Source organism: Rhea pennata, chromosome 4 (assembly GCF_028389875.1).
Source record: "Rhea pennata isolate bPtePen1 chromosome 4, bPtePen1.pri, whole genome shotgun sequence".
NCBI classification, from domain to species: Eukaryota; Metazoa; Chordata; class Aves; order Rheiformes; family Rheidae; genus Rhea; species Rhea pennata.
In genome coordinates this window covers 7,049,950-7,338,307 of record NC_084666.1, presented here as the reverse complement: position 1 = coordinate 7,338,307, position 288,358 = coordinate 7,049,950, and the positions used below count along the sequence as shown (strand labels likewise).

General features: G+C 43.8%; 1 protein-coding gene across 1 annotated transcript; it reads right to left on the bottom strand.

Annotated features, from left to right (window-relative positions):
• Nucleotides 1-97,388: 97,388 nt before the first annotated feature.
• On the bottom strand, nucleotides 97,389-267,452 carry FGFRL1 (fibroblast growth factor receptor like 1). The gene is made up of 7 exons (XM_062575204.1): nucleotides 267,350-267,452; nucleotides 266,485-266,594; nucleotides 187,482-187,754; nucleotides 113,275-113,355; nucleotides 108,413-108,697; nucleotides 105,070-105,423; nucleotides 97,389-102,384 (listed from the first exon to the last, which is right to left on the bottom strand). The coding sequence occupies exons 2-7, from the start codon at nucleotides 266,543-266,545 to the stop codon at nucleotides 101,975-101,977; spliced, it is 1,464 nt and encodes a 487-aa protein (XP_062431188.1). The 5' UTR covers nucleotides 266,546-266,594; nucleotides 267,350-267,452; the 3' UTR covers nucleotides 97,389-101,974.
• Nucleotides 267,453-288,358: the final 20,906 nt, after the last annotated feature.

Genomic DNA, 288,358 nt, shown 5'->3' with positions numbered 1-288,358 from the left:
CTCATTTGCCGAGAACTGAATGGTGGAGAGAATAGGTACCAAATTCTGTGTGTCAAGAAAAAAGCTGTCCAGGTAAAATATGCAACAAAGGAACAGGCTGCCATATGAGCATGCCCTTTTTCATTTTAGATAACAGGATATAAATACCATGGGAAAAATCTGATTGAGTGTCAGTGAGACTCTGCATCTTATTAGACTCCTGAGAATCCAACCACAGGCACAAACTCATGGGAAAGCAGACACCAGTAGTTCTGCTACTTGTGGAATAAGTTACTTTAAATAAGATTAGAAACATATTAATATTTTTGACCTGTTTTCTGAAGACTGACGACAACTAATTGATGTAGAAAGACACCTCTATGCTTCATTGGTTACATTATTCACTAACGCCATTGAACCTTTAAACTTTTATCTGTTTGCTTGCTTTCTTTCAGGATAGACTGAGCTGACTCTGAAAGCAAAAGGCCAAGTAAAATAGATTAAATCTCAATGTTATAAAGCCACTGTACAGTCCAGGTTGGAGGTCTACATACATTAAAGGAGACATGTCCTCCCTTGTAAGCAGGAAGCAAATGAATGCACCCTTGAGACTTCTTTTCTCTGGAAAAATGATACGATTTTAGTAAGCTAATTTATTAATAGTAAGGGCATATCCCACTGCTCAGGATCTCAAATGTTTCTTTATCAAGAATGTTTCCACATTCAGTAAAGGGAACCTTTGAGGTTTTTCCTTTTTGGAAGAATGGAAACATATGTATAAATATCTGACAAAAATACTGCCTTTTTAGACTTGAAAAAAAGAAAAATTCTCAACAAAAAACAAGTATGTCTTTGATAATTGTGTTTATACAGAGTCTGAACACTAGTAGTTTTGTAAGAGAGATTTTCTTTTTCTGGACTTTTTCTGGCTTACACATTTTCTCCTTTTATGAAGTGTGTTTCTTTTAGACATCCTGGCCTCGTAAAAGTGGTTTATTTAGAACAGACCTGGCCGTCTAGGGCCACTTTGCTATAGGCTAAGCTTGACTTATTAAATATTGTCGTCCAAAGACAAACAAAGAAGCTACTAATGTTTTTTGGCCTATTCTGTATATTTCCTATTCTAAGAGTGATTAAAAAAAAAAAAAAAAAAAAGAAAAAGAAAAAGAAGGAAATAATAAAGGAATGGCTTGTCTGGAATTTACCTCTTATAAGATGAGCTAAATTGAGCGTACAGAAGTGTTCAGCTTTGTTTGCCTGCTTCGGGGGAAGTAGGAAAGGAGGAACTGAGAAGAAGGGAATTTTCCAAATGTCTGCTGAAAACTAACCCAGAAATGTCTCAACAGTGAGTATATAGAAAGGGTGAGATTACCACATCTGCTGTGACATGTTTAACTTGAGAAATACTTCCCAGCATCCAGAGTGGTAATAGCTGTTCAGAAGAGCGTTGAAATTGGGATGTCAGGCTTTTTCTCTGCAACAGAACAAATTCTCTTCAGTGCTGTAACACTCACTCTGCATGAGAACTACCACTGGCACTTAAGCAGCAGTTACCTGGGTATTAGTATAACTCCTGGAGCGCTGGGCATTTTTAATGAGAAGAAATCATTTCTCAACACTTTTAAGTTGTTTTTGATCAACGTGTGCTATCTGAAAAATGAGCCACAGACATTTTAAACCCCAAATATCCAGGAGAGTGCCTGTCTCCTAGTTAGGAAAATGGCTTTAATATGAGGACATGTAGGCTGATGTTGTGATCTACCCAGCTCAAAGAAGGGAGAACTGGGCTGGGTCCACTCTATGTACTGCCTCCATCTGTCAAGTTTTCCAAGTTTTTATTTTCTTTATTTCTCCTTGGGCTACTTTGAACCTCTTTGTAGGACCTATGTCCCAGGAAAAGCAGAATGTTGGAGCATGGTCATGCAGTTAAAGGCTGTTACACCCAACTGTATGTCTCTTTGCCACTTGTCATCCCTGTTCTTAAGGTTGGAAGTCTCACAGGCAAGGACTGTCCCCTCTCTCTAGCAAAACAGGCACCTTGTCCTCTGCTAGGACATCAGCACTATCCCTCTACTTCTCCTGTGATAATGTAATAGTCATTGGCAATGTGGCAGGTGGGCATGGTTAGATTTGGCTGAACACCGCAGACTGATGCTAGAGAAAACCTGGGAAGAGCCGAGAAGTGTCATCCTGCAAGAGACACAGTTGAGTCCTGCCTGAACTGCTTGTCACTGAGTATGTGTTATGACTGTCTTCACTGTGGAGGGACAGTCCTTCACCAGAGGATTCTGAAAAGTTCCCACAAGAACAGAAAACCAACTACTTCAAGATGCCTCCTTTACAACTCTCGCAGCATGCTTTCCTTGTATAGCAAGATGCTGTCAAACCCAGAAAATTAGATGCAGAGTTTGGCAAATGGCCTTAACAAAGAAACCAATTAAAACTACAGTTTTCATGAAATCATTAAAAAAAGAAACAACCCTCCGATTCCCCATCTCTTCTGGAAGGGAAGGATTTTACCCACCCAAAGATCTCCTGGAGGCATCTGTCTCTGGGTAAAATCTCTTCCCCATCTGGAAAAGGAATCCAAATGGAGTGTTTTTCCTTTAACGTTTTTAGTTTTATCACCATACAGGGAGATGACACAATGTAGACTGGCTGACAGTGAAATATACTCACCTTCCAAACCTCACCTAAGAGCCCTGACAAACTGCTTCGTCGCTTGGGAGCACCAGTGTGGGGATGGCCACTGCACAGGAGGGTGGGTAAGCGCTGGATGAGAGATCACACAACAAGAGAAATGACAGAAAAATTGTCATTTTTAGAGTCTGTTTGCATATGGCTGGTAACTCTTACAGCGTATGTGCTTCCACTGCAGACCAAAGTACGGTCAGAGATTCAGGGTGAAGCTATACTACCATTTTAATTCAGATCTGGAATGTGTCCATCTCCTAGCCACTACCCTTTGGTTTAAGTCATCTTGGAGTGCAGAAACTGACTGTGTTTCAGATGAAACTAAACTGAAGATGTTCCAAGAGGGCACCTGATGTGCTTTTATTGCTAATGGGTGTTCGATTCAGAGGACCATGGTGCTGCCAGGTTGAAATAACCTTCACTGAGAAGGATAGAGTGTGAACATTAGGTCCTCAGGACCTTTATTTAGCTCTTATTTTCTGCTGCATTTGGGCTGCTTGTTATGTGAATGTAGCCAAAAGGAGTCTTGGTTCCTCCAAGAGTCTTTTACTCTTGCTTTATTGTGGAAAGAAATAGCTTTGACCGTCATTCCCTGCATTATATCTCCAGCAGCTGTACAGGCTGGTAAGTCATAGAGATGCCTCCTGCCCATCTCAGGGTTTCCTTGGCCAGCTTTTTCCTAGAGGATATCACGGGCAATCACTACTGATGCTGCTCCTAATGTCACAAGTGGAGCTGGAGACCATTTCCATTGGTTCCACCTCTTTCTCCCCTTTTCTGCAAGATGATAGTTGAGTTAATTTCTCTCAATGAGACGGCACTATTTTAAACATTACTATTATTATTATTTAGATAATAGGTTTTACCAGGCCAGAAAAAAAAAAACAAAACAAAACAGAAAACATCTGCAGGATCCTACAATCCAACATCTGATTTCTGGAGAAAGGCAGCAACCAGGACTCTAGAAGAAAGTGCTGCAAGTGCCTCTGGACACAGGAAAGATAATTTGCTTTTTGTGAGACTTCTCTCCTGCAAAAGTTGGAAGCTGCTTAGCTTGGAACAGGGAGCTTTTAGAACATTTTTTTTGTATGTTATTGCTAAGAAAAAAGGTGTATATCTTGTTCAGGATACCACCCAACTTTTTCCTGTCCCTATTTTTGGCATGGACTTTTTGTTTTAGGGGTGCTAAAGTCAATTATGATTCACACTAATGACATCTGGGACATTGCAGAAGTGTGAAATTATATATATTTGAGAGGCTATGTGGGTCAAGGCACAGTGTGGACAGTGGGCACTCCAATTTGGATCTTGTTGGAAATACATTTTTCCTGGATCTTGCTAGGATCTTGGATTCTTTGATTTCTGCTGGGACTTACGAATTAATGTTCTCCCAAATTCCCCAGCAGAGTTTCCCAGCTATGCAGAAACAAGGTACCATTTCCTGCTAAACTGACCGTGGTAAAAAAATATCTTTTGACAAAAATTATTTGCTTATTTCTGAACATTTATTACTGTTAGGAAGTGGCAGGATTCTGTAAGGAAAGTGTCTTTCATTGGAGCATGGTTGCAGCTTAATGCACTATGCCTGAAATAAAACACTGAGAGAAGATTTTTTTCCTCTCACTCTGGAGGAAGAGAATTTAAAAAGGCTAAAGACAATACTGAGATTAGGCTGCTGTTGTTTCAGCTCAGTGGCAGACGTTAAAGCTTTGGCAGAAATCCCATCGACAGGACCAGATGTTTTAGTCTTGCACTTCCTTTGCGATGGGAAGTAATGAAAACTGAGCCTTGTAAATGAAATGGGACTTTACTGATTTCATGTGTTTATCATGTCATTGTGATTCATATCATCAGAAAATATCTCTGCCAGGGGTTCAGACCAGCAAAACAGGAGCTCGTAAGGACCCTGTAAAGGGGGTTTCACAGATGTCCTCCTGTCTTGTTTTCACTTCTCAGATACTATCTTTGGTAGCTCCCACCGCTAGAAAGCTATGGGAACCTACCAGTTTTCTAAAGGCAGGTGCTTTCTAGGAATGCTTTTGTTGTGGTGCGTGAGATAGGATCCTTTCCTTTTTATAAGCTGATCTATAAAAGCTCACTGAGAACATGAACTCAAAGTCAAGTGTAATGCTCAAAGGAGCTGATTGACTTCCCAGTGCTTTTCCCTGAATGTGATGCAGAGCATCACTGTACTACCTGGGGGACTGGATCACATTTCACATGTTTTTGGTCTAGTTTATCTCACCTAACTTAAAACTGAGTTATGAGCACCTCCTTGTCTTTGTCATCCTATGCAGATGAGGTGGAGGCAGATGCCTCCAGGAGATCTTTGGGTGGGTAAAATCCTTCCTTGGAAGTGGTCGTCTCTCTATTAACTATGTAAGGAGTGTAAGCAGCTCTGTGAGGCAGGATGTATTCAGGCCAACTGTTCTTAATAAAATAAGAGCAATCTTTTCTTTTTTTTTCTTCTTCTTCTTCTTTTTTTTTCCCCTTTTTCTCTCTGTACCTGAATATAAACAATGAAGCTTCTTCTTGCTGGCTGTGCTCTGACATGCTGGATATCTTTGATAGTGCACGTAAATAAAGGATCTCCAAGTGGTATGAATGACTAGTGCAGTAGATTTAAGTGTAGGTCTCTTCAAATGCTGCCAAATACAGTTGAAAATGGAGTTGGCAGTGCAAAACTGTCGAAGTAAAATCCCCACATTTTCCTTCAGAGCTGTGTTTGTAATACATTTGTTATGATATAATGAGCTTCATTGAAATTAAAGCTAGGAGAACCCATCATGACCACCTAGTTTGATATTTTGGCACTCTGTTTAGACCAGTGACTTCTGCACTGAGACAGTTCAAAGCTGAGAGCACCAGCTATTTTACTTCCAGACCCGACCGTCCTAGGAGTGTATGTGCGTTTGTGATCACCAGTGCCCACACACGCTGTGAACTTGTAAATTCAATATGAAGGCCTTGTGCATCCTGGAGTAACAATGGGAAAAGTAACAGAGTTAGGGCCGCTGTGAATTAACCGAAATGTAATGTAGAAGAAGCAGGTGGAGCATGATAGAGGACAAGAGAAAAAATCTTACTAGAACTTCACTTTTATCAGCAGTCAAGGAAATTTCCTTAAAAAAAGCAACACTAGAAACAAGATGTAATATATGAATTATTTTCCCACTGAGTAAGTCCAGCTGTCTTTTTTCTTTCCTTTTCTTTGGCTAGTTTAAAGGCCTGTATGTATTTTTACATTTATTTTATTGTGTGCTAAAAAAGACTTTTAGATACAACATTTTGCTTAGAAAGCCAAACCTTTATAGATTGTACAGTATGTACTATATGTACAATATGTACTATTGTAAAAGAATAAAAAATTGCAGTGCTTCATTCCTGTTAAACATAGCTAGAAACATACCTTTTTAATAGAGCTGAATAATATCCTGAAAATATGCCTCAGAATATCCAAAATACAAAAATCTTGCAGCAGAGGCAATAAAACCTAAGAGATTTGAAAGAGGGAAAACACTGTAAATGAAAACCAGAAAAGAAAGTCTACAGTAACAGTATATGATCATCCACAAAACCAAGCTCTGGCAAATGTTAACTAGTTCAATATAACAGTCTGCCACTTGTGATCCTAAGATTGCTAGCTTAGATGAGTTACTGTGAGGTATGCTCTGATTAGGGTCTGTTTTATGGTAGATATGAGAAATGTTTTTTTAGCAATCCTTTAGATCTGTTCCTGTAAAACTTCAGCTGACCTCAGTAGCTGCAAAGTTAAGAGGAGACTGAGGCTTTTGAAAATCCCACCCAAGGTGTTTAGTGTCTCTGCATATTTGGTGACAACTGATATTTTGAAAGAGAGAATGCTGAAGACAAACGCAATCGCTAAGTGGTTCAGAGCTCCTCCATTCTGCAAACAGAAGGGGCACGCTCACATTAAATAAAGCAAATAGTCCTCAGTCCAAGAAAACTAGGTACAAATTTCTCCATTTAACTGCATATATAAAAGTCTATGAATGTGTGTGATGATTATATTCCTCTTTACTTTTGCTTGCTTTCCTAAGCACTTATATCTGCCCAGAATTTGCTTGTGAGCGATCCTAAACTTCCTTGGAGTCCCATTAGCTCCAAAAAGAAATAACATGGTTGAAGGGCTCTTTGCTTCTGGATTTCAACACAAGGGCCCTTAGCTGCAAACAATTTGTCTTCCTGATGGTTATTGTGCTATGGCACTGATAGTGCCTCCTGCACTGTGGACCCTCTCATAATAAAAATTAATTCATAATAAATAGCAGTGTAGACATAGACAGCACATAGTAAACAACATAACACTGCCAATTTCCCCAAGACATTTTGGGAAAGCTGTGGAAGGAGGGTAGAGAGGAGAGATTGATCAACCTCCTAGTCACATATTTTAAGGCATTATTGCTTTGTCTCTGCCCTTTGCTATGACAGAACCATGGAGTATCATCCAGTTACTTCCACGCACAGCCAAATGATGTGTTTCTGTGAAGCAGACAGCGTCTAGGGATGTTTCAGGAGATGGGAACCCATCAGTTCCTTTGGCAATTTATTTCCTCAGACTCGCCCACATTGTTAGATAATTGTGCCTTATTTCTCATTGGGATGTCTTTGCCTTTAATTTTCAGTCTGTTTTTATGCTACGTTAAAAAGCTTTTTGATATCTGATACGTACTGTCTTTAAAGAAAAAAATGTAATCTTTTAGACACTGAAATCATATCTCCCCTTGATCTGTTTGAAAACTTAAGAAAAGTGAGTGCCTGACATGTTTCTGTAAGTCACATTTTCCCAGCCCACCAACCATCAAGGACTGTGTGTGTATCTCCGTGCTTTGAAATTTTGTACATGTGCTATTGAAAACACGTGCCCAAGATTTAACACTCTACCACATACAGTAATGTGCTTCTACACATACAGGCATGTACATATGCAGTAAAATAAGCTAAGTTGCAGTACGTGGAGATAAGCAACATCTGTTGGAGCAGTACTCCAGGTGTCTGCTGTGGTCAATGGTACCGTTGCTTGTACCTATAACAGCTTGCAAACTAACTCCTTACCCGTGGAAGACATTTTTTCCTTGCATATAGCTCTGGAAACGCTGGGAGAAAAAGTCATTGAGTGTGGTTTGTTGTTACAGAAATGAAAAAAATGAAGATTGCACATACTTCTCCCCCAACAATTTAGCAACTTTTCTGATTTATATCTTTTTATTCTTCTTCTTCCCAAAGCAATTTACTTAAATGACATTTGGCAGCTTGTGGTATAATCAAACATTCAATTCAAATGGCTGACAAACAACTGGGAGAAAATTTGCTGTTCTTAAATATTTTATATGCTAATGTTTTTGTGAAGAGCGGGGCACCTGCCTACTGGAGTCCTCTGTGATTCCCAGGAGATGTCTATAAAAATAGAAGACACTCTGCTGATCAAGAAACACTTAAACAATAGAAATAAACCCCTCATATTTTGTTGATGCATTTCAAAGAAATAAAGGCCATAAAACTGTCCTCATCATAGTACGCTAACCTCATGTGTGGTAACGTTATGCTTCTTCTTGCACTCAGTATGGCTTAGAACATTATTGAAAATTGCAAAGCCATTTACATCCTGTCTGGCAAACAATGTGCTGTGTTTTTCTTCTTAGTGTAATCTAAAACTTTCCAAAACACAGACAAATATAACGGAAACCTTGACAAGCCTCAAGCCACTGAGACACTGCTGATGATCTAACTGCAACGATAAGCTGATAAACCTGCTGCTTCTAATAATTCCTCATGGTGTGAGGAATCTCTCCAATACTACATTTAAGGATACTCTGCCATGTGTAAAACTTTATCCCTGCCAGGTGCTCCACAAGATGAGAATGATTTCTTCTGAACACCACTATAGAAGACATGATTCTTCTGTGCAAACAGAGTGAGGATGAGTAGGGCATGTGACAGATGCTGGAATACTGCATCTGTTTCTAGTATCCACATTTTAGGGAAGATGTCATGAGATGGGAGAGAGGTCAGAAAAAAGATTTTACTGCAGCAAAATTTATTTCTGGGCCAAAGAAAATAATTTATAATGCGTGATTTATGAAGCAAGTTCTTAGTTTATCAGAAGAAGACTGAAAAAAGGTCAAGAGATGAATTAATTTCAGTCTGTTTGTTCTTTCACGTAGAGAAAGTACTTGGACCAATGGTTCCTTCATTCTCATGGACAGATGCACAACTACATTGAAGCCAAACACATTTTTTACAGAAGAACGATTAGATTTTGAGAAAAATTTCCATGTGGAGTGACAATGGATTCTACATTTCCTGCTATTCTTAGGAAATCTCTTATGCCAGTGCCTTGTGGAAGACCTGCAATGGGCAAATAGACTCACTTCTGGGACATGATCAAAATCCACAGATGGATCCCACAAATGGGAACTTTTACCTACTCTGCACAGATGCAACAGTTTCAAGTCATGCTGGTGACTCCAACATGGTGGTCAAATCAAACTTCAGTTGTATGTCCATACTCTTTCTGGGGGGATTGCATGCGTCTCTGAACCACTGCAAGGGGGCCTAGCATATTAATACAGCAAGTAAATAAAATTCAGTAGAATTTTTCTGAGGCACAAGCCTTAAACAAGAACCTCCCCCCTCCTTCTTCAGATGCATTTACAGATTAACTGCAACATAGGGTAAATCCTGCTAGATTTCAGTTGTCAACTTTTTACTGAGCAAAACCCTCTACCCCCTAAAAAGATATATAATTTAATTTCAGATATAAGGACCTCTGCAGTGGCTGAAGCAATGGAAGAAAAAAAATCCACACTGCTTACTCAGTAGATGAACAGTATTTTCATTCTGTCAGCAATAGAAACAGAAAATCTTTGTGTGTATACACGTATACAAAGCAACTGCTTCCAACCAGTGCAGCTTGAGTGCCAATATTTAGACATGGGACACAGGGTAGCCTTGTCTAAGTCTATTAAAACACTGATGCAGCTCCTAAATAAGGCTGTTATTTTGGCTATGAGATCCTAACCAGAAAAATTGGCTGGGCAATGAATGAGATACTGATCTGATCTCTGCATATGAATAGTGAAAAACTATAGCATGTAAGAAAAATATCCGTGAAAGTATCTGTCCTTTGCGAATGCCTATTCTAATTAAGTATTCAAAGCACTGTGAAAAGTGTTGGACCAGTGTCATACAAGCAGTTTTCCATGTGTCTGCCTGGAACGTTTCTGGACTTCACATTTTGACACAACAAGCAAGGAATGCTGAAAAATTGGATCTTTTTTCACTTTTCTGTCTGCTGGGAGAAAGAATTTAAAATAAAACCTTGAAAGGGGACTTCTAAATGGCAAATGAAGTCTTGTCAAGGGGACTATAATATTTCTTTTTGCATGTTCCAGTTTGTCATCAAGGGAAGCTTCCTGACACTGGAGTAAAGTATGGCTTGTAGCATACGGACACCAGCAAAAGACTGCAATGCACAGTCAGTAGAAGGATTTTCAAGTTAAACAGACAAGACAAGCTGGCAGGCAAAAGTATTACCTTTGTATTTTAAGAGTGGGAATCAGGGCAGAGAATGGTTTGTCTGAGGAAATACCAGAAGGCTGCAGCTTCAAATAAAAATCAGAGCCAGGTGTCTGCAGTGGGCTGGGTGGGATTGTAACCTTGGCTCTCCATGGGCTCAGCCTTCAGCTGAAACGTGTTATCCAGGTCCATTGTACAGTGCAGAGCATGAGGGATGGCTCCAGGTGATGAGTCCTTCCCCTCTGCTCCTGTGGGATAGTCATTGTTCTCCACACTCCTCTATCTGGTTCATCCCACCAGCTGCAGATCACTCATCTAGACACCCTGTTTGTAAATGAATAAGATGAATCCCACCCAGCATCATTGTGGTTATGTTTAGCACTCACTGGTCTGCAAATCCCTGCATGTTGATGATGTGCTGCCATATGATGGGAGAGCTCCAGAGCAGGTGAGAGGAGGCAGGAGAAGGTGTGAGTGACCATATTTTGCACAGCTGCATTAGTGTGACCCTGTGAAATGATAGAGACAAGACATGCTATTGCTCTGGAGAGATTTCCTGGATCAGGGCTAGCTTGGAGGTGTTGCTCTGTGGTCCAAACCCAGCCTGTGTTTGCTCTGACATTGAATAGATGAGGGAAAACGTCAAATTAAGGTGGCCCAAGACCTAAACCATCCTTAAAAAATCTGTCATTGTCATTTGAAGTTTTTAGGTGGAATTAGGACTTGTGAATTTGACATCTGCAACTGGACGTTTTGCACATCAGTTTTTTTCACAGATAAACATCAGTTCTGAGGTGGAGGTGGACAGTTGCACAAATACATGCTTATTGCAAATATGATACATACTGCAGCCCACAGCAAAAAATGTGCTGTTAATGTGAGAGACCACTTTTTGAAAATGTGGACATGTGTGTATAACTTGGCTGAAAGATCACTAAGGCTACTATTGATATAATAACTACTATAAATATTTGAAAGGTGTCAACATGTAGGTCTAGATTTTACCCACAGACACCAGCACAATATTTCCATTGATTAGCCGTTCTGTAATATAAGCCTGTGTATGGAAAATGTGTATTAAAAAGAGTACTATAGAGATCATACTAGGATTTCACTTTCACTGCTTATGTTGTATCAGTCTGAGCTGACTAAACCCCTTGGAAGTTTGCAGATGTCTTTATTACAAGTTAAAACCGGGAGCTTATTGTAAAAATACCTTCTGAACTGATGGAGGCTCAGGACAGGATCATTATTTGGGTCTATAATTTCCTGGATAATGTTCTCCTTTGATTAACATGGCAGCAAGCAGCTTTGACTAGTATAAATCCGAATCAAGGTGCTAATGTTCCTTACATACGGATACTAACCTGCAGGATATACTCTATTGAGTGAGCCACTTGTGGCATTTACATAGGTGTGCTCAGACCCCTTAAGAACTCCTATGAATTTCAAATATTTGCTGTTATTCATGCATTTAAGCTTTGTTCCAAAATGCTGCGCATCCTTATAGTCTTTGTATGGCCAAAAAGTCAGTTATCACGTTTATGTCATGGATCAAAACACAACCCAGATCTTCTGCAACTCAATAAAGCAGTTAGCATATTTTGCTTAGTTTTATGATGGAAAGGAATCCTGTTTTCCTCATTAATATCACAGGGCTAATTCCATGCTTAAATATCTCATGGAAGTAGGTCTTCAACTATGTTGTTAACTAATTTTATCCTATGATGCTCCCACATATCTTGACCATTAATAAATTGCACTTTCCATATGCACAAAATTAACACACCTTTTATTATAAAAGAACTGGCCAGAGAAATTTTGATGGAATGAAATTCTGTTGAAGTAGATCCCCAAATTAAAGTATTTTACAAAGCAAGTAAATTACATGCATAGCAGGAAAAATCATTAAAATGTTACAAAAATATTAAAATACTCCATCTGGATATTTTAAAAGTGGAATTCACTAAGTTTTTATTGTGAAACGTTTTTATTTTGATTTTTTTGTTTACTTTGCATACTTTTTAAGAAGACATAAAATCAAAGGTTGTTTTAAAAAATAAAATATTTCAGTGATCTAAAAAGGCCATATTTGTGATAATTCTACTACATGTAGAATCTTGAAATGGTTGGGTTTTGCTCATATTTTTGTTCTCACGTCTAGAATACTCAGACTCCTTCACAAAGTGGAACTCTGCAGCTTCCTCTTCCATGCAGATTTATTACAGAATAAATTATTGAAACCCAGGGAGAGGAACCAGTACATTTTTCATTTTAGTTTCCATTTGAATTGAGCCATGACTAAAGCTATTCCAGGTCAAGTTGAATGAAACTTCAGAATAATGGTTTTGGTTCAAGAGGATTAAAAAAAAAAAAAAAAAAAATCAGAGCAGTTTCAGTTTTAGTTCAGGTTTAAGTCCCCTCCCTGAAAAAAATAAGAAGAAGCCAATAATAATTTCAGAGCTACCAGCCAACAGTGATCTGCAGCTAGTGTTACACAACTGTAGCTTAGGATGAACTAAGCCTGGTTTTGATCTATTCAACATTGAAACTATATCCTCAATATGAAAATATTAAAGGTTGCTTCAGGTTGGTTTTCTTCTTTTGTTCTCTCCTGCAGTAGTTAATAAACCTAGAGGTTTGTACCCATTTGAAATAATGTCCAGGTTTTACATGAACAGGAAATAGTCCATATAAGCATTTAATGAGATTACAAGTTGTTCAAGGGTCATTAATATTTACCCTGTAGATGACAGGTATCCTTTGTACCTGAGACCTTGATGTGAAAATTGTTTGATCCCATTGGGAATAATGATTGTGACATTTTTTAATGATATTGGCACAGGGACAGAATACAGGTGTCCTTTTCTTCAGCCATGTCTGGCAGCTGAGCAGCAAGGCTATGTATGCCTGAGCGTGTTCAACGTGCTCTGGTTAGCATCAAGTGCTGCCAAAAGGGCTGAAGAGCCTGCAGGTTGCTGTCGGCAGGGCGCAACGAGATCTGAACAGCTGCAGGCTGCAAACCAGTAAAGATCTTCTTAAACAGTAGTAGGCTTTAATTTAACAGACTCTTTTGAGGAATGTTATTTGTCCATTAGCGAGAAAACCTGCTATTAGGCTCTTTACTCAGCTGGCCTCCGTGTGACGCCACACCAGAGAGAACTCCATAACTCCATGTTGGTCCCCAGTGGTCTCTGTAGTTTGAGATACAGGAGACAAACAGCTTTTGGCATTTTAATATGTGCTCTGTGTTCTTACAGGTTGTTTTATTACCTTTGGAAGTGCCTCACCTTCATATAAAATGCAGAACTCCCCAGGCTTTGTGCATGTGTAGTAAGAGAGCAAGGGCATCGCAGCCAGGCACTTCTGCAGCGCCCAGGGAGGAAGGTGATCCTGGCCCCACCATGCCACCGTACCCTGCGGCAGCAGTGGACTGTCCTTCCCATACATCAGGACTGCCATGCTCCATGTTGTCCCTGTCCTGAGGCTGTTTATACAATGTGATTTTAGGTAAGGTTGTTTGGAGGTCAGTAAGTGCTGCAGATGCTGTAGATATTCTGAGATATGTGCAGGACTAGTAGAATGGACTGTGCTTATGTTTTATTTTGAAAAGATCGTAGAAGACATCATTATCATTAAGAGTAATGAGAACAGCCTTCTAATTAACATGTACAGAAGCCCAAAACAGTCTCAGTCAGGTCAATCTCAGCAATCACTGTTGTGATACAGTAAAATTATACTTGTACCACAAAACGAAGATTATCAGGTGGATACTTCTATGACGACCGGCTGAAGGGGCAGAAGTGATGGGTGATGTCAGGATAGTACTGAGATGAATGTTACTTCTATCTAGCTGAATGTAAATCCTGGTATGGAGATAGCATGTGTATTTTTAAGCAATTGAATGCAGTAATTTCAGATCTCTTTCTAGATCTTCAAATCTGGAAATCTAAGTTTTCTAAATCTCTCCATACAGCAGGTACCCAAAAACGATGCCACTCACCGTATAATACATCTGGCAGTCACTCAACCTGAATCTTTCCTGAGCTCACCCAGTAGGCAAACAACATCTTATAAACAGAAACACTTTCAGGGAAGAGTCAGTAGCCTCTTTATAAGAAGGAATGATTGAATGTGCACTTTAAATGTTCTCAGATGGTATTTTTTCTGGAGTTAAACTTCACAATTAAAGGTGTTGTATTCCCTTAATAAGAACAAGGACTGGGCAAACTTCTTCAGGGAGTGATAAATCCTGACAACCGATGTCATTCCTGGGGAGAAACTGAGAGCTTGTTCTGCTCCAAAAGAGCAGGAATGGTAGAGGGATAAGAAAATGCAATAGGAGAAAATACTTATGCTGCTTTGGGTGAGAGGGGTAGGTGGCCTCTTAAATCCTATCTTACTCTTTTTTCCTTCTGTGACTCACCCGGACCTGCCTCTAATGGGCTGTTCCATCACCGCATTGTTGGTTTTACTTCTTTGTATCCTGAGCAGCCTGTGGGTTGGTAAAAGAAGCTCTTTGTGCCTTAGGTGGGAGAATGGCAGGCGGGTTGTTCTTGGAAGAGGCCCAGGGGAAGTGTGGGGTTAGGAGGGAGAAGGGTGTGAAAAACATCCCCAGAAAAGGAAAAAAGCTGCTGTTCCACAAAGCCTGACCCTCAGCAGAACTGCCGTTTCCTGAAGCTGCACAAAATGTGCCGACCAGCCGTGTTAGTGGGCCTGGCAGAGCGGGAAGGAGACAGACATTGACATTGGCCTCAAAGTTGGTTTCTCCACAGCAGTCGCAGCATCCCTGGGTCCCTATGAGAAGCTGATGGGTAGCCAGGTCATCGGTTACCTGATCCAATCTTTACTAGGAGGAACACTGCAAGCCGCACATTAATGCTTTGCTTGGCTTGAAGTAGAAGGAGGAGCTCCATGTAATAACCCCTGCCTTTCATACGAGAGTGCGAAATGGCTGCAGTTGCAGCTGCTGTGTTTTCATTTAAAAATGTTGTAAATAGGCTAGTTTGCTGCTGAATAAAGCTCTGCCTCATTACTACATCTTCTGATGGAGGAGAACAGTGAGCCCTCGGAGAGTAAAAGGTTGCTTGGACCTTCCCTCTGTGGTCAGCTTTTCATTCTCTGGTGCTTTATGGGTAAATCTGTTGCTGAGCGAAGGAAACAGATCAAATTGTTCAGAGTAAAGGGAAGATCTGAGGTTATTCCAAGAGGAACAGCCAAGTCAGATGGGGACCATCTTTGTGGTAATGAAGTCCAAGTGGGGAATAGTCAGGGAGGAGCCATATCAGTTCAGAATAACTTTATTCCAACTGATTCAGAAACAATGTATTTATTTGGGGCCGAGATGAATCTGCTAATACTGGACAATCCTGGGAAGGAAAGGTGGGGGCGAGAAAGCCTACACACAGTGTTCCAGCAGCTTTTCTTCAGTGCCAACAATGGACAATAGGTGGATTTTTGTCTCAGGCCGTTTTCCTGGAAAACTTCAATGGATGTATTTCATACTAGATCTAAGTGATTTCTGAAATTTCACAGAAATCGAAACTTTCATGTCTAAAAGTGAACTTGTGATATAATTATAGAACAAACTTTTCCTCCAGAAAGACAATGGATCTGGCAGCCATTGCATCTTGAGAGCTATTAGATCTTTCCTCCTACAGACACTCCTGCTAGACACAGTAATGTGCTACAGCAAGAAACTGAGTGAATATCACCAGAAAGATATCTTGTTTATTCCTCTGTTTCACAAAAAAAAAATGTTGCTTTTTTAATAAAAATGGGAAAGTGTTTTGCAAGAGACGGGCAAGGCAGTATCTCCAGGCAAGTGTTTGGAGGTACTGGATAGTGGTATCCCTCCAAAATGTGAGGTGTCCTTATTCTAGTTCCAGCTCAGAATCAGAAACACCAGATTTTTGATTACTTCTTACAATAGTTCAGACATCTTCCATGTTCTGCATTGTTTCTATTAGTGTGGATCATGCATTTTTCCATGGCTCAAAATAATGGTGAACATCTGCTTGGCTAAGAGATCTAGGATGCCGTAGAAAAGAGGAAAACATCTTGAGAGGTGTCATAATCTACATCACTTATGTATGTAGTGTTGCCATGTTGCGCTAACAAATTTTGTGCCAAACTTCCAACCAAAATCCTCCAGAAGCTGAATGGATACACCCAAAAGGTGAGAAATAATTCCCAGCTGCTGGGTCTTAGTGTGCAGTTACTGCATCCTGACAACGTATTAGAAAGAGACCCGTGTGCACACTGTCTGACTGTCTGTCCTGGTTTCCACATGAGGGTGATTTGGATAATTAGGCAACCCAGAATATCAAAATACTGTGGATGCAGCAGCTCTGACACAGCCAAAAGTGAGCACAGACAGAAACTAGCAAATCACCATTAGCATAGGTATGCTAATTGTCTTGAGCGCCAGGAAAATGAGAATGTCTCTGAAGATGGCTGGGAGTTTGTACAGTCCTGCCTCCATTTCTCTCCTGAAATAGAAATAGTCTTCTCCTCAAATAAAGCTTCAATATGCTGTTTCCTGGGGAAAGGACACTGTGGTTGTATGAATTTTGTGCTCACGATTCCAGGACAGACAAAGGGAGCTTGGTGAGATCTAAACTTACTCGACTTTAATGTATTTTTCCCCCTCACATGCGTTGAATTGTTAACACTGTGTTAGTAATGTGTTAGGTCATCAAAAGAGCTTTTTTGTCTTTGCTTTAGGATGTCTGAACAGTTCTGTAGCTAGTAAGTCAGGTCTCAAATGCCGATTTGGCCAAAGCTGTTAGAGGATTGAACTATGCGTGAGAGAGTGACTACAGAAGGTGGATTGCAGCAGCTTCCAGATAAGGGCACTGAGATGAGAACGGTCCCAAATCTTAATTTCTTCTTGGCCATATAATTCTTGCCTGATAAACTTTATTGCAGCACATTTTCAACAGGACAGGTAGAGCATGACCTCCTTTCCCTTTCAGCCAGGCTATTCTGTACCTTGAGCTAAGAGGAAGATGTTGGCTGGAGTCTGGTGAGAAAACTAAATTATGGTCTTCTATTTCCTGCGCTAGTGCTCTCCTAATCACAGACTCTGTCATGGGCCAGGTGGTATGTTTTTTTCTTAGAGATGCTCAGTTTGGTGCTTACCCTGGGTTGTGCATATGGCTTTGTCTCCTAAGTGAGCAGAGATCATCTAGATTGTCAACACATTGGGAGAGAGAGACCATTTCACTCTGAATTGTTCTACGAAGCCCCACTCTTCATTAATGGGGTTTCCATGATCCAAGTTCAAGTTCGAGTAATCAGTGCCCCTTTATCCTGACTGAGTCGTGGAAGACCGTGTGGCTATGCCCCATTTCCTCGACAGCTCGTACAAGTGTTCTGGGCTATAGAGAGTATGTGAGTGCTTTTGTCACTGCAACGTGCTCTGCCTTTGCCTGAGCATCACATTAGCTGATATTTATGTCAGCTAAAACTGACTGAGAACATATAGCTTCACCACCCTGCCACACAGTTTATCTGCTGAGATCTGTTTCCTGGCACCCTTCTGCTATTGCCTGTTAAAGACAACTAACGCCACACCAGACTGCAGCCAGAGACTGGGCATAATAGATCAGTCTTCGTACCTGACTGCAGTTTAAGGCTGCTCTCACCAGTTAGCCCTGCTGGCTAAACGGTTAAAATCATCAATCACATTTTGGTTTGACTTTCATTTCCAAAACATGTCATAAACATTAATCTTAACATCCCTGTTAAGTACTAGTAGGTTCAATGGTCAAAATTTAATAATTTACAGTAATTCCGTTATCCAAGAGAGCAATGTCATGCTATATACGATTGAAAATGATTGAATATATAAATTATGATATTTGTTGCATCCATATTATCTTATGAGGCAGATCCTGACGAGAATCTCAAGATAAGCATCAGCTTGGTGGCAGCACTCAGAATTCTGTGTCATGCCCAAAATACTAAAACCAGAGGCCCAAGTGCTTGAAAACTGAACTGGTGAGATGAATATAAAAATAAATAAATAAATAAATAAATAAATAAATAATAATATATATAAAGCCATACAGACAGGCTAGATTTTGTTCTTGATTTAACTCATTAAAATTCTTTCATTTCATGCAGTGTTATACAGAGAAAAGTCATTGAAAAGCCAGGACCTTTTTCGCTGTAATACCAGTGTGTCTCTGCGTAAGTATATCTGAATCCTTTAGTGTTCAGACTGGTCGTTCTGTGAGGCTGAAGTCTGATCTAAGAGGAATCAGGTCCAGATGCAGCAATGCTCTTTACCGAGGGAGAGATCAGACATTTCTCTGAAGCTAAAATTGATTTTGATGCAATATGGAGAAACCCGTCCGGAACAAAAGCCCACAAAAAAGGAGTTTCAGCACTTGTTGGATTAGCAGACATTAGCCAGCTGGATGTTGCTCACCTCAAGCTAGCTAGCTGCTGTGAAAACCTGGAATACTTCTTTGATCCTGGTCCTAACAATACTGTTGGACCTCTTCTGCACAATGAGCTGGAGGTCAGTAAAACATTTTGCAGTGGTGGTGGAAGCATTTAAGCTGGAATTTCTTAAATCAGGGGCACAATTCCATCGGTAAAAATTGAACTCTACTTATGACATTTCTCTTCTTATTACACTTTAAAGTATAAAACCGTGCAGGTTTTTACTTCCATTAAAAACAAATTGCCAGATTTAGCATTTTGTTACTTTGAAGTCCTTTCTTTATTTTTCCCCAATGGGCTTTAACTTTCAGACATGGTTATCCTTAAAAAGATATTAAAAATGTTGGTTTTGAGACCTTACAAAGGATATGGCATCAGTAAAATTCCGGATGGAATGACTTTCTCAAGAACAGCAGTTACAGAACAGCAAAATACCTCCACTTTTCTTCCACCCCCACATTTCCCTTTGGTTTCCAGTATATTTGATCGGCTGTCTGTTCTTTCTACTTCCTGTACAGAATTTAATGCTGGACCTCTAGACAAGCTTTTCTTAGTACTAGTTTCTACTGAAACTAGATTCAGAGAATTTGCCTGTTCACAGCAATAGTGTGATGCAGCAACATCTGTCGCTGCTCCTTTGCAAACATAACCATAATTAATATATTACAGCAATGCTCTTAAAGTACTGAAAACCAAGCCAAACACTTATGCATTGAAGTATGATTTGTAATGGATTAGAGCTCTGAAGTCACTTCAGAGAGACAGACATGAAAATTTGAAAGCCACTTTGCCTGGATGCTGGTTGATAGCTGTAGGAAAGGCTATGGAGAAAGTCTCCTCAAAGCAGTCAACAGTTTTGTTTTTAAATCTCCATGTCAGATGGATGGCTGCAGCATTCCCCACTGTGGAAAATGTGCAAGGGGAGAAACAGGAGCAAAGAGTACTACTGGAGAGGAAGCTTACAGACCTTTTGACAACTTGGTCAATCTGAGCAGAAGCCCTGGAGTCTGCAGAAAAGGTACCTGTCACTGTAGGGATATCTACTGAGGAATCTGGTGTCTCCAGTGCTACTCTCCTATGACCTCCCTGATGGTACAGTGTATTCTCCTTCTTTCTACAGGTTAAGGGGACACAGGGACAGGACTGAAGACTGTGGCTGTTAATCACTGTGGTTGTTAATCACTTTGCTTGCATTACCCTCTGTCTTCAGAGAAGAGAACAATCCAGCATTCAGGTTTTCTCATAGGTTGTCTTGGCTTAGCCCCAACTGTCTTGCTTCTGCTGGAAGTGTGACTATAACTGTCATGGAAATGGCCAACCAAAAGACAACTGAAATATTCGCACTTGTAAGCCAAGACATGTCCTCCTACATGGCCTGGAAAATCTCCAGCACCATTGATGACATGATCGTAAAGCCAGTGAGAGGAGACAGGAACCGTGGTGCCCCTCTGCAATATTTTACGATGGTCAGCTCCAAGCAAAGCCCTGCCTTACAAAGACCTAAATGTCTGTGCCCATTGGAAGACAACTTGGTAGGAAACTTAACTGGAAAATTCTTACTACCACCTTTCTTTCCATTTGCTTTCTGCCAACAGCCCTTAAATCTTTGTGAGAAGCAGGAAACTTTCTTTAAAATGGCCTACTCTGAGACAGCTAAAACTCTCTGTCTTAGTATTTACCATAATCATTTTCTATATAGTATCTATAAAGAAGAATACAAATGGTTTTTGATTACACAAACACTAGGGAAGAAGCATTTATATGTGAATGTAATTTTTTCTTTTGAGATGAAATAAGGTATGAAAGAAGTATGTCATTTTAAATTATTTTAAATTCCCCCAGGCAACATTTTAGAAGGGAAAAACTCTGGCTGTCGCCAATTCTCAGTCCTGAGCTGTCTTTACTGACTTACTGTATATTAATATATTTTTGTTCTTTCAAAAATAAAATTTTCCATAAGCTGAAACTAACCCCCAATTCAGACAGCACAATCTCTGCTGCTCAGACTTGCCAAAACAAATTTCTTTTACAAACCAGACTCAGAAGTCATGTGCAATCTCCTTTTTTTTGAAAATTTCCTTTCTCTTATTAGCCTTCTTTTCAGTAAAAATATAAGTCTCTCCATCTTTGCATTGTTTGACCTGCACAAAGTGTCACTTTTCCTTTGGTATAGACACTCTTTTAAAGTCTGGACTGTTCTGTGACATTGGTTAAAGCTTAAGTCATAAGTAAATAGGTCAATAAATACACCTCACCTCTCACCTGATGCTCCAAAGTCTTTTTGGGTAGCATGGTCTTGCTTGCAGTACTTCTCTTGCTTGAATTCTTGTTCCAAGGTATCAGAGATCCCGAGGACCCACTTGAATACGATGCTTTGAGTTCTGCAAACTCATTGTGATACTAAATACAGATTAGAATTTAAGTCAGAAAGTGCTGAAGGAAGACTCAGCTTAAAACTGCAGAAGTAATTTAGCAAAGATGGCTAACTTTATTCAGATTGCATTTTGTCCAGAGGCCTGTTATGGCCTTCGTAGAAGGCACCTAGGCATTATTGCCACTGTTTTTCTCTCACTTGGACATCTGCAAATCATCGCTCAGGAATGCTTGAGACACTTTTTTGTAAGTGCAGGAAGCAGAAAGTTTGGATGAGCTGCCAGTGTGCTCACATCTTTACCTACTTTGTTGATAAGCATCCTGATACGTCCTTGAGCTGCACTGTCCTTTTGAATTCATCTGCCACAACTGTACAATGAGATTTTCACGCTTCATTAAGAGTTTGAGGTACAAAGTAATGCAGAAAATGAGGAGAGTAAGGGAACTGAATACCGTGGGATATACAAGAGGCTGAAAAAAAGGCAGAAGGGGGAAAGCAGGTGTTTGAGAGACAAGAATGCAGACAGAGACTACAGGAGTTCAAAACCTGAATGTTTTGCACTTAGAAGAGAAGCTAAAAAGACCAAGTGGGAAGCAGCAAGGGGAAGAGCGTCCAGTGCTAGGGGGAAAGCTGGATATGGATAAAGTTTTGCCTGGAGATTTGGGAAGAGCTATATGAGCACTGTAAGTGGACAAAGCCCTGGGGAAGCCAAAAGCTGCTGCATTAAAACAAATGAGAAGGCCTGCTGTAGTGTGCCGGCAGAATTGATCCTCATTAAAGGACAATGTGGAGCCATCCCATCACAGCCAAAATGCATCTCTTGGAGGACTGTTATGATGAGAAAAATTCTCCCACTTCCACCAAGCTGCTGATTCACAAGAAGGCAGAGCTATAGATCTGCGTTCCCCAGGCCTATTTTGGGTACCCTGCATTGCAAAGGGAGAGAGAAGGAGAGAATAGTAGCATCTTGGTACTCTTGCTTTCTGTCCACCATTTTCTTACTTAAGCAGTTTGCCATGTAGATGGAACAGTTCTTTCTGAAAAACACTTCATAAACTGTGTATTCTGGAGGCTAGGAACAAAAAATACCTGCTACTGAGTGAAAAATGTAAGGCACTGTGCCCTTTAAGAAAGAAAGAACTATGAGCAGTTTTCTTCAAGAGAATTGACTTTTGCACGATGCCGAAGGTAATGGGGGGATCTTCCAAAGAAAGGCATGAGTCTCCTTGACAGCAAGAATAAATGTAATTATTATTATGAAGAATTGCACTGGGATCCAGCTGCAATTGTTTAGGGAGATGGCAGTGAGTCAGTCTCAAGGAAACGAATTTGAATGAGTTAGGCTTTTATAGAGTGACACACTGCTCCTTATCATTCTGTCAAGGAAGTTACAGGCCCTTTTAGTTTCTTTTCTTCCCTTTTAGTTTCTTTTCTTCTTAACCTCCTACCCCCCCGAAACACTGAGGTTATGACTGTGTTGATTGGGTGATTATTTAAGAAACAACAATTAAGATTTCTCTTTCCCTCTAAGACTCAGAAAGTACAGAAATACCCCTGACAACTTTATAAGATAACTCTCCCACCTGCTTGAAGCATAAAAATAGCAATACCAACTTCTTTTTGACACTGTTTTCTCAACCACTATTATTCCCCATTCGGAGCGAGTAACTTTTTAGACCGCTGACAACGCTCCCCATCAGATAGCACGAACTGGCTAACAAGAAAGCACAAAACCTTCTGATTCACAATCGCTGTTTCAGAAAGCATGAGGGAATGTTTCCGATAAATTACAGTCCTTAAATATCTTGCGGATAAACTCCTTATGGTATACTGAGGCAAGAGGGTTGATAAATGACTGAATAAAAAGACAGCTGGTAAATTCAGATCGTATTTCCATTTTTTATTCTGTATTTTCACACTTCTTTTTCAGAGAAGAAACCAGGGGTTTCCTAACCTTCAGCTTACAAATGAAAAATATAGATACCGAAAAGTGGTAGATTTAACCTCCAACTAAGTATGTGTTAATTTCAATTCCTGATAGTGAGCTGCATTAAACTATTCTTGACAGATTTTAATAGGAATGTTAGACATTGTACATTGATAAATAAGTACTACCTTTGTTATTCCAAGTGCAGTGGTTTTCCTTAGTTAAGAAAGCCTGGCTCGCTCACTTGATTTATATGATGCTAAGTTAAAAAAAAGGTAGTAATGATATGTGTGTTATTCATATGCTTGGAAGTCTCAAAGGATTTTAAATATATCTTGACACGTATGCTCATAAATTGTGCCTAAGGTAGACGTTTTGGCGAAGTGGATATGGAATTAATGTTCTTGAGACTTCCAAACACCATTGATCAAAAATACTTTCAAAATCCTCCAGAACTCTGAACTGATTTCTTTTGAACCTGCCTGTGTGGTCAGTGCACCATCTATCAAATTGTCTGCAGCTCAGAGACATAGTTCATGGGCCCAGACTGCATTTCAGTGCAAATTCTTCCCATCGTGAAGATTTGATTTCATCGTTTTTGAACAGAACAGTTAAGCACAAGTCTCTAATGAAGCAATATAAAGAGTGAAACATGAGTGAGTACAGAGCTAAATGTTCCAAACGTGCTTGTGTTTATGAGTTTCTCTGTGATGATCTGTTTGCACTCAATTCAATGTGTGAAATGCCAAGGCTTTTGAAAACAGTATGTTTATTTTGAACAGCCAGCTACAAATTTTCTGCGGGTGGCTATAGAAGGATGCTCTGGAGAAGAGCTGGAGTGGCAGGATCAAACAAAGCCTGGGTTGAGAGGTAGGTTCTGGTTTTGCTCCAGTCTGTATCTGGGGGCTCAACTCAGCTCTCTGGACCTTTCTTCACAAATCTGCCATGTCTTCGGAGACAGCTTGGGGCACCAAGAGTAATTTTTCCTTATTGTCTGTCTGTGTAGTACTGACAGCTGTCTGAAGCCTTCAGGTAACAGTGTCACACCAGTAGAGTTGTTGCATTCTGGTGTACACAGTTAGCTCAAGCTGGGGGCCATGAAGGTTATTTTCATCAGGAAAAACAGATGGCAGTCTGATATTTCTTTGACATTATTCTGGATGCACTGTTAATAAAACTGGAGATTGTTTCCTTGCAGGTAATTCCAGGTCCTTTACAAGCACGTCATCTCACAGATTGCCTCCTTGACTTCTTCCAAGTGTGCTGTAAGTGCTTCGGTTTTCTGCTGCCTTTTTGGTGCTTTTTGCAGCTGAGTATTTCTCACACACTCTGGTCTCTTGGAGACCACAGCATGAGTGTTCCTGGCTGTTTGCTTATGCATGAGCATGAGTTTCCTCATGCATGCTATAGATATGCCTCTTTGTGAGACTGTGCTACAAATTGGGTCTCCAAACTGACGCCTTTTAAAGAAATGTCCCGGCAAGAAAAAGCCCTCCAAAATATTGCAGCCAAGCTTCCTGCGCCATCAAACCCATCAGTCACCTGTAGGCCCATCAAACAGTGCCTGGGCCAGTATCCTACAGCTTCTGCAGTTTCAGGGATTGTTAAGCAGAAGTATTTAACTGCTCCCCCACTTGGCCTGAATTCTCAGAAATCTGTGACAGTTGGTCTGTCAAAGACTATTTCTGAATTCCCCACAGCTTTCTACACAGCACTCACCCTGGTTTCCCTCTCTTGCCAGGTAACCCAGCTCACGCTTCCTTAATAGAAATAAGTAAGTGGTTTAGAGAAGACAGAAGTTTAATTATTTACAATTTGAATTGCTTCTTTTTGTCTACTGGGTTTTTATGTCCCACTGTGCTGATCCACACCTCATTTTGTTTGATGCATGTAAGCGGGTGGACTGCTATTGAATCTTACTACATGAGCAGATTGTTGGTGCAGAGGCGAGAGTGGGATTTCTGATCCACAGAATCTTGTAAACCTGACGAAACACGTTGAATTCAAAGTTTAAAAGGCTCAAAGGGCATCTCGAGCGTTGGTGTACCTGTGTTTCAGAGTTTCTTTCAGGGAGCACACGTGCTAGCACTTACAGTGTAAACATATGAACAGAAAGGACTCAGAGTAGAATTTGATTTACTGCATGGAAGTAAATTGTCTGAGGAAAGCTTGTTACCTTACCTGAAAGGAGCTCCTGGCAGTACTGAAGTCTGTACAACATGCTCTCCGTGACTGCTGTGTAAACACCCCAGGTAACTGAGAACTGTGTCTGAAATGTTTGTAGAGCTGACTCTTCCCGGGAGCCTCCATTTTCTTTTTGTTAGAAGAGACTTCTCCCTCCCTCTGGGTTTCCTGTAAAATATCTTTTTAAATTGAGTCATTTTTCTTTACGTCTGCTTTCTTATTGACAGCCTGTTTGCTTTCTCATCAGAGAGCAGTAGTGAAAATAGCAAGTTCTGCTCAAATATCTTAGTGAGCTCCATGGTATTACCTGTCTGCAGAAAAAATAGGCTGACCATGACAGGCCTAACCATCAAGTACCTGCTCCATATGCCTCTCAGATATGATGGGTTCTTTCCCCAGAGTAAAACCCTGTCACTTTAATTTGCTTGCTCTGGTGTATCTTTCCCTTGTTTTGGTCATTGGCCACTTTGGACAAGATCCAACATGATATAACAAATGGGGTGTCCTCCATTGCTAAACATGATTAGGCATATTTTAATGTCCCCTAGAATAGGATTTCTGTGCTTCATGATGAACTGACTGCTGCCATTTGTTCAATTTAGCTTCTTCTTGAAATTTCCTTTCCTTCTTTACAATTTCCGGAGTAGCAGAGACACTTCCATTGAAGACGCATGGTGCTCTCTCTGGTCAGCCTGAGATATATAACAGTACTGGCCATGAAACAGATTTTTTGTAACAATAACTTCTATCTGGTCTTTTTCCCTAATTTTTGCATTGTTGCCAATTCACCCCCCCCTTTTTTTTACTAGTTGAGTTTCATTGTTTCCCTGTTAGCTCAGAAATACCATGAGCCAAATCTCTCTGCTTCAGATATGACAGGGACAGAGTAGTCTATTGGGCTTATAGATATCAGCTACAACGGTTCTTCTACTGCTGATGGTCTTTGGGCCAAAATATTGGAGCACCATGGCAATGTTTTCCATGTTGTGAGGTATCTTGGACCTCTCTTCTTTGATTTAAGAGGCAAGTCAGAGTTCAGATGAGCATCCCTATGTTGTTTTTTTACCATTTTCTTTTCCTTGGAAGTCTTTTTCTGAACCTTACCCATGCTTCTCTTTTTCTTACCCATGGAAGATTAGATAGCACAACTCTCCTTGGGCTGACGCCCTGTTACATAGGGTCTTCTCTCTTGCTTTCCATCCAGCTCTAACATTTCTCTGGGTAGCTCACATTGGTGGCAGTTTTCAATCAGATTTAGATGAACCTGTGTCTTTTCAGTGGGTGTGCAACATGCCATTTTCATAACTGGATACTTGAAGTGATTCTGTTTATCTCCCTGGCCAGATGCAAAGCTGGCTGAGCTATGTATGCCTTCACAAGTCTACTGAGCTGAGAGGTGCTTTTTCTCCTCCCAGGTATAAAGAACTGCCAATGCCCTGCCTACAAAAGTACTTCTGATGACCTGAGTCCACATTTGATTTATTCAGCACACTGAGTTTTGCTTTTTTCCTTCATTTCAGCCCCTTAAATCCTTGCTGTAGTCTACTTTTATTAGTGAATTCCAACTGAAAAAGACATTACTTAGTCTCTGCTTTTTTATGGGAAACTTTCTGATCCATGACACCCAGCTGCTGGTCATTATGTTTATCCATTACTGGGTGCAACCTAGTAGTCTGTAAAGAGCTGAGTGCCAGAATCTATGAGGGTAGAGCAGGAGAAGAAAAATCATTTTGTGGTTTCTTTTTTACACTTTTCACCTACGCATCCCTAAGCTAATACTGGCCATTGTTAGAGACAGGATATCGTGGTAGATGAATCTTTAGTTTGTCTTAGCACAGCTGTTCTTATGTACTTTTTACGTGCCAGTCCAGACTGCATTTGTTTTAGTAGAGCTTTTCAATCTGCTCAGAAGCACACTTCTTCCTAACCCAAAAGACCTTTCTCTCTAACTACTGATCATATGTCTATCTTTTCTGGGAAGCTATAAGATTTTGACTCAGTTCCTTTCTAGAAGGCTCCAACAATAGCTTCAATCTTGTTTTAATTATTTTTTGGCCATTGTTGAGTTCTGTTAGTACCTCTATTATTTGTTCCAGTTTGATTGCAGAGATATCAGCTCATCTTTTCTCTCCTGGAAAACTTGATTCCTCTGCTGACATTAGTGGTTTATTGCCACGTAGTCAATATTTCTGGTGTGCAAGGTTGTTTTCATTGGAAGGAGAAATTGATGACAGGTATTTCTTGAAGTGTAATCATGTTTGCTTATGAAAAATATTCTCAGAGACCTGCAGCAATCAACCAGGAGACAGTGTCCTTGCTCACAATGCCAACTTTCTTTTCCAGTAACTCTACCCCTTTTTGGTGTTTTCATTCTAAAGGTGTTTTCCCATTGTTTCCTGCTTGTCCCTAGTTCCTTCTGTCTTCTGTACAGACACATACCGGTCTACCGAGCCATGAGCATGTGTTTACTGCTGTATTCACTTTCCAGCAAAAACACCACAGGCAGCATAACTGATAGATCAGCCTTGTCACGTAGATTAGTGATGTGGACTGTAAGTTCTGTTGTTTGGCCAATTGTTAAACAAGACTATTTCCCCATTTATCCTGAATAAAAGACTATTGTCAGGTCCATTGGCTTCAGAGAGGTCTGAGAATGTCCACATTTCAAAGACTCTACTTTTTGATGCCGTGCATCTTACAACAGAGTAACAGGAGAGACTTGGACTCTGTCCCAAGCCTTCATCCAGACCTGTTGTATAACTGATAGTGTCTGGCTCTTAATGTGCCTTATTTTCATATTCTGAGGTACTGCGATAACAGTATTAAATTATTGATTAATTTTAAAGCTATAGACATTGGTGTTCATGAAGCATATTTGGGTCCTTGACTCTAGTCAATCTAGAAATGAATAAGTAAATTAAATACTCAGAATATTTTGTGAATTACACGCAAATACACGTCATGTTTTTCTCATTTTTGTTGGACTGGAGGGGATAGTCTGTAGACTTGGGAGGTGTCCTCCACTTTCTGAGCCTACAAGTCTTTCCCTACTGAGTTTGTGGGAAATCAGAGTTCTGCAGTGATATTTAATATTCTAAAGAGTCAGATTTGAGGGAATGACTTCTGCACATCTTTCTCCCTCTGCATTTAAAGGTCTTGCTCTGTTCCAGGTACATCAGATAATTATGTAACTATCAAAGAGGAGTTAAAAACAATCTAGGTAGGCAACCAGTGAACAGCAATGTGATTAAATATGCAGTTGGAAGAGAATAGAAATTTGGAGCAATACCTTTTCTTTTGTGAAAACATGAGTGTATGTTTGGGAGGTGGGTGTCCCCTTGGTAGCATTTTCTCATATATCAACACAAAAAAAGAATCTAATTTATGAATATTTTTCTAATAGAAACAAGAATTCTATTAAAATTATCACCTCTATGCTGACCTGAGGGTTTAGACTGCTGAATGCTTGTGCTTTGCACTGGGAAATTTTGCTGAAAGAAATGATGTCACTTTCCAACTGGTCAATGCTTATTTTGGTCACATAGCCAAGTACTTGCTGCTGACCCATTCGTCTGTTGGCACCAGCCTACACACTTCTCTCTGTGCTTGCTCCAGGTGGAGCCTGGCCTTTACTGTGGTGGGAACACAGCTCTCAGCCATCCCTGCCATGACCCTGCCAGTTTTTTTGTCACTAGAGCAGGTATTTTTTTCTGCATTTCCCTGGCAGGCCCTTCTCTTGATGATTCACTTCTCATGACCCTTGCTCTCTGCTCACAAGGTCTAAGTAGATATTTCTCGCTCAGCTTTGTGTTTTGTTTCTGCCTCCTGCCTGCTGACACAAAGGAGAAAGCTGACAAACCGCTGTTCTGAGATATCACAAAGCTCTAGCTACTCTGGCTTCTTCTCCCCACTTTCAGCTGTGGAAAACCATGTTTAACAGCCCCAGATGAACGGTGGAAGGTGATACTTTGCATCCAGCTTGCTGATAGCTCTGGCTTCATCCTTAACACCCTGCTCAAATCTCTAAACTTCTCCTTGAACTCTGTTCCATTCTCCTGTGAAGGTTTCAGAACTCCCTCCATCTCAGGGATATTCTATTCCTGACTGAACCATAACCTTTCTCCCCCCCCCTTTTTTTTTTTGACTTCACAGTCGTCCTTTGCTTCTTCAAATCCACGAGCACTCACTCCCCCATCTGTTTTGGGGATGGGTCTAAAACATCTTTCTCTCTCTCACAGAATTATCTTCAGAAGGAAGTTGGCTCTGATCTGACACTGACCTTTTCCCAAAGGGCCAGGACATGTTTGAATTTCAATCTGTTTTTTTTTCTTTCAGTGACGTTTCTCATGGTAACATCTCCCAAAATACAGACACGTTTTTCTAATCTGTCTTTCCTAATTGTTCTCAGATATAAATTATGTGTCTTAAAACTCACAAGTTACTAGTAATTGAAGGAACTTTTGGCATGTGAAAAATGGTGTTTAAATGCTGAGAGAAATCTGGCAGAACATTACTACCCCACCTTTCCAAATGTTGCAAGATATTCTTGGCTTATTGTGTATTATATAACAGGGCCTTTAAACATGGATTATCTTCAGAAAAAAAAGGGATTATTGTCAAACTGTGATGATAAATTAACTGGAGCTGATGAGATAAATTTGCAACATGAGTTGACCAAGAGAAGTGAGAAGTACTCAGCCTGTTTTGGGAACAACAGTGTTCTTAAATATAAGTAAATAATACATGAGATCCCACATTTATTATTCTCTTGGAATGATCTTTCTGATTTCAGAATAAACAGAGAATCTGTTTACATTTTGGTATGTCTGCTTTTCTTAGGGCTAACTAAGGACTTCTGCTTTTTCCTGTAAGTATAGCAAAGCGATTGGCCAAAACTGGGGCCATGGCAAGGAGAAAAAGTGTTCTGTTTTCTGTTGGAAGTTCTGCCACACAATTTCTGAGCAATGGATTTGGTGTCACTCTTGTTTCAAGACTCTTGTAGACCTCAGAAGAAACCCTAAATGGGGAACAAAGATAAAGGAGTAGACTTTTTATGCCTTGATTTGCTCTCATATTTTAAATAGATGCTATCTCTGAGCTTTAACATTTTAGTCTTCAAAAAAAATGAACATATCTTGTATTAACCATCTCATGTTCCCTGCAAGGGCATTTGTGCACACTTCCCTGACTTCAGAAAATTTTAAAACTGGAAATCATTTACCTAATTTCTTGCATGACTTATCATTAGATGTTTATTACTTATGGGAGAAGTGAAGTTTAACCCTCTGCTTTTGTGAATGATGTACAGGTTAAATGTGAATGCAGCTGAAATTCAAATGCCAAAACTCTCATTTCTACTGGTGATATTTTGCCCCTTTTTACCGAAAACTATAGTAGCAACTTGCCAAGGAATGTGGTAGATTCTCTGTTGCTTATAGTCTTTAAATCAGACTGAATGTCTTTCCGAGAAAGATGCCCTGAGTCAGCCACAACTTATTGGAACTGATTTATAAATTGCTGGGCAGCATCTGCTAGGCTATGCAGATGTCAGAGTAGGTGACTGCACAGTTTCCATATGATCTGAAAATCTACAAACAAACGGCTGATCTTTCAAATGCTGGGCTCTTAAAAAAAATTTGCTTTTTTCGTCAGAGGTTTTAAGATCTTTGATGTGCTAATGATCAGTGTACCTGGTTAGATGATAAATCTCAGATGAAAGAGCTAGATGGAGAGTTGATAATTCTTTCTCAACTCTGCCTAGGAGCTATGGCACTTCTTAGTAAGTTCCTTATTAAATAGTATGTGTGTTCATAGGATTGAGCACGATTTTAATTACATCTGTGTAGGAAGCTCTTTTCCCATTCTGTGAAAGCACTCTCGATTTTTCAGAATGGCTTCATGGTTGATGAAGCAAAATCATACAGGCCTTTCACCTTGTTCTAGCCAACAGCCCAGGCTTCAGGGCTCTGGGATTACAATGTCATGTCCGTGCTCTGGGTCAGACAGAGCAAGAGACTGATCATTTGTCTCCCAAATCCTGCTGAATGAATTGAGCCAGGGCTGTTCTCCAGTGAAAGTCCATCTCTTTCTAGTTTTGAATAGAAGCCCTATTCTGGAAGTGGAAACCTTCCCTAGTGGAACTGGTCAGTGCTTTCTGGTGAAAATGTCACTTCTGAAAATTTGATATTTCTTGGAAACCTCCCCACCCACCCACCGACACAAAGTAAAATGTTTTGTTAGAAAATTCCTGGCCAGGTCTATTAGTAATAGCCATGGAAAACTCCACACCATCAGATAGGTTGTACTATGATGCTTTTGGTATCTCAGATGCTTTGCAGGCCACAAAAGATAATAAATCATAACCACTGTGAAGGCCAAGAAGAAAACACTATCCAATAGAATAGAATTTGTGTCTTTTCTGTTTTAAGTGTTTAGACATTTTTAATGAATATGTTTATATACTTTTAAATAAGAATTGTTCTGTCAAAGTGAATGTATACACAGAGAGAGAAAAAAAATAATAAAACATTTTCTTCTCAGGATCAGATTTATTAAGTGTAAACAAATCTCTTTCCCAGTCTGTCTGAAGCTGGCAGTGCTAAATTTTAACTTTAGAGAAAGTATTTAACATAATGTGTGCAAATATTATGTTAAAGGTTTCATGTCCTGTTTTGAACAGTGGCAAAAATTTCCTTTCAGCTTTTAGATTTTCCACTAATTTCTTTCATATTAAATCAGAGCGGGCTAAAAAAACTGCTGATCAGATCTTTACTGAGCTTTATTGTAATGTAGTTTAAGTGGATGCAGACGGTTGGTTTTCTTTTTTCTTTATTTTTTTCTCCAAGTCTGAAATATTATACAGGAGACTGGAGTTCTTGTGGCATTAACACAAGAGTCTCAAAATGGGCCAAAAAATAAATATTGTAAAAATATGTCATCCAAATCAAATATTGTATGAATAAGGGAAACTGGAGAGGTTACAATTGCGGTTCAAGGTTTTACATGCAAGGTACCTCAAAAGTTAACTAAATGTGTTTCAGATGGATGTATAAAATGCAGAGGAAATGTGCTAAGTATCTTCCCTCCTTGAGATCTCCAGACTAGCTCAGATAACAACCTTGGAGGTCAGGTTCCCATGTGGTTACCTATGGAGCAACAGAAATAGGCTCAGGTCCCTCTCTCACTTTGACAGTATCACCCACATGATAAGGAGTCAGAGGATCCTCTGTGCAGGAGGTCAGTCCAGGGGAACTTATGTTCACATGCATTCAAAACCATGGGGATGCCTGAGAACTACGTTATGGTACCTGGAGCCTTCTCATATTAAGATTTCTTTATATAAGGCAAAATCTTTGGCTACTGACTGTTTGCTCATGGTGCTTAACTGTATAATTGTCTTAATTACGCTAAATTGCACTGGGTAGTCCCATAACAATTACTAGAGAGAGCAACAATATTAAATGACAAAAATGACATTACTGTAATTGTAGCATTGTCTAGCAGAAGCATGGAAGTCAGTAAATACCAGAATCAGGATTTTGACAGCTTTGCTAACTTTTCTCTGCTGTGCATTAATATAATGATGTATAATGACAGGATAGCGATAGGACTCCTTTGGTGTATGATTATGTAGGGGAAAAAAAAGAAAGAGGATTTATCTGGGGAACAAGTTTAAGGTCTGCGAGAACTTAGATGTTTCTGAAATTTTGGTGCATCTGTGAAGCCCTAACCCTAGTCCTAAACTGGCTTAACCACCTCTCACTCAATACTACCCTGATTCAGAAAGGCTGTGAGCAGATATGGTTGTCATGTGCTGATTTTCTAAAGGCAGCCTGTGCTGTGTTAGCTAGCATGCAGTGATGGACAACCTTCAACAAGCACCTCTGACCATGAGCTGTGCTGGAAGGTTGTGGCCCCTCTTTGTTCTGCACAGCAGTACTGCTAGGAACTGCTCTTATCCATGCACATCCTGATAGCTGCGGAAGACACTAGCAAAGGGTGCAATCCTAATACTGTTGATTACATAGAAAGTCTTTAAATATGAAACAATTCCCTGTAAAGAGCATATTTATAAGTATTCATGACTCTGGGCAAAGAATTTTCATTTGGTACGTTATATAAAAGAACTGATATTGGCTATGCGAAAAAATGAGAAAACCCATTAACTGAAGGGTTTTCAGACATTTTTATGAGGAAAGCTGTTACTCTCTCAGAGCTGACTTGAATTCAGCAATTCAGGACAGTCTGCAGAAACAGACTGCTTGCAGGGTGCAGTTCCGGTTAGCCGTTCCACTATATTGCTTTTACCTGGAAGCCAGGGTGAAAAAGCCTTAGATCGAGAATCTCAGCAATGAAAGCCAAGGAAGACCTTTGTCCGGTAATTCTGGGGACTCAGATCTGGGAGATTTTTGCAAGTATCAATTTCAGGTCTCTGCTAAGATCTTTCTCAGGTACTGCAGATTGCCTGCATATTTCTGTTTGCCCTCTCCACTGGTTTCATTCTCACTCTTGTCACGAGTGATGGAGCTGCCTACACGAGCCTCCTGTTTGGTTCCCTGCATAAGTGGGTGCTCTTGCTTTCAGGAAAGGTGTGGTTCTTCCTCCTTTCCCAGGAAAGTCAGCTTATAAGTAACTTCTGCTATGGTAACTCAACACACTGAAGAGATATCTTCTTTCCCTGTTGCCTAGCCATATATGGATTTTTAAAATAGAAAATAAGATATTTGTGCAGCAAGCTGTGAACTACCAAATCAGGCTGTTCTGCCATCTGCTATTTTACAGAGGATTTGTCTGAAGCTTATGTAGTTTAAACCTCTACCACTGGAAGCCCAGAGGAGCAGTCATGCATGAGCACGTGTTTTGAGGAGCCCTAGAAAGGCACAGAACCAAGTACTAGCTTTTGTGCATGAAGGCCGAAAAAAGGCTGTAAATAGATTTTTTAAAAATATTTGACCAGCTTTACTGTGAAATAACAACATGAATGAACAGAAATGAGCTTGTTCTGATTGAGTTTTCATGTTACCGTTCTTTAAGGGATCATACAGGATTCTTTGCAACTAGCTAGCTTATTATAGGTCCATTGCTAACACAAGGTTATGCGTATTAAATAGCATGGCCAATCAATGGCTCATCTTAAATATTAGTGAAGCATTTATGATTGTTGTCTTAAAACGTCACTAAAACCCAGAGCTAGGCCCTTAAGCCAAGTTACTCTATTGATGGTCTCTGCTGGTGAATCCATTTGTGCGGAAGCACAAAGAATGGAGTAAGTCTCCTTACAAAGAGGAATATTTTTTTCTTTAACTTTCTATGGAAAAATCAGTGCATTCCCCCTTTAACATTCTGAGGCAACCCCTAAATTAATATTTACACTAATTACTATTTATTAGGTATTAATAAGGATAGCTCAGTGTATGAGATTTGCTAATAATTCCTCTTGAATTCTAGTTTTGGTTTCTTTTTTGGTGACATCAGTATTCATATGCTCAAGTAAGCAATCTGATCAAACTGTTCAATCAGAAGAATTTAACACTCCTGAAAAACTTAATCATTCCTAGAAACTTTTGGATTCCCTTCCAAATTGTATTTACATTTTTTAATAGAATGACTGTATCCAGAAGAAAAGAGCTCTATTTGTCAACTGACTACCTGCTGTTTGAGTAGTGGCAAGGGCAAATTACATATATATATATATATATAAAAGAAAGATTGCTCAAAATGTGGAGAAAGACAGATTTCCTTAAGAAGGCAGGCCTTGCTGCATTGCTACCTGAATTCTTCATGCACTGAATGCATGAATGCTTCATGCATTGCTGCATGAAATCCTATTTGTAAAATAAATTTAAACATGACAGGGTTTGAAATTTGCTTTGTTTGATAAATAAAAGCCTATATTCAATGAATAGACCTTGCTTTCATTTCAAATTCAGACCTAGACTTCCTCCAAAGTTTGAGGAATTGTGCTCCCTGGGTTATGGGCAAAGACCTGAAAAAAGAGGGAGCTGTAAAAAAACTCTGGTATGTGAGATTTTGGGTTGAGGAAATCTCTGCAACTTAAATATCCCTACATACACAATGCCTCCAACAGATGACTAACTAAATTCTCCTTCCTATAAAGACTTGTGGAAATATGTAAAGAAATGCATGCTGTATTTGTATCCAGGTGTTATTAAAAAAAAAGAGTCTCAATCTGTCATCCTGAACACATATTTTGTAGAACTTCTGAAAACACTCAAGTGAAACTTTGCAGTTAAAGAAGTGCTGTTTCAGCCAAAATGATCTGTACAAAAACTTGAGTTCTTTTCTTGTGAATAAAATATTGTATTGAAAATATTTGCTCTGCTTTAATACGGCATTGTTCGTGCTCTGAATCTGCTGAAGTTTCAGAGGGAAAGCGATATGTTTTGAGCTGTCTGAGTATTTCTCATCGAGTTCCATTCCAGAATACATTACAGCAACAATACCATGAAAAATGTGTCATTTTCTACTTTGGTACAACAGGACCAGTGTGTTGGCTCTGTTTCTATGCAAAAAATCTCTGCATTGGACACAGATATTTGAGAGTGCAGCTCATTTCAAGCCAGAAGACTCGCTCTGGTCCCACCATTGCTTACCTTCCACACACATTTGGTGTGACCATCAGTCGTACACTTGAAAATTACTTTCATCAAAAAAGAACTAGAATTTACCATTTGAAAGAGTGATTTACTTTAAGGAATGAATTCTCACAGTGCATTATTGGTATAGTTGGTGATGGAGTATGAAAAAGAAGTCTTGCTGACTTCCATGCTTTATGTAGTTCCATGCTTCATTTCTGCTGCTGTTGCGTCTATTTATGTTCCTCGTTTTGGGTGTCTGCTGCAGATCATGGCTGTCTCTGGGATCCCAGCAGCTTGAGAAGAAGAAATGTAGTTAGCTTTAAGACCTGGGGCGGTCAGTGCTGAGGCAGTTGTGATGGGCACTTTGCTTTTCTCTCTGCAAGACACAACTTCCAGCCTGCGAGAGACCAGAGCTGGCACTGTGCTCTCCCTTTCCTACTGCTCTCAAAACTTCATTGTAATGGGTCCATAGATTATTTGCTTGCAAGAGACAGACATCTCCTGTGAGAGAATGGACTGGATTTAAATCTCATACCATGCAAATCTGGATTAATGACTCCCTTCCTGGGAGTTACTCTAGCAGTAAACCAGGAGCTGGCTACTGTGTTCTTCACAATCGTCATTTTAAATCCAGTCCATACTTCATGCTCTGCAGTGAAATAAGAGAAAGAAACATCTGGCAAACAACACGATTACCAAATAGATGTTGCCCATTGGCCCTTATTTCACACTCAGGCTATTTAAAACAAATGTTCTGGTGCTATTGAGATCTTGACATGTTTGTGTTTAGCCTGTCGGGTCAGCTGAAATTGCCTGTGCTCACAGTGATCCCTGATGAGAGATGCTTTGAGTCACAGATTATTTAGACTGTTCTCAGTATGGGGTACAACTTGAAGTTCCTGAGCAGCATGACTCTCATAACAATGATATAACCCAACAGCAGGTCCTCTGACCTGCCAACACGGCTGTCACTCCCAGGGAATTTGTGTAGCTAAACAAAATATTTGTGAAGTAGTGGAAAAACAGGAGTCACCCACAGCGAATCTGTCTTCAAGGGCTGGCAGCCCTCTGAGGCCTGTTATGACTTCCTGATGTATTGTACCTGGCTTTTGTGCGGAGGTGGTGTATATACGGTTTTACACAGTGACAAACTAGGCACTAGAGGCCACAGCAGAAACTCACAGGTAGTGTAAATTTGCATTTTTTACATACCAAGTCAACAACAAGTGTAACATGTATAGCGAAATAGGAGGGAGAAGAAAGAGGAAAGAGAATGTCCTTGGTTGAGGGCTGATACTCTTCAAACTCAGAAGATGAGAGACTTCACCAGGAATAAGCATATGTGCACACTCCAACCTACCTTAGACTTTCCCCTTGCTGCTGAACCCATTTCTCCTTCCACCTCTCCTTTTTCCCTCTTCCAGTATAAAACCTTCCCAACAACTCCAGCTTCCCTAAACAGGACTGTTCTCCCCTCCAATACAGTGTAGAAAGTCACTCTTCCTTCCCTCCACTTTCTGAGACCATGGTGGTACTCCTTTTAACCAGTAACACAAGTTTCTCTCATTTCGTTCTTTACTCAGAAAGAAACCTCCTGTTTATTTGTTCCTTATTCCCAACTTCTCTTAGCAGGAGTGCTACTACTTGTGACTGACCAGCACAGCAGACACCCATCATCAGGTAGGGAGACCCTGGTCTGTTCCACATTATGTGAGGTGTATAAATGAGGCAGAGCTAGCACCAATACATATGAGTAAGGTGGCTGAAATGTACCATAGAAAATACATTTTTTTCCCCAGGCCTGGTTCACTTATCACATGTGTGATGCTTATACAGCGTTGTCTCAAGACAATCTACCTTTTCCTTCATCCCTTTCCTTTGAATGATGTTTTGGAAACTGCCAAACCCGCTCCCTGCGGTGGACTGTGCACATTAATTTCTGTCTTTATAACATATTCTTGTCCAGCATCTCCTTCCATCTCATTTATTGTCCTGTGCTTGTCTGTCCCCTTCCCACCTTGGACCAGAATGCCTGTTGTTCTGGGTGGGACTAACAACAATTTACCAGTGTTTTTCTTTTTTACTCTGTTGGAAGAATTACTCCAATCAGGAAAGACCAAACTGGTTTTCGTGGGTCCACAGGAGCCACAGCCCGAAAGAAGTAAAGCAAAGCAAAGCATTCAGCAGTCCATGAGGATCCACTTTAGTGGAACCGTATTCCATCAGAACATGCAAATCTGGTCAAAATGAAACACTTCAGAAAACATATTGATTTTGTCAGCACTTTACTTTGAGAAAACATTTTGGGCCTTTTGAAATGTGCTGTTTTTAAATGCTGCTATTTTGGTTTTGTGTTCATTTCAGAGAAACCCTTCTTTGACATTTTAATTATGTGCTGTTTTTTCTAGCAAAATCAAATTAAAAAGCAGAACAGTGTTGGCTTTCTGTGTTGAATTCTGAAGTTTGCAAGTTTAATTTGAAAAAATGAAAATATGTATCTTGATCAGCAGCAATCAGAATATGTGTTTCACCAAAGATCTATGCAAAGCCAAAAAGCTTAGGCAATACCCCTACTATCTCCCATCATCCAACTTCATCTAGGAAAAGTAGGATTGCAGGAGATTCAAATAACAAATTAACATGGAATCATTATGAGTAATTTAACTTTTGAAATGGGATATTTCTGCACAAACAATAGTTACAGCTTGAACCCCCTTCTTTCCCACAACTGTCAAACATCCTGGTTTTTAAGAAGTCTGGGATAAAATTCAATTCAGATTCTTGATAACATCTTTTTGGTATCAAAGCAAGTAATTGTGGCATAAATTCTGAAAACTGATGATATACATGCAAAATCCAAATCGGACTGTCAGTAAGACATTGATGCAATAGGTGATACTGCTTTAAAACAATACAGATATTTTGTCAGAGAGCCTCAGTCAATTTTTATTTTATTCAAATACACTCATGAAATAGCTGTATTTCCTGAACAAATATACTGAAATGCTTTGTTACACTGACTCTGACATCAGCTTTTTGCATTCTCCCTGAATTTCTTCTCAGTTCCTCCTTTTATATCAATATTTGAAGACTTTTTCAGTTTGAATAGTTCTATCTAAAAATAGAAAATACCAGAGAAAACATTTTTTCATGAAAATCTGTTTATGTTGATAACATTTTGATGGCTTCTAAACATAAACAAAACATACAATAAATTCTTCAGACAGCACATAGGGAAAATAGAGACAGTTGTATCAGTAACGATGGAAAGACTGTATCCAGTTCTTCTTATGTCATCACAGTAAAATCAGTCCATAGTGACAACATTACAGCAATACAATTTTACTACCCTTAACAACATGACCTGAGAGTAAAGCACAGAAAAATCTGATTTGACTCTGAAAAATGTTTGGTTTCCTTTTGGATAAAAAAAGACATTGTTAGAGAAGTCTGACAAGAAGAAGGTAGTTGTGGGTCATCCCATTAAGTTTGTCTTCATTAATGAGCAATTAAAGTGTAGTCACAAGGATATAACTGAACGTGATTAGGAATGAAAACTTGCCATGCCCCAGAAGTAATTTTGTTTCAATGCATAAAAAGAGCTGGTTGTTTGATTGGGAACACACGGAGGAGCAGAGTCAAAATCAGATTCACTATGTATCGTGCTTTTGTCTAAGTGAAAGAAAGAAAAGTTGTGATTTAATTAGTGGTAAAAAGGTTGGACAACCCCATCTCATAAGAGCTAATTGCCTGCCAGGAAATGCTGAGTGCTTTGTCTCACACAGCTTCTACCAGAAGTCATCAGTATTTTGCAGGACTGAGCTCAGTGTTTAATAAAACTATTGGAAGAAGATGTCATTAGCTGAATTAGGGAGGTCAAAATGGGGACAGAAGGCCACTATTCTTAAAAAGAGTATGGTGTCCCAGGCTCCGAACGCTTCTTCCTGCTCGTTAGACTACAGCTTGCCTTCTCCAGCCAATACCAGCTTGAAGATCAAAATGAATTTATCACGAAGAGAAATAACAAGGGGTAACTTCAAGCAAACAAGCTGCGCAGGAAGTGATTGGATCTGGAGAAGACGGGGCAGAGAGGCTTTCAGGAGTGACTACCTCCACGCCGAGGCACGCAGGGCAATAGAGGGTGCCATTGGGCTAATTGTGCAAGTGTTGGTGGGGATGGTTTCAGCCTGTAAGCTCTGAAATCTAGCAGATAAAAGGCAATCGGATACTGTTATTTATAAATCTCCAAGAAGTAATGTTTGCATGGCAGCCCTGGCAATGCAAGCAGGAGGGCATCCGCAAGTTTTCATGGATATAGATGTATAAATATGTATTTATTTTGTGTGTTTGTTGGGGGATATAAATATATAAAAAAAATCACACCTCCTAGGGGGACAGTGCTTAGCTACTTCAGCCAGACATTCCTTCATAGCTTCATCTTCAGTCCACCCACTAATTTCTTGATCTGGCAATCTATACACTACCAGTTAAGTCCTCCTTCTTCTCCCCTCCACAATGCTTTGATATTGGAATATTTCCCTATAAATCTGCTCTGGCTCGTGGTCCAGTAGATCAAAGTAGTCACTCACTGACAGCATTTGTTTATAGTTAAAAATGCCATAGCTTCATATCCAGATTTAGCCCTCGTCTCTTAGTGCTGTAGAAAAGGGACATTTTTAGATACTCAATGCTCATTCCTAGCTCTCAAGTTATCAGAATTTAAAGTTGCAACATTCTTATGAAGAGAGAAGGCTATTTTTGGTCAGAATGAAGGCCTGAGATGGACCAAAGCTATTAAGGCTACTTACTTCATTAGCAGAAAGGTAATAAAATAGTCCTAATTAAATATTTTAGCTCTTTTCTAAACATTCCTAAGATAGTGTTTTCTGTAATGAAAGGGGCATAGGCAGAATGTGCAACGGGATGGTGCAGGGTTTTCGTGGCACTCCTTTAGATGTCTGCACTGCTCTTTCACATCACATGTTAAATGCCCTGCCTGAACCCACACAGATAAAAACCTCTTCCCCCACTGCCCTATATGTCACCTACAGGCATTCGTGAGCTTCACCCAGCAGAAGACACTTGGTGAGGAAAACCTCTGATGTCCTTTAAACCACTCTAAAGCAGACTGAGGGCCGAGGTCTTAAAAGCTTAACAGCGGAAGCTGTACTGTGCAAATGTTGGTGTAAAAGCTCCGTTGAACAAACAAGGGCCACGTTCCAAGGATGCTGCCATCCTGGATTTCATTAAACGTGACACCTCCTGCTATAACTGCTGAATTATTTAGACTGTGAATCCTCAGGACGGGCATCCTTTATTTTGACCCTTGTGCTGTACTGACCACATTTTTGGCTCTGTAGCAGACAGAAGTTTCTGTTGTGAGTTCACGTGGCGTTAAGATAAAAAGGAAAGTTGAGCAGTCATGGAAGGAGGCTAAATACTTGCAGAAGGTTAGATACTAGTTCTGTCTGTGTCATACATTTCCCGCCACACATACACCTAAACACCTTTTAAATTCTGGTCCTCCATCTTACTGGCTACATCTAGACTTTCTCTGAGACAGAGACAACTAAGCTCCTAACATGGGTTCCAATTTGGACACTGGAGGATTTTTCCAAGGAGAAATGTGTGTAGAGGGAACATAGCCGTGTGCCATGAAGGTTGTTCCTGCTATAGATGGTGAGTCCACTCCCAGTGCCATTGGTTACAACAAAGAGAATGAAACTCATCCAAAGTGTTTCAGTGAAAAACAACATGAATGTCAAAAAATAATTTATATCATGTCTCTTTCTGTACAGAGTGATCTGGAAACACTGGCTTCCCTTGAGCTTTAGCTTATCTCATAAAGAGAAAATTAGAATTATTCAGTGTGAGGAGGTCCAAATATACGTGAGCAGGACCTCAGACTGACAGTGGATGGGAAGTAGAGGAGGTCTCCTGTGGTGAGTTTCCCAAAGAAGACTAAAGAGCATTTGAAGTTGAAAAAGCCAGGTTTTGTCTGAAAACAGATTAGACTGATTAACTTGTAAGCAGAGAAAACTCAAAGTGGCTGGGAGGACAGCGAAGAAATAGCAAGGTTTATCCACAGCTACCTTCTCTGCCCACAGCATTTTTGCATCCAGTTGGGTTGCAGAGATATTTTCCAAGTGGTACCAGGTGTTGGCCAGTCCCTCTGCTCCCTGGGAAGCTGTCTCCATTTCCTCTGAGCCTCAGGTGTTTGCGGTGTCCTACAGGTCCTTATCATGGCCCCACCGTCTCCGCACAAGCCGCTCGGTTTCATGCCCGGCAGTCCCTCCGATCAGACCCAGGAGCTGCCATAGGGAAAGAGTGATTTCCCTCTCCCACACTAGCATCCCCTCTTCCAGTCTTGCTGAAGGAGCATTACATATAGCTGAGAACACTCGAATAAAACAAATACCATCTGCCACAGGATGTTGCATTAGCAGAGTGGGATTTTTCAGCAGAGCTTAGCATATGGCCTGAAGTGCATGGTGAAACTCCCATCAGTATAGAGGGAGCAAACTTAACCCTGTGCCAAACACCTGTATGTGTATGTTTGAGAAGAACTTTAAGCTCAACCTGCAGGTTCCTCTGGGACAGCTTCCAGCACCCGGGACAAATGACAAAGAGCGACGTTTAGCTCTAGCGCCTGAGGAACCCTGAGGTGGAGGGTGTCCATCCACATTGCTTTCTTTCCCGTATGGGTTAATTACCAAACACACCGATTGACCCTTGCAGCCTTTGGTGTCAGGAACTAGCTATGCTTTTTCTCTCTATCAGGCGGTACAAAACGTGTCTTGTGGCAGGGCAGTGGTGAACACGTGCTCAAATTTGTGGGGGCAGTAATGATCAGAGATTTTTCTTTGTAACAAAGGAAATGCTTCTGTTCAGACCTTCAAAAGTTAGACTAACCCCTAACGGTGCCAACCTCTGCCCTTCCTTCCCTTCCCTTCCCCTCTTCACCTGCCTTTGATGGTAAGCCAGGTATTGTTTGTAAGACTTATATACCCAATTCTACTTCTTCACTATTGAAATGCCACCAGCTACAACAGAACTGTCCTACTTTAAGCAAGCATGTTTTGTGTGCGTGATCGTTTCAGTCCTCTCCCAGGTGCTGTGGACTTTCTTTGTGCCTGTAGATGCTCCCTGCAAACACTGTGGTGGCAGGAGGCACCATGGTCCTCCTAAGACAGCAACAGAGCCAGTTGCTGCTGGAGGGAAAGGTGGCTTCCTCTGCAAGGTGCACCCCTGAGGGTGTATCCAAGCAACCAGAACATCTATACATTTCTCCTGCACATCTAGAAAATTGCTTAGGGCACAGAAGTGCTTGGATTTAGCCCTTCCAAGTGTTCATGTTCTGCTTTGTCATAGCTTAGATAAGATTTTTGTCTTAATTTCTTTTTTTTTTTAATTTCAGAGTCTATTCCCATTCTCTGTTAGAACTGAAAGAAAAAGTTTAGAAATTCCAATTAAAAAAAAAGTGCTACTATACATCACCTGAGCCATCACCTTTTGAATATACCTGAAATGTTTTTGCTATGCTGCTTTTTCCTCTTTCTATCACAGAAGGTAGAAGATATTTTTAAAAGTTTTCTATAATCACCTTTAAAAAGGTTAATCAAAGTTGGCATAACCCCAACGGAACAGTTTTTGTTTTCACAAATCAGTTTTGCAGACGAAAATAACAGAAGCATTTATCCAGAAGCTTTAAGCCAGCTCTAATCTTTTCCTTCCTTAATTTCTACTAAATTCTGAGAAACACTTTGAAGATTCACCCTCCTTTTCTAAAGCTCTTTTTGCCACAGCAAAATCTTTTGCAACAAAAACTCTTTTGCCGTGGATGAGTCCATTCACTGATTAGCACTCCCTGCACTGGTAGCAAAAGAATTTGCAGAAAGCCATTCCCAGTCAGAGGGATTTTATAGGCTAAGAAATAGCTGGTTGGGGCCAGCGTGCCCAGACTTGTTCACCTACGGAATTGCACCTTCATTTGAAATGCTAGTACTTAACGCAACGCTTAGTCTGCTAGGGTATGTTCATCCTAAGATCTGGAATGCCACGAAAACCAAACAAAATGTGGCATTGCTTCTTCTGGGAGAAGTGCTATGTAATCAGAAAGGGCTGCTACCGCTGTGTGAAAAAGCATAGCCAGCCTTTTTTTTTTGTCCCAGACATGCTCTTGCGGTTATAAAAACATTTGGAGGAGAAGAGTGGTCAGGAAAAATAGAGGCTATGGCGTGAGGCAATTGCACAGCACTACCACACTGATAATCTATTTGTAATAATATGCAAGTAGCATAGTATTAAATGACATGAAGAACATGCTAAAATCACAGAACTATCTTTTTTATTCACATACCAGACCCCTGCGTAACATCTCAAATACTCACACAGGTACTGATGCCACTTCCCATGAGTGCAAGGATTTGGTCCCACTGCCACCGGAATTGAGAGAGCAGGCGTGAGCCAGATCAAAGGAGAAAACATTCAAATAAACCCTCTAGGAAGACTGTACACCTTCATCTTTTCTAGGCAAGGGATATTTAGGGAAGAATGTATTAACCATAAACACAAACTTCCTTCAGAACATTCAGGCTAAATATTAGATAAGTGCCATCTTGACTGAATGGGATAGGAAAAAGTTTATTTAACTTTATACATAAACTCTTGAGTGCTAACACTACAGAAAGAGCTAAAAAAGGCAAAAAGTACTGTCATGGTGACTTCATATATAAATATTAATAATAACAGGCTATCTTTATTCAGTAGCTACTTACTAAGTTTTTGAAGCTTGCTGAGGCCCATCTACAAGCTCTTCCTGCTGAAAAAGACATGGGTGGAGAAGTGGTAGACTGATACCTCTCTGCCATGCTGTGTCCTCTACCATATGAGGATCTCCAGAGAGGGCAAACTTGTGGTAATTATCTTACAGCCCCATCCACTATCATTTAACCAAACTGCCAAAGACAAGGCATGAATGTGACCAGAGCATGGAGTTGCCAAAAGTGAGGTGGACAAAATGGAGCATCCTTTAGATCTTTATCCAATGAATTTCCAAGCTCTCAGATCCTCTGGGCTGATATGCAATAGGAAGACAGTGTCCTTCTCTTCCCATCTTTCATAGGAGATTTGGCTGTTCTCTTCGAGAGTATTCACATGCTGGTGCCTGTCCTTGCATCAGTCATAGGCCACCAACTAGCAACCACTGAGTAATTCACTGGCCGTGATCCTGTCTCCAGGGTCTCCAGTGGTAAAACCCCGAATTACTTTAATGCCTCAGGATCAGGTCTTGCTATGAATGAAAAGAGCCTTTCTAGATTCTTCTTGTTTCTGACGTGGTTGTTCACTTGACACACACTGAAGATAAATTTTAATAGTAATTCATTACAGTCTAAGCTGATTTATAAATTTCTCTAAAGCACCTTTCAGTCTCTTTAGCTATACATGTGTACATAAACACATATGTTTATATTTAGAATATGATCATGTATTATCTGAACAGAAGCGGATTTTTTTTTTTTTGGCCGAGCATTCAAAAACCTGTCTCTTCACCCAGCTTGCTGGCCTACCCGACCACTACTTCATCATCTGAGCTATGCGAGATGGATGATCAGCTGTATTACGATCGTGTGAGGCTGCAAGGTATGAACTAGCTGCATGAACAAGGTTGCCAGGGGCAAGGAAAGTTATTACTCACTCTGTGGTATCTATCAGCATCTTGCCATGAGCTTTCAGCCTGTATTTATGAATAGGTGCTGAGGCACAGCACACAAGCATTATGCATGATCTTTGGCATAAAAAAGGATCATGCCCTTATCAGTTTTCTATAGTAATTCACTAAATGTCATTGCTCTTACCCAGGTCTCAGTCTGCAGAGCCCTGGCACACTACAGTCCTCCTAAAATATAGTCTATCGTTTCCCCTGCACTCATGTGAGTGGTTGCTCTGTCATGAGATCGTTTGAATGCTGGATGTTTGATAGGCCAGTTAGCTGCCTGAATAAATATTTTCACTTGTTCTTACTCAATGCTAACACCAAAATTTCAACTGAAAAGAGTTTGGGGTAAGTATTGTTATTTTTTAATCAATTTTATAATACATTTTGTTTATGGAATCACTGATTAGCATGCTTAGGCTGACTTGTAAAGCACACCATGCTGAACTGCAGAGAAATAACAATTTTACTACCAGAAGTGTTACAGATTAGGCATGTCTATTTTTGGAAAGCTATCCTAAACTGTTCATGGAAAACTAAAGGAAAAATTATAGCTCAAAAATAATGATACACGTCTATTGCTAACAGAGATCTGATTGTTTGACTTAAATGACTGATTGCAGTTACTGTCTGCTTTTGCTACAGCCTGAATAGATTTTAAATGAAAAAACCCTAATGCACTCTACCAGCTGCAGATTTGAGGAGAACATTCTAAAATCTAAGTAATAGCTTTAAAAATAAATAACAAAAAGGCAAAATCCTAGGTTGGATGGTGAGCTATTTTTGACATTATTTGATATAAGAACTCAACATGGATCTTTTTGAAATATGGTTCTAATTACCGTTTGGATAGCGTACATTTCCTTTTCTTGATTCAATCAAAAAATTCCACGTACAGATAGTCCATACATTAGTACAGCCCCTTTCACACATTACTACATAATAATGCAGTTGGCTAGCACTTGCTCCGAACAGGTCCTCTCTGCCCATATGGCCTGCCTTTATTATTTTTTGTTCCCATCTGTTTTAAGTTATCTTCTACGCTGAACTCCTTGGGCTACATTCTTCTGAGAGATGTTCTTGAACTACATGCACAAAAGCAGTTTCTGAGAGGAAAAAATTTCAATGTGAACAACAGGGGACCTTTACACTCACATCTGTGCAAAGTTCATTGATGTCAGTGGAGCCTACTGATGTAGATTTTGGCTTTGCATAGTCTGTTAGACCTCTCTTTCTGCATGGTCTAAGTGCATATTACAAAACTCTAGAGGCCTAGTTCTGAAACTCTTTATTTACATGAAAATTCCTGTTGGAGAGCAGCATCTTGCAAGCCTATTTTCCCGTTGACCCCTTTCCTTCCCTCTCTCTCTGGATCCCCCCAGGTGGGTGAGCGCTGACCGCGTCCTCCGCACTGTAGAAGAAGTAAAACCACAGTTCTCGTCCCAAGGCATTTCCATCCTTAGAAGACAGGTAAAACAGTCACAGCCTAAAGGAGATTACTGCTGACTTCCCCAACTTTTAGATCAGTCTCAGGACGGACTGGGGAGACAGGAGAAGTAAATCCAGCCCAGCAGACATCCTGCTACTACCCAGCCTTGCACCATCACCAGGTGGTCACACCAGCAGAGTCACATCCTTGTTGGGAAGCGCATAATCTTCTCCTTTCTTGTTCTCTCCTGAAACTTGCTGTTCCCTACATAGTGATGCCATTTGACATAGCTGATCCCTTCTAAACACCTGCTATCAAATGCATCAAATCTTTTCTTGTCAGCTTGCGTAATGCCCCAGGTCTTTGCAGCATCGAGCAAAACTGATACCACACAGCTGTTGTAGAGTCTTATTTTTTGTTTTGCGGACATGTCACTACACCATACTTTTGCCCTTGAATTTATTTACATTCATCTTCACCTTATACTGGTCAGGCTTAAAATGGCGTGGGACAAAATCTGGGCAGAGTGGTCCAGAGTGCTGAGAATGGAAATAATACAAAAACATGAATACTTCCATGATTATAACTGATATTAAAGAGGAAGAACAAAGCTGGGTGTTTCTTTTCCTTAATAGACCCCTCATCATTATTTAATCAAGAACTTATATGTTTGTTTTTAATGAAAGTTTGAATTTTTAGTTTGTTTTAAGGTACTCACTGGCATTTGGGCTCAAAAAAGAGGACCCAAATATTTTTTTAATTGGTAATAGCTCGGCATATTGTGTTTATAAAACCCCTTAGAAAAGATGGATGGAAAGCAGTGGATCTTATGTAATGTATCTAATATGAAGGATGGGGGGCATTCAGAAAGGAAAGACTGCTCTATCACAGAATTTGTTAATGTAGCTCTCTACCAACATTTAAAATGAAAATAAACTAAAGAAAAAGCCCTGAAAGTAAAGCTCTGGGCATATTTATTTTGATTTGTCCAGAGCTAGGTAACATCATTTATCACTATCATTAAATTATTCTGTGATTATTTTTTTTATGTTTCATAGACAGTGTAAAAGAAAATAGATGTTGTACTATACTGATGATTTTTAAATGAGTCTTTCCTGATTTATTATGTCTTCCTTTAAAAGTCTGCTTGTCTGTGTCAGGGTGGAAGAGCAGAAAAGTGTGTGTGTATATTTCCAGTGGATTTAACACAGATTATGGAAAGAATTTGAAACAGAAAGAAAAACAATATTATTCTGAAAAAGACAAGAGCTGTGAAGAATGTATTTATGTGCCACAGCAATTCCAGGAAGCGTCCATACGGCACACAGTCAGGCTATGTCAGCCCATGTGGAGCACTATACATATTCAGTAAAGTCAACATTATATCGCAAAAGAAAGAGAAGTTCCTTCCTAGAACTACAGATATTTTTCTTTTTAAAAAAAGCAAGGCAATATGACCTAGACATAGAAACGTATAGTAAACACAGACCATTAAATACATTTAACCTTATGTGCAGTATTGATATCTTGTGCAGTTATTAATATGAACATTATAAGCTAAAACAATTTTTTGAATAATATAATTATATTGGAATAATTATAATTATAATATTATATATTATTTTAATATTATAATTAAATTTCAACAATATGTTCTTGTAATAACTATTGAAACAAATATAACAATTTTCACACATTTATTATTATTATATATTACCATAATCATAATATTTTTACATAGAATAACTATATTATATGACTGTACACACTATATAATGCAGTATTATTTTATATATTTAGAAATAGACTGTTGAAAGCTTGCAATGCCACTTTTGGGGAATTAACAGAGAACTGAACTTCTTTGTTGTGTTTCAATTTTTTTCCTGTGTGATATGAACATAAAAGTCTCCAATATCAGATTTATTCTATCAGCAATTTTGTGAATAACCTGTTTAACTTCTCACTTGGACAAGCTCACATGTAAGAATTCTTGTATAAGAATTCACATATAAGAATTTTCATATAAGAGTTCTTCCTTACAAGAATCCTGAAATATTTTTATCTTCCGAAAGAATAAAGTTAGCACAAAAGTAAGACAGAGATCAAATATTGTATTCAACATTTCCGTAAATCTTTACCATCAAACATAGATTTTACATTTCTTGTTCCAAATATTGCCTCTGTAATTTATATACATAATAAGTAATATACATGTAAAAATACGTATTTTAGCCATCAGTGTGCCTTTAAATGTTGTATCCTAATTTAAAGGTAATGAAAACAAACAAAAATTGAAAAGTATTCCAGCCTGATATGCAAAACTTCTATAGAGCAAGGGAAGTAATTTCTATTCATGGCAGTAGACACTGTGAGTTTAGGATTGCTTTAGATTTTGGTCCTAAAGAGGAGAAGAGAAATACAGATAACTCTTGAAATAAAGTTTGTCTATAAGTGGACTTCAGAATAGCCATATTTTGTTGTGCTGGAGAATAGTCTTTGCCATTCAAGATTTTTTCTTTCAAAGTCAATAACAAAATTCCTCATAATCAGATTTTGCATAAGAGTGTTCAGACATTTGACTCACAACTTCTTTATTATTGAAACAGAAATCATCTGATAGGTAAATACTTGACAGTGCAAATAATATATTTATAATATATAATATATAATATATAATATATAATAATATATTTATTATACACACAATTTCTGTACATTTTAGTATAGCAAGTACATTTTTTAAAGCTACTTTCACTTTTAGCTGTGCTGAGTAATGAAGTGTTTCTTTCTTAACGATTGGATATGTGAATCCTACTTCAGCTGAATTTGCTTTGAACCCAACGGTAGTATACTGTAGTAACGAGAAAAAATATTTAGAAAGCTTTAAAGCAAGGGACTGTACAGAACATGTCCTTTTAAAGCAATAGTGACATTAGAAAGAGTGGCCTCTTAACTGTCTTTTTTTGCCTAGATCATGTCAAATAAACCAAAAAGAGGCCAATTGACAATGAGCATTTTTGTGTCTGAGGTCATTATTCCTGGGTAGTGAGGTATAAATTCTGAGCAACAAGGTCACATGCATAAAGAGCAGTAAAACAGAAATTATTTAAACTAGGAGCATTAATAACATGCAATATGATCTTGACTTGTTTTAAATCATGCTATCATGCTATCATGCTTTTTTTGTCTTTTTTTTTTTTTTTTTTTTTTTAATTTCAGGTCTATTTCAGCGTGGCTGGTAGGAGCAGCACTTACCCATCCCTGCACAAACTGCGGTGTCCTGGCTTGGCTGCAAATCTCCCTTAGCCTACCGGGAGACCCCAGCATCGGGCACAGATGAAGATCTCAGACCAGGTAGAAAAGCCTAAAGATAAAGGAGATGAACCCCTTCCCAAAAGGTGAGAAGTGGCAGGGGACAGGGAGGCATGCTGAAGGTGACACAGAGGGTCAGTGACCTCAGTCTTTGGCACTGGAGGAAGACTCCAGGCACCAAGTGGAATTAACTGTTCCACCAGGGAGATGAAGACATTGGGCCTGAAAACAGGAGCACGGACAGACCCGACTGTCCATCAGACAAGGTTTGACTTTTCACAGAAATAAGCATTTGGAACCACACAAGCATATGGCAACTGTGCCCATGTTGAAAACTTTGATCTAAAATAACATTAAAAGAATATCTCAGGGCAGGGAATGCAACGTAGTCAGACCAAATTGTTTCCCAGGGTGCAGGCAGCACGGGCAGAGGTCTTCTGTCGAGGTTGGCTGGCTAGCTGAAACGCTGCCCACCTCTTCATGCAATACCCTGGCAGCTCTGATTGCTGGAGCGAGAGCCCCCGGCTGAACAGCTGCTCATGGGGAATTTTCCAAGAGGGCCCTTGTCTCTGAGCTCATTAGCCCTTCTGAGCTCGTTAGCCCTTCTTGGCCCAAAGCAGCCAAGCCCCAGGGACATTTGCTGCTTGCTGAAAGACTTATCCATTATTTGGATGGGTTCTAGCGAAGGATGAGTTTAACGGACTCATTGCATAATGTAGCCATGCGTTGTCTTTGGGTTGACTAGTTGGACTGATTTGGGGAGTAATGCTCTGCATATTAAGGCTGACATCCTCTATGGTATTTCTTGCACAGAAGCCTGATGATCTAGGTGTAGATTAACAGGATAACCAAACACGGCACCAACAGAAAGACTCAGATCCAAAACTTCCCTGTTTCTCAAAATTCTAAGACTTTCTCTTGCTTCTGCCTCAAATAGGAATAACCTTCCTTTTGACTACTTGCTTGTGGGCCCATTGGTGAGCTACCATGAAACCTCCCACACAAGAAAGAATGATGGATGGATTGCAAAGAAATGCAATGACAACCAATATTAAGCTATGATGGAAGAAGGGAGGTTGGTGAGAATTTAATCTGAAAAAAACAGAACGGAAATTGCCAATGTGCAAAAAATGCCATTGAGATAGAGCAGCATGGGCACCATCCCTCTCAGAAAAACAGCAAATTAAACCACATAGGCATGCAGAGCTCCAGCTGAGTATGGAGACTTCGCTTTCCCTGACTGGTACCCTGTAACGCTGCTCTGTACCCACCGACGTGCTCCCTCTGTGCCAAAGACGTCAGCGAGAGCTGAACCCTGGCAGTACTCCACTCCCAAAACTGCGCGGAGCCGGAGCAGAGAGGGGAATAGAAATTGGCTACTGTAAGTGGGTCGAGAGGAAAGCTCTGAGATCTGAAGAAGCAGATTCAGTGCTGTTAAATGCAAGAGACAACAGGGTTAGCAGGGGGGAGGCTGGAGGGAGGGACCACGGAGTAATTAAGTTCTCTGAGTTTTACTCTACCAAGCTTACTCAGGTGGACAGACTCATTAACAACAATTAATGTCCCATTTCCAGGCATGGCCTGTAAAAGTGCAAGGGTAATCACTGACTCAAAGCTGAAGTAACATTTAAAAGTCAGTTTTACTGTGTGTCCAAGTCAAACAAACCAGATCTGAGTTTCTGCAGACACTCAGTAGTCTCTTACGCTGTTTCTGGGCAACAGGGAGGCTGTTATACAAACAGCCTTCCACAACTCCTGCAGCCTAGATCTGCACTTTATTCAAACGCTTTCTAAATGGTGCCTAATTGCATTCTGCCTCCCTGCTTATTTGTTATTTTGCACGAAGTGACCCTGTCACCAGTGCAACTTTGCATGGTGAACATCAAAGGGAGGTTCAGGAGTTATCAGAGCTTTCTTATCTTGCAGCCAACATTATTTCTTAATTGGTGCACATCTGCCTTGCATTTTGTGGATTTTAGCACGTTGACATCATTGTGGCTCAAAAGAAAAAAAAAAAAAAAAAAAAAAGGTTTCTGGAGCCTGCCCGGTTGTCATACACTCGAATCATTGCAGCTTCATGCCTTGGTCCTCCCAGTGCTTAAGTACTTGGGTTCCTCTGAGCATCTCAACAGCCCCATTGACCCAGTGGGAGTATCAGAGTAGGTAAAGTGTCTGCAAGACCCAGGCCCTAAATCTGAGGAGAGGCTGAAAAGCATAGGCCGATGAGGTCAGAGAGAAGACAGGACAGCATAAAAACACAGTAACTAGTGAACAACCTCAGGCTGTGAATTCAGGTGTTGCTATTTACCTTCTCATAATAAAACCGTAAGGAAATTCTTGTAGCACAGGTAAGATAACAAATTTAAAATTGACAGAAGAAAATACTACCTTTTAATCGAGTAACATAATTCTCCTCTGGCACTCCTGACCACAAAATGTAATTCTTGCTGGAAGTTAATCAAAAGCACAACAAGAGATCTATTGTACCTCTTCCTAGCTATGAAAGAATGATACATGGATTGAGCAATTATGCAATAAAAAAATATAGCAACAATAACGGGACAATTCCTCGGCACAAATTGGAAAATGTTGCTAAATTGCTTCACACTGTTTTTAGACAGTGGCTAGTACACACCACAAATTAAAAATGGAATATCACAAGGTTTGGCTGTTGGACAGGGTAGAGCAGTGACAGCTGGGACAAAGACATATGCATACACAAATTAGGCAGAAAAGGAGTTTGGGGCAGGGATTTGCATCATGGTGTATTTCTATAGTACCCCTGTATCCTATTACCTGGCTGTATTAAGCCTGAAAAGGTTGGTTAAAAAATACACCAATTTTTTGTAGATATTGCTGTTGGAGACCTGCATGCTCAGGGGTACTGTTGCTTACTCAGGGTTTAAACCGAGTTGCTGGGATTAGACGCACGGCCAAATAAGCCCTTCCATGAGCTCGGACGGCCCGCCGTGGGACGCGAGCGTGACTTGTTCATGACCTGCTGGGCTCGGTTTTGGCTTTGCGCCCCGATTTGAGTAAATGTGACTCACTAATATTCTACGAAAAAGCAGTTTCCCAGTGTTGGGTGATTAACTCTTTGCCCTGCTGTCATCCTTTCCACTCCCCACCCCCCCCTCACCCACGGCACAGCAGCAAGGACAAACTGCAAACGTGCTGCAGCAGAGCGAGGTGGGAACACACAGAGCTGCAGCCTTTTGGTGGGGAAAAAAAGACGATTTGTCCAAACTGGAATGCTTTGCAGAAGGGAGCAAACAAAACAACACACCCAGCCTTTTCGCCTCTCTTCTGCAAGCGAAGCTGTACTGATGTGTGTGCAAACAGAGGCCGGCGCAGACTGACCGCGAGTTTTGCACGTTTTTCCAAGGGGACCCGTACCATGGCTGCCCGCGCGGGGGATTGGGGCCGCGGTGCCCAACGCGGGGTCCGGCGCTCGCGAGGTGCCGCGCGTCTCTCCTGGCACCCTTGCCTCTGGGGGCTAAAGCGTGGCACGCAAAAATCTCACGTTTTGCAAAGCCCGGCTGCGAGAGCCACCGAAACGGCCCCTGGAAATGCCTCCGTTGCTTGTAATCGCAGTTTGCCACAGATTTCAGCCTGGAGTACCTAAATTTAGGTATTGCAAAATTCAGATCCTTTTGCTTATTTGTTTCTGAAATGCTCGGAGAACTTCCCGTTTGCACAGACTCAGGCTAGTATCAGTTTTAGGTAAGAAAGTGCTAGTTTCTGTGCATTAACTTCATAGGTTGAATCCATTCACCCAGAGTTTGGCAATTTCTTGCTCTCTCTTCTTATCTTTTCCCAGAGTGTTTTTTTTTTTTTTCAGTTGCCAGGACTTTGTTTCTGAAGACCATGTTGTCCTTTAACTATTTAAAACTGCTGTGAGAGTAAACATACACATTTCTCACATGTATTTACATTTTGGCTGAGATACTTCATAATCTTTCTCTTAAATAATCAATTCCTTTGTCAACACACTATCTCGGGCTTGCTCGTGTGGCTGAAATACAGCATTTTAAAATGAGGAGCTCTGGATGCTTTTTCTTGCCCTTGCTACATGGTGCCGGGCAGCTCATTATAACTTTTTTGTGCCTCCTTTTTTCTGTCTGTTTTGCAGAGCTCAAATAATTTCCTACTCGCAGTGTTAACACACAACTAAATTCATTAGCTGCCTTTTGGGTGATGAAACACAAACTATTATCACTCATTGAGCCAGGCAATCAAAGATAATTTGAATATAATGTGGCCTCAAAATTAATAGCCCTGAAACAAATAAGAATAATAGACTCCAAGGAAAATTACTAAAATAGGAACACAGCGGGCTTTCTTTAAATGTGTCCTTAAAAATAAATTGCATATTAATAATCCTATTATTCAATGAAAAGAGAGTCTTTCCATGTTTACAAAATTCTCTGTAGAAGCCACATTCTCTTATAATATTACTTACCACAAATCACATTAGCTTAATGACAAGATATTGTACACTTCATCTCACATTTTATTAAATATATATTTAGCTTCTTCTGGAGAGAGTCATTATTTTAACTTCAAAATTATAATGTCTTATAAGCCTGTCATAAAGCAACACGAGCACTGGCAAATGTTTGCTTAGAGATACATACCACCCTCCCTAGTCCGTTTAAAAATAGGGTGTTTTTCTCCAGCACAGAAAAACACTTATTTATTCTGACAAAGGAGCAAAGGACAGCGATCAGGGACACTAAAGTTAACTGCTGCCTGAAGTCATAAACATCTGGTGGCTATTTTAATTGCATTGTGAACTAACCACAAAATCCTCCGCTAAAAGAATAGAAGTATTTCCCCTGTGCAATATCGTATTTTAGAATTCTTCTCTTCTGAATCAATGTCAGACGTGATTACAGTACAATGAAGTCTGTGTTTTCATGCTTACATCTTCCTGAAAATGCCGTATACCACTACTGCATTAATAGTGTTACTTAAAGATTCGTTTATGCACAGCAGAGAGAACTTCAGTCAGCAGACTTGCTGCAAACACTTAAGAGTAAACATAATGTTTACATTCATTGTAATTTTTTTGCAAATAAGTGAAACAGATTAATGTCTATATACATGGACAAACACAGGATATTAGAAAGCACACATATAATCACACAAGTGCACAATTATGCCTATATATGAATGTGTACATACATATATGCACATATACACATACACACACATATTCACACATATATATATGTATCTATATACATGAATATATAGGATGCATTTAGTAAGAAGTAGTATAACCTACCCAAATGTGAACAGAAATTGTTGTGAATAAAATACTTGCATGAGTTGTACAGGGACCTTCTAAATGTCTGTGCTTCCTGGGGAGACCAAATGACCTCTTTTTACAGATACTAAGATCAAAGCTCTTGCTTTAGATACCCCAGCTGTCTCTCTCATTGGCATTTGACATGCAACCCGGTCCATTTAAAATCAGGGGGCACGTAAACATTTTAACCCTTGGCAGCAGTATCTGAGAAAGATGCTAGCAATAGATGGTCATAACTATCTGGGCCAAATCACATTGGTGGCCTCCCTTTGAAGTCCACAGAGGCACTGCACCCTATAGTTTTGACAAAGAGCCAAGTCCAAAAAAAGGATGTAGGCTCCCGAAGCCGGCCAGACGCGGACGTTGGGTTCCTGTGTTCCTTGGCGTGGCAGAGTTGTTATCTCCTGGCCTCCTCCAGCTTGGTCCCAGAGAGCATCCAAGTGCCCACAGCTTGGCTTTGGTGCCCTGCCTTCGCTGCCCCAGCACTGTGCTTGAGTGCTCATTTTTTGCTAAAGCAGAGAGCACCTTCATCTCTTGCAAAAACTCTATATGGGGATGAGGCATGTTGGAAGGGTTAGACCTGTCACTTGATGCAGTCACAGGCTTTTCTTTTCTTTCTTTCTTTTTTTTTTTTTTTTTTTTTTTTTTAATTACTGCCACAGGAGGGTGCCATTTTTCTGTCTAAGAGCCAAGTGGTTGGATCACTCGCTCAGAAGTTGGTCCTGGGTTCAAATCTCTCCTCTCCCTAAAGAGTGGGAGGTGATGGATGTGGATGCGGGAGAAAGGACCCAGCACGCGTCCTCTCTACTGAAGACAAGCCACCATCCAGAGAGGAATACAAGATTCTCAGGGACAGGAGAGCAAACAAGTCAAAATGATCTCCTATGGGTGAAAGCACTTCTCCAGGAGAGGATCACTGGTCTTCCCTGCCAGGACTATTTCTGTGACATTTTTGGAAGAGGGATGGTAATGGAAAACCAGCACTCTTCTCTCCCACAGCCACACTTGAAATCAAGTGTGTGTGTCTTTCCCTTTCTCGCCACTCTGAGACAATGTTGGCATGTTCCAGGCCATGGGAGCATTTGATTCCTGGAGAACCTACCTGCTCCCTGAACTGGACAGTAGTGTTCAGGAAATATGGTAGCTTACACACCAGATAAAATAGGTCCAAATGGCTTGCATGTGGCCTCCATCTCATTCTCCCCATATAGGGAGCCCAGGCACTTAACTCTTGAATTTCCAAATCCTTTTTTGGTTCAGATGCCTAACTCTGAGTTTCCAACTTCACTGCGAGTTCAGATGCCTAAAAAACTTTGGCCTTAAAGTGCCCCGTGGCATGGGGAGGCCCAAGGCGCACCAAGGTGATGATGCATCAGCCAGTTCTAGTGCAAAGGCAATAAGACAGGCTAGTGTGACCCTGCTTGTCAGGTACACAGAGCACCGCTCTGGCACAGCTGCCTCTTTTAAGGCAATGCAGAGCATATTCAACATCACGTAATGCTAGTGGGAAGGAGAAGGAGTGCAGTGAATGCCTTTAGGCCCCTTCTGTCACTGCCAGACCTGGGCACATCCTTCCCAGACACCTTCATTGCAAGGTGGATGTTTAAAGCCAGCTCTGATGGCTATTTTCTGGGAGTGGAGTGGAGAGCTGTGTAAATGGATTAAGCGGTAGGAACTAATTCCCAGGGAAAAAAAATAAACAAAACAAAACAGTTTCCCCTTATGTTTTTCCCTATGAAGTTTTTTCCCTTCATCTTTCTTACAGGACTGCAGCTTTTACAGTGTCTTGTTAAATATGTCTTTTAAATAAGTGCTTGCAAACTCATAATTTACTGTGTCCTAATATTCTTTTAAAACTCACTCTTGTACGAAGAGAGATGAAAGCAATACGACCACACCATTTCAGAGTTTGAACAAATATACTTGGAGCAGTAATGACACAATTTGTGAACTGATTACATCTATCTGTTTATCAATGCATTTATTTCTACTTCCAGATTATAGTTTCTATGTTACAGAATATTGAACTCAGGGGTGAAGAATTTCTTAGTAGTGGAAATACAGGTGGAAAGATTAAAGCAAATCCCTATGCTGATGTTTTCTAATTAATATACAGTTGACTACAAGTGTTTGCAGTCAAGAAATCAACATAACATTTTTGAAGTTGGTACTGTTCAAGAATTGCTACCTAACCAGAAAGACCGAAACCTGAATTCCAAGCGTACCAATCTTGCAGTTTGCTATCAATTGCTGATATGGATCACTGGTCACAGCTCTAATTGACTGATTACACAAAAGCACTTGCAAAATCAAGACTAAGCCTCTGCAAAGTTTGAACTGCAATTCCTGGTGGCTGGCTCCAGCAGAGCTTCAAAGTTTGTATAGAACCACCAAAATTGAGTTTGCTGACTTAAAAGCAAAACTCAGGGTATTTGCCCTGTGCATTTACAGGGTCTCAAAGAATAATGAACAGAAGTGGAACAGTCAGATGAAACGTTGATTGCCAGGGTATAAATTGAGCAGCAGCGTTTAAAAATATATTTTATGTCTGGCTTCCAGTAAAAAAAAGGATTTAGATCAAAATTGATGTTAAGGTTGGAAGATCAGCTTTTGATTTGCCGATAGCATAAGTCAAATGAGTTTCAGGAAAAAATGATAGCATGGACTTGCATGCCTTGGAATATGATTTCATTGATGGGGCTGTGAGCTTGTTTTGCTTTTACCTATTTCAAAACTAATTAAATTAACTGGTACCGCATCTACCTATTTACACTGTAATCGCAAATCTAATTCTGCAGATGGCCTTGAGACATCTTTTCATCTTCTGCCTTGAAAAGAGGAAGAAAAGCAGAGACAGAGAAAGGAAAGTATAATCAAAATTCCTGGTAGTAACTAAAGATCTGAATATCAAACTGCTTCGTTGTCACAATTATTTAGAAGCAAGCCATTTCACTTTCGGGGTGTGCTGTGATCTCACATTGCAAATGGTGGAATATCAGATCAGGAGTGCAAAATTTATATAATAAATTAGTCACATCAAGCATAACAAGATTTTGTGTACTATTTCTGCAGCACCACGTTATCCGTTTCTTGAAGTCCAGGATGCATTTAAAAAGACCCAAACAGCTTCCATGACCATTTCAGCAGCCCAAGCAAACAAGTCTTTATAACATTGCAACCTAATAAATCCCCCCTCCCCAAATGTTTTCTTTTCTTTTTCTTCTTCTTTTGAAATTCAGAAAGGAGATAAATAAATTAAAATATCAAGGAGAAAAATACCTTCCTGTAAATCTTTGCCAACTTGTAGTTTATAGGAAAAGACAAATGTAATTTGGGACAGCAGATTTGTATTAAAATGTGACCCTTTCCAATTGGAATGTCCATAACGGGTGGCAGTTGAAAGATCTGTTTTATAACCCTGTCACTTCTTTAACAGCCTTGCATGCAATAATTTCTGCATTCAATTTCCTGTACATGTGTACAACGGCTCGCCCAAGGGAATTGGGTTCCCCCAGAATCCTGCTTCTTTTCCTGAGCACTTGTGATTTCTAACTGTTGGAGGAGAAAAGGGGAAAAGGCCCATAAAAAACAACACTTACTGTATTTATTAAGCAGTGAACAAGTTTGCATTCTTTGCTTCCAGTGAAATGGAAAAGGTCGCAGCCTCCTCCCAGCAGGCCGAGCCACAGCTCCGCAAGCAGAGGAGCGAGCCCTGCTCACCGGGAAAGCAGAGCTGCCTCGTGTGTTGGCCGTCACATCCTGACACGCGATGCAGTTTTTCCTCCTGCTTCTCTTCCAGCTGGAGAAGAGGCACGGGGAAGTGGAAGGGTGAAGCACAGCATTGCAGGTAGCAGGGATAGTCCAGATTTAGCCAGGACAATACGTGGTCAGGATGTCATTTCATCTTTAATACTAATCATCCTCACAGCAGTCCTGTGCTGTCACAGCATACATCATATAACTAAAAATGTATTATTTGGCAAGGGAAATCATAAGGAAATCCTTTACTTAACAATGGAAAGTGTTTTTGTCCCATTTGATAACTGACACTTCCTTGTCTATTGTTGTTGGGCTGCCAGAACTGCTGGAGGGAATCAGTAGTCCAGGCTGTGCATGGAGGACTGGCTAGACGACTGATTAATCTCCTCTGCCTAGGTAATTCATTTAGAATAATAAAATAAATCAGCTATCAAGCTACATACAGAAATGTTATCTCTGCTAACTAATGCTCCAGGCTTTTAGAGCTGGCTTTGGGCAGATAATTAGTCTCAGTGCTCTCAGTAAAACCATTTATGCCTAATGCTAGGCATATGAGTGTCACTCTTCCAAGCACCAGGGCTTTGAGGAGGTGTTATGCAGTGGTTGCAGACTTGAGGTCATCTATCTTGCAGTGAATGATAACACTTCCACCTGGCCACTGCCAGCAAAGAAGTGGTCGTCATTTCGGTTTGCCAAAGTAGGTCATCTAAATTTAAAGTCTATCTGTGCGTATAGCTCCATATCTATACGTATGAAAGCTATGATATTTATTAGCTCCTCAACCTTAAGCATGATACTGGTGTTAAGGCTTTGGAATAAGATCTGGTTTTAATTCTGTAGCAGTCCTCTCCCAATTTTTTGGTGTAGTTGCATTCTCCTGGAGACATTTAGTGCCCCTTCCCTGTTACGGAGGTGAGGACTGTCTCTTGGATGCCTAGACATTACATGTCAAAGGAGCTTACAGGTGTAACTGGAATACAGATGATGGCAACAATTCCATAAAATTAAATCTGCTTTTTTTCTGGTTTCATACTTTTTTTCCAACAGACAGTAACCATCTTAAAAATTATATGCGGCCAGGCAGGGCTGCTCTCTACATCCAAGAGTAATAAGAAATCCAACAAAGTAGTCAAGATATTAACAATTTTTTTCCAATTCCTTTAAAAACATCAAATGATGTGTCAAATAACCTCCCATGTGGATAATTTTTGTTGACACAGTAATGTACATTGCCTAGAGAAACTGCCTTTTCTGATTTGTTTCATCCCACAATGACCTAAAAGGGTCTTAGTTCTCCAGTGATGTTATCATTCACAGCATTGGCATGGCTGCCATGCCATTCATCTGTTGTGGTTCCTGATGAGTTCTTCATCCTACTGTCACAGTAGATATTTCTGCAACCAGAGACACCATGACTTGAGCACAGCAGCCCAAAGCAGGGACACTTTCAGCGAGAGGGACCTGGAAAACACAGCACATGCTGAAAAAAAGTGAGTGCTGTTTGGCCTTCACCTCTTGGGAAAGCAAGAGCATGCTGACAGCAAAGGTCATATTATGGAGATGACTTCCAGACCTGGGAAGGACATTGCTCAAACATGCCTTACTGGTGTGAGGCAGAAGATGGAGAGCAGTATTGATGGAGCAGCTGCGGCCTAAAATTCTCAAAAGACAGAAGCAATAAAGGATATCCTTTAACCTCAAGGATAAAGAGACTTCAGGCACCTCCATATGACCACTGTACTAACCCAGTGTGTCTGGCAGCCGTAAAACCATGCAAGGATCCCCTACTTAGACAATACCTGTTAGCTGCCTCCGAATTTCAGAACACAGACATTTTTCTCCAAAATTAGCACTCAAAACTGCAAATCTTTCTCATGTCTGACCATCCAAATGTGCAGATGTTCTGGCCTGCTCAGAATTGTCTGAGAGGTTTTCCTGCTTTGCCCCATTGTGCGATGTAGGCATCAGACATGTCACGCATCCAGATGGACTAAGGATGGTGAGGGAACTTGTCTCCCTCTCTATGGGGCTGCATCCAATCCTGCTAGTCATGACTGTGGCAAGGAGGAGGAAAATAACACTGGAGACTCTACGAAGGGAAAATGTGGAAAAAAGAACAGAGCCAGAGAGATTTTAAACAGCTCGTTAAGATAGCAGCTGTAAGAGCAAGATGCTCTTTGCTTTTCCTTCTTTCAGCAAGATTTCCTTATGTGCAGTGCAATGATGGGAAGGCAGAAGGGATGTCCCTCAGGGGGCAATTCTAAAACATGAAAAACTTCCCTGTCAGTAATGCCTGCAAGCTGTCAGGCCCAATCGAGTAGCTTATTTTTCCTCTCAAAGGCAGTACCGACCACTAGTGTTGGCTGAAGACCTGCAGCACTTGGTGCATGAGGCAGACTCGCAGCCTGACTAGTCGCAGCTGCTGAGGCTTCACATCACCAACGCCTCTTTGCAGAGTCGGGGGGGGATACGGCACACATCTCCCACACCCCATTTTGGGGTGTTTTAATGCAGCCATTGTTAGTTCCTTGCATTTTGGGGCTCAAAACCACTGACAACAACCTAGAATCCTTATCTGGGCAAGATGAACCTTTTTGCCATTTGTTTTTCCTCTCCAAAATGTGCAAAACTGATATCTGCAGTCAGACAGTAAACAGGAAAATTGCATATGATGACCACATCCATCGCTGGTAGACTAGTACGGCTGGGCTTTCTTCCTGGCTCCAGTCCTGGAGCCACCAAACTGCAGCCATGCTGGCATGAGCATTCAAGAGCTGTCACGTAGTTTGCAGAGTTATTTATTAAAGTGTATACGCTTGGTATGCAACCATGTGGATAGGGGATGCCAAGCAATTAAGTCCATAACTGCCTCCTGAATGTTACCAGTCAGGCAATTTAGTGCTGATGGGAATTGGCCATGTATTTACCAGGTCAGTTCCTGAACAAAACAGGGCAAATTTTCTTTACGATAAAAGAAAGGGTTTGGTAAATGTTTTTATTTGTGACTTTTAAAACCTGGAGCCTGAGAATGACAAACATATTGAGGAGCCTAGGTCCTGTGTAGGAAATTGGCAGGGATTAAAATGCCTAAGTAAGTGACAGGCACCGAGTATCTTCGTACTCCTACATCTAAATATTATTGATACAAAGGACTGCCAACAGATTTGTTCTGGGAATTGATTCATTCAGTTATTCTAAATAGTAACATTGTATTCTGGTTGTGGAAACACTGGTGAAATCTGAAGGGACATCCCACCTTTTCCACAATAAATTAAACTGTAATGAGCTTTGGAAAGCAAGCAGAAGGATGGTATGGCTTTAGCAGAGCTGGGTTTACTTCACATACATTTCCAAATTCTTTATATATTTGTGGGCAATCATCTTATTACTTTTAGTCTTTATTGCCTACCTGCAAAGTACAGAAATATTTTCTTGCTCTGTAGTTCGTTGTCTGTCTTCTCTGTTTAGCTGGTTTAGCTTTCTCCGGGTAAATACAGTGTGTGGCAGTATAACAGAGCTCCAATATTAGATGGCGATTCTAGCACTGTTATAATAATAACTGTAGCCAACTCACATTAAATCACCATATATTTGATGTAACAGTGACAGCTTCAGTGGAATTAGGCGAGGGAGAAATTTATCCAAGAGTCTTTAACAGTGATTTAGACATGAATGCCCTTTTTATGTAAAGCGATAGTTGGAAGGATTAAGATTGGAAGGTTAATCTTTCCTAACGGCTAACTCATTGTTTTCTCACGATTCCAAAATTCTTTGGTAAGAAACATGGTCTGGACAGCTCACCATTAGCAATTTTGGAATGGAAAGTTAACCGCAAAATAGTCAGAGCTGGATTTCTTGCAAAATTCGCTCAAATACTGATTGCCTTCCGAGTCTTGCTTCTAAAGATGCCAGATACATTCCTATCCATGTCCAACAACTCTGTTTTTTGAAAAAGGAACACTTACGCATACACATATATCCAGGCAAAGACACACACACACACATACTCAGAAGAGACAACTTAAATTCTCTGCCAAAGAACACATACACTGGAAAATATATTGATTAAATAACATGTTTTCTTATCATAGGGTCAGAAGCTTACCCTTTGTAAGACAGGCTTGCTCTTGATAAGAGACCATTAAAGTTAATATTAATTAATTAGTTAAAAATCTTGAATATTTTTTTTTCTGAAAAGAGATCATCCCAACAAATCTTTGCGACAGAAATGAATAGTGCTGCTTGTCCTATTCAGGAGCAATGATTTTGGGTCAGTGAACTGGTGAAAAACAAGGAGGGAAGGTGACATTAATACGTTTTTACTTAAATGCTAAAGCCCTGGTACTCTGTTGGTCTATGTTCCCTCTAGGATGGTTTGGTTGCACCTCACCGTTCAGTGGCTGAATAACCAGGGACCCAGAAAGGGGCCCAGTCCCTGCTGCAGGAAACCTTCCTCCATGAGGTTTCAAGTGTATTTATAGGTAAACGTAGAGCAGTCTGTTATCCTGCTGGCTTTGTGTACCCAATCCCATAGGCCAAAATTCCTTATGTATCAAGGGCCTGATGGCTTCAGGGCAGCTTGTGCTTGGGGCAACCCCAAACGGAGGAGACTGCTCACTCTTCCGCTTAATCGGTTCAAGCCATATGTTGAATACTATCATGGCTAGCACTTCTGAAACAATTCAGTATCAGGCGAAATCTGCTCCCATGGAGATATTTCTGAGTGGTACATGAACATAAATGGAGCGATGCTGGGCCAATGAAGAGTATTTTGGAAAACTGCCAGAGTACACAGTTGTGGGATGACATTTCTCAGTCACGCCCCAAATTCCTATGTTCTTCCATCCTGTTAGAAGTGAAAGTCCCGTTACTTGGCAATCGTTAGTTATGCTTCCAGATCTTAAACAATTAGTAAAGAGGTCTATCTTGGGTTATTTATAGTATAGCTGCAATCAGAAAAAATGGCTGTAAAAGTGCCACAGTGGATATCTTGTTCAGTGTCTCTTCATTAATAGCGTTCTACGGTCTGTTTGCAAATCAAGGGAGTTGTCAGGCTAGCAAATTCAGCCAGGGAGCTGGGATTTGCATGGGGTCATTTCTGCCACAATAATCATTAGCAGTACTAAACTTTCTGCAAGATAAAAAGGGCTCCATCTGGGCATGGATTTGTATCAGTAGGATCAAGGCCTCCAGCACATAAATTCTTCTGAGGCCAGCACTGCCTACTTTTATGTTTTTAGAATATCTCACTGAACGAGACCTCAGAGTCTATTATACCAGAATTAAATGTTATTCTTAAACCAATGTGTTCCTAAATCAGTTAAGCGCTTTTGGCCATTCCCAGACATTACTGTTGATAGAATAACAAGAACTCAATTTTACTGGTTAATTCATTCAGTACACCTTTAGATGAAGCAGTGACCTGATGTCCTCTAAGACTGGTGGTGAGAGAGAAAAAGCACAAGCAGGAAAATATTTGAAGAGTGGATTTGGAAGTCCAGATTTGGGGGAAAGGATTTTGTGCCATATAATTTTGATTATTGTGAGTTTGGGACTGAATGGTATCATTATTTTTTATAGCTCAATAAAACAAAAAACTTTTTTAAAAATCCAGTTCTAGCTGTCCCTTTTGGGTAGTCAAATCCAAGCATGTTCTGCACAGGATATAATTAGACTGATGCAAAACCTAATGAAACATATGTACTTTTAATGATGTTCGGGGTGCTCAAAGAAAAAAGTAGCCAATGAAAAAAAAGGTATTCAAACTGAAAATCAAATAAAATTCCTACTTGCAAATGATGTTTTAGCTTATTTTCTCTTTTCATCTCTGGATTTTTTTTGTTGCTTTTTTATTGCTTTAGTTGAATCATCTTTCATAGCTTCTAGTGAGGCAAATCTGTTGCAGGCACAAGCTTCCCTGACTGTAGGATCTTCCCACTGTGTCACGAGTGGCTGCCATTTCCTATGTTCCCTCAGAAGAAGCAGTTTTGCAAGCTCTGCCTTGGCCCCTTGCTGTGCCTTCCTTCAGCTGCTGAATGAGGAAGACCATGGGCAGAGCTGAGTAAAGATATTACAGAACAGTTTGAGCAAGGTGTGTCTCAGCAGGGTTGAGGGTCAGGAGACCTCAGATCTGCCCCTTGCTCACTGTGCTAGAAAGTTGCTCAATTTTACTGTCTTGCTTTTCCCTTGGAAGTGGAGACTCTGTTGGATGCCATTGCCCTCTACTTCTAGCTCTTCCTCTTCAAAAAGGAGCAAGTTCAGATGTGAACTTCAAGAGCCCTTTGCTGAGAATCTCCCATTTTAAGAGGAATATGTCTAGCTTTAATTGACTTCGGTTCTAAAGTCCATCTGTAAAGAGTGTGAGCCTGAAGGTATCTAAACCTTGATGCTAACTTTATATATATTCAGTGGATGTTCACATTCAGAGGCCAGCTTTCTTGCACAGTGCACTGAAAAGGGGGAATAAATCACAAAACATAAGCTCATTTGAGCTAGAAAGTCTACCAGTGTCTCCCTCTCTCAATGCAGAGGGACTTTTGGCTCTGAGTCATGGATCCATTCAAATTGGTGGCAACCTTCCCACTGACTCCAGTGGCACTGAATTTGGCCATTGGACATTTATGTTGTTAAATGGAGCTAATAGTCCTGGGTGAGCCAGGAGACTGATCCTCTCCATGCTATGGGGTCATGGGGTCTGACTCTCACTTACTCAAACATGCAGCACAACACAAGCAAAAGCTCATAAACAGAAACCGAGGCGGGAGGTTAAAAGAGAAGTCTGCATGCTTCACGGAAATCCAAAAGCAGTTGTGCAACTGCAAACACATTAAAGCATGAGTCAGCCCAGCATTTGGAAGGCAAAGGCATCGCATGGTGGATAGATACAGTTGGTAGATGGACCACATGGCCCAATGCCATCCTGAAATGCTGCTATTTTAGGTCTCTTAGAAGGCATTATTCACAAAACAGCCCTTTCAAATTAACCTTTATGCCATAAAGTGGGGTATAACTTCCCTGCAGGTTGGGTTTTTGCCCCAAAGCTCATTATTCCTCCTGTTACACTCTTAGTTTTTCACTTTACTTTTTGAACTTTACTCCCATTTTTCTTAACATTGCCCTTCACTGAGCTGCCTCTTCCTCCCTGCTCACACCTCCTTAATCCCAATGTGTGCAATTGCTCCCTTGTTTCTTCTTCATCAGTTCTGTTATCATCCAACGTCTGCCCTGTTAAATAAGTTATTTATGAAATTCTACTGGTGTTGCTTTCTTCTTACCTGGTCCCTCACTGCAGGTCTTTTCTGGCTTTGCTCCATTGTTTAATTAGTTGTGCTGTATTGTTAATTTGTTCACTGTGTGCCCATCCTAATGCTTGTTTTTCCAGTTCATCCAATACCCTCACCTGCCAAGTACTACCTGATGCACTCTGCCTTTTCTTTTCTAAGGAAGATCTTTATTAAGTGCTCTTTTCCTTAATACATTTATGGAGTATCCAGCCTATGGGACTGAACTGTTACAGATCTTACCTGAAACTAGCTGGACAAAGTAAAAGGCAGCCAAGCCATGGATGGAAGGTTGCTTTGAATGCACGGTGTTTGGCCGGTCACCTTGCACTAAGAGAGGAAGTCAGCATCCCTTCACTCACTCAACCACACAGCCGTAAACTTCATGCAGCTTGCAACTGCATCTCCAGCAATCAACATCAGTATGTGGGAGAACACAATTTCAGCTCTAAAATTTTACACACTGTAGTTATGAACTGTGAAACTATGGCAGCTTTCCATGCGGGAACAGCTGGATGTGTGTGGGGGTGAAGTGAACCCTGTGTTTTACACGTCTTATCTACTATAAGGTAAGGACTTCTGGAAAGTAGATGAGTCATTGTAATAATATACAAAAATATGTTGTTATCCTCACAAAAAGTATCACAGAAGTCATGAAATTATCACACATATCCCACTATCCATTTGCACATACATTTCAAACCCAACTTGGCTTTTTTCTTGGAAAATGTGAGTTCTCTTGGGCGAAAAAGCCACTTAGTTGTTAAAATGTTCACTTTTTACCAAGCATGATTGAATGTGTTTTGGATGCCAATCAGTGCAGTCACTGAAGAGAAAGAACAGACAAAACTCTAGGAGTGAAAAAAAAGCTCTTTAGCTGCCATCCCCCTTCCTGCTTTCCTCAAGAAGCCAGCCTGATGGGGAGATGCTTTTTCTCTCCTTGAAAAAGCACTTGGGTGTGCATTGTGCAAGACTTCACCAGCCCAGCTTCCACGAGAAGAAAGTCACTTCTTACCTAAGAAAGAGCACAGTTTCACTTGCTGGAGACAGAAACGCAAAAGGAAAGGTTAACGTTTTGGCTCCAAGGTCCTTCTGGCAGACTGGAGATTATCTTTGGATGTGTCAAGAAAAGTTTTCAAGACAGATCCCAGAGCCAAACACTTCTGAAGTGACTAGCAGTTTTGGGAAACTCGCTTGTGCTGTGCCCAGCTAGAGAAAGAGGCATTTGAAAACTCATTTTGTGAAAAGGCAGGCCCCTTCAGAGAGCTGAAGGGAGGATACTCAGTCGCTCATACACAATATCTACTTATGTTTGAAAGCCTTGGGTGGTTCCTTCTTTAAGGTGCCTCAGTTTCTTCTCAGTAAGATATCTCTATAAGAAGATTCTCATTTCTACATGAATGTTTGGACCACAGCAGTGTACAAGATTTCTTTTTTGCACTGCTGTTATTGAGATCTAATAGCTTTCAGCAAAATCACTCCCAGTGGAAAGTCAATGGAAACTTTGTTACTTATCTCAATTACTCTGAGGTTTCTCTCTTTAAGAGCTGAGATTTAGCCGACTGCTTCAGAAAGGCCTGCTAAATCAGAGGCACAGGGATGACACAGTATGTCTGAATTTGAGTTCACTAGGGAGACCTCAAAAAGAGAACAAATTTCCCTCCCCTACAGCACAAAGGACTTCCCTGCTGAAATCAGTGGGGTAAAAATAGTATAACTGAAAGGGGAGCCTATCTCAGACAATCAATCTTCTAAGACTGTATTCTGATTTTATGTAGACTTCTGGTATCTGTAGTGCATCTCAGACAAAGACTTAAAATTTGCACTGAAGTGAGAAAGCATATTCTAGTAGCATGGGGGACAAACTGACAAAGCAAATTAAATATTACAAAGCAGTTAGGTACCTAACCCAGGGGTGAATCCTCTCCTACTGTAAGGTCTTCAAAGCTGGTCTGCCTTTCCTCCAAATCTCTTAAGGAATAAAGACACTGCTAAAAAGTAGGAGACGAGCTCCAAGATTTAGAAACTATTGCCTCTTCCAGCCGACCTAGTCTCCCAGTCTCCACCTGACTTGGTGGATAGTTAGCTATGTACAGAAAGTGAGGAACCATCAATACTCCAGTAGCTTGGAGGCCAGCTGACCTTGCAAACAAGAAGCCTAATCTGATAGACCAACTTCAGATGAGATGCAGGGGATTCTCTGTGTGTCCAAATGTTACTCTGCTGACCTCAAAAGGCCTTACCCCTGCCTGTGTTTCTTCATGAGCGCTATCTAAATACCTCCATACTTTGGTCAGTGGCTGCGAGAGAGAGGAATGCCTAGTACAGAATCCCTTGAGATTTATGCACATCTCCACATATCTCACTCTGCCAGGAATTGGCAGTTTTGCTTATATTTTCTAGCAGGAATTTAGGCACCTGCTGGCTCAGGTGGCAGCTGAACGTGAAGTTCGGCTCATCTCGGCAGAGACTCTGTGTTGAATTTAGGCAATACCGCATGCAGCTGGGTTCCCAAGTCCTTTCTGGAATTTAGTCCTTTCCTTTCCCTGAACTGCTCTGAGTTCGGGCGCATGGGGAGGCAGAGCTCAGTTCTGGTGGTAGGAAAGCAGTGAATTCTGCCCCACCACCACTCCTTCAAACACAGTGGTCCAGAGGGGTTTGGCATGCAGGTGTGCAGGATGCACACCTCTTTTAAGCTGCTGTGGTTTACCTGGCACTGTGCAAGTTATATTTCCATTGCTGATGAACAACCCTTCCAACAACTTATCAGGGCAGGGATAGCAGCATCTGTCAATTAAGGAGAAGCTTTGATGATTGATTCTTTGTGTAGGGATCAGGGGCAATAGCTACTCAGCTGCTGCAGCAACAACACAGCTCCAGACTTGAAGCTGGCTGCAACCCACTTCTACTATACTCTTGACACTCAGCCTGTTTGGGCCTTTTTTCACCCCAGACATTGGCAGCAGAGCAATGGAAAACAGAACATGTTTAACATGTAGGAGTGTTTACTCTTGTCATGACACAATTTGGGATTTTCCATTTAAGCTTGAAAAACAAACCCTAAACATAATTTATTAGGAAAATAGTAGCTATGAGGTAAACTTTATGTCAACAAATGCCAAGAGGTCAAATCCATGACACATGATATTTTGGTTGAATATTCTCTGTGTTCCTAGAAGCAGTGTAAAAACTGGCTTGCAAAGCATTTGCTGGAGCATTAGAGTGACTGGGGAATAGGGCAAGCCCAGAAAGTTTCTGAAAGCAAAGTTTTATTCTGTTTTATTATAACAGAGGCCTTTTCTTCATAAGCTGAATCCGAATGTTTTAGGATTCATTGCACCCAGGCCAGTGGATGACAGGGAATAGTGGCACCATTGTGTCCACATCTCCAAGATGAGCCAGAGGGTGCAGGACAGCTTGGTACGCTCAAACAGTGCAGCATACACCCCTGCTCTGGTCCGGGTGGAGAATAGCTCTGCCTTTCTCCATGCTGTTTCTGGTTTAGTAAGTCTTAATTCCTGACACAACTTCCTGGCTAAGTTTCTCAGCCAGGCTGCCATGGCTGTATTGAAAGTGGAGCTGAGGTCCTGTGCCCTGTTAGTGTTTCTGACTGGAGCTCCTCTGCACGTTGGGGACAAGGCCAGTGCTGGCAGGGTGTATTTGTCTGCATCCGTCAGCACTGGCATACGTCATTTTGCTGTCACTGTTCTGCTCAATTTTAATGCACTGAGCCAGACTCTCTGTGAGAAAGGGCCGTGTCCTTCTCCAGCCCAGGTGTGTAATGACACTGAGCCCACAGATACTCCAGAACACCAGGCCAAAATGAGAAATTCACAGTCATTTCTGTTCAGTGAGCTCCATTCTCATTTAATAGGTAGAAATCCATTAAGCCAGCAAGAAAGGAAGGACAAACTAATGATTAAAGCTGAGTACGAGGAAGAGGAGGATACCACACCCTACTTCAAGTAATGTTCACATCTTATCTTCAACAGTTAATGAATATGTACGATGTGCTTCACTCATTACACAGATCCTACTCATACTTTTTAAAAATGAGAACAGTCTCATTTTTGACTCTATGAGTTATGACTTTAAGCATAATTTTATAGGACATGAAATTCATAATAAATATCACAGAATTGCATCACATTTTTATTCGGACAGCAGATGGAGACTGGATAAATCCTAGACTGTAACACCTCCCTGCATTGCATACTAACCATCTACCAAAATGTTGCCCTTGTCCATCTTCAGGATGCGTTGGCACCATCCAAATAGAAATATTGAATATATATAATATCACAGCTTTCATAACAACATGTGGTTTAACAATTATTCTCAATATATTCCAATAACTGCAAAATTAACTTTTATCCATGTTATGCCCCTTTTCTTTCTGTTGTGATTATTGTTTTAGTGCGCACTAATAATGCCATTTGCAGTTGTGCATTTCCAGAAATTAGTCTTCCTGTTTTACATTGGTGTGCTGACAGCAGTACATAGTGTTTGCAAATGGAGAGTAATACTGATCTCAGAATGGTAGAATTTGCTGAGATTGTGGGAAGAGGACTGGGAAGAAGAATCATCAAATAAGATAAACTGGGAAAATAATAATCACTAGAGCACCCTGAGGAAGTTAAGACTTGTGTTCTGTGGATCTGTTTTTCAGAGATGCAATGTAGGCTAACAAGTTTTATCCTCTCAGGAAACATGCAAAACACTCGTATAGACACACTCTACTCATAGAACACAGGTTGAAACCTAGTGATACAGAAGAACTCACATACCACGATTAGGTGTGCTAGTTCTCATGGTTGTGATGACCACACTGTGATGGGCATATCCCAACAGGCCACTTGCATGCTGCAAATACTACATAACACTGTGGTGTGCACAGGGGCCTCTGGAAGTTGCCACCACACAGTTCAAAGTTTTGCTGCATATCTCTCAGATGAGCTCCAAATTCAGAGTCTTGACAAGACTTAAATCACAATGTTGAAGAAATGAAAAGTAAATAACATCAGAGAAGGAGAAAAATGAGAAAGAAAAGATGTTTCAGGTGATGGGGGAAAAAAATCAGCTGCATCTGTCTGTGTGACAATAAAGTAGAAAGCCATGGCTATACTAGATCCCAAGGGCAAGGCCATACATAAGAGAAGAGTGAAGGTACGGACCATGGGCTATGTCACTGCAGCTATCTGTGGGAATGCTTCAGTGCAACAGCTTACCCCGCTTGCTTTGATTTACCTCACACACTACCACAGGTAAGAACGTACATTTACCACAGTCAGCAAGGTGAGATAAATCCACACCCCGACTCACTCCGCAATGATTTGTGTGTGCAGCCGTGCCCTAAATCTCAAAGCTCAAGTCTTTGGAAAAGTCAGAGCTTGAGTTTTTTATTGTCAAATTTCCAAAACATCTGAGGAAGTTAAGACACCCCGTAAGATATTGAAGTCAAAGTCCTATTAGGACCACAGAATCCTTGAACATCCAAACTCCATGAGACCAGGCGTCTGAAGTGCCAGTGCAAAATATGGGTCCACAGAGCCTTTCAGGTATACCAAAAAGCTTCCCCCTAAAAATTTTGATATATACTGCAGACTATACTCCCAAAAATAGACTTTCTGCCAGGCACCTAATTCACACTGATACCTGGCAGGGGACAACCACCACTCTTAGCAGAGCTTTTGGGGAAGGTTCTCTCAGAGCAGTTGGAATATAATGGTATAATCAGCCCCCCCCCTAGTATCCCAGTGGCTGGAGAATAACCGATGATGACGAGAGGAGGAAAACAGATTAGCCTTGGGCTCTGATACTGTTTTATGTTTGTGTATGTTGCGTAGATTGAGGGGCAGAGTTCACCATGCTTGGGATGGGAATTGCATTTAGATGCTCCAGCCACTGCTGAAGTGTCACAGTAAAGGGGAATCACTGGCCCAGCTTGCTTTGGTTGTAGCACAGGGAAAAGAGGGAGAACTGCTCATTTCTTTGCAAGAAATGCTGTGAGCCATGAGGGAATATTTTGAGTTGGGGTCCCTGTGGAAGGGACCTCCCTCTAATCCTGAGCCATGTGCTCAAGTTCCAGATGGTGGTGAGACTGCAAATACAGACCTGTAATTAGTCTTTTCTACAGCTTAATTAGGGTGTCTCCCTGGGTGTTGACTGGTCCAGGCCCTTTCCTGTGAATTATATAAGCTGAGGCACCCAACTCAACCTTCTGGATTCCTGTCTAGCAGTTAAACATCGAAGGCAAGTGTTTCAGTGCTTAACCTTTTCCAACCTACATCCTTTATTAGTTCTAGCTTTGAGCCTCCAAATAGCCCTAAAGTGTGATAATTAAAATCAGGGAAAATCTCACTTCTCTCTAAAAAAAAAGCATATCCACATCTCTGCAACACCAGTACATCTTTCTCTTGAGATATTAATGCTTGGGTGAGGTGTCCATCAGTCTCTGGTGGAATCTGAAACTCAGATCTTAAGCATTTGCCAGGATTTGATTTTAAATAAAAAGCATTTAGACCTTCAAAATCTAATTTTTTGAACCACTGAATTCAAGCACCGCTTGGTTTCAGACATGAGGTAGCATGGACCTGTAGGGCTGAGATGAGCAAGATGGTTGAATTTAGTCCCTTCTGACAGAGTAGAAGGGAAAGCTCCCAGAGGAGCCCAAACTCTTCCTTGACCACCCTGTCTGGAGCTGGCTGCTGTGCAGAGGCGTTCCTAACACAATTCCACAGTGGACCCCCCTCAAAAAGACAAACAGAGGTCAACACACTTTACTACCCTACCGTTCTTTGATGCTAGGTCCCCCCCCACCCCATTCACCCACTCAACCCTTCAATGTAAATGGGTCAAGACTCAGCTCTCCTTATGGGGTAGTGCATGCTATTTTTAATTTTTGAAAGTTAAACCAGCTCTGAAGCTGGATTAGTAATGGCAGATCCCCCTAAACTATAGGCATGTAAACTGAGGGTGGACAGCTGCTCCGACGTTCCTGGCCAGGAATCCAAGCCTTAAACACACTAGATGCACATACATGGCTTTTTGGCTACCCCATTTATGCCCATCTGTTACGATGGCACAGTGCCTGCTTAGAAGTTGGTCAGATCTTTGCCCTTGGGTATATACTAGGCAATGATGGATATATAAGGACAGCCTGCAGAGAGTGGCAAGAGATCTCTTCCCCAGGAAGTGCCTTCTCCTGCCCTGTCTGAACCTTGCCGTTTGGTGCAGTGATGCCTCCTTATGCTACAGGCACACCTGTTTTATCACTGCCCCCCCAATAAGTGAGAAAGACGAAGAGAAGAAAAGGAGTCTGTGGACTTCATGGAAAGTTCTGGCTGTCGACAATGAGCTAGGTTGGATTACAGAGCATTCCTGAAATACATGCGGTCACCAATGGGGACATCAACACACCAATTCCGCCCACAGCCACTCTGCATAACAGGCAATAGGACCAGGGGACAAATCAAATTTCAAAGGATTGCATACATCTAAGCCCAAGATACCACTTGTACATTTGCCTCAAGAAGAGAGCCAAGGGACATAACCTTCCCTGGTCTTTAGCAGGGTACACGATGCCCTTTCGCATGGAAGCATGATGACACAAATAACTATGTCAGGTGGAAAAGCAAGGATTTTCTAACATTCTTTTAGGAATTATGCATTTCACTTTGCATCTGTTGGGAGAATCCCCTCAAAGTGAAAAGTACTCTGTGGGCTTCTCTTTTCCCTCTCCCAATGGTTTGTGCTGTCAGAAGCAAAGATCTTGAGTTTGTAGGACAAACAATATTTGGTTTGATGCAGAAGACGGCATGCATTGACCTGCTTTTACATTTGCAGTAACACTAGAGACCTCAGCTGGGATTGAAGCCCTAGTCACTGTTCAGGACAGCTTCTTTCCTAGGAAGCACAAAATACAAGTTTGAGAAAGGCAAAAATGAAGTATTACCCTGCAGCTAAATACTGAGAATTGGATTAAGTGACTTAACAAAGGTCACGGAGGAAACTTATTTTAATAAAGCTCCTATAAATATCCTACTCATGCATCATCTATGAGATGAGTCCCCCTGTGTTAGAATTGCCTTAACTGCATTTTCACTGGTGCTGGTTTGTAACAGTGAATCTTCTGCTACCTTTCCCTCTAAGCCTCTTCCACTACCTCACAATTCTGCTTCAAGTTCATTTATTTAGACCAGCAGAAGCTTAAGGAAAACAAAATTGCTTTGACACCACCTTGGAAGCTGTTGCCAGTGATGCAGGGATATACTGGCACTTGACATAACAATTTTCAGTTGGTCAGCTTTTCCCAGGGAAAGACCCTACAGGATCCAAGATCCTAACTCACATGAGCTGGAGCACATTTGATTCAGTGACTGGCACTGATGTGGACGCTACAACTTTCTTACCCTACCCTGTCCTCCTGGTAAATCTCTACCTACCTCTACACCATCTGCAAAGCAGCTTTCAGACCATGTTGGGGCCCTGGTGCCCAAATAAGAGCAGAGGGTCAGTGCACCAAACTCAGATGCACTCACTGTCCACCATCTTGTGGACACACAACTGTCAGCCCTTCGGAGGCCATTCTTGCATAATGATATATGTATGTGTCTCCACGGGTATCCGAACGGCTAGATCCAACTGAAATCCTATATTCGCCTTGTACCTTAGCTCTCCATATAAATTGAGAATAACAGGAAATCTCTAGCTTAGAAGAGCACTATGAGGCACTTAGATACTAATGTAATTACAGTCCTTTATGTACTTCAGGTGGACAAATTCAACGTATTACTTTCTACGGACCTTCTACTGTCCAGACCAGCCTCCATTTGTGCGCATTCTGCTGTAAGTTGTTGGCCCACATCCCGTCTGTAATAGCGTGCTTTTCGCTGGCTGATATTTAGAGAGTGCTTTTAGACTCTCTGGTGAAACCTCTTTCGTTCAGCTGCCAGGTAGGGATAATGTTTTAATGAAAGGGAAAGTCCACAGTTTTCTCAGCACAACTGGTGAGAAGCACTGAACTCCTGTTTCCCCAGTAATGCAGTGAGGGTGTCACCTGACAGATGTCCGATTTCACCTCTGCTCCAGAACCCAGGAGTGGACAATGTATTCAGTTGCTGACTGTAAGCCATTTCTTTCACTCTAATTAAGTCTGACAAGCAGAGTTTCTCCTTTCACATTGAGCTCACATATTCCCATATGAGAAAATTTTACTCCAGCTGCCATTGTATAATCAGAAGTATTATAGGTTTTGTTCTTTGTTGCCAGACAGTGTGTTTTCTCTAATTGGATCCACAAGAAGACCCTTACTCCTGAAATGAGACAGACTCTTGCTAAGAATAATGTCTGCAGAGAGTAGCTAACTTCATTTATACTTTACAAACTCATGCTTTTAATATAGCAAAAGGATTTTATTATTACATTTTTTAGATTACTTATACGTGGTGGAAGCCACCAAAGTTACTTAATAGCACTAAGTAGTTAGCAACATAAAGTCTCTGTCCTAGAAAATCTTCTTTCAGGCTAATGTCTGCTGACTATTTTGCATGAAGACCATCCTAAAAAGTGCCCTGAGAATATCAACTGGAAGTGTCCCTTGATAGTGAAACAGCTAGAGAAATGCCTCTTGTATGCATCACAGTAAGGTTTTAGTGATGTATCAATGTCCAGCATGTTCAAAATTTAGTCCGACAAACCAGATACTTGGGTATCAGGTAAGCCATCCCTGATTTTCAGCAAAATATGTTTTTCAGGAATGAAAATACTGCCAGGTGGTTTGCAATAAACCTTTCAATAGACATCTTGGTGTTCCAGCGTCCTTCAGCATGGAAAATGTTTATGTAAAGCACTTCTCCTTACCTGTTACTGTGCCTTTCCATGTATCTGGACCACTGTGGGACTTGCACTAGTAAGTAAACACCTAGGTCATTCACACTGCGGGACAAAGCACCAGAGGATGCAAGTCCCATGATCATGTCCCTAGAGATTTCATTAGCACATCCATACTGTAGCAGAGCCAAGCTGAAGATCTAAGATCTCAGTTTTTGGAGTTCGTTAGGCATCCTATTCATTTTGTGAAGCTAGGTTGAGAACACAGATACTTCTTTTGCAAAAGTAAATGCCTCCTACTCATTAAATTATATTTCTGTTGGCAACTGAGGGCCATTGACATCTTTGAGCAGCATGTTCTTTCCAGAAGAAAGTTTATATGTAGACTGGCTAGTTCATTACTGCACAAAGGATCACTTTTTTGTTAAGAATAGACAGTACTTAAACATGGTTAAAAAACAAAACACAAAGGAAACTTGCCCTTTCCAGGCAGGAAATTGTGGAAGTGGGCTTCAGCTCTGAGTGAAGTCACTGAACTGCTGGTCCTTATGATTGCATGAAACAGGAAAAGCACAATACAAAGCTGCAATGTGATGCTGCCAGGTAAGTGCTGGGGCTGGAGTCACTCCTGAATCAAGGAGTCACAGGATCAAGGGCTGGGCATTACCGATGTTCAGTCTGAATCCTTTCTTACAGATTTAAATATCAAAGGATCTAGAAAAGCGTTGTGAACTAATGTAGGTTTGAAGAACTCTGTTCTGTAGAGTTGAATCTTGCTACCCCATAACTTCAAGCTGCTTCTAGGAATGATACAGAAGGGAAGAGGGAAAAGCACAGGGATATTTCCAGGATGTCTGCCTTACGCAATACCTTCCAGAAGAAAGGCCAAGATTTCTAACTTCTTGGACATACCAATCCAAAAACTTGCCAAAACTTTTCATTCTCTGTGCTGCTAACAGGAATAAGGTAATGGTAACGGGAGGCGAAACTCAATTAGGTGGAACAAAAGGAAACTTTTATGGATTTTCCAGCATAAATCCTTTACTCAAATTTTTTTGGGGGAAAAATGGTGTAGTTTAAAGAAATGAGGCATAACATATAAACCAGTAATGGTGCTTAAATAAACATAAATCAATAGTTATTGAAAAGTTGGTGCAAATGCAATAGCAGTACACTATGTCATTGTCCTTTTGCCAGTAAGATGGCTTAAAAATAACAGGTAAAAAAGCACTCTTATTGAGGCATCATCTAGGTACCAGATGGATGCCAAATGGTATCTGGGATTTTAAATCATGGTCTATATTTAACACATTATGTTCAATGAATCTTAAGCAAGGGACTGTTTCCATTCCTTAGACTTCTGTACTTAAATTCATGCTTACTTCCATCTTTTCCTGTTCCAGTCTGTGAGGAAGCAGAAGGCATAAATGTGGGCTTTGTCCACTGATACTGAGAGGTTGGACTGCAGTCTTAGGTCCTACTGATGGCAAGACAGCTACAGGAAATTCACTTTGAGACTTACCAGCACCTCTGACTAGCCTCCATGATCTATTCACTGGCACATCTCAAAACACTTTACCAGTGTAAATACTGTTATGTTGATGTTGGTATGCCACAGTAAATATTAATGGTGCATCTATATTGCAGAAACTATGTTTTTCAACCCCTACCATAAGCAGTAAAACTAGAAAAGGTGCTGGAACAAGCATCAAGGGCAAATGGAATTTTGGAAGACTGCTGTAAAGGGAGCAACTAAACAACAAAGATGTCGTACTGTAAAAGAGACAAATGAAGTATATAATAGAAATTATGAATGACCTGGAGAAAACAAATCAAAATGGACATCCATTAGATCATCAACACAAGACTTAGAGTTTATTAAGCAGTAGGTTCAAAAATAGGAAAGAAGAAAGATGTTTTTCTTCGTACAGCAGAGCAAAACTGTGGAACTCACCGCTGTAGGAGGCTGTGGGGTGAAAAATGTTTGCAAGGGTCCAGAACCAGGGAAGACTCATAAGAACGGATGGCATACAGAGAGAAAATAACCAGCAAGGGCTATTAAACACACCTTTTTCTCAGGAATTTCCTCAGCATAGATTGCAGCAAACTAGGAAGTGCTGCCAGACTCTGTGGAGGCTAAAGCCTGAAGAGAGACTGTGAGATGTTTCCAAGGAGACCTTGTATGTCAATGGTAAAGATCTACATCCACATGTATCAGCCACATCTAAGAAGGCAGAGAGACACTCCTGCCAGCACATTGTGCCAGACTATAGCATTGCAAAGAGGTCTCCATGGCCTGAAGGCAGGTGTGAGTGCATCCTAGCAGCCACCCCTTTCATTTCTGACCAGAAAGAGTGTTGTGGATACTGGCCAGGGACACAGACAGTGGTAGAATATGGACAGGACAAGCTGGCTGATTGCCACAGTTCTCCCCAAGACAGCCAAGGGGTGTCCCAAGTTCTCCCAAGGGACACCACAGTAGTCTTGGATATTGCCACAGTTGCCCAGGAATTCCAGCTGTTGACTTAAGGTTAATGACTATCCTTCTCTATGAATTAGGAGTGCAGCATATGATCATGGAAAATCATCTCCTCATTTCCTCAATCTTGAGCCATAGGTCCAGGGTTATGGTCCCACCGGAAACATCTGGGAGGTGGCTGAAGTGTAGCCAAAGGTGAGGCAATATGTCCAGGGACTGTAGGTCTGCTGGTTTTCTGCCCTCTGCTTGAATAGGTCTCTCATGGGACAAGGACAGTGAGATGGTAATCCCTTCACATCTCAAGGGCCAGTTTTACCTTGGTATCATTTTGTCTGGAGCTGGCTACCACCACTGCAAACAATTTCTGGGCATAGCTCAGGAATAAACATTCACTAGGAAATGTTCCTAGTGAACAGTTTTCTTGTGGCCCACCTTTTGGAGACTAAGAGAGACTTTTTAACAGTACAAACTGGGATCATGCAGGTCTCTGAGACTGAGCAGGCCTCAGTTCCAGAAAAAGACCACAGGCACATTTAATTCAGCTGTATGAGCATAGCATTTAAAGCCAGCAAGAACACCACGAGCATCTGGGCTGAAGCCCTCAGTCCCTGAGGTTTTCATGTTTTGCTGTAACATCAGGTTAACAGAAAGTATTCTAAGGCTGGAAGTGTGCATGTGACTTGCTTCAACTGATTGTGGTATCCCATAAGGTGCAGAAAAAGCAGCATCTTGGATGAAAACTGAAAGGTGCTTATCTGTCCCAGATAGAAAAGTATTAGGCTCATCCCTGGTTACAGATCTAATTCTTAGGAGATTATCTACTGTTCTCATCTGCGAACTCTGAGATCTAAGGCCTGAATCAAGAAGCTTTGGGCTTTCTGAGTGATACAAAACCTGCCTAGAGACAACCTTACTGGGCCTTTGAAGATGCTTTCAATGAAAATCAATGCCTAGAGGCTGCAGAACAGGAAGAGCTCTATACTGTGCTTTCCCCTGTATTGCCACTCATGATGAGAAAGCAGGATAAACTCCATTTCCCTGTTGAGAAAAGAGAACAGGTCCCCCACTGTCTGTGTAGCTTAAATATCGCTTCCTTGATTTAGCAAAGATTACAGCAAAAACTTTTGTCTTCTTGTAGGGTCCAAATTACTTAGGTAGAGCAGATTTTGTGCACGAAAACAACACATGCGCTTTATTACAGAAAAAATACATACCCATGGCTATCAAAGAAAGGGAACCATATATTTCTTCTCTACCCCAGGAGCCCACAGCAACCCAAGCCTTGGATGGAGAGGATGTGGGCACACCAGCCACCCATCGTCAGGCAGCATTTACTGGTCCTGCCCACAGATAGAGACATGGTGGTCACACATACGCAAGAGCTTAGAGAATAATCCATGGCAGAAATGTACAATTTAAAACCCAGCCAGTTACATTCTTGGAAACAGTCTCCCCCAAGTCAAACCGAGAAATATATGTATTCAAAATACCAACAATAGGCACAAGGAATTGCATCATTTCACTATGGCTCTGGGGTTACAGTGTGGCCAAGCAAAGACAGAGGCGTGGGAAGGGCAGGATGCAGAGTTGTGGCCCTGATCATTATCCCAAAAGTGGCTTGAGGATCCTTGGGTTCAAGCAACAGAAGTGGCAGCCCTGAACCAGAACTGTCCTCAGGTATCAGCACGTGACTCAGAAAGACACCAAGCTGGTTTCACATCTTCCTCTCAGTGCCAATAGTCTTGTTGACTCCAGCTGAACTAAAGGCTCGTGCAGACTTGTGTACAACCTTGTGTCCATTTGTCTACAATGCTCTAGTTGTCTGCACAGTAACAAACCAGTATTTGTGCACTGGTAGTACAGCGAGCCCATAAAAGACATGCAATTATGCATCTGCACATTCACATCTTGACAGATGTTGCATATCTAAATAATCAGCTTTTAGGCATGATGATGGAAATGAGCTGTGTATCTTTAAGAAGACAGGGGTTTCTTTGGGGGAAACAATGATTTTTTTCATCTTTTGAAAAAGTGAACAAAAGAGTGGTAGGTTTAATTAATGTTCGTTTTTGCAGGGGTCATTATTTGCAATTTCAAGAATAGAGAACCTCTACCCCCTCCCCCCCCCAAAAAACAAAAATCAAACTCAACCTGTTCTTTAATCTGGCCTTTCTTTGAATCTTTCCTTTCTTTGTAGACATGTCCACTAGTCCTTAACCTGATTTATGTGATTGGTCAATTGTGAGTTAATGAAGGGGATAAAATGTTTTCTGGAATGCTGGGATAATCGACAAATAGCAATGACCAGTAACTGGACCACGGCCAAGACAGGAACTTAATCCCCTGAAGTCCAAGGGTATTGTGAAGTTGCACTGAAGTGGGAACTGAAAGAAACCAGTTACATCATTCCATTTGTTTCTTCAGATTGGGACAAATGCATTCACCCTAGTAAGCATATTTGAAGACTAATTATATAGAGAAAAGAAAGTTAGGAAGGAATTTCTCTACTTTTAGGCATATGTGATTTCAAGTGGTTTAAGAGTTTTAATCCTCTTCTTTTCTGGCAACTTTTTACTGTTTGATGCGTTCAATGCAATTTGTTTTTTTTTCTGGAGGTCACATACTCTCACCCCCTAGCTCTGCTTTTCTTAATGATGCAGAGCAGCTTGCTTGCTCTCTGTCAAATATTTCACCTGAATTCTTGCCAGCAATACAAGAGCTGTATGGTTCAGCTGCAAGGATTAAAGAGGTAGGTTTAAAATGTATGTATACCCTTTGAGTGTAAAATTTAAATGGGAAAACAGAGACAGAGGCTTGCTCTTCCCTGGATTTTATGTAAAGGTCAGAATTCATCACTGCTGGAGTCCCGGTGAAGTTAAGCCATTTTGTCAAGGATGAACTTGAGGCTATTCACCACAGTCAAGGCTTTTCAGCCTGGATCTTTCCGGTTCTGAATGCACACCCCGAGACACACTGAGGGGAAGGATAGGAAGAGAGGATTTTCAGATGGTGCACAATCGTTTTCAAAAGTTAAAACTACAATCATGAAGCCTTGATTAATGATTCAGCACCATGACCAGGACTCAAGCGCAGTACCTTGTTAGATGAGCAAGAACTGAATTATCAAGTCTTTGGTGGAAGGGAAAGGATAGATACATGGGGAACCCACTAGTGACTTGGAGAGGAAAAGGGCACTCTAAAATATCTCTGCTGTCTGTGGAGGGTTTCACCAGCACCAAGAAGCTTGCCAGGAGTAGGGACAGCCCAGTTTGCCCTAAGCCTCTGGGTCTGAGAAGATAGACTAAGTCCTCAACATGTAACCTGATTTATCAGAGCACAAAGAGGCTCGCTGCCTCAGGCTTTGTCCTGAGACTTGCATGCACATATCCCAGGAAGAGGTTTGGGGAATACTGCAGGGTGATCCCTGTGCTCTGATCAACACCTAGATGCTCGATAATGCTTCTTCAGTTCCTCAAATGTACCGTCATCTGCTCAAGTCTTAGATCTTGCTGAAATGAAGAAAAAACCAAACTCAAGTGACAGAAACTTTCTTCATGGATTTCCAAGCTAACTCCCTCACATGTATTTCTGTTTTGCTTAGGTTCACTCTTTCTTCCATGATCAGTTTGTTTTTATACCATTTTATGGATTCTTTTCTTGAAAGAGGCCCTGGTCATGCAATGTTGCACATGCAGGTGGATTGCAATTCTCTGGGGAGAGGGCTGAGGTTTATTTGCCTCATTTGCACCTCAGACAGTGGAGTTCAATGGTACATCTAATTCATGTAATTGATGAACAAATAATTGAACAACTTAAAAGGGAAGGCCCAGGAGAAGGTTCACATGGAGCCATTGCTTTTCTTACAGGAACAGTTGGGGAACTGTAACGATGTGAGTTTTGAAGGGAACAAGAGATGGTGTTTGTGGTAATGAGATTTCCAGGCCCTGAGGTCCAACAGGGGAATCACAAAGAGGAGAGTGAAGCAAGACAAAAGGAGAAGTGAGGAGAGATTAATTAGTAGCAAGAAACATCTTCTTGGTACTCTAATAGGCTCCAAACAGTCCAATATGTGAGAACTGTGTTAATAGCCAGTGGTGAGGCACCTGGATGGACCAGCACCAGGGTCTACACTTGACCGCAGGAACCTGCTCCTGCCTCCAGGGGAGTCCTGTCGCTCCTTCTCCTGGCAGACACTGACCTCAGGTTGCAGGATCCCTCACCACTCCGAGCCCTGAGCCACCAGGCCATATCTCCAGTGGAGACAGACTCTGTCTCAACCTCTCCTTGTCTCCCCCTCATCAGTCCCCCTGCGCTGCTAATGTTGCTTCACGTATCGCTTCAGCAATTTTTCCTCTTCATTAGTGTTCCAGGGGTATTCAGCAAGCTAATTGCTGTCCTCCTGTGAGCTGGCTGGGTTACAGCATCAGCTAGGCAGCTGCATCTCACTTGTGTTTAGGGATTTGTTGATTAAAACGATTAGCTCATCCAGTTTGACCCTATCAGCTCCAACTTCCTTTGCTGCTGATGAGAAGCACATGTCAGTAGGCCTGGAGCATTTCACAGCAACATAGAGCTCGTCAACAAGATGAGAACTGTTTCACCAAGTGAATGAGGGACCTGGACAACATGCAGGTGTGCTCTGGCAGTTCAAACCCTTCCTTGCTAGGGATTCAGGATGGATCTGTAGGACTGAATCCCCTGGGCTAGGGATCCTAGAAGAACAGCCAAGGAGAAAGAGTGATTAGCAGCACAGGAAAGACTGCTGGTAGGTCAGTGTCCCGCGTAAGAGAAAATATAAAGGATTCAGCAAAAGGTGGCTTCAGGATAAAAAGAAAGATTGAAAAGGTAATGCTGATTGGAGGAGGCCTGGGAAGATATGGGAGAAGGAGTGATATTCAGCTTTAATTAGTTTGTGATAACCAAAAGAGACCTAAAAGAACAATTGTGGAAGTATCTTGTGAATAAATAGAAATTCTTCTCATCGGGCTCTTGTGTCCTAAGTTAAGAACATCTACCAACATATTGCACAAGTTCAAGAGAGCAGTATCTGCTTTGCATTTCAGATGTTTAAGTCGAAGCTTTTGTTGTTAGTCAGCTAGTCAACACTCTAAGCAAAGAGACATCTGATTAGGTTACAGACTGAGGTGTAAAACCTCATCTCTGTGCTCTGTTACTCAAAGAAAAGTCTCAGAGAAAAGGTTAGAAGAGGTTTTACTGTTAATTTGCCCCAATTCTTAAATGTCCTTTGGGGGTCTAGGCTTCTAAGATCTAACCCGATTCAAGTTTAATTCAGGAGGACAATTGCTCCTAAAGGAAATGGAACTAGAGCTGCCCAGAAATGGATGTCCACAACAGGTAAATCAGGCCTTCAACTGACCTATCCCAGGTCTCCAAAAAAAAACAAAACAAAACAAAACAAAACAAAAAAATCACTGGAAATCTTCCTGTACAATTGTTTCCACTGTTTACCTACCTGTGGAGTTAGAAAGTTTTCCTCATGTTTAACAAAAACAATTTTTTTCCCCACTCACCATGATTCATCTGTGACTTTTCCATCTCTCTTCTCTTCTGTGATCTGGATCTATTTTGTTCTGAGTACATATTTCTTAACTTGTAGTGCTTCAAGGTGAACGCAAGCACTCCATGTGTCTCATATATTGCTCTTTCAATTAAAAACATAAACTTAGAACTGCTAGGTGCTGATTTCAGTAACGTATCCATTAATAGAGACTGTAATCTGGGAAATGGGAAGAACAGTAGACAGATAGAAGGAGAATAACAGGATCAAATTAGACATTTCTCTGAAAATATACTCAAACTTAACCACAAATTATAGTCAGATAGCCTATGAGTTATGGCTATGTGGGTGATAACCTCCCTTTAATTTTTGTTCAGGAAATTGTGTTTCAAATTAACTTTTCACAAGGGATAACAAAAGTGATTTACTTCTACATACACACAAGCCCACGCTAGTATGTTTATGTATTACCATGAGCAAAGTGCCTTCCAAACTCTCAAGATTCATCTCTTCACATCATGCAAACCAGTAAGGTTCATTTTTGTTGCTTGCTGGTCTGTGCTAGGCCTGATTATTAAGTTTGCAACAAAACCTCAAGTAATGTAAATAATTAGCAACAGTCTAGAGGGATTAAGCAAATACACAGCCTAACTCTCACAGGATCTCCTCTGTGCTGATATTCAACTTACACATTTTGGACACAGGAAAACCAAGCTGGATAGTGCTGCACTGATTGCTCCCAAAGCCTAAATGCGCACAGGTATGGGACTAGATTCAGAGGAAGGATTTAAGGATCAGTAAGAGACTCCATTCCTAAATCCTGATTAGGCAATTACTAAAGATGGCAGTTCACAAAATGCGCATCCTGAGCAAGGCTCTGCCTAGTACCAGCCCCTCGGTGAAAACAGAACTGCTTAACAGGCAAAATGTCATGTGGGATTAAAAGCTAGAGACTTTTTCATAAATTTAAGGGCTAGATCAGGTCTTCTGGTGTAAGCATTAAGAGTTTTTGCATATCTACCAGGAGAAGGGACAGGGCTTTCTGGAGGCTGGCTGTGTACGGAGAGGGGGGCAGACTTTCTGCACTAGCCAGTGGGATATACACTTCAACTCTGACTTGCTTTTCCCATCTTTAGCTGGAAGAAAACCTGAAACCGAGTTCAGAGTTGGGGGAGACAGCTTTATGTGGCAAGCCACTGAGCTCGCACACAAAGAACCCTGTTTTAGATGGAAAGGCTTCAGTTCTAGCCCTAGACACACGCTAGCGTCAAGGGACTGACCAAGTTATAATTGAATCTCTTTGTGTTATTGGTCCCTTGGCCTTACTAAACTGAAGCAAGCTACATTTGATTTCTTTGGCATCGTTTAGCGTATGTACTGCCAACGAGTTGCCCTCACTGCCTTGTGTAAGCTGAACTGGCCACTTCAGTGACCTCTTGTTCCTTCTATACATGGAACATATTTCAATGATTTTATAACTCCTCAAATAAGGTTCCTTTTATTCTAATCTGAATGCCCTGTTAACTTAGTTTTGGATCCTATCCCAGTCTCCAGAATACCTTGACGCTTTACAGTTTGGATATACTGGGCTGCCTGTTGCTCCAAGTTGGTGACAGAGAGTGTCTTTGCCCTTTATATGTCAAATTGTTTTTTCCAGTCTCCCTACCTTAAAAAAAAAGAGATAAAAAGAGCATAAACAGCTTCCTTCTAATTTCTCTCTGCAAAAGCTGCCCATTAGCTCACTTGTGCTTTCTCATCGGCTAACATAAATAAAAGGTCCCTCTTGCTGTTCATTTACCTTGTCTAGTCCACATATATTGCCAGTTTTTGAAAGAAGAGAGCTTAGTATGGTTTGTTGCGGCACAAGTCTGAGGGAAAGGACTATGGAGATGAAGCTCTCCCAAGCAGTGCATGGAACTGGCAGTAGAAAAAACATATTTTCTGGAGAATGGTCTGTCTGAAGTCAACCTGCTTGAAAGAACTTCTGTGGAGTGAAGACTCTCTAGACTAAACATATTAAAAATACACATTTTTACCTTGCCATATTGTACTTTCTCTCTCTCTCTTTTAATGACAAATTGATTTTGATTTTAAAGCACTTTTGGTTTAAAATTGCTGTATCCTAAATGATTCAAAAGTTTTTCATTATCTTTAGATATCCAAGTTGAAGCAAACTGTTCCCGTATGCTTCAGAATGATTACACTGAAATTTTTAATCTGAAACTGGCAGGAGAGAGAGTTTGTTTTGCTGAGTTTTACTTGTTCTTCTTCTTTATTAAAGGAGGGGGGGGAAAAGAAGGTTCTGAAAACTCTTATCGGATGGGGAACAAGTTTCTCGCTCACTTGTGGAGGCCAAATTCTCTAGGCAGAGCTGCTTCCACAGAAGACCTGCTCTGGTGAAGGCTCCTCTCCAAATACTCCCCTCTCAAACACACACTGGTTACGGAGGGTATTGTCACAAACAGAGGTGGATTAGACTAGGTTCCCAAAGACATCAGTCCTTTCTCTCATTCTCCATACAGCTTCCTCTTCTTCTCCCAGATTAACTTGTTTTATAATATGGCTCCTGCTTAGCAGTAAGCCTACAAGCTGCTGATCCCACAGTGGTAGGAGATGAGGGTGTATTTTTATTAAATTATAACAATTGACCCCAAATTTCTCCTACTTTTTACACTCTCATGGTTGCTTTTGACTCTCTCCCTCTCTCCCTGGTCTTGTACATTTATTCCTTCAACTTCACTCTCAAATGCCTCGCAAATCCTGAAACTGCCTCTTGCATCTTCCTCATCTGCAGACTTTCCAGCTGAAGCATCCCAGACTATGCCAAAATGAATATCTTTCAGAAAAAACCTCCCTGAGGGAAGCTTCAAGTGTTTCCCCTTGCTCTTCCCTCCTTCTCCTCACACCTTTTTTTACAGCTTTGGCTCTGGGCTGTATCATCTCTGCAGCCAGTAAATTATCCAGGAATTTAGCACAGTATGTTCAGCAGCATGTGGATTTCTATCAGTTTCTTCGCTGTACTGTGCTGCTTTTCTCCTCAGCCACAATGGTGTGAAAACAGTGGTTTCAACAACAAAAAAAAGCAAGATGAGCAGCTGCAAGCTCCTTGCTAGTCCTCTCCTGTGATTTTGGGAAGTGTGGGTAGGAGCCCCCTGTTACAACAAGAGCCGTGCTACTGATACTCCTAGGGACAAGTGAACCCCATGGATATATGGGGCAGAATATGTTAATTCACCTCAAATCATTAAATGCAGAGGCTACATGCACCAAAATCCGGGGAAACTGGAGATTTCTCCTTCTTGGAGGATCTGTCCAAGCAAAAGTAGCAGACTCTCTGGAGAGAGCACTCCTTCTTTCTCACTGGAGGCCAGACCCGCTGACTGCACCCACAGCTTATAAAATAAAGTCATGTAAATCAGCTGGCTCAGTCAGGGAGGTCCTTAGCAGAGGCTACTGGACAGCCAGTATGGACAGGATTGATGACTTGCTGAAGGGTAACAAGACGTTGGCTATACAAACAAGATTGTCGGTCACCTTAGGAAACTACTACAAAACCAATGCCAGCCTAGCTTTCAAGTGTTACCATGAAAACATATGTTATTACTTCTTCATTTATTGTTTCTCCTGACTTTCTATTGCAAATCACTCAGTTTCCTACAACCTCAGATTTTCTTCCTACTGCCTATACTAAGCTTTCAATCTGGAATACAATTCGCCTGGATCCAAGAAGACCTTACCAAGAGAGCACACCATTCACTCGCCTAGGAACAGCACATGGATATGTGGATATACTCACACTCACCGCAATTTACAACAGGTTTCCAAGGGAGTCTGGTGAACAGCCAAAATTTAAACAATGAAGAAAGTTCTACAACCAGCACGGATCAAGGAAGTTTTCAGTTAGGTCCTACCAGCTGTAGGATAATATTTCTAAAGGTCCTTCTAATACCCAACTTGCCCTTCCGGCTCTACCCCCTTTTATTCACACTGAAGGAATTCCTTGCTATATTGCCAGAAGGAGCCCAAAAGGGCAGGAAAGAGTGAAGAGCTACCAGGAGGTCAAGGACAGAGCAGCTTGCACAACTAATAGCACTCACCAAGCAGGAATTTATGCTTGCAAATATGAACGCATACAAAGAGGCATCACTCAAGCATAGAGAAAGATGGCAACATATGATTGATCTGGAGCACGGACAGAGGAGAAAATGGAACAGCAAGGAACAGATATAAGCCTTACCTTAATTTCCCAGATAAGAATAACATGGAGGTTTTCACAGAACATCTCCATTCAGAAGTAAGAAAAATAGATTATCAATCTATTTTTCTGTCAATAAAAACAGTTATCAATCATACACAGCACTGAAGCTTAATATAATAACTTGAAGTCACAAGCGAGGAAACTCTTACTGATTACAAATGCGATATAGAAAACACGTAAAAAAAAATTTCTCTTCTCACCAATCATTTTCCTGAATTTTGCATTTGCTATTCATAAGCAATCATCAAACGCTTTGAGCAACAAGTTTCAGAAAGCAAGTTGCCTGTGAATTGCTCTCAGTTTAGACTATATAATTTTCTAGTAATAGACAGGCACATTACCACTTTTGGGTAATATTTTTTTCCTGCCTGGGTGACCAAATCCTCTTAAGCTTTTGAACTGTACTACAGCATGAGGTGTGCCGCCATCTGAATGAGAAGCTATTCTTGTCAGAAATGAGTGGTTGAAGAAATGCAAACACTCTAAGAAATCCCCAGTGGCCATAGGAAGTTGCCTCATGTATTTGCGAGCTTGTTGTTTAATTATTTGACAGGCTTTGAGTTGCTATGACAACTTTAGGTACTTGGAGAGCTGCAACAAAACAAGGCCCTTCCAGTTGTAACCGCAGTATCTTCAGTCCCAGGCACCTCACTATGTACTGTAATTATTTAAATGCTGGCAGAGCAGTGATATCATGCAAAGACATGACAGATCACACTTTTCTCATATTAGGAGAGAGGTCTGGAACATGTGAGTATGTGTACAGAAGTCTGGTTGCAATGAAACTGCCGTTACGGGGCCCTCGTGTGCTTTGCAGTCTCATTTCATCGAGGTAAGAGTACTCACTTTTCTTAATTCTTGCTTAATGTGTTTACTTAAATATATTTAATAGCCTAAGGAGTCCACTTCCATGTGCTGTTGGATTTCTTTTGGAGTGTCATATTGGCAATACCGCGTAAGATACCGATGAAAACATTCGTGATGATAGCATATTGAGAGGCACTGAGGAGTGCATCTGAAGGGGGCAACCTTTAATGAGCATGTTTCAGTTCTGTAAAGAAAACAAGTATTTGAGGAAAACTGTGGGGATACATGAAAATTGAGCAACCAGCCAGGAGAGTCACAAATTTATGCACCAACAGAGAAAGAGTCAAGAAGGGTAGTTGCTTTTTCAGATGTTTATTGTAGAAGCAATAGATGCCCTGTTTGGAAAAATATTGTAATAACAACAAAATATAGTATTTTCTCTACTCTCTGTTCTCCATCTGACCTCATGACTATTGCATTGCTGGCTGAAAAACAGTTTAGCTTCAAGAAAAAGATTGGAGAGGACTCAAAGAACTCTGTTGAGCTGATAGAGTATTCCCTTAGACTAAAAGAAAGGAAGGCTTAGTGCCCCTTGGGCTCAGCTGGAGCCTCCTTCTTCCTAGATGAATGCAGTAACATGCTAACAGCCACCACTGCCAACAGCTGACAGCAACTGAAGGTAGCTGCTGTGCTGACCATGCTCTGGGGCCTCCTCTGGGAGGTGGCTGACTCCTTGAAAAGGTGATGGAGCGCTAAGTGGGAGATTGTTGCCTGTTTTTACCAAAACAGCTTCCTTTGCACATGTCTGGGGACTGAAGTCAGCATCTAGGGTAATTTCAGGCTACGATAATACAAATCTTTATACCTCCTTGGTGTTAAGAGCTCCGCGATCTCCCGAGGGTCACCCTACTGGGGGTTATGAGCAGCCCTGCTCTACAGTTATTCTCATTTCTAGGTCAGCACACAAGAAAATTCCTGCCTGACAGCATGGGGGAAGGGATGCAACAGAAGAGGCTAAAGGCCTTGAAGCATCAGCACCGAGTAATTGAGAATCCACCCTTGAACTGTAGAAAGGACAAGGAAATTTTGCACTCAACCCTTCGGTGTTTCAATACTCCAAGTCCTGCTGTTTGTGCTGGAGATGTCTGTGCTAGGAAAGCAGATTTGGGTGGAAACGGACACAATGATCTCTTCAGAAGGATCCCAGCTGCCTTTTCCTGTTCAGTGTCACTCATGCTGCCAGGCCTAGGGAGCCAGTGCTCATGCATGTAAAATCACTCTTTTTAATTTTACGTTTCTGTAACATGACCTATGTACTATACTACATCTTCATGAGGCAGAGCTGTCTGGAGAACATCTGTTGCAATCCCAGCTGTTCCGGTACTTCCTCTGTCTGATGTTTCATCCCTGATATGTGCAAATCACTGACAGTATTACATCCCCCAGTTCCTCCTACAAATCCTATTTTCTCTGTTCTCACAGAGAGAGAGAGAGAGGAAAAAAAAGATGATTGAGATGGGATAAATATGGGCAAAATGCTTTATTCTCACCAAATCAGCACCAGTAGTGTCATTGGGAAGTGAGTCATACCAGACAGACAGTAAAAACCATCCCAGTGCTCATTCCCTTTGGAGCCTACATAATTAAAGCTGCCCACCTGCTCCTGAATTTTGCTGTCATTTTTTGATGCTACGGGCAATGCGATACTTGGTTACTATCATAAACTATGTTAAGCTCTACCCACCATGGGTTTACGACAACAGACCTTGAGAAAACTGTAATCCTCTGTGCTCAACTGTATCTCCTTGTTATAATGCTTATGATTCTTGACTAATGATGATCACAGATGATGGTCATGAAAGTGCTCCAAACAGAGGTCCCGGTAACATCCTTTCTTCCTACTTTGCTTACATTAGATGACGCAGTTTTCAGTCCATCTCTTCCATGCAGACTAATGGACTTAGGGTGCTTCCACTGGCTGGTATTTTCCCTTGGAAGAATGGGAATTATTGGCTTGCTCTCCTTATGCACTGCATAGGCATGTCCAGAAACAGAGACCAGAAAGTGTGTATAATGCTTTACATTAAAGCTGCTACATTTTGAATAAAATTTTAGCCTCTGAGCGCGAAATACTGTGGAATAACCTAAGAATACAAACACCTAATATCACAGATATAACCATGAGACAACTCAAATATTAGTCTTGGAAATAGTAAAACTTGTTTCCCTTATCATTCACTATTGGTGACATGTACATTAGAGCAACTATCAGAAATCATTCACAGTAACTTTGTGATTGAAAAGAGTGATAATATAATTTATCTCTATTAATATTCTTCAGTGATACCTGTAAAACTAAAAAGCATCAAGAATGGATCTTTATAATAAAATTTATAAAATTTGCAAGCACCGGAGGCTTTGGAAATTGAACTTTTTTTGGTAACCTTGAATTTCATTCTGAATATCCAAACAACCAAAATTTAATGTAAAATGATTACAAAAGGGCCTTATCTGATATAGTCTTCCCCTGTGCTGGTGCCTCCAGCTACAATCTCGACAATGAAAAACTATCAAGATTAACAATCCAAACTTATTTCCAAGACGTTCTGGTCATCTATAATTGTTGGAAGCAGCCACTTGACTTCACTGCCAAAATATTGTCTATCATTTATTGCTTGATACTCCTGGAGGGACTTACTAGTGTTTATTAAACAATTTTAACCTGCTTTGTAATATTTCCTTTTAATGGTACTTGAAATGTGAATTATTTGTCATGATCTTTTCCCAACATAGTAAAGGATAACACACAGTCTTTGATAAAAGCTTTCAAATGCTGGAAATACATGAGCTGGAATCCAGGCACAACTAACTTGCTGTAGTAGCTGTAGGACAAATTTTTGATGTCGACATGACTTGCACAGACCCTTCAGACTGGTACAAAGTGAAGTTTCCCTTTGTATTTCTCTTGTACGTACTTACCCAGAAAAAAAAAAAAAAAAAAAAAAAAGAAGCCGTTTTTCACTGCTGATGATAACAGTTGTCAGAAAGCTGCTAGCTTCTTAAGACGAATGAGATATTCTCCAAAGAAGTTCAGCATAAAATTCCGACTGACTCCCATGAGGCCAAGTTTAAACCAAAACCACTCTGATGGGCTCAGCCAGCGCCTGGAGATACAGTTCTGCCTTCAGTAACGGCTTTTAGACCACCTTTGGGGAGGAACAAGGCTAAATGAAGACCCAGAATAGAGTAACAAACTAGCTGTGTTTTCCATTGAATGAGAAACTGAGCTCGGCACTGGGATGCAGCTGGCCTAGTGCAGCCTCCAGTACGTTGGCTCTACTGCCAGTTCAGCTCTGGGAAATGACTGGTCTTGGTCTTGGTTTGCTACCCTCAATGCTCTGAAAGATGGCAGATGCCCTTTATTATCCCTGTGCCAAAGGAGTGCTACTGAGCCAACGAGCAAGAAGATGGCTTCAGCCAGTCGCTGCCTTATTGTAGGAAAGCTCCCGGGATCCAGGTTGGAGCTTGTTTTGTCCGCATGATTTTCTGTCTTCTGGTTTGTGCCTGTTCTGCGTTCAAACATGGCAAAGCTGGTTAAATAACGAAGGGCCTGGCACTTTAAATGCTGGCCACCTTGCTATGTTTGCACAGAGGCCCCTGCAGCACTGTCAAGGAACGAAAAAAGCAAGGGCAAACATACCTGTGCTGACTTTATGGCCCCTTGGAGATCTCTTTGGGCAGGTAGGAGTATTAAGCCCTACCACACCAAAACGGCAGAGCAGTGGCTTCTCGTTTCTCTCTGCTATCAAGTCGTACCTGTTCTTACAAGTAGCCTCTATTGTGCAAAGAGATTTGGAAGAGGGTTTCAAGGAAACAGCAAAACGTGTCCCGTTGATGGCAAGCAGGAGAAGTCTTTGCTCTTGTTGGACCACGCGCGAGGGCAGCCTGGTGCTCCTTGCAGCACAGGGCCAGGAGCCGCGAGCGGCCGGTGCCGAAGCGGCGATGCAGGTACCCGTGGGCTATCCCACCACGCGCAGCGTGCCCGTCTGATTCCTTGGCTTTGTCTCCTGTTTGGGCAGGCAGGAGGGTTTGGGGAGAGCAGCAGCCTCGCCGGTGCGGAGGGTTACTGCAGCCGCAGAGCGGTGCTTTAGGCTTTTGCCCTAGTCTCAGCTAGATTTGGCCCAAAGAGGCAGCACAAGGCATAAGCTGCCTGTCCTTAAGTATTAAACCCTAAAGTAACCTGTGAGAAGGAACCTTAATAGGCTTCCTTTAGGTGGAAATCTTGGACGGAGCTGTTAATACTATTTGTGCTTGGGTCAGTCCCTTACTGCGCTGACGCGACCGGGGTGATTTGCTGTCTCAGCCGCGTTCGTGCTCTTTGAATGATTGCACCTTACCAGTCGTGACCCCACTTCTCACATTCATCCCCCATCTTATGCAGCATTAATCAAGATGTTAATACTGAAATCATGCCACAAAATGTGACATAAGCACATACGCTGGTCCTGAGCGACACTGAGGACCCAGCTCCTCCTGCTTTCATCCGTCCTTCTCCCCCCGATTCAATCCCTAGCTTGAAAAACCTCCATCACTTTCAACCAGATGATAAAACACAGGCAAACGTGGCTGTGAGCTACAGGGATATTTATTTTTGCAGCAGCAAAGGAGCAAGTTTACCTAACAGTTTTGCTAACTGATTGTCTGCTGAGCGAGGACGTTAGGGCCGTGTTAGCGCAAGCAGCAGTAGTTTGTTGTTTTAGGAGACGCTTCTTTTTCCTTCCTTTTGAATAAACACACCGCAGGGGCTGGGGGGCCGCGTGCCAAGAGCATTGCCGAGCGAGGTAACAGCCGAACGCAGCGCGCCGAAAGCACAGCTCTAATCATAACAGAGCGAGCAAGTATTGTTACAAATGTTCTCTTTAGTATGGAAATGAGCCAGGGGTAATAAAAACACCATAAAAATGTCAAAATGACTGATCGCCACGAAGCACTGGCCTTTTTATAACCAAAACTTTTAATAAACTTTAAAAAAAAAAAAGCCCTGCGTTAAGAGAAATGCCGTTTTTACTTAACCTTATTGTGTGACTTATCCTCACTTCACTGCGCATTTAAATGATTGCAAAGGAGAGCGACTGCAGAAGGGCATCCGGAAAGATCTAATTGATATTAAGTGGCATTCAAGCATGATGGTGGACTCAGGGTGGAAACATGCTGCTAACAGCGGCAATAACATTAACACTGCTACTGTTTCTTGATGAGAATATGGGGCATATTTAGATACTAATTGTTTGAACAGCAGCATAATGCTTAACGACACAAATGAAGAACCATGTTAACTCACGTGATTCCTTCAGAAAGTGCTCAAGAACAGCAGCTCGGCTCTTTAATTACTCAAAGGGGGAAAAAAAGGCATTTTGAAGTCTGTGCTAAAGTGTAATTTATTACTCCTCTCCCTAAAGTAGAGATCAGCTCAGATGATAGAAAATCGCATTTCAGACTGGAGCTGGTTAGTGAAAATGGGGAAAAAGTATTTGTTGCTTTGCTGGTGTTCATGCATATTGTGGGATATGTTAAATCCTAATTATAATTGAGGCTGGCAGATGGGGTAAGGGAAAAGAAAGAAAGAGTAAAAGCTGAAATAAGCACAAATAAAGATCATTGCACTATATATCGCTCTCACAGAACTGAAGCAGATAAACACCCGCAAGGATGCCTTGGCTAAGCACAAAGTGCCAAATGGGCATCCTCTTTCCTCCAGACACTGCTCTGTAAAGAAACTATGTACGTGCAATTTAATAATCAATGCAACAGTAGCACTTTAAATCTGCTTTTTGTCAAATATTACTTCCTGTTTGCAACTACTTTTTTTTTTTTTTAATTAGCATTAGTAACCTTTAACAACTGCAACTCATAGCCCGAGAAAGTCAAGACAAAGTCTGAAATATCCACAGCCTCGTAATTACTGGCATTTTTTTGCCAGATCTGCAGTGTGGTGCCCACATAGCAGATGGCCCAGGTGCATCCCTGCACATCTGGATGGCAGAGGGGCTGGTGAGACCTACGGAGGACTGGCTTCTTCTCGGCTCTGCTTCTGAACTGTCCTGGTCAGGCCTTACAAGCATGGGGAAAAGGCAGATAAAAGGCTGCCTTTTATGCAGCTCACAAGTTTGAGCAACCAAGCAGCCCATCAACAGCATGTGTTTATGTTTGAATTCACATGTAAATCCTTTACAGTCCTGCAGCTCACGTACAGACTCGTGACACTCTCTGCCGCAACTCCAGCATCACTTTCTGAAATGATAATGTAAGTGAGAAGGATGGATATGCACACATGGCTATGCTGCAGTTTATACAACGAGTTATTTGCAGACACAGTAAAAGTCGATTTACAGCTCCAGTTTATATAAATAATACCATTGCTTTGGTAATAATCTAGAAAGTGCTGAGATCTCATACTGACAGCCTGGAAGCAGGCAGAGGCGAAATCAGGCGAGCTGGGTGCACACCCTGAATGAGGCCTGCGCTATGCCAAATATTGCTCTGAAGTATGTGATGCACATACATGGTAGCTGGAGGCAGCGGTTCCTCGTGCTGTGGCACCCACGCTCTCCTTGCTGCAGCTTCTTTGCAGCTTAACTAGATTTCTTTAGGGCCCAAAGGGACCATCAGCTGAGTCCGTTTGGCTTAGATGTACTCCTTTATCCTAACAACTTTCCCAATAGCTTTCATCTGACCAAAGCACCCTGTCCACAAAGCACCCAGAGTTGATTTGAAGACTTGAGGGATGTGGCACCTACCCTTTCATTTGACAGTTCCTTCCCAAATGTGTGTATTTTCCCATTTAAATGTGTCTGGCTTCACATTCACAGAATCACAGAACATTTGAGGTTGGAAGGGACCTCTGGAGATCATCTAGTCCAAGCTACCTGCTCCAACAGGGTCACCTAGAGATCATTGCCCAGAACCCAAACCCTATCTAGATGGTTTTTGAATATCTCCAAAGATGGGAAGTCCATAACCCCGCTGGGCAACCTGTTCCAGTATTGGCCATTAACTCCTGTCACATCTTTCTTTGCCCATGGGCCAGCCAGAGCAAAGATTTAAAAAGCTTACAAGGACTCTATGTGTCAGACTGATTTCCCAATGGACGTAGTGGAGATTTTTTTCACTGGTATCTCCAAGAGTTGGAGTGGACAGAAAAGTTTATGACATAATCATTGACTTCAGGGCAGTTAGAGGCCTGGGCACACAAAATCCCCACCATGTAGGCAGAGGTGATGCCCAGACAGAAAGCAGTAAATCCATGACAAGTTCCCTGTCAGTCCCTGACCACCTCCCAGATTTCACCCACAGCTATGTCTGCCCTGGGGCTCCAAGATGAAGCTGTGGGTGAGGGCTAGCTCTTCTGAACTCAAAAATGTCCCAGCTTGAAAGTTTGGACAAGTATTGAGATGCCCCTGCTTGTAGCCCTGCAGGGCTGAAGGAGCTGGGCTCCACACCAAAATCTCTGCTCTGCTTCAAGCAGCGGGGTTTTGCCACTGAGCTCACCCAAATCTGCACCACTGAGCTTGTGGTCCAACTCTGGTGTTTGCCTCTACAGGTGAAGTGATCGAAAATAGTCCCAATTCACTAAAAAACAGAAAACTTTTCCACACCACTAAAAAGAATAATGCCTCTGCTAGATTCAGAGCACCTGCACAAGGCAGACCACGATGTGGTGCAAAAGGTGCTTTTGCAGTACTCTGTTTTGGTACACCAGCAGGTGTTCCTAATGTGTGTGCGCACACACTCAACACACACACACACACACACACAGTGCTATCCTTTCTTTCAAAATATACTAAGTTTGCATAACTCTACCCTCTACTAACCTAATCCCAGTCTTCTTTTATTCCTTTCTAATTTATACCCTGACACAGACATACACTGAGCCTGTCTTTTTGATGTGTCTAGTCACTGTATTTACCACCAATTGAAAATGACATGACATTTTTTATTTGTAAATGGCTGATAAAAGTTTTCAGTTTAAAAGGGATGACAGTACAAAGATTGTCCATACAAAGTTTAAAAATGCCACACACAAATTGACTTATAAGGCCATGTTTGATCAGCAACACAAATAAAATAAACAAAGATGGTGAGTTTTAAGCCTAAATTTCCTTTGATCCTTGAAGCCACATGTTGTTAAAAGTATGACTGCCTTCTGTAAGAGTCTGGCACATACATATATATGTATATTTGTATATACATTTATATATATATATATATATATATATATATATATATATATAAAAGAAAAACTTTCTGCATTGAAAATAGGGTCAGTAGTTAATAGCAAGACTATGTTTTTTTTTTAAACTCCTAGTATTCACGAACAAAGATGAATGCAAATCTTGTCCCACTGAAGAAAATGAGATCCGGATAGGATCTGGCTGTATTTATTTAGACCAAGGCAGACTGTAATATACACAGAGCACAACTGAGCCCTAAAAACAAAAGGCATGCAGTGGGCATGGAGCAGAGTGACTCTTGCATGAGCACTTAGAATTGAGGCAAAATAATCCCTCGAAAGGCAAAACCCACCATGCGCAGGAAGCCAACGCAAGGCCTAGACAGTATTCTCATTTCTGTTTAAGCAGAACATAAGACTGTGTTTTCCTAGGGGTGAATTTCACCTAAGAATATACCCACTGCTCTGCCTTTAGGACTTTGCTAGCAATGACAAGGCTGGCTGAGGGTCATCACTGCCCTTCTCCCAGCCCACCTGAGCACATGGGACTGCCAGAAGGGGTCACCACTCCATAGACCCTGCTGTCAGGTGATCCCAGCCTTGACCAAGATTTCACAAAGTGACCACCAGTTTGAGTGTCCAGCATGTGATACCAAAGAGAGAGCTGCTACTCCAGGCAGGATGAGCAGTCAGAGCTTTTTGAAAAAATAAGACCCTTGTGGCATCTCACACAAGGTGTCCCAGACTCCACTTGCGTGCTCAACACCTGGACTGAGACCTGCAGCAGCCCTTAGCCCTTGCATGGTCCATGTTGGGTGGCTCTCTGGAGAGTTCCTGCTTGTAAATCTCATTATCAGCATCACAAAAAATTTGCACTTAAAAACAAGAGCTTTAAAGGGCGAGAAGGAGCCATTCCTTCCACTGGAGAAGTTTGGCAATATATATGCTTTTTTGATTTCGTGACACCACACCAGAGAACTTCAGAACTACAATGGGCAGAAGGCACTGGTGGAGAGCATCACCCTTGGCGTGGAAGACTGGACTATATGGGACATACAGGATTACTTCTTTTAACCATCCCTTTCATAGAAGATCAGAGATACAGCTGCCACCTTAAAAAAAGTGCCATAACACAGTCTCCTAGTTTGCTTAGAGATGAACCACACAAAAATGGTGTGCACGCCCTCCTTTGAAAGCAGTGTCAGCACCACAGTCTCCTGCTGCGTGTGCAGCAGCATCCTCTTGGGACAATCCTGGGGCACGGAGGGCTGAGAAGGGCCGTCGGCCTCACGCAGAGATGAAGCTTGCCTCCCGCCATGCCCTCCACAGGGCTGCAATGTGTGGTAGCAAGGATAGCATGATTCCTATATAGACAGGAGCTATGAGAAGTAGCTGTAGCTCTCATGGAAACATCAGCTTATTGGCTCTTTAAAATAGAGATGGTGAACTTTTAGTGTAGAAAGGCATTTTATATTTTCTGATGAAATGGCTCAATAAGCTACAGCCATTAAAAACTCCTGCCTGAATTACACCTTATATCCAAACAGAGCCTTTAGTGCTCATAGTTAAGCCTCCCTGAAAATGGGGGGATGTGTATGGATACTCACAATCTGAATTTAGCTTTTATGGACTTGATAAATTAGTGTTAACAATGCCTAAACGATCCCTGACCTCTCCAAAAAACACAAGCAATGATTTGCCTTGTTATTAACCTCTGCAGGAAGACCACTGTGAGGGATACATGAGTATCGCACTATAATATCCAGCTGGTAAACTCCACACAAGTGCAAAGGCCTCCCAGGTTCTCCTCCTCTTCTTCCTCCTCCTCCTCCTGTGCCCAGGTGCCACTAGAGTGCCCTGGCCACTGCCAGCACGGCATGCAGGGGCATAGGGAGATGCTGGTGATGGATGGATCCCTGATGCCGGTGGCTAAGGCAGTAGGAGGACTATGGAGCTGGGCAGGCGGTGGCAAAGGAAAGCGAGAGCTTCCGTGCTGTGCTGAACCGTGGCCCAATCCCAGCGCTACGGCGCAGCAAACGGTGAGCTGCTCCGCTTGCTGGCGACTCAGACAAGCAAGCCGAAAAATCACCCCAGGTCAACCCAAACTTTTTTTTCTTCCCTCCCTCCATCGACTAAATTGAAGCGAGACTCGGGGGAACAGCAAACCGCATTGCAGCATTGCTGCATCCGCCTTCGCCAAAGCTTCAGCGCTGTGCGTGTGCCTGCGTGCAGCACGCAGCAGGACCGCGGCGTGAGCCCGCCGTGCGGGCCAGCCACGCCGCCTCGCCCTCGCTGCAGGGACCGAACCTCTGCCGACTCTTGCAGGCTTGGCAGCTGCAGCGACGGCTCGAGCCATTCGCCCATTTTGCTCTCCCAAGCCCCCTGAGGCTGCAACTCATTTTACAGGCTCACAAATTATAACGTTTTGAGTTAAGAAACATTCTTTTTGCAAGAAAGCCCAACACAGGTTGGTGGGTAGGAAACAAACCCAACTTCTTTTCTTTTTTCTTTTTTTTCTTTTTTCCCCTCTTCAATACATGGTAAAAAGGATTCTGCTGTGAGCAGAGAACTTTGCTACTGCAGAGAGACAACGTGGGATCCGTGAGCTGGGATCCGGTCAGTGCAGACCCTGCCAACCTGGATACAACCAGCGGAAAAGGCCACTTTCTAACGGAAAGGATGGGGAAAGGATGGCACTGGCAGGACCTGCGCTGATGTTAGGGGATTACACGTGGCTAATGTGAAAGGGCATACCAACAGTCAACGCTCAAGTTAAGCTAAACAGCTACGCGCTACATGGAGCATATGCTGAGCATGGCATCTATAGAACCTGAAAAAAAAAAGAAATCTTTATTTTCTTTGATCAAAAATACGTATAGAAATGCCTGTTTTGAGGAAAATATCATACATTTTTTCTTGTTTAACAAAATAAATTAAATATACATGACTTCTGTTTAAACTCTATATAGAATTACAAAGGCTTATATTTGCAATTGGATTCATTTCCAGTCCATTTAGGTATTTAATATGGTCCTTTTTTTAATCGTCTCTCCTTTTTGTTTAAACTAAAATGAAATGGTATCATTTTCAGATGTTATCTGAAGGGAGGGGAGGAACCACACACAACCTAGGTGCATATTTATCAAATTCATTTTTTCCTACAAGATTATTATTTTACTTTCTTATTTTCTCTTTCTTTTTTATCTAACATTTTTCAGGTATTTTGCATTGACATAAAAAAAAATCTAGTAGCTTGTCACTGTAAGCCATCAGAGAAGGGCAGCGTGTTTCACTTCCTTGACCATCAGCAGTTCAATTATTATTATTAATTATTATTATTTCTTAAATATAAATATAAAGATGTTCTGTACAACGTTCTTCTTCCCATCCTTCCTTTCTCCTGGCAGTGGCACTGAGTCTCAGGACTAGGGGGAACGCAGCACTTGCATATTGATCTTCAGACCCCTCCATGCCAGAAACACAACAGCTTTACAGAATTTGGACCAGCTGGCTCGGTTATAATTTCAGACGCGATGAACTGCTCTTGTGAAGCATTTGGTATTTCACGTCTTGAATGGAAATTACTTTTTCCCGAAGCTCTCATGCTATATTTTCCCCCGCAAAAGAGGTGAAATGACTGTGTCTCCTGGCGCTTTGGCACTAAACCTCAGGAACTTTAAGGCTTGAGTCACTCTGAAGGAATAGGCTCCCCTGCGTTCTCCCAAGGGTGAGAAGGCTGATGACCTCCCACCAAAGCAAGTGATGTTCTGGGGGGGGTTTGGATATTCAGCAGGTGCAGCAACTGCAGTGCCCACCTGGAAAAGCTCTCCGGTCTCCTCTTATCCTTCATATTGCTCCTAGCAACACAAGTAAGGAGATGATGGCTCACATCAATGTGTCCCATCTTATTTGTCGCCACCTGGATTAGAAAATGCAAGAAGGCTGCGCTGTTTGCCATGGCTGCCTCTTTACTGAGATTTGGAGCTCCTTCATTACTCCTTGGCTACATCCTGATTGCGATAATTAAAAAAAAAATCTCTTTTCTCTCTCTCTCTCTATTATATATATATTTATATAGATAGATATAGATATATACACATATATATATACACACATACACACACGCATATACAATTATATATATATGTATATATATATTTAAAATTATATATATATATATAATCTTTTCTGGTTGCTTTGCCTATTGCTGGCAGTGTGAGCTGACTTGGAGCAGTCTCTTCTGAGGTACCATGAGGAAAAGCCCAAGCCGAGCTACCGTCCATGGGCACACTCTTAACATTGGTACTGAATGTGCTGGTGCTGATGGACTTTGCCCTCCACGTGCGAGTGGGTGTGGGTGTGGATGTCCGTGTAAATCTTTGGGTACATTTTGGATGCCATAGCTGGGGCAAGGGCAGGCCCCTGGGACAGTAAATGCTGCTGCTGGGCGACGTATTCCTCGTAGTTTATGGAGGAGATGCAGTCCTTGTCGGGCACCTGGGAGACGCAGATGCGGTCTCGCGGCTGCGGCCGGTGCACAGGGGCAGCGGCCGGCGGAGAGCAGGGCTTCTTCTTGGTCTGGCAAAGCCACAAGAGGATTGTCCCGAAGATGAAGACTGCTCCAGCCGGGATGCCAATGATCACGGGCCAGGGCAGGCTGCTGGCCGAGGAGGGGGGCACAGGTGCACTCGGAGGCTTGGGATCTGGACAGGGAGAGGAGGGGAAGGGATGAGATAGAAAGAGTTAATTAAATGCAGGCAAAGCAAATGCAAAACAGATGTCACGCTTCGGTTGGCTTTGGTACAGGCTGTCTGACAAGCCCACCAGACCAAGCAAAAGGCAGAAACCCAGGCAGCTCATGATGCTCATGATGTTTGGTAACTGTGTAGCTTCTCAATGCTCCTGAAAGGGCAAACGACTCATTTTCTCTGGTTTAGGGGTCGGGAGTGAAAACACAAGGGAGTCTTTTTTTTTTTTTTTTTTTTTTTAACTGTATTATACAATTTTTAATGGATGCACTAGAGCCAGCCCAAGAGACAGTTTGCCAAGAGCCGCACTCCACAATGGAGAGGGCTTTGCAGCCTAGGTTGGGGGACACAGAGCAACAGCTTGCCCCATTTCCCTCCACTAGACATATCTGTGTCCACAGGGTGTTTAGATGATCTTCAATATCCCTGTCTGATGGTTTTTCTGGAGCTGCTGAGCAGTGCTCAGCTGGGTAGCCATGGCAGGCAGCATGAACGTAGTGGCTTGGAGGGGCTGTCTTGAGTTTCTTGTGTGGTTGGGAGGACAAGAAAGGAAAGGACGGACAGGAAAGTGTTGGTGAACTGGTATCCCTTCCTTAGGGCTCAAGCACCAAAGAACTGCAATTTCACAGTCCTGGGGCAGTATCTAGCTGTCGAAGCCCCCATCTAGATAGATACTAGCAGTGATTTTCAAATGCCCTGACAAATACCTAGGTTCATAGCCCTGCTTGCATGTGGACACTCAGAAACTTGAAAAACCACAGGCTACCCAAATGGCACAGTGTGCTATTTTCAGACATATATCACTTCTAAGCTAAACTTCTTTAAGACACTACTGTCTTTTTCTCTGCTTGATAACTATGGCTAGTTTGAAATATTAAATATATACCATGTGGTCCTTTTGAAGTCAGAAAGAGCTATGTTGTTGACCTCAATAGACAAAACTTTGATCCACAAAGACTGGGAATCACAGAAATAATTTAGGCTGGAAGGGGACTCTGGAAGTCATCTGGTCCAGCCTCCCTCTGAAGAGAAGACAGGATGAAGGAATGACCTATCAGCTGACCATGAAAACAACAGTCTTCATGCTGGTTGGCAGAAATTCTCTGCTGGGCTGAAATGAAAACTTGACATTTTGATATTCATCTGTGCTGTTTTTCTGAGCTGTCTATGTCAAATCTGGTAGCTATACAAGCAAAACTGTATTTTTCTAACTCATGGCCTTGCAACCACATCTTCACTTCTGAGAGCAAGCTGGGTTCTCCTTCTCCATCACTGCCAATGACAACAGGCCTGCAGGCTCTGGTTTTGGTATGAGGCTGCATTATACTCCCATTTAAATGAATGGAAAGTCTCCCACTGGTTTCAGTGGGAGCTGGATCAAACCCTTCCACTTTGGAAACTCCCAGCGGCTTTAAATTACATCCCACCCACACAGCCTTTTCCTTGGGAGTGACAAGCTTTCTAGTTGGAGTTTAGTCCTCATATCTAAATGATGCAGAAGATGGAACCAAGGTTGTATCCACATTTTCTTCTTGGTTGCTGGTGTCTAAATTGCAGATAATGACTCCCAGTGACAACAGAGATGTAAAGCTTGGCAGTCGGTGAATAGTTAGCTGCCTTAGCGACAGGAACATGAGGATTTTCCCCATTAAGTCCACAGAGAACTGGTCCTAGTAGTCTAAGAGAGTTAACAGTCGCTGTCTCTCATTGTTATCTGGACTGCCGGCACCTCGTTAGACCTGACAGCTAAGTTGATACAATACTGGCTCCAGCTCTTGTACTCTCTTAGCTGCGTTAGACCTTGCAAAAGTAAAAGGAAGAAAAAGTGGTAAGACTGATTTTCTTCATAAAGCTGGTTCATCTGATGCTAGATTTACAGGGCAAAATGAGGCAGAAGGAGATGTCATTTTTAATAAAAAATATTTATCAGAGCAGAAGTGCGCTCACAGGAAGGAAAGGAGTAAATGACAAAGCGAGGATGGTATGCCTGGAGTACACACGATATGGCCTCAGTTGGTCACAGACACCAGCTCTAGGGCCCTGGGGGGGTGGGAAGCAGCTGTGAGTTTGGCACAATGGCTCCTGGCAGATCACTGAGTAAGAATTTAACTAATCAATCTTTCTCCCTTTTACACCAGTTCTTTTCCTTTCCTTGTGACCAGGACAGCTTTCATTCTTCTCTCATTTTATGGGTCTGTATCACTGTTTTCTTTTACCAGTAAAGCAATACAAATAAAAGCAAGAAAAAGCAGAAATTTAAGGCAATGGGATGTAAATTTTGTGGCGATTCAGTTCCTTTCTCACCTCCTGCACTCCAACACTCAGGCGATGTAGAGCCTGTAGCTGTAGTATGATCTCCCAGCTCCTCTTTCACACAGGAGCAGATCATGTGTTTTCAAACTGATTTTATGTCATCATGCTGAAATCATTATTCTCCATGGAGGAGGAGGAAGAACTACCAGCAAGAGAAAATCAGCAGCAGTGTATGGTCCCTCACTAATCCCTAGGCTAGCCTAAATCAGCATGGCATCACGGAGGCCCATGGAGTCTGACAAGGTGAGGATGGGCAACAGCAGTTGCATTAATGAATATCATAATGCAGACTACTAGTTCAGATAGGAGAAAAAAGAAAAAACTCACCTGGCAGGACTGTGAGAAAAGCACTCCGAAAGCTGTAGCCCATAGTGTTTGCGCCCAGGCAAATGTACATTCCTGCATCCTCTTCCTTGGCTCGAGTAATCATCAGTTTGTTCAGATAAGAACCATCAGGACGGGACCAGACCTCCCCGGTGGGCAGCACAACAAACTTCTGTCCCCCGACGTCAATGGTGGAGTTGTACTTGCTCTCTGTGCCGTACTCCACCCTCTTCAGCCACTGGATGACAGGTTTGACATCACTGCGGACTTTGCACTGGAATGATGTGGTCCCGCCGTAGTCTACTGTCGTGTTGACAGGATGCGTTCCTGTCAGGATGGGCTTGGACCTCGTCCTCTCTGCACAAAAACACAGGGAGCTCCATGGAAAAAGGTGTTTGCAAATCTGATTAACTTGTGATTGCAGAAACATAGCAACAAAGCATAGGAGGGATGTGGAAAAACATTTATCCCAGCTCCCTGTACCAAGGCAAGCTGAGATCTCTCCAAATCATTTCTGATAAAAATTTGCCCCTGCCTCTGCCACAGCCTCTAAAGGTAAAGGCTCTACAGTCTCTTCAGACAGCTCCTCCACTGCCTTGAGTCTTAGCAAGTCTTTTCTCATGTCTAACTTGAATCTTCCTATCTGTAATATGAACCAATTACCAATGACAGGTTATTTACAAGTGTAAATCTACTGAAAGTCCACATTTGAACCACTGTGGCTATCCACAGTTTGAGGATAGTGAGGTGGAGTAGGAGATGTTCCTTCCCCTTTTGGTCTTCTCAAATGTCCCTAACAACAGACTAAATCAGATGAGGAAGGGCCCCTTTCTTCATATGCTGTCTAATGGCAGTGAGGGCAGGCTGTGGATGTTGTCTCACCTGTGCTCTGGGAGTCCCTCAAGAGATATCTGTCACCTTGGCTGCCAGGCCTGGCTGATGCCCATGAAAATCAAATGCTACAGGAGGCCATCTCACGCTGTTCACTGCCGAGGCGAGTCAAGACCTCAGCCACTACAGGTGAGCAAGATGTCCACTTCATCCTCACCTCCCTGCATTTACTATTCCTTTCTTCAGTCTAATGGTCCACACTCTAAGTATGAAGCATCCTCTTTGTGGAAGAGTAGCTCAGAAACCTTTTGTTTCCCTAGCCAATATGCAAATCTTCCTTTTCTCATGAAAATCTTTCTTCAGTTCTCAGCTGGTGAAGAAAATAAGATGGTAGTAGAGGAAATCAAACACAAGGCATTCTGCAGGTTCACAAGACCATCCTTCCCAGCATGATCGTAAGCCTTAGGTTGAGTCGACACCATGTAAAGTCAAATAAAAGATAGAAGAATATACCTCCCATTTCTGAGGATCTTTCTGATCTAGGATCTTTCTGAGCATGAGCATCAGAAAAATTAGTGATATGGAAGGTACTGCAAGTAGTGTACTATCCTAGGTAGAGAGTGAAATTACGGTGTAATAGTGGGTGGTAACTGTTGGCAATGATCAACCTCTTCTGACAGCAAACACTGTAGGACTGAGCACGTAACAACACAGTTGCCACCACCACCGGCTTTGAGGTGAGAGGAAGGAACAATGGACCTTCTTTCAGACATTCGGGATGCTATCAATAACAAGGGCTTCTCAGATGTGCTCAGGAAACACTGCCGGAGCAGCAAAAATACCACATTGTTCTCTGCAGACTGCGCCTAAACGCCACGAGCAGGAATCACAGCTGGGGAGACTAAGTCTCAGATAAGCAGGTCAGGCTTAAGAGTGGAGGCTCAGGGGAAAATAATGGAAGGGGAGGAAATTGAATAAAACCTGAAATGCTCCACAGAATGATGTTAAAAATAGAAACATGTCTGAAAACTGCTTAATGCTCTTATCTACTTGATTCTGGTTCCAGCTTTGGTTACTGTTTTCACTCCTAGCCAGCAAAAGCTAATGAAAACAAAGGTTACACACATCTTTAAGTTGATAAAAACCAAGATAAACAGGGACACAGAAAAGGGTTTGTTCCTGGTGCTGTCTGGTTTTGATGAAGTGAAAATGCCACAGCTGCCATTAGGATGGGGCTTGATTCATTTCCCTGTCTCTGCTCCTGGTTTTAGTGTAAACACATGTTTTTACTGTCTCCACACAGCTGCATCTTTATCAATCCCAGATGTCCAGCAGGTTTGTGCATTTGGAGCCCAACAGAGCTCCCCACATGTGCTTTTAATTCCTGTTATTCTAGAGAAAGGACTTATCAGAGGACAGATCTTTACCTTTAAGAACGGTCTTTCGCACTAGGATAAACTTTCTCATGCTAAAATGTATGCACAGAGAGAGCAACAACATGCTTTCCATGTGGCTGGTAGCAGCTCTCCATGCCCCTGCTCCTCATTAAGGAAGGATATTTGATCTCCCCCCCATTCAGCCCATCTTCTCCTCTTTCTTGAGTTGGCTGCTTCACAGTCATTTCCATGACAACTTACAATGATGTCATAGACAAAATATGATGATTTAAGAGTAGGCACTCTTCTCTGCTAGGCTTAGGTAGCTTTCTGAGCGTAATTATCTGCAGTAATAATAGGGGAAGTGGGAGATTAGAGTCCCAGAATCAGGAGAGCTAGGCACTAAGAAGAGCAATTTACTTCACCCCACCACAGAGCAGGGTAATCCCCCACAGCTCATGTTCTAAGGGCTGAATTTTTAAAGTTACGTAGGCATCTAAAGACATAGATGTGGGATTTTTGTAGTGGCCCATTTGTACCCACCTGAACCTTCAAATGTCTAAATGTCTTTTAAAATCTGGCACTAAAGCCTTGTCTGGCTAATGACTCTAGTCATTAGATTTCTACTAAGTCCCTTGGGAGACTTCTCTAATGAAGTGGACCTCTTATGACAGATACCTAGCCTAAATTTGTCACTGATTGGTTTCATCCTATTACTACTCTGATAGAGTAATCTGGGCCACTCTGAATATTTCCATCCCTCTCTTAAGGTACCTTAGAGGACTTAACAGCTGGGTCTCAGACCGTCCTTAAAGTGACTCCAACAGTGACATGAGATTGAACGGGGCAATTGTGAATGTTTTCCATGAGTGTGCCCTTACAGATGACCTTTCCCGAGTATCTCTCTTCATTTCTGACTAATGAATTGTGTTATTTAGGATGCTATTCTCTCCAGTTCAGGTTTAGCCCTACTCTAGATTCTCAATAATGTCTTCTCTGTCCCCACTTATATTTGTAACCCTCCGCTATATCTGTATCCAGCTATTGGCACTGCACACTCACTACCATGTCCTCTTTACTCACTCAGCTCCCTTGTCACAGCTCCCTCCACACCTTCCCACCCCAGAGGCTGCACTTACGGATTACTTCAACTTTGTACGTTGCATTGATTTCTCCAACTTTGTTAAACACTCGGCAAGTATATTTGCCACTATCCTCTGGCTTTAGGTTCTTCAGGTTCAGTGTCCACTTCTTCTTCTTGTTCTCCCCAATCTCTTGGGGTGTGAGGGGCTTATTGTCCTTTAACCACGTGATGTCAGGCCGAGGATTCCCACTGGCCACACACTTCAGGCGGATGGAGCTCCCAACAGGACGGGCGATCACCCTCCGTCTCATCTTGGCAGGCTGAGTGAACCTAGGCCGGGCTGCAAAAGGCGTGAAATATTGAAGGTGGTGAGCAACAGGCCAAGGGGCAAACAGGCAAAGGGGAACACTGCTGTCGAGTGTTATGGCCAGATTTGCTTGTGAGGCACCCAGCAGTGCCAGACATGCCAATGTATCACTGTATCTCATATACTGGACTCAGCCTGATATCCTTAGAAAGGAAGAACAATCCAGCCTCACACGTTTGAACATCTGAGTGGACTACTAGGAGCTATGACCACTGCATTAGCCTTCTGCAAAATACAAACTTGGAATTCCTCAGTGTCCTTAAAGCAACCAAGTCAGATAATCTCACAAAATAGTACCAAAATCACACTACTGCAGCTAAAGGCAAAATGTGGCCCCATAATCACATTCTAATTACTACCATACTCCATGCGATAAATACAAGCCCTTACCCAAGACCTAAGAAGAAACCTCAGATTCCCACAGGGATGACAATTTTCTCATTCTTTTTTTATGTCACCTGAAGCATCATTTTCTGAGGTGTTTTGCCCCCTTAACTCTCACTGGATTTAATGAGAACTGAAAAGGTCGATCGCTGCTGGTGGTCAGAGTCAGGAATTTTGATTGCACCTTGTCTTACCACGGAAATCACAAATATTTGTGATAGCCGTGACAGGGAACACTAGAGAAACGCAGGGCACCACCTGGTAAAATCTAGAATTTATACTCTCAACTGCACCTAACTTTAATTCATCCCTGATTATGTCAGAATTCCAGAGGGAGAAGAAGTGGCACCTCTGTACCCTGCACCTCTGCTAACATTGCAGAGTACCTTCCTGCAAAATCATGACTGATCTAATTAATCAATATGGAGAAAAAATTTTGCAAAAGCTTTTAAGACAGTTAAACAATAGAACACAATCTGTTGCAAGGCAAAAGCTTGTCTAATACCATCCTGTAATAAACAACTCAAAAGAAATTACAAATTTCCCACAGTTACTTCAACTATGCAATGCCAGTCCGGGGGCACTTCTGATGGCAGACTCCCGTTGAGTTTAATGACATTTCTAACTCCCACTTGGCACTCTCCCACTGCATCCAGGATACTCCTGCCAAATTCACCTCCCTTCTTTTTTATTTTGGCAAAGCCAGTTTCCTCTCAGAGTCCATTTAGTGGCTCCACAACAGCTTTCTTTCTCTGTTTTTGAATCTTGTTTCTTACCATAATCTTATCCTTCAGCCCCAAAGGCCAGTCACTCTTTATTTTCTCAATCCCTGATAAACCCTCCCTGCACTTTTTCTTTAGAAATAAAGGAAGTAGGCAAAGAGTCAAAGAGTGGACTGCACCGTGGCATTTTGGGTTGGATTAGACCCATCAGTCACGAATCTTCATCAATGGGGAATGGAGAGACACACTAGCAGTAGCACACAACATCTCAAAGGAGCTTGTGCCTCAGGACCTGGGAAAGTTTGCTACAGGATGGTATAGTGGTCTCCCAACTACACAGCCAGCCAGCCAGCCCTCTGCCCAGGGCACTAGCTCTGCCAGAAACTGATTTACTACTCGTTCCTTCACTCCCTTTCTTACGTCTTCCTCACTGAGATGGTCCTCCATCTGGTCTGAGGCTGGTCTGAAGCTTCCTCTCTCCAAGCACTGGAGAAAAAAAGCCATCCCCTCTGAGGTCTGTGAGCATGTCCCCCACATTGTGGCCTTGTCCAACAGCCCTCTCTCTCAGATGAAGACTCTCTATGGCATACCCACCCTTCGGAGTCCTTTTCGGTAGGAGAAACCATCTGCCTCCACAGCCTCCCTTTGCCGCTTTGTCATTTTGGGTCCCAGCCATGTCATTTCAAACTCTTTCTCAGAAGAAATACTCTGCTCTCCATACAGAGGCTTTCATGTGTAATCTAAGGATTTCCACTGCTCGGCAACAGCTGAGCAGCAAGGTGACTTCCTAACCCGCTCCACAGGTTGTGGTGTGTAAATGGCTGGGTAGTCCCTTGATGATCTCCTGCAACAGGCCTTCTTCCCAATAAAAACAACCACCCCCTTGAAAGACAATGAATCTTATCAGGGCTACACATTCAGAGCACTGAAGTGCCAAAATTTAAGCTCAAGCTGAGAAACACATGTTGGTAGAGGGCTGTCATTGTGGAAATGGAGTGTGGCATGGCATAAAGACAGGTTGAAAACCAGCCATGAAACGGATCTAAAGTAGCATTCTCTAATACAGCAATAATTAGACAGAGACCAGGAACTGCAGGCCCACATAGGGGTAGATTCTTACTGGATGGGATTCCTGAGCTAAGATTAACACATCCTGGAGCAGGTGAGGAATAAGAAGGCAATTTACATTGCCCATGTGGAGTGAAGAGTCAAGTTAGTGAATGACTCTAACCTCAGGCTCTCCCTTACCTCTTCCCCAGTTCCACAGCAGTATTTCAGAATGATTTGGTCTCCCTGCTCAGTAATGCCATTGTGAGACAGAAACTGCATCTTTTCTCCCAAGAAACACATCTTTAACAGCTCTGGTTTTCCTCCCACTGCAGCTTCCACAAATCCATCTGGAGTTTTGCATTTACCCCTCCTGCGATGTTGCCCAGATACACAAGAAGCTGCAGGTAAAACTAAACTTCTTTGGCTCTTTCTATCTTTCTTCCATTTGAAGAAGGTTAAGCAATTATGTGGGCTCAAAAGCTACTCCAGGCTGTGTTCAATATGCTGAAACCAGATCCCTTTTAGACAGTCCTGAATGTTTCCTTGACAAAAGCCTGAATTGGACAAGTTCAGAAAGGCCAGTTAACAAAAAATGGAGAAACACACACAAGAGAGAGAAAGAGATCCAGCAAGTTCAAAGGAGAAAGAGAGAGAGGCAGCACTGTGAGGGAGAGGTAGAAAAAGTCTCTTTTGAATTGGCACTTGTAAATGTCTGCCCCCAAATCTGTACCATTTACAGAAGGTCTACTTGTTGAAATGCCAAAGAAACTCATTACAAAGTGCCTATGTGTTATTTATAATTCAGATGCTTGTTCTTCTCCACATAACTTGGCATTTGCTTCATAAACATGAACTACATTTATACAATATAAATTATGCCACACACAAGAGCAAGGGAAAACACAAGTGGATGGGGACAAAGAGACAGTATGTGTACGAGTTTCTTGCAGAAATGCTGTTTACCATTACAATTTATTCAGACTAATGAAAAAGAAATGAAACAATTCCTGGATGTTGTCAGGAACACCTGAGAAGGGAGTTCAACTTCTCTACTGGGGAATACCTCAAGGTGCATGAACTCATGCCAGAGACTCCCATCAGATGTTGCCCATAAAATGACTGATAATTTTAGCACTACACACATCTACCATCATAATACTGTTGTGATATTGATCCATCACCCACCAGCTCTCCCTGAAGCACATCTGCCATGGCATTCAATGTCTGTTCCAGTCTCCACTAGGGTAAGGGTGAAGAGTCAGCTAGCTTTTCTTGCTAGCTGCTGAATCTATACTGGGAGACTCCTGACATGGAGCCTATCCAAGCCCCCTTTTTCTTTGGCTCTAAAATGTTTTCATTCTTTTCCAGAATGAGCGGAGCTTATTGTCATCTCCCAGAGCAAGCTCAAGTTCAAATTAGTCTGTAATTCAAGGCTATTATGGCACTGCTTCCCCTTGGTGTGGGCTGGATTACACCACATCATATCAGATTCCCTGTTTACCAGCTCCTGGAGAAAAGTGTCCTCAGCTCAAGTGGTAGGGGCTTACAAGGTGAAGCTTAACAAGTTCCACCCCTACCTCTGCTATGAGGCAAATATGGGAGAAAGCCATCTCTGTATTATAAAATTAAAATGAGGGATGTACTGTAAGAGCAAAATGGAAATGCTATGCCTCATGCCTTGGGGTCATAAACTCACATAGCACTCCTGTCAGTAATGACCAAAAGCTGTTTGGCATCAACCTGACAACTTATTGTCCTAAAAGGAGTGCTTTGGCCAAAGTTGGATCTGCAAGTCTTGCAGTGACTCAGAACCTGTTCCAAGTGAGATTTTAGCAGTTTCCTGAAGCTCTGCAACTGCATCAGAATCCTATGCTTCAACAGCCTGGGGCTTAGAGAAGTTCATGCAGGTGTCTAAAAGAGAGAGCAATTTTCAAAAATACTCAGCTTTGGCCTAATGCTAATTCTGCTGAAGTGAAGTCAGACCTCCCATTTGCCCTCAGTGGGAACAGTGTTATGCTGGCACTGAAGGCTTTTGGAAATATTGCTGTAAAAGTCAATACGCCTTTTACAGAGAGTCTATAAAGCCATAATAGCTGCGCAGGCAAAAGGAAAGGGACTGCCCAGAAAAACAAATGCAAGAGAGAACCATGCTGGGATATATGGCAGGGGGCCCCAGAGCCGATCATCGGCTGCATTTTGCAGAAGGACCCTTGGACAGGATCCATTCACACCAACACATTCAGCTCAGGCTCTGTTTATCATTTGACCATCTGTAGTGAGAAGTCACTCCTGCCACTCTGCCTTTTCCTTTCCTTCAACAACTGAAAAATGTGCTGCATGAACAGCAGTGAACCAGGAACAGAGGAAACCCCCAAAACATATGCTGCCCCTTACCCCACTGCTTCCCAGAATGATCTTCATATTCTCCATTGGAGCCTTCAGGTACCTGGCTGTCCTTTCCTGAGCTGGCATCATCTGCAAAGGAAAGGAAAGGAAAGATGTTAGGAAGGTCTCCTACAGTGCAGTGGTACAATGACAGGAGTTTGCATCACCTCTTGGAAGCATCACGCCACTGAAAGGCACTCAACATATATTTGGCATCCACATCCTGGCACTTTCAGCTTGGCCAGTTTAATGAACAATTTAGTTTGCTGCTCGATGAGCTTTTCGGCAGGCTACCAATGCAATGGGAGATTAATCAATGTTTCCATTAATAGCTGACAAAAGCCCCTTTGTTTATGTTTACAGGTTGCTCTTCCCTAGGAGGAGCTGATCGGTTGTACCTTCTATACAAATAATGGTATAAATCAAAATTACAGCTAATTAAACCTGGGAGGTGGGGAAGACTTATACGATCAGTCACACTGAGAACAAGCAGCAGAATTAGGGCAACTAATTTACCTTTCAGCTTCCAAGCAGGCGTATTGGGGTCAAATTAGCCCTCAAAGAGATACTGAATGCAAAGCTACAGGTGGAGAAAGACAGCAATATTGAATAGAAAAGCAATTTTTCTTTTTAACTAAGAACACCTGTTCTCCTGTACCAATGACACACTTGTCACTATAGTTGCCTATCACCACTATCACTAAGCAGCCTCAAGGTCTCCACTATGTGCCCCATACTGCTAGTGTAAACAACTAAAAGGTGAGACCCTTGCCCCTCCAGCAGCCCCCACCTCAGATTGCCATTGCAATAAGGCAATCTTCAGGGACTCGACAAAGGACGAGGGAGCAGAGGAGCATATCGAGCCTCCTTCCACAGTTAGGGAAGCAGTGGTGCTTGTAGTCTCATGCCTCTGTGGCACCAGAGCTAGGACGAGAAGACTTTCCTCACCCAGTAATAGCCCCACATTTATTGTACAAGTGTTCATCTCAGAACATCCTCTTACAGCAAGGCATTGCACACCACGAGGGGGATCCAAGTGAAGGACAGATGGCAGCTAGGTGTGATGGCCCAGCTAAGAGCATGGCTCTTCCGTGGGCTATGGACAGAGGTAGGCAGCCTCATAAGATAGTTGGATTTCAGGTAAAGATCAAGATTTTGATCAAGAGCTACTCAACTCCTTGCTAAAGTGCATTAATGTATCTGAAGCTCGTGAGATGAAGCTCTGAATTGTTACTTCAGTCTTGCAAGAGATTTTCCAAGACAGATCAGTTGAAGGCAGGGAAATGCCCACTGCAATAACAAAGTGCTTCTCCCATAGCATAAAACATCCCTCAAGAGAAGGTCAGATACACGACTCAAAAAATAAATCCCCCCATACACCCAAATCCTAAAACCCATATGAAAAAGATCTCAAGTGTAAAAGAGAGGAAAACCCTTGATTTAATTTCTGCAGCAGAGCAGAAAAACTAAACTTGGCCCATACTTGAGTACGCCCCCCCCCCCCCCAAAAAAAAAAAAAAAAAGAAGTACAAATAGAGCTGCTTCTTACGGTTGTTTTTGAAGATGGATGGTGCTTACATAGTGTTTGGTAGGGAACCGATGTGCAGGCTTTGTGAGAGAAGAATGTGTATTTAACCCCATCCTCCTCCCAGTTCCTGCTATTTTGGAAAAATCATACCGGCTCTTCAGCATGGGGCATTTTACGCCGACACGTGCTCTGTTCTCGGTTGCTGCTGTCTCTTAAACAGAGAGGCTGAAATGCCATATGGGTCCGTCCCCCCTCGCCCTGACAGATTTTTCTCTTCTCCTCGTGGTTGCTTCAGCAAAGTCCCCCCCAGAGGTATGTGCAGCTGTCACTTCGAAGGGAAAAGAAAACTTTCAAGGCAGCAGCACGCCGTGCCATTGCTCCAGCAGCTCGCTCAAGCCACCCCCTCCCTTCCCACCTCCCTCTTGCTCTTCTCCGTCACTGGAAAAGCCGAGGCTTTCCCAGGGGCCACAGCCCACTGGGAAGTTGTGTGAAGTGCAGTTGCGCTCGGGAAACATTGGCTCTCGCTCAGCGCCGCGAGTGCAAACATATCGTCGTACCAGCTCCTCTGAGGCTCATGGGCGAGTAACCCATGCGCTGCGTTTTGCAAATATAACTTTACAACTTTGGCAAACTGAATGCAGCGAATACAAATATATGCATTACTGACGATAGCTTGCACATGACAAATTGTCTCTCTCAGGTCAAAATACTGAATCAATTATCTTCTGGCGTTTGTACAAGTTTTCACATGAATATCAGTAGTGCTACAGTCAAAATCTGGGATGTTTGCTGACAGAGGACTTACTAAATCCCTCAGCACAATTAAAAAAAAGCATTGAGCAGTGGAGGAAAAAAAGAAAGCCTGTGGTCAAAGATGTAGGATTCCTGCCCTTTGTTAAGCTGCTGAATATTTTAAAAGTGGCTAAGACGTTTAAGTGGTGATGTTCTGTCAATTATATCTTAATCCTGCTCAGCCTGATGTACAAAGAGCGGTATATCCTCCCTTGCCTCCTGCCTCGTGTTACAGTATGTCAGCCCATGTGCGCCCCTCCTGCTTGCACACAGCGCCTGCCTGGCATTCCCAACACCTCTTGACACGCTGCCAAGCTTTTGATGTAAGTAAAATTGCTCCGAATCTGTTTGCCCCTTTGAAGATGTCTGTTTGGTTGTTATCCTGCCAAATCCCAAACCTGTGGAGTAACCTAACAAGCCCAGAAAAAATCATTTTTGGAGCACAGATCAGCATAACTAATGCCACCGTACTGAGCCTATGGAATAAATATTTTGGCAGAGGAGCAAGTTCTAAATAAATAACTGCATGTATTTATGTAGATTATTTTAGATCCACTGGAACCAGTCTCATGTTTGTTGAGAATGTAGCAACTTTATTGACAAAACATAGCAGAGGTCTCTGAGGAAAAAATGTCATAGACATGGAAATTCAACTCATATAGAGCCAAACTACCCCTTCCCCAATCCCGGGCTGAACGCTGGGTGAAGGCTTCCGCTCCAACTGCAATACAAAGTGACCTGGGTTCTTAGCTTGTAGATTGACCATGATAATATCTGGACTAACTTGTATTTGGGAACTCTATGAAAAAAAGCTGATTCATGAAATGCAGCAACAGGATGAAACTCAGTAAAGCTCATTTTGGCAGATTCCCTGAAACCCAGGAATCTCCAGTCAAGTTTAAAAGTGTGAGTAAGCCAGCAGAATAGCCACTAATATAACAATAACACTTCCACCTGGGATGTATGACCCAGGCCCTCTTCTGCTGCATTCAGAGAAGGGATTTGAATGTCTTCGCCTGCACCCTAGCTGAGTGCCCTAAGCTCAACTGTAGTATTACAGAGGCAATAAAGAGCTTATTATTATATAAAGTTGAATTGCCCAGCAGGAGACAGCTATCTCAGGAACATCCATTAGGATGGAAGACCCTAAGGATCACCTAAGGGTGATCCAGGTATCATCATGATTTGGACTTCCACCTGCCACATCCAAAGGTAGGACTGTGACTACATGGAAAGTATCCATCTCTCCTTGTTTTGAAGAACTTGCTAATTTTTTTCCATTTTAACATCAGGTGGTTTCCTGCGGCAGGGAAAAAGGTTTGCAGTTTGTTCTGCTCTCTGTGCTAGCAATTCTTTGTTTATGGATGGATATCTCTCTGTACCACAAGCTCTGTGGTCAGCTTGCTCACTTAGACAGAGGGATCCAAGCTATGGCACTGAAAGCAAAATGAAATTTCCTGTATGTTCAGAAGAGTTCTGTATGTTCAGCCCAAACCTGAAGTCTGAAGCAAGCTCTGAATTGTATTAGTGCACAAAAGCAACTAAATCTGTAACATCTGGTTAATGCTGCCAGGTCAGAAGACTGCTGTCTGCATTTCAATCCAATGCTCTACAAATGGTCTGATTTCGCACTATTCTTATTAGACGCTAGGCCTAAAGAAACGACCCACGTTCTGATAAGTATGACCAGCATATAAAACAGTGAGTTAGGAGCAAAAGTCACATGAGTCTTAGCTATATTCAAAAATGACCTAAGAAGCTGATTCCTTGTCACCTCCCAGGGAGGCAAGCAGGTCAGAGTGGTAAATACAGACAAAAAAAAAAAAAAAAAAAAAAAAATCAGCCTGCAGCCAAAGGGCAGTGGGGACTAGATATGCAGCATTGCCCTCTTTGCTGCCAGGAGATTACTGCGAGAGGCAGTGCTAAGAAGGATGAGCTGCTGAAGTTTCCTACAAGGTCCCTCTTCTGTGACCTCTATTGGAAGGTCATCCTGTACTGGACTTCTTGGACAGTATCATAGGCTTAGGAGAGCAGCCAGTTGGAAGACGAAGTGGAAAACCTGCCTTGAAAAATAATCACTGACTAATTTTATGTCACGAGTATCTGCGGCTAGAAAAACACCCACTGTGTAAATGATTTAGGTGCCCTCACTGCACAGTTTGGTTTCTCAGTGCTACAGAGCATGCTGACCTGTCAAGAAATATGAAGTGGAAGACTCCTCTATCAAAACATGATAGATCTGGGGACAACTGACAAACACATGTAACCCCATCCCCTCCAAAGGCCACATCTGGCTGTACATGGTCTGAGATGCCAAATGTCTGTCTGGCAAGCAGTTGAGATGCTGGTGCTCTGCAGGGAAGTGTGAGGTGGGGCTGAAAGGGACTTTCCCCCCCCCCCCCCGAGACTCGACACATCTGAGTGTATGAGGCTATTAACTATCAATGTTGAGGTCACGGCCAAAACTGCCCTTTCACATTCTGGAAAGCATGGTGCTCTGTGTGTCCTGCCTGCCGTGTATCTTGTTGCTCTCCTTGCTATCCCAGAGCAGGCTACGTGGCAGCAGTAAACGGATTTCTGCGTGTAATTCCATTAATTGACAAAGTGCTTTGAGGATCCAATGGGACAAAGAGTGCCATACAAGCAGGATACAATTACTATTTATTATCAGAGCAGAATTGTTCCATACCCTCTTAAAAGTTAAAACTCATGGAAAATTCAGTTTGGCTCTGAAAGAAACTGATGGGAAATATTCACAGACCATTACTGAGCCAGGATCAAATTTTATTTACCCACAGACTTTCTGTGAAGGCTTCGTATTTTAACTGAATGGACATGACTTGTTTTCAGGCCAACAGTAGGTTCTGAGCATCCATTCCCGACTCAAAACAACAGCCCAATTTATGAAGCAAAAATGGAGCCCTAATGTTTCTCTATGATTCACAAAGTTGCTTTAATTTGTTATAATGCAAGGCCAGTCCCTGCTCTGACTTGATGGGGCCAGCTTTGGAGCCTTTGATGTTGGAGGCCTTGAAAGCCCCATTTCACAGATGAGCCAGCTTTGCATAAATAAACAAAGTGACCTCTGAACTGGAGCCGGAGACCTGAGCACACTTCAAAGCAACGGGGGAGGCCATGGGGGGCCATGGGGAATGAAGCGATCAGCATGCATCATTAAGGCAGTGCCCGCTCAACGCCGCTGCTGAACAAGGGGTGTAAATAAAAGGAGGGAGGCAAGTGGGGAGGGAGTGAAATGAGGGGGAAAGTGATGTAATCCAGTCAGGCTTGAACAAGTATAATGAGGCCTTCTCCCATGGATGAATGAAGGAGATCTCTCTGAACTCCAGCACTAAGACTCAACTCCTACATTTGCCCAGATGCACCTTATTTGCACATCCTATTTGCACCCCAGCATCCTGTGCTGCAGCAGAGGTCCAGTGAATGACAACCTAGGAGTAGCTTGTGGCACGTGGTCTTGGGCCTTGCTAGGAGTTAAATTAGAATCTGCTCTCCTGAGTGTAACCAGTAAAACTGACCGGTGGGAAATCACCAGAAACTTGGACCAATAGCTATCTGGATTTACTTTTCAATAGTCCTGATGCTGCAGTAGACAAGATGAACAGTAACATAAAAGTAGGACTTGAAAAAGTAGTTTATCTCAGCTTATCGCCGAGAAATTCAGGATGCTCCCCGAATCCTCCTAGGATCTGAAGGAGAGCACAAGGAAATGAGACCAATTTGGACGGGCATCTTCTGGTAGCTTGACTGATACACCTGATGACTTGAGGAAAGGTCCGTGGTATATATAGACAGGCAGTCACAACTTTATTGCTAGGCTTGCAGGGATTACGACACTTGCTTTCCCCAGATCTCCTTATTGTGGATTAACGCTCCAGGTTTCACTAAGAATTTCAGTTGATATTAATCCCCAGTAGTCAGGGAAATGCATCCCTACCTACTAGTTAATGCATGATTTCATCTGTAAGCTACCAATACCAGCTGATACTACCATGATTTGGTTGCTAGTCTTGTGATATTTGGGTGTTTTCTGAAGGTCTGTTATCCTGACATAACTATTTGAGAATTTCAATTTTTTGTTATTGAGTAACAATTCCTAAGAATTGTGATTGTAAAGAACTCTATACAAATATGCTTTAAATGCTTGAAGAAAGAGGAACAAAACTCATTTTGTACCTTATGATTTTTCTGCCTGTTCCACCATTTTTGGGAAGTCTGATTTAAATGACTTGAGACTCTTGGGGCTGGCAATCCCATTATCAAGAGATTTAAATCAAGGCCTGTTTGAAATCAAGAAAAAGATTAATATGCAAAGTCTAGATCTTGACTGATTCTGAATTTCCTCCCATCACTGAGCTCTAATATAGCAAGCTTTTTATCTGAACCCTCCTTTCTGTCAGAGGCAGATAGCACAAAACTCCAATGAATTCAGCCTACTAAAACAAACCTGGTTTAAATTTTAGATGTCGTTTTGAATGTTCTTCATAGTTCCTCCATCAGCCCTTCATCTCATGCTTGCCATTCCTTAACCTGTCTACTGTATTAACAGTGCTGATGTTATGAAAAGGCAGGAAATGTGTTTAGAATTTCTTTAGAAGGGCACAGTGAAAGCAAAAGGAGTAGAAATATTTGAAAGGAAGAAAAAAAAAATCTCCTCGAGGAAACCTCCTTTCTTGGTCCCAGCCAAACAAAACCCCTCAAGATGAAAAAGAAGAAACCTGCTCAGGGTAGCACATAGCCAAGAAACACTCTGCTTTTCTTAAAGAAACAAACTAAAAAGTTACTGGCAAAGAACTTGCCTCTGTAATGGGCACTGAAGAGTTTACTGCCTACTGACTTTGGCTCCTGTTGTGCCAAAAATAACCAGAGCTATTGATACTAGAATTTCCTGAAAATAATAATAATAAAAAAAAGTGTTTTGTGTTAGTGACTTTTTTGGTGTTTTCAGCACTGGCCATTTTCATGAGAATTTCCATGTAAAAATTTTCCATGGATTTCACTTCAGGCACAGAGTCTCTCTGTAAGCAAGATGTTTTGCAAAAGAAAACTTTGCAGCCCACCTGTCCCCTGGCACTGCAGGCTGCAGATCAGGTTCCTGGTTTGGGAGTGAGCAAACCTGTCTTTGTCCCTAGCTAGATCAGTAACTCACATTTTTAAGGAAGGATGATGAGGTACAGGCCTATCCCATTACCTTTAGAGGACAAAGCTCTTAACTGATGGTTACTGCTGCATTCCGCATTTCAATGCACAGGTGAACATGTGTCAGGCAGCAAGTGCTTTATGACCAGAGATTTCAGCTACCATGCACATAATGAAAGAAGGAAGCAAAATGGTCCAGCACCGGCATCTCAGAGCCAGCTTACTTTATGGACTGGTAGCTATCTAGCTTGAGAGTGCACAGTAGACATATCCCTGGTCTGTACTCTTTTGCAGACCACTGAAAAATGCTGTGGTTCATTGCTTAGGCTTGATTAAAAAGCTTTGGTTTGGACAGGAATTACATGTTTCCTTAGAGAAGTAAACATCTCAGATGTGGAGAGACAGAACATCAGATAGGGACAATTTTAGGCATATAAAGAGATTAAGACTCTTAATCTCTTACTGATTCTATGATTCTATAAAGACACAAACATTGCGATAGAATTTAAGAATACTCAAATTCAGCATATCTGAAAGTATCCCTGGAGAGGCGACTACTAGACAGTAGACAGGAAGAAGAAGAAGAAGTTTTATTTCCTCAGTCTTTGGAAAATTTAAAAGGGATAATGGTCTACCTATGTCTGAACTAGGGATTTTACAAATCTGTAAAATTTTTTTTACACTGTTTTAATGAGTAGGGCCTAACTGTATGATCAGTAAGAATGAGAAAGTCCAACAGAAAAGGATGTTGATAACAAAGAAGTCAAAAAAAAATCCTTCCATTTAGTCTATCTCTACAGAGGAATTTTTGATCTCCTCCGAGAATAAGAACCTAGAAGAGACCTGGATGAGACCTGGTTACACCATGCTCATTTTTCTCTTCTCCCCTTCCCTCTTACCCATGACTCTTCTCTACCTATCTGATTAGGATTTGTGTCTACTTTACAACTTTTTCTCCCTCCACTTTGCCAGTCACATTCCCTAATGCTGGGAAGAGAAGCCTTCCTGAAATTTTGGGTCTTTCCTTGCTCTCTGTGGCACTTCCAGTGTCAAGAGAAGTGCTCCATGGCTACCCACAGAGCTCACAAAATCATCTGAGATACATTCTCAGTCACGGCACATCTGCATGTAGAGATGTTCCATCTCTTGCTGTAACCACATGAAGAACCACAAGGAGAAATGGTTGCAGCTAATCACTGAACCACTGCAATTCCCTGAGCTACCATTATAACAATTATATTACAAAGGCAATCACAGGCTTTCCTCCTTCCCCAAGCCATGCTGACCTCTCCAGACACCAGGACCTCCCGCCTGCCTTCAGGTCTCCATTCCACAGGGGGCAAGAAAACAATTCTTCTTTCTTTGCTGTTGCTGTTGAGGTTACTTTTTTTATCAGCATGCTGCACCCCACACAGACAGCAGTCCCAAGAGCTCTGCACCACAGGCACCAGTCTGCGGTTATATTCTTCCTCTACCACTGAGGCAGATGAAAGGGAGAAGAAAACAGAGAATGAGACCAGCGGGTAGGCTTCTGCCTTCTTACCAGCATTGCCTGCACATGCAATGGTAGCACCAAAAAGACAGCCGTTACCAATCAGCTGTCCCAGCCTTGTATCAAAATGAGAATATTTCCTAGTATTTTTTAATCATTATTCATACCAGGATAGTATCGAGGATTCTTAGAGACAAGTTCCCACTGTGTTAGACATTGTTCACACACAGCACAAAAGACAGTCTCTGTCTAAAGACTGTATTGCTTGGATAACGCAGGCACGGAGCAAATGCCATGTTTATTGGAATCACATTTCTTATTGTCCACACAGTTCTGCCTGCTTGGGGGATGAGGGGGTCTCTCATCCTTTTATGGAGCTGAGAGGCAACTGTACAACAAGAAATCAGCTGCTTATCTGAATTTATAGTTTTATTGCATTTATTATTTATAATAATAATAAATCATTAAGTATTGATAGCAAGTTTATAAATGTTACAAAGTCTCATGGGATTGTTACTGTTATCTGACAAATAAAGACGTTGAGATAGTCCCTACTTTAGAAACCTAACACTAGTGCCCAAGTTAGGAGTGAGACTGAAAAGAAGGTCAAGTTGACATGTACCTCCCTTCCCTGACTGTAAAGGGACGATGGAAGGGGCCTCAGCCGTGGACAGTGGGTGCCAAAAGCGAGGTGGTATGAACGCTCCACCCAAGAACATGGGCCAAAATTCCATTTTCAACAATCCTAAATTGCTAGGGTTGGGGGAGGGAGGAATGCCACTGGAAGGACTAATGCAAGGTTAATGATAAGAAGATGATTACGGCAGAGCCGAGGATAAACTGATAAGACCTGGCTCTCAGCCTTCTATTTTAACCACTAGGCAGCTGCTGTTTCCCACATAAAGTTATATCTTTGCCACTCCCCTTCCTAGTAGCACTGATCAATGTTTATTATTTCTCTCACCAAGATGTGTAGGAACATCAACGACATGTGTTCAACCTCCCTGAACTTTTACCTGGTCAAAATAGCCAGCACAAAGAAATTTACAGGATTTGAAGGAGAGAGAGGTCACATATGTGACTTTGTGACAAAAATAATTCTTGGATGGCATTTATAATCAAACAAAAATAATCAATCGTACAATCCTGAGCCTTCCAAACACTACGAGTTAATTCCTCAGTGTGGAATTACCCAATTCATCAGGATGAACTAGGAATTGCAATACTGGATTTTACAGACCGGATTGTGGATCCAGCTGTTTCTTCAACATCACTATGAAAATTATTCAGACATTTTTATGGACTTACAAATTTCATAGTCTTCTTCTAGTAGGAAGGAAAGGGAAAACGTTCCTATAGAAGAAAATTAAAAATCATATACAGTATGCCAATTATCAGAAGAAGCAAACTCACAAGACTGCTGCTTAACATCTTTAATGGGAATACTGAACTTCATGTGCAGGTGCTTAAGGAAAAAAAATCACACCTCATCAAAATCCAGCAATAGATTATTATGTTTATCTTTGATTTCAAGAATTAACAGCATCTAAAAGTGGTTAAAAATGCTAAGAAATCAATGAAAGATGAGGCTTTTTAATTGGATATTACAGAACATATAAAAATCAAACTATCTAAGATTTCAGTTATATTCAGTAAGGTACAAAATGTAACTAAAGAATCCTTCCTCTCAGATTTCAGATGCAGCCGGAACTCCAATTTAAGAAAACGAATGTATGTTTTTAATGAATATGTATTTCAAAAACGATGTCACCTGTAACCACCAGCCCCCTAAGAATCAGCGAGCTTTGACCATATGTGCGAGTAACTTTTGCTAAATATTCTTTCTGAAGGACAGATAAACCATTAAAACAGAAGGCACAGAAAAGGCATTTGAAAGGGTAGAGAGGAAATACAATTTTTAGTTTCTGTATGTTTTTTACCTTACATTTTTCTTTCATTAACAAAGCGATACGCAGTCATGTACTGCCACAGGGCTGAAGGCAATGAAAAAGAGTGAGGTAACCTCTGCTTTTCATGCAGTCTTTTTGACCACTGTACTATACAGCATGACAAGAAGCTAATGTCAAAGGAATTGGTGTTTTGGGGGTCCAGGCCTGAAAAATACAAAGAAGCCTCAGTGTCTGATGACATCAAACTGACAGTCATTCAACATTCCCGCCTGTATGATGTCAAAGACGTAATTTTATTAGTGAAGTGCCATGGACCTTGTATATAATGTTCAGTGAATGCTACAGATATCTCTGAGTCATTGTCAGACTAATAATAAACTGTTTTAAGTAGTGAAATGTTACCACTTTCACAATTCTGTCCAAGAACAACTCTGGACAAGTGGCAATTTTGTTGGCTCCCAAAACAAACTGAATACTTGGCACCCTACCTAACGTGAGGATTACAGTATATTACACCAGATAATATGGGTCTCTGTCTCGCCAAAATTAAACCTAACCTAATTACATGGAGTAAATTATAGCTTTCCATGTGGGGTAAAACACAAATTGTAAAAACGGTTGTTCCACAATTAACTATATATTCCCAATGCTGTCATTACAAATTTCTAAAACATACTTCAAAACAATGACTAGCATAGTTCAGTCATGCCTATGGGATGGAATTAAATTCCTTTGTTTTGTTTTGTTTTGTTTTGTTTTAAAACCCCTGTCCTCATACATGACCATCAGTGTAGGAGAACAACAACAACCAGAGTAGGACCAGAACAGCAGAAAGCACCAGAGACAGGAGCAACCACGCAAAATATGTTAGATTCAACATTTTTTAGATGCATTGAGAGCCTTGTGGATGCTCAGTTGCCGGGTGGGTTGCCTTGAAAGGGCTCCTTGGTTGGAGCTGAGCATGCACCTCTCTCCAGCGGTCAGAGCGCTCCATGGTCTGGGAGATGAGGACCCCACTTGGTACTCTGCTAACCTTGGGCTGCTGTCAAGGGCTTCACTGGGATGAAGAAAGAGGAGCAGAGCATCTGCATGAGTGACACCGTTGTGCCTTCAGGGAACAAAGGCATGAATGTGAATGCGTGGAGAAGACAGACTGGAATTGCAGTCCGAACTCAGTGTTTTCCAACAGAGTTTGCCAGCACCCACAGCACCGCTAACACTTACGACACTGAATCCTAGATGATTCGTAAGCAACAACAGCTTTTTGCCTAGAAGCATTTCACTTTCTTTGAAACTTAGATGCTAAAGCAAGTGCGGTTTATTACCTTTCAGTGTGAGTTACCCTCTACGGACTGATCTTGGAGAGATGTGGAAGGGTGGCCATAGCAGGCATCGAGGGGTAAATGGGAACTTTTAGGCCATCTGCTCAAAATACAAAGACTATATTGCAGTATTACGTGCATGTGTGGCAGTGGTGGTGGGGAGGGGATATTTTTCACTGTTAAAGACTGCTTTCTCCAAAACCTCTAAATAATAACTCTGATGAGCACTACAGTTACACACCTGATTTTTACTATGATAATGTACACTATTACTAATACAATCATATGAACATTACATACTGAATGTATCCCACATGCTGTTGGCTATTTTAAACAACAGATGTGAGAGGGATTTAAATGCCAATTTTAAAACTGTACAGTTGATTAAAATCATGTGAGCCATTCATAAATTGCCAGATACTCTATTTACACGTATTCCTCCTATGTAAAATACTTTAGGGAATACTATAGACCCTGGTATATGGTTTAGAATGATGATAACTGATGTTGGAGATGCCACACAGACAACAGGACATATTATCCGGTTACATCTGTGTGTAAAATGCTTTGGGATTTTTTTTTTGATGGAAGGACTTATGAACGTGCAAAGCTGAGATGCTACTTTAATGTCCCTTTAAGTCATGCTCAGAGATAACAAGCAGTTAAAGCCCCATCAGTGAAAAAGTCGCACTTTTACCAATGTATTTCATTGCATCCATGTGCTGTTACTCGCTAGGGTAATTATGACTTGTGCGTGAACCTGGAAAGATTGTGAAGAATTAGTTTAAAAGGAGCACTCTGATGCCAAAATGCATCCAAACCTTCAAAAATGGAAATCTTATGAGAATCAGCTGCGTAAGGCCAGATTGTAATTTACTTAGGGCTTATTCTTCACTTCTCCTAACATCGGGGAAACCCCTGTCCATGCCACAAATCTGACTGACTTCAGCTTCTGCATCTGCAGCCTCACAAATCCCATGGGCCTGAAACTCCCACGCTCTATAGCACAGGCTCTGCCTGACAGATTACATGCAAATGTTACAAATACATCATAGATTATAGTAAAAGAATGTTCACAGTGCTACAGATACGTCCAGGGGAAAAAAAAAAGATTCAGCAAGATCCGTTGGTAAAGCCCCCACAGTAATATGTTCTGAATGAGGAGCTCTAGCATGTGAAAACATTCCTAATAATTCCTTCTGTTTTCATTAATAATATTAAATTTCCTGCTTCTGGGGTATCTTTTTGTTTTAACAAGCACAGCTCTTTGTCTCGTCTTCTGAAAGGCTGCACCACTGCAGTCTATTATTACTATTTATGCCAAAGTCATTTAAATGGGCCAGGCATCCATATCCAAAATCAGCAATTTGCAAGGCATAATCTCATGCCAGCCAGATTAATGTGACACCTGAGATATGTTTTCTTTCAAGATGTAGGAGCCTGAATGGCTGAAAGTGTCAGAAATGCATGAAAAAATATAGTTCTTTCTGCTTCAGAAACTTATATGCAGTTGATTTTGTATGACTTACAAGTGACCTTTGGTGATTTTTTCTTTAATAAACAGCCAACTAAATTTGAATCAAATTGTAATAGGCCAATGGTTTGAAATAACTAAAAGAAAAAAATGAAAAGGTTGTTTTCTTACTATTTGAAACACTTCATTCCGGCTCAGAAATAATTAGGGGTGGATAAATTATCTGGTCTGTGATTTTCTCTGGCATATTATTTTACTCGTGTCTTTCTTCTTCCTCTGCGGGGTGGGGGGAGGCTTGTGGTCATATTGCTCTTTTCCGCACGACTCGCAGTCTTTTCAGTGGCAGCAGGCACACCAAAGCGCAGTCACAGCGCGGGAACACGAATTCCTTGTGAAGTAACTAAGAAGAGAAAAACATCCCAGGCCATGCCAAATCTTTACAAGAACGGCAGTTAAACAGAAAACTATACCCTTAAAAAAACAAAACCTGGGAAACAACAGTGCTTAATCAGAATGTCATGATTCGTATGTTTATGAGCTTAAAATATAAGACCTGGCTCCCTATTGAGGCCTAATTGGTCCTTTTGAAATGCCCTTATAAAACAGTGCTTATATTATCCAGCTGATGCATTCCCCTATTTATTTTGCTTGATGGCGACTTGCTTCCACATTGAATTGGTTGCTCCCAGGACCATTCTCTGGCTCAGCTTTCAAACTGATTTCTCTGACAAGCTGGCAGCAATAAAATAATTCATTCCAGAGGCTGAGAGAATCACCCACAGCCTATACTGCATGTATCGTCTGGCAGCAGTACAGAGGCCTACGCAATGGGAAGCCTGGGGAAAACCCGGCGCTGGGACACGAGAGCTGCGGGGAGGAGGAAAGGCTTCAGCAATTCGACCACGAATAAAGGCACTGTAATGGCAGTGGGATGGGAGAAGCAGTGGAGAGGGCTTTCTCCAAAGGAGACTCACTCCAAGCAAGAAGCCGGGACTAAGGAAAGGAATGTTTTGAATAAAACCTTATTTTCCGAGGGAAGAAGCAAGCCCTGGTATGAACTCTGTGATGCTGGAGGTACTGGGGTACAGCTTTTCAACCTCTGGCTTGCAGATCCCTGACTGCTTCTGAAGGTGACTGAAAAGGACAAGCCAGATGGCACTAGTCATGCTTATGCACTGCTTGCAATACAGGTTCATCTGTATTTCTCCTGGAAATGCTAGGAGGCCACCTAAAACCCTTGTGCAAAACAATAGAATATAGGAAGTTTTATAACTATGAAAGTCTGAAAAAGACACTATAGCAGATCCTTCTCTGTTCAGAAAGAAAGACAAACTTCTCACAGTGTAACAGGAACAAGGGTTTGGGGATCACATCTGTGGTTGGGCTTTTGTAAGAGTAAAAGGACTGAGTTACTACTGAAGTCACCCAATCTCTTAAGGCAATCAGGATTTCCCCCAATACCACTTTGACTTGTAATAAACTGGCCCCATGTCTCATTGGATAATCACCAGGCTGTTGCAAGGAAGCCTGATTGCATATCCCCGTGAACTTCCAAACCAACCATATCTGGGTAGAAATTAGTCACTGCCTTTTACAGCAATCTCCTGGACTCAGATCTGCTGTCTGATGCACTTTCTAGAGACAGAGATCCTGTTAGTTATACGTCCTCAATCCTGAAATCTGTGTTAGTGACAGCCCAAGCATGTTCCTTTGGAGTTCCATGTAGAGGGAGGAAAGTCAAGGTGATTTAGCAAGTCCCCTTTGAGATAACACAGCAGGGGTGCAGGGAACATGAGTGCAGCAAAGTTTAATTCTGCTGTCTTTATTCTTAAAGCACTAAAAAATTACACTGAAAATGATATCAGCTTCTACATGAATCATCTTTAATTTGACTTTCAGCTTGCGTGACCATAAGTCATCAGAAGTCATGGAAGATATCCATAACTCATGGAAGGCACCTCTTCTGCAAGACCTTACATGTAGAGAAACCTGGCCCTCCTGCACAGAGGACAACCTTGTCTGTCCAGCCACATGCTCAACGTGAAGATTTTCATTGCCACCATTCATACTTGTCCACATTTGTCCTGGGCCAGTGTGCAGCGAGATCATTGATCCCTGAGGATAGCCTGGCCAAGGTCAACAGTCTGTCCCACAGCCAGGACCACTCTCTGGAGAAGCGGTCAAGAAGGCAGTGTAATGGCTTGCCCCTTTGTGAGAACTAATGTGACCAGCACACCAGAGACACATAACAGGCTTCCCACCGTGACACAGCTATATCCTACATTCAGTCAAAAGCTCCAGGCTGAAAACTTCCTATTGCACTGACAGGCTGAAGTTGGCAGAATTTAGGATTCTGTTTTAAATGAAGCAGAAAATTGCTCCTATTTTATTTCTAACTTACATGTTACTTGAGTGACCAGATATCCCAAACGAAGACAGATTGGAAACCTCCCAGACACTGAGGGCTGACACTAATTCTGTGTAAAGCAGAGCAGAAGGCAGCTCTCTCTCCCTTTTATAATGCAGGCAGTCAGTTAATGGCCAGGATAGTTATAAGCCATTTGAATACCACCTTAATTTCAGAAGCCTTCTCTTCTGGCAATAAAAATGCTAAAACTACAACAATAATACAACTGATTGGAAAACTAGGATGTTTGGCTTGGACTAATACCATGACTACTTTATTATACAGGGAAAGTAGTGCAGTGGATCTTCTATGTTACCTTCTCCAACCCAGAAGAGTTAATTGTCCATTATTCATTACAGTACTTGTGTTTTCACTTGTTCAATGTAAAAAAAACATGAATAGTTTGCTGCTTCACAAACAAGAGATTAATCTTATCAAAGGAAAAAAATATTCTCTGAGAGCTGATCTTTTCTTTCCATTACCCTTTTTTTCTTAAGTAGGAAAAGCAGAAAAAGTGTAAAAGCATTCCTTAGCTACCATATTAAAAAAAAAAAAATAAAAATCTGATTTGGAATCAGACATACCTCTCCAAGCTGCATATGCCATATGATTACGGCAACTACTCAACTAGAGACGTCTTTCACAAGAGAGTTTCACGGAGCCGTTACCTCCAAGCCTTCAAATCCCTTTCCCTCTCCTCATCCTTAGGGAGGAAAAGTGGTGCGGACAGCATGGTACAGCCAGACTCTGGCTCTCTGCTGGCGGAGAGGAGGTGACCTCTCCCTGCCGGTGGCCCGGGACCTCATCTCAGAGAAAAGGAGCAACAGGTTCCCACCAACTGGGAGTAACATGAGGATAATACAACCGAATTGTGAGTCTCTCCGGTGCAAGCGGAGGCGCAGCGAGACAGGCGTGCTGTTTTAGTCAGTGTGCATAACTTGCTTCAATTCACCATGCAGTTTCAACTTGCAATCCCATATTTCCTGCCCTAATCTCATACACAATGTGAGGCTTGTGCTGCTAAATGCTTCCTCTGCGGTGGCTCCACAGTGATGGGCAAACTGGTTCCTATACGAAAGGCCAGTCTCTGCTTTAAAAGGCATCCCCTGGCCCCACCGGCCTGACCTCGGGATTGCTGATGGGTTTGAGAACTACAGGGCTAAGGCAAAGGGGAGTTGATTTTTCCTCAGCTCTGCGTCAAAATAAGCAAGTTAGTTAATCTTCTTTCTGTCTCAGTTCTCTGCCTATGGCAATATTAATTCTGCCTGATCTGTCGGTATTAAGATTATATTCTTTGGGCAGGGGTTGCTTGACTGTCTACAACTACTTGTACGACAGGCCCCCATTACAAGCAAGTAATAATAACGAACTATCTCAACTCTGGGATTCTTTTAGAGGAAAGGCCAAATACAAGCTTCTTGTAACAACCTCTACAGCACGACAGCAACCTTATACAATTATCACAGGCCTGATCAAAGCGTCCTAAAGCCAATTAAAACACTTCGTGGGCTTCAAAGTGTAATGGATGAAGGACGTTATCGTTTCAGGGGTAGATCTGAAAGACATTGAAAAACCCAATAACCTGAAACTATTCTCTAATGGCAGCTCCCTAAAAGGATGGAGTGTTTTCCATCATATAATATGGGATTAAATGGACAGGACTGAAGCAATGCTACAAAAGGAAAAGAGGCAATGGAAAGCACAAGCTGCAGAAGGTCCCATTAAAAGGAACAATACAAATTACACAGGAAAAAAGCCTGGATAAAATTACCACCTTCGCCCTTCAAAGCTTCTGCCTGAAACCAAATCTGAGTCACACCTCTACTGCATGGGTATTACTGGCAGTAAGGCAGTAGCAGTTAGCAGCAATGCACAGAGAGGCAGTGAAAGATGCAAAACCATCTGTTTAGTAACACGTTGCCTGAGGACAACATACATTTTATAGGTTATTTGTGTGCGTTCTTTGATAACTGATTTGATCAACACCCTCTTGCTCTATTTTTGAGCTCAAAAAGTAATAGCCCTCATACCAAACCCTGATTTGTATACATAGTGGCTCCACTGGCAATTTATACCAGCAGGATCTTGTTTTTAAGGAACATAGTTACTACAACTTTTGCATTAAACTATTATTTCATAGAATCATAGAATTAGCAAGGTTGGAAGAGATCTCTGGAGATTATCTAGTCCAACCTCCCTGCTCAGCAGGATCACCTAAAGCATGTTCAAAATATACTTGTGCTTGTCTGCACACAGTAGACAGCAGACACTAGTTTATGCTTCACGACACTGCCATCTAACTGAAGGAAGAGCTTCTAACATCATCCAACAAATCATGCAGGGCACAAGTGCATTCCCATGCACTACTAGAGAAGGGTGCAGGACTCAGAAAGACGACTGGATAACCAGTGACAGATTTCCCATCTTAGCCATTCCTCTAGGGTGAAGGAGTCGCTTTTCCAAGGGTTGCTTTTTCCAACAAAATCATTGTATTTCACTGTGGGTCTTGGCTTTTTTTTTTTTTTTAACCATGCATCTTCAAGAGCTGAGAGCAGGAACTGGTTATTAAAATGGCACCAGCAATGAGTGAACGCAGTTGACAAATGTAGTCCGGGTGGGAGGGGAGAACCGGCTTTTATGTCCTACATTACTGCTTCTGAACAAGGAGAACAAAACTGGCAATCAGTTACAAAGTTACAAGCCAATCAAATACTCAACACAGAAAAAGCGTTTTTTAAGAGGAAAGTAATCTAATGAGCCGCAGTGTGGTGCATGATAACACATTTGAGCTTTGCCCTGTGTAAAGCAAAGATGATGCTCCTGGAAAATGATCTAAACACCTCAAAACTTACAGAACATAAAAGCAGACACCAGTAGCATGAAATCGCAGTTGAGAACCCATCCAGAAGCAAAACCATGTTAGACATAGGTACCCCCCTCCTTCCCTCTGGTCCAGCCACGAATTGCAGCGGGACAGTCCGGGTGCTTGGAGAGAAGCGTCACTGCCTGACCTGGGACCCGCACCCCACTCTGCCCCGTGACACTGAGGGAGAGCTACTTGGAGTTGCTTTCTGTGCAACTGCACCTTCAATGTGGCCTTCGATAAGGGACATTGGTGGGAAACCAGCTACATATCAAGGAGCCCCACAGGCTTGTCTTAAAGTAGTCAGGATAATCGAGCAGATCTAAAGACTGCTCCACATTTTAAGCAAGGTAAAATTAGAGTAGTTCCACTGAAGCCAAAAAACAGCAGAAGAAAGCAGAAGAAACCAAAAGCAATCACAGCTGCTATGGAGAAATGACTCTTGCACTGCAAAAGCAGTCTCTTTCTCCAGAAATTTTCTGCAGACTGCTCTAATAGTGTAGCCAATATAGGCAATGTGAAGCACAGGACAACCCTCCTCCACTATTATTAATTTATTATCTTTCAAGTAGTTCTGCTCATACCCACATAAACCCAGGAAAATTCAAATCTACCTAAAAAGAGGACAAGCCAGGCCCAGCTGGCAGACCGCACAGCACAAGCAGTAAACGTCTGCGACCGTCCGCCTTTAGCGTGCCCAAGGACCTCGCCGCCCTTGCAGTTCTTCTTGCCCGTGTGATGCGCGCCGCAGCGCTCTCCCGCGCAAGCGTCTACCAGCGCAGCGCGCGGCGGGAGAAGAGCGCCCGAATTGCTCTCCAAACGCCACAGTAGCCCTCCAAAGCCTTCGCTATGCTAACAGCCGGCCAGGTGGCATGTTGGACCACCAGCGGCACCTGGTCCAGCTGCTCGCAGCTCCGCTTCCCCTGAAGCCTCTGGCTGCTCGGCTCCTGGGCCGAGGTGCGGAGGATCCCGCCTGCCTACGCGTCCCTCCCGTTGATCGCTTAGGCGGGAGGAGAAAGGACACGGGAGTCTCCTTCAGCTTCTTAGGCACATTCTCCTCTACAGCTGCTGAACGTAACTTTAGCAAACATCAAGGAGAACAGGAGGCTTTACCGAATTAAAATATTTAACATACTGGCTACTCATCGTTCCCTTTGAAACCAATACCCAGCTGGGATTTGACTTCATGAAGACTGCTACAGTCTTTCCATACCACGTCCCAAAAAAGTTCAGAAGGGAAGCACATTGTTGTGCACTTTATGCGGGCCCACAGAAAGGCTGGGTTGGAGAGCACATGCACACAAAAGCTTTTTATCTCCGGAGCCCTAACCTTTGATAACTGTCATTGCAAGCATTTTATTTTGCTCGCTTAAGTAGCACTATCAGTAACCGCCTTTTGCTTTAGAGACAAACGTGGTCTGCTTTTCCAGGCAAAGGAAAACAAATTAAAGACTTACAACACCCATCAGTTGTTCACTTTAGCAATTTGATCACTATCTTTTTTTTTTTTTTTTTTTTTTGCCAGAAGACCCTTCAGGGCCAGATAATAGTCACTCGCTGGCTGTAACACTGCACTTCAGTCCACAGCATGTGTATTTTTTGAGAGCTTCAGTGAAATATGAGCGAGAGGCACAGATTAGAATCTGGCCTGGAATTTGGGTCTGAACTCCACAAAAATGGATACAGGAGTTCAAATGCTACTCTCAGTTACACCAGAGTAACATTCCAATGAAGAACAGAAAATCCATGTTTTTAGCTCTCATTTTTTAAAGTTATTTATACATTACAGAATAATGGGGGGGGGGGTGCAGAAGGATTAAAATCATTTGCAAGAGATCCATGGCAAGATTCACGCATACAGCTCACTTGCACATCAGCTAAATGGTCAACTGTAGAATAAAAAAGTTTGTGGCCCTGTGTCATCTGGGAGAAGGTAGATGGTCTTGGTGTCTGGTAAGTCCTGGTCTGGTTGAGTCTAGAGGAAGCAAGTTAAAGGAGCTCTTTCAGCATCAGAAATTCAGCTGCAGCAACACAGCTCTGTGGGGATGACTTTACTCAAAGACTCCGGATTCCTGAGTTTTTCTGAGCCTAGTGGACTATGTTAAGACACACAGACCTTCACGCTGCCATGGCCAGACAGATGCTGCTACCCACGATACGTAGTTTAATGACATCTGTCGTCGCCCCATTACACTGAAGACAGTGGTGGAGGCATACCCCAGGAACACAGAGAGAAACTGGACATCCGCCTTTAAAAGGCAGCAATTTTGCCGATATAAACACGGTGCCGAACAAGGACAGCCAAAAGGACAAAGGTATCCTGTGCAGCGCAGTGGAGGGAGTGCTAGCACGGGAGCGAAGCACACTCTTTCTGAAGGGCGAGAAATAAAAGCAGTGCATGGAGCCCCAAACGTGTGCGCATGTGTCGGTGCATATGCAGGTGAGACGGGGAATGGGTCCCGTGCATCTCCGCTGTTATTTCATTGGAGTTACACAAGGAAAACCTTGGCCCTTCTCCTCTGCTTGCTTACAGTGGAGACACATCAGGGATAAATTTCACCCTGCGAGTCTAAGCAGCTGGCCAAAACAATAAAACTGCAATGTGTAAACTTGCTCAGATTTTTTTTTTTTTTCACAAAGGTAATAACTTCCCCTTTCACACGCACACATGCACATCGTTCAGCAATATTAGCCATTTCTCCTCTACTCCGGCTCTGGTAAGTCAGGTAATTGAAGCTTCAAAGGAGAATCACGGTTTAATGGAGCCCTGCTTGCCAAAGAAGACAAAGGACTTTCATGAGATTTCTTCCAGCTTATTTACATGACTTATCTTTTTATAAATTCAACTTCCTTCCAAAGTTGATAATGAGGTGCCTTGAAAAAAAGAAAGAAATGGAATGGTTTATTTTGTCGCGAGACAAGTGATTATTTTTGTGATAGAGTATGTCTGGTGTAAAGTTCAAAAACAATGGAAGTAATAGTCTTTAGGCAAAACACATAATTGTTCCTGATAACAGTCTACCAGGAAAAATGGCATTTTCAGAATCCTGCATAATAGCATTGACAAATACCTTCCAGGAGCAGCTGTCACGGCTAATTTCTGCTCTAAAATCTAAAACCAGGGATGGCTTTTCAATTAGACATTATTCATAACTTTTTTCCATTTTATTTCTTTTGCCTCCATAGAGAACGGGCATTTCCAAGACAGGAAAAGTACCATTAACATACTAGATTAAAATGTTTCCATGCTTTTCTGCCCTTGTCATTCTCACTTGGACACAAATATATCCAATTTCTCCACAGTGGAGCACTCATAAAATCACAGACATGTTGGTATTTTCCTAAACTGGTCTCTGAAGTGTGGCATTGAGTCTGGTGGATTGCCAGATTAAATTAAAATTAAATTAAAATTAAATTAAAAACAGAAATGGAGCAATAAGATAATTTGGAATAATGATGGAAGTTACTTGCAATGTGAGAAGCAATCCAAAAGTAGGCAAGGTGATTTGTACTGGTTTGAAATATTCGGTGGCACTGATTTGGTACTCAGTGGCTGGGATGCAGCAGGAGATTTCCCCAAAACAGCAGAAGAGGAGAGATGCTCGGAAATGGGACAGAGCACAGCATCCCCCTCCGCAGCAAGGCAGCTTCTACGCCGGCATTCACCGCCGTCTCTGCTGTTTGCCTGCAACGCTGGCAAGTAAGAATGAACCTCAGGGTCTGTCTACATGGATTTACTCCCAAATAGCTGTCACAGTTAAATCATGCTTTAGCCTAATCGAAATTCACTTGACAAGCACTCAGTTTTGGCCCCAAGTTCTCCTTTCTGAACTCTTTAAGTATATATATGTAGGACAAAAAAGTTGTTCAATATGCCTGAGTTCACTCAAAAAAAAATGCTATGAAATAAAAACAATATTTAAGTAAAACTATGTGTAAAGTAATTAAAAAAATTAAAAAGTGCTAGCATACTTGGGTAGACAATCTAAAAATAGTTTCCAAGGAGATCTCAACATTTCTAAAATTAAAAGTTGTCATAATAACAGCATGTAGCAATAGCAAATCTTGCCATAAAAGGTACTAAGCCTTATGTGTGTGAACTAAAAAAAAAAAAAAAAAAAAAAAAAAAAAAACAAGCTGAATTAAGAATTTTTACAAGTCCCTTGACTCAATAGTATGGTACATTAACCTTGATTTTTATCACCGCCTAGCATTTCGGACCAGAGCAAAACCCAGAAACACTGACAAATACACAAACAAGGGAAGTGGGACATTGCGGGTTTTATAACCATTGAAAGAACACGGTGCAAGTTGTGTGCTAAAACCCGAGCGGGCTGTCATTTTATCTAACCGATTCGCTCCACTCGTAATTCAAAATCAACTCTTCTCCTTCCAGGCTCTGAATCAAACCATTCGCCCGAGAGCGGCCGGGGATGGGACGCGGGCTCGGGTCCAGAGCACGGCTCGGCCTCGCTCGGCCGCTCCACCGCAACTCGGCTCCAGGAGGAAAGCAACTCGCCAAAACGTCCATTTAACTGACCACCTCCGATTCACCGTTTGCAGTGAATCACATGTTTGCAAACACAGCTGCTAAAAATAAAAGCGGGACCTGCTCTGCCTTTGCACTGATGGGAAAGGCAGATGCTGTCCGCGGCTCTGCCCACCACGGTTTTATTCTCAATTTTTGCATCACCTGGCAATAGGAGCCTGGAAATCAGAACTGATGATAGTCAGTGTGAACCTGGGATGATCTTTTTTGCATCTTACACAGGCAGCTTTTGCTGGATGAAACAGCTTGGAAATTATGAGAAATATCCTCCACTCATTCCGATGGGAACCTACGGGAGCTCTGCATGAGCCGCGATCAAAAAGAAGTGAAAGAGTCACTGCGGAGTTGCTGCAGAACAGGTCACCACGGCCGTCCTTGGCCGCCCCAGGACGCCGGTCCCCAGCGTCACCTCCTCCGCGGTGGGAACGCTGAATGGGGCGCCAGCCCCAGCGGGAAACCAGCTCCCAGGGCATCTCCATGCCCACAGTGGGCTCCAGCGTCATCGTTTCGCCCTCTCTTTGGGGAGGGGAGAAGGAAAGAAAAAAAAGGAAAAACAAGTTCTTACGGAGACCCCAGCCCCCTCCCTGCGGCTGTTGGCGGCCCTTTTGCAGAGTGCAGCCCACAACGCAGCTAATCCCTTGGCCGCTTAATGAGCTACAAGGTCGCCTTTCAGGCGGACAAAAGCGTCTTTCGCGTTGCAGACGAACGGTCCCTCCCAGCGCGATGTCCTGCTAAAAGCCCCTTCCCCCTTTCCAGTGGCACGAGGAGGCCCCCAGCGCCCATGCACCTTCTGCGGGAGACAACACCAGGGGCAAGGATGGAAAAAACAGCTTTCACCAGCAGCATCTGTTGTTTCAGAGGATGTGGTCCCCTTTTTGGTGCTAAACACTTTGGTGCTTCCACTGGCACCTTCTCCGTCAGCAAAATGCTGCTCACCTGCCTGCTCCCTCATGCCTGGACACACAGGTGTATTAGCAGGAGGAATGCCGCAGCCTGCCCCATGTTTCGCCCCAGCAGCACTTTCTTTCAATCAATATTTATTGCTCTGCTTCCAGAAGGAAATAACAGCCACGATAGCTACAATTCCTGTGCTACGCAATGCCCAGAATGAGCCCAAACACTGCCCATTTTGATATGGGAAAAGGAGGGAAAGTTATCCCATTTTGTATAGCCAGATCAAGCATCCAAACTTTTGCCTGGATACATAAATAATTGTCCTTATTTCACCATAAGAAAGAGCAAAGCACTTGCTGCTTTCATCCTGCTCAACGACAGTGAGAACAGGCCAGATATTATAGCGGGCTTCAAAGTACAAGTTGAGTGCTTTGTCTGTGATGACTTTTTAGATGACCATTCCAAGACAATTTTTGCAAATTCGTTAAATACATGCGTTCCAGAGCTGGGAATGTACCAGATCTGCTGAGCCTCCATCCAGCACTATGTATATCCTCTATTTCACACCCACATTTGACAAGAAGATATATTGCCTTTAAAGCAAGAAGGGATTATTTAATCATCTAATCTGAACTCTCATCTGGTTAGTGCTGCTGTATGTGGTGAAAACATTTTCCAGGAAAACTTCCAGAAATAAGTTGAAGACATCAAAAGATGGAAAATCCATCCGTTCCCCTGGCGGTTTGTCCCAGGGGTTGTCACCTCCACTGCCTGGCTAATTTCTACCATGCTTTTGTCGAGATTCACCTTTCAGCTCTCTTATCTGCTTAGATCTTTCTTCTGCTAAATTAAAGAACTGTTTCACATCCCCTATTTTCCTCCCATGAAGTACTTGCACACGGCAATGAAGGCACCTCTCAATCTTCTTCCTGATAAGGTTTACAGCTGGAGTTCTTTAAATCTCTTTCTCCAAGGCGCTGCCTTCATCCTGTGAATACTTTTGGGGCTCTTTAATATAGTCCCTCTGACGTATCAATGTACTTTTCAATGCCTGGGCACTTTGGCTGTGTGCAGCATCCCGCTGCCTCACCAGTGCTGTCTACATCGCTAAATCACCTCACCCTCCTTACAGATGAGACCACACTAAGCCTTTTGCAATGGCATTTTTCCCATCTATATACAGTCCTACTTAATAAATAGTATATATAAATGCGTTTCTGGACTTTCTGTGGGAATGGATACTGCTTTTTAGCTGCACTTGGACTGAAAGAAAAGGCAAATTTAAATTTGTTTGCAAGACAATATTTCATCACTGGGCTGGACCCTGCAGGACTCCTAATAACTCTTGCTTCTGCTCTGATCTTCTACCACTGTGTTCCTGCTTTTTGCTCTGGATAGATGCAACAGATATGGAGACAATCCAAGAAATGCCAAAGAGCAACAACTAACATGACCGGAGCTGGGCAACGTGATCTAACCAGCAGGCAGGAAGAGGAAGCAGGAACCCACTGGTACTAACAGCAGCACCGTGGCTCTGGGCCCACCTTGAACTACCACAGTTATCTGAAACAAGAGTGATGACACACACTTGGACCAATGAGGCTTTAAACTGAAGCAGTTACAGTGATGCAGAATCAGGAAAATGCATTTCTGACAGAAGAGGTCTCTTCTGAGGCCGCTCGCCACCACTACACCGTGGAATTGCTGCTCTCTTAGGAGAGGCTTTCTCCTCCGAAGTGGCACAGCCCTGGCATCAGGGTTGCTGCAGGATTTTACAAAAGCAGCGCAGAGCCTATCGTCACCAACCTGCGGCAGAGTTCACACCACGGTCTAGGTGACTCTTTGCAAAGCACCTAGGATGTGAGAAGTGACAAGTATTAGTACTTTCAACCGAGCCTTGCTGACTCGCCAGAGCAGGTTTAGTTTCAAGGGATCGGATTCAGTTGTTATTTCTCTCAAACTTGTCTGCCCATCATTGCTTGCAGGGTCAGGCATGGGAGGAGGGGACTTCTACCCAGCAAATCAAGCAGTACAAAACAAAAAGAATCCCGTTCAATTATTCCCGGCAAGCGGATTAAGCAATGAAAGCGACATACGAGTCCTTTGTGCGGTATTTTTGCAATTATGTTCATTTTTCCTACATTACTAATACGCTACTAGAAACCAGACACCATGCCCAATAATGCAAAAACAAGACAAAAGAATGGAGCCAAGAAGGGGAAGAGACAGAGTGGAAAATGCTAAACAGTAAACTATTCCTCTTTGCAAATGTTAAGCATCAGCAAATGCACATTACGGCCGGGCTCTAGTCTCACTCAGCAGCAAACTGGAAGCAAGCGGCAGATGGTGGCGCAGCCTATAAGCAATTGCTACCAACTGCCTGTCTGGAGGGCTTTGCTTGGGATTAATGACTTGAGAGTAGAGTAAAAACCTGCAGCAAGAGACATCAAAATGTAGGGATCCTTGAAACAGGCCCAGGCTTCATGGAGATTTAATCTACCCATATAGACTCATGGTTGCTCCCTCACTAAAACCCAGCATCGGAGAAAGCGGAGAGAAAGGGTTTGTGAATGTGTTACTAGAAAAAGTAACTAGATCGTGTTACTGTTGTGAATCGGTGCAGCTGTGCTGGCACCAGCAGCTCTGAGTCAAAATGTGTTAGCTGAGATTCTGGCTTCAGAAACTAGGAAAAAAAAACCTGATAACGGTAATTACCTTGTGGTGCTTTTACAAAGGATGGGAAGTAAGCAAACAAATATAAAAATCATCATGGTCCCTGTATCTCCTCGAAGGTAACATTAAAAACGGGTGCGTTAGTTGGTTGTTTTTTGAAAGACCACTAACATAATTTGACAAAGTTAGACTGGATCAGCTCTCGCAGCCTTTACCTGTCCCCTCCCAGAACCTGGTGTGCAGCATGCTGAGCTACTTGGGTCCTTCTCTATTCAGTCCACAAGGATTCAGTGTGTTGTCTGAGATTTCTATCACAGAAACACTCCTGTGGTGGGAGAGTTTCGCAAGTACCAGAGTGCTCATACGTCACCCCTTTCTGCAGAGATCAATCATTAATTCACATTTACTCACCTATCCCCACTGTCCATCATTGCTTGAAGGGATTTGTTGAGTGAGGCATTATTAGCATTTCTCCACTAATGTCCCATTACAGAGCAATAGCGTTTTCCTAAAGCGCAGATTGAAAGCGATCTACAGCATTTGAGGAATCTTTATTGTCAACTACCTGCAATAGTGACTGCAGGACAGCTATTGAGAGTGGAGTGCATTACATCACTCTTAAGAGTGGAGTAAGTGTGCTTACCAAACCATTTCCTTCAGAATAGTTTTTATGCCATACTTTCCCAACCTTTCTACCATTTTGCAGCAGAACCCACTCTCAATGAAGTCCCACATGCCATCAAAACCTATGTTAACTGAGAGCAATTATGGTTTGCTTGTATGCAATTAAGATAACCTTCAAGAAAGGATGATTGAATATCACACAGTTGAACAGTATATAGGGGGGTTATTTGCTACCTTTATGCTGTTATTAACAAGACAAAGAATTTGGAAGAGCCAACTCAACACTGGCAGAGAGCTTGGTTTAAGCAAGTTTAATGTTCTCTTGACTCACAAGGTCATCCTCATGTGAAATAGTTCTCAATTAAATTCCCCTAACTGGCAGCAGCTACGGGTACCTCAGTGCATCTCTAACTGTGAGACGATTAACAGCACACCTAAGCATGAACTAAAGAGGGCAAACAAACTGACTTCAGCTTTTATTGGATATAGTCTTTCCCCTCTCTGAGCAGAGATATTTTCCAGAGCAAAAGCTAGATGAAAGCTTGGGAGGAGAACTACTGTATCAGGATGGGCAAATGTGCATATATTTATCGCTGCAGTCCTCCCAGGGACTCAAGCGACTTCTGCAAAGGGATACAATTTCCTTACTGGGTGATGTCCAAGCATCAACTTCTGTTGTTGGTCTTAACTAATGAAGCATTCTGACAATAAACCTCAGCGAGCTGCGTGCCGTATCCATCATGCTGAACAGTGTGTGTCTGCACATGCATTTCTCTATGCACGCTTTCCCGGATGAGCCTGTAATCCGACTCAGCGGCTTAGCACGACGTGCACTAAATGGGATGGGAGAGTCCTTCATGGTATCATTCACATGGCTGAAGAGCTGAAGTAAAATCTACAAAACACATTATTGTTATTCCAGATATTTAACTGTGGAAACAAGATCAGGATCTGGCTCATGATCATAAGAAAAAGGTCCCTTTTGACCTTTGTCCTTTAAGAGTGAGGGGGAAAATCTACCACTTGAACATATACAACGTTTAAAGACATAGATTTCAACCTGGACCATAGAGGACCTAGCCAGCAGGCCAAATGTTAAGTCAATGTAAATAAGTATTCTACAGCAGTTCAGATTTTCGGCCCCGGTTGTCAGTCCTGCTAAATGTTGGTATCATTTTTTTTTCCAGTTTCCTCCAAGCAAAGCAATACAATTCTCACATTCTCTCTGGGGAGTGCAACACTTCAAGTGGTCTTGGAGTTTTAGTAAAAAATATCTACATATATATGCTTTACAGTTGCACCCATGCCTCATCATGACTCTAATTAGTTGAAGAAAAAGTGTCCTCATGATTTTTTTTTTAAGGGTGAGAAAGGGAACCTCTGAGGTCTGCCCCCCTCGCCGGCCCTGCACGCAGAAGGAAGCCTGGTCCCCACCGCAGTAGCTGCCCCGGCAAGGAGGCAAGCTGGCACAAGCACCAGCTTCATTCAATCCTAACTCTCTAAAGCCATGCCTGACATATAGAAATACATTTCCCCTTAACGCAGGTGCTCAGAAAGCTGGCATTTTCTCATGGCATTTTCTGGCCAAATAAGATTTTGCTGGGAAGTCAATAAAGCACACCGGCTGCCCTGTCAACATGTTTCCTAAAAGCAGCGACACGAGCAGCAAGATTTGTCCCCGATCCCTGCTAAGGGCAACGGTCAGGGCCAGATCCTGCCATCGATGGCCCACGGCACATCCCGCCGAGACACGCAGGGCGCTCCAGGGAGGGCTGGAAAACGCACCGCGACGCCGACAAACCGTCGTCTTGGACCACCAACCCCGTGCAGACCGAGCACGGCAAACGCCGCCCTGCCCTGCCGCCCGCTCCGAAGGTCGGCGCCGGCGCGGCGGGGCCGCCGAATCCCTGCCAGTCCCGAGCGCGGCCGAGGCTCCGCTCCTCCAGCCCCGAGCCGCGTCCGTGCCTGGCGCGAGCTCGCCGCCGGCGATGCCAGGACTTTCGCCTCGCCTCGGCTGCTCCCATTTGGACGGGAATCCTTTGCAGAGGCAGGCAGTCCGACGCCGGACGCGGGCGTCCTTGCAGGCAGCATATGACCCTTCAGGCTCTCTTTTCTCCTGCCTCAACGTTGAGGTTGGTCCAGCCTCGAGACGGAAAAGAGACCAGCTCTGGGGTGCCGCATCTGCTCCTTGCTGCTCCGCAGGCAGAGGCTAAAAATGCAGTTGCTCCATCAGCCGCTGAGAACTTCAGTCTATAAAATAGTAGAGCTGGCAAAGTTTCTTTTAAAGCCAGAGCTCTTTGTGGGGAAGGCAAAAGAAGTATGTTAAACTAAAACCCCAATTATAATGGTCTTCCTACATCAAAAGGGAATTTAGTAGCTTTGTTGCTTTCACAGCAGTAAAAAAAAAAAAAAATCACTTCTCAGGAGACACAAATTAAATATTTGTCTTCTTTGCTGGCAAAAAAGGGTGAGGTTTCTCTCATCCACTGCACAAGTAATTCGTACGCGCTCCCCTCTTGTAACACTATCCTCCGTCACCATCAAAGCGCTGTGGGTAGAGTTTAATCGCTGCCCCTACTTGCTCCACTCCCCAGCCTTGCCTCAGAGGACAGGTCTCCCTTCGGAGATGGATTTTACCACCAAATCCCTCTTTTCAATGCCCCACCCACCGCACAAGATCACAGAGAAAGGGGATTGTTCAAACACAAAACCACAACTGTTTGATCACAGCAGCGTTATCACGTATCAATACGGCAGATTCTTTCAAACCTCCAGGTATTTATGTAAGAAATAGTTAATCTCTGTTCCACTTCTTCAAGACACAGTATTCCCTCTCTGCTACCGAGAGCTGCCTTAGACTTGGAAAAGGAGAATGGCATTTATATACGCAGCGTATATAAATACATTAGACTCCCATTTATATGCATTAGAGTTCTACTTATATAGTAGCCTGAGCCAAAAAAGCAGGATCTAAACAACCTCGGGTTGTGAAAACACGTGGATCCAGCAGAATTAAGGCCAATCTGTAACAATATTCCAAGAAGATAAGATGCAGTAGAGAAATCAAGGCCTCCTTCCCCACCTGAACTAGACACGAAGTCCAGCAGAGACGTTCCTTCAGGCCCCATGGCTTTCTAGAGCACCACTATCCTTCCCGTGCTACCGCTGATGCAAGCCTTGTGCAAATCTAACAGTTCATCAAACTAAAAAAAAAAAGGAAGACTGGACAATTTAGGAGCATAATATGCAAAGTAACTTGAAACAAATAATTACACAGGAACAGCCCAACGACCTCTCAAAGATGTGTGGTAAAAGTATGCAGAAGTGACTAGCACAGAATTCCTGGGGCAACTTGGAGCACAGAACAAGCTGAAGAGCAGAGAGAAAGGCAGAATTTCCCTTCTGTGGAAAATTTGGACATTTCAACATTAGTTTTACAGCCTGAGCGTGTCTAAAATTTTGACAACTTATAATATTTTTCTGCTGGGCAAACATGTCAAATGTTCATTCTCACACTGTCAATCAAAACAAAACAAGCTAATATTCTCAAAAAGTAAATACTTTAATTTACTGAAATAGCCAGAAATGCTTTACCTTCTGCTATTTTGACATAGAACCGCATTCTCGGCTCCTGCACATTGCCTTATGGGAGCTGTAGTTCCTGGCTGTATTTCATCTTGTTATGTTTGCACAATGACAGATTCTTGGGATGGATCAAACAAGTTTGGGCAAGAGACACGTGTGTTGTATTACAAAAATAGCAAGAGGAATGGCAAGGAAAGAATGTTAGACTAAGGTATAACTGCTAGAAGGTGATTCCTGCATTAATAAAGGCAACTTAATACCTTACTGAATTCACTCAGAGATGAATCAATTCAATAAAACAAAATATTTTAATCTGAATCATATCTATCCAAATACAAATATTTATTGGAGCTTCCTGCCAATAGCAGGACTGAAATTTTTGGCATCATCCAAAGTTTTCTTCATTAATATGTTTTTAATTTTAGGGAAACTCCATTTTCCATTAGAAAACGTCTCAGGGAAAAAGTTTCCAAATAGCTCTTATAAATGGCAGTAAACATCTTTCTGTTCCCTGCACACTAGCTAGTACAACAGGGCCCCAGCGTGAGGCTCTCACCTGCTACTTTGTTACCAATATCATTAAATATGAGAAGAAATACACTCTGATTCTTGTTTTTAATAGAATTTTTGGCTTGCTGTGGTATGGTTCCTTCAGCTCCAGGTTGTAAGTCAGTCTGACATTCATGAACTTTCTTGCATTGCCATATAAAGAATTCATCCTTGGCTCACGAAAGACGCCGGCAAGGCTCGCTGCCCTTAGCAGAACTTCTCTGAGCATGGCCCAAATGCCATATTTGCCACGCCAGCTCTCTGAAGGGAAATCGCACCTCCATTTCTTGCACTTCTCTGAGACACCAGCGGTCTTCTCCTGCAGGAGTGATCCCTACATTTCATGCTACACTTCATCCTCCACACGCACCTCCCTCTCTAGGCAAGACAAGCTGCTTTCTTGGCCGAAGGGGAAAGTATTTGGCAGTAAGTGATCAGGATGGAGGGTTGCTGCGTGCCTCTCCCAGGCGCTGCAACATAGTCCCACGTCACCCCGAATTTCTACTCCTGCAACTTAACATACATGAGGAAACCAGTCCGATGGATAAACCCTCAATGAATGCATGATCACAGGAGTGGAAACAGCACATGTGCCACTTGGGCAACTGTTTGATGTGAAATCATGTGGAACAGCTTGTCTGGAGAGCGGCCTGGGGAGCCCCCCTGAAACCGAGCCCCCCTGCGCCATGCTAGCCAACGCCAGAGCGTGAAATCTAGCCAGGCATCTGCACTGCTGCAAGCGTGTTTTCTGCCCGCTACGTGTCAGCGTCTGTTTTTATTTTCTGGCACCTTGAGCAAGTTGTTAGGAACTCTAAATAATAAGTGACATAGAGGCACTTTGCTGGGAACAAGCACCTGGGCTGGAGCATGGCATTCATTAAACCTCTACACACTCACCCTCTGCACTCTTTATTTCTCTCCTTTTAGCACACAATTATTCATGTGCCTACTGGCAACATGAGAAATGGAAAGTATAGCATGCCCCAATGGCCTAACAACTGGACCATGATTCCAGCAAAGCCCTCCTCCTTTACGCTTCCTTTCATCCTTTCTGCTGGGCACATTTAATAAAACCACAGGCACACCTTGGTCAGCTTCCTCATTAGAGAAGATTAGGCATTTATTTTTCTTCATTGCATTAAAATCAGAGATGCCATACACAGGTGCAGGCAAGCTGAGAGGGTATGTATGTTTTGCTTTAGGTGAGAATTTCAGAGTGAGCTAACTGTACCTCCACAACTTTATAACATAAAAAACACTCGAGTTTTTGATGCACATCTTCCATGAATTTGAACTTCACATAAGGTAAAGAATACTGTGCGAACCATGAAGGTTTTGAGCCCTAGCAGCGTTCTCTTATTCTGCATAAAAACTATCCACATACCACCACAGCGTGACTAAGGAAGGAAAGGAGAAGAAATCCAAAAAGGCTTATTTCACAAACTTGAGGAGGTACAATTAACTTTAAGATTTGTTTTCTCATGCAAAGCAAAACAAACATACATGGTCAGCTTGGCTGTAGTAGCCTATGGCAACCTCAAGTTTTAGTGAAGCAAAGAAAAACAAGGGACTTATTCTTCCCAAATGAAGAACTTCAAGTGACTTTCATATTCAGCTTCAGACCCTAATTTCTATATCCAAGTGTGGAGTCAACAAAAGCGGACAGAGGAAGACACACATTGAGGGACTTGTGGGTGAGTGGGAAGGTACCAGTAGTCATCCTCCCTTAGGGACTTGTTGAATTAAGCACCAAATATCCTCAAAAGAGAAAGGGTAATGCAGAATAACCAACATATATCTAGACCATGTGAAGGAGGAAGAGGGTTTTATAACTGCTACCTGCAGCAAGCTCATCCCAGTGAGCTCAGGATTAGACAATCACAAGGATCTTCCACAGAGTAGAAGACCATTACATTAGTAGACCATCTGCTTTCATTACCAAAGACTAGGACTGCTCTTTAAGCATCTAGTCATAACATGAAAAAAAAAAATCTTTCTAGGGATTATTCAGAGTATTTATCTGGGCATCCCATGCTGACAGCAAGTTTCCCAGTGGTCAAAAAACTGTCTTGGCTAAAAACAATCTGTGAAACTAATACTCAAACATTAAGAAAAAGCAATATACATATATTCTTTGACAAACAGGGAAAAGAGAAGCTTTATGGCAAAGAATGTCAATTAGCCTTTAAAAAACAAAGCCTGTAAAAAATCGCTGAAGCTAATGAAGTAAAACATTAGTGATTCACAGAGCCAAACCCAATAAAGCAGCATTTAAAAACCCATCTCCAGATTAGGATAAGCCTGTTGCTAGATGGAGAAGCAAAAATCATCAGTGGTAGCACATAAAAGACAGAAGAAAAAGAAGACCATGGAAACTGTAAATACTGCAGAAGACAGATGATCGTTAAAGAGTAAACTGCATCATCCACTTAATTAGTAACAACTCAGCAAACTTTAGATAGATCCAGCAGGCAAACTTTAGAACAAGCAACTCAAATTGTCAGGAAAGTCTGCTGAAAAGGGCTAATGCACTTTTGGGGCATAAGAAGAGTACTATATAAAAGTGGGTACGTGATTTGACCGTATACACAATAATAGCTGAGCCAGCAATCTTGCTCCAGACCTGATGTCATGCCACAAAAATTAAATGGAAATACTCAGGGGAAAAAAACATCGAAAGTGTGCCAAAAATGATCTAGAGACTAGGAGAAAACACTTGTGAGTATTGAGGTATCCAACACATCCTGTTAGTTAGAAAGTAGGCTGAGAGGGGAGTTGAACACTACTTAAAAGATCCTACTATATGAGCAACATGTAAACTGGGGCTGCTGCAATCCTCGCGAACAAGGCAAAATAGAAGCCAGAACTGGTGGTATAAGATGTCAAATGGCCACAAATTTGCTATGGTGTAGTTTTCTGTGCTTCACTCTGCAGCATCTCAAGCCCTTGAGCAAGCCCTTGAGATGCTTCCAGTTCCCTACTTCTGCAACTACTGTTAAGCCATATTTCTGTATATTTAGCCTAAATTTGTCCTTACCATTTTCAAAGCTGTACATTCTTGGGCTGCTTTAATTAGATCTTCCTCTTCACTGCTTTTAGCCTTAAAACCCATTAATGTTACAGGTCTCCATCTGAAGAATACCATAGGTTGGCATTGCTGTCTATGGTATGAGTCTGCTCCAACCTTGAGAAAAGCATCCTCAGTGCATACATTCACCTCAAGTTCACTGCTCTCAGTGAACAGTTGCACCTCGCTGCAGGGCTTCAAAACTCCCTGTAACAGTCTAAGTGTTCTGGCTATTTTCTACACAAAGCAGTCATCAAGTTGACTGCGAGCTATCTGAACCACTATTATAAGCACCTATGTTATAATATTTGCCATATGCTGACACACGTATACCTGAATTCCAATAACCACATCATATGGAGGTGGCCTAATATTAATTTACAGCCTCCTCAGTACTTTCATTCGCTTCAGCATGTTGCTAGCACTTGACTTACAGGCTTGCACTTGCTGTCCTCCACACCAAAGGTTTTTCTGCTTTCTCCATAGGTCTTCTCCTGACACCTCTCACTTGCCAAAAAACTTGATTGAACCTGAGTTACAGGCATTTCTTCAAACAGAGGTCTTCTCTCCAGCTTCCGAGGACTTCATATGGTTTTGGGGTCTAAACTGTGATGTATTTATACATGCACTGAGCAAGAACTAAAATATGAACTAAGCAAATGAACTTGCTGACCTCTAGCTCTACATATGAGCTGCATACTTCCTTTGACACATAAAGTCATCCATATGTAGAAAACAGAGCTGTGATATGGAAATGAAGAAGTCAACTGCTTTTTTAACAGTAAATCTTTTGTAGATGCCTGAACCTGTCATTTTTCAGCAACTTTAATCTTGTGATTAAACAAAACTACTTTCTTAAAAAAAAAAATCTCACTGAAATATTTCATCATTTCCCCAAACACAAGTAACTAGCATAAGTAGCAATTGTGTGATATTTGAGATTATTTTATATTCCATTTTCAATCTTCCAGCTGAGGAGTGGAGATTGAATAGTCTGAAATCCGTAGAGCTATTTTATTTTACAGGCTTAATAGGCAAGGAAAAGGCAGCGCAGGCCAACGACACTAAGCTTCCTGTAAAACTGTAGTACATTGGATCCAGATTTTATAAGTGTCCTCTCTGTGCTTATTCCGATACAAACAGTTGCAGCAAAACAGAAATATGTGCTGTCTATGCAAGATGGACTGGAATTCTGTCCTTGCTCACATCTGATCTGTTCACACACCAGTCAGTGGGATCAGCCAAAGGAGAGAAGGTTTCAGGACAAAAGGTATTTAGCAACAACAACAACAACAATAAAAACTAAAAAACTTGATCGTGAAGGAGGAAAGGTCACGGGGAGCAGAGTATACATCTTTATATTCTATGTATTGTATTGTAGTGTGTGACTAGCTCTTGTCCTCTAACTTAATCAGGAAGACATATTTTAGAGAGTGACAAGTAAGAATGAATACAGTCAGTCTTGTTTCCACCACAGGACACAGAGATGGTGTTTGGATGTCTCTACAACATTCATTTGCCAGGCAGAATGGGAGCCTGAGGGTAGAAGTCTTCAAAAAAGGAAAAACACATATATCCCCAAAGTCATCTGAAATACAGGGCTTCACTGTCAGCTAGTGCAAATGAACATAACTCCACTAACGAGAAGGAGTATCTAGGGTATAAACCAGATAAGGCTCTGTCCACGACAAACTGAAATTGTGCCCTTGGTCACATCTGATCTAGTCACAAAAATATGCATGCCTTCTGGGGCAAAATTTCCTATCTGCTCAAGTCTGTCTGGGGAGCCTGTGCTGTGACGTCTTATGGGAGAACCAGGAGGGGTAGAGGGAGGGCTCTGGTATGAGAGGGTAGTAGTAATGTAGTGTAAATGACTACATCATTACGCATCTCGAGGAGCGAATTCCACCCTCAGTGACACAAGAGACAATTAACGCCCGTGGGAGCTCTGCAGTCAAGCCAATGCTCAGCTCTTAACCCTGTTGTAGACAACCTCCTGGCAGAGTCTGCTTTCTTTGAACATGGCATTGGCATAGAATAGGCACAGTTTTGCTGAAATCACCATGTTAGCCACTCCACCTTACTACAGAGCTGCTTGGGAGGGGAATGCTATTAGTATGAAGAGAAATTTTATCTGTCATGAGTGGCAGCGTGCTCCAGGTCAGAACAAATTCCTTGTCATTTACGCATGCGGCTCTGTGTGGTTTTAACCTTAGTGCAGTCACTGGTAAGTCAATAGTAACAGAAGGGGGTGGGGGGGATGATTTATTTTTCCTTCTTGCTCCTGCAGAGCAACTGCATATTTTCCTTGTCAACAGCTGTGGTTCATATACACTACAGAGATAGGCAGAAAGAAGAAAAAAAAACCAATAAACAAGATGTAGGACTCTGAGGAATTGTTATTACATGCTGAGCATGCCAATATAATGCTATTCATGGTCTCCTCTCTAGGTCAGTAGAGATTCCAGTGTCCTTTGTCCAAAACAGTTGCTCTTCCCCAGAAGTCTGTGGAAACCCTCATCTTTCAGCTATACTGCTAAAACCTGATGAAGGTTCTAATCAAGGAAGGGTTAACAAGTCCTACTTGTGCACCTAAGTGAAACTCCTCTGGTCTTCACACCAAATTACCACATGCCTGTCTACACTCTTTTTTTATATCCTTCTTCCATGCTTGTTTTATGCCAGCTTCCATGTGACTGCTTGTGTCTCTAACCTCTTGCCCGTCCCAGTCCTCTAATGCCTACGATACTCCTGCTGGGAGGTTTGCAGATGTTGGAGTCCACAGTGTCAAGTAATCACTACACTGACAGGTAGCGACAGTTCTATGCACTTTTCATCTTTTCCATACATGGCATTTTGCCTATGACTAGGACATTGGAAACTCCAGAAAGATGACTCTGACTATGCTCTCTTTTAGTATAAAGATTCACAACCAGATGAAATAGAGCTGCTTTATCTAAAACCAGCTACCTCTTTGCTATAGAAAATAATAATGTGTAGCCCCAGCAGCAAATTAAATATGGAAATACAAACTGCTGTGAATGTGATGGCATAAGAATGCTCACTTTTCACTACCACAGCTCAGCTGATGAGTGGCAGTAGCCATTAAATGGTGATCACTCCATCACCGTTCATCAAAAGCCTGGGATTTTAGGTCGCTTTAATTTAGCTGTAAATTCACTAACACCTTACTGGCATGAAAATACAAGTAAGTTCAGGCTCAGCCCTCTGCCTCAGCTTTCTTCGAACAGGGGAACATATATCGGCAGCTGTCTACAAACACAAAGTGCAGCTGTTGACCTGAACCTTCCCCCATCATCTGAGCCAAACTTAAAATGTATTTACTGTACTTAAAATGTATTTAAAGTGGTAGGAAGTCCTCAACTTACTGTGAAACTATCTTTAAGGATTTGAGCACTTCCCAGGAAAGCCAATGTCCCAGTTTCATGACATTTCATATTTAAATGGGCTGATTCTGGAGACCTTAAGAGTTTTAACTGGGCCACAAAAGTCACATCCAAATGGCCATTCAGTTCTCCTGGTGCCAAATCCACCTACTTCGATGCAAATATGCCCACCTACATTCAACAAAGATTTGTTCAGCCTGGCTGAAGTTGCGAAGGGTAGAAGTCAAGACTGTATACTCCGAGCTCCAGTGAAATCCAAGAGAACCTATTTATCCATGCATATTGAGCTGAATTTGCCCTTCAAGGAGCTCAGCAGAAGCAAAGACCAGCAGGAAGAACAACACTTGGTTTCTCACTGTCTTGTTTTCACCAGAGAGAACACTTCCAGAGGAATAATAACACAGTATTGAGCTTCTCACAGCAATCACACTGCTCAGCTTTTTCAGTTTGCCATCTGCTGTCATGCATACAATACTGGCCCCATAAATGGCTATCAGAGAAAATCATGTTACAAATACAGATGTGTCAGGAATAGATACAAATGTGCATGCTGTCCTGTAGAAAACTAGTTATTCTCAGGTAGAAAAGGAAGCACATAGAGCAACCAAAACAGCTCTAAGGTACATCTTCATAAATTAATAATCGAAAATAGTGATAGTCACAGGAGTCCTGCTGCCAGCCTGAAATCTGGTGCCAAGCTAAACACTGTGGAAAAGTGAGTAGCATTGCTTGTGTTTCCATAAAGCAAGTTGGAAGCACGCGCTAAACACTGATTGATACCTGACTCCTTCAAGTAACCTCCAGGAGTTATACAAAACCAACATCACTCTGCACCCACTTGCCTTCCACTCCCGCTCCCCAGAGAAGCACATTGGATCCTCCTAGGTGGAATGAAGTTTGATCCTGGCCACCCTACTGGGAAGAACAACAAACTGCAAAAAATCTTGCTGTCCTGGGCTAGGCTCCATACTGTGCCTACGTGTCTGGAGCCAGCTACTTTCCCGCCTGGCTTTCACAATGCCAACTTCTTCTTTGTTATGCAGCACGTCTCAAACAAGGAACCACGTATCTGTTTTCATTTGCAAAGCAAGATCACCCACGCACTGGCCATCCCTGTGCTTAGAAGGGAAACTTTTGCTTTTGCTCAGTGGATTTTATGAGGGCAATCTTCTACCTTGTGCAACAAGCGTATGGCCTGATGCAAGGGGCATTCAAGTCAACAGAAGGGCTCCTCCTGACTTCTGCAGGCTTTGGCTCTTGCTCCCCTGGTGCGCAAAGACCTGTAGCCTTCACAATAAGACCCTCTGCCTGAAATAGAGATGAGCACATGACACAACTCTCACCCCAGCGCCGTCCTCATCCCCCACCTGCTTTTACAGGTCACGGCTTTGTAGCCACAGGAAGATGTTTACACCACGGTCCTATTGACAGAGGTCAGAGTTCAAGGAAGCCCAGTAAATCATGACTCTAAATAGAGTAGGGCCAGAGCCGTGTGGAAGAGCGAGGGGAGGTGGCTTCGCCATCAGGGCACCACCGTCTCTTTGAACAGGAACAAATGGGAATGTTTACAGGCCCCTCTTGCTGAAAACATGTTCAGACACTGGTTGGCTAATCTGCTTTCTGAGAAGTTGTGCTGAATGGCAAGAAGCCCTATTCACTCATGGAGATCTTGAGCTAAGCTTCAGTTTACCCTGCAAAAATCCCAGCAGCACGGAAGGGAGCCAACACATTAGTCCTGCTTTTTCATATGCTTTGGATCAGACAGACTCGACTATCAGTTGTGTATTCCCAAAAGGTTGGTGAAATTAGACTCAGCTCCAGCACTCAGTGGGGTTCTGCTCAAAAGGAAGGGAAAAAAAAAAGACCCAGTGAGCAAACAAGACAGGACATGGTTCTGCACTAAACCTGAGCAAATAGTCTAACAATCTTTCACAAATCTTCTTCATTTATCATTAATCTGAAGCGGACTTCTTTCTCCCTAGCAGAGTACATAAGATCCAGCTCCTTTATACTACAGCACTTTGGGGTTTCCTGCACTACTCAAAGGATCTCAAAGATATTTGCACTGCCTATCATTGCTGCAAAGGGCATTAGCACTTCACTCTGTCACTCACAGTTTTCCTCTACCTTGCTGAGGCTTCAGGGGTGTCTGATGATAGCATTTAATTAAAAGTGGGTACACACTGATCATGAGGCCTCATGGTTCATCTGATCATCTGTTGGTTGACCCAAACTCTAGGGACTGAAGGGGAAAGTCCAGGACAAAACTGGGGCAAGCAATAGTAAGAAGGGAAAGTTAATGTCCAGGTGTGGGATACAAACTCAGCAAAATCAAGTCCACTCTCAGATCCATGAAACAAGGGTGAGTGTTGTATTAGAAACGCTTGATCCTTCTGTCTTTTGAAAACAGTCGCTGTTTGAAAGATGTCTGAGAAGCATTTGCAAGACTATATGATCCTGCATGCAGGGACAAGCTTCTAAAGGAAAGTGTGATCTGCTCCCTGTGTTCCTCCACTTAGCAAACATAATCCAGTGTGTCTTCAGACCAGTCTCTTTACTGATGCCTCATCTATACTGGAAACACTGTGCTTGCAGAGCTTTATTGCCAAACCCCTCCCTGCTTAAGCAGATGCAGCAAATAATTCTATGGACAACATCCTGCTACTGCTAGTAAAGTCAATTTACTCCAGCAGAGCAGCTGGTCCTGGGTTTCATTTTCTCTGAAAGAAAGTCCTGGTGGAAATTCACACACAGAAAGGAGCCCACAGGTAAAAGCAAGCATTCATTTGGCTTCCTGGCCATAGCCTTGGCTGATAGCACTTTTATCAAATGGCTGTTTCACTGAAGAACAGAATATTAACCACATGAGCAGACAGCCTCCTTTTTAAATAGCTTTCAGTGAAACCTCCAACTTGATTTCAGCCCTTCTAAGCCAAAAATATTGCTCCTGATCAAGCCAAGTAGTGCCTTTATAAATTGCAAAGGCATTTACTGCAACAGCCAGTGCTGGCCTAACTTTGTAGCTCCACAGCCATGCAGCTCCTCACCCACAGAAGTTGGCTGGATCTTCTCTTGAGGCAGGCACAGTAAAATCCGTGGGATCAGATTGGCCTTTCCTCTGTAACCTAGACACTTTGATTTTGTACTTGAAGGTCAAAAGAGATCACCAGAGCATCTATTCTGACTGCCTATGTATCACATAACATATTACCTGTATTTTCTATTAGAAGTCTAAAGTCTTTAGCTGCACAAAGCATTTCCAATTTTCAAACAACTGCATTAAGCAAAGCAGCGAGGGGCCAATCCCTGACTTATTCCAGATGCAGAAGAGGGTTAACTGCCTGAGGTAAACTCCAGTGATAGCAATGTCCCTGGCTGTGAACAAAAGCAAAAAATATTTTGGGACGTCCCTGCCAATCCCTCCTAAAGAAAAAATGACTAGCTCCTGGTCTGGCAATGAGTGTGGTTCTGGTCACGTGAGAGAGACACTTATTATTTCTTCTCCATTCAATGCTCAGAGACTCCAGTCAGGTCCAGAGCCAGGCTGCATTGCACTTCCCAGAAAACGCAGACACAAGAGGTGGGTGAAATGCAGAGGCCGGGAGCACAACTCACAGGGTGATGTGGATATGCAGTAGGCTAGGCACAACTAGCCTTGTGCCTAGTTTGTAGGCTTTGAGCCATGATTATTATTTTCCTTTTAGGTTACCAAACAGAAGTTGTCAACACTATAATTCATCTTTCCCAGGCCCTGTCTAGACACATGAGTGATAAGAGACACAACCCACAGTGTTGCTCTTAGTAGGGGAACATGCCCAGTTCCCACCTCCAGCTACCTGGAACAATATCCTTCAGTCTTATCTGCTCTGGAGAAAAGCATCGTGTTAGCAAACATATTTGTTAGCAAAACATTCAACAGTATTTTGCCCTTGTGAACAATGATTATCGCATTTAAAAACACGTTAAATGATCTTGGATGTTTCACAGAAACCCAGGTTGATGACCTGTTAATATGCTTAACTCTGTCTTGGCTTTGCCTACACATAAAACTCAGGCTCTCTGCAAAGACGAAGTCAAAGGCAAGCATATATCCCTACATGCAAAATATTCTACTACCTCTACTTTAAAAAGCACTGGTTTTAATATCTGATCGCAGAATTCTCTACTGCTTTGCATTCTGCTTACTCGTAGGCAGATATTTATGACTATCCTCAGGGAAAGACGCGTACACACAGGTCCGGATAAGCCAGTCTGGCGTACGGTCTTCCCCGCTCATAGGAGATGGAGTCCACCAGCGTTTCAGCTGCAGCTGTTCAGACAGCTTTCCTAACACTATCCCATGATGCAACGTCTCCTGCTCAGAAATTACTCAGAAATCCCCTCTTACAAAAACAGGACACAGGAAGAGCGTTTTTAGGACACCCAGGGCAGGCTGGCGTAACTGGAGCTCTGTCAAAATGTGTGTCCCTCTGTGGACATAGTAACACTCTTGCATGGTTAACTGATGCAACCTGCCATGTGCACCAGCTGCAATTTTCTCCATATTTTGCAAATCACATGTGGCTCTCATGGTCCTGGAAAACTGTCACCTCAGTGCCTGGCGCAATTTAAGTGTCCTCAGTCCAAATGGCATAAAAGGAAATAGCTATAGGAACTCTGAAAATAAAGGACAATGTTGGGTTGACAAGTTTGCTAAATATTTCTTCAGATCCTGGGGATACCTTCTGTAGACATCTACTTTCAGGCTAAACTTTGAAAGCCTAGGCTGCCATCACTTTCCAGAGGGTCTACCTTAAAGGCTATATTTATAAGATCTTGTCAAAAATGTTTCCTTCAAATTAGGCTGCTTAGTCCTCCACAGAAAAGGATGTTGTTTTATACTTGTTTGCTTGACTTTTAGCTATTTCTGTACATGCACATACACACTGTTTAAAGGAGAGAGACGACCTGGCTATTTCCTGAACTCAAATGAAACCACCATAAAACTCTTGCAAAAATGCCACCTTTGTCAATAGGGCTTGGGGCTTATTTTTCAATGTGCCTAGTAAAAATTAACATAGCATTTTCCTGGCAGTGTGCAAATGACTGAGCCAGTGGTTGTTAAATACTTGAACCAAGAAATTCTTCACTGGCTGGCAATTACTGAAAAATTTTGGGCAGGATCTGCCTGATGGCTGAAGTGATTTGAGTGCTGCTTAGCATCTCTCATGAGAAAGGCTTAGGAAGAATTTTTGTCTTTAGAGGGAATGCAATGGGAGGAAAATCTGACAGTATGAGGAAAGAAACAAGTGAACAGAAAAGCTAAGTTAAAACTGCTAAAATATTCTTCAAGAGTCTTTAACTATCAAACATTAATGTGATCCTGCCTTCTTGGGGATGGATTAGATAATCTGTTTCTGTAAGTCTTTTCCAGCTCTTACATCTATGAGTCACCCCACTTCTGGGCAAAACATAAAATCAGTGCCCTAACAGTCATCATCATTAAAAATTTCATTGCATTTTTTACGAAAGCAGCGTTTGCTCTAGCCAAAATTCCGATTTGCGCAATTACTGTACATTCTGCCTACCTAAAAATCTCCCTTCGGTTTCAAACATAGAGGCATTACTCCCGTCTTCCAGGCAGACACTACAGTTTTCATTCTTCACTTTCTTAAAGACTATGCAATCATATACAGTTATCTAAAGTGGATATACAATGCTGTTCATACACACATAGCACTTGAGTCTTACTGGGGTAAATCATCACACAAAATGACAAGCAGGGGAGAAATAAGCATTATACGTGAAGCAAGCAATGGGAATCTAGCCACAAGGATAGAAAAACATCTCACATGCTTTCAGTCTTGACTTTTTTCTCACTGCAAGATGAAAACCTCCCTTGTAAGTGCAGGGCACAGTCCTCCCAGGACACGTCTCCCTAGACTGGTCCCTCATGGACCTCAACTCCTCTGCCCCTGCTTTGAGATGGTTCTTGTCAGAAAGGCCTGCAGCAATGTTACACTTTGCCCAATATGACATCCTCCACTGAGGTATTTCTGAATGTTTTTTAGCACATAATCAATTTTCTCACAGAAAATTCTGATTTCACCAAACTCCTGAAAATTTTCATACAGAAGATTTCAGGCCTGCTCTCAGAAAGAACATAGCTCTACACTTCTTCACAAGCTGCAACACCAAGAGCAACCTCCTCCAAAGAGCAGCAAATCTGAATAAATGACTGCATATTATTTGGAAAGAAATAAAGGCAAAGGAAAGACGAGCTTCCAGCAGCACCACCACTGTTTTGGGGGCCATTTCCAGTATTCCCTGCATAGTACTCCCTCTTGCTACCATCAAGAGCTCATGCAAGCCACTGCTGAGGCAAACTTGGAAGTGAGCTGTGAAGGAAAACAAGAAGATGCCACAGAGAGCCATAAGAGATGCTGAGGGCCCTCAGCAGCAGCCCCAATCTTCCTTGCAGCTCTGGAAAGGAGTAGCCAGCCACCACAGCAACGTCCACAAGGACAGTGAAGCACTTTGCTGCTCTCAGAGCGAGCGGATTGCACAATGCAAAATCCACCCACTTCTCCCACATACTGAACAGGGCTGTTTACTCAATTTTTTATTTCAATGGTATTTCCTCAGTGCTGTTGAGAATGAGTCAGCCCAGGTGTAGTCCAGTGCTTTGCATGCTGTATAAAAAGACACCTCTTCTGTTTCAGGGAATTCCCAGCAGCAAAATGTTGGAGTCTAGGCATGTATATCAGGAGAATACTGCTCTGTTTCCCCTGCTTTTTTTCACTTTTTCTTGGGTGTCACTATTGTACGTGCTACTTGCAGAATATTGTGCTTTGGCCTGACTGTGGCATGTCTATGTGCTGATGTCCCACTCGTAAGGCTTGCATGCAAAATCTTATTTGAGGAAATGAACTCAGTGATAGTACAGCAGTAAAACGGATACCAGTGATGGTAATTTCATAATTACATAGCACAGTGTCCAACATAGATTCTAAGCTCAAAGACTACTCTAAAAGGCAAATCCTTAGGGAAGAGAAGTCATACTTCATTATTGTAACAAAGCCCTAAATGCTGTCAAATTCTATGAGCAAACTGCTGCTGCCACATGGTCAAAGAGAAGATTTACGGCACCTCAAATGCATTGAGAGACTCTTAATAGATCCTTCTGGGTTATTCATTTAACACCTAAAATACGAAATCCCAGTGCATCTAAAATAAATTTGGACAAAGCACCAAAATACACACTAAAGGGGAAAAAGTCCACCACAGCCAGGATTTGGGCTAGACAGTACTACCTTCTGGATTGTTAAAAGACTGAATCCTCCACATTTGGGTCAGGTACATGAGCGTGCTTTCACCACTGTCTCACGTCGTCTCCTCTTCCTACTAGAACATTACAGCATGCTTTAGCTCCTTTTATAGGCATGTCTGCCTGGCAAATTTTGATATGCAATACCTACCATATGTGTTAGAGAAGTTCCCTGATGCACCAACAAATCTTAAATCTGGAAGCAGGAACTACCCCAATAGTCACCATTCTCTGCAATGCACATGAGCTGGCCACAGCAGAACACAAAAGCCAAGGGATATCCAATTCTTTACATTGTGTCCACCTTGAAATAGCACGATGAAATTCAAAAAGAAAATATTTAGGTTCCATATCAGGAATTAAGGAAAAAAAATTCCTGGCAGAGAAATAATATCTATTAATAAGTTCTAGAGGGGAAGGACAGACTTCTGATTATGGCACTGGGACTCATGACACAAGAGCTCAGTTTCCAGTTCCTGCACAAATTTCCTTCATGACTTCAGGCAAGTTCCCCCAATTTATAAAATGTGACGAAGCCTCTCAGACACCATCTGTCTAAGGAGCTGACTTAGATTGTAAGATCTCAGGGGTGAGATTTATTTCTTACTATGTGCTAGAAAAATGCCCAACACAATCGGGCCTTGCCTTCCACTTCAGCCTCTGAGCACTCTCATATAAACAAGAATTTACATTTAAAAATCAAAACTCCAATGCCTTTAAAACTGCTTTGGACAAAGAATCAAAAAATTGGCTGAGGGGAACAAAATTCACCATGGCTGGGGTGCACGTTAGACAGCCAGGTAGTCCTTGCATCCAGCTACATCTTTTCTCTCCATGACTCCATACTCTGTCTGCCTAGTGAGTGTATAAAAGCATTTTAAAATATTAATGGCTTATAACTTTTCAGTCCAAAAGCTTTTTTCCTGCATGCAGTTTAGACAGCATTGCAGATGTCCACAAGCCTGAACTTTAAAAAAGAGAGAGGTGAACAGTGCTGTCAGAGAAGAAAAGAGCAGCTCTGGGATGGCCAAGATGGAGTTCACCACTGGGAATGGGCAGTTGGCTCCCAGGATCCAGTAGACAAATGTTGCTTCCCTGACATCGAGGCCAGCGGATGGGATGCAGCTCTTTGCCATGCTGTGCATCCTTTCTCCGTGTCTCTCATAGCTACTGCTGTATCTGAGAGTGTAAGGATTGACCTAGCATCCATCTAAATTTAGTTCAGGTAATTCCCATTCTGCTTCTCTGAATTCTTGCTGGGCTGCTATTCTTTTCCTGTTTCTGCCTTCAGCTGGCCTGAGATGTTGCTGGGGGGGGGGGGGGGGGTGTTCTGACACCATCTCCTGCTCTGTCCACTAGGATACGGCATCTTGGGTGACTGATGTAGCAACCACATTTTCTAGCCTTGCTCATGTGCCTTCCTCAACTCTTTGCCATGACCCATCCTTTTGCCCAGTGGCCACAAAGACAATTATCTGCTGACAATGCTGCTGACCACCGCACAACAGTTAAGAAAAGACTTGGAGAAGATAATGCCATAAGCTTTGTTCTCCAGCAGTGTAAAACTGGGATGCTGAAAAATATGCGCAGGATTCTCTCCCACACAGAAAACAGAATCATTGCAAAACTAGAGACTCAAATTCAGTCTTGGCATATCATTCTCAAGCAAATGGACAATTCGGCCTAGACTGAAGCCCAAGGAACTGCAAGATGGCATTCTGCTTTTTAAGCAGTGCGCTGACTTTTGACCATCACAGAATCACATTGCAAAAAAAAAAGTCTGTAAAAGCCTCCAATTTATAAACTTTTATCGAATGCTTCCATGTCATATAAAACTGTAAGTGACAGAGCAGGGTAGGCAGAGAGGGAGGGAGGAGAATTAATCCATTAAGGAAGTCAAACGCTGTATGCACAGCTTACATAAGCACTAAATATTTACACCTCTTTAAAAACTCAAGTTACCTTTCTTTACAGTCCTATCAAATCACCTTCCTAATCATATGCACTTGCTATTTTTCCCAAGGACAACACAGTACATATAATATCAACCTGAAGAAAGGCAAAGAGTTCCTGATGTGACACAAATTCCTGAAGAACTGAGGGTCTGACCCAAAGAAAAGTTTGAGCCCTGGCTTTCCAATGGTACTGAAAACAAGAGTCTGAAGATCACCCCTATCTCTCTGATTCTATTTCTTCTGATTTCCCCACCTCATACTAACCTTCAGCATTACCAGAACCACATTTCACTTCAGTTCCTAAGCTGGGACAACTACAATGAGAAACTGAGCTCAGCTGCTTCTGCCTGAGCCTGAGATCTGGCACTTGAAATAAGGGGACTACTTTCTCAAATTCCATTAAGTGATTTTGCAAAGAAAACTGTTTTTGCAGAAGCTACACAAACTCTGGATCTTTCTGCAAGCTGGGAAGATCCACAGGAATGGAAAAGCTTCTCTCCCATGGCTCCTGCATTGCTTTAAACAAGGAAGGATGAACAAGAGGTCAAAAGCAAGACAGAAACAGGAGCCTTTGGCCACTCTGCGAGCTGAGGTCTAGGAAGTCTCACCAGGAATTTGTTCTGCATTATACAAAACAACATGGTCTGCCTTTGCAGTATCCAAAGATCCCATACCACCTCCTCAACAGGCACACAGAGAACCTACAGCTGGCAAAAATGGCTTTACAGGAGCTCACCCAGTGCCCTGACTGGGTAAATTGTTTAAGGGCCTCCTTCCACCCCTAAAGCTCATTGGAAAAATAGCCCAAAGTATTATAAGGAATTGTGTAATTCTAGATATTCAGAATTCCAATAACCAGAAACAGCTCTTTGAGTTCTCTCATATCCAGAACAGATAGAAGCAGAAATAATCTCCAGTGTCCCAATGCTTGCACATAGCAATTAAAAGAAAAAATACTATAAAATTAGTCTTATATAAGTGCAATTTCCATTAATGATGTTCTGAGGCCTCATTTGAAAATTGCTTAAGAACTGCAAAGTTTCATTGCTATAGCACTATTAAATAACAGTGTGAAATGGTTCCAGATGTAATGAGAATGGAAAGAAACTGGGAGCCTCACACTCCTTCACAATTATATCTTCACTGCATTCTTTTGCTCTAGCTAAAATTTCCCACCCTGTGTCACAGCAGCGGAGGTCTGCACTGCCTTACACACTGGAATTGCTAAGGTGAAGCTCAGGATAAATAACAGTGCTTTTGTTTCAAATGAGCTCCAATTCCCATGGTTTCTGCTGAGATTTTTCTCCCTCCTCGTGGATTCTATATTTTGCTGACTTTTCCTTATATTTAAGTGTGAGCCAGCAAAGAATTGGCAACAATTGTGGGACAATTGCCTCTTCCCATCTCTCTCTTAAAGGAAAAAAAAAAGAGGAATTTAAAGAGACTGTCTGTATAACACAGAGAAGCTTAAAGTGTAAGCTGCAAATTCTCAGAGAGCACAAAGCTGTAAAGTGGAAGACTCGGGGAACTGAAGATACTCAGCACACCTCAATATCTAGGTTCATCATCATGCCACTTGAAGTGGGATTTAAGAGCAATTGACCCATATCGCAGAGCTCTTAGCGACTCACACAACCGGACACCACGTGCAGAAGTTCATGCTGTTCCTCTTAGTGTGTGTGCAGAAAGGGCTGGTAAATGAAAGGCAGTCAAGGTGCAGGAGCATCTGCTTGGCGACTTGGAGACCTAGAGGCAGCAGTGGAGTGAGACTGTTCTGCTAGACACCCCCACCAGAACTTGTGTCCTTGATGTCAAACCACATGGAGAAAACAGTGAGCGGTCCTGCAGTGAGTTGAACAAGGAACCCTGTTTTCTTCCTGCCATACTATGCAAGGGGAGGGACAACCCCCTGCTTTTCCACTTGCTTTCCATGTAGTCCTAGGCTAGTTGCCTCAGAGACAAGCATCTAGTGAAAGACAGGTAAATTATTTTCAATAAACAGAAGGTGGTCTGAGCCACACAGCTCCTGCTGACCCCTCGGGGACTTCCAGGAATTTAGTTTTGCTGTGAGTGAACTCAAACAGCAAATAATTTTTCTTAGTTCAGGAAAGCTGATGTTCTGTCTTATGGCCTGTCCCAGAGCATGTGCAACTTGTTGAACTCAGCTAAACTCCTCAGGGCAACATATCTGGGATCTTTAACATTTCTAGTGCAGATCTGGGCACCACAAAATTGCATCTCTTCCTATTCAGGCCAAGCCCTCTTTGCACCTTCTCTGGGTACCTGGAGGTCCCAGCTGTAGCAGAAGAAGAGTAGTAGTCTCTGGATGGAGACCATCCAGGTTAGGTATCCCTCCTGTCTCTGAATAGCTTTCAGGTGAGGCTTTATCCTCCCCACTGCACAAGGAAATTGGGACTGAGACAGTGGGGAGGAAGGAGACAGGGTCAGGACGAGCGGACCTGATCCTGTGAGCTCGACTGGCCAGATGCAAGGAGATGTACGGGAGGCAGGGGAAAAGCTGATATAGGCACCCTAGACCATAGACTGTACCAACGCGACTTAAGCCCTCTTTAATCCTTCACACAACTTTCCCTGGAACACACTGCCTAGCTTATTCCCCCTTCCACCCTACTTTCTTCTATCTTTTCACGCAACCTAAGTGCCATCAGACCCAATGAAACCCCAAAGCGCCCCAAAAAACAGCTTCGCCATTGCTCTGGCACATATACACTAGCTGCACGCAGGAACGACATAAACCTTAGACATAAACCTAAGCATACAGCCGTGCATGGTATGCTGGAAACTAACCCAGTGCAGAGAGCTGCTTTTATGGGCAGGATTTGTTTTTCCAAATGGGATTTATTCAAAAGAAAATTGAATGGTTATAAAGAGCTCACTCTAACAATAACACAGAAAATGAATCCAGTGCTCGCTGCCTGCTTTGCTGCAGTATGAGCCACATAGCTCAACCCTACCTACAGCCTGCCCTGCAGAGCAACTCATTGCTCATGGGGAAAGGGCTGCCTGAAAGCAGCAATTCTGCAAATGACTGAAGTTAAGCACGAATTTCACTGGGGGAAGGTGTTGCAGTGCCAGCATGAGGAAGCAAGGTAACAGCCTTGTTTCAGTGTCAACAGTGCAGCAAGGCACTGGGGAACACACAAGACTTCCCTCTCCAGGAAATTGCCAGCACTCCCCATTCCCCACTTCACCAGGGCCTGGACCCCTTTGAGCCAAAGATTGCTTACATTCCCTTGAGCTCACATGCTCCTGCCAGCTATATAAAACTGCCTCAGTGCAGCCTTGCCTCAAATTTGCAAGGCAGTAGGTGCTAACTTAGGGGTACTACAAAAGAATGTATCAATAAAAATTAGCCCATTGCAGATAGGACACCTACAGACTTGCTGTTGAGCTGCTGTAAGAGAAGTGGTATCAGTCTGTGTTAGTGAATCTGCACAAGAGCTGCTCCCTGTCCAAAAGGTCATGCTCTTCCTGTGTACAGTATCCTCACACTGCAGTCACTTAAGCCTTGCCACGTTAGGCCTTTTACTACCTTTCAGGTAATTCAACTACAGTTGAAGAGCAGGAAAGTTCCATGGCAGAAGAGAAGGAGGCCAGGGAGGAGGGAAAGGGATTTCTTTTCTCTCCTCCTGGCCAGTTACCATCTGCCTTGTACCACTCATGTTCACTCACCCAGTTATCCCAACACAGAGTCTTATTCTGGATGTTTGGTCGCCCTCCACCAAGGAAGTGCCCAATTATATCTGCATTGACACCAAAAGTTACAGCAAAGCTTCTCCATCAAGTGTCCATAACCTGCCCCAATGAGCTCCTTCAGACAAGGCCTGGGCACTTGGAGCTCCTGAGCATCACCCTCTACAAAAACACTTGGCTTTCTGCTTTTTCCAGCAGAGTACAACAAAGTGCTGTTTCCTTTGTCCTGTTTGTTTCCTTCAGTATGTGTCTCGACAGGCCACTATGCCCAATCACCTAATTGCAGTTTATCTGACTATCTGAACAACAGCAGAATAAAAATAATGAGCCGCTACTATTAATGTTCCTGATACAATTTACTTTGGATACTCCAGATCTACTTTACTGACTAATTGGAGAGGCTGTCAGATTTCTTTCATCTGAGATGCACACACATCAAAGATCCTCTCTCCCCAATTAGGCAACGAGCTTCACAGCAGCCCAGGACAGCGAGGAATGCACTGCTGCACAGATGTTTTAAAGCCACAAAGCAGTGGGGGCCGGGGGAACAGTTTTTACAGTTCTTACTGGAAACCTATTGAGGACATGGTGTTGAGAAAAAGCACAGTATGGCCTTCATATTTTAAACTTTGGAAATACCAACCCCAGATTCATAAGATTATTTATCCTGGAAGCTGGCTGCTAGGCACCAGCCAGGGGAGAGCTAATCAAGGAACTGACTGGCCTATGAATCCTGGTCTTCCCCCTGCCAGAGCCTGGCCGGACTTGCAGGACTGCTCCTCCATCAGCAGGCAGGCCACTACACCTCGAGAGCTGAGGAAACCTCAGACACGACCAGTTTTTAAGGGAGACTTGGGCCACATGCATCTGGGGTGCAATCAAGCAGGTTGCCTCTTCAAATGGTTTGCATCAACACGGGAGCCATGCAGCGGGCAAAAAGTCAGCAGCGAGATGTGAGTTTTGCTTCTGGGACGTCAGCCTCCATGGCCTCTCCAGGACTTCCTACTGAAATCAGTGGAAACACAGGACCTACAAAGACCAGGCACAACCTGATCGCTAACACCCTAAGGCCTAGTTTGAGAGAGAACTGCACAGCATGTGAAAACCGTGGCAGAAAGCAAAAATGCTCTCAATTTACTAGACCCCACTCTGCTTTATCCTACAGGAATTCAAATCATTACGGTTCCAAAGGTATATGACTGCCCCAACCAGATTTGTCCTGGAAAAATCAGCTGTGATGAGCTCCGCCTTGCCATCAAAAATATGCGTCCTTGCCTCCCTCCTGGGTTACTTGAAGATTAATTCACTCAAAATTGTATAGAGCCTTGCAGAGATAACAGACTTGTGTGAGGGCTAAGTTTTAGTATGGTACATTTAGCAACAGTGAAAATTATATAGTGTGCATGAATTACACAACATAAGCAGTATTCTAGGACCTCTGTAGATAATTTGCATTTGAATGTTTCTTTTTCCTTTACATTGGTACATTTGCTGAGAAATTCAATGTTACCCAGCACTAAGGAAAACCTGCCAAAACACCACTAGTGTTTTAAAAAAAGGAATTTCCCTTACTTAACCTTTTGAGGAACAAGAGGTTAACAGAAAAGGTAAATTGTAAATCCTTCCAATTTAGAAAGTGGGACCTTTCCAACAGCATTTCCAAGAAAATCTACTCCCCAAGTGTTCCCAGAATTAAACTGGAAAATCTGACACCTTTAACAATTTCCTGCCACTGTATAGCTGTCAGCATTGCATGGATTTTATCAAACTTAAACGTTAAGTTTTAAGGTTAGGCAACCTTTGCATGAGTATGCTCTCGGGTTGTTTTTGTGCAGCATTTTTGCTTCTGCAACCTCAGGACAGCTAGCTGAAGAAAGAAAGGCAGCAACGTGTTTTTCGCAGCTTCCTCCTTCCCCGGCGTAGCACCGTGCAATAAGGATCCGAACGGCAGAGCCTTGAACCGCGCTCGCACGCTCAAGTCGAGGGGAGCCGCTCGCGCTTTCGTGCTGAGCCAGGGCGAGGAGCCACCTACAGAAGAAGCCAGTATCTCAGGTGGGGCTATTGCTCGCGATGCAGCTGAACCCAGGCACCGTGACGCCTGGAGCCCGTCCAGGATGCAGGTAGGGAAGCAATCCCCAGCAGCACCTGGTAGCTACATGCTAAAACCCAGAATAAAATGCAGGGGTCCCAACGCCTTGCCTAGCAGCACCTCTCTTTGGGCAAAGCAGGAGTTTGGCTTAGTGGCCTGGGCTGAACACAGTTAGGGGTGGGGAGGTCGGGGAATGGGTTGAGGTTAAGCTACATCCTCGTTGGGTTCATAGCACACAGAGAGGTACACAACTTTTCCTATCTATCCAACCGACACAAACTTTTGAAAATCTTCTTCCAGGGTATTCTGGAGTCTACCAGCCTGTTTGAATCACTAGACAGACATTCACATGTCTGTGGCTCAGCCAGAGGAGCCCGGGGCGCTGTGAGAGGTCTACACTATGATTTGATCAGTTTTAATGATTAAAGAAAGACAACATTACAAACAGAACCCAAAAGGCATTCCCCCCGCCCCGGCCCCATGCATATCACTGCAAAGAGAAAAGCAGAAGGACTAGCAGGGAGGGAACTCAAGCAGGAGAAGGAGAATATAGTGGTTGCAGAAGAGGTTTCCACAGTGCTATTCATTATTTTAAAGCCGTCATCACCATCTCTCCACAAGACACCAATTTTTTCTTCTTTTTTTTTTTTCACAACAGAAAGAGTATTTGAGACAGGAGAAGTCAGTCGGTTCAGCTGTCCACCCTCAGCCCTGCAAAACCACAGGACGCTCTCCGTATTTCCACCTCCGCCGCGCCGGGAATGACATCAGCTCGGCTCGAGGGGGCCAGCGGGCCAACACAAATAACTGTTACTGACCAAGAGCGCTATTGCAGGGAATATTTTTGGAACCATCCACTGCATTCCTCCAAGTCCCCTGCTTCCTAGTGCAAACATATCCCAGCCTAAAAATTCCTCACATTTTCTATGGAGTGTTTCCTTTGGGCTCGCACAATGGGGCTGTTCTTCGGCTCAGCAGCACTAGCGTGCTGGAAAATAAAAATCTTGCTGCACTAAATAACCCTAAAGGCAACCACAGGGGCCACAGTGTTATTTTTAGGTGAGAAAAATGATGAAGAAGGCAATGGAGTCACCACAGAGTTACCTTGCACTGGCCTTTGCTGAACAAAAGGCTGAAGAGCTCGGTCTGCAAGGTGACAACGGGGGCTCACCTATGTTTGTGGCAAGGAGCCATGCTGGTCCAGGGGTTTTTCCCCATGGAAGGAAGTGGCCACGCTGTGCCAGTCCCTTCGGCTCCTGTGTCTGACACAAGGCCATGCTGGAAGCTTTTTCAAATGAAGATTTTTGGCAAAATGTGTATACTTAAAAATACTCCAGGCTAAAGCAAGCAATGAAAAAAGCTCTTATTTCTTATTCGCCATGCATTACTTCCACTTTTTTTCCTCTCCTTCATGAAGAGAAAGTGGCTTTCCTTAACACTAATTTAAAAATAATGGCTTGATCTTGCAGGGAGACGTTGTATGTACCTAAATAATAACTCCACACTAACTCTGTTCTGTCCCAAGCAGGACTATCTACCCATTCTTGGTATGAATTTTTATTTGCATTTCTGGAACAACAGAGGCTACTCAACAGCAAATGTTTTATTGCCTAATCCTTTGTTTCTTTGCTCAGCTGCCCAGGTAAGAAAAAGCAATACACAGGAGAAACTAACAGGGGGCATGAACTAAGAGGCCACTTACACCCCTGACGCTGTGCATAAGCTTTAAAACTCCCTGTACCTTTCTCTCCCTCTTACTCCTCCAGCCCTTTATCAACTTCATCGGTTGCGATTGCAAAGTCCGGGTCTTGTTTTCTGCACGGTGCCCAGCAGAATGACTTCCCAGTCCTCGCTGAGCCTTAAGCATATCCTCATTAGAAATTATTAATTTTTAAAGGCATCTATTCTAGATTCGCTGCACATTCACAAACCAACTAGTTGCCACAAAACTGTTTTCAAACACAGGCAGAGCTAAGCAAATTCACCCTTTGGGGTGTTAAAACTGAGGGACAAGGAACTGGCTGGGGAAATCAGTGTTAGGTGGAACTAATTAGCAACGACTAAAACTAAATGACAATGTAACCCATAGCCCCCTTGTGGGATATTCAAAAATGGCCGAAGCGTTTCAGAGACTTGCATTATCTGCTGGGTCTAGTGCTTTTTCAGCTCAGATAAATCAGCATTTTCAACCACAGCATTCAGCCTATTGCCCTGTGGAATAATTCTACAGCTCCTGATGTCCAGAGATACAGAGGCACACAGAATATGATATCTTTTACTAGGCTAATAAAAATCAGAAAGTACGCTGTATAAATTTTATAGACCTCGAGGTCTATCTTCCGTAGGAGGAAATTGGTACTTCGGACTACTGTCAGTACCACCACAGGGAGAAAGATACTCATTGGCTGCTTTGGAAAACCCATTAGATAGGAGTCCAGCAAAGCAGAATATCATTGTAAACATATCTGAATCTTTTTTCTCTGTGGAGTCCTTGCACATCAGGGTTTTGACTTGTAGCTTAATACCCATACAGTCACGAGGACCAACCCAAGGAAAATAGCTCTGCCTCCTCCAGCCTACCCTAGCAGGCAACTGCATGCTCTCAGCCTGAGAAATGCAACGGCCATATGGATCTGGCTCGCAGCGCCTCTGCCTTGCCATGGTGCCTGCTCCGCGCTACGGGCCGATCTGCTGGCTCCCTCCAGCTAAGCCAGCCTGGGAGCGTTTGGAGGACAGAAGGTACATACTCTTTGCAGATAGTCCTGCTGGTTCACTGAGATGATCTGGGCAAGCATCATGCACCATTGCCGAAATGCTCTGGCCATTGGGACACTACTGTGTCACCGAGCACCCTGATGTGCGTCAAGCACAAGGTGTTGCTCTTGGCGAGGCAGGGACAAGAGAGCGGTTACCTCAACGCCTTCTAAATGCATTTCAGGAGCAACAGCCAGAGCCAAGAAGATCCACATGGATTCAGCCTTCCCACAGACTGGGGGAGGCAGGATGAAAAAGCAGGGGATAGAGACTAAAGGAGAGAAGGAAAAGATTCATGGGATTTTCCCCAAAGAAACTGAGGAGATGAGCTAATTCTTTACAAAGTTGAATGTCTTGGGAAGAGGTGGGTAAAAAGATTGTGTTTTGGTGGGGAATAAGGGCCTTTCTTATTGCCTAATTGGTAAAAGCAGGAAGAATCTGAATATCAGAGTCGCAAAGGAGAGACAGCTTGTGGCTTCCAGCAGAAACCATGAGCTACAGAAGAGAGCCCAGCAGAGGTGACCTGGAAGTCCAAAGGGACACCAGCAAGGGTTTCAGATCACCTCCAAGTTGGGACGCTTCTTGCACCAGGAGTAAGTCACTCAGGAGACCAAAACCTACCATCACACCCTTTGCTCCTACAGTGACCAAGGAGGTCACAGACATGAGGGTAACATGAGCACAAGTGAAAGCTGAAAGGTACTTTTCCTTCAGCCATGAGGACAGTTAAGTTGTGTTGTACAAAAATCGGACTCTTGCCAGGGTAAGCAAGCCATCCTTGACCTTTAGGAGAACCGTTCCCCAGCGCTTTCCATTTCACTCACCATGGAGAGCACTGACCACTTTCCACTTCAGCCAAGCCTCCGGGGAGAGATCTGCTGCAATTCAAGACAGACAGATATTTGTTGCAACCAGCTTCCACTTACATAACCTCAGACTTAGTCCCAATTTAATTAGCTGATTTTCATTGTTTCAGCAAATGAGCACACAAAAACCCGCACTGGATTTGGAGAATGGAGTGAGACCGCAGAAACCTCAAAATGTTTGGAGAAAATAGGGAGAAGAGAGAAACTGTAGGCCAAGTTCCCAATAGTATGGCAAGGACCTGTTCCTTTGAAGGCTATTTACAGACAGGATTTTTTTTTTTTTTTCATGGAGACCCTAAATTATCTGTCTTGAGGACAGCAAAGACTTCTAAGGCTTCCAGGCTTTACAAATGTTCACAATCTTAAAAAAATACTGATTCAGTCTTATTCATTCAAAGCCTTCTCTGAAGGGCACAGGTAACTGGAAGCAATTACACGCATACAAAAACAACAGTCATGTGGTATAGTCAGTGCTCTGTTCCTCTTAACCTTTCTAAATTTTTCTATCTAACTCTCCTACCCTAAAGCAAGCCCAGGCAGACCACCTGTGAACAAAAGCCTTTCTTCCCATAACCATTTCTGATAGTTCATTTCAGTGTTTGTTACTTCCAAGGACAATTTCATGAACCTCAGCAATGAGAGGCCTTCTAAACCTCAAAAACACCTACTAGAACAATATTTAAGCACTGAGTGACAGCATACCTCCAACTGCTGTTTGCCCTCTCATCTCCCATTGGCGTAAGCAGGACTTTACCACCAAACAGAATTAAGCCTCTTGGAAAGCACTTTCAAGTGGGGTGATAGTCTGATGCATGCTGTCCACAGTGGCTACCATTCTTTTAGTGAGAGTTAAGCACTAAACTGCTGTTCACGCCGTGAAAAGTTGCACTTGGCTGGCAAAGATGAATCTCAGTTTCAGATGTACAGCTTGCTGCCAGAGCTCCTTAATTTTTGTCTGTAACTTCTCACCCAAGAGGATCAGCACGAAGTAGCCACAGTCTCACTGGGCGGCAACCTTGTGCCTAGCTCTCAGCCTCCCTCTCAGTCATATTCTCATGGTTGCGAGTGTTTTCAGTACAGCTTGAGCCTCTTACATCAAACCTGTAGCAGTTTTGGGACCATTAACCCATAATAAGAGAGGTGTTCAACTCATGAAAAACTGCTGTATTGTCTAGAAGGGTTTTGCTGGATGTATCCGTGAACACTGACTAGTTTCTCCTACGTCTGCATGGATGGATGGCCATATGACTGGTATCTAAATAAAGGCTACAGACTCAAACACCAATTTTAATGCAGTAACATGGAAGACTCTAGTTTAGAAAACCATGAAATCTGTGGTACAGCTACAGCTGCAAAATCTGACCTGTTCAGAAACAAAAGTAATTCGATGGAAGAAATGGGTATATACACACGTGTGTGTATACATGTATATATACATATATATATACATACATACATACATATATATATATATATATGAAAAAATATACATGGGTATATCAACAGATATCATCTTGATTTCTTGTTGGAAGGGACTCTAGGGGTGCCACAAGAGGGAGAGGTAGGGTTGAAGGCAGACCAGTAAATATTTTATGCAAAAAAGTAAATATTCTCGTGCTGTTCAAGTCGAGGGTTTATTTTTCTGGCATTGTGAGATTACCTTCATCTAACTAATCTGAAGTATTCCATCTTCCTTCTTTAGGCCAGAGGAGCCCTTCAGGCAGCAAACTCCCTAGGACCAAAGATGAGGTCCTGGTATCAGTCCAACAAATCCACAGGAGAGAGAGGCAGCCCCAGTGTGGCCTGCATTAGTGAGATGAGAATCCCATCCTGACTGTCCAGTGGAAAAAACAGAGGGTGTCTCTTCAGCCCAGCTTTAGTTCTGGTTTCTGTGCTAAAAGATGGAACAAACAGATCTGGCTCATGACTTTGACATTTGCTCTGCTATCATCATCAGCCCTATCTGATAGGATGACACTACTTAAGCTGTGGTAGCCAGAGGAAATCCAATGCTAAGGAAATGGACATTCATTTAATGTTTATCTAGGATCTGCTCCACCAATGAATTCCAGATGTTGGCTTTAATTGTCACATTCTGGTATGCTTAAGCAGCAGGAGTTCGTAAGGCTGATTTGTAAATCAATCTGGCAGACTCAGACTGAATCCCATCTTTGCCAGTTTTTCTAAGTAAGAAGATTCTCTTAAAATATTAAGTACTTAACGTGTCTGCAATACAAAAGGAAGGAAAGATTTTTTAAAATATCCCTCATCCGGTGTTTTTATCCTTTCACTCTCCTTCTCTCCTCCACTTCCCCCCTGCCAAACTGCAACACTAGTCAGGCCCCTCAGAGGAGGGCAACAAATTCCAGTAGTCCTACGGATAACGAGGCCCCGTGGGCCAGGTATTGGGGAAGTAACGTGGGTAGAGCACCCTGCTCCTGACTCTCAGCAGCTGCACACACATTTCTTCTGAGCAGCTCCACTGCTTCCCCACCCCAGCCAGCAGCAACCGCACACAACCGCATGCATGGACTACATCCAGCACTAGTGTTCCTGATACTTGAGCCCAGAGTCTTATTAAGGAAAAAGGGAAAAAAGCGGGGGGGGGGGGGGGTTGATTACTGTAACTTTGGGATTGTCACAGGCCCCAACTTCCACGTTCTCATTAATTTGTATTTCACAATTACGGCAGTTTCAGTCCATATGTAGAGATGTTCTCTGAATCCCAAAGCATTCCACAAGCTCTCAGTTAGACACAAACAAATCTTGCAGTCGTTTTATGCTCCAAAAAATGTTCATACAACAGCAGAAGGTGTCTGACTGGTGTCATTGGGGATGCTTATTGGGATGGCCAAGTAACCTGTCAGGTCTTGCTTAGAAGAGAGAAAAATACGTTAAAAGTAGCTTCAGTTTCCATATTATGTCCTACTCATTAGGACAGAGATTCCAGCTTATTAAATCTGCTTCAGAAACCTGTTTTCCCAATTTCCTTTTAAAACACTCACTCCCGAGAAAGCACCTCTGTATTCAATACATGTGAACCTTACTTACATTCTCCTAGGAATGTGTGCTTAGTACATACATTTTTCAAAAGGTGTCACTGCATGTTTAGGTTGGGTTTCAAAAGCTTTCAGCATTGGCAATACTCATTTCATGGAAGTTAATGGGAATTCTTCAAGAGAGGTTGACTCAGCCTCGGCTGAGCGCTTTTGAAAACCTCCTCTTTATCTTCCATCTTTGCTGGCTCCAGAGATAAAGTGCTGTAAGTTCAGTTTAACATCCTCCTTTAAAATTACAGACCTATCTGAGGGAATCCACTCCTTCCCACATTAAAGCATTTCGCTCATGGTTTGAGTCACGCGGGATTTGAAGAGAGCCTTGAGAAAAGCCGTGCCTAAAATGCTCCCATTACTTTACACAGAGTGGGGACCACAGTATTGGCAAAGAGATAGCCAGACCACATCAGCTTAGCACTGGATTAGCACTTGAGGACAGAGAAGAAATTTCCCTGTGTTACTGTATCACATCCCCCCCAAAAGCCAAGATGCAGTGAGCAGGCTTGGAGCTAAGCAAGACATAAAAGCAACACCATCCCAAAGAGCTAAACTATTATCACCATGCACCCCGCAGAGCTGGGGCGGCAGCCGGGTAGCATGCCGCATCTGAACGACATAAAGGCAGCTCTGAACTCCATGAGGGAATAAGCAAATTGCTTATCACCTCCTAGCAAAGAGACTCCCGGCGCTAGAGTACTGAAAAAGCTGGTACAGGGCTCCAGGGAGGTAACCGACAATAAGAAGAGCAATAATACTGTAAAAATACTGTAAAACAGGCTATGACAGAAAAAAACAGCAAGATGTGCAGGCAACTTGTTGGTTCTTATTCTCTATGGTTGATAGTATTTCTGTGGTCCATAGCGCAAGTGCAAAGATACAATAGATTTGAAGTGCTTTCTCCAAATACCAATTAATCTTTTCCAGAGTTTGCCCTTCAGGACATGCCAACGTGGCCTTGGAGGAGCAGGGCCTGCTGTCACAGGAGCTGCAATATTCCCTCCCCCCACTGCAGATGCTGAAGGACAGCAAAAATGTCCCTTGTGAGCCAGTCAGTGTGCAGCCTATCTTCCTGTTAAACATGGAGCTCTGGATGCAAAAAGGCCACTAATTCCTGAGAAGAGGTAACACGGGTCAAACAAACAACTAGCACCAACCACATACAGGCATAACTTCAGTACTTGTGGTTCACAGTTTAATTTAGAGCTGAATGTGTCCATGACCTTGGTTTTGCCTAGAACAAGGGTAAAATGCATCCAAACTGTTCCTGGCAAAAGGATGGGGAGAGACACAGGAGTGCTGACAATACTGAGGATGCTGGGTGGCCAAATTCCTTTCTGATACAATTCCACTGATCTGCCCCAGAAAGCCATCGGCCTTTTGCCTGTTTATCATGGCGAGGTTTCAAGGGGCCATCGTGGAATTTTCTCTCATTACTAAGGACAGCACACCCAGGGAACAACCTCTATTTCTTGAAGACCACATAGACACGTTTTTAAAACGGCCAGGGTTAAAGAGTAACGCTGCTGCTTGGCCACCTCCCAGTATGTTCTGAAAACCATTCTGGAGGCAACGGGCTGATGGAGCCCCCAAAGATGAACCCAACTGATCTGCCAACACAAACAAGAATATGCATATATCAGGAGTAAGCCTGCCAGAATGGATGAAAATACGCCTAGCACGTCGCTTGCATTTCAAGCCGGGGCACAGACTACCTTCTTAAAATTCACCCTCAGTACTATTCACTTTGCACACTAGCCACAGCTGAAGGCTGCTGCATCACCTGTGCCTCCATGAAGGAAAGAGATTAGCAAAGCACTGTTCAAACCAAAGCAGTTCACAAGAGACCTTGCTGAAACCACCTCTTGACTTCGAATTCCCATAACTTTCTCTTGGCGTGGTGTGTTTCTCCTGCCAAAGCACATAATAGCTACCAGGAGAAGCTGAAGTGGGCTTGCATTTGTCAGGAGACATTGCAAAGAGAGAACCTGGGGCTGTGCTGGGGACTGGGGAGGCGTCATCCCTCTCCTTCATTAAGATTCCTGGGATTTCTCTGGAGAGAGCCACCGGCAGGTCTGGGAGATCCTCCCAGCCTGTCAAATGGATCCAGTTCCCTTCTCAAATTCCCTGACAGTGAACCAGGAGAACCATCACTAGCTCTTCTCTCTCCCACCAGCTGCATGTCTAACAAGGATGAGATGGAGATCTTTGTTTACTTTGGCAGGAAGGTCATTGTAATTTATTTTAGCTAAAAAAAAATCACCAACTGATACGGCTTCCCTTAAGAGGAGAAACATCTACTACTAGATGAAAGAAAACTCCACCAAGAATTTGTTGGTGGCGCCTTGTCCAAATCAAAATAATTTTGCAATAGAGGACTGAAACCCAAATGTTGCAAAGCCCTTTGTTGCCAGTCAAGCAGAAAACTGAAGCACATGCTCAAGTCAATAGTTCTACTGACCTTACAAAATTTTGTAGAGAAACAATGAATTGGACGAAAAATAAAAATGGCATTAAAAGTCCTATGCATCATTTGGATTGTGTAATAAACTCAAATTTAGTCGCTCGTTTGCATGAAGAAATCAGAAGACCATCTATAGCCTGCTTTATTCATCCTAGAAGCTTTGCAGCCTATCTATAAGACAAATATATACACCCAGGAGCACATAGATACATAGCAAGATGAACGGAGAGAAGAAAAGAAGAGAGACATCAATTGCCTTTGTTGCACTGGATCTTTCTTCATGGAAAATAAAACTATTTGCTTCCCTTTAATTTTCTTGAAATATTTTCTGTGCAAAACTATTAATAATTTAGGCGGCAATTAAACAACAGCATTGTTCTTACTGTTTGTGCCCATGTTGTTCTGCCACTTGCAGTAATTTAAACAAGCAAGAAGAAATCACAGACAGATGCACTGTGCAGAGGACAGATGTGCTGACCCTTACAGTGCTTTAACAGCTCAGCTCGCAGGGTATGTTTATGTTCCTCGCTTTTACTGCACATTAAAAGAAGGTCCTCTTAAAACGATTAATTTGAGAGCTGCAAAATACATCATGGGAGCAGAAAGCAAAGGGATAACATCTATGTTATCTGACTCCTTTTACTGCTTGCAGGGGTTTTATTCCTCCTCCTTTTTACGTGGCTTCAGTGAGAGCAGGGTCCTGCCCCATCAGCGCAACTGGAGTAAAACTGATGTTTTACGGGTGGAAATGGTCCAAGGACGGTGGCTCACGCTCTTCGCACGGTGACATCTCCGCCTCCGCGCGCGGCGGCGGCGCTGCTCACAGTGGCCGCGGAGCACCTTAAAAAGCAGCGCAAGCTGACAGCGAAAATAAACGACGTTTGCAGCACTGCTGGAGTCTGGCAGCCCTTAACAAATACAGCAGCGTCTGGGTGTTAAAATACATAAATCTGTCATCGTTACTGGGCTAAGGGGTCGTCATCCTATTCACAGAATAAAAGAGCTGTGCATAATCAGTAGGGCAGGGAGTTCAGAACAAAGTACGCCTTTTACAAACTCTCAACTGCTGATAGATGGATGTTTGCAGGGGACTTAATGTCTTTAACAGGGTATGTTTGAGAAGGAGTGTAGGTTTCAGAACTCCTGGGATTAATGTTTTTTTTTTCCCCTCTTCTTTTCCAAATTTATTGCCAAGAGTGGATAATGTAAACACACCAGTCTTCTGACTATGAAACCCACGTTATTATAAAGCAAGAAGAATCAAAGTGCTCCTGCACAATGATATTATTCATCTAGTACAACACAGAATATGTTCTTTCTCTCATCAAACAAAAATAAATTGGATTTAAAAATAGGTTTATACACTAATTGCCAGAAGGGTTCTTTTTTTCTTTTTTTTCTTCATCTGTTTCTTAATGTGGATGCCAAAGACAGCACAGGAAAGGTAGAAAACCAGACCCTACAGGAGCACAAAAATACAGCTCCTCAAAAACCATACATTTTAACAGGCAACATACTTCCACGTACAGATAGAGAAGCAGCACGCATGTGAGCAATGGTGTATGCATGTGTACGTGCATTTACACATAGAGTCTCCAAAATCAACAGTCAAGTCACAGCTTATAAACTAGCCCAACCCGGTGCTGCTCTCTCTATAATAAATATTATGTGCTGTGCTTTAATTTACAGGCATGCCTTTTGCGTATTTCTGAGTTAACAGATACTCCCATGACTAAAATTGAGCAAAAATTCACCATCTCTGGGATGAGTGATAAACTGAGCATGTGCTTGGCAAACCAAGGAGAGAGGTGCTGTACGACAGTACTGGTGAGTTGGACACACTGCTCTCCAGGAGAGACCTCCAAGAGACACTGTGCCCATGAAGTTCAACCTACCTGTGTTCACTCATGGCGCCCACTTTGATCAGCGGGGTTATTACTACCACAGACGGGATAAGGAGGCAAAAGCCATGCTAAGCCCTTCACTCCCTGGATATGGCAAGAAGGAAGAGGGGTGGAGTAGAGGTGGCAGGAGAAGGTGAGTACAGTAGTTGTTGAAGGAAACCTAACAGGAAGATCCTGCTGCTCTAGGAGGATGGTCATCTTGGATGGCCAGCAAGACAGCAGGTATCTCAAACGCACCAATAACCAGGTCTGTGATTAGTGGGATGGCCTCTCATTGCTTTGGGTACTGGTCATTAACCACAACTTTAACTAAGTTCTGCAGTCACACCAGACCTGGGCTGGTAATCTAAGGCCTCCTCCTCTGCATGCCTCCTTTGTGCATACATACATCCCATCTGCTTGGACCAGGAACTGCACTGGCCTTTAATAGAAATGCAGCAACTTCTAAGCCTTATGGACTAGTAGATGTGGTCAGATCAGCTGCTGTGCACCACAGCATCGCTCTGTTAATGTGGGCTTAGATTCTGGACCAGCATTGGTATGGAGGATTACAACAAAGAAGCCTTTGATTAAGGCAAAAGATGCTTTCAGCCTCAGACATACTGCTCAAAAAAAAGGTAGCATGTATGCTGCAAACCAGTTGGGTCCACGGCTAATTCTATTAATATCATATAACAGAAGGAAGCCATAAACTGGCCAGATCAAACCTGCTTTTAATGTCAGTCCGCCTGATGCGGCGTATTGCTTTCACACCCAAACAATATTCGCTCAGCAAACAGGGCTGCAGTGTGCTGTTTGCATGGGTGTAGCGGCAGCTACACACTCCAAAGCATCTGCAAAGGATTGTGGGCTAAACGCATCCATATGTCCTGCACGCCTTCAATTTACACTGGCTGCAGCTCTGGTTTGCCGCAGTCTACCACAGGATGGAGTAGGGGGGGAAATTGTATATACATACATATATGTATGAATTTCATGCTTACATCCATGGAAAAAAATCTTTTCATTTCCTTTAAATTGTGAACAGGTGTTGTCACCTTCTTAACTTGGCTTCTATGCTACAGCTTCGTGAAGGGAAAAAGAAATCTCCCCAAAACAGTGAGGCTTTTGTTAGCCAGAACATGATGTATTGATAAGCGTGCTGTAAAGTTTGTTATAAAATCAAATGAAACTAATAAAACCTATCAAAGATCTTGTAAAAACTGTGGACATTATATCGTATTAGCACTGAGCTACATTATAGATCTGGCCTTGGAAGGAACAGGAGTGCCAGCCACTTGTGATGTTTTCCATCCTCTCACACCCCTTCATTGACAGCCATCGGTTGAACGGCTTCCTGCTACATTTTTGATCAGTGTCATTTCTAAGACGGTTATAGTTAAAACTGGCACTCACATAACCACCTCTCTGTGCAGAAAGAGCTTTCCAAGAAAACATATTATGGGCTACTGTGACATCAGCTTAGTATAATGCCCATCAAAACGACTAAAATTAGTGAAATTGGCTTTTTTTCCAGCAATCAAGAAATATTCACCTTTTCCTTACGGAGTATTTCTCTTTCCTTTCCTCTCTCAGGACAGTGGACATTTCCCTAAACTAAACATGCAACACATCAGGGCAGGCTGTTTGTCAGGCTTTGACCAGACTCTCCAAACAAGGAGGAAATGAAGTGCCGTTGAAATCCCAGGGAAGAGAATACCTAATCTGTTTTAGGTGCCTTAACATCCAGCCCCATACGCGAGTGCTGTCCCTGGACACCAAGCTCGCGCAGGGCGTGTATCTTTATGCCTGTGCAAACAAACATGAAGAAGGAAGAGCCCTCTCTGGGGATGAATGTGCTGTTAGTCGGTGATGAGTCACTTCCACTGGAAAAGGAGCTTCAGTTCCAACTGAGAACTTGATGTGTTTAGCTATGAGTTTAAACCGAAATAGGAAAATGCACTGAATGTGCTGAGCCCTTCAGATTCCTCTAGCCAACGGGCTCAGTTCCTGCAGGCTGCCACATCAGATCTCCTGGTGCCTGGAGGACCTGATGCCCAGCAGGCGGAGGTGCCTCCGTGCAGAAGATGGTGATGGCCCCGGCATGCCACACAGCCCGCCGCCAGGCAGTCCTCGCGCCATGGCTGTGACCACCAGGCCTTGAGGAGTGAATTGAGGATCCCCTTTTCTGCTCAGCTCCCAAATACCAAAAACAAACTGAGTTTTAATTAGCAACATAACCATTACTAAGCATCAACAACTATGGCTAGATCTTCATCTGGTGTTAATCAGGTTGCACACGCACAGGAGGCCACCAACGTAGATCCAGCTGCTGGATTGGGACCTTTACAAATTAAACATGATAACTTTGTTACTGTTTATTGTCACAAGGAATTCTTCATTTCCATAGAACAACTGACTAATCATCATTAGTCATGATTATATGTTTTGCGATTGTGTTAACGATCCCACGCTGCATGGGCTACCTCTCACACTTCACGCTGAAACAAATGTGTTAAAGGAGCAGTGCTCACCCCATACCATGACTAGTGCAAGCTAAGCCACCTTATTCTCAAAGGCAACTACTGTACCTTTTCCTTCTTCAAGAGTTGACTCATTTCAGTTTCTGCTCAGCGTTAGCAGTCCCTTGGCGCACACATTGCTGACTCAACGTTGATTCACATCTTATTGCTGAGCACATCTCTCTCTGGTCCCCAGAGCTTATTAAGAGGCAAAAACCCAAACATAAATGAATTTGTCATGGTTTTCCAAAATGGCTAGTGGCACCTGACTCTGGACTACAAATGTTTTCTCAGCTTTTGCACTATAAATGAGCTCTGAGACACGGATTGATGACTTCACTGGAGAACTGTAATGCAAACCATATTTTACTGTACTTGACTTTTTTCACACAGTATTTTCTACTACTATAAGCAGAAAAAAAGCACATTAGAATAAATATCCATTCAGACACTGCCATGATTTTTTTTTTTCGGATACTTATGCTGACTGTTTAAAAAAAGGTTATTTTAATGCAAATTTTTCACACATGCCTGCTATCAAAGAGAGCTCTCTTTGGACAAGTTGTAAAAAAACCCATAAAATAGCAGCTGGCTCAGCAGGAAAAAGCTACTTTAAAGATAAATCTTCTGATGTCATGAAAGATTCTTAAAGCAATCCATTGCAGCAGACAGACAGTAGACATTTCATAGTAAAATTGATTTGTTTGAAAGTGAGATGCAGTTCAGTTTCTGAGCAGCCCACCAGAGGCTTAGGACAACAAGCTACACTCTTCCCTCCTGCTCTCTGCACCAAGACTTTACTACTCTGAATGCCAAAAGAGCTCAAGCTCTGTGGCTGCTCAGAGCAGCAGGAAGCAGGGAGGAGGGTATAAACTCAGAAATGATGGACTCTCTACCAAAATCTCTCTCCAAATAAACCCAAGGAGGAGAAACAACAAACACAGCAGCCAGTGATACAGAGCAAGAAAGAAAAGCACTGGAGCAGCTGTTTCTTGTACTTAAATGTTGATCTTTTTTGGAAGTTGAGCTGAGATGCACTCTAGCAAAAAGTATCTCCCTATAAACTCCCAAGGAAGTAAGAAACTACCAAGGCAGGGTCAATCCCGTTCCCTCTCTTGCATCTCTTTTTCTTTCCCACAGAAGCTAATAAAACCAATGCACACATACGCAAACATAAACAGAGAGACAGTCTGAACTTTCATCACTTTGTTGAACGATGGCTGCAAGCTGACATGTTTACGGGGTAGCACCTGTAGCAATGGCCCCGTGCGTTGCAATGCTGGCACACCTCAGAGGGTTTGGCCTGTAACGTTTCTGCAAGTGAAAAGCCCTCTGTGCTGTGCCTTAGTGAAAGAGGTCGTTATGCCACAGCATAAATATTTACTAATAGCCCTTCCTACAGGTGTTCCCGGACGATCTCCCCTTTAAAGAATGACCAGACTTCTGGAACAAGTGATACTGTTTGTTATTGCAGGAAGAGATGGTCACAGAGGTTGTGCAGTATTTCCTTATTATTTCAGTTTTCAGTTATTCACACCTTAGGTTAATCTCACCCATTTGGGCTAAGATTTCCCATGGAGGGCCTGGCGGCTGGAGCATGCGACGGCTCTGCCTGCCCCGAGCACCCAGCATGAGTACTTTGGCTGGCAGAGGGAAAAGCCCCGAAATGTCAGGGGCTGCAGGGTGGTCACCCATAAGGTGAGAAGCACATGGGACTGGGAAACTCCTCCTCCAGCAGCTGCTGCACAGTGGGGCTGCCTGGGAAGCCCTTTGCACTGTGCCCAAGGTGGGTGCAGAATAATACGACTATCAATGCAATGGAGGAACTTTATATTCCTGAGTGACCCCGTAAAAAACTCAAGGATTCCATAATCAACTGTAAAAGAAAAGGATGAGCACTGAAGCACACAAAAGCTGTGAAATATAAGAATTACCATTGCCTGTGCAATCTCACAGTTTCTCCAAGCTGGCCATACGCACTCTGACACAGTCTTTAATTACACCAGCACATGCTATTTTTTTTCCACAGCACCCACCTCATTCAACACACGAGGTGGACAGTTTTCATATAATGAGCAGCTATTCAGTATTTCGTTTCTTCCTCTTTGGCCTTAGGCCTCCTTTTATAGCACCCTGGCAAAGAAGTTTTATTCTGCAGTAAAGAAACCGCAGGCTTCAACCAAGCATTAAAAAAAAAAAAAAACAAAAAACAAAAAACAAAGTTACTATTCATACCTGTAGACTATAAACCAACTCCCCTGAATTGATTCAGCTGGAAAAAACTTTCAGTGGACAATCAGAGATAAGATTTTCACAGGCATCATTATACAAATAACTTTTAAGGGAGGTACAGCACATTTGTTTTGATGGGCTACAGATAATTCTCCACAATAAGGAACCATTGTACTTAATAACTGCAATGCTGATTTAATACTGATTAAAGAGGAGTTCCTCTTCCAGCATTTGTAAATCTGTCTGCAGTGTAATTGGCATCCCAAATCTTGTGGTAAGCCACAAAATCTATTAAGGCTGGCTAGGAGAGGAAATTGTAGTTTTGACTTATATTGGTTATCTGCTTTTACTGGCTTACATTTCATGAAGGGGTGTATTAGAGCAGGATTCCTTGGATCTTTAGGATCCAAGGCCTGCAGTCAAAGAGGATGGGGAAATAAGGAGGGCAGAAACCAATTGCTACCATCTGGGTTGGCAAAACCTTTGTCTGAGGAGGGAGATCAAAATACCAGACTAAGAGGAGAAGATTCCCTTCCAGCACAGCAGCAGGAGGAGGCTGAATTAGGAAGAAAAGACTTTCCCAAGCACTGTGAAGGAGGAATAGTCTTTTAGTGGGATATTTAGAGTTTTAGGCTAAATGCTGAGCAGCATCTCACATTTTCTGTGGTCTTGGATTAATCATCTGATCTTTCTTTTCCTCAGTTACCATCTGTAAAATCACAGCAATCCATCTCATTTGCGCACGCAGACTGCAGACTCTTCCAGCCAGACTGTGTGTAGGTATGTCTACCAGATGGGTACAGGCAGATCCAAGCTTGCTCTGCACTGAGCTGGTTGGTTGCAAGCAAGGTCTGCTACAAAAGCCCCGAAGTGACATGAGAACAACCTGCAAGGCAGACAAAGGAGCTCACCCCTGCCACTTCTGCCGGCACCCACTGGTGTAGGCATGTCCACGGGCTCTCGTTACTCATTTGTATAATGGCACAGATTTTTGTTGCTTCTCTACACTTTAATGGAATGTAAAGACTAATTAATAAGAGTTAAGATTAATAAGCAAAACTCCAAAATGTTTCAATAAGCAGTATTGAATGAATTCCAGAAACTACTGGTCAGACTCCCAGAACAGTTTCATGCCAAATGGATTTTATTTTCTCAAGTACTGAAAATTAATGAATCATTTGACAGGATCCTTTTAAATCTGTCTTCTGTTCTACTCTAGATTTAATATCTTAACCACCTTGCTGATGTCTGACACCTGTGGTTTATGTGCGTTTAGTGTTAGTAACAAAGCTGGAATAAGAGGACTTTTTCTCCATTGAAGAAGCGGGAGAGCAGCAGAGAGAGAAAAGGCCATATGGTTCAAAAGGCCACTCTGCCTAATCAAGTTTGTGCTTTCCGGAGCATAAACAAAACAGCTCCATCAATTTGATCTTCAGTCCTGAAATGGACACGCAGTTGGTTTAAAAACACTTCCTCCTTCTTGAAAATCAACAAAGGACCTTTCTCAATCAAAAGTGTTTTCACCAGGATGAACACAAGCATCTGGTCAAAGCCTTAAAGGTTTGAATCCTTTGAAAGAGTAGGTCAGTGATACTCGTGTGTTTACTTGCAAAGTCTGGCAAGAAAGATCCCAGAGGAACGTTTGATTGCAGGGGGGAAGTTTTCTAGTGAAGAGCAACTGGTTTAAAACATTTTTGGGAACATGTCTGTGTCTCTGGAGATGAGGGACATAAAGTAATCCATCAGAAATGGTCTGAGCAACACCACCACACAGGAGTACGCTGCGTGAAAAGGAAGGAAGGTGAACAGAAGCTAAGAAATACTGTATTTAGCTAACATTAGAAGAAGGACACATGGAGATGACTGAGTACTCAGCCCACATGTCTGTCACACATTTAGTGTAAAGCTGCCCTTTTCTTGGCACTGGGTAATCAATATTTGTTTGCATAGGGCTCAATCTCACACCCACAGAGGCTGGTGGGAGTTTGCCATTTCCTTCCACGGCTGCCTGATGAGGCTCCGAATACCTACTGTTTGTGCCCAGGGCTTTCCAGTGCCAAATATAATGAACGCTATTGTTCTTGACACAATTTAACTTGATAATCCAATTTCCCTGAGCAACTGAATTAGAGCTTTTGCCTCAATCCTTCCTGAATGCTAGTCCAGCATTTACCTTGCATCCCCTGGCTTTTCCCTCTCATGTGTTTTTGCTGTGCTACCAAGAACACTCGAGGCCTCCTTTGACTCATAGATGCCAATGTGCCTCTGTCTCTTGGAGTAATGGGAGCCACTTGGGCCCTGAGTCTTACAGAGGGTGCTGGTAGAGGACACAGAAGATTAAAGACTTTGGTGACCTCCAGATTCTAAAGAAGTAGAAGCAGGACTGAAGCAAGCTCCTATAACATTCCCTTCTGCTAATCAGTCAGGAAGGACCAAGTCACTTCCGAAAGGGGTTACAACCATCTTTATAGACTATTTCCACTTTATCATTTCTGTACAAGGTAGCAAAGAGGAGGATGAACATGCATAGGAAGGAGATGAATGAGGAAAATCAAAACTGTAAACTGCATGTAAGTTGTATGCCAGCTTTTACACATCGTCCTACTGATGCTACAGGAGTCTCACAGCAAGAGGGCTTCCCTCACCTAAGCATCTCTTTCCTGCTAAGACATTTATGTTCTGGTCTCTCTTCTGTAATGGCTCTGCAACAAAGTGCCTTCTCCTAGAATCACCCTCTTACCAGATGACAATCCTCTATCAAGCAGTGCCAAGTGTTTGCTACATGCTCTGAACCCACCGCAGCCCCCGTACTGTGGAGGGGAAGGAAGAGAAAAATATCAGGCAAGTGCTAAGCAGCAGACAGCCAGATACTGGCCCTAAACCCTGTTCTCACTTTTACCTGTCTAAGTCCCCTGGCAGGCAGAACAGGGTGGCTTTGGGGACAGCAGGCTGCAGCTTGTTCCCTACAAGTACCAGCCTGCAGTAGGGAAATGGCCAGGAGTGAGCAGCCAGGGATCTCTGGTGCTACAGTCTCATCAATGAGTGCAATCTTCAGCCCCCAAATAAAAGATAGCTGTTCTCTTGATGAGTAATTCCTAGTGTCTTTGCTTCCTCCATGCAAAAGGAAGCAAATTCAGCTCTCTGCAATGAGCTAGTCACTGACCTCGAGGTGGCCCCTGCCTCCTCACTCCCACACCCAGCACTGCCCAGTGATTCATCCTGCAATGCTATCCACAGGGAACCCGCTGCCTGCACCCCTTGGGGTCATTAACAAGCCTTTCAGCATTAGTGGTTTGCCTGAGAACATCAACCCATTGCTGAGGCTGTTGTCAGCTACACCACAGCATCTCAGATGGTGTATCTGTTCCTTTGCCCTTTCAGTCCTGAGCATCTCACATCAAACCACCCCTAAGACTGTATCTATACTGTACCTATACCAACAGCACCTGAGCACTGCAATATAATCATCTATCATGTACCCTTTTTTCTGGGGGGAGGGAAGGAAGATTTCTCTCACACAATTTTGGCCAACCAGCACTTGCTCAACTATGGTTTGGAAGTCATAAGATGTCAGAGGTCAATCACAGTAGGCACTTTGCCTCTGAAAAATCAGAGTTCTCAATTTTCCTTTCCCCATGTATCTCAGCCATGGAGTTCCAGATGCATTCCTGGTGCTCCTACAACCAAACTAACCTTGGCCAGATCTGTCCAATAAGCCAGCTTCCAGTACAAGTGCTGGCCTCTGTTTTCCTGTATCCAAGTTACCAACCCTTCCCACAGCTCCACTGTATGCAGCTGGGCCCAGGCACCGTGTGATTGCACACCTCTGCAAGAGATAGCTCAGAAGATGTCCCTTTTTGAGGGGGATGCCAGGCAATGAGTTCCTTCCTCCGTTATCCTGTCTCCTTAGGGAGAGCCAGAAATGCAGAAACTGGTTTGGGCTGAGTCATAAGCTCTTTCCTGTGGGCAGGAAAAGTTACCTTTCTCTCCTCAGAGCAACATGTAGGGCTGCATGATTATCACTTTTCCTCTCCACAGAGACTTTTGAGGGCAAAGAGCCATTTCCTGACACAAAGGGCATTCAGCGCTGTTGTTGGAGGATGAAGAGGGAACTGGACAGAATTCAAGTAGGGCCCTCATGTCTTATCAAGCAACACAGATCTCAGTAAGATCTTTTAGTTGTTTCAAACTGAAACAAACTTTATGGACCAAGTACTGCAAGAGACGATTAAGAAACAGTGAGCAAGATACATGATTTCATCCCACTTTGTACCCTTTCCCTTTGCCCCTTCAACATTCTCCACCACTCAAATTTCACCCAGTCTCTTTCCAGCTCCCTCAGCTAAGGAGCAAAGAACACATTTCCACAGCAGCAACAACAGGAGACTCTCTGATTACCCAGCAGAAGGTTCTTCAGGGGGCTCATGATCACTCATCCCAATAGGTGACCCCAAGACATGCTTTGTAGGCCAAGCAAGCTCTTTGGGGTAAGTCAAAATCATAGCAAAAGAACCCATGTCTCCAAGATGAGAGCTGAAGCTTTTTAAATCCTGTCTCCACCACGGGGATTTCTCAGGAACTGAGCATCCCTGAGTCATATGCCAGCTCTGAGCCTTGTTTCAACCTAAATATTATTGTTCCTGGAGACACCACTCTTTGTGAAAACTCAGTACATGGATTCCCCAGCTGTGCATTTTTATATGGATGCCTTAACATTTGTTTTGAGAACTATCCGGTTCCAACAGCAAACATAAAGATCAGTGTGACCTCCCCTTATCACACAGCTTTCCTGTGTGGAATTCGCTGCGATCTGTACCCTAGTGATTATTGCATCATTTCTGTTTATTTGTAACCTTTGGCACTCCGTAATCTTATCTGCCTGCAGCCGGCTGCAATGCAGAAGATGTGCAGCAACACAGCCAACTCTGGCAATCCTCAAACACTGGAATGGGCCAGTTAAGAGGGGAGGTCGGTAAATGATTAGCAAAGCAAATCTGCAGTCACTGACAGCTAGCTGCAAAGAAATCGCACTCTCCCTCTCCCCACAAAGCAGGTGAGACCTGGCTTTCCTCCAGCTGTACTCACCAATCACAATGAGGGTGTAGTTCACATTTGTGCTGCCAAAGCCGTTGGTAGCTTTGCAAATGTACGTTCCCGCATCTTCGCTTTCCACCTCCTTGATTTTCAGCCCTTGCTGAAGGATTCGGAACCTTGTCCAGCCGCTGTGGATAGTCCGCCCATCCTTCATCCACATGGTGAGAGGTGGTGGGTCACCTTCCACTGGACACAGGAGCTTGATGGTCCTGCCTAATCTCACAGACTGACGGTGGATCACTTTATCGGCAATCCTCGGTGGACCTAAGAAAAAACAGGAAGGGGAAGAGTTGTTACTGCTTTTTGCAGTAGTATGACACTGATTTAAAGGCTAATCATGAATCAGGCCACTACTACATTAACTGTTATATAAAGATATTGTAAAAGGTGATTACTAAAAATCACTTACAACCAAGGCTAAAACTGCAAGTGATTACAGAGGGATACATCAAAAGAGATACTGGCCTGCGCAAGACCTGAAGCTGCAGCCTTGACCTCATTAGCAGCTCACGCTAACCAGCAGCTCTAACCAACCAAGGAATCTTGGCTCTGATTCTGTCTTCCTTTTCCAAAGTACCCTATTTTCCTAGCACAAGGAGCCCAATACCCAAACTGCTGGGTTGCAGTCGGTGGAACAACTGTAGTTGTTTTAAACTTAGCACCAATCCTGAAGGCAAAATTAGGAGCAGCAGTGATACTTAAAACAAAACACTCCCTTCCCCTACACCCCGCAAAGAAAAAGTTATAATCCTTTCATGTTGTGTGTACAGTAGCTCCTTTTAATAGTCACCAGATGGGCTTTATCTGAGATGTATACACCTGCAGTAGAACAGTTGTTGGACATTCGCTGGGGTATCCTTCTCTGAAGGACACAGCACAGCCTGACAGGTTAACATTGCAGGTATTGAAAAGAGGATATTTTTATACATTGTCTTGACAATCCTGTTGGTTTAATCTGATGAATAAACATTTGTGCTTTGAAATTATTTGTCATAATTTCATGTAAAACAGAGTGGCCCTGGAATGCCACAGAGTGAACACACTGTTTGCCACATGGTAACAGTACACACTTGGACAGGCCAACACTCAAGGAAAAGAAGTAATACGGACTCAAACAGTGGGAGCAGTCCCTTAGCTAATTCAGCCTGGAACTTCTTCCCAAAGCTCTGAAGTGTTAAAGCACAGTTTCTTTTTCCTGTATCTTTCTGCCTTTTCATTAGTCTATTGCAGAAGTTCCCCATTAAAGCTGCAATAGTAATGCTTTTCCCAGAAAATTCTATAAATAGGTGTGATAGTAAATGTCGTGCTCTTGCTTAACGACAAAACTTTTCGGTAAGGAGTGATGATGCTGACTTGCACCTAGACTTCACAAGAAGTCTGTGGGATTTGAAACTGCTTCTTCATATCATATTTCCGTTCCTAATATTTTAGAGGATTGGACCCACATGAGATAAGCTATGGAGCTCATGACACTTCCTCATGACTAATTCCTATTATTTCAATATCTGTCTGAATATTCCCCGACATGACTAAGGCAGTACGTACAGTCCAGCTCATGAATGACTACAGAGCTGCTGTCTCCATTACTCATGTTGAATAGCATCTATGAGTTTCACAGCTTTGCTGCTGAGCAGAAGTGTTTCTCAAGTTGAGAAAAAGGTCAGCAACTAGCTCAAAAGTAATGACATAGTTTAGCTAAGAGCCTGGTTCAACCAAAGAGCTTTAGTTTGGACAGACTCAGGTTCTGATGAATTTTTGAAGTAGGGGTCTTGAGAGCACTTATTCTGAGAAAGTCATTCCTGGACAAAGATAACTACCACACACTCCTGGCACACCTTCTGCAGACACCTGCAGGAGAGGGAGTCTCGCAGGTAACAGTGCCTTCCCATGCTCCAAGGGAACTGGCAAAACACCATGAGAAATGTCTGCCTAAACAGGATTTTCTAAATCCTGCAATCCAGACTATTGATGTTCTCCACTTAGGAGATCTCCAGCCAACTCTGTGGATGGAAAGATTTGGACAATTATCCCAAGATGCTCTGAATGCTGATCTGACGCAAACCTCATTCCTGATTTTTTTAAAGAGAAGATCCACCCACTCAAAGAGATTGTGTGTGTAGGCTTTAGTGAAGCAGAATTCACTGACACAAGGTGAGGATCCAGCCCCAAATTCTACTACATTTACATACTTGGCACTTACTTATATATATGCTTACTCAGACAAGTTCAGAGCCTTGTTAAAATTCTAGGTCAGCCCTTGTAGAGGTTCCTTCTGACTTGGAGCCCCACCAAACCAAGTCAAACTTTATGTATAGTTTCATTGCAATCTATCTGAGAGCCAGGATACTACTCAATGCATATTCAGATGGCAAAACAGACCTATAATTAGTGCTGGGGAGAAATGTTTGGTGAAGGGCAAGTAGGGACAGAAGAGAGAGAGCACCCTCCTCCCAGCTTGGAAACCCTGCTGTAGCTCCTTCAAACCCCTTTTCCTTCCGACATTCAGGTTGACTCCTGACAAATTTTTAGACCTGGAGGAATCAGATAGTTTCCCAGTCACGTCATGCGCCTTGCTGGGGCAGGCAGCACAAGCAGCTCTCCTGATGGCACTGGAGTTGCCTCTGGATCTGTCACATGGTTGGGTCAGCAATAAGCTTGGTCCTCCTAAATGCCATTTTCCTTTGATTGACCTTTCATTCTGAGGAATTGTTGGATCACTCTCTGTCACAGGATCTATTCGCAGACCTTTTTGGCATTCAGAAAAGGGAGTGTTTCTGAGCGCCTTTCTGCTTGAAAAGACAAATGCCAGCATGGCCCTTCGCAGCCCCCTTCCCATTTGCTAGTCCTTCCAGTGCCTTTCTCAGGATGAAGAATAAATAAGTCCCTTTGCTTTATTTCCTGCTGTAAATGTTGCTGGATAGAGCTGCAGGCACTCCTCAGCAAGGTGCTATCCCAGGGCACAGATGCTAAAAGCTTCCTTCTGTTTGTTTGGTGCAGTAAATATTCCCATTTTATTATCTATCATCTTTATATTAATAACTTTCTGTGTAAGCAGTACTCTCTCTCTGGAATCAGTCCCTCTGCATACACCAGAGGCTTCAGAGGCCCTGGCAAACCAACGAGAGCTGGACCTCCTGTAGATGCTTATGGCAAAATCAAATGTTGATATCATCACGGATCTCTATCTCTTTCTAATACGCAGGCATCTCCTGTGTCTTGTTTCACTACGTATTTTCTGAATCCTGCCTTGGGAGTACAATAGTGATGGATGAATGCTCTTCAAGTCAAGATACATTTTGGCACATCTTGCTGCTCTGTGCTGTCAGGATTTTGGGGGGAGGTAATGAAGAGGGGCATGCATGTGGTGGAAAAAGAGCCCTTCAGGAACACCCATGTGCACTGTGTGCAGAAACATATCCCCACTCTGAATCTGTGCATTGAAAATGCCCAGAACTGCTCATGTCCTGTTTAATTTCCAGGGCTGCTTTATGACAGCTCCATCCTCTGTTAAAGGAACAAGCTGCAGATCCCAAAGCCTGCCCCTAGCCTCCATCACTGCAGCACTTTGGCACTTCAGCCGGGGCAGCCTGACTCCACATTAATAATTCACCACGCTCAGGAACTACCAGCTAGCAACCAGCCCTGCAGTGGACTGCATGCTGCAATGAAAACACGCTGAACACCCCCCCCTTTTCAGCAGCTCTGATGGTACTGAGGGGAACTCAGCCCTCGGTAGCTACTTTAGGTGATGCTGCCTTCTAATATCGCTCTGTCACACTGGCTTGCTGAGCTCCCTATCCTTTCCCATCTCATCTGACAAGCTACTTGCAAGCCTATTATACATGCCTACGTATTACACAGATGTCCACCCATGCACCTTCCACCTTCACTATGTTCCTTCTTTTCTTCCTTATCCTTTTGCCCTGTGTTAGATGACATAAGATACTTTTTCCTCCAAACTCTTCTTCTCTCAGCTCTCCCCCTTTGCACAGGATTCCCAAGGCAAAGGGTTACAGGGGTCCCTCCCCAGCCCCCGGCTGCAGGGCCAGGGCACGTGCACGCGCACAGCTGAGTGCACCAGCGTGGAAGCAGAGCCCAGCGCTCAGTCCGTGGCCCTGGTGGTAGGATCCATTTCTCCAGCTGCTCTGAGCAGCAAACTCCCGGGAAACCACCTGCCGCTTCACCTACAGCTGCCAGCGAGGTAAAAATGGGCTGAACTCTGAGCGCTGCCAATGTCCCAGTGCTCACTGCCTCCGACTGCTGCCCTGTGCTCAAACCCAGCCTTGGAAAGCAGACGCAATTGCTGTACAAGCAGTATATTCTCAGCCAGTGTCTCAGCCCTGTCACTCCTAGCCTCTCAGAGCAGGTCAGAGCTCATATCTAATGTATTTTGAGAGCAATATCATATAGTTGCTTGCTGCAGTGCTGCTCTTGCCTTGCTTGTGGGTTGTGCATTAGGGCAACACAAGAACTAGGTAGCAACCCCATGAGGGACTGTTTTAAAACCTGAAATCTGACAAACATTCATATTGTAAAAGCCTGAATGCACGTATCTACCAACATGGATTTTTTAATGCCAATAGATATCATCTTTCTGGCCCAATTCTGCTATCGTTACTCCCAGCTATTGGAGGGACTCCAAAAATTGCCCCAAGCCTTCACTTGAAGGCCAAGGTTGCAGACTGGGTCCTCTCAAGACAGAGCAGGAGACAGTGATGCTCTCAGGGCCTGGGTGGAAATCCTGGGGGAGGGATCCCTCTTCCATATTCCCCTTCATTTCTTTGCCATCAGGCAGAGTGCATAGAATCTGCAAGCACGGATGGTGCTAGAGACAGAGCGAGCCCCCACGCAGCATCTTGCATTAGGATGTGGGAGAAGTGGCCGAACCTGAGGTTCCAGGTAGATATTGCACCAAAATTGCCGATACAGATTTTCACACATTTTTGTAGCTGGAGGGGAGAGGGGGAGTGAAAACAGCAACTGCTTTTTGCTCCTATTCTTGCAATCTGCCATTGCGCAAAGCCTGATCTCCAGCTACAGGGTGGTGCTCCCTTTACACCACCCCATGCTGGAGACAACAGAGCGGCTGACTTCCCAGCCCATGAGACCAGAAGCAACGGTTAGGAGAAATGAGGCCCCACCTTGGCACAAAAGCAGCAGGAGCTGATCTCCTTCGGCTCCTCGTCCTCAGCCCAATAATCTGAGAGAGCCATTTCTTAGTATTTCGGCCTCGGGTGAGGGGTGGGGTTGGACAGCCGCGGACAGGGCTCGGGAAGAAGTGAAGAGAATGCAGCTGCCTCCCCCCTGCGCCTGGTTGTTATTCTTTCTCCAAATACAAACTAAATATAACTTTGCCCCGTAACATTCAAATCATTTTAGTTGCTAGAAGGGATCATGCCTGGAGTTCCAAGGGCCAGGGTGCAATCAGGCTTAAAATATAATTTAAACAAGCCAGACCCTACATTTTCCACCAACTTATTTTCCTGCTCTCCATTTCCCCATCTCCAAATACATATAAATACACTCAGAAAGAAACCAACAGACGCAGAGAGATGCCAAGTTTTCTGCTCAAGATCATATAAGCCCAATCAAACATTAACAAGGAAACGCTGTGATCACTTCATTTGTTTTAAATATTTCTGCTCCTATACATGCAGACAAGTGTGCAGATTTATTTGCCTCATTTACGAATACAAGCAACTGGAATCTCCATTCTGTTTCATTATATAAAAGACAGATCCTACACCTGTCTTACTGAACAGCTGGGCAATTTTCAATTTATATCCTGCGATACTGCTCTCTACCATCCTATACCATCAAAAAGCCCCACTTGGGGCTCTGCTGCTGACACTGCTTTGCAAGCATTCCTTTCCTTTGCCCCCCAAGCGCCTGGAAACGCTGGTGGTTGCCCTTTCTTGGCAAAAGGAGCAAAATCCGACTAAGTCTCTTTGCTTTAATAAATGGCTATTTCCAGGAAGCTGCGAAAACAGTTTCTAGAAGCATATTTAAGACACAACGGAGGTATGGAATAGAGCTTCCTGTCCACATTTCTCACAGTCAAATCCAAGCACACATATAATTATATTTTCCTGGACTGCATTGCAAAGTTCATGCACTCGTTCAACTCATACATGTAGTAAACATGATTTATGGCTCTGCGTGAAAACCCTCTAGATATACGGTGTTTTGATAGTGACTCGAAGCTAGTGCTATAATTTAGTAACACCTAGCAGTGAAAGCTAAATGATTTCCCACTCCACATTCCTAACTTTCTATGAACCCCTTTTACTGCTAACCTGGGGAGGAGATACTGCTTCTACAATTGTTTAGACTTAGCCTTGTTATTCCTCGAACTAAACTGCATGTTAGCTTCAAGCTTCACATATGGTGAACACACCAGTGTTGACCCATGTCCTATGAGACCATTTGCCATGATACAGTTCAAAGTGAACTTTATTAACACATTAAACGTAATTACAAAGAGGAAATTCCAAGGAAGGTCAACCAGCCCGGACAGTTTCTTGGAATGGAAAGTAATTTATAATATCCACATACTGCATTGTAAAGTTATAAAGAAGTTAAATAAGTTTTAAGAGCCCCATGGGTTATGTATATTTTATTATTTAATACCAAACACATTCACTTTCCATGAAGATAAGATTTCTTTGAAGTACTGTTAGCAAATTAGCAAAGCCATTTACCATGAAGCACCCAAACAACCCATCAACACATGCAAAGAACATCAGGGACTATAGTACCCACACGCCATAGGTATCCACGTCCATGAACAGATACAGCAAAACACAGACAAATTTCATGATTACAGTGACATAAAGGAGTAAAATGATGGCCATTAAACAAAACACTTGCTCAATGTGAACAGAGTCTCTCAGGCTAACACTAGGCAGCTTCATTTGGTTCTTTATTTTCACACTACCCATCACGGTAAACCCTGATCTTCAAACACCCTTAGTACAGGAGTGGCCCACACTAAAGCTGATTTTTCTCAGTTCCCCCACACTTCAGAATTAATGTGGAAGGCTAGAAATGGCCATCTAAAAGCCACATTTTATATTTGCTTCTTGAGTTGGTTGACTTTGGGAGTCCATCTCCAGAATGGGCTGGGCTGGACAATTCCCGCGCACAATAGGATAAAATTTAATCCTCTCTGCCAGACCAACATTAATTTTATACATTTCTTACACTCTCTGCACATCATCGGTACCACTATTTGTATTGGCATTTGAGGGGTTGTGATGTTGAGGGCTGGACAAACACCCACCCAAACACAATTCCACCACCAAAGAGTTTACAGCCATGGCAAGAGCTTCAATGGATATGAGCAGGTGCTCCTCAAAGGCTAGTGTAGGCTCTCTGCACAGAGGGGAGCCATTACATGGAGAACAGAGTTGATAACAATGCTTATTTTGACAGAGATAAAATGATGAATGTTTTGCCCATGCATACAATTAACTATTGGAATACGCAGTTTGAAGGACTGGTGTGTTCAACAGCTTCTCATATTTTCAAAACAAGACAGGCTGCTTTTCCAAAAGGTATGCGTTAGCCAAAGAAAATAAGAGGCAGGGTAGGGGCAACTGGGCCAAACACTTTGGCATGTGACAGAAAGAGATCAGATTAGATGAGATAATAGGTCCTTCTTGGCTTGGCAACCCACAGACCAAAACAGTGTTTATCGAAAACAATCAAAAGATTAAAGAAAAAAATATTAGCAGCATCTCTGCCGAGCAAAGAGAACACTCAAAAGACTTTTAGAGAGGAACACAAAAACACCACAAGTATTTGTGCACCAGCCCCAACGGATGGCCAAACTCAGCTTTGGGAATAGGGGACAATTCGCACGAGCAAGTTCTAGGTTAGGCCTACAGAGCTGACCCCAGGAAAGCGACGGAGAAAACGGCTTTTCAGATTCATTTTACAGCAAGCAAAGTGACATACTTTCTCTCTCTTCCCTACCCCCGTACTAGGAGCTGCTTCCTCGACTAAATGGACAAAAAGGATATTTATTGATAGCACAAGAAGTGCTTGCCATATTTTTACATGAGTAATAACTGGCCCCTTGGGTGAAGGCTGCCAGTAAATTTTCTACTCTGGAAGTTCCAAAAATAAGAAAAAATAGAATATTTGGGAACATGTTCCATTTAATTAAGTGCCATGCATACACATTTCACTGCAATTTAATAAAATAGTTATTGTATGTTAAACAATTGGCACTTGGTTATTGCACAGATTTATTACAGTTCAACAACAGTAGATGAGATACATATCTTTTACATGATTTTTAAATCCTTTGAGCATATGCTTTCAATAGTCGGTTGGTATTTATTTAACATGAAATTACCATCTTATTAAATTAAATGTGCATGGGTGACATTCAATTTCAAGTGTTGCTGAATACTTTTTCAGCAGCAAAAAGTAGTAACTTTATCCCTTAGGTCTTGAGGTAGCAAACAGAGAGGAGAGTTAGGATTATTTCCAATAACTTTTGAAGAAACAGACTTCTTATTCTAGAATGTTTCACTTCTAGTATGGAAGAAAAAGGTATTATTTCTTGTTTCTAAAGTGCTGCCAGTGGGTTTAGCATGGCCCAAAAGAGAAGACTAACATTTTTACTCAGAGCCTAAAATCATATTGACAGGGAGCTTCAGATATAGCAGATGACTAGAAAGCTGTCTTTAGAAAAGAGATAAATATGACAAGGATGCCTAGGCACAGCTACCTCTCCAATCTACTCTTTTCTTTCCTGTTCAAGAAAGCAAACTGACTGAATAATGACATTCTTAACTTGCTTTTCCTAAAAGATACCTTTTCAAGGTTCTGAAATTAAAGGCTTTTTTAGCACCCTGCTTCCAGGCAGCACAAACTGCCTGATGCTGGAAGAAAGCTAGAAACCCTCTGGCTTGAGCAAGGCAGGAGGATACAGAATCCGCTTGGAAATCCTGCCTAAGAGCTCAAACGTGCGCTCGCCAAAGCCATCCCAAAGCCCCTAGCGTCCCCATCACAAGTCACCGCAGTACCACGTCTGCCAACGCGAGGAGTTTGTTTGCTTCCCATAATCTCCGGGAAACAATCCAGCCAGGCAGGCCTGAATTAGCTGCTGGGGTTAATCTACCCCAAATATGACATAAATGCAATTGTGCTCTGCCCTTCCAACTGCTTCCCGAGCCCAGTGGATTTCCCGGCCAAATCTCCCACCAACTATAAGACTTATAGCAAAACAAACTAGACACTCTGCAAATCTCAGTTTAATTCACTTATTCTGTAACAAAATTCCCCTGTGAGCCACCAGTTGCAATCGTATCCCAAAAAACAAGGCCTCAAAGAAAGGTATTGACTTCAACACTTTCTCTGACTCAACACAGTACTCTGCTCCCTAGCTCGTGCCCTTGAGTATGCACAATTCTCCATCACCTAATCCTTTTATTTGAATTGCTCCTACCAAATAGGATGCTCAGGTTCATGCCTGGTGACACAGATTACCGTCAAACTCTGCTAGTCAGCGTTTAACCCAGTCTAAGCACAGTACAAGGTTTAATAAGTAATTAGCCATTTCCCTTACAGACAGACATTTCTGCGCAAGCCATACAAGCAGGAAATTGTAAGTGTCACTGTTTATGTCTGCAGGGAAATACAAACCACGAGGGTTGACTCCGTGCCATATTCAGGAATGATGGGAGGGAAGATCTGAAAACAGCTGGTTCGCCTTCTTGATAGCCCTTGGTGGCTAGTCTACTGCAGGACACCATCACGGTGTCCTTTTGCATTCACATCTGGATTATATAGTGGTTTGCCAAGATTGGTATTTCCAATATTCACTAAGGTATATCAGTTTTCCTCAAAATCTCTTCTTTAAGAGATGAAGTTGGAGAAGAGTTGGTGCTTCCATCCAGCACTGGTACCCGCTGGCCTTTCCCAATACCCAAGGTGGAAAAGGTGTAATAAGGGCATTAAGCACTTTGCACCAAATAGGCCTGAGCAATCAGTATCTCAAAGCGGAGAAGCTGCCAAAATATCCGCAAGCCTTCTGCTGTTGGGAAATCCATGGCGGCTCCCTACATGGAGCGGCTGCTCGCAGCCCTCTGTTTGCTGGGCCCCCGTCAGAAGGGGCTTCTAAGTTTGGTAGCCGCAAAAACGCAGGAACAACTGTTTGTTGGTGACCACAAAGAGATAAACACCACGGTATTTAGGAACTGAAGATATTTTCGGAGGCTGCTCTAAAACAGAAGGCACTTCTAGCTGAATCACTGCAGAGCAGGCTTGGTAGGGAGTGTTTGTAGAAAGCTTTTTCTGTTAGGAAATGGCATTTTGTCAAGAACTACGATTTGTCAAGATTTCTGTTTCAAGCTTCTCATTTCTCAGTTTGAGACATCTTTTGCTTCAGAATTTTAAGCTACTTACAATGAAATGCACACGAGCAAGTCAGTCATTATTTTGAAAGTGTGCAGATTAAGCAACAGTGCTTTTTAAAATGGGTTGCTGTTCACAAAAACACGAAATCAGTTTTGTTTTAGGTCAGGAATAAATTAAAATACTGAAAATTTTCACAAGATCAGAAATGGAAAAAAAGAAAGCTTTTCTTACTTGCAAAGAAAACAATGCAAACCAAAGCTGACCTTCTGGCTCCTTCAAAGACAGTGGCATTTTGAAAACCTGCCTGCAATCTATTCATATTTTACTCTTCCAAAACCTCCCGTCCATGCTAGACTTGATGGAAGTGCTCAGAGCAATGTGACCGTCTCCAGATTAAACCCTCATTATAAGGGCCTACCTTAAGCGTGTCTTCATTAGCGTTTTAGTTTGGATCGGGGGTGTGCTTTTAAAGAGAAACCTCCTATCATCTCCACCCCATGAGCTCATCCAGAAGACATACATGTGAACTCAAGAGACACCAAGTTTACAGCATACAAAAAAAAAGGAAAACCATCAATATATTCTTACAGCATTCACATCTGGTTCCCTGCTCCCCAGGTGCTGCAGCACACTCTGCTGAAGCATGATACCGGCAGGAGCCAGGACTTGATAACGCATGAAGCCTTCACATCTCAAATCTATTTTTCCATCAGTTCTCATACAGGAAACTGTCTCGGGTCCAGTCAACACCCAAAGGAAAGAAAGTAATGTTTTCTTCACGTGGATCATTGCTGCTCCAGTACCACAACACAGTGTTAAAACATGCAGCGATGCCTGCCCATCTTTGGCACAGTCTGACTTGGTAGAGACTCATTGTTCTGCTAGGCTTGCTAAATCTGATCACACCCCCTTGTCCTGTGCCCAGGAGGGCTTAGCTTTAATACCAGACAAAATTGGAGTATTTCCTCTGGCAGGGCTGAGGCTGTGCTGCAACTCTTGCTGCTCAGAAGTGGTTGCACTTCATCTGGAGGAAGATACTTTTCCTGCACTTCTCTTACCAGGCATGGAACATCTCTGATCGAGCAAAACAGCACGTAACAGTGGGTGTATTCTGCCTAAGCCGAAATATTAAAAACAAAGATGTAAAATATAAAGTTGTTTGAATTCCCCAAACTACCCATTTTGGGAAAATATTGGAAATTGATGAAGATCCTGCAACACATTGCTAGTCTTTCATCTCTGTGCATCACTGAGCAAAGAAAGATGGTGCTAATTATCACCTGAAGAAGCGTCAGCGTACTAGCACACCAGTTGTTACCTCGGTCTGCAACGGTTTGATGCTGGCTTTACCCTAACTGCACAAACTTGAGCAAGCAACGGAGCATGCAAGAGTCCTGCTGACACCGACCGTGCCGCGGTTTCCAACGATGTCTCCCGCGCGGCTGGCCGCGCGCGACGGCGTAGCCTCCAGGTAGATAGGGCTGAGCTGCAACCCCAATTAACGCCCACTCCTATTACCGCACAGTCTAGCAACGCGCCGTCCCCGCTGCCCTTCTGCAAGGGCTGCGGGGGAGAAACCCGGGGAGCAGAACGGCTATCCCGGGAAAGCCGAGCAGCCAGGAACCCCGGCTCGCTGCGTGGTTGCATAGCTGGTTTATCCCACGCGGCATGCGTTGGGGTACGAATGTGCAGACATCTCATCAGCTGTCGTCATCCGGACTGCAGCTTCAAGACTTTTTGCAGCCTGGCTGCTCAGCCTGCCCTGGTCTATGCACGTGAATGCTGAAGATTTCTGATCTTCTCTGTTTTTAGCATTCAGGTGGCTTGAACTCGAGCCTACTCCAGCAACCGCTTCTGTGCTCCACGCTGGTGTTTCTAAGTAAGGCATCAAGAGGTCAATCCACAAGTTCAGAAAAGGCAGACCTAAGACCCCTGCCATACCTGTGGCTGGAAAAAATCAGCACTTTTCTAATTGGTTGCTAATCCCCTAATCTTTATTGCATGTAAATTCCAGTCCCTTCCCAACGGCTGGGAACGGTTAATCTCCAACCTGATTACGGTGAAACCTTCTTGGAAGCCTCATTGATAAAAGGTGGAAATGTGTAAAATCAATTTGTTATATATCACAAAAGGTGCTGCACACCCTGCCACCGATCAAAGAGCTGTCATAAAACAGACAAATGAAAGGCTGTTTAAAAAATGTTTTTATCGAATAATGGCTTGTACTGCTTGATAAAAGACAAAATTACCTTACAAGGGGTGCAAATGCATGCTGCAGCTCTTGCACTGCAAGGAAATAAAAGAGCAAGAGAAATAACTCTCCGACATTTTAGCCGATGCCTATGGGTAATCTCTATTAAATGACAAATTACGGCTCTTGCCTCAGTGTCCTCTGGCCTGAGGTAGCTGGCTAATATATTTGCCATTTTGTGTTTTTGCTAAGAAAGGATAACTATTGATAGGACTGAGCAAAGCGCTCTGACGTTTGGTCCGGAGCTCAATGCAGCTTTGGGCTGAAGCGCCCTTCCAGCAGTCTCCATCTTGCCCAGGACCTCTGGTATGTGCTTGTGCGTATATTGCGAAAGAAGGATGTTTCTGACTACTTCAGAAACAGAAGGCCCCAAAATACCAGTTTCTCAGTCCACCCAGAGAATTTCCAAGACGACTGTCCTTCTGGAAACCTAGCTTCACAGACTTTATTGAGCTATAGCCCCCAAAAGCAGCTGTTCTCTCTCCTCCACCCTCCTCTTCCATCTCCCAACAGATCTTGTTCTCAGCTGAGAAAACCAGACAGGCACTGAAATTCTTAAAAAGCATCAGATTCCCCTGCAACTCCCCTGCAACGGCAGGTGATGACAGGAGCAGACACACTTGGGGTGCAGGGTAGAGGACGGGGGATCTCAGTTTGCTGCAGTGCAGCAAAGCTCCCCAGGAACACGGTGAGGACAGCTCCAGCCCACCAAGAACAGCCTGGGCTCCACAGTTGCTCAGCACAGTGGCTGTTAGTTATGAAAACACTGGAAAATTGATAACACTTATAAAAATAAAATATCTTGGCAAGGTCTCACTCTCGTATCATTTTTCTACAGTGGGGGGAAGAGAAGCCAAAGCCTCCTTCACAAAATCCACGGAAAGATAGAGAAAAATATTAAATGAAAATCAAGCAGAGTCCAACCTAATGCCTGTGTTACATACATTGACAAAAAATTGACAGCACTCATAACTTTATTTTTCAAGTCTTGTGATATGAGGTCCTTCCTTCCTAATGCCTGTTTCTGCAGGCATAAGCTTGAAGGAGCATCTCCTGTTTATTTGAACATGAAAGGAAATTTTTGACCTTTGTGATTGTGGGGAATCACTAAATACTCTAAAAACAGGAAGCAAACAAATAAAATCCAATTTATCACAGCTTGCATGATATTTAAGCCAGAGTACTGGCTTTCTGGTGTTTGACCCAGGAGGGTTGAAACACGCACAGTTAGTAACATGAGGGTTTCCCACGCATGTGTCTCATGTGATCCATTTAGGCGCTTTACAGCATGCACTAACAAAAGCCACAATAGCTGTGGGATCTAATACCTATAGGATCTCCTACAGCTTATGCTCCACTCCCCATATAGGAGACTATAAGCAGGTGCCTCTGCTAGGGAAGCTGGTATGCCACAGGAAGCTGGTTCCTATCTCCAGATGTTCGTCATTATGGCAGTGGGGGGAAAGAGGGACCTTCGGGTCAGTAAAACCATGCTGCTACTCTTGCAGCACCTACAGTCCACGAGGGACTTCAGTAGCCATGTTGTGCCATTGATAAAAGTTTTACAAGACCTCTGCTCCAAACAACCCTGAAATCAAAGGTCTGTTTACTTAGCCTTTGCTCGCTGGGCTTCAGGATAGCGCAGGGAAGATCAAAGCAGAGACCTCACTGAACACGTCCAAGTACACAACCAGCAAATCTGTTTATGTTGGATTCCTGTGCACCGAGTGCGCTGCTGTCTGTCAACACTTTAGGCTCATTTTCAGTAATATTGGGAAAGGAGAGAAATATTCAAAAGGACCCCACAGATTTCGCTCCTGCTGAAGCAAAAGCTTGCCTTTTACTGTAGCCGCAGAGGTCAAAAATGAACTCTTTGCAGGGGAAAAAAAGCAGACCTATGGGTCTCTGCTGAAACTCTGTACTCCTAAAATGCAGCTACAGGCTGTATGAAGAACTACAAGAGCCGACTGCCTTGGTATTATTTGGGTCTCACCTGTTTTTATTTCTAACACACAACAAGACTAAGGTATCTGGTTTGGCAGGTCAAATGGAGGATGCCCTGTGGACCTCCTGCACAAGGAGAGGCTCAACATCAGCATCAGCAACATCCACTTTCCTGCAGTCTCCCACCACTGCATCTCTTAATACCTCTCACATTGCTCCTTTTCAAAGAAAGGTGGCTGAAGTTGGCTAATAATAAGCTCAAAAGCCATGAGAAGGGATGGATATGGAGCAACCTCTCCTCCACCCCCAAAATATCCCCACGCAGGTCTCATCTCCTTAGGAAACCAGTCTGAAGAACAACCGGACATGGACCGGTACAGATAAGGCACTCAGAGGAGAGGAGCTGGTTAACTATTTAGCTTTGGAAGCAGGGCTGTTTAAAAGGTTTCCATCAAAATGCTTATGGGAAAAAAAAATCCACAGAAAGTTTCTTCTAAAAGCTGACTTTCTCTCAAACAGTAAGTAAATGAACAAGACATTATATATATCCTAGTTAAATTTACGCTCAGCATGGAGGGGAATTCACATGTTTCAGGCGCTCAGAAATGTCCCCGAAGAGGCTTGCAGGGGGATGTTTTACCCCAGCAGGGAAATACAGCCCACTTTGCTCCTCCTTAGTCTGCTGCCTTTGGTTAAAATCCCCTTCCATGCTCCTAAAGCGTTTCCCTCCTCCTGGTTCGGGTATCCGTCCCTTTGGACGCTTGCAGACAGTTATTGTCCCCCCAGGTGTCACTCAGCCAAGCTATACATATATTTACAAGCAGCCCGTTTAATTTTCCCCCATAAATCAGCCGCTGCAGTTGTCTGATCAGATCATCCCGGCCCGTCTCTCCACGGCCTCCCTGACATCTCGCGGATGTCAAGCTGTCAGCTCCGGCTCAGAGCTCTTCATCTTCCTCCCCCTCTGCACCTCCTTCTCCCACTGCTGCTGCTCCTGCCTGTCGTTCCAGTCCCTGGTGGGATGGTACTTTTTACCCCATCCACTCGCTTATAGCATGCCACCAGGCTCCCAGCACGTTTTGTCGTGACTCCTTCCCTCCAACGGTGATAAAACGCCCTCTGGCCTCCTTCATATTCAGTTTTCTAGGCATCGCTCTGGCCACGTCTGCTCCTCCGCGCATCCAGCCCTCCCTTTCCCCACCACATGCAACGCCTGCTACTTCTCTTCACTGTCAAGGCCCCTCTTGGCCTATCTCCACTCCGCTAGTGTCACTTGCTCCACATCAAGAGGTCAGTCCTCCTCCAACTGCCTTGAAAGCCCAGGCTCTGCCCTCTCTTTCTACATTTTCACTTCTACTTTGGCGCTTTCTGCCAAGCTGCCTGTCTTGTGTGGGAGCAGCCTCCTGCAAGCCTCTGCTGAGGCTCTCAGCTCTCCCCCTGCCAACTCCTCCATAAAATATACCTATGCCAGGATACCCAGGACAACTTAGTAAGGAGAGGTCCAACATCACTGCCCACCCTCCTGGCCAGCACTGCCTTTGCACCACTCGCCTCCCTGTCTCCTTGCCATTGCCTTTGACTTTGCACTCCATGGGCAGCTCCTTGGGGTGAGCAAAGTGGAGTCAGATCCACCTGAGAAAGCTCAAAGCACAGCAGAGACATGGGTTAATCACACTAATCCCAATGACAACGTTATAAACACATCTCTGCCGAATATCCTCATTTGTGCACACACTACTATGATAATTGCGTTATAATAAGCTTATTTTAGAACGCGGCTACAGTTGAGCTAAGCACGGCCCCGGCACCTATGGAAACCTCACGGTGCTCCTTTTCTGCTCAATATAATTTTCCAGGCTTCTGTAATGTGATTTGTTAGGAATAGCCTCAGGGCTGCAAAGTTTTTCTTCTGCCATCCAGCAATTAAGGAATAATTTGTCACAGAGCAAGTGGGGCTGCAGGGCAGGAAAACCCTAGGTGTGACAAAGCAGCCGTGTAAAGAGCACCCCTTGGAGCAGGAACACACCGAGCATCTCTCCCCGCCTGCTTCTCCACCCGGGAGCCCCAGCAGCAGCCGAGCAGCTTCCCTGCAAACGCTGCACAGGGTCCCAAGTAATGCGACCCCTCGGCCCGCAGGCAGCGAGATGCCAGCACGCGCCCTGCCCGCGAGCTCGAGCCGGGGCTCTGCTCCTCGCACGCTTTTTGTGCAGAAAGGTAAACGTAAAGTTAACAAAACGTAGCATTGGCATGCGCTATGTGATGAAATCGCACTAAAAATATAGGCTGCGCAGCTCTTTTCAGCAAGATTTATGAAGCTCCAAAGGGTGACTGAGACCCCACTGGGTTTTTTTTTTTTAAATCACCCCAGGAAGAGAAAGGTTAATTTCTTAAGAACAAGAAAGAATGAGTTAAGGTAGGTAATGAGTTTACAGCACTCTACATGCCCTGAGGTGGTTTAATTTGTGAACACTGCTACACAATATAATGTATAATATATCATATAATAATGATAAGCATGAGATATGGCCGGAAAAGAGCATCCTGTGGTGTAGACAGCAGCAGACCAGAACGTGTTCATGGGCAGCTGCTCCCAGCAAGGACGTGCCATACACTGAAACCATCATTTATGGCTCAGAAATTGTTTGTGTAGTCATGGACAGATACACAGCCATACACAGAGGAGCAAAGTCTCATGTTAGAGAGATGGAAGAAAAGACAGGTCTTATTTCTGTGGGATCCAGGCAGTGTTCTTCAGACCCACCAAACCTTTCTTAGCTTTAAAGTCGTTCAAAACTTTCTTCAGTTATGTCAGTGATAAAAAAGCCAAAACTTTCCCAAGCATTCCTGGAAAGATGCTTCCTGTTTTGGTGAGGGAGAGAGCATATTTTTAAATAAAAACCCAATCGGACAATGCTCAGGGTGACTCAAGCCCAGCCACAAAACCAGAAGTAGTTTCGCAGATGGAAGTTGTTACCTGACTTCCCCCCCCCCCCCTTCCCTTAACATCCACACAAGCCAGATTAAGGAGCAGCTAGGAAAATTCAGTCCCTGTTTCCAAAACCATACGTAGGAACGGTGCAGCAGGAATAGAAAGCTATGGAGTTTCAAGCACTATAAAGCCCCAAACAGCTGTCTTGTGACAGCAGAAAGCGTGGGGTAAGTGGTCCTTTTATGTTTGCAGCCTTGGACTTGGTAGGCAGCTGGGGGCTGACACAAAGATCATCGATCCTGCTTGGAAAGAGGCAGTCTGAACCTGTAAGTGCTGGCAACGCTCAACTCCCATTAATTTAAAAAAAGATCAAAAATGCCCAGCATTTTTTTAGGAAATTCTAAATTTATGGGCAGGTGGGCTCCCATCTCACTCTATCAAGGGTTTTCCTTGAGTAAACCCCTCTCATATCCCTCTTCATCCATGCCGCGTACCTTCTCTGTGCACACAAAGAAGAGAAAAACAGGGCCACCGACTAGCTGATGGTACAACAGCACATTCTTCAGTGCTATGCAGTTTTTACATCTTCCTACCATTATTTTAACATGCAGAGGTAGAGGAAAAACTTTGCCCATCCCCACCTTCCTCCCCCTTAGCCAGACAAATAAGGCATTCAGTGCGTCTGAATTTAAATTTTTATTGGAGCGGATCCAGCAACCAGAGCGAGCTGCTCATAGCCAAGGTTCCGCTTCCTTCAATACACCTCCTTCATTCGCACTCCCCTGCGTTTGTACCGCTTTGGTAATCTCAATCTGTGGTCAGGGACGGGATAAAATTTCAGCTATTTCCCCCCTCAACTGCATGGAAACAGGGCTTGCTCTTAAATCAAGAATCCCTGCACCCTAAATCTCTGGTTAAGTACTTAGCTATAGGCAAGTTTTTTAATGCATTATAGGCTTTTTATTATTATTATTTTATGATACAGCTCTGAAAACCACAGAAGTAAAGCAAGTTCTCAAGAATATCACAAGTATTCGGAGGAGACTACAGGATGTGGGGGGAGCACCTGGGGTGGCTCCACAGTGCTTTTTTGGCCCGAGCCTCTGAAATAGATGGCATTACCAGTCCTCATTATGAATCTGAAATTTCCTCCCTTATCCTCTAGGGCATGAAAGAAATATTCTTAAGTTTTCTGGAAGCATTAGGAGCAGACAGCAACTGGAACACAAGCAGAAGTCCCATTTCTGTCACAATCATGGAAAATGTCCTCCACCTTTTTGTACAGGATAGTGTGGGCTCCCACATATAGTCTACAAATGTTTATATATTTTTTTCTCTCTGTATTTTTCTTTCATTCCCTCACTCCCTCTCCTCTACACAAATAGTAATTCAAGAACCATGATCAGCCTGTTGCTTGGCTTCAGGTCTCTTGCATGGGCTAAAGTTACCTCCAGTTCTCCAGCATGGTTTGGGGAATTTATTTATATTCACTGTTCTGGAGATAGACCTCATGTCTTGCCAAGGGCTCGCTTGGGTCTTACAAAAGGAACACTGACAAATATTTATGGAACCTAAAGTGAAACTCAAGACACTGTTAAAATAAAGTTTGCCTTAGTTTTTTTATTTTCCTGAAGAATTGACCTGGCTTTCTTGGCAGAAAGACTAATCCAAATGCTATTGGTATCTTAACAGCTCATAAGAACCACATGCTTCAAATAAAGCCATTACTATCAGACACGCTGAGTGGTTCAATTAAACAAATATGAAAATAGACACTTCATCCTGCTTTAACTAAGTGGGATCATTTCACCCCTGAATCCAGACTGACAATGAAAATGATATAGTATTTATAGAGTAGCTTTTTATCCTGAAGGATCCCAAAGGATTATACAGACTCTGCTTCACACACTACTGAGATGCTGCCACTCCTAGGGAGGAACACGAGCCGTCTCGCGGCCCGGAGAAAGCGCACATGGCAATTCAGACGGAGGAACTGCAAAGAATTTCACGTTCAGCTCAAAGTACAGAGGGAATTCGGGAAAGCAGAACAGACTTTTGTTTAGACTGGAACACATCCAGCACATAGGAGGTAGTACTCCAGCGTTTTAAATAATAAAAGTTGAGGCAAAACAATATAAAGTCCTAGTTTAAACCATCCCAAAGCCATAATTTAGAGCAGAAAGTCACATGCTGCCTTGGAGATGAACAGTTCATTCTGTCCCACCATTTCATTTGTGCATGGGAGGTTCTCCAGAAGATGCTCTTATATGCTATTGCCGCAAATTTGCAATAATTAATACTAATAATACTTTGCACAGTTGCTTGTGAACATAAGGTCCCTAAAAGATAAAGGCTCATAAATGCTTTGACTGGTAGTCATGCACATTTCAGAGAAGAAAATTCTAGGTGTACCAACATCATACAAAGGTTTGGGTGCAGGGCTCCCAAACTCAACTCCTAAACTGAAACAACGTGACTCCAGCATGTGGACCTGTTCCTTGGCTAAATCAGCCCTGCAGGGATGGATGAGTACGATTCCGGCACAGCTGAGCCACTGCCAGGATCCCAGCCAGCATCTCTGCCCTATTTCATGAAAGCTACGTTACACAGGCAGTACAGACCTGTAGGTACAGCCACAGCAATTTTCCCAAGGCTGCCCCGGGAGTCTGTGGCAGCTGCAAGAACCAAGTGTCCCACAGGGATGATCAGGTGATGCTTCCCATCTCCAGGGCACAAACCCTGCTGTGAGACCTTGACCAGGCATGTGGAATTCAGCAAGCCCCAGGGTTTTCTGGGGTACAGAACGATGCAGTGAGAATTTTCTGTGGAAGAAGGAAAAAGAAACTGCTGATTTGTGGAGCAGCAGTGTGGCAGATGGCAGTAAAATATGGAAAGATCATTATTTTAAGAAGCTAGGGACATAGCAACATGAAACAAAGTCATCAGGAGATGCACCAAACATCAGCTGCAACTCCGGGGGTTACAGGAAGGGAAAGGTGCAGAGCTTACCAAGCATCCTCGCATGAAAATTTAGGGCCTTGTACTGGACAGCTATGACTGGAGCTATTACTGACTCGCACAAAACACAGAGATGAGGTGAGCAGACCAGGAGTGACAGCAGTGGGAAAGCAGGCCTGACCTGGGGACCTGTGGGAGGCAGCTGGCTCCTATCTCACTCCAGAAATCACTGCCCGTCAGCACTGGGTGATGTCCCCGTTCGGGGCTGCAGGGACTGAGACTGCTGCAGCATGGAGGGTTCTACCTGTGCGCACGTCCTTGTACACGTCGACACGTACACGAGTCCCAGCACTGTGAAATGCCACACTTCACCGATTCCTTTCGCTCACAAGTTTTACACCTGCTCTCCGCTGAAAACGCCAGCGGTATTTCGCCCGATTCACAAAGACGCGTTTCGCAAGAGGAGCAGTCCCGTCGCTGTTACTGCAGACATCCATCCCGTACGTCGGCGCGAAAGAAATACAGCTGTGCAGCAAGAGCTTTTTACCTGCACAAAGGCTTAACGCGCTTGCAAAAGCCTTTCTGCAGAACCGTTAGCAGAGAACACTGATCTTAACAATGCTTCTTTCTTTTTTTTTCAGCTCATTTAGCCCAAGTAGAACAATCAAGGCTCTTCTGGCAGGATATTACATTCTCAATATACAACCACTTAAAGAAAGAGAACAGCTATTGCAGAGAGACATCCCAGGAGAAGAAATCGTCATACAAGGCAACGAGATTTCTTCAGAGTGACTGTTTTAAAATAATGTGAAGTTACGTTTTTTTTTTTTTTTTCCCCCTTCCAGAACTGGAATCCTCTGTGATTTAAGTGAAACCCCTCACGCACAAAACTGCTTACCAGTGGGAGAAAGGAGCTGACATCACGGCGCTACTGACTCCAAGTATGGCACTGCTTTGGTCGTGGGAGGAAGGGAATAGGAAAGAGCAAAAGGAAAACACGCAGCCCGAAAAGATCGGCAATCAGGAAGGAAGAAATTGCAAGTTGTGTGAAAGAGAAAACTTGCAGCAGTTCTATGAGCTCTTAGGAGCTTATTCTGTTCTTTTATTTGCACGTATTTTAGTGGGTTCTTGGTACTCCCAGAACGCGTATCACGGGCAGCAGGGAGGAAGGCTCAGCTATACAGAGAGCACGACCGCCCTGCCGTGATGGAGCAGAGTGCCCTCAGGTATGGCCTGGAAGGAAGACCCGGAGACACACGCACACGGATGCACGGCTGTATAGCATGCAATATCGCTACGCCCCACTGCCCCACCTCCAGCCCGTTCACACCCACGCCAGAGCACGGCCAAACGCAGCACTGCCGCACCGCTGGTGAGGCTGCCGCTCTGGCTGACTCTGGTGCTGATGAACCTTCCCTGCGGCTGCTGCTGCAGCTTGTTCACCCACGCTGCAGCAACGCCGCTGCTGCCCGCGCAGCCTGGCCGGGCGCTCCGGCTAATCCCCCGGCTAGGAATGCTAAACGCCTCTAGCGCCGAGGATGCTTCACGAGCCATCACTGTGACGGAACTAAATGGTAACTCTTACCGGGGACAGCGGAGAAGCAGAGAGGGCAGGGGAGCGAAAGGAAGCATTTAAATAACGTATTAAACAACCGAGCGTATTTCAAACATTTCCAAATCTACTTTACTAGATAAAATAGATTTTTGTAAAATGTAGCAACCTAATGGGTTCCTCTGTGTGTACATGCACATATACACACTAAGAGCACACATAAGCAAGCGTGCGTGTACACACTCAACTTGCACGCTAAAGCACATTTCATCATTTATCACATTTATTATTTTTGCACGCATTTTATCATGCGATAATGCTCTGCCACATACATAAAAAGCCCGTGTGTGCATTGCCACATATTCGATGAAAGTGGGATCAAGATAGCATTACACTAATGAAACATGCCACCTCACAACCACGAGGCTCTGCATCTCCAAATACACAGCTTTTTTATCCTGTGCAGAGCCCATTTCACTGGGGGTGAGCAAAACGAGGAGGGAAACAGCTTTTCAGTCCCCAGAGAGTTTGCTGGAATTTCAAAAGGAAAGTTCTGCTCCAAAGAGGGGCAAAACTATAACAGGAGCGAAGCAAGAGTTTGAGCATTTTCTCAAAATGTTCATCTAAAACCATTTTCATATCTGGTTAAATGCTGTTGCAGTGGTTTGAGAGTGTTTCATTTCAACCTTGGCAGTTGTTACTTGTTTTTAATCTTTTCACTCTTTTTGGTAATAGTAGCCTAAATTTCAGATCAAAAGCAAATCATTTAAAATCAGAAAATGACGCTTTTCATTTGAAGGAAGCCAACTGCAATCACAAACTGCCCGGGTGCGAGACGACTTTATTCCTACCATTCTTTATTTGTACAACAATTAACCTGTCCTAATCTAAGACAAAGACCTTCAGGCACAGTTGTGAAATGGATGATAATAATAATTTTTTTTTAAGTGGACCTGATGAGTAACTGAAACCAATCCTTTCACAAAGTTACACTTATGAGGAACCAGCACTTTTCACCTCAAAAACTGTTACTTCTGAAAATTTCAGCTAGATCCAGTGGTGCTAGAGGAACATCCCAAATTTCCACGCCTCGCCACAGTCTATGGGAGTTACGTTATTCCACGCAGTTGTATCCTGGCACAGCCACTAGCTACTTCGTCCGTAGGCACTAGCTACTTCCGTCCTCAGACCAGAAAGCCATTTCCCCCCGGCTTTGCTCACCTGCAGCAAAGCGGGCTGTGCACATGACAAATGCATGCAAAAAATAATAAATGTGATAGATAAGTGATAAAATGTGCTTTCATGTGCAGGTTGAGTGTGTACACGCACACGTGCTTGTGCGTGCTCTTCGTGTGCATATGTACACATGCACACAGAAGAACCCATTAGACTGCTACATTTTACAAAAATCTAGCAAATATGTAGGTTTGTGTGCACATTGGATTTGAAAAAAAGCAGAGGTAACTTCTTCTATGTGGCAATATCAATGAAAGATTAAATGAATCGAGTTCTTCCACATGCGGAGCCAATGAACCATATCGTGGCGCAGCAGCCCAGCAGCCCGTGTCAGCTAGTGGGGAGGAAAGGCTTGGAGACCTCATGCCAGGTGCCCCTCAGCGTTTCACAGACACCACGTTAAGGGCGGCCTTTTGCTCTGGTATGTGCCCATCTCGCAGCTCCGCAGCCAGAGGAAGTTCAAGGTTTGCAAAAAACCCTACCGCCCGCAAGCGCCTGCTAAGCCGCCCTGCGCAACGGGACGTCTGGCACAGCCTTGGAGCTCTGCCCTTCCTCTGCACAAATCACTTTGCTGGCTACTTTGCGCACCGTTACGGATACCGCCACGGTGCTTCTGCTGCTCTTGTGGTGGTTGGCCTGTGTCAACCGACTGCTGAGCCATCTGCTTCCAGCCCTGGTGGTGCTGAATAGGCAGTTCGGTGATTCCTCTGTACGACCCGGCGGCTCATGAGAGCCCAAAGGTGGGCATGCCCTGCGCTTTCAGCTCGCGGGCCTCCCTCCCTGGTCAAGCCATGCTCTCTGCTGCCTGACTACTGCACAACCCAGCATCTTCACCAGGGAGGAGAGTAACAGCCGGTGCCCTCTAAATCCTCAAAAAATATATAAATATATATGTATATATGCAATCAAAACTTATGTGCTTTTGTTGTTGATGAGGCATGAGAAGATGAGAATTCACCTCCTGCTCCCCTAGCTGTGCTGTCTCTATAGGATTCCTGGAAAAAGTCAACCGAGCAAGAAGGTGCCACTTCTCCCTCACCTTTCTCAGAGCAGAGCTGAGCCTCTAAATGTTAGTGTTTAGGTAAAACTCACCAGGCTGCCAATGGTATTCCTGTCATCCTGAGTTTAATTATATTTAGTATGTTGTCATGAAGACCCAGCTTCTGGAGTCATAGGATAACATGAAAGTATAAACTTTAATGTTTTTAGCCTTTGTAGTGACAAGCTTTGTGGAAAGCTTGAGAATTCGAACCCTCACCCAGAGAACCAGTAATAAGAGCCAAATGGGAATTTTAAAATACCTTATAATATCCTTTTGGGTGATGAAGTTGCAGTCATGGTTCTGGGAGGGACAACGCTGCATCTTTATCTTCTGCTGGGAGACTTCACTAGAATAAAATCAGAGATCTTCTGCAACACTTTTGGGCCTCTTTTCCTGAGTGAAGGGAATGATAGCTAGTAGCAGGAGATGCCTACCTGTTAAACTGGCATTGAAATCAATATGAATTACAAGTGCTTAACAGATCTGAACCAGGCAACATATTTAGGTGCCAAAGCACGGATTTAAGCATTTGTCATTAAACAAGCAAGTTTGAAGGCTTGGGCCTTCACTTTTTAGTATTCTTTCTTTCCTGTGAAGTAGGTGTAAATCTTTATCTCACCGCAGCATTGCCCGGTTATACTAGCGCCTGCAGAGGAATCTGAGATTAAATGAGATGTGTGATGTGAGCGTGGTTAGTAATATTTGGTGCGTAAGGGCAAGCTCTGAAGGAGTGTTTTGCACAAGGAATGCAACACTGTAATGTAAGAAGAGCCAGGGAACCTGTATTTTTACTGTCCCTTATCCTTCCCATCCCTACTCTCTCCCTTGCTCCCAAAACACAAGCAACTGACACTTCTGGAGATACCCACAGCAATTTCCTGATGGCCACATAATGAAGCACGGCAAGCTCCTAAGAGCACAGCAGGACCTCACCCTGCTCTCTGAGCTTTTCACACAACATATCAAAGGTCCGAATGATGTGTAAGCTCAGAAGAGTCAGCTAGGCAAGCCCCATGCCCCGTAGCTTTTAATCAGGGCCCTTATGCATTTTATTATACCCCTGTATCACCATCACTATGCAGTATTCACATACATCTTATTGCTTATTAACAAAAAACCTTGTATTTTTTGTCAACTACATCACTCCTTCATACAGAGCATGGGACCCTGCAGCTCCTTGCCAAGTGGACCTCTCAAATATATAGTACAAAAGCTAAATAGGGCCCCTGTAATTGTGCAGCGTTGTGCAGAGAAATGTTTCTTCCACACTGCATAACCTTGTACCCTGGGTACACTAACAGGCCTCAGCTGCAGGTGGCCAAGGTCCAAGTGGCGGGTGGGAGCACAAGCCTGCTCCTGAGAGGACAGCCTGAAGGGTCTGAGAGTGGCGGGTCTGAGAGTGGCGGGTCTGAGAGTGGCAGGTCTGAGCTCTTCCAGGCACGACACAGCAGGGATTTAGGCCTGGTTGTATCAGGCCATGCTCGCCTCTGGACTTTGCAGAAGATGTTGTGCTCCAGACCTTCTGCTCACAGTTGCAGAGCTGTTGGCCAGCATTTGACCAGGAGGTCACGCTGTGCTCCAAAGAGCCAGCATTCAAGTCATAAGTTTTTTGCAAGCCCTCACATGATGTCAATTCAGTTCACTAAGGAAGAACTACTTTCTCTTAAAAACACCCACTAATAAACCCCAAACCAAAAAGCCACAGGCACCTTACACAGCTATGAGGGACCAGCCAGGCTGGTTTCTTTGTTCAGGCAAGGGCAAGAGCCAAGTAGCGCTTTGATTATCAGTCATCTTAATTACGTTTGCAATTAGGAACGGTGAGCAGGGTTTTCAGAAGCACCTGAGACTGGCAGGCACAGCCAGACTGAAAGACGAAGGGATTTTTGCTCCTCGGCCAGCCAGGAACTTCAAAGGCTTCATCCCTCACTCAGCTGCCGTTACCGCGGTGCACACGTCCAACTGCTGTTACGCTATCGCAAACCTTAGCAGAGGTCAAAGCCGCCTGAGCCGCGGCACAAGTGCATGATGCGAATGCACCACGGATAGCTCGCTAAAAGATTTGGTAGCTGTGTAAAACGTGTGTTTTGTGTCCAGCAGAAACGAGGCGGAAACTACCACGGGAGGCTTTGTGAACCATGCTGTGCAGGAGGTAAGGGGCGATTACGGCATGACAGGTTTCCAACCGCCTGCGTTTCAGCTGGAAAACGGCAGCCTGTTGAATGCGCACATTTTAAGTGGAAGTAAATTCGCCTGTAAATTTGTCAAAATTGTCTTTTTTGAAGTCTTTTCAGCTCCAGGAGGGTGAAAATTATTTTGAAAACAGAGACAGAGAGACCCCAGGACAGCCGCTACAAAAATGTCAGTTCCGTCCCTCTTAAAATCAGTCAGAGGCAAACTTCCACATTTGCTCCCAGTTCTGGTGCACGCGCACACCCCGCACTACAGCTTTCCTCTCTCTCTGGCCTGAGCAGTATTGACTCTCTCGCACGGGAGCTCCCTCGGTTAACGTAAGACGCAACGGGTAAGTGCAAATCCGCAAAGGAGAAAGGGTGAGCCAGGAAGAGGGCTGGCATAACTTTGCAGCACAAAACAAACAGAAAAAATGAAACAAAACATATTAAAACTCTTGCTCGGTTGGTTTTCTTTTTTTTTTTTCTCTCTGAACTGTTCACAGGAAGAGATGTGAGGATGCACAGCCCTGAGGTCCTGAGGTTTGAGTCTTTTTAAGCCTCGTTCACCGCCCTCTGCTCTGCAGTAGCTTTTACAGGGCAATTGGAAGACGCTGTTTGCAAAGCCAGGGCTCGAGCTGGTTAAGTGTTACACCTCTTTGTGTCGCCTTTGCTTTCAGTGCAAAACAGCGAAAGGTTTTCAGAAAGGAGCCTCGGGGCTGCAACAGATGTCATGAGCCACTTCCTACAAATTAGAAAAGGAAAGTAACCCCCTCAGGTTAATTATGGGGAGAGGCCACACACGGAGCTGTGTAACGAGCCCGTGGGACGGAGAGAAAGCAACTGCTCCGGATTGGATTTCATGAGACAGAGCATGAAATCTCTCTTGCTGACTACATGCTTTTAGCCTGCAAAAGAAATGCCTTCTCCTCCGTGGAGGTTACAGCCGGACTGTCCAGGGGCGGGCAGGAGAGGGAAGGAAGGCTACGCTTTTATTGCTTGACTACGCTCCAACGACATCTCTTTGCGCAGACGTCTTCCCAGCGGATGGCTACTGCAGCGGGCTGCTCTCCCTCGGCTCGGGAGCCACGGCTTTGCACCTGCCCCACTATTTACACAGGTGCAAAGCAGTTATAAAGCCATGGCCTAAGGACTAAAGCATAAAGACTGGGGACTTGGCTGACCTGGATATTGTTATTTTCCTGGTGGGATGAATAGGCAAAAGTCCTTTCATCTCTCTCTGCCTCATTTCCCCATCTGTATAATGGAGACAATGGTATTTATCTTTTTATATAAAAAATGGTTAGATATTCAGTGAGGGAAAGCACCAGAACAGTTGCACTAAGACTGGCAAGCCGAGCAAGCGAGAGTTGGGCACGCAGAGGGCTTTGAGGCTCTGCACCTACAGAGGGGACTGCAGAAATGACACCCTCCTGCAAGCCCAGGCGTCTCGCCAGGGCGCGATTCCAGCCGAGCCACTTCGGATGTCCCCGAGGCAGAGCAAGGAAAGAGATTTCCCCCAATAATGCCAAGAAAGGGTCTGACCGTGAAATTACTAACTATATTAATATCTGAGCCCCGGAACAACAGATGCTTGCCTTGGGGCCGAGCAAGGGCCGAGCAACCTGCCGAGGCGCTCCTGCCTAAAGTAAGATGGAGCATACATTTTGCACTGCATGGTACGAATGGGAAGGAATGAAAAAGCAAGGGGGAAAAGGCATAGGTTATGGCTGTTTTCTCTCTACTACCTTTTCTTTTTCATTCCCCCTCAAGAAGTTGGCCCAGGCTGTGTCTAGGAGCCCACATATCATGCAACTGCTTCCATGGGGGTCAGGTCATTTTAAAAAGAGATAGATGCCCATCTAAAGTAAATTGGTGTACCCAAGCAGGTGCAACTCAGCTATGAACCTTAGCTGAAGAATCAGCACCATGTTTCTTTCAACTAAAATATATGTCTGTGGTCAGGTTAGCATGACCTGACAACAAACCCAGCATGGACGAAAACAGCCACCCAGAATCAGCCAGCCTGCCCGCCTACAAGATTTATTTTAGGGGGAAAATAGCTTGATGTTTACTTGAAGTATGATTTGAAGTTTGGGGGTCTGAGTGACCATGAATGGATTAATCTGCAAAGGAGGAGCCCAGCAAAAGCAAGGCTGCAGCTTCACCCTGGAAGTCATCGCTGCCATCACGGGGAATTGGCTGAGGTTTAAGCAGTGTTGCACAGGCAATGCACTCTGCCAGCACGGCTACGCTTACTTGCTCATGAAGAAATAGGGACAAACAACCATATGTCTTGGTGAACTTGCAGAGTGGTCAGGAGGAATGGAAAAGCTCAAGATTTTCAATCCAAAAAGGACGTTTTGTTGACATTCCATCTTGTGAAAAAAATGTGAAACATTTTGGGCTTGTTCCAGTGCAGAACAATTTTTTTTTTAATCTCAAAAAAAAAAAAAAATTACTTGAGATAGAACCTTTGGAATAGAACCTCTGAGACAGAATCCTTTGGACAGCTGTAATCCCGGCCTCCTCCTCCTGTAATGTCTTTCCGATGTGCCCACATCACTTCTAACACGTTCATCGCTGTGCTCAGAAGAGAGGCCAAGTATTTATTAACCAGCAAAAAGGTCTGAATAATTTGAAACTTCTTATAAAGCATCATCTGTCCCCTCATTGACTAAAGCACCAAACAGCGCTTGTGGCAGTGGACTTTCATCAACAGCTATCACTTTCAAGGACATGGGAGAATATTCACAAACGCACTAAAATGATGAGGCACCAGAAAATACTTAATGAATATTAAGTATCTTTCAATTCTTTCCCACCTCCAAAGACCAACAAGCGATCTCCAGGCTTGAACTACCAGTTTGCATTTCATCCTCCTTGCCACTTCTTCCAAAAAAGCCTACCAAAGCCATCCTAATTTCAGTAGGTAGATTAGCAGCTACATAAAACTGGTTTTCCCAAGCAGGATTAGCTCAAAGTGGTTCGGAGATAATGTGTCTGCCCTCCAGGCACCCTATAAACATTTAGAGGCACCTACTGGTCATCACAGTTGCGTTGTCCTTAAAAAAGACATCGCCCTTACCGGATGGAGCTACCTGACATGCAGGGTGCAAGTGTGCACACCTGACACTTTGTGTCAGTATCTACTGGGAAATGAAAGTCCATGGCCTCCGTATTTCAAGCTGAACACCAACACTGCTCAGAAGTTTCTAGGAGACACACTGCAGAACTCTCATCACTGGTGATGCCCGGTCGAGCTATGGGAACAAGGCATGGCAGATCTCCGGAAAAGGGGATTTCTGCAGGGGTGAATGATTCCCGAGGTAGATATGGGTGGCACACACATTACAGCTGGGAAATTATCGATGTCCTGCTACTTGCAATCGGAAAACAAAGTATCCTGGAAAATTTAAAAAATTAGTAAGTCTTATTCATACATTTATCTAATTTTCCTGTTTTCTAAAGGTTTCTTTAAGATTTAAACAAACAACAGGATCAGAAATGTTTCAGAAACGCCTCATAAGGGGCTCAATACAGCCTCCAGTGCAGCCAAGGGGTTAAAAAAGATAAAAAGAATGTAAAACAGTAAGATTTCTGACTTAAGGCTTGAGCACAGCTATCGCGATTTACACCAGCTGCAGCTCTGTCACCCTGACTTTCCCGGGGACATGCTCAGGCTGCCTGCCAGCACGTTTGGCTTTGCCGCAGTGGGAGTGACGTTCAGGTATGCGTGACCACTCGCCATCAGCTCTCTTTACAATGACAAGCTTTGAAGTCAGAGCGCTTTGCCCTCCTTCTACAAACCGTTGTCGCTCAAAACAATAAGTATTTAAACGGGAACCTCACCAAAGTCCTTGAAGATTTTCTTTACCCTTCCGTCAACGGTAAAATATAGTCAGATCACAAAAACAGAGACCAGCCTGCTCCGCAGTTCCCCGAATTCAGCATAGCCTGGATCTCCAAACACCGAACTGCCCCCAACATTTTTCAGCACGGCGAGAAAAACCACTGACGGCCTCACCCTACCCTAAGCTGCAAAGGTAGAAAGAATAAAATCCAACAAACGCCTTTTTTTCCCCCCTGAAAAACCTTGTTAAGCCGCTCACTAAGACGACTACTAAAAGTTGTCCGTTCGTAGCCGGCGGGGCTGCTAAAGGCTCTAATGTGATTTGGGGACCTCATCCTGCCTATTCACAGCAAAAGATAACACCTGCGGGAAGCAGGCGAAAGGTTAAAACCTGGCACCTCCGTGTTTTCCTAAGTGCAGAGCTTGGCACCAGAACAGAGGCGCCGAACAATGGCAGAGCAGAGCGGGTGTTTTCTTTTCCCTTAAAGTAACATTTTTGCTGCAGTGTCATCTTTCTGCTCAGCCAAGCAGGCGCTCTGGGTCAAATCAGCTGCATGAGCCGTCAGCAGATTTTTTTTTTTTTTTCCTGGCTCTTTCAAAAGACCGTCAGGCGTCGTAGGAAGAAGCCAAATTGAGGTGGGGGGGGGGGGGGGGAAGAAGAAGAAAAAAAAAAAAAAGACAGAAAAACGGACAGCCTGCCCACACGTTTTACCGGTCAGGCGCTCGCATGACTGTGAAATAAGCAGCATTCTTTCGGTGAAATGTAGCAGCTTTAGACCAGTAAGCTGGCTTCGCTCGCTGGAGACCAGTGTGCGTTCTCGAAAAGGCTAAAGCCCGGGTATTACAGCCTGACAGCTCCAGAATTCCCCCGACCTCCCGTAGCGATCTCTCACAAAAGAACGGGCTCGGCGGCGGGGGAACAGACCCTCCGACGGAAACCCCTACGGGAAGGCACGCTTCCGTTCGTATCACCGTAGGCTTTGGCTAAGCTGCTTGTCTGCATCTGTTGGATTGGGACGGTAGAGGCTGCACCTCTCCTCCCAGTTCCTGTAACACGGCAATAGGAGATCTGGGGCCCGCTGGATCGCTTCCCAAACGAAGGACAGGAAGCTTGATTTTTTAGTGTAATTTATATATATTTACATGGAGGTGAGCATCCTCCAGCAGACATGGCCACAAATAGCAAGGAGGACAGGCCCAACTTCAGAGCCTTTGGCCCCAGCCATGGCAGTTCCTAGGACCTACCACCCATAAGCACCTAAAAAAGAGAAATGGTGCTGAACAAGGCTCTTTGCTATTTGCCAGGGTCCCATAAAAGAAATGGTATAAAAAAATAACAAAAAAAAAAAAAAAAAAAAAAAAACACCTTACAGTGCAAAGTTTCCTCAAGAGCTGTTGCTATTCCAAACAAAAGAATCTGCAGAGTTACATACAGGATCCATGTATTATCTACCACGAATCTCTGTAGTTATTGTAAGTATCAATGGGTTCTTAAAACTGATGAAGAAAAGTTTTTAGTTGCTTATAATCTCACCAAGCATAATTTTTTGGGCTAAGACTCTTCCATGCTTGGGACATGTAATTACATTTTTATGAGAGAGAAAAGTAGTATGAGAACATTAGTTAGAAATTGTATAATTTGGCATATGCACATAGAAGCTGAGTTAAAGCAGAAAAGGAAGTTTTTTTCAATACTTTGGCAACTTAAATAATTTAAGTTTCATCTGTTTGTAAATATGCTTAATAGATGGATAAATCAGTGCTGATTCCTCAATGATAATTTCTAGTGCAAGTGAATAAAGGAGCTGAACTAATAGTTGCCACACATTAAATAACAGAAGATGGCCTAAATTTCTGTTTGCGAGACACTAAAGCAGTGGGTTTCAAGTTTACACCTTCCCTGCTGACTGTTCAAATGTTAATATCCATCAAGTTTGCACTGCATTGAAAGACAGATAAAATCATCCCTAAAATGAGACGGAGGCCTGAAATGCAAATTGAAGGAGGAAGTCAGAAGGGGTCTTCATACAAATTCGACAGGTTATCAGGGCTTTGCCTGCCTGGTAATCAATCCTGGTGCCTGATCAGCTTCAGAGGATGGACCCAGCAGGAGGACAAAGGCTCTTTATTCCCTCTACTCACGTTGTGACTCTACTATAAAGCCTAATTTGCTGGGAAGGGCAAGGTGGAGCTGGACATAGGGCCTATCAGGTAACGTTAATGTTCAGCCAAGATATGGACCTTGTATTTGAACGAGACAGACAGTCTTTGAAGAACATAATCTGTGTTGCCAACAATGGCTGGAGTGAAAGGAACTTGCTCTGGTTACCTTATAGGATGGATTGGTAAAGTGTAGTTGGATTCTTATCACAATGTTGGGTTTGGGGATTTTTTTTTAATCATTGATTCATATGGTAATGGCTGAGGATGCAAAATACAACGGCTTCAAAGGGAGGAAACATGAGAAGGGTGTAGATTTACCCGGTTCATGTTAAGGTTGTACACTTTTGTTCCATGCAATTTTTTTTTCTTATAAACCAGCTCTCCTCCCCTCAGAGTGACTAATTGTAGCCATGTCTTTTCACATTTCCTACAGTGCTGGTTGGATGCAGGCTCACCAGCAGCAGGGAAAGCAGCAGCTCTCCTGGAGTGCTGTTTCTCAGATTGACCTTAGTTCTGTTTACCCTTGCTTCAAAAGTTTACTCCAACGTCTGCTAAATAAACTGGAGTGCTGGGAGCAATGGGGATAGGGAATGAGAGCTAAAAACAAAGGAGATCGTTCTGAAATGAGAGATTAGCTAGGGGAGCTCTCAGGAGATGGTGGTGGGTTGAATATGGATGCAATCCCCTTTGAAATGAGTGGAAAGGCATCCTCTGACATCTCAGATCCAGTTTTGAAGTACGCAGAATGTACCTGTCCAAAGCTATCTTGGATCTGCAGGTACTTGTCCCTGAACAAAAGTATTTCCAGTGCAAACTGAGACAGAAGCTTCCTTCAAAATATTTAGCCAAGCCACACTGCTGTTCCTTCTCCTTCCTTTTCATTTGCAGCACATTGAAAACGTGCATGCACTTCACCCATTCATTCAGTTGTGCCTTTGCTTGTATAGCATGCTGAAGGACAGCAGCTTGTATTGAAGATAGCAGCATCTGTTTCCCCTGCTAGCTGCATTCAAGTTAATCAAGCGAACGGCAGCCAGCTGCAAACACAGGGCCTAGGAAGGTCAGAGTTTTCAGAGTCGATGGGGTGTTCATTCTACACACTCTGGTTTAGCCCCTTGCTACCAGCGACCATGCACAAGCAGGCGGTTACTCCCTGATGAAAGAGGTGGCCAACTATATCACATTTTGGGTTTTAGGGATGGTCCCCAGACCACTGGCCTACACAGCATCACTATACCGGGATCCCCTCCCCCCCAAACGTTCCCCACGTGAACGAGAATCAAAGCTCACTCTGAAATGTAAATGGACCCGAGGATGCTCAGTGCTTTGCTGAAGAAGGTTGGCACCTTGCTGGATCAGACCCTTTGGATGTTTTTCAGAGATTTTGCAAAACAGATGGATGTTATAGTCAGGCAGATCTAAGAAAAGTAAAACTGATACAGACATGCTTTGCACCTACATCCTACCTGCTCTGAATGTCTTGCCAGCTAAAGTAATTATGCTGACACTTACTCTGAAAGCCACCAACAGCAAATGAGGCAACACACCCTCATTCTGCTTCAGACAAGTCAACAGTAAGTCTTGGAAGGGGGAACACGCTACAGGCTGTTACAGCTATAGCGAAGAGGTTGCACAGGAGTGATCCCAGACTGACTCAGGATGCTCCTAGCATAGCCAACACACATGGGAAAACCTGCAGCTTCTTTAGTTTCCACGGGGCTGTGCAGACAAAGCTCAGCTTTGTTGTAACAGCTATGTAGTTAGGAAGCTACTGACTGCATACCATTATACACCAGTAAAGCAGTTCCTAAATAAACATATTCTCAGTATTTGGCATATGCCTTTAAAACATCAGGATTAGCATCCTTTAAAAAAAGAAAAACAGGGTAATACAAGAGCAGATATTGGCATTATCAACATATCTACACATTTTTTAATCCCGACCAGCACTTGGCCCTGGTGATATCTCATGGAGCATGTTCCAGAGCTTATCTAGAATGGCTTTGCTTTTCATCACCTTTGAAGTTCACTGAACATTTCCTTGTTCTTCTGTCAAGCTGCCTCTGGCTTACTGGACAGCTCTGTTCATGCTCAAGGCATCCGAGAAAGAAACAGATCACAGCTGACTCGAAGACACTGTCTAGAAAAAAGAGCAAACTAGGCCTTCCTTGTGAGTGAGCTGTCTGCTACTCTTTTCCAAGCACAGCAATACTGAGAGCAGCACAGTGTCATCTGAGGTGAGTACAAGCGTAAGAATACGGTGAGTAGTATACAGGGATTTACAGCAAATCTTGAGGCCTGGATCAAAGCTCTGCAAGTAGCCAAGAAAATGGGTTAATGCACCATTGCTTTAACAGAGATGTCCACCTGGTCCTGAACCTGCCTCGGATAGGGAAACTGATTTTCTAGACATAAAAAGGTCATACTGAGCTGGAACTCAGTCCATTTGGCTAACATCAAGCATACACAGAAACAGAAATGAAGTGGAAGTCATCTATTCTGAAAGCAACTCTCCAGGACACACTAGAAATAGTGAGTGAGCCTGGAGGAGACAGGGTGGGTCAGTGGGCACCTGCGTCCAAAACAGCTGTGCCCTACGCTGGGAAGATCAACCTGCAGGAACTTTCCTAGTGGAGTCCTTCAAAAACGGAGCTCAGGGCAAGTCTCGCTAAATAACATCACTAACAATTTTGGCACCAGAACAGACCATGGTGGTTGGGGGCTGGAAGGATCCACCTCAGGTCTCCAGTGCATTCACCGTTGCTGGGACAGAGCTGGACATCATGACTCTCCAGGGGAAGCCAGTTACGGGCAGCCTGGCACTTTCCAGTGCAGTTATTTCTGTGAAGCAACATTATCGTTCTTTTATATATGGGAAACTGATGCATATGCTGGTGATGGCACAAACTGGTCAATCAGGAAGCCTGCTGATGAGTAAAGATTTAAACCATAGTTTGTTAAGTTCCAGACAAGAAAGGTAACCACTAAACTGTTTTTCTCCTCTCTGCATTAAAAGTCCTTGAATTTTTTCTCCTGGAACAGACCTCAATATATCAATCTAGCTCCAGTTTGGGATATTCAGGGGTTAAGCAGTGCTTACAGAGTATTTTCTCTGCTGATGAAAAGAGCTGGAAATACATTACAAATAAAATCAATAACAATTGCAAAGGAATTTGTAATGATAACTGCAGCAGTGGGAAACCCCCAAACTCTATCTGTAGTCAAACCCATCAAAATAGTAACATAAAGTCATTCAGTTTGCCTTTAAAAGAAGAAAACTGCAAGAAGCAGGGAGTTAAAATCTGTGTCACTCGATAGCTTCTGGCAAACTCTTCTTGGCTTTATGGCTATACTTCTAAATCCTCTTTATTTAATGGTGTAGGTTTTCCTATTTTAGAACACAACTTAAGGCAGCTCTGATTTTTTTTCCCCGTATTATGTTTTAACCAGACTATGGTCATTAAATTTAGCAGCAAAGGAGCAGGAGCATTCATATATATATGTATACATACACACACATATATAGATGCACAATAACTGCAAGACTGGAGGAGAAGGGAAATCAAGGGGCTGACAGAGCTCTTGAGGTCCCGCTTTGCTGGCCAGCGTGGCAGGTCTGGTGCAGGAGAGGACAGCGCGAGCCTCGCGTGGGTCGCCAACAGGTCTGCGGCCAGCTTCGGTCCGCACCGAGCGGCTGGGTTATAACCAAATCACCCTGGGTGTAACGCAATAATAAGGGCGAATATGGCACCGGGCTGCTTCCTCTCTGCCCGGACGCAGACGGCTCGGGGGGGCTCTGCGCCGGGAGGGCACGCCGTCCTCCAGATTGTTTTGAAACAACAAGAAAAAAGCTTATCGTAATCCTCCTGGCAATTAGAGCCCTGGCTGGCTGTAAAGTGCAATGCATTTATCAAAACCTCCTTTGAAGGCACTGAGGGAAGTGAATTTGAAGCCGTTTGGGACAGCAGGAGTAAGAGAGCCCAGCTGCTCCCGAGGAGCCTGAACCAGGGCGAGGGGGCAGAGGGAGGAGGGAGAATTCCCTGGTCTGGGGCATGCACATTTTCCATCAGCCTGTTTGTGCAAGGATAAATAAAACGTTATCTTTTGGAGCATATCTCTCGAAAGCTCAGCAGATTACAGCTAGCATGCTCCAGGGGCTCTTCCTGCAAGGTTTGCCAAAAATTAGCCACCCCTGAAGCCATAAATCATTCCCAAACAGCCTTATTCTCCCCTTCTCCCCATCAACATGAGAAAAACTCAAGCTGTTAAAAAAGAAAGAGAGAAATTTGCCAGTTTTGTGAAATGTCAGGAAGACAAAACTGGCAGCTTTTGCCTTTTTTATAACTTGCATCAGCAGCAGTTTCTCGGAGGCAATTCATACACTGCAGCACTTTAAAGAGGGATCATCTCCGATTGCCACACAAGTCCCTGGTCCAGTGGCATGAGGTGGGACTACAACTGTGCAGTCTTCTACAAAACATCTAGATGAATGTTAACATGCTAGAGATGTGTTCAGAGACCTCTACCACCACGGACTGACTGCTGAGCGGGGGAGGTTGGACTAGATGATCTCCAGAAGTCCCTCCCAACCTTACTGACTCTATGATTCTATGACTGGCATCTGATTAAATTTTCCAGACCCCTTTCACTTCCTACCTATGTCCTGCTGCTTTCTCTCCCCAGACAGACATCTGGACATCCACTTCCATCTCCCCTCTCCTCAAAATTGCAACTTGTTTTCTTAGAGGACAGGGCAAGAAAGTCACTGATGATGCTCTCGCTTCTCTTCTGCTTCCCCCTACCCAGTGTGGGCATCCAAGCACTTTGTCCCCATGATGCTCTCCTGCCTTTTGAGCAAAGGCCATGTCCCTGCATTTTTAGGCTGCAGTGGTAAAGAACGTGCCCAGGACATACAACACCACAGCTCTCCTACCTTAGGGAAAGGAGCATAGTCTGGCCCATAGTGCAGCCACCCAAGACTGTCAGGACTCTTTACAGAAGCGCATGGACCTTGCACAGAGGAGGGAAGAAGAGGTTGAAATTGGAGGGACATTGCAAGCCCAAGGTTTCATTTTAACAAAAGTCAGGAACAGTCACCAAGCCCAAATCTCAGCTCCTGTCATTGCCCCAGACCTTGCTGCCTTCTGAAGGACCATTCCCCAACACCCACAAATGACAAATCACAGCTAGACTATCAAACAGCCCCATCAGTTCAAACCCTCTTCTGCCCCCCAAAACACACACACACACACACACACACACACACACACACACACACACAGCAAGACAGAGGACATCAGGATAGGGAGAAGAAACACAGAAAAGATCAGAAGAAGCAGTTGGGAAAGCAAAGATAAATTAAATCATCCTGAACAAACTATCTGCAGAGAGTGCAACCCCTGGAACATTCCCTGTATTTCCCCCACAGGATGGGATTTCTCTTTTTTTCCATTTAAATGCACAGTTTCATGTAACCTTCCAAGACAGCTTCTCTCCTCTGCAGTTGTATTAATCCAAAACTACTGAACAATCACTGCTTTCAGTAATGCCTTTTTTAATCACTCCCAAATCCCCTTCCTTTTCGGGATTCATGCTGAGATCCCAAGCTGATTTCTCTGCTGGACCAAATCTGCGTAGCTACAACAACTGTGCTGCTGATTTGCACCTACTGGAAATCTACCCTCACAAGCCAGCTTTACTCCTTACCCTCATCCATGCTCAAGATCTGTCTAAAAATCTCCTGGCAAAACCTTGCAGTTCATCCTCCTCTGTACGGGGCTATTCTTGGGATTTAAGGAATGTGAGCATTATATAGCTATGAAAAGGGACACTGTGCTGAATTTATACAAGGGGATGTGGCAGGGATGAGAGCCAGGGTATAGTAGCCTTACATCTGTGACAATGTTACAGGGGTGACAACAGAAAAAGAAAAAAAAAAAAAAAGAAAAAACACGTTGATCAATCCCAGAGTACAAATGCAGGTTTATATTCTTGCCATCTGGCAGAGTATCATGTTAAGAGCTGTGCAGACAACAGTGGCTGCTACTGCACAGTGTACTATATACCAATAAAAGCTGAATGGATCTACAATAAAGCAGACTTTTGAAATAGCTGTGAAAGGAAAATCTAGGCCACTAAGTGCTGTTAGAAACAATGTCCTTATATTTTTTCCCTGCCCCTACTATTCTCCTCTGTCTTGCTTCTTCTCTTGGGATTCTTCTACCCTCCCCTTTCCCAGCCCTGGTCGCTGCACGGAGAGCTATCAAGTGAAATGCTGAACCTCAGCTAAAGGTTGTGTTCATTTAACAAGCACTAAATAACAGTCAGGAGGGGAGACCAGCAGCTGCCTTCACAGATGAGGCCAATCCCCCTCCATAAACAGTGAAGCATAGCATCTCCACAAGTGGAGGAGGTGACTATAGTCTCCTCTTTCCTACCTCTCCCTCTGCCACCCAGCACAAATGCATATGAGACCCAAGCTGAGCCAGAAACCCATAGATAAAATCCTAGACTAGTGTAATCATCATCTTTCACCTTTCTCTAGAGCCTATAGTGCGAGGAGCTCCAACCATTCTGCTGATGCTTGTCCACAGCAGCTGTAAACTCCCAAATATGATCAAGCCACCACTACTTGGTGAGCAATAGTGGTCTGTATCCACCTCAAACGCAAGTGCCTTAGTGTAGTGAAACGTCTTTCACTACAAGCTAAGTGGACCTGTTCTAGGTTGTGCCTTCCACATTTTCCACTTTTCATGTTTGCTCTGACACAGGCAGTAGTGCATTACACTGCACCTTTTGGGCTACAAAGAGCCACATCCTTCCAACAGGGATCAGGAGGAGGGATAAACCTTCATTTCACTCAGGAGAACACTGTAGCTTAAAGATGTTAAGTGGTTTTCCCAAGCTAGTAACAAAGTCAGGAACAGACTCTGCCCATCTTGGTTACCAGAACCCACTTTCAGCACCAGCACCACTCCTTCAGCATTATTCAGCCTCGCAAGCCTCAAACCTTAACACAAAACCTGCTAGCTACTATTTTTTGCAAAAAACCCCAGAAGCTGTCTGAGCCACCAAAACATCATACCCGCTGGACATGGACAGAAACAAAACATCTTCAGTGCCAAGATGCACTCTCCTGTGGCACACTAGTAAAAACAACGTGAACAAAGCACATTGTCTCAGGGTCCCAAGGGATCCCTTCTCTCTGTTTTGTGTAAGTATCTCCCATTTAGATGAATATTAGACAGCAATTAGAGAGAAGAAAAAATTAGCCTGGCAGTTAGACCTCATTGTTATCAAGTTTTTCTATCAGGAAATACCATGGTCCCAGAAAGGAAGCAATGGAAATCATCACTCAAAACAAATGAACAGGTTGTTAGACTAGACACTACAGGGAACAGTCCTGACCTGGCAGGAAGACCAAAGTAGCCCTACTTTTCCTCTTTGGCATCTGTGATTTCTACAATTGCTCAGTCATTTCAATAAATCCTTCACCTCCTCTATCCAATTTCATCTTTTACGGGCTTAATTCTCAAAAGAACTCACTGCCCAGTGTTCAAGCCAGCTTTTCATCTTCCCTGCAACTCTGAGTTTTCCAAACATGCTCATCACCCAAGAGGCTATCTTCAGAAAGTCCCGGATGAGGTGGTATTAATTTGCCAAGACTCCGAAGTACTAAGTCTACGTTTGATGGCTGTATGACTCTCCAACAGGAGGAAATGTTTGCGTGATGTTCTTATGGATGTTCACACTGTCAGAAGAGCCAGATATTATTTTCCCAGAGTAACATGACCCATTTAAAGAACTTATCCAGGAAAGCCAGTGGAGTATCTCTGACATCTGCATTGCCACAGACACTCTGGTATTAACCATCCCCTTTATCTCATTATATTTTTGTTGATAGCTGAACTATGCAATGCAGTGGTTCTGGCATCCCAGCAATGGCTAGTTATCAGGAGCAAGAAAGCACGAGGTCTGGGAACTCATTGAAAACATTCAGAGGCGATACGTGAGGGACTGGGAGAGATTAGACAGGGTTTGCTGGGGCTCCAGGAATTCCAGCAATTCAGGAGTTACATGGTAGGTTTCTTTTTTTTTATGTGGCAGCAGTGAGCAGGAAGATGGAGTTTCCATTTCTCTTAAAAGCTGTCTCCCCAACTCCTTCAAACACACACAGTTTCTCCTGCTTTTTCTCCACTGTTTCAACTAACTGGGGTACTCCAGGCAAATCCTCAGAGTAACAGCCCTTGTGTAAAATGGGAAGGTTCAACTGGTCTCTCATTTTGCCAGGAACTAGACTTCAGTTTGACTCACAACATTCAAAGTTACCTCCCCAAACAATTCACCACTTAGAAAGGGCTAATTAGTATGAGCTAATTAGTTACAGGAAAAGCTTGAAAAATAATCTGAGTGTGTAAGGTCAGCCATCCTATGTTTTGCTCTAACATACTTTTTTTTCCTGCTCCTGACACAGATCCCAGAAAGGCAATGTAAAACAACTAAACTAGGCCGATGCTGGAGATATACAGAATCAAAATGTTTAAACGCACTAAAATTCTTAAAGATGCAAGTTCAACCTTTAATGTCTCTGATGCAACAGGCATATAAAATGCAGCGGTTTCACAGACAATACCAATCATGCAAATTGTTCATCTCCTTTTCCCATACACCCCCCAACCTGAGTTCTTCATTTGCCCTGGGAAACAAAAAAGGCAACACAAAAAGTGGTGGATGTGCCAACAGCGAGGTTTTGCAAGAGTCGCGGCTACATTCATTTGCCGTTGGGCTGCTGCCTGGTTGTGGGGCAGCTGTGAAAACAAGGCCACTGGGAAAGCATCAAGCAAAGTGCGAATGGAAATGCCGACACAACCCCAGAAAGTAACAGCAGCCAATCTCAGCAAGAGATGCTGCAGTGGGAGCTTTCTCTCATTGTTGTTGTTTTTCCCTAAAATAGCCTGTTAGATAAAGAGAGCCTGTGATTAGCTAAGTGCCATCTCCCCTGATACGCATTTGCCCATTATCTGCTCCTGACACCTAATATCTAATTGCACTGAAACATCCCAGCAGGACAGACTGTTCTAAGAGGGACTGAATAGATTGACTGTGGGAAAAAAAGAGAGGGGAAAAAAAAAGCCTGCTGGCACATCCAAGAAATGAAAAGGCCACACTCCAACAGAGTTAGGGTGTCAGCATGGGGATTGCAACAGCATGGGTGGAAAAGGCTAGTTCTATTGGCGACCTCTCAGAAGCACATCCAGGTCCAAACTGTCGGGGCCTGGTGAGATTCCCTGCCCACAAAAACAGTCGCATGCTCACTGCTGATGAAGCCTGCGCTCTTCCCTCTGTCCTCCCTGTTTACGACACCTCATGTCAAGGATGCCGATGACAGCGGAAGCTCACTGTGCTCCAGGAGGAGACAGACCCTGCCTCACCAGGCTTAAAATTTACACAGAAAAACCAACAAGAGAGAGGAACATTATCAGCTCTAAAGGGTACTTTTTGTTGCTGTCTTGTTTTGTTTTGTTTTTTAACTTGGATCACTTCACCAATCCTGTTCACCAAGCAAACCCATGACTAAGCAGATAAGCACAGCTGGTGGAGCAGCACATCATGGCACAGGAACAGAAGGCTCAGGATGGGGGAGGTGGGAGGATGGATCCTCTGTACACCCACCTTCCCGCCAAGATCAACTTGAAAAAACAGCCTGAAGTACAGTGGCATCAGTTGACACCTCCCACAGCTCCCCAGGGAATCTGTAGCAGAGTCTAGATCCCCCAAGCTTCAACCCATCTGAACTAAGAAATCCACTTGCTTTTCTATCCTCTGGTAGCCAAGAAGCCAGTAACTCTGGTGGAAAGGCCAAGTACCAATTTCACCAAGTGGGTGGTAATGCCAGCAAGGAAGAAACCAGCCCTGTGGACTCTGGAATTGGCACAAGTCATCTTGCTACTGAATGCAGGACTGAGCTCACCAGAAACACTACATCATTTCAGTGTTTGTATTCAGTCCCTCTGAAGTCATGGATGGTAAGGTTGGAAGGGATCTCTGCAGATCATCTAGTCCAACCCTCAGTGCAGCCTGTATGGGGATTGAACCCACAACCTTAGCATTAGCAGCACCACACTAACCAACTGAGCTAAACCTAACCCCCAAGTCAATGATACAAGTCTCACTACCTTTGGCAAATCAAGTTTTTATTTGTATCGTTTTAAACTAAACAGGAAGGTAGGGAATATTTTTGATCTCATGCTATCTATGTTGGAGAGAGAAAACTCTTCAATCCTTAAAAAGCAGTAAAGGAAGATTCTGCTGACAGTTCTTGACAATAAGGTTTGTCTTCTAATCTTTCTTTTCTCATAACAAAGTGCTTCTGGGATATGACCTGCAGATGCATGGAAAAGGCCTAATGACCAGAAACAAGGCAGAAGTTTGTGGATTAGGCTGCAGTGTGGTGTTGCCAGCAGGCTAATGAAGCAACAGTCATGATGCACACATGCATTCTAGTAGTCATGACACAGCACAAGAGGCTCACTACCCCCCCAAATCACGTCTGCCATACCTCTCCATCCTCTGACATGCATGCCACATGCCCCTGAATCCTATGTTACCCAGTGCAAAATGTTGTAATGTACAGCTCTCACGGACATTGCTTTACTTGGCTTTGAAATAACTCCAGAAGCATCTCAGTTATTTGAAGTTGGAAATGTTCACGATACATTAGATTGCTTTCTGCCAATGGTCTGTGCAAGCATCTTACAGCCCTAAAACCACTCTGAGTCCTCTAATCTAAGCAGAAGCAGTAGTGTTTGAGTCTGGTTGCAGACTGGGCTTGCCTAGATTTTAAGATTTGAGATCTAATCATATACATGATGCTAGAATGTTCTAAGGTGCTCTTACCAGATTCATGCCATCTGCTGACGCGTAAAAAATACTTTCAAACCACAAAACATACTATTTTAACATCACTCCTGTTCTCCTGATCCCTGTGTAACTGGCACCAAACTCAGAAAACAAGCCTCTCTGGTCATACAATCCAAATCCAGAAACAAAAACCATAGGCATGATTTGGGGTTTTACAAACGATAGCCTTTTCTCCACATAAGAATTAGGATGTGGATATAACAGATACAGACTTCAACTAATTTCCATTCCTTGTGAAATAATATGTCATAAATAATAGTTTTCAGCCAGTTCAACTTTGCAGAGAAGGATCTAGGGGTCATGGTGGATAACAATTTGACCATGAGCCAGCAATATGCCCTTGCAGCAAAGAAGGCCAACAGCATCTTGGGCTGCACTAGGAATAGTTGCCAGGTCAAGGGAGATGAACCTTCCCATCCACTCAGTAACGGTAAGACCATTTCTGGAGTGCTGTGTCCAGTTCTGGCCCCTAGTACAAGAGAGACATAGACTTATTGGAACAAGTCCTGCCAATAGTCATGCAAATGATTAAAAGCTTGGAGCATCTGACATACGAGGAGAGGCTGAGAGAGCTGGGATTGTTTAGCCTCAAGAAGAGACATGTATAAACACATGATATTCAAAATCCAATCGGATGTGGTTCTGGGCAGCCTGCTGTAGCTACCATGCTACAAGCAGGGGTATTGGACTAGATGATCTCCAGAGGTCTCTTCCAGGCATTCTGTCATTTTCTCTGAAGTCCTCATGGAGTTTTTTCTCAAGTTATATACAAATACTCTAGTTTTATGAATAAACACATATTAAATATAAAGTCTGCTTAATAGTAGTTGTGCCCTAAAATAAAAGGTGACTGATGTGAGCAGTGTGAACTATCATGATGGTGACAGCTGACACAACGGACACAGGAGAGGAGGCTGCATACCTCCGCAGGCATGACAGGCAATTCATGAATACGTACTGCACTGACTAGCGCCGAAGATGAAGCCCCCTTCCTCTTTCTCTTCTTTTCGTTTCACTCAGCACATGACTCAGAGCACTATATTCTCTTGCTTCCTGCTTGGCCTCTCTCTCACGATCTCCTGATGACATTTTTATCAAAACTTTTACCTCTTCCCAAGTATGTGGGTTTCAACAAAAGTAAAAAACTAATTTCAAAACATTTCACAAAAATGTTCCCATTGCTTCTATTGGTGACTTAATTTTTTCTAAGTGCACACAACATGATACCAGCTGTGATCTGTGTGTTGTGTAAACCTGGTATGACTTTGCTGAAGTCAGCAGATGTGGTCCAGATTTGCACTGCTTTCTTGGAAAGAGGAATTTTGCCTTCTATTTATAACCTACTTCCTTGCTAAAGAAATCTCCTTAAAATGGAACTCTTTTTTCAGTAAATACTTTAGAAAAGAAACAAAAGGTCCATCAATTACTGAAAAACTTTCCTATGCAACAGCAAGAAGCAGCATGTAGGCCAAGTTTTACCGTCATGCTGACACAAAGCTGGAGTCAACCTAATCTTGTCATTAACATGATTGCATATTCACTGTGATTTAAACCGTGTGGAACTGTTTAAACTAGTGCAAATAACACACAAATCTGCCAAGAGTCGGTGAGACTTAGCTCAATTCTATATCCATGTACAGCATCAGATAAGTATTGATGATAAATAATGATCATGAATGAGAAACGTGTTTAGCAACCTAAGTTATTAACAACTAGAGAAAGACAGACAGACACACAAATCTGTCAGCACATGGGAAGGATCCACTAATTGCTTTGCAAGGAAGCTTCTGAAGTGAACGTTTTCTTTTTTTAAAAATGGTCTCCAGGAAGACAAAATTAGTAAGAAAGTTTGAAATGATAGTGCCCACAGTGGCTGCAGCTCCCCATCTGAGAAGTGCCCTTCAGCTCCCGACCCTGCCCTAGGAAAAGGACAAGGTCATATCCACCAGGCATATTTCAGGTGTCCTACCCTGCTCTGCAGGGAAACCACAGTGCCAGCAGCACCCTCCACACACACCTACCTAGACTTTCCTCCCATTAGTCAGGCGACTCTCCTGTTGACTTTACTTCCTTTTCTTTAATGTCCGCAGGGTTGATCTTTCCGACATAAGTCCCATTCATATTTAATCTCTGCCTCTATTTAACTTGTCAAGGCCCTAACAAATGAGGAGAGCACTCTGGGTTGAAAAGTTTTCCTCTGATCTACTTGTTCCCAAGAGGTAGGCAGGGGTGGATAGACTTCACATGACACCCACAGCTCCTGTCCCAAATGAGGCAAACAAGACGGCATGAGCCGCAGGGCTCCCAAGACTAGCTGCACCCTAAATTTGCCTCGGGCACCTTTGTGCTGAGGGATAAGATGGGCTCTACTCTCGCCAAACCCTCATCTACATGTCCCAGCTAATCTGCACACTGGGTTGAAAGTAAGGGAGGGAGCCTTCAAAGGGTTAAAGCAGCTGCTAAGTAGGATAGTTGAAGCTAAGGTCAAGGACTGTTGGGATGCAGAGCTCACTGTGGTCTCCTCCAGCGCTGACTAGGACAACATCTGGGGGTCCCGTCAATGGATGGGATGCAAGCGCACCCCGGTCAGCCACGAGGGCACCGAACAGTGGAAAACAAGGTCTTCACGGCCACCTTTCACAAACCCAACTTCCATTTGGTGACAGCAGCCCCCCTCATTAGGACCCATCCCCACCTCTCCCACTCCACCACAAGCACCCACCAGGATGGCCTCCTCAGCCACTCCTCACACCAGCGGGGCCCGACCAAAACAGAGGGGCCTTCACCCACCCAGCTGCCCTTTATTTTTCTCCCTCTAACCCCCTTAAAGCAGGAATTTATCTCCCGGACTGAAAAAAAGTCACCTTTAAAGCCAAAAGTCCAGTTCCTGAAAAAGCCCGGGTAGTCTAAAGCGGGGCAGCCGCGGTTCCCAAACGCTTTTCAGTCGGGGCCGTCCAGACGCTGAGGCAACCGGGATTATCTCAAACTTGGCTCCTTTCCCGAAGCCCTGGACAAACCTGGCTTCTCCCTCAACTTGCTATTTAAAAACCGGCTGGAAGATCGGCACACAGCATTTTCAGATTAACAGGTTGGAGGCACCAGCGGCGGGGTGGGCGGTTTTCCCCGGCTCTGTCAACATCTGCACCCAAGCACCAAGCTCCTCTGTAGAAAGGAGCCGCCTGCACGTCCACGACCAGGCTGGTTTATTTACTTACGGGCAGCACTGAGTTGTTCATTTAAAGGAGGATCACTTCCTAAAGTGGGTTAAAAACTTCTTTTCTGAGTGAGAGCAGGCTAAAATCAGGTGTACATATGTATTAAATAAATTTGGGGGCTTATGGCATTAATGCATCCCTCTGAGCTCACTAACACAAGAATAGCTCTTTACCTGCAGAAACTGAGCCTCGCAGAGCTCTTTTGACCCAGGTTGAGCTGACAACGCAACATGATTTTTTGACTCCTCATTGAACACGCTCCTTCTGAGCCACTCGTACGGTCCGGCCAGTGGGGTCCACCGGCGTATGGAAAGCCTCCTCCTGTCTGGAGGCAGACAGGAGACAGATACTCTGTTTCACAAAGGGTTTTAGAGATTTTGAAACCTGGCTCCATGTCAAGCACGAACAAAACCTGAAACGGGGAAATGCTCTTAAAAGGAAACACTTCTTTTTAAGAGGATTGTTTAGGTCTAAAGTTCAGCAGAGCTGACATCAACCTGCAAGACGTTCTCCATTCAATAGGAATGCATTTTCTGATGGAAAACGTTTCTTTCCCCAGACTGTTTTCTTTCTATATTAGATCTAAGGTAATTATATACATGGAAATAGAGTGCATCTATATGGAAATAAAGAATGCATCTCTGTGATTCTGCTACACCCAGTGCAGTCATTTACAATGATGCAAAATGAGCTAAAACTCTGTCACATCAATATGGTAGGGTTTTATATCACAATTATTACTGCAGTTCCCCTGAGGTCCCGATCAAGATCAGAGCCCAAACAAGACACGCAAGCACACGACAGAACCTATCCAAACACAGCAACTGGAACAAAAAAGCCTGAGCAAAACAGAGATAGGAAACAAGTCAACCAAGGTCCCAGCAACTGAATTGCAAATGCAGATACAACTCCCAAGAGCACCACCCGTACATGGATTTGCACAACCATAAGCAACCACGCTCTTGAAAACCAGCCTCACTGAATGCTCTAACCAAGCCCACCAGCTTTGGAGCAAACAGATCCAGACTTGCATGCTGGTAGCCTCCCATTTACCCCTTACAGCTGTGCTTTTGCCTTCTGTGGCATATCAGGACCCAAATAGCACTGTTGATAGATGATGACATCATTTATTATCTTTGCTTGTTTAGTGCACCTGGACAAGAAAAATCACAGATATTTTGTGCCGATTTGTGCTGTAAGGAAGAGTTCAGTCCTCTCCAGGTCCAGCTGTACCATAGGGTGAGAAGCCTAGGAGACTGATGCAGCGAAGGAAATATCCAGTGAGAGGAGTAAAAAGAAGTAATCACAAGAGGATTGACAGTGGGAGAGCTTGGGTGATAAAACCCAGGCACAAAGCATAAACTGGCTTTAACATCCGGAAGCAGCTCACAGAAACCACAGAACCACAGGCAGACATTTATGTCATTGGGCGAGCACGAGCCAGCTCCATGCAGATGGACTTGCCGCGCAGGCTGCAACCCCGATGGCTGCGTGAGGTCCAGCCTTGGAAGCAGCAATCCCCAAAGGCAGTGGATGGGAATAGCCTCACTTACAGCAGATTCAGTCCCTCACTAAATCAACCCAGGTCAATTTTTGGGACCAGCTGTCTATCTTAGACAGCTTTGCTATCCTCTACAAGCAATAGAGTGTCACGCTTCTTTTGAGTCATCCAGCAATGACACAGAGCAGCAATGAGAGGACATCACCTCTCGGGCAACGATGGTGCGTCACAACATGCAAACAGAAGGGCTAGACACTGGAGGGCAACTTGTGGGGATCCACTAACTCTGCTACCCTCAAATTCCTAAAGCTTTTGGTGAATGCAAAAAAAATGTGATGACTACAGAGGACACCTGATTAAAATAAGAATAACAGTAATTACATTTTGATCTGGAGTGGTGCGAGGTTAAAGTCCATGAAAAATCTGGCCTAGGATCCCTTGAAGCTGAAAAGCTTTCTAGAAGAGTCCTTTGGAGACAATATCTTGTTGCCAGTCAAGCACCCACCCTTTTGAAATACCATTGCTCCTAGACAAAGCACTCATATTCTCCTCTGTCAAACTGCAACCTTGTCTACAGCATCTTCCAAGAGTGGTCTTCAGAGCAGCCCCAAGCCAGCACCCTCCAGCTCCCTCCTGACAGCCCACCAGCAGCAGAGGGAAAGCCGTCTTGAAGGGCTTGGAGGGCAGCAGCAAGGCCACCCTGCCCAGGCTGTGCAGGCACGCACGCGCTCCGCTGATTCCCGCGCTCTGCTTGCTCTGCAATTATAGAAAGCAGCTTCCAGGGGGCACCGTTAGAAGGGAACCACAAGATTACAAAGGCCTGGTGGCCAGCCACAGGCAAGCCCACCAGAGCTGAGAGTGTGGGCACCCCCAACAGCAGGCGGAAATTCCCGGGGAACCTCAAGCCACTTGTGTCGCTTCAGATTCAGACGAAGAGAGCAGGCATTAAATCCACAGCAGATCCGCGGTTCAGGACTCTTGCTAACATGGGAGGTTTCTCCTGGCTGATTTTTACATTCCAATCGTACATAAACAAAGAATATAATCTGCTTTTGAGGATTTAAAGTCTGAGGATCTTACTGGCAACACTAAGTTGCTTAGCCAATGCCATCAGCCCCTGCTCACCAGGTCTGATACGCTGAGTTGATTTTTTTTTTTCCTTTAACATTTTACAATGGGAGGGAGCATTAGAGGAGGGAAATTTGAGGTTGCTTTTGAATAACTGCTTGATATGAGGTAAGGCAGGGAAAAACGTTTCTGGTTCAGATTAGCAGGGTTGGGTTTTGAGAGAAGAGACCTTTTTTTTGCTTTGAGATAAAGGTGGCTACACCACTTGTCCAGGCTTGATCAAATGGACCCTTTGCTTATGAGTACACAAGCTCTCCGGTGATGCGCTACCTGGCCGAGCCCGAACGTTAAAACGATGGCATTTCCAGCACCGTTTCCCTCGGGAGGCCATCCTGGAAGGTCATACGTCTGGAGCTATTTACTCTCCCGTACAGCTAATGCACAGAGTAGACACAACTCCGAGCGCTCAGTCCTACACCTAGCAGGAATTAAAACACGGAAGAAACGCCCTGCGCAGAAGGTGCAAACCCGAGCGGCCGTTCTGCCAGGCGTTACTCCGAAGCGCGCACCGGTCAAGCCGCCCCTCGCTGGCACCTCGCCTGTCCCGTCCTCCTGCTCCTGCCGGGCGGGCAGCGCCGAGCCGGGGACATTATTAGCAAGGACCGAGCCGGTGGCGATGGGCTGTGAGCGGCTGCACGAAGCGTTGTCACCTCGCAGCTGGGAGCAGGAAGGAGCACGGCACTCTCCTCCTCCTCCTCCTGCCGTGGCCCCAGCCTCAGCGAGCCCCCAGGAACGGGGCAGCCGGCCGCGCGATCAAGCCGGGACCGGCGGCGTAGCCACATTATCTCAAACGGCCTCCTCTGCAGAAGGCTCCTTCCCACCGCAGCAGAAAGTCGGCCAGTCAGTGCCAACTGAAGCGCTCGCAGAGCAGGTAACAAGAACAGGAGACGCAGAAGTCGGGACACGATGATGCTACAGCCTGTCGCAGCGAGAACAAACCTCCAGATTTTGGAAGAAAAGTCCCTCCCACCACAGCATTTTTATTTTTGCTTCTGAACATTCATTTGGCCACAGCCCTTTTTTCAGGAGCTGGCTCCCCATCTGTGAGTATATACACCTGGATTTGTGCCCTGTCAGCTGTCTGCACAAAAAAGCACTAGATCAGACTCAGTTCTCCCTCCATATCCTTCTACGTAGCACCTTAACCCATGAGTGAAGGGCAACAGGGAAGGAAGGAGCTGGGGTGATCCAACTCCTACCACTGGCCTGCCAGGTGGGTCATATCCTCTCTTCCTTGTGGCTTAGGTGAGCGACATCTCTTCTCTGTGCTTTAGATTTGTAAAGCAAGGACAACGGTGCCCACCTCCTTGGTGAGGCATTTTGAGCCTGCAAGACAGGGCTTATCACCCACGGACTGCAGCAAGGCTGTTCCCAGAGTAAGGCAGCCCTCCGTATGAGGGCAATCAACACAGCAGTATCACTGCAGACACAAGCCAAGAAGTGAGGGAGAAGTGAGCCACAAGCACAGAGAGTAGGCTGAGGCTGTTAAAAATCATCCTTTGTTTTAAGGCAAAAAGCAGTAGATGCCAATAAGAACATTGTGCATGATTTGTTCATTCCGCAAAGGATGCAAAGGACTTTCTTCAGCGTGCAAGCGCAGGAAGGAGAATTAAACAGCATAGCCTGGAGCAGCATGATGTTTTTCCCCATGTAACTGTCAGATCATTTTTTTCCCCATGTAACTGTCAGATCAGTAACATCTAGCAAAAGTTGCTGTGTGTTGTCAGGAGTGGTGAAATTTGTAATACTTTTCAATTTTTAAGTGTGTAAGAGCACTAAGTGTATTAAAAATATGAGTGTATTATGAGTGTATTAAAATCATAGAATCATAGAATCAGTAAGGTTCAACAGGACCTCTGGAGATCGTCTAGTCCAACCGCCCCTGCTCAAGCAGGGTCACCTAGAGCATGCTAGACAGGGTTGCATCCAGGCATGCTTTCACAAAATAAATCACACAAAAAAAATCACAAAATAAATCACAAAATAAAATGTAGAAAGTCAGGATTGAGGACAAAATTAGCACCCTCCAGAAACACTCCTTCTTGTTTTGGGAAGAGAAGACCTGAATCGCATTCTCCTCTATAAAATATTCCTTTTTCCTTCCACAGTCCCAAAGACAATCCATTTTAATAGATAAAGCCATTAGAAGATCCCATGGCTCACGCGCAACACAATGTCAAGATAGGCCTCGGTTGTTGCTCACAAACGTACTGCAGATTCTTAATGGTTGCTGTGGTCTAAAGCTTTGAGTCTGAAGACTCAGGGTCATCTCATAGCTCTTCAGTGCCCCTACCTTGTGAGCCCTGGCAAACTGCCTAACCTTTCTGCAGCCCCTCACTTGACCCCTTTCCTCATGGGTAAATCAGGATTAAAAGCATCCCTTCCTACCTTCTTAAAAGAGTTTGAAAAGGTATGCCACGCGGATTACCCTTGTGTACTCACTATGTTCACCTTCCCCTCAGAAGCCAACCCTGAGATACGAACCGGCAGCAGCTGCAACCTCACCAAATATAGACTAACACCTTGGATGTGGGGAAAAGGGGCATCTACAGCACAGGAACTAGAACCTCAACCTGCACAAACTTGTGGGGCAAAGCGGGACGCATTAATACATTTCCAGCACTTTGCAGGAAAGAAAGGAGGTCCTTTTTAACTGCCCCAGCCTCATCCTGCACCCACAACAGACAATGACAAGACAAAAGTAGGGCAGTAGTTGCACAGCTTCAACTGGCACAAATTGTCACTACAGCTGAAGTTAGCTGTGATTTAGGTCAGTTTATTGTAACTGCTTAGAGCAGCACAAAGGCATGGGAAGAGCAGGGCCAGTGGATGGTCAGGGATAGGAAGGAGGCAGCTCAGACCACTGTTTTTAGCAGTGGTACCATCTTGTGAAGGCTGAAGGTACCACTGCTGGACACGTTCACTGCTCTCATGCTGCGAGGTCTGGGCTGAAGGACAGAAGCCATTTGGCAGCACATAGCACTTTTTCGCGGCAATTCAGGCTCGGAGTCAGCACTACACAGCCCCACAGTTTCAACGAGCATGTAAGCAGGCAGGTTGCGTTAACTCCCATATCCCCACGCAGCCTCCAGCTCTGAGGTTTGGATTGCAGTGTGTAACCCTCCACTGAGCTCAGCGGCGATGGGGAAAAACACAATCTCCACGCCCCGCAAGGCGCAAAGAAAATCTTTTATTTCTCGCTTCTTTTTCTCCCCTCTCCAAGCGACGGCATTCCACACCAGCTGTAATCAGCACGCACGCTCTCCCAAAGTGCCATTTAATACCTGCACAGAAAACTGCAGCGTGACTCACTTTGGGTTACACACAGTAATCGCAAGACACAGCAGCCCTGGCTTGCCAGGCTCCAAGAGGCTTTCTGCAAGGACACTGACTCAATCCACCCCCCTCCTTTCTTCGGCAGACTCTCGGCTACATGCTGAAGCGATGGACAGCATTTCCCTCCGTCCCATCCACCCCCACGTCCACTTAATTTCATGCTTGGACTGTGACTGCACTAACAGGGCATATCTAGTTTCTCCCTCGTACGCTGATTAAACCGACATGGTGCTTTGCACAGTCTTTCACGGACTCCTTATCTCAGTAACAAGAGGGAGGAAAAAGCACAAGGACAACTCTGAGCAAAGCAACACTGTCTCCTTTTCTGGCACTGGCCGAAGTCTCTCTGGGAAATGGTGTGTACCCTTTGTCACGAAGACAGAGGAGAAAAGTTACTACAGCTCAAGGGACTTCTCAGAGCCGGCGGTCCTGGGCAATGGGAAGTGAGGCATTCAGCCCTATTGCTTGCTCTAGGTTCTGCACAGTTTTACCCCAAACTGTCTGCAAGCTCTCCTCCATGGAGAGGAAATGAGTGTTGCTTTCCACTGTAGGTGCACTCTGAAGAGTTTGACCCTCATAGCACTGAGGAGGTGAATAACTTGGCATGTCACAACGCGCTTCCAAGAGGTGGGTAGAGGCTCAGAGGAACTGTGGACAAAGGTTTTCAGAAGTGGCCTCTGCTTCTAAGATCTCCATGAGAGATGCTCTAGATTGGATGTCAGAGGACGGGAGTGCCTTGCTCTGCCACGGCTGCCATTTTACATGCCCAGGAAAATCAGGATCACTCTCCTGATTGCAGGGCACCAAAACTATGACTGAGTACTATTACTTTACATCACTCCAAAACTCATCAGATACATTTTAATGGCACAGTTTTTCCTAAAACTGCCTTTTTGTCTACTGGGCCTTGAGGCTGTTGAATGTACTCTAGCAACCTTATGAAGCTTTCCTAGAGAAACCTTTTCCTGGTAAGACTAAAACAAAATTACTCAAAAAATGAAATCAGGGATTTTCACCTAATCCTTGGTCATTTAAATGGTCAGAAAAACAGGAAGATTCTAAGGCCCACAACAATTACAAAGTGAATTGCCATCGTACCAGAATAAATCAGTGACAGACCGTGGATTAGATTCAGGAACAGGAAACAGCTCACTTGATTTTACGTGCTTGGGTCACTCTGTATTCTTCTAAAGTAGCAAAGCTTTGGGTAAGATCTCTCATGTAAGGGCTACCAGTATTTGAGAAACTAAGTCATTGCCTAGGTTTCTACAAGGCAGCTGCCTACATCCAGGCTAATCCCCTTCAGCTCCTTGTACAACCAGTATAGAGAGGCTCAATTCATCCCATGATAACGCAGGCAACTTAAAACAGGTCAAATGATTCCCACACCAGGTCTACTAGCCCAGTGTGATCTCCACTAAGTCTCACTTTGACAGGCTCTGCAGTCAGCAATAGAGAAATGTGTGCAGGACCTGTGCAGAAACTGCTCAGAGAAATAAGGATGGCCCAAGTCAAAGTCCTCATCAGTCCTGTGACCTTAAGTTCTAAGAGAATTTTGGAAAACACAAACACAAGAATATGCCTTTCTCTTCTGTCTCTTTCTTGAGCTGTGGCCAGAAACAAAACTGCTTTGGTACTATAAGACAGGCTTTTCGCTCCTCATGGGCTTGTGAAGCACTCACAGCTCTTTTCAGCTCACACTTAAACCATTCAACACCTTTACAAGTTCCTTGGTTTCTCAGAGGAGCCAGCCCAGCGTCTCCAAACCAGGCAGTACACAGCACAACGCACATATAGAAGAGCAGGCTCTGTAATTAGAGGTTCAGCTTAGAGAACCTCCAAGGCCATCACAGGCGTATTTGCTGTCTCCAAATTCCTGTATCGTAACCCTCACAAAAATAGCAGCGCCTAGGAGAGAAGGAGAGGAGCTGATTCCAGAATGAGATTGCTTACCTGGGATGCACCTGGCTGATGCAAACCAACCACCTCAGACATCAGCTTCCTTAGTAGTTCATTCCCTTAGCTCACAAACTTAGTTTGAGGTGAGAGGCAGAATTGTTCTACTTGCACACAGGGGACATTTATGCAGTTTAAAATGAGCCATTTCAGAAGGAAATGTCTTTGTTCGGCTTCCCCCCTCAATGGGACCAGAGAATTACAGCTGGTATCACTATTGAATGGAGCTAGGCCAGGTGGGTTATCGCTCCAGATAGCCGTTCTGCTGGAAAGTGCTTTCACACACACTGTTTGGCTGGGCTGGCTAACACACTGCAGCACTTATTGCTCCTTGAGGCCTATGAGTTCACTTCTAGGCTCCACGCCAGCTTGGAAATCACATAACCCACATGAGTAGCACAGTTGTAAGGAGACATTTGTCAAGAAAAGAGATAGTTCCTGAGTGCCGTTCCCTGCAGGGCATATCTGAGCAATCCTGAAACTAAGATAGTAACTAGTCAACACTGTGGGGACTGGCCTTGGGGAAGTCATCTAAGAAATGACTGCCCACCACCACAAGTAAATGAGAGGGTTACCATGCTGGGGGGAAGACGGGAAGGAGAAAGCACCTCTTAGGCCTGGCTTTTTTTCTGCAAAGAAACACAGAAATTTGAACTCATACTCCAGTGTTTTTATGTCAAGTGGAAGGGCAAAAGAGGCATAAAAGGGCTCCTAACCACTTGCTCTATCTAGAAAAGACAGCTGAGCAGAGAGCTCCATGCAAACACCAACACAACGGGCACAAGGATGATGCCAGTTAATCACAGCATGGCATGCTGCAAGAGGCACAGGGCAATGGTAGATGGCATAGCGTGGCCCCCAGGGCACTCAATTTAAAGACATGCTTCTGAAGGAGATCGAAAGCTGCCAAAGGTCTTTCCTCTACCAGAGCAACACCTGACTCAGTGCTCAGTGCTGACTCAGCTCAGTGCTGATCTTTCCACAGAAGGTCCTTTTCCCTAAACCATCGCTTTGACCTGACAGGAATAGTTGCCCAAATTCCTCTCACTTACATCCTTCCTCTGAAGCACCTGGCAACTTCATCTAGTTCTGCATTTGGGAGATCAACAGAGACTATGCAGTCTTGCCAGGCAAAATGCTGACTGCTCACAAACACAAGAAGCCAGTGGAGTTTTTGCCTATTCACATGAGGATGAAATCTGTGCTAAAAACAAGCAAAATGAAGAGCAGACCCCTACTATATCATGATGGAACAGACTGTGTGAAAACATAGCCGTTGGTGCCACCAGGTTTCCCATACCCAGATAGTCATTCTTTACGTCTTTTGTTTTAATTATTGCTGTGTATAGGTAGCTCGCTACTTGGGGGAGGGGGGCTTGTTTTGTTACATTTCTCAAATTAAATTGTGGCAACGATGTGCAGAGCAGCACAGCACTTCCCCTCTCTCCCTGGGTAAGCTGCAGCATAAAGGCTTTGGGGCTGATCTCACATCCTCTTAGACAATTAAAAGTCAAGGCCAGCAGCACAGCCAAAACTTGACACGCTCTTTACAGAACAAAGGTCACGAGATTGAAGTCTTCACTCCCCACTTTGGCTGAAGCAGCACGAAACATCCTCTTCAAAACCTGACGCAGTTGAATCTGTATCAGGTGATGATGGCTTTTTGGAGAATAAAGATGACTGACCTCAGCGTCTTTCCCCCTACTGCTCCACAAGAAACCTTCAAGCTGCCTAATTAGTATAAATCATTTCCCAGTAAGTGTTCCTGCCCTGGGACAGCCTCATCAGACACCAGGTCTGGTGATAACATTCACGATGCCTGTGATAGAAGCTGGGCCAATGCTGGGTATGATGATTAAAAGCAAGCCAGAAGCTGAAGGTCACATGCTGAGCTTCTCCTCAGCTCCCTGAGGAGAAGAGCGGGCCAAGGTGGCCATTGCAGAGGTGCTGAGGTGACCTCTGCCCAGCTGCAGGCCATGCTGCCGACCGGTTGGGGAGCCAGGGGCTGGAGAAGACAACAGCTGGGCAGGAAACAAGCCAAAGAAATTCTGCATGACCAACCTGGCCCTCCTCATGCTTTTGCATAAATAGCATTTCTGGAATATTAAACAAAATAAGAAGTCATTACATGGTTAAATGCTTAATTTCACGGCCATGGTTATAAAGCTGACAGAAGTCTTGAGTGTAGCCACGGGGCAGACATGTCCAAGCCTGACTGCATCACCTCCCCCCGCAAAGAAATGAAGCTTCACTAAATAATTTGGTTTTGGCCAATTTAAAATTAATCCTCAAAGCACATTGCCTGGTCAGCCCAGGAGTTTCCCTCTTGAAAGAGTCCCAAACGTCAGATTCCTACTACAGAAGTCGGCCATCACCCTGCCCGTTGCACAAGGTCTCCTCTCTGTGCTGGGACTAACTTCCATCCCAAATTGCTCAGAGGCCTTTCCTGCATCCATGCTGCCAATTCCCATTGCTTCCCACTCTGTCTAGTGCACTGAAATCCTTATCTAAGAGCCCACCCAAGTCAAAGGGAGCCTCCAACTAGAGGAAACTATTTGTGGGTAGTTAAGAATGCTCAGCACAGTCCCAGCTCCCACTTCATCTGCTCACGGCATGAATGACCCATCAGGAGAACGGACAATGGTGAACTGAGTTTGCAGTATTTGCCTTCCTCCCTCCTTCCCATAGCCTCAGAAACACTCTGGCAGTAGAGTGCAGACTGACTGCACTGCATTCCCACCTGTGTTTTGTTTTTCTTCTAGCATAGCCTTTTTCCCAGCCCAGAGCCTACTTGAGAGTTCCCCATTCAGCTATGAAGTCACACAGATCTAAGCCCGAACCAGACACACAGTTTGTATTTTGCCCAAATGCATTTTTGATTGGTGACATTTGTTGGTATATGAACTCCTGTGAGAAGAGCCACAAGACAGGAGAGCAGATAAAGGGAATGAGGAAAGGGAATGGATTCTGGAAGGCCAAGAAGGGCAATATTCAGACGTAAAACGGCTGCATTTGCCCCTGTCTCCTCTCCATGTCATACTGACAAGCTGCATCTGTTGGAGGGGTTGGTGTGTCCCACACCACACACAAGGATACTGGATGCCCAAACATCCAGCCAGAGCGCACCACAACACCTTTCTGACCCATGTGTGTGGATTGCTTTCTTACAGATATCAAGGCACTCAAGGGAGGGGAAAAGGAAGGCCTGAGGCACATCTTGATTTCACCCTGGTGGGAGCAGGACTGAGTACAAACTCAGAGAGAAGCACTTGGACCCAACAGGCCAGAGGTGGATCCATCACCATCTCCAAATTTCAGTTTCATGTGGAATGTGATGGCTTTGCAACTCCAAGCAAAGCTGAAGCAAAACACTACGTGGCACTTTCCTCAGAGTGTGATCACTTCCTAAGGTCCTCAGGTGTTAAGAAGGAAGATTCAACTCATTAATCTAGCAGAAAATGTTTTGTTGCATTAGTTTTCGATCATGTTAGTGAGTCCAACTGGCCCAGCGCAGTCAGAGAAGCACAAGAACCAGCCCAGCATGAGAAGAGAGCAGGCAGCCAAGAGCAGGAAAGGACATGGGGAGAGGAGGTTAGGAGAACACCTCCTCCTGGCTGGCCAAAAGCTCAGAATGAAACTCACCTAAAAATATGACTTTTATATAAAATATCCTCCACTGACAAATAGTCCTTTGTCCCAATACAAGCAGAGAGCACACTTCAGGCAAGAGCTGCTAAGGCAGAATTTTCCTCATGCAATTCCCAGCTAAACAGAGCAAGATGCACTGCAAAAGCTAGTGCCATCTCCACGTGCTCTACCTGGTCTGTGATTAGGAGAAGACAAACATTTCTAGCCATGTCCGTAAATAAATAAATACTCCATTTCATGTATTGATCTACTGTACTTCTACTGAGCCAAAAGCAAAATCTGTATCCTATACCACTGAAGACAGTGGTATAAAAATGTAAGAAAGGAAAAAAAGCCCAAATTTTCTTCAGCTTTCTTTCATGAGATACTGAAGAAATCCCAAAAGAGGGGTGGATGGTGTAGACCAGACATGCTCTGCAATCAGTTTCTTAATACTCCTTAGGATCCTCCATCAACGTTTATCCCTGAGAAACTGGATTCAAGTTTATCAGATATTGATTACCTACATAAAAAAAACTCACCTCTTGCAAAAGCTAACGATTAAAAAAATAAATTTGATAAAGAAGTCATAATGGATGGACACACACAAACATTCACCATGCTACTTACTAACCACAGCCCCTAATAGGAGATAATGGCAGCTGCTTTCGAATGAAACGTCTAAATGGGGCTAGAGCTTGTTTTCTCCAAACTCAGCCAGGCATTACCGCTGCCACAGCCACTTTCAATCAAGCTTTTACTGGCAAAGCAAAACAAAGGAAGAAGTTAAATCCATGGGAGATTTCCAATGAATACCTAAAAATCTTTTCATGGGATGGAGTGAGGGAACTCTGTACCAGCAATGACCTCAGCAACCTGGTGAGTTCACTACATTGCAGACTGTTCCCTCACTCTGCTAGATTTTAATTAGCTAATTCAAGGTCTTGTATGGAGGAGGAAAGAGTCCTCCCTGAGCAGCAGAAAGTTCAGCTAAATTTGCTGTGTGCTTGGAGTTTAACGCATGAATGCCGAGGTCCTTTAGGGGGTTGTTATTTTGCACGGTTAAAGGGGGCAGGCGTGCAGGCACTGAGAGCTTTTCAAAGGAAGGTGTAGGCAGGACAAGCACACCCCTTCATCCACGCACAGCATTTCTGCTGATGCAAGGTGAGAAAACACGTGTGGCTGGGCATGTGTGCATGGGGAGCGGGTCCTGCCGCTCGGGACGTGCGCGGGAACTTGCAGCTCTGGGTACACCCAGCCCACACCAGAGGCTTTTTCTTTTCTGCCGACTTTTCCTCCGTAAGCTCTTCTCACTTGTCTGAGCAACAAAGCCAGGGGTTGAAAGATGCAGCAAAAGTGCCTTGTTATGTAGAAGAAAGAGATACTTTAACTCGGCTACCAGTAAGTTTTGCCCATTTACATGTGCGCGGAACGCTTTGAATAAATTATGTTCCCAGGATTTAGCTCCACGACACTGGCCCAACAAAAGAGGACTTACAGGCCCAGCCTTGGGGAGGGGACAGAGGGGGAAAACACATTTTGCACAAGATAAAATCCCTTCCAGGACCATAAGGGAAAAACAGGTTGGTGTTTTGCTTTGAAAAGCATGCCTGTAACATTACTTTCCATTTATTTTCAGATGCATTGGCAGCTTTAAAAAGCCGGGTTTGCATCAGCTCTGGAAAGTCAGCTCCACGTATGGTCTCTGTAGGGGTAAGGAAGGGATGGTTTTGCTTTTTTAATTACCAGATCCAAGGAAAGTAAAGATGCTGAGGAACGGTGGGGCGCCTCTGATGTCCCGTAGAGGTTCACCCCGCTGGGGTCAGGTTTCACTCAGAGGCTGATACATCTTTTAGCAGCCAGCAGAAGCATTTATAAGGTACCAGCTGGTTTTTATACCTTATTTTAAATGTGTGTACATGTGCCCCTGCAAGTGACTACTGCGATACCTCCGCAGAAAGTTCACCGCTAAGGGCGAGGTGGGGAAGACGCAGTCTGCCCCATCGCAGTGCGGGCAGGAAGGGCAGCTTTCCCACGGACCCGTCCTGCAGCAGAGCAGTCGCTTCAGCGTTTTGCTAAGTAAGAGACCTTGGAGAGTCAAAACCCGCTAGGGTGAAGTCAGCAGGATTTGTTAAGACGCACTGTGTTAACTGAAGGATTTTTCTGTTCACTAGCAATACAGGGGTAGATTTGGGAAATTAGGTTTTTGCCCAGCTGGCAGATACCCGCCTTTACCCTTCACTTGCCTGCAGGGAATTAATCACACAGAGAGATGCTTGAAAGAGTTCAGTCGGATGCAAGTTTGTGCCCTCATAAGGGACTAAGCGGGTGAAACTCCCCGCTCCGAGCTCCGCCGGATGGACGAGGCAGCCGAATGGTACGCGCCGATCTCCGCATCCTTGAAACTGTAACACCACGAAGTGAACGCTGGCTGCGTTCCAGGCTCGTGCTACTCAGCGACTTTAAATAAAAGTAAGTGAAGAAAAATAGATCCGTGAGACTGACAGCTCAAGCAGATTCCCTACGAAAACGGCAACTGGAAATATCCCCAACTGACAGGCTGTCCAGCATGGCTGTGACAGCAGTTTGGGATGGGCAGCCAAAAAGAGCTAAAGAATACATGATTGCTTCCTCCTTTAAGCGCAGTGAATGCAAACATGAATTCCTGACCTCCCTGATATGAAAACTGAATACCCTGAAAGTGAGAGAAAAGGAAACCACCAACATCACAACTTCATGTCTGATATCGATGGGAACATGCAGAACCTTTCTTCACTGCTTCAAACAAACGAGTGACTCATTCCCTTCACAGCAGCAATCCTTATCCTCACTGCCAGCAAAATAAACAAAGCGAAAAAAATCCATCTCAATTAGGTGAGTTCTTGGCCCCCAGCACCCACCAGTGAAAGGCGCTTGACAAATGATATGGGAAAACTTTTGAGAAATTTCTCATCATCATCCCAAACAGCCTCGCTGCAATTACCGCGCTTAAGCCATTCAAAACCACTGGCACAAGTGCGTTCTTTTCAATGCTCTTAATCTTATCTGTGGAAGAGGATCCAGGGCATCAGCTTCACTGATGTTTCCAGGAAGAGGAACTCTAATCAAGCATTTCTCCCCATGAATAACAGGCAAGGAATGTCTACGCTAGGCCAGTAGTAGCCTGTGAAAAATTAACAAAAGATTGTAAAATCCCCTACAGAAGCAGAGGAGAGCTAGCAGAGGATGCAAGTGTTGTCCCATCTCCTCCACTACACGTGTTGCTAAGGCAAAGATGGCCTGTCACTCAAGTTCGGCCTAACAAAATCTGCAAGGTCAAATGCAGTCCTAGAGAACAGATCTGCTACACTGGATGGCAGTCACTCAAAACAGAGTTCTCTGCCCAGGAGACCCTTATTTTTTTATTAGGAGTCTTGCAGTAATTATTTATTTTCTTAAAACCTCAACTGCTAAAGCTTGCAGCAACATGCAAGTTGCAATCAAAAAAAAAAGAGAAAAGAAAAGAAAAGGAGGGGAGATGTAAGGAAGGATTCGGAATGTGCAGCAGAGAGAGTCTAAGGAAATAACAAACTATTTCAGCTATGAATGTGAGACTAACTGACCCTGGCTTGGGGAGCGGACCCATCAAGTGTGCCACGCTGACTTTTTGCTAGATGACATCTCTGAAAAAGAAAAGCAAGTATTTACAAACCTCGCTTTTCCTACCAGGTAGACCTGGCTGCTCCAAACCAAACCCCAATATCCAACACGTAGCAGACTACTGCATTTGCCAGGAATAGTTGCTAATAGTGGGATGGCTGCTCCTAAGCGAGTAAAAGCACTTTCAAGTATGCACGTGCATGCAGATTTGCCACTGCACTTCTCCGAGATCTGGCAACATGCAGCGAAGGGTCAACAGTTCTCTCTGAAAGGCTGTGTTGATATCTGCTGCGAGATAACGCACCCTACAATAAAAGAGGATTACTTATTTTCTAGACTCATTATCAGTTGTTATTGTAAGGAAAGCAGTGCTATGTCAAATGCCCCTTCACTCTGACCTTACCATGGGCAGGACCCACTAAGATCTCATGGAATGTGAAATAATCATTAATACGTTCTCTGTGGCAGCACTAATAAATCATAGAGCTCAACATATTTTAACAAAGCAATAAAACTCTACCAAAAGACACACCAATAAATTGCACATGCAGAACCCTGCCACCCCCGGCCTCTTCCCGCGCATTCCAAAATGCAGAAAAGCAGTGACGGTGTTGGCTCCCTTTCTCTCACGTCTAATCCCCAAATCCCCAATTACATCAGCGTAGCTGCAGATAAAGCAGATTTAGGACCCGGGAGGAGGCTTCTACCAGAGGTAGAAGGTGTTAAATCAACAATCCTGGATAATGGGTTTATTTACCATGATGTTTCTCCATCTGCAGACAGACAGCACAAAGCCTGTGAACCTCTGGCCTCCCATGCAAGCCCTTAGAAAAGAGGCTTGGATACCAGAGTCTTCTGCAGAGACATGAATTTCAGGTCATAAGGAAAAGTTTTGCCTTTCTAAGGAAGTGGACTGACTCACGTATTAATTCTTCCAACACTTGCTGAAGCCTGAGCATGAATTCACGTTTATTGGCTTTAAATCAGCCTTTCCTCTTCCTTTTCCAAGAAGTCATTTCTGATTTACACCTGCATATGCTCAGAAACAGACCCCGCTGGCAGGACTCATTCCCCTCTAAGTTCAGACACACAGCGCAGGCACCTGAGCTGAGTTCCTCTACAGCCCTGGAGGAGGAAAAGGCACTTCGGGGGCTCAGTGCCCCATCCTAAAGCAGAAAAATGTGTTGGTGCTCTGCGCAGGGCACTTTGTCGGTCCCATATTCCGTCTGCAGCTGTGATTTCAGGTTGCATTCACTGGGGTGGCTCTGGTGGTGCTGAGGAAACCATCGTGCCACCTTTCCCAGTTCACATAAAGCAGGAGCTGCTGTATGGACTCTTTAGCTAGCCATGAAGAAGGCCACCGAGTCCTTTGCACCTGCCACCAGTCTTGTCAACAAGGGCAGGATTTGCAGCAGTAACTCAAAGAGGGAAGTTTTGCTTCCCAACTCCTGTCCACCACTCACAACTCCTCCTCTCGGATCCAGCTACAATCTCTCTGTTAGGACGCCTTTTTTTTTTCCTTAAAAAAAAAAAAAGTCATGTTTTCAGGATCACTGTGAAATGCTGTTATTTTCAGCAAACAAAACTGCTTAAACGTGCTTCGCAAAGAAAACACTGTGCAGGGTTTCGGTCAGACCTTCGAGCCCCTCCCGTTTTGGTCGCTAATTCCCTGGACGGTCACGAGCAAGCCCCACAGGCTCTTAATCCCCCTGCTCCAGGGTATAACTTGACCACTAGCAAGGGTCAGGTGGCAATCCACCTCCTCCGCCAAGCAGAGATAACACTGCACACTTAGGAGTGCTTTTCCCTTACGTGAAGCACCCAGTCACAGCTACTTGTTGATACCGGCCAAAACATCCGATGGGTTTGTCCGGGGATGGCTGTCACCCGCTCATGACTGCTTCATCGCCTGTTTTCAAGGACAGACGGTAAAAGATGACGGTGGCTTGGCTGCAGAGCCAACCGCAAAGCTGCCCGGCCAACGCAGCACAGATCAGGCCCGTGCACCTCGATTTGCTCCCGAGCCTCTTCCGCTGGGATCAGACACCCACAAGCAACATCTTTGCCCAGATGGGACAAGGGCTGGCATCGAGCCAGCGGTGCGTGCATCTCCCTGCAACCTTTCCTCCTTGCCCGGCTGAAGCCGTCCTTGCCCAGGCCGGTGCATCACCTTGGTGGGACGGCTGATGGCCTTTTGGGCCACCTCCTGGTGGGAACAGCTGCGGCCGTGCCTCTCCTTCGGTCAAAGAGCGCCGCTCCGCGTGGGCAGCCAGTGCCCGCTGCCTGGTCACCCTGTGCCAGGTGCCGCCTCTCTTGACGCCCGCCTGGCTGGGTCCAAATTTGGTCATGTTTGGAGGCTTGTCAGACTCTGTCAGCCCATGCCCTCAGCAGGGCTAACACCCTCCATGGAGACACAAGCTGCAGGACATCCTCCGGTGAGGAGCTGGGGCCAGACCCTAGCTCAAGCTCATGAAGACGACCCCAGTATGGACATACCTGTGAACTACCCAGAGGCTTTAATTACCAGAGCCATACAGATAGACAAGTGGTAACCATATATAGCATCGCCATAACTATCTCAGGAACCTAAATATGGCCAGGATGTGGCTCTCAAATTCACTTAAATTTAGGTGTCTAAGTGCCCTTATGGCCAGCAGAGAGCCAATCAACACTGAGTCAATACCTCGCTTACTAGCTACACCTCCCGAGGGGAGCTCACCCCATTCACCTACAGACATCGACACATAGATGTCTTGATCTGGGAGCCAAACCTCATGGTTCCTCTGCTTCAGACCACTCGCCAGTGTTTCCGTGTGTCCCAGGGTGAGCCAGCAGCTCCTGGAAAGGGGCAGGAGGCGCAGAGGAAAGCTCGGCAAGGGGTGTGCTGCAGGCAGGTGCCAACTTCCAAAATACTTTTCCCAGCCCACCTAATCAGTCCTCGGTCCAAACCTTTCCCCTCTCGCTCCGATTCTCTTTGCAAACACTAGCAAAACCTTTCCCGTTAATCTTTCTTCATCTCACTAAAACAACACAGACTGTCTGTCTCCAGGGAAGGCTGTCACAGGATATGGGGGAGGAATCTATCATTTGTAATGCACGGAAATATAACTTACATATATCAAAGGCATTTTCTGTAAAAACAAATACGCAGGAAGATTGGAGGCCAAACCCCCATTGCCTTCCAGCTACTGTGCTTAGCAATCGTACGACCAACAGCCTGAGAAAACCCAATTACCATGATTTGTAGATTACCCAGATTAGCAACTGTGTTCCAACAGAAAATCCTGCAAGGAGCCCCTTTTGCTTATGTTTCTGTAGAGCTAGTCATTTGTTACCGTAACACTTACGGGCACCTGTATAAATCCCATAAATCTATGTACTGCCAGGTACACATCCCTGACCTCCAACAGCACCTTCCAGTCAAGACCAGCAAAGATTTTTTGCAAATTTTAACTCTAAAAATTCTACAATGTCTCTCTTAGGTACACAAGCAAAATCCCCCCTTGATGTACAGGCAAACTGAGGCATCGAGAGATGAGATAAGCAATTTTCTGTTAACACAGAAAATCTGAGACAAAAATCACAAAACATAGGACATGACAGCCCCAAAATCCACCACCGGCCACGCAGGCGCTCCTGTGCCCACCAGCATGCCGTGCTTGCCCCATGCTTGCCTCCCAATCTGCTCACATCCAAACATGGGACTTCTTGCATGAGAACAACCCCCAAACGAGCAGCATCTATGCAAAAGAAATATTTATTCTGAAAGGGAAAGGAGTAGAAATTACTCTTCTGGCTTTATGAACCATTATTTTGCAAGTTAGAGAAACTCCTGACATAGCGGTACACAGTCCAAGTTGCATGGGATTTTGGTAACGCTTGATCTAAACCCAGAGATGTTCTAAACCCAGAGGGGTTTGTGAAGCTAGAAAGCACAAAAAGAATAAAAAGGAAAAAAAAAAAGAAGGTGACAGAGGGATAGGGAAAACTTTTTTGTGGGGGCAGGAGAACTGCATCAACAAAAGAAAACACATTCTGCTGGTTAGAACTAAAAAAAATAAAAAATAAAAGCAATCAAGACGCATGATGAATAGTTCCACTGATATCGACTGGATTTCTATATTTCTGAAAACATGAGCACTTCATAAATATACTGAAATATTCTGTCATCGCCAGGGAGAATGTGCCAGTTCCCTGTAAATACAGACATCTGGTGGCGGTTTTTCCATGGCTGTGGGAGTCTGGCGTGAAGAACGCTGCCCTGCAAGCCGAACGTGTACCCGAAACACATCTCAGACGCGACAGGTCCCCTTAAAGCATCAAAGGCTCCCGGCCTCGCCGACCCGCTCTGCTCTCCCTCCTCGCTCCCTTAATAACCATGGCAAATTCGCCCAATTAGCGCATTGCTTTTATTGTTTTTATTATTTATTTATTATTTTTATTATTATTACTTTTCCCCCTTCCCAACCACCCTTAAAAAAAAAAAAAAAAAAAAAAAAAGCAGCACCATCCTCACAAAAATAGTTGCTACCACTCCAGCCTGCGCTTCAGTCCTTATCTTAAATAAAACAACAGTTTTGCCTTACGTTGTGTCCGTTGCATAAAGTAAAACCTTTGCTTGTTTGCCAACCGGCTTTCCAAGAGCCGCATGCAATATTTCAGGTGTTGCCGTACCCCTCCTTCTCTGCCTTAGGATCTCTGGCCGGTAGCGAACTACCATCAGACACAGAGAGGCAGCTCTGCTCCAGTTTTAAGGCTGGAAAGCCTACAGCACAAAGCTCATTCAATTACTCTGTTGCATTTTCATCCTCCTCAGGCAAATTATTAGGGTTTTGGGGTTTTTTTGCTTTTAGTATAGTATCTGCTTAACTCTTGCAAAGGCAAAACGGAAGGCACTTGTAAGTCCACAAAAGAAAATAAAGAAAAATAGAAATAGAAATAGAAATAGAAAAATTGCCATCAAGAGGTTATTAAAATTTATTCAGGCTTGTTCCTCTCAACTGTTATTTCAATTAATGTATGAAAAGTAAGTTGTTCCCATCTAATTCTGCATTTGCATATTTTTTCTTTCAAACATTTTTCTCGGTGGAAGTTAAACACTGTTTTTCTTTCTAGACAAAGAAACCCCCAAACTTTCTAGACAAAGAAAGCCTAGTGTTTCCCAGATATTTTGAATCAGGGATTGCTGCCAAAATTCACATTTTTTCCACGGATCTTCACACACCCTCACACTCAGCAGACAGCAGTCATGGCAATACAGATGCAGGGATTGACCTTGCAAGCAGCTCTTCTTGCCCCACTTGGTACCTGCTGGCCAGCGCGGGAACCAGTGCTCCGGCAACTTGTATTGCCTGTGCCTGAAAAGCCCTAGCAGGTTTTAAAGGATATTTTAAAAAAAAAAAAAAAAAAAAAAAAAAAAAAAAAAAAAAACAACAACAACAACAACAACCTGCTGCCTGAGCATAATCATAATTTAGTGCCAAATTCTAATCTTCCTAAAAAAATAGGTCAACCCAGAGCAAGTCAAGCAGCCTTCGTGGGGACATAATGGTCGTGCATCAGGATCGCCCCTCTCTTTACAGACAACTGGGCAAGTGAAAGCCGCATTTTTCTGTGGGGTCATGAGTTTTTCCTGTTAGACATGCATCAGTAACCCAGGGCCAGAATTCACCCACGGCACTTCGCGGGCCAACGTAAACACCGCTCCTTCAGAAAACCCTTAAAAGCACTGTGAACGCAGGCCGGCAGCTCTACCTTTTTAGCCCACTGGCTCTGTTCCTCTGGAAAAAAAATGCTTTTGCCCACAGGGAGTATTTTATCCAAGTTGCTTTCTCTGTCTTATTTCTGCAGCCCCCTGAGATGGTGTCAGTAGTCACAGATCTGCATGGAAACTAAGCAGAGGGGAAGGGGCAAACCCAGCTCCAGCCCAGTCCACATTAGGGTTTTTGCAGAGCGGGAGGGAAAGAAGGGAAGGAATAAATTTGTGAGAAAGCAGGAACAAAGCCAGTTTTGGGGAACACGCACTTCATTCCTTCATGCTTTTGGTGTTCTCCAGGGCTTGTTGCTTCTGTGATGAGTCAAATACACAGGGCCCATGACTCAAAAGCCATTAGAGACAAGATCAAGGTAACCATGCAGACAGACAGGTCATGCATTTGGGAAGGCCACTGATAACAAGGAACAGCACAGACTGCAACAGGACTCCAAAAGCTGGCATCTCCCAATACAAAACGCTCAGAGACGCACTACTCTCCAATTGGCTTGATGAAAGAGAAAAAAAAAAGAAGAAAAATAAAGAAGAAAAAAAAGGAAAACCACCACCAACAAAAGAACTTACTGCCCGTCCAAATATTTTCTGAAATGAGAAGTTTCTGTCAGCACAATAAATGCTTTTTCCAGTGGGATCCACTAAGGTAGAAACCAAGGTCCAACCCTGATTCTTCCAGTTCTCACATTAACCCCTCCGGGGTTCCAGTTCTCACATTAACCCAACTTTTTACCTGTGGATCCTGCTGTGTTTAAGGCCCCCACCCAAGGGTCACTTTATAAATGTCCATATAAATATCTGGTCCTCCAAAGCCCTGTTATTTCCTGCCAGGGTGGGAATCGAAGGGACTCGCTGCCTGTGGTCACACTGCAATATCCCATGAGCTCGGGCCATGCTCCAATGACAACTTAACTCATCGTGTTTCTTTTCCAGTTTAGCTCCCCAAAACACCTTAGAGCAAGGCCAGAAGAGCTCACGCTGGCACAAGGGAAGCACAAGGCTGGGTGCAGAGTAGGACAAGGGCAGGACAGTGGTGGAGCCACTGACATGAAGTCACACCTGAGAAGCATTTGCTGCCAGGATTGGAGCGGCTGCAGCCTAGCAGGGGAAAAGTTTGGGCTGCGAGCAACTCGACTCAGCAGGACAGAAATCAAGCGCTTGACCTTTCCCAACATCACGTGAAGCAAATGCTCCATATGACATGGCTGTAGCATTATCTACCAGGCACAGGTGCACGACTGCAATTAGAAGTCACTGGCCGTAGAAGCAACCAGCCATACGTAATAGTACCTTTTAACCCAACTCAGCCCATCTGAAAACACTCAGAGGTTTGGTCACCATCTTCTTCCCACCCGAACTCCCAAGCACCTCGGGAAGCACCAGATAACTCCCCCCTCAGTTCTCATAATTATTATTTTCACTTAGAAACAAGACTAGAAATCACAGCACCGCTCTGCACGGTAGCAGATCTTCAACTCAGGGCTCAGCTTGTCCCGAGACCGTTTTTTGCCCCCACCCCTAAACCAACTTCCTCCGAGAACAATGCTCGGAGTTCGTGTCTACAGCAGACCTTTTTTTCCCCCCTCCTCTTTCTAAGCGCTCGCGCCGCCTGTGCCGTCCAGGGGCAGCGGCTGCGCTAGGCGAACGGTTCCTCCCGGTTTCCGTGAACAAGGGCTGCCCTCCATAATCAGGGTATTGTTCTCCCTAAACGGACCCAGACTCTGTAAACATGCTCCTCTGCGCAGCCCGGGGAGGGCGACCGACCCACCGACCGACCGACCGACCGTGCGTGTGCGTGTGTGTGTGTACGTACATGCCCGGAATGTGTCTTGTTCTAAAAACAGTAAATTATGTTAATTCATTTCCTCTGCCCAAGCAGTGGTAATAAACTCAGGGAAAGGAGGAGGAAAAAAGTAAACAAGAGCCAATTACAGAAAGGTGAGGGGGAGACTGTAACCGAATAACTCCGCCAAACAGCTCCTTCGGAGAAGGACATTCGCTTTACAGCTCGGATGTGTTGTGTGCAGCCCTTCCTGAATCCCCACCGGGGTATAAATGCGACTGTAGCCATTTCTTTTTCGATATGGTTTCAAGCCAGCCTGTCTGCAGGAGCTGGGTTTCGGGAACTGGGAAATCAGCCCCCAAAGGTGCCCTGATCCACGGCACGTACATCCCCGGTGACTTCACTCCGCACGCAACGGGAGTGCTCTGGCGACTGAAGCCAATACGGATAGTCAGAGCCTACTTGTAATTTTCTAACGGGGAAATAATTTCGCTAAGCAAACTACCATGCTTTGACTCAAAACCCTGATTAGCACAGTTTGAAAACAGGGCAGCATACTGTTCTGGGAATTAACTTGCTTGACCCCTGGTCTATAATGGCACTCAAATAATCTGCGAGTCAGACGCAGTTGAAAAACTCCTGGAAGACCACACTGAAAGAATTTACTGGATTTATTGGATTTTCTAGGATAGAAGAAAAATAAGCCTCAAACTCCACTTAGCTAGTCTGTGGTCTTCAGAGAGACAAGCTTTCTCTCCTGACATTATCTAGGAAAAGAACACTGCCTACACCGAGCATTGGGCTTTTTTTTTTTTTTTTTCCTTTTTCTTTCCCAGGAAACTCTCAATAAATTGCAGTAAGTAGTATACAAGTCTAATTCTGCAACTACCTTTAAGTAATACCTTGCTGTTTTCTTCCTGTAGTGGTAAAACATAGAACAGGAGGATCGTGAAGGTAGCTTACCAAATGAAAAGCAGGAGTACTCTGGTGTTTCAAATATACTTCCAACACCAGGAATACATCACACTCACAAACTACTGCTTGAAATCCTCCAAGTCATCTGGTCTACTCTGGGTTTGAGGAAGCCGGAAAGAATTAGGACAAAGCATTTGGCCTTGGTGATAGGAATGAGATCTTGCTCTGTCCTAGATGAACCTCTGCTCCATTACGGTTTCTCCAGCCCCTGAGCAAAGGGCTCTGATTAGCCTCCACCTCTTTTCTGTGTCTTTGTGTCAAGGAAACAATACATATGTACTGAGAAGAATGGCAAACATTTTCAGATAAGAAATCCAGCAATCAGAAATCAAGTGTCTTAAGCCAGTTTCCTTGCATCTGCAAATGTCTCCATAATAGGTTTATGATGCCTTGTCAATCAAAACTGACAAGGAAAAGTAAACAGCTGTGCTAGCCATGATTAAGTTGAAAGCTCCACTCTAATTAGGCCTTAACGAAACTAACCTCGACCAACAATGCATTTCTGATTGGTTGTGAATACCAGAAGGAGTAAAGATACTCATCAGCTCTGATCCATTAATCTAGTTTCATATTAACTAGTACAAATCATGATGAAACATCCCTGAGCTTGAAGCCACACAATACTGAAATGCAACTTGCTCTTTCAAGACCTACAGTTCTGCCCTCTGATTCATAAGTTTAATCCTGCTCACAGCTCACTGAACCTAAAGAGAGTATCACCTGTACAGCAAAAAGCAGTATTTGACCCAGAATGCTAAAAGATGGAAAGACTTATCAGAGCACAGTACCCAATCTCTAGGCCCTGGTGGTTTGTAGACCATGTGCCAACTCTTCAGAGACTACTAGCAGAGGATGGTAACTCTCTCCCCAGTGTCCAGATTTAAATTGCCCTAAAATACATTAAATACTCCTTAATATTACTTGTCAGACTAAACAGAGACTGTGACTGTCACCAGGACGTTGTATGAACTTGGAGAAGAGGGATGTGAAAGATTTTATCCAGGAACAGAGCAAGATGGCTCATGGCATGCTCTAATACAAGACTATCTAACCTACGAAGGCGTTTTAGCTACCAGGTTTATGACAGCTGGTCCATGCCAAGCAAGCATTCTGCCTTCCACAGAGAGTCTACAGTTCATGGAGATGTTCCAGAAAGTCCAGAGGTTTATTTAGTCATTCATTAACCTTTCCCATCCTTGACATGCAGCTCATACATCTGTAACTTCTGTCCAACATTTGTCGTTGCTTAACCAGTGTTAACAGGTTGGTTTAGATGACAACAACAACCGACCAAAATAGCTTCCTCAGTTATTTCAGTTCACACAGACCTAATAGTCATGGCCCAAGAAGAAAAAGGAGAAAAAGAAACCAATTCAGAGAGCTCCAGGATCTGCACCAGCCTAACTCTCACAGTTTGGCTAGTCAGCTCTGGGAGCTGAGGCACTGCTCCTTCTCCCGCTTTGGGCTGATTTTCCTCATCCCATCCACTTCTGTCTAGAAAGAAGATTAATTAAACCATACAGGGCAGTACTAAAGTAATGGCTGCCATGACAAAAAAAAAATCATTTTACAATAGGATGCCTCTACTCAAAGTCACAGGGCCATCCAAAACCAATTAAGCATCACGCATACATTCAGTAACGTGGGGTTACCTGAGAATGAAAAGGGAATCATCATGAAAACTCTCACGGGTGAAAAGGGAAAGACAGGCCGGATTTGTAAAAGTCACATGCCGACATCCTCTTCGGAGCACACACACTGTCCACATGAGTTGCTCTTCTAAGGCCTAGCTTCATTCAAGAAGTGGGACTCAAGAGTAGTGATGCATTATTCCAGCCTGAGTTTTCTCCCAAAGCTTGGTTAATGCTCAGATTTCCCTCCAGGACCTCCTCCAGCTTGTTCCTCTCCCAGCTATCTTGATTTGGGCAGAATTAGCAAAGCCACACCAGCAGGTGTGTGAGGAGTCAGCACTACTCCAGCACCAAATTCTTACAGCAGTCAATTCACTGGGTACATGAAACAGGAGCAACTCAAGCAAGGAGAATACAAATTAATTTCCACAATAGGCAATTTCTTTTTTAAGTCTGCATTTCTGCATTTGTCTGCTGTCCCTGTGTTTTTATTTAACATGCACAAATACTGACAGCTCCAAAAATACCCGCCAATGTCAACACTGCCCAAGTGGCATCTATCTGGTAACACCTCTTGCATTACTCACTTATCAATCACTTGACAAGATACCCAAGATTCTATAAATCTTTCATGAAATAAATTCACCAGGCACAAAAAGAAATGATTTTGTTTTCCATCCATCTAGAAACCACTCTTACTGCTACACAGGAGAGGCTGGGAATAGAGGTGCAGTAATCCTGAGAAACATTAACCTTCTCTGAGAAGCCTCTGTTCCCAATTTACATTTTTCTTCTCTTAGTGAAGCTCAAAATTAAGTTCGAACACTTAATGGAAGAAGTAGCCTGGAGTTATTGGCTGCAGTTCTTCCTCAAAATTGGAGTAGTTATGATGAAATAAAAACGCTAGGTTATTCGCAGCACTGCTGGATACTGTGTTTCTGTTGCGATACAATGGGGAGACTGTGTAATCAGGGCAACCAACCAAAATCCATGCAGTCCGTGTTTATTTGACTCGGAAGGGGGAAAAAAAGAAAAAGAAAAAAGAAAAAACAGTGATGTGAATGGATTCAGTGGCAGACAGCATATATTAACTTGTTAAATAACACTTCAGAAGAGTCTTCAGTCCCTCCACACCTAGCAACACTGCTTCCAGAATGACACCCATTCTTCTGGGATAAAACCCCTTTGGGCTGACCCCAAGTTAAAGCAATGAATTTCCAAGTTGCTTTCAGCCCCACTCAGCTGCCAGCCAACGCTAGCAGCGGACAAAAACAATGCATCTTCTAGACAGAGAAATCCAGCTCAAGCTGTCCCTCCAAACAGAAAAACCACAGCTTCTAAACACCACGCTCGGTCCACGTCCGTCCTACTGTCACACGTGAAGGGATCTGCATGGAGGTCGATATTACGCATAACCCGTAAATCAGTTCTTTACAGGATGGATCCAAAGCCCACGAGTGACAGTCACTGCATCAACGCTCCCAGGCGCTGAATCAGGTCCTAACATGTTAAAACTGGCATGGGTTGTACCTGCTTATCTAATACGACATTGGGGCAATCAGGTCAGATGTGGCTGCACCAGACTCAATAGGCTCGCAATGGACAGTGGTCTTTGCAACTTCCACATTGACACTGGGCTTTATGCTTAAAAAAAAAAAAAAAAAAAGAAAGAAAGAAAGAAAAAAGAAAAAATCCCTTAAATGACCAAAAATGTTCAGCATTTGTGCAAAAGATTCAGGCAGGTCGACATAGCTAAACACATAAGAAGGTACGTTTGTTACAGAAAGCAGCCTGATCAAAGAGAACAAGAAAAGGAATACAAATCCAAATTAAAAATATTCCCAACAAGATCAAACACATTTCAGCTTGAGTAGCACACCAGAAAACATAGGAAGAGGTCAGATGAAAGACAAACTCTTTGAAACCAGACAAAATGAGCAGGTTAATGGAAGGAAAGGGGAAAAAGAGCATTTGCATTGACTACTGTTAATACCGGGACACATTTGAACACAGACTCTTTGAGCGACAGGATTTCACAAGTCACTGCAGATGCAAGTAGGAGTTTCACATCTCAGGAAGGACAGAAAGCTGCACAGATTCTACTGCTATTGAACAAATAAAGCCATGACTGAAAGATATAGATTTTTTTATTATTATTTCAAACTATGCAAAATGGGACCTCTGCAATTTTTTCCCCCTTTTAGTGAAATTTTTTCTCTCTTCTAGCAAAAGGATCCAAAATACGTGGCCACAGATCGACCATTTCTATCACCTTCACCCTATTCCCTACTGAGTATGTCGCTCCACGACATAACGGTGTCGATCCTGGTCTACTGCGCCGCAAGACCCCTGCTTGGAAAGGGACTGTCACCTGGCAGAGAGGTCTCTGGAGCAGATCAGCTCGACCAGCCACCACTTATCAGATGACAAACCTCATCATTAGTTAATAAATTAGTAACAACAGTCTCCCATTTTGAGAAGCGGGTCCCTCATCATTTAGCAAATGTCATGTAACGAATGGTTTTTGCTCTGAAAGAACCATTTTATTGTAAAGAAACAATCTTGTGGCATACGAAAATTTCTTCTTTGGATAATAGTCTTTGGAGGTTAGCTGTGTACAAGTTCATTACAAAAAAAGACGTCTTTTAATTTGCTGCTTGCATCTTTTAATGAAGGTCAAGGAAGCATATGCACTTTGAAAACAAAGTTATAAAAACTTTAAGGAAAATCTAAATGCATTGGAGTAATCTGCTGAATTTTGTAATATTCCTAATAAAAAAAAAATCAACCCTAATTTTCCAGTATGACGCACACTGTATGTTATGTTTAAACTCAGCCACAACTTAAAGTGACCAACAGCCTCAGAAGAGGGGAGGAACCGAAGTTTAAAAAAAAAATTAATAATAATGACAATTTTCTTCATGTCCTGTTGACTCTAGGTAGAAGTGGTGCTGCCAGATTTCTCATGAACAAGTTCTCTAATACCATGATCCAAAAAATGCTCCAAATTTAACCAGAAGATTTCCAGTAACTTCCATGAAATTTCAATCAGATCGTACATCTGAATATATTTCTCTTTCACAAGCAAGAAATTACCTAATCATTATATTTAAAATAATCACTGAACAGGAATAAAGGAATTCTTAAACAGAAGCCAACAGCTGTCTCTTGTATATTATCATTATTTTTCTTTTCCATATTAACTACGGTTCACTCTCATAAACCACAAGTTACAGAATGGTAAATAAGTTCATCAGAATTGAGGACTTATTTCTCAAGAAATAAAAAACTTCCTTGTATCCCATCCCCTTTTTCTCTAGGATTTAGACATACAAAAATGGTAAATAACATTAGTTCTGCACCAAATGGTTGAATTCTGTGGTAGATAACAACAAAATTATTGTAAAGCCAGCATTGACCAAACTTTTAAGCCAAGCGTCACACAGAAAAGCAGCATAGCACAAAGTAATTACGGTCCCGTTCTTCCCCTCCCTACGCAACACACCGAAAATGAAATCAGCATCCAAACTAATTAGTTTCCAGCAGAATATCAGTTTACTAGCTAACGGGAGAGTTGTTGCCACTCTTACCAAAAACTTCTAAACATACTGTATGAGATCTCGTTTAAGCCGCGGGACCAAGCCAAGTACATCCCAGCGTTACCATATACGGTAACCAACGCGAATACGATGGCAACTTGACAGATTTGGAACAAATATTGCGTTGTGTGCCACCGGGATAACATAAGCAGGAAAATATCAGATTGTATTACCTGTATCCGACCGGAGGTGTGGAGCGGTAGGAGCTACATTGCGACGGGACATAGTCACTAGAGGTTAGTGACCCAAGATGGCATTCGTCCCTGCGGAGGAGGGCCAGGGCCGGACTCCGAGGACTTTTGTTGCCCAGTATGGGGCTGCGTGGAGAGAAGAAGGGAGGGACACGGGACAGGAACTCCAGCACCCGCGTTGCCCCCGCTTCAGGGTTGGCAAGACCCAGAGCAGCTGGTAAAATGTCTGAAGCTACTGCCCAGGGCTCTGGCTCTTGGCCAAGAGGCATATGCCCCTTCGGAGAACCACAGCGCAGAGATTTTGCACTGAGATTTTGTGCACATAAAAGTTTTAGTACTAGTGTTTGCTCTCCAAGGGAAATAAGATGCTTGGATATTAATTTTAAAAGCTACTGAGAAACACTTTTTTTTGAAGAGGTTCCACCTAGGAGATACTTAGCCTGCAATAAGATGGGTCACTGTGCAAGTTACTCCAGATTAGCTATTTTGGAACAGTGATCTCAGTATGTTTCCAGGTGTAGATGAGCCCATAGCCAAATCCTTTAAGTTTCAACCCCTAAAAGTGTAAGTTCAAATTGAGCCAGAGCTACGTGCTCCTTCATCCTTTCAGACATGACAAGTTCTGCACCAGGACTTCTGAAAACAGACCTGCTCTTCACTTTTCATGGCTACTTGAAACCTCAGGCCACTTTCTTAAGGGTTTCTCTTGGTTTCCTAAGCTAGCCCCTTTCTTGCAGTGCTTGTGCATCAGCGACGTGACACATCAGATCACAAGAGCGCAGGAAGGGACAGAGGCAGCAGGCATAGCTTCTAACCTCGTCAAACTCCCCTGTTCCCAGGGCAAAACAAGTTGCAGCACTAGCCCCATCAGTCAGTCCTGCGAGGTCCTTCACTTTAAAAGGCATCACGCAAATTAAGACGTGAAAATAATACAACGTACCATTGAATGCGAGATTGCAGCTGAGGCCTCAAGTGTCAGGAAATATCAAGGTTGGGGCGCGTGGGCAACTTGACTCTGCCCCCTTGTGCAAACGCGCTCTGATACAGCCCTTCCGCAAACACAAATTAGCACGCGCGTTCCAGCAAAAGCGACTTACACCTAATACGGCCAAAAGCGAAGGACCAGCTTTTCCAAACTGGGACTCTTCCACGTGGCATTTGAAGCCAGCGAGCACCTATTGAACGCCTGCCCGCTCGGATCGGGAGGCGTTGGCGCGCTATGGGCCACGTGCGGGCAATCTGCAAGCAGGACACAAGCATTCAACGCTGTTCGGGCGAAACAAAGCGCCCTTCTCCCGCCCGACGGGAAGCCTCGTGACCTCAGCCTGAGGCTTGGCCAACGAACTGTCTATAAAACCCAAGCGAGGGAAACAGGTAACTTTTATATATCTCCAGCAGCCTACCCCACCGCATGAGACATTAGGAAAAAATCCACAGGCATGTTAACAGCTGGGCACATTTTTGAGAGAATCTAAAATTATCCGAATGTAAACACGTAATCAGAAGCGATATTCTGCAGCGCTAAGTAAGGCTGCAACGCGCCAGGGTGCGTCTCACTTCTGCTCACTTACAAGCTTGATCTTTCATGATATCGGCAAATGAATGAATTGTATTTTTTCATGGGTTTGACCTGGTGTTTTAAACTCTATTTCTATGCCACTCTATTTTTTAAATGACCAGGAACATCTCCCCATCATTTGTAGGTCCAATTTCTCCAGCTCTGAAGAGTTCAATCAGATTACCAAAGCAACCCTGTCAAAGTTGCATTACAAAAAACCTTTTTACAGGAAAAGCTATGATATTCTGAAGTTACCACTAACTTTCTGTCACTTATCACACAATTACAGTCCGCAGTCAGTCGTCCTGTATTTTCCAGGGGCAATAAAAGCATACGAGCATGACAAGTGCAAACGACGTTTAAGCAGGGTCTGCCGGTAAAGCACCAAATCCTCTCCGCGAAACACAGCACAACATGGACAAAAAACTTTTTGTCTTCTCCTGCCTACTTCAGATTTTTTGGGAACTCCATCGAGTCCCTGGGTCTACTAGAATAATATACCTCCATGAGGTCATCTGAATTCACACACCGCTGCCCATTGCCTACAACTTAAAACTGAGTCTCCATTGTAAACCTCGCCTGGAATTCAGCCTTTCAGACCTTAAAGGCTACATATTCTGTTTTCTTTTTCATTCAGCTTCCAGCAGAATCATTTTATAGTGCTTCTGCCTCCATAAAATATTTGCTCAGGAGCCAATGCCAGAGAGGGGGGGAGAAAGCAATGCACTAACCCAACTTTGGGCTTTTAGAGTAATGCTCCTCTCTCCTCTCCCATCCTCACCCCCCACATTTATTTAAATGTTTATATCTTTTAATTTGGAACTACGCGGCCCAGTCCCACACTAGGTTCTTTAAAGGACTTTCACCAAGTCCTGCAACACCCCGAACCGCTGGGAATTACGACTGGAGCAATCTGCATCCTGAGGACACACGCCCGTTCTCCTGCAACACCGTGGCCCTCTCCTTCGGGGCCAGAAAACCCCGGTTCGGCTGAAAAAACGCTTTCACGTTTGGGCTTCCCAGGGACAGCACTGGCCAAGGTACGTCCCAGGCTACGGCAGAGGAAAAGCCAGCGGCCTTGCAGCTCCGACGCTGTAACTTGGGCTAAAGCAGCTTCCCGCAAAGAAAGCTCTTTTTTCCAGCCGCCGCTCCCGGGTCAGTGTATTTCAATTTGCCTCTGGTAGGGTAACCTGTTTATTGAAATCTGATCAACTGCGCGAGACCCAGCGTGAAAATATGGGCTAGCTGTTGGGAACTGTCATTTGTCTGTCACTGAGAAGCTAACGGACGTGTTTGTTTAGTTTGCTAGCGGGAAGACCCAGGGCAGAGTTTGGAGGGACTGCAGCAGGGCAGAGGGACTTCTGAGCCACAGAGGAACACGATTTTTCTTTAAAATCGCCCGTACGTCTTTACAACCATGCGCAAGCCAGGGTCCGGGAAGTTCACCTGCGCTTAGGAAACCTCCCCAAGCCTCGAGCGGCAATACTCCATCCAAAGCGATCGCACCGAGCCGCGCAGGTAAAGGGGCACGCACGTGCGCGCGACGCGCGGAGGAAGAGCCCGTGCTGACGGCACCACTCTCGCGGGGTCCCTCCGAGGGCGCCGAGCGCGACTGCACAGCCCGGGCTCGGCCGGAGCAGGAGGAAGGGTGCAAGCCACGAGCCGTTCACGAGAGCGCCGGACGCTCGGTCTCCTTACCTCTTGCCGAGTCAGAAAATGCAATTATCCCTGCGAAAAGGAGCGCGAGCTGCAATTCCATTTTGAAAACCAGATCCCTCCTTATTGTACAGGCTACCGTCCTCGCAGACCTGGCGGGAGGAAAAAAGGAGAGCAAAGTAATTACCAAAATAAACAACTCCAAACTTTGCAGACTCTTAAAATCTGTTACAGAGGTGCAAGAGCAGAAACAGCAAATAAAACAGCTACATATTTGTAATTCATTCCTTGCCGTCCAGCAAGTAAAACTTTGCGCTCCCTCTCTGCTTTAGCCTGATATAAATCGAGAACCCACCGAGGCCAGCGAGCTCCTCTAAGTTTACAGTTAATGCATAATTCCTTGGTATCCTGTACAGAACCAGTCTGCAAGGCAAACAAAACAGCAGCAAGCGGCCGTGAAGCCCGGCTGCAGGTTAACAATTTGCGGAGGAGCCTGGGGCCGGGGGCGGAGGAAGGCTACCTCGCCCAGCAGCGCCGGGCCGAAAACTTCGCGCGGCCGCTGCGGTGCCCCTCGGAGGAGCGCGGCGCGCCCGCCTCGCTCCGCGGTTTCTCCGCGCCGCGCTGCTTCTCCCTCTCCTCCGCGCCCCGCCACGACCCGAATCCGCGCAGATGCCTCGGCTGCCCCTCCGCCAAAGCGGGGCACATGCCGAAAAACTCTCGCCCTCCGCACACGGGCTGCGCCGCGCGCCCCCGCCCCGCAGCAAGCCGTGCCCCGCATCCAGCGCGGCCGCCGCGGCTCCGCGGGGCGCCGCGCGGCTCTGCAGCCGCGGAAAGCGGGGTCGCGCCGTGCCCGCGGCGGCTCGCAGGCGTCTGCCCGCGGCGGGGCGCGGGGCGCGGGCGCACTTACCTCGGCTGCCGCTCTAGCACCGCGCGCTGGCGCCCATCGCCGCCGCTCGCCGCCTCATGCCCTCCGCGGCGGCGAGCGAGCCCCGCGGCCCCGGCGCCCGGCGAGGCGCTCCGCCGCCGGCCTCTGCCTCATCCCCCGCCGGGGGCGGCTCGGGGCTGCCGGCGGGCGCCCGGGCTCTGCCCCGCCACCGCCGCCTCGCCACCACCCCCCTCGCCCCGGGAGCGCTTTGCCACTAAGGAGCTAAGGAAAGGGGCGGGCGGGGGAAGGGGGGGGAAACCTTGGATTTTTCCTGCTTTCCGGGTCGGGCCCGGCGTGTGTGCGGGGTGGGACAGCGGGCTCTGACAGAGGCGCCGCGGGATGCCCGCTGATGCCGTGCCGGGCTCGCCGAGCCGGAATCCCGTTTAAGGAGCGAGGGGAGGAGGGGAAAGGGGCTGGGGACGGGGTGGGTGGGGGGGAGCCGGGGGAGGTGGGGTGGGATGGGGTTGGGGAGGAGGAGGGGGGGGGGGGGAGACGGCCGGGGCGAGAGAAACCAGCGCTAAAGCAACTTTCCCTGCGGGGCTTTGTGGCCGCGGGGGCCGAGCCGCGGCGGAGGGCGGCGCGGCGCCGCCCCGCTCCAAACTTCGCACCAATCCCCGCGCTCCGCCGCCCGCCGCGCCGCCGCTTAACCCTTTGCGCCCCCGCGGAGCGGCCCCGCAGCGCCCGCGCCGCGCCGCGCCGCGCCGCGCACCCACCCACCCACCCGCGGCCCGTGCTGGCAGCGGCCGCTTCGGGAATCTCCCGGAAAGGGGCGAAACCTAAAGCCAGCTGGGGAAGGAGCTGTTGGGCCGCCTGTCCCGCCGATTAGCTGTTACCGCTATGGATTATTTACCCGCAGACGCGGCCCGGCTGCTGCATCCCCCTCACACGGCGAATTACTCTCCCCCCCCCCCCCCCCCCCGGGGTAAAAATCAAGCTGGCAGAACTCACCGCATAGACTAAACAAATGCCGGGGGGGGGGAAATACTTTCATATCCAGAAAGAAACATTGTTACTATTGATGTTACCATTTATTAACCCTCCTAGGTGTCCCAGCGTGAGGCCACCTTCCAATCCATTGCGGCATCCAGCAGGAGAACCCCTAAACCCAAGGCACAGAGCAGTCTGAACATCCATTTGATATATTTTGCGGGGATTATGAAATCGTGCTCTCTCTTTTTATTAGCACTGGACATTTTTATTCAGCAGTTCTTGACAGCATTATATCTTGATACACAAAATCATTGTGAAAACATTCAAGACTAAACACACAAAACCCCCAAACCAGAAACAAAGTGGCTGGCTGTACTGCTTTTGAATTTTACATAGTTTTATTGTCATTTTTGTTATTAAACTTCATTCATTTGAGACATCCCAGATGGACTACTCCTCCTATCGCACAATTAACTTCAGCCTCTTTGACTTCAAAGATGGTGTTGACTGAGTTAAACCTTCAGGATTTGACCTACATGAACACAATGTGAGTTTTTTGATTTTGTTGTTGTTGTTGTTGTTTTTTCATGCAGGCTATATTCGTTCCATGGATCCTGAGAAAAATGCTCCAATTTACGCCAATATGAGAGACCAATCATACGCTATGCCTCTAAGGATCATGTATAAAACATGTCTTTGTAACACTTGCCTGGCCACTTCACCATGAAGAAGGTGAAGTCCTTGTCCCAAAGACATTACTGTCTAATACCTGGCCCAAAAATCAGGTCTGTTAATATGATCCTGTGTTCTCATGCTGAATCCCACTGCAGTCAAAAGCAGCTTCAATTTTGACTGGGAAATGGGAGAGAAACAAAGTTATGGGGGGCCACCAACCTGTCACAGGAGCGTTTCCTGCAGGTTAGCTGAATCCCAAGTGAAAGTTCCTGCTACCTTGTCTCAATTTTCTGGGTTGGGCACACTGGGTGGAGACCGAGGACTTATTCCCAGCTCCAGCCAAGGACTTATTCTCAGCTCTGCCACAGCTTTCCTGTCACAGCCTGCCTACAGAGACATGAGCCTGCTCTGCTGAGCTGGGCTGCCTGGGTGTGAATCAGCTCCCGTCTGGAGGATGGGACCCTCTTCTGACCCATGCTGTGTCACACGCACATGGCATGCCCAACAGCCAGCTCAGGTTTGACACAGCAGAAAAAGATGTTGGCATGGATCTCATCCTTCCATACTCACTTCCTATTGAAAAATCACATGTGTCCCTGAGGACTCTGTGGGCTCGCAACAGTTCCTAATCTGTGATCGTCTCTCCTCACAACACACCCATGAAAAAGCAAAATGCTGACACATCCTGCACCCCTTTGCTAGTGGGAGGCTTTGAGAGCTAGAGGGTTACAGAGGTGGCATGTAGGATTTTCAAAAGTGCCCAGGTGCCTAAATGCCTACAGAGTCCCATTAGGCCTCTACCTTTTGGCATCCAGAAGCTTTCTAAGAATCTGACTTCAAATGATGCTGCACAGGGATGATACAGAGGTTCAGGGAATGAAACCCACAACTTCCACACCCCAGGCTAAAATAACCAGAGGACAACCCCTACTGACTCCAAAATGTCTGCACAATTACTCTCTTTGTTCAGGAGTCTGGGAGTCTCTGGAAGACACTCAGAAACCCAGCTGAAGAACTTCATCCATTTCATCCACAATACAGAAGTGGAGGAATAAATGTAGAGTGTTGATACAACAAAATAATTAATATTCCTGAAACAGATCCTGGTTTATCAAAAAACAAAATCTCATGCTATTTTCCTGACACTTTTACCTAAATAAGGAAACATGCAGAGCTGTGTTTCTCTGGGCTGGCTGTAATTTGCAGGATGATTGAGTAGTCTGAAACTCAACAGCTCCAGCTTGCTCCTGCACCCCACAGTCCAGAGACAAGTCTGTGGGAAAACCACTTTTCAGAGCTGACAAACAGAAATGAATGCTAAGCAATGCAGTACGTGCCTCTCCGTGCTTTGAGGAGCAGACTAACAGTCAATTTGTATCCCAGTTCTCCCCTAAGCCCTGTTTCCAGACTGTGGGTTTCCAGATTTTGTCTACCTGTGGTGGTCTAGTGAATGTGTGTCCCCATAACAATGTTCCTTCTGGCTCTGAAATATGTCCTTTTTCCAGTCTGCTTACCTCCTTTCTCTCAGGAGCTGCTTACCTCCATCCGTGGAGCCAGAACTCCATTTTATCCCCTTTTCTTGCCTCCATCTTGGCTGTTTCAGCTCTTCTTTTCCTCTCTCATGCTCACACTAGTATTGCAGATCATTTGGGAGATGCCACCTCCACTCTGTGATTCTTACCCAACTTCAGTGACATGGATCCTCTTAAGCTGCAGGAGAGGCATCCATATAACAGGCCCACACAAGGGTTGTCCTGGGAGTTGGGGACATCAGAGCTCCCATCATGGGCCATCACAGGCACAAGTCCACAGGGACATGCCACAGGAGCAGAGGGTGTGCAGGAATATCAAGGTCAATGGAGCATGGGAAAGGGGCTGCATCCACCACCTATCTGTGTAGTCCTCCTCAGGCTACTCGTGAGACCAGCATGCAGAGTCAGACCAAGGTACCTCCTGGTCTAGGCAATAAACTGCCACAGATACATAGTAGCAGATGTTGGAGATCACCCCTAAATGCCGAACCTCCTGCATGGCAGCTCCTGCTAGGGGAGCAAGGGCACAGCCAGAACCTCATGCAGCTTGGGAGGGATGCATCAGGCTCCCAGGCACTGGAAGGAGTTTTTGTCAGAGCCAGTGTGCATATCCATTTGGGTCTACAGTGGAGGCTAAAATAGCGTTTTTCAGAGAAAATACCTTCTGAGAGCTAAAACAGCATCTCCCCTATCTGTGAGTATTTTAGATGTTGGTTATCAAAGGTATGTGTGGATGAAGAGATGGACCCAGATGACATGGTACTGAAATCATAGCAAAAAATGACACTTTTCTGCACACATGTTCTTATTCCCACAGACTACACTTTATCCTCAGTAATGTTGCAAAGAAATGAAACAGTCCATCACATGCATAAGATTAACTTTTATCCATGAAGCATGAATACCATTGCTAGGATGGAAGGGAAAAGGGGCCCAAACAGTCATACAAGCTCATGACCACAAATGTCCTGTCCCAGCATGACTCGCACTTCGGCACCAATGACTCTGAAACCAGTGAGTGCTTCCAGCACCTTTGAAATGAAGCCGCTTGCTGAGATGTTCCCAGGCCAAATCTTGGGAACTTAGATGGCTGTCTAGAGGCATCCCCACATGGAAAAGATGGCCTCATTCATTCAGGTAACTCTCTCTGCTCTTGTCTGGATTGTCCTGCCAACCAAGCCTCTGATCCTGTGCAAGATGCTTGGAGGATGATTGCCAAAGGGCATCCTGTCCCCTGCTGCATTGTTTCCCTTGCATCTGGGTTTTCATTTTTTTTTTGCCAGAGTGAAATCTGCTTCATCCCATCAGTACGGATGTTGCTTCAGGCTGCAGGTAATATTGAAAGGTCTGGTTCAAAGACAGGAAAATCTGAACAGAACAGAGTCAAATTTTGAAAGAGAAGCATTGCTCTAGGATGCTTTGAAGTCAGAGTGAAATAGAAGGTGTCTACCTAAAGCTTTCCTGGCAAAAGAGCTTACATCTCACCAGACCTCTCACCTCAGAGGCCTAGTACTACCTTGTGAGCCTAGTGATGGTTACTGTCTCAGATCTCCTGGGCCATCAGCTGTCTGAGCCTCCATCATCCACCATAAGCAATAGAGCCTGGTTCGGTAAAAAACTTCGCCAGCACGCTTCCTTCTGGCGCCTAGGCACTTCTCGCCCTTATGAAGTGTCTGAATACCTATGCAAGTCAACACGAAGTAAGGGGAGGAAAGAGCCAGCTGGTATCCTCTGATAGCTCTCATATCCTCTGATGTTTCCTTGTGGTCTCTCTGTTTTGGTCTGAAGTCTCACTTAAGAGAAGATTCCCACGCTTTTCCTTGAGGACCTGTTGTACACATTAGCCAGTTTCACTGTGCCTGAAGAACATACTTAAATTCCCCCTGGATGCTAAAATTGCACATGACAGCATCCGCAGGACATGCTTTCCACCATCTCCAGCAGGCTGGGAGACCTCATCTCCCTTGGTCAGGTTAGGCACGCTGTGTCAGCCCTTCCTGGCACTACAGAAACATGACAAACCTGAGTGCAAAGTTGACAGCTCTTGGGGAACACCAACTAGCCCGCGAAACCATATCTTCTGGTGTGGGGGTATGCAGGAGAGTCCCTCACACTGGCTTCCTAGGGGAGGTCAAATGACATTTGAGATAACGGGCTAGGACACACTGCTCACTGGCCTTAGAAGGTTTCCAAGAGAGGTTACAGCTTTAAGGTGAAAACAGCAGATGATGACTCCTCTCTTCAGGTTAAGCTGAACTTGCCTCTTGGAGGCAAAGCTCACATGTGCAGCAGAGCGATCATGTCCTGGGGGCAGACCAAGGAAATACAGACCGTTATCCCCCAGATCACAACTTCAAACACCTTCCCTGCTCCGGACACACAGCAGCAGCACGTGCGTATAGAAAAACCATAGCAAAATCAAACACTGTGTTCCATGCACAGTTCTCCTTCCTTACAGGTAAAATAAAACAAGGATGCACTAAGCAAAGATTTTAGGTCAAGGATTACAGCTGGAGGAACACAGAGAAGGTTTTGAGCATACAGGTCCGAAATCCAAAAACCTCTGCTTTTTCTCTGACTTACATCAGTTGATCTAACAAAAGATAATACCTCTCCCTACAGACTTTGCCTTTCTTACGCTTAGTAACTACAACACCACCACTGCTAGAGAAGGAAAAAACACATCTGACAGATTCAGCACACCGTTTCCATGTTCCCAGAAGGTGGGCTCATATATTAGCTTGAACAATATGGTGCGAAAAGCTTTTGGCAGATCAGGTTGCAAATTTTTCCAGAAGAGCTATATTCCTTCTGCTTTCTTTAAATAGATCTAATTCTTCTTTCTCTCGTGCCTTTGCATCACCTTATGCAATTCACTCATCCTGTGTACTTTTTCCACACTCAGATGTTTTGCAGGCAGTTTCCTTAGCGTTTGGTTAAACTACAAGTAGTTAAACTTTCCAAGTGTTCTTCATAAACACATCTTTCCTTTTCCCTTATCCTTTATATCGTTCAACATTAGCCTCTTGGAGTCAGTCTGACATTGATGTATGAAGGATTTGATTTTGCTTTCCTTTTGCATCTGACTAATACAAAAATAATCCAGTTGGAGCCATCAGAACTGTTTTAAGCAAGAAAAAAAAATGGATCAAGCCAGTGGGCTCATCTGTGAGACGGCTGCTCCGTCAAGGTAGTCTGAGCTAAAGGCTCTGCATGGGCATCCCCAAATCTCAGTATCTCCTATGGGGAGGAGACTGCAGTCTTGAAGGCCTAAATCACTGCTCACCACTCATTCACACCCCCCTTCCATGCAAGGAAGCTTGACTGTGCACAGCGATGCCGGGTTCGGGTCCTCCAGATGTAACAAACGTGAAAGGAAGAGACGGGAAAAACAACCATTAAACAAAGAAAGGCCAAGATGAACAGACAGGGTGGAAAACAGAAATGGCAAGTATTAATTGCTGCACGGACGTGAGGAATGTTAAGGGAAACTGTTTGGGGATTTATGTTCAAGAAAATAAGACAACTTCCCAAACTATTTCCTTTCAAATCTCTCAGCATTTTCCATAAATTCCATGTGCATGTGTGGCGCTCTCTGATAACATACAAATCAGAACGCATAAACTGTTTTGAAGTGTTTGTACAATTTCATCCAAAAATATGACTATATGTTTGGATTTCAATTGTCAGCAATAGGATATTAGGCAATAGCCACATGTATCGTGTCCGGGGCACTGGATAAGTTTAGGTGGCACTAACACAACTCTCCCCCTTTCTGGCTGGGTCTCCATAATGAAGAGAAACTTCAGATTATCCAGAGGAATAACCTGTGGCAAAGCAGGCTGTAAACAACAAGGCAGCCTCTGGTCTCGGTTGCAGAAGTACCAATCCACTAAACCCACTGAGATCAATAAAGCAATTCCAGGTTCATATGGGTGCAACCAGGATCCGAGATCTGCTGGTTTCCAGGTCAGGCATTATAATTTTTGCAGCTCTTTGCAAAAAAACAAAGCCTTTGGCAGGGAGGGAAACAGTGCTTCAATCAGCGTTGTTTGAAATGTCTTTCATTTATTAACATTCTTGCTGAAGCCAAACATTAGTTCCACTTTATCAGGAATATAATGCAGCTGCATTTTCTGGATGGGAACCCCACCAAAAATATGTTAACCATATAGTCAACGGCCATGCCTTGTTTACTCTCATGCGCAAAACCATACAGAAGCAGTCCTCTTAGGAAGTATATATATATATATATTTTTTTTTCCTGTGTCTGTATGCAAATTGAAACAATAGGAAAAGCCTGAAAAGAGGCAGAGAAAAGGGCTCCGAGGAGGTTGCGACCCTCTCCCCGGCAAGGCCGGTGTGCCGGCAGCGCGGAGCCGCAGCCGGGAGAGGGAGCAGCCGGGCAGCTCCCGGCCGCAGGTCGGGGCGCCGCGGTGCAGCTCTGCGGGGCAGACGGAGCGGCCCGAGCGATTCCTCGTGCAGAAAACTGCCCCGAGGGGACCCGCCTCGGCGGCTCGCAGCAGCCCCCCGAAAAGCCCGGCGGGCTCCGACGCCCGGAGGGCAGCACGCGGCGGGGGGGGGGGGCCCGCGTCCCACCCGGCAGACCCCGCCGGGGTTAAACATCAGCCCTTTCGCCGGCAGCCGCCCCCACGGCGAGAGCGGAGCCACGTTCGGCAGCCCTGGAAACACGCACGGCTCTGCCAGTGTTTTCTGCCAAGCACTTTCATCGTTAGACGGAGATAAATCTGTTGCTTGCTCAACCCAGCCTTTACGAAACTCGCGGCTCCGGGTTTCCAAAATAACAGGAGCGGAGCTGGCTGGCGGTCCGCTGAACGGCACAGGCGGCCGGGGCGGCCGGAAGGGGACAGCGCACCTCGCAGGAAAAGGGGCTGGGGAGCAAGCCCCGTATCGCAGAGATGAACAGGAGCTTGGCCTCCACGGGCCGGGGAAGCTCATCTCCGCCTGTTTCTGCAAAGCGCAGGCGTCCGTTCCTTCAAGAGAGCGGTTAAGATATAACATTATTCACGCAAAACGAAAAGAAAAAAGTCTGCTTACTCACCGCATGCGGCAGGGGGCAAATGCAGCGCAAGAGCCAGAAGGGGTCAATGTGCCGCCAAAGGGTGTCGGGGTGCCTGAACCAGCAGACGCCCCAAGCAGGAGAGGGACCCCAGCGCCGAGGCGCTCTCATTCGTGTTACACGTGGCAAAACCATTGCAAATAGGGATTGGGAATAGTAGCTCCCATTCAATGCTCCCTTTTGAGCTACAGAACGCAGCAGTCCCGGGAAATTCCTTGACTATTTTTTTTTAAATACTTATTATCTGACAAGAATATCAGCCCTTCCTCTGCTGCCCGTGACCCAGGCTGAACCTGTTTGGCCTGTGTTATTGTGCTCGTGTAATTCAGTGGAAAAGAGATGGGATTAAACAGGCAGCCCTGGAGGAGTAAATAGAAGGAACGTGCTTTAAAGAGTAAATAGACAAGTCTGGGGATAATAGAATAACTCCCGGCAGCGCTTAATCAGAGAGAAAATAATGCCCACGCTAAAAATCGGAGCACGGATTTTCGTCTCTGCAAGGAAGAGCACAACAAACCCCACAGAGGTGCTGGGGACGGGAACGCTGCTCTCTGGGGGTGCCTACAAAGGGGAACTGGAAATGAGAAAAGAAAGCATGAGAAAAAGGCAGCAGATCTCCAGAACAGTCACATTTACGCCGGGGGGGGAAGCCCATTTCCTGAATGGTCCGCGCACGTGGAGACCTTTCCCCAAGATGACTGCAGAGACCGGCCGCGTTAGCTCCTGGTAATTCCCTCACTGACTCCAGACCAAATCTGTTTAGCAGCAGAAATATATATATTTTTTTCCCCTGTTGCTGTCAGCCCTGCAGTTCAACCTGGACTGCCGGGTCAAGTCCTCAGCTTCACCTCTCTGTTTCCTTTCATGCTGCTCCAGCAAAGTCCAGAGCGTGTCTGAAGGCAGTAATGGGATTTTCCCGAGCGTGGGGGATCCTACGGAAGTAGCCAGCAGCTCCTGCCCGGGCCAGTCGCAGGATGTCCTGAGGCAGGAGAGGATCAGGAGGATTCAATGCTTTCTGGCAACCTCCGCTGGGAGGATGCTGCCGTGGGAGCCACTGGGTGCAGAGACGGTTCCTTGGTCTCACTGCCCAGGCTCCTGCACCCCTAGCAAACAGCCAATATGAAAGAGAGGAGAATTACTCCCTATCCTAAACATCTGTCCTCCTGTATGGCCCTACTGCCCTAGCTGGACAGTAAAGATATATACCTTCACTTTAAAGGTATATACTGCCCCAAAGGTATAATTGGTTGCCTCCGCACCAGAGTTAAAGAAAACAGCTCTCACTTGAATACGTGAAGAGGAATTGTCCAAATGGGGTAAGCGTACATGGAGTTACTTTTCAGAGCTGGCACGCTCTTCCGCACACAGCGGCATCAGCAAAATGCCCCGCGAGTGACCTGGGGACGTTGGTTTGCCATCAGCTGCAGTGGGGCATTGCTGCACTTGCAAGGTGTGAGAGGAAGTCTGAGAGCTGAAAATCAAGCTCTCTTCTCTCATTTCTACAGTCATTGAAGAGTCAGAGGTTAAACAGAGTGTTTTGGCAATATGTAATGTAATGCAGCTTGCTTTTTATGGATATGTTACCTCTTCTCTGCTAATAAGGGGACGGGATCATCACTGCAGTTGAAAACAGAAATACAAGTACATAAAGACTGAATATATGCAATTTTATACAGTCATTTCCCAATCTACAACCCAAATGTCTTCTCCATAAACCATTTGCTATTATGGCAAATGAAAAAATGTGAATATGAACACATTTTTGGGTCCTGATGAGATCACTAGCTGAGAAAAACAGATTATGGACACAACCACCCCTACTCGAGCAAAGCACTTGACGTGAATAAATGGAGAGAAGGAATAGTATGCTTTGTAAAGTTATACAGTGCAGAAGAATTCTTCAGGGACTACCACATCCTGAGTCTTAGACAAGGAAATCCAGATCAGACATCATGGAAAAAAAATAATACCTAGTAAAGCCAGGCAGAATTATGAGGATGGTCAACCTGAATAATCCACAGCATATAAACCCACCATTCCCAACAAAGCGAGGTAAGTGTGAGTCTATCATGTAATCCAGCATCGAGCTACAGGACTCAAGTTACAGACACTGAAGTTATTTCCAAGGAAGGATTGGTGGGGGCTTCCTTGCAGAAAAGATTTGAAAGCAAAAGGAGAGTTAAAACCACAGGTCAGTTCTTCCAAATCACTGGCTCTGACTCCCAGCAGGGAGAGCAGAGATGGTCAGGGTGCTCTGGCAGGGCACACAGCTCTTCAAAACCTAGTGACTGGAGCAAATGTGTGCTAGGGGAAGGCAGTGGCCCAAGTGTCCGCTCTGCTTTCACTAGCTAAGCGTTCATGCCCAGCCTGTCAGCCCCCGCCAAAGGAGCTAGTCCCAGAGGCACTCTGTATCTGGGTAACATAAGGCAGGATTTACCCCCGTAGAGTGTTTCCTCAGCCAAGTGGCAGGGCACATTCACATTGACAAAATTCCCAAGCAACAAGACAAATCGTCTTTTAAAAGAAACCCTCCAGGAGGTGATTCAAGATGAGCTGGTAGAAATCCGGGCACAGGAAGCAGGTCTACATGGTTTGAAAATTATGAGGTCAGGAAACAGCAGCATCCTTCAGCACAAACACAGATCTCTGGCCATGAAAAATGGCTTGTCAGGAGAATGTGGAACAGGAGGACATTTGAATGGATATATATATAAGCAGGAAATAAGAGGACCTTTTTTTTTTCTTTTTTTTTCTTTTTTTTTTTAGCAGATAAGCATAGTTACCAGCATCTGTGTGCTTGCATCACTACTTTCACTAAACATAGGTCCATGCTCTACTGAAGATGCATCCTGAAAAAGCTAAGACGGCATATGTGAGGGCATCTGAATCATTAGGAGTTCCTGTCTGCATATCCCTCAGAAGTGTGCTAGGGGCTAAGTGGTTAAAACATGTTTGTTGGATCTGCAGAAAGCCTTGTGGGTCACTAAAAAGGGAGATAAAACTCAAAGTAGAGCGGAAGTTAGCACAGTGCCATTGAGGTATTTCTGATGAGTTCATTCAAAGGCAGAGTTGTACTATGTTACACTAATGCACTCTGACAGAGTGTTCCTCCAACAGGCCTAGAAATGTGTATTTCATTCTTAGGCTAAGTCCTTTGCCATCTAATAAGGGCTTTTGAGCTTTTCTCTTGATCTTCTCCACCTGGGGATAAGAATGTGCAAATTGACCTTGTCTCTTTTCATCTGTCTGATGCTGGCACTCACAGAAACCAATACCTTCCTATATTCAACTCTTGACAGGCTGCTTTGCTTCTTTGTCTCTGCATTTCCTTCAAGAAGGATAAAAGCGTAAATCACATTTAGCACTGGTGCAATTCTGTTGGAAAGCAAGTGCAGTTTCTTAGAGGAGGTGCTGTGTTGCTTCCATCAGCTGGACACCCCTTTGGTGCCACTCTTCACATTTATATTCTAGATTTAATCTGAAGGCCCATTGCATGGTGCAGGAAGGCACCACGAAGCTGCGCTGGTTTCCAGGCAGGATTCTTTAAGAACCCCTCAATTACACAGCCAAGTCTCAAACTGGTTTCTTAACTCAGGCCAGGGGGGTCTCATACATCAAAACTGTGAACTGTGCACTCATCCAAGTTGGTTGAGATAGTAGTGTAGCCCTGACAAAGCAGGGCTGTAATGCCAAGGATACAGAACTAGATGCCAAGCAGCTTCAGAATTATATATAGAAACTTGAATGAGTTATACACAAACATCTGTTTTCCCAGTCCAGGTGTTCTTAAAACAATTTCAGGTGAGCAAAAGGCACACAAGTCAACAACTCCTTATTCTGGGAAAACTCATGGTGAAGATGCAAGGAAATTGAGATACCATGAAACTGCAGACTGAAATACCAAATATGTGCTGTCCCCAGACTTGTTTGCTGCATAGAGCTAAGGTCACATTTGAATGTGCCAGGAAACCAGTATAGCCAATACCACTTGTCATCAGTTATTAGGCTTGTGATTTGTAAGCAAGCTGTTTGGTTGCCATATAGATATATACTAGTCTGCTCACTCAGGCATCTCAAAGGATTTCACTACTATTCATAAAGTCTCATAGCCTCTCACTTTGCTGATCTATCAGTATTTCCATTTTATGGGGAAGCAAAATGTACTGAGAAGTTTAGTCAGTTGGCTGAGCTCTCCCAGTCTGCTGCAGCTCTGGAGTCCAGACTCTCGGTCTTTCCTGCTAAACATTAGTGCCTCAGTATGGGCACTTCCCACTTCAAAAAAGAGCGATATCAAAAAAGAGACCAAGTCTGCCTGCGACACACACACTCCAGGAGAGATCTCACAGTCCCAGAGCCACATATCTGCAGGGTTTTCACTGGAATAAGGTTCATCACAAAGGACATTCCCAAGCCTGGGCATGGAGAACGCACAAGCCAGACGTCAGCTCTTTTTCTCTTGCTGCCAGTTCAAATGTCAATCACATGCAGGCTCCTGATTTATAGCCAGTCATGCTACCACTCTTGCGAGCTGAAAGTGAGAATGCCCATGAGAAGCCCCAGACGCATGGTGTGAAAGTGTCTCTTCACAATGTGGCCCCGGAGGTGTAGGGCAAGCAAATGACACCAGCACCTCTAACAAGGGGAGAGTTTGCACAAGACAACGAGCAAACGTGAAGCATGTAGGTTGACAGAAAGCTGGACAGGGATGAGCTACGACACAGAATCTGGCTCTGAGTCCTAGCTTTTCTGAAGCTCAGCTCCGCTAACTCCTGGAGCTATAGTTCAGCTTCTTGGAGGCAGAAGCTCTCACAAAGATGTTCTGAGACCACAAATCCACTGCCAAGATCTACTTCCACTTATTTTCTTATCTGCCTCCCACTTTGCTGGGAAGCATCATACTAACTCTGTCTTGCCATGTACCGCAATAGTGTCCAAATAATAAATAACAATGATACAGTTTCAGCCAGAAAATAAACCCCATAGGTATCCTCAAGTCTCTCTTTTCTCTTGAAGAATTCATGCAAACATTGGTTCCAGAGACTGTTATAATCCTGTTTACTTGTCAATGCTTGGAGTGAGCATGTAATTACAGTTCCACTGCAAGATATTTAACATGTAATTCAATGGTAAACAGCTACCATGTTATTATAGTGTTCCAAGGTTGGATTTCTGCCCTGAAACCTAAGTTAGTCCCAATAATTTCTGTTCAGAGGAGGATAATTTAAAACAAACATCATCAAGCACACCAAAGAGAGCTAATTTCACCAAGACAAGAGACCGCATAAGAAAGTAATTCTTTTCCTTGAGCTTTCTTTACTGTCATAGTTTTCTTGGACTTGTATCTTCCTAGGTAGGCAAAAACATTATGCTTGAGTAAGGTGCAAAAGTGAAATAAAAAATATCGATGATAACCAAAGAAACTCTAGGAGTCAGTTCTGTCCTTGAGGACAGCCACATCCCTCTGGGGTACATCTCTTATGGTGACAACTAGTGGCACATCTTTGATGTCAGTTTGAGCTAAAAGATGAAGAAAGTCATAGGAGTGATAGTACCTGGCCTTTGCTTGCTTACTCACCCTGATGAAGCTGTACCCCTGGAAACTGTTGTTGGGCTACCATCTGTCAGATCATTGTCATCAACAACATTAATTGGGCTCAGCCTTAAAATAATCTGTCCTCAGCACCCAGATGCTTAGCACAGCTACAGGCCGCTTCATACAGGGCTCTCAGAGGGCTTTGCAAGTCCTGACCATTTAAGCCATGCAGTGTGCCCAAGAATTTTGTCAGAGGTATAACATAACTGCATTTGCCATATAAAACTATGTACTTGCCTATGGCTGCAGTCAATGCTGCTCTAGGAACAAAAACAAGGAGTCTGGCTCTTTTCTAAATTCATCGTCTGCATGCTCAATTCCTTATTTTGCTATGTGCACCAGTTTTCTGTTTGTGAAAGGAGGATTGGACTTTCAGTCCTTCCATGGGCAGGGTGACACCTGCACACTCAGTCCCATTGGCTAAAGCACCTCTTTACAGCAGGTGAATAACGTGCAGCCACAGAAGTGCTGTGGTCTGATTCACCGCCTTCCAGCACCACTGCCCTTCTGGAGCCCTTCCCTGGCCAGCTCTTTTGATACAAATGCAACCCAGACAACTTTGTTGCACGGCTTAGAGTCTGAACCAAGCTAAGAGACCAGAGAAGTCATACAAGCCTGGGCAGCAGTTCCCCAAAGCTCACAGGAAGGGAGGCGGAGGAACGCCAGCACACCTGATGTTCCCACACCGCCAGCGAGCGCAGGTGTGCGGCATGTAGGCAGGGGGCCACCGCTGCTGGCTGGTGATGACAGCTCCAGCTCCCTAATACATTAGTTCCTGGGCTCTCCCATGCATCTGCTGGAGTGTTAGAGATTTGCTGGCGTGGGGATAATTAAGCAGGAGGGCTGTTTTCCGTGCGGTGCGCCTGCCAAAGCCAGGGCTGCTAGGAGCGTAGCTGACGGCTCTCATGCAGCATGTGAACATATATACAATATCCTCACCCAGGCATGTACATGGCCGTACGGGGGAGAGAGGAGAAGGGGCTCGTACGCACACTTGGGCATATTTACAGAAGTATTAAAAGACTTCAGGAAGAGAGATGCATGATCTACAGTGCACTGCCATCCAGCTGAGAGCCACCACATGCCCCTTAACATCCAATAGTTTAGCTCTCTTCTTAGCAACTTTCTGTTCTTTTATTTAGGGGGAGCTCTCTGATAGTCAGCTAGTTCAACATGTAGAAATAATAGCCAGGTTCATAGCACGGTTGCATTGTGCCATCTTCTGGTTAAAGGCTGTGGACTCCCTTTCTAGGAGTCCGCTCCATTTGGAGAACAGAAAGAGAGCTCTTTCTTATGAATTTGAGAAGTGAGCTCTGGAGATGTCCTAGCAGCTGGGATGTTATGGCATAACAACATTGCCTGCAGAAACGAACAACAAGCAGAAGGCAAAGTCTGCAAGGACCACAGAGACATAGGAACTGCCATGGAGACCACCGGTCTGCCAAGCCTGCTGTTCCTGCCTTTAGCAGAAATAATGTTTCGTCATCTCTCTTCAGTAAAGTATTGAGACATTGCTATATACACTTAGGTAGCTGTGCAGCTATGAACAACCAGAAGGTGATGAGCAAAGCCACAGGAAAGTGAAAAACAAAGCAGACTCAGAAGGGTCCACAGAGACAAAACATATTCATCTCTCTGGTAAAGAGGATTATAAAAATCCACAAATGCATAAGGACACATGCTCAAGACAGCTGCCAGTTACTCATCTGGATCATGAATATGGAAAATTGGATGTTTCCTAGCCACTCTTCACTGCAGAAAAATGAAGATATGCAACAGCAAATGGATATGTAATCTTGAAAGATTTCTTTGTGGAGAAGTAACTGGACTGAATGTGCAAGCCTAGGCTAGATAAAAAAATTAACTGACAGATTCTCGTATTTTTTCATCAGCACAGTTTGTAATCCACATTTTAAAACATGGCTCCTGGAAGCAGAGCAATTTCCAGCACTGCCACATCATGCCCGACTCTGAGCTTGCCTGCGCCAAGGTACTGCTCTTGATTTCAACAGCAACATTTCTCCACCTACCAGGATCATTTCACAGAGGTAGGTGTGCAAGATGATGGGTTCAAAAGGAGCTAATTACACACAGATTAGACAGACAGATTAGACAAAACTAATTCACTAAATACTGGTTAAATAAACACAGCTTCAGGGAAGATTCATGCTATGGATTATCAGCAGCAGTACTCATGTGAGTTGGATGAATTAAGTGCCTAACATTCCCCACCAAAAAGCTGGCATATAGTGATGTTGCTACAGGAAACAGTACGAAAGGATGAAATCATCTCCTGTTCCAAGGAAAGGGAAATAGTTGCTGCATTTCAGACACTGCAGAATGGGACCTGACAGGCTGGGAGCAAGGGTTGCCGTTCTTGTAAGATTTAATCATTTGGCTGTAATGAGTCCTGCAAATACATTTAGTCCCCAAATGTCTTTTTATAGTGCTCTGAAATTTCAAGTAAATCAGGATCATTATGGAAAGAGCCTAGAATTACGCACAGGTATCAGCCAGCACTGAGATACTGTTTCACTCCTAGCTTAACTAAAGGGGGAGAAGCAGAGAAGGTGTTTTATAAGACTTACTTAGATGACTTGACCCTGTTCTGACCACTTCATAATCTGCACACGGTTTCTAACTTAATGGATATCTCCTTGCACAAGCCTGTTGTCAGGAGCAGGTATGGGCACATGTCCACATCTGGAAGTAAATGAGTGGGTCTATTCCCTTGTTGATCTGGCAAATGAGGCATTAGGAGTTCTGATTCTGCCATGACACGTTGCAGTGGTGCGTGATGTCTCCGTGCATTATTTGGAGAGCAGCAATACGTTTACTGAGTGATTGCATCAGGATCACCAACAGCAGAGGAAGGATTTTAGCATGAAGTTGGAGACTCTGTGGGTTGAACCAAGAACTTAGGCGTGTAACCATATAAAGGCGAGGCATAAGCTTTGCCTGCATGTGACCACTGCTGTTATCTAGTCATCTTCCAAGAATGAATAGTTCCCTCCCTACATCTGCATCATTGCTTGAGCATGTTAGTAATAAAATATGAAGTGTTTCTTCTGCCTGCAAGCATACGAAATATCAGTCCTCCCTGTATATCTAACCTTTCACCATTTTTATTTTCATCATTTCTATGCCTATATCGCTTAACTTCTATGGGCCAAGACTGATAAAAATATTCAGTATGTGGGCTTTTGAGAACAGCAATCTAAACTTGCATTTATTTTGTTATTTATTGTACTTTCAGATCCTCTTTGGACTCATTCTTTCCCCCGGCCTGCACTCCAGTCATTGTACATTCATCCCTAGATGATTTCCTCCTTTCCACTCTGATTTGGTTCTGTCATCGTCCACTTTCAGCGTCATGGGCCAATGGTTAAATTAAGGGTTTCTGCCAGGTCATGAGTACTGATGAGGCAGCTGCCCTCTGCATATTTTGCAGGATCTCACAGCCCATGTCCTCATTTTCCGTTCTGAGAGTACGACCCCACTTTGCTCCTCATCTCAGAGGAGCCACCCTCCTTTCCCTGCTCCGACTGCAGCGGGACTTTCCAAACCCGCCATGCACAGCCCTTTCCCTCCCTTCACCCTCCCCAGCAGTCCTCACCTGCAACACACCCGCCTTCACCATCAGGAGGTCCCTGCCGCAAGCCGCCCGTTCCCCGTCCCTGCTGGTGCTGCCTGGCCCTCGGCATTTCCCGTGTCCAGAGGCGTAGGCAGCCGGTGCTTGCTGCAGACAGGCCAGACGGCACCTGCAGCCCGCAAACCACAAGCGCTCTCTGTTGCCCTAAGGAAGCGAGGGAAGGAGCTAGTTCCTCAATGACCGCGAACTGGACTGGTTTTGCAGGCATGAAATAAGAGTCACCTCCACTACTGACCTCTTTGGCACCCTGCTGTACCCTGGGGATCTCACCAATAGCAACAGCGCCCAGCTCACGGATAATATATAGTCTGTGCAAGTGTATTTTTAACTAGTTAGTATTTTTATCCAGTTTCTAGCACAGCACAATATCAAATACCCTGCTGAATCCCAAATACTCTATGGCTGTGCCGGATTCTCTGCATCTACTAAATCAGCAAGGCAATCACACGTTTGTTGGGCATGATCTATTTTTAATACGCCCATGTATTTTGCTGGCTATGGGACACTTTTCTGCCAAACATTATTACACAAACTCCTTTAATACACTGTGAAGTCTGTACTTCCCCAGAATATACAGCAACCTAGTAACATGGAAGATGCCAAGATTTCATGGTCCTCGTAAGGACAGATATCATATTTGTTTTCTGCCAGTCATCAGACGCCTCAAGCCTGGACGTTTATTGACCTAATTTTCACTGAAGTTTTTTTTTTCCAGTAGATGACTGATTCAGCAGCTCACATGTTGTCAGATTCCCATTGACTGTGTAGAGAATTTGGACAGATCAAGAGCTGAGGATGTGGCCCTGGCTTTTTTCAACTCCCTTGGGTGCATTTCATCTGCTGATTTATGTGAGAAACTGTTAGTTTGCCTGGTGGAGAAATGAAAACACATGAGCAAAAAAATGGTGACCAAAGACACAATGGTCATGCCATTATTGAAATGTGCTTCTCACTTCAGAAACAACAGTCTGCACTCAAATGAAGTGATAAGTGGGGACAGAGATTAAGCCAAAATAAACCTCCTTATCTCAAAAAAAATTCAGCTTCCTAAAGCCAACCTGGATCTGATCTGTGTGAACAACAGGAGAAAGTGCAAGAATGCTGAGATATTTCTTAAAATAATATTACTGTAGGACCCAGCAAAAAGTAAACTGCTCATGGGACAGAAGTTATTTACAACGAGCCCTGACATTATGCCCGTGAGAGGTCAGATGGAGAGCAGAACACTGACCTTCCTGTGTCTTGCACGTTTAATTTACAAACATCGGCAATGATCCTGCAGAGAGATACTTTGGCCTGACATCAAACACTGACTGGTTCGCATTGTCCATGGACTTCCCTTCAAAAGCAATAGTACTCCTCCCAGTGTGCAAAGTTAGAGGCCCTTGGTTGAAAGCTACGCATTGAGCCTACGAGGGGTTTTCACCAACTATGCTGGGGCGAGAAGGATGATTCATGGTATGTGATGCTAAACGAAGACAGAGCCAACTTTACTTCAAGTCCTTGCCCTGCTAGAGACTTCCGAGGTGATCTTTCCCCACTGAATTTACCTTCCTCTTTTAATCCTATTCTTTAAGGTCAGATATAAATAAATAAAGAACACCAAACAAACAGGGGGAGACATTCTCCGCCCTGGCTTGAACTCGTTCCTGCTGTCACTCCTTAGTTCTCTCATCTGTCCCAATAAAGGTCTACCAGAGGATTAAGCGGTGACTTCCCTACATCCCTCTCCCACCACCATGCAAACAGGTCCATCAGACACGATGGACCTCAATCCCTCTGCCCCAGCTATGGCACGTGGATCAGCCCCGGTTTGCATATCTCTCTCACCTCACTGGAAATTTCAGCTCAGGATTTGCTTTGCTTTCTGGTTTTGTAGACGACTTCCACTTATACACAAAACACAAATATACAGACACACGCACACACATTTATGTGGCTGAACACAAGCCTATGTGCCTATGTATATAAGTGCAATCTTTCTCTTTTCTTTAACATAACCAATCAGAAAAAAAAAAGTAGTAAGAGCTAAGGCATTTCATCAACCCTTCAGGACCTCTGCGATTTCTGCATGCAAGAAGCTGTCCAGTTGTCACCTTGGGCAGCCAGCCTTCAGCCAGCCTCCCTTTTCTTCATCAGATTAGCAACAAACTGGTCCATCCCAGGGGTTTTGCCTAACATGAACGCTTTAATCTGAAATCTCCAACCAGTGGCTGACATGAGCTCCAAAGGACTTGTTGGGAACCAGGACTGCACACAGTCCTGGGAGAGGACTGTGGCAGATGTGAGCCCCCACATGAGCTAACTATGCTGGGAACAACTGCTCCAGAGCCTGAACAACCCACACGTCTGTGCCCTAAGGTCCCTGGAGATGTCAGCCCCTCAGCAGGGTCTGCCTGGGGAAGCTTTAGTCCAGCTGCGACATCTCTTCTCCATTCATCTCACTGCACAGTGCCTGGTATGCAAACAGCAGCCTGGAAATGCCTCTGAGACCCACACGGTACAGCCAGCCCCACCAGCACACTGCCTGTGAAGAGGAAGGCGCTAATGAAGCGGAGCATCTGCTGGGAAAAGCTGGTTCTCCTTTTCTAAGTTGGTGAGAGTCTCTCAGCACTATTTCAATCATACGACAAATTCAGCAGCAACGCGGCCAGAATTGTTACTCCTAAGCAGTCTGTCTGCCAAGAAAGCTTGGGAATGACTCACGTTATGGCATTCAGAGCGAGGGGAGGGCAGGACTAGAGGTGACTAATGATCCGAAAGCACAGCAATTTACTTCCAAGACAGGACAGGCCAGTCCCATGCACAACGCAGGAAAAGGGCCTCACTGCACTGCAGGAAAACGGAGTGAGGCAGCTGGTAGGTGAAAGGCAGAAAAACACATCTCTGCTAGGGCAGATATGGTATTTCCATGAAGAGTCGAGTGTATACCTCTGACCTGCCACAGCCTGGACAACTTAGGGAAATGGACAATTTGAAGCTGAACCAGATCATTAGAAACTAGATGAGGGCTGTTCAGTGGCAACCTGAAATCGGTTTGCAGGTTTCTGCTGAATTTCCTTCCTGAATCGTAAGTGCAGACATTCGAGAAAAGAGCCAAAATAGCCCTTCTCCAGTCAGAGGAAGCAAAGCGGTTGGACCTATGTTGCAGTGTCTCCCCATGTTTGGCATATCTTCTGCTTTCATGCATATCTTTGTCCAGACAGGGTCCAATCCTGCTGTGTGTATCAGCCTCCTGCAAACCAGGCTGGGCATCTCGTGGGAAGCGCACGACACCTTCGGAGCCCCAAGGGCCCATATAAGGTTTGTGAGAAAAGCTAGAGCACACCAAAAGATACAGTTTTGCCTTGAAATGAATTTAGAAATGCATGCCTGTGCTCATGTGACACTCAACACTGCCGAAAGGAGCGGTAAAATAAAGTGACCCTCAGCCCATCCCTGGCTGCCAGCACCAAGCACAGCCAACCTGTAAAAGGGAGATGGTTCACAGGCTACAGCGTAATGGGTCAGGCTTTAACTTTGACTGCCT

Coding starts and splice junctions, on each gene's coding strand:
- FGFRL1 (XM_062575204.1), bottom strand. CDS start 266,545: ATGGAATTGCAGCTCGCGCTCCTTTTCGCAGGGATAATTGCATTTTCT. Junction 187,755..266,484: donor ATTTTCTGACTCGGCAAGAG/GTAAGGAGACCG, acceptor GTTTTTTCTTAG/GTCCACCGAGGATTGCCGAT. Junction 102,385..105,069: donor TTTTCTCACAGTCCTGCCAG/GTGAGTTTTTTC, acceptor CTCCCTGTCCAG/ATCCCAAGCCTCCGAGTGCA.